Below are 248,097 nucleotides of genomic sequence, written 5' to 3' on the forward strand. Positions count from 1 at the left end.
GAGACGGGTGGAGATCTTAGAAACTAACAATGTCACCGAGGGAGAGAGGGTAATGTATAACGTTTACATTATGTTAGGATATGTTATTGTTAGCCATCAGGGATCCTCTGGGAGGAGAAGAGACAGTCTGGTATCAATAACCATGACAGCCTTGAGTTGGGGAGGAGTGAGCACTTTGGGGTAGAGGTCAGGTTAGATGAAGTGAGGAAGAACAGTGACACATTCGTGATAAAAGAGGGACCAAGGCGCAGCGTGATTAGAGTTCCACATCTTTTATTTAAGTGAAACTTCTACAAAACAATAATCCAACATCGAAATGTGAAAGTAGTGGTGTAACATGCACATACACAAAACAATATCCCAACAAAGCAGGTGGGAACAGGGACACCTTAAGTATGATTCCCATTAGAGACAACGAACATCAGCTGCCTCTAATTGGGAACCATACCAAGAGCACCAACATAGAAATGAAAAGACTAGAACACCCCCTAGTCACGCCCTGACCTACAACACCATAGAGAACCAAGGGCTCTCTATGGTCAGGGCGTGAGACAGATATCACTATGGTCTAGCAACAGAGATAAATTGACTGTTCAGTTGTGGAGGAGGAGACTCAGCCTAGGAGAAAGGGTTAAATATCAGTGCTTGTGTGAAATGTCGGTCGTCTGAATTACAGCTGTATCGACCCTTTGGGAAGAATTAAACTTGGTTAAGCTTCTCTAGTGCCCGTGAGTTATTTACTATGAAAATTAGAACCTAACATAGCCTTATTTTAAAATGGATTAAATAAAGTTTTTTTCCCTCATCAATCTACACACAATACCACATATTGACAAAGAAAAAACAGGTAAAATTTTTTAAAAATAATAATAATAACCGATATAACCTTATTTACATAAGTATTCAGACCATTTGCTATGAGACTCAAAATCGTGTCTTGTTTCCATTGATAATCCTTGAGCTGTTTCTACAACTTGATTGGAGTTCACCTGTGGTCTATTCAATTGATTGGGCATGATTTGGAAAGGTACATAACTGTCTATATACGTTCCCACATTTGACAGTGAAGGAGGTCTAAGGAATTGTCAGTAGAGCTCCGAGACAGGATTGTGTCGAGGCACATATCTGGGGAAGGGTACCAAAAAATGTCTGCAGCATTGAAGGTCCCCAGAACACAGCGGCCTACATCATTCTTAAATGGAAGAAGTTTTAAACCACCAAGACTCTTCCTAGAGCTGGCCACCCGGCCAAACTGAGCAATCGGGGGAGAAGGGTCTTGGTCAGCGTGGTGACCAAGAACCCGATGATCATTCTGACAGAGCTCCAGTGTTCCTCTGTGGAGATCTGAGAACCTTCCAGAAGGACAACCATCTCTGCAGCACTCCACCAATCAGGCCTTTATGGTAGAGTGGCCAGACGGAAGCCACTCCTCAGTAAAAGGCACATGACAGCTAGCTTGGAGTTTTTCCAAAAGGAGTTTTTCCAAAAGATTCTCTGGTCTGATGAAACCAAGATTGAACTCTTTGGCCTGAATGCCAAGTGTCACGTCTGGAGGAAACCAGGCACCGCTCATCACCTGGTCAATACCATCCCTATAGGGAAGCATGGTGGTGGCAGCATCATGCTGTGGGGTTGTTTTTAAGTGACAGGGACTGGAAGAACTTAAGAAGATCTGCCGAGAAGAATGGGAGAAACTCTCCAAATACAGGTGTGCCAAGCTTGTAGCGTCACACCCAAGAAGATTCTAGGCTGTAATCGCTGCCATTTGCTTATTTGCCTCAATCACTGTACACAACCGGCGCTTATTAGCGGCTGGCTTCTATTTGAGCCAGGCATCTATTTCCTTAATGCACACAGATTTTGCTCAATAAAATATTGAAAAGACTACCACACAGTTTATTGTGACCAGTATTGTGACATTATAACACCAAATCCATCGCATATCAGACTTACACACCCGATTTTGCGCTTCTGCACTATTCTCTCACTCTTTGCACCTTGTATCCCTGTTGTTGCTAGGAGATCACAACAGATAGATCTCAGTATTCAACGTTTGTCTAGATGCCTTCAATAACATCCACGAGGGGCAACATGAGCACGTATTAATTTCTGCTTAAGAGTTAAGATTTTTATGTTTTAACAACCTTAACTTATCCTATCCTGCGGCTCAACATACCCCATACCCAGACACCACTTGGCACAACTTGAATGAATTCAGATTATTTCCATGGATACACAGCATCCTAAAATATACTCTATGTAGATATCTTTGTCAGAGAGAATAATATATTTCCCTTGACGGAGTGATGCTGAATGTAGAAGTGTCTAAACTTACCCCACTCTCCCCTACCTACTTTCATGTCACCCATAGACATGTATCCCTCAGAAGGGTCTTTCTATGGAAGCCTTCACCCTGTGCGTGCGGCTGGCCACCGAGCTGGTACAGGCAGCCGTGAGATCATCCTGTTCACCTACCGCACAGAGTACTATGACAGCCTCAACGTGTGGAGAAAGGCTGACGGCACCTACGGTCTGTGCATGAGTGAGGCCGAGCGACCAGTTCTAGGAAGGTGGTTCGTGGTTCCAAACTTCTTCATTTTGAGAATGATGGAGGCCATTGTGTTGTTGGGGACCTTGAATGCTGCAGAAATGTTAAATAAGGTATTTGTGTTTTATTTGCTCAAATGTATGAAAACATTTTTATCTTTGTGTGTAGGTTGCTGATTTAAATAAAAAAAACAAATATATATATATTAAAATAAGGCTGTAACGTCACAAAATGTGGAAAATGTAAAGGGGTCTGAATACTTTCCGAAGGCACTCTGTGTCCTTCAATTGACTACTTTAAAATCACACACAGACGAAGTCGCTAATGGCAGCCTGCAGTACCTCGGCCGGCCTTCAATTTGATATACTCAATAAGACGGGGCAGCACTGAGCTAGCCTGCAACGTCACTTCCTAACGTAGCTCGAACTGTGCATGCGGTGAATCCAAAAACTCCTCCATTTAGCAAGATGGTGACACGCTGAAACGATACTTCATGATCTTCAGATGCGCCACTGAGCCTTCTCATAGTAAACAATGGGGCAGGCATGAACCAGGCAGGCATGAATAGAACATAGACAGCCTTCAGCGGACCATACCACTATTACGATAAAATTAGGGATATCATCTAATTTATTTGATGATTAAATTATATACCTTTCTTGGCAACAAATTATATTATTTTAATTCTTACGTGAACGAAATGGACATGAAATGACACACAGGATTTTTGGATACCCCTACATTGACATAATGGGACATGCCCAGTGGACTGATCATGTGACATTTTCCATGTCGCCATTTTCTACTGCTACACCACTGTTCCTGTGAAGAGGTGGATTCTTCGACTGTCGTCCTTGCGCTGCATTGAAAGGGCCTTGCAATTGACAGTGTTGAGAATCGACAGAAACATTTACGTTTAAAAGAAAGGAAATACACGGTTGCGCGCTTTCTCTGTCAGTAGCTTTTCCTGTAAGAATGTCGTCAGAAAGCCCCGAATACTCCCCGTTCTTCGCAGTGATGGGAGCCTCTGCGGCTATGGTCTTCAGCGGTAACGTTAACTATCACAACACCCTCGTTCAGTCATATGTCTCATATGCCTTGTTCAATCATAAAGTGTCTGTGTCTCTCTCTCTCTGTGTGTGTGTGTGTGTGTGTGTGTGTGTGTGTGTGTGTGTGTGTGTGTGTTTTTTACATTCGCCCGAAATGTCTACTACTAAGGAATTTTGTGTTGAATATAGAGCGGGCATGTCAAAAAAGCCTAGAGGTTGCGGTTGCATGTTAGATAACTGATGTGAGAGACCGTGGCGGTTCTCGACCATTTAATCTCGGGGGGCAGTTACATTAGACGTTATTTTTTGTCATATCGTTTTCTTCACACAATACCATTTTCATAATCATCATCGTTGCCACTGTCTAATAACTGATGTAAAAAAAAGAACAATAGCAAAAATGTATTATGTATAAATGATTTCATACTCCACAATTAGGGGGGCCACAAGGGGTTCCAAAATTGCCTTGAGATTTCCATCGTAACATGTGACGTTGCCATTGACGTAACAAGCTGGCCAATTTCTATGGATACAGTTTGATGTAGGTATTTATGTGTTAGCTAATAGCTCAATGGAGACATTCGATACATTAAATAATGACGTTTGGCGCGTGGGGTTGGTCATCATGTCGACTAGCAGCAAGATGCCTAACTTTAACTAGCTTGCTCACCTAGGCTACTCAACCACAGATGGAACAATGCGCCATATGTTTCACCGGATGTATACATCTGAAGCATACAGTTATAATTTCCTCTCACAACCAAATATGGTGATTAAAAAATATATATATTTTAAATCAATTTTATTTAACCTGCACTTTATCAGGTAGTCAAACTTGGACCAATGTCTATTTTACAGATGAGCCCAGAATTACAGGAAATACATATATCACTATAAATACAAAATGCATGCCGAAAGAACATGGTCATAAAATAACACATTCATCAGTAATAAGGACCTCAATCATTTACATTTAAGTCATTTAGCAGACGCTCTTATCCAGAGCGACTTACAAATTGGTGCGTTCACCTTAAGACATCCAGTGGAACAGCCACTTTACAATAGTGCATCTAAATCTTTTAAGGGGGGGAGTGAGAAGGATTACTTTGTCCTATCCTAGGTATTCCTGAAAGAGGTGGGGTTTCAGGTGTCTCCGGAAGGTGGTGATTGACTCCGCTGTCCTGGCGTCGTGAGGGAGTTTGTTCCACCATTGGGGGGCCAGAGCAGCGAACAGTTTTGACTGGGCTGCGCGGGAACTGTACTTCCTCAGTGGTAGGGAGGCGAGCAGGCCAGAGGTGGATGAACGCAGTGCCCTTGTTTGGGTGTAGGGCCTGATCAGAGCCTGGAGGTACTGAGGTGCCGTTCCCCTCACAGCTCCGTAGGCAAGCACCATGGTCTTGTAGCGGATGCGAGCTTCAACTGGAAGCCAGTGGAGAGAGCGGAGGAGCAGGGTGACGTGAGAGAACTTGGGAAGGTTGAACACCAGACGGGCTGCGGCGTTCTGGATGAGTTGTAGGGGTTTAATGGCACAGGCAGGGAGCCCAGCCAACAGCGAGTTGCAGTAATCCAGACGGGAGATGACAAGTGCCTGGATTAGGACCTGCGCTGCTTCCTGTGTGAGGCAGGGTCGTACTCTGCGGATGTTGTAGAGCATGAACCTACAAGAACGGGCCACCGCCTTGATGTTAGTTGAGAACGACAGGGTGTTGTCCAGGATCACGCCAAGGTTCTTAGCGCTCTGGGAGGAGGACACAATGGAGTTGTCAACCGTGATGGCGAGATCATGGAACGGGCAGTCCTTCCCCGGGAGGAAGAGCAGCTCCGTCTTGCCGAGGTTCAGCTTGAGGTGGTGATCCGTCATCCACACTGACAATCAGCCTTTTGAATTGCACCATAACATCAAATTTTGAGGATTGTTTCACAAATATGATCAAATCGAATTTGACAACACGTTGTCACCTTACAGTGAAATGCTTACTTTTACAAGCCCTTAACCTTTCTAGTGGAACCCCTTGACAACATTCTGCTGAAAAGGCAGTGCGTGAAATTCAAAATTATTTTTTAGAAATATGTAACTTTCACACATTAACAAGTCCAATACAGCAAATGAAAGATGAACACCCATCCTGTCCGATTTCAAAAATGCTTTACAGCTAAAGCACAACATATGATTATGTTAGATCACCTCCAAGTTGAAAAAACACAGCTATTTTTCCAGATAGGAGTCACAAAAAGCAGAAATATAGATAAAATTAATCACTAACCTTTGATCTTCATCAGATGACACTCATAGGACATCGTGTTACACAATACATGTATGGTTTGTTCGATAATGTGCATATTTATATCCAAAAATCTGTTTACATTGGATGTTTGATTCCAAAATATCCTGTGATTTTGCAGAAATACTCATAATAAACATTGATAAAATATACTAGTGTTATTCACAGAATTAAAGAGACTTCTCCTTAACCTGTTGCTTCTACTCGGGACGCTTGCGTCCCAACTAGAGCTCTGGAAATGCAAATGCGCTACGCTAAATGCTAATAGTATTAGTTAAAACTCAAAAGTTCATTAAAATACACATGCAGGGTATCGAATTAAAGCTACACTCGTTGTGAATCCAGGCAACAAGTCAGATTTTTAAAATGCTTTTCGGCGAAAGCATGAGAAGCTATTATCTGATAGCATGCAACACCCCAAAAGACCCACAGGGGACGTAAACAAAATAATTAGCATTTCGGCGTTACACAAACCGCACAATAAAATAGAAAACATTCATTACCTTTCACCATCTTCTTTGTTGGCACTCCTAGATGTCCCATAAACACTATTTGGGTCTTTATTTCGATTAAATCGGTCCATATAAAGCCTAGATATCGTTATATGTAGACTGTGTGATAAACGAAAAAAACATTGTTTCAAAACGTAACGTCATTTTTTAAAATTCAAAAAGTCGACGATAAACTTTCACAAAACACTTCAAATACGTTTGTAATGCAACTTTAGGTATTAGTAAACGTTAATAAGCGATAAAATTCATCAGGAGGCGATGTAAAGATCATTAGCTGTCCGTCTGGAAAAATGTCCGGCTAGAAACTCAACAAAAATATCCGGTCCTAGACCGGAGGAGATACGGTGTCCTGTATGTGTTTGACCAAGAAAAAACTCGAAGGGAAATGACAAGACTCTAGACACCGTGTGGAAGCTGTAGGTACTGCAACCTCAGTCAATTAATTGTGGTTCACGTTTATCAATGGGTTCAAGTAGCGCATGGATATATTTTCCCATTTTCAGTGATCAGTTTTTCCTGTGCTTTTCGATGTAAATGCCGTTCTGGTAAAGCCACAGCAGTGATTTAACCAGTTTTTTAAACGTCTGAGTGTTTTCTATCCACACAGACTAAGCAAATGCATATACTATATTCCTGGCATGAGTAGCAGGGCGCTGAAATGTTGCGCGATTTTTAACAGAATGTTCAAAAAAGTAGAGGGTCGACTTAAGAGGTTAATGCAACTGCTGTGTCAGATTTTTTTTAAACTTTACGGAAGAAGCAATATCTGAGAACGGCGCTCAGAACCCAAAACAGCTAGAGGAATATCCGCCATTTTGGAATCGGCAAAGTTAGAAACAACACCATAAATATTCACTTACCTTTGATCTACATCAGAAGGCACTCCCAGGAATCCCAGTTCGACAAGAAATAACTAATCTGTTCCATAAAGTTCCATCATTTATGTCCAAATAGCCACTTGTTGTTAGCATGTTCAGCCCAGTAATCCATCTTCATGAGGCACAGGCATTTCATCCAGACACACACTTTTATATGCATATTCTAGCATCTTGTCCTGACAAAATAGCCCGTTTACTTTGGGAATGTTAATTTTCCAAAAATGAAAATAGTGCCCCCTAGATTCAACAGGTTAATAGATTTTGCCTTTTAGTTGTCTCGCTGAAATGTTCTTACTCTTTCAAATGACTGCACGACTTGTTGACTCCTCGATCCACACAGCAGACATTGTGGGCTAGGTTAGGAATGCTGTGTTTCACGTGTAGTGCAACATTTTACGTGGCATCATTACGTCAGGTACCTACGTTATATAGGTATCCACGTCAGCCTCGACATCGGCGTTAAACTAGACATCGGGCCGATACCTATGTTGGTATATTTAGCTAATATCGGACAATTCCGGTATGTTAACCAATATATCGTTCCCTAGTGGAAAGTCCCTGGCCGCCGTTAAGCTTGTGAGTCATATGACTGCGGGTGTATGACTGGTTCTGGCGAGTGGGTCAAAGCCAGTGTGAATGGTGCTTTCAAGGCAACTGGGAGCTCAAAGTTCCCAAATCATGACATCAGTAATCTTCACGTCGGAAAGTCGGAGCTCTAGAAAGATGCCAGAGTTTCTGACTTGGATGAACGTTCCAATATATATTTTTTTTATGAGTTCACATTTGTCTTGAGTGCTCGGTAGTCTGAGATATCAGAGTTCAGTTGTTTTGAACGTGGCAGAAGGGCAACGTTATAAACCATCTTTGGTGTTGTTGTATACAGAGGCCTTTTTTGGTAAATGCTACAATGTTCCATCGCTGACCTTGGAAAATAAAGTGTTGTAGATTTACATTTGAGTCATTTAGCAGACACTTTTATCCAGAGCGACTTACAGTAGAGTGCATACATTTTTGTACTTTTCACAAAGCCTGCTGCCTCAGTGTCTAGATATTTTTGTCAGATGTTACTATGGAATACTGAAGTATAATTACAAGCATTTCATACGTGTCAAAGGCTTTTATTGACAATTACATGAAGTTGATGCAAAGAGTCAATATTTGCAGTGTAGACCCCTCTTTTTTAAGACTTCTGCAATCCGCCCTGGCATGCTGTCAATTAACTTCTGGGCCACATCCTGACTGATGGCAGCCCATTCTCGCATAATCAATGCTTGCAGTTTGTCAGAATTTGTGGGTTTTTGTTTGTCCACCTGCCTCTTGAGGATTGACCACAAGCTCTCAATGGGATTAAGGTCTGGGAAGTTTCCTGGCCATGGACCCAAAATATCGAAGTTTTGTTCCCTGAGCCACTTAGTTATAGTTTTTGCCTTATGGCAAGGTGCTCCATCATGCTGGGCTGGAAAATGCATTGTCCGTCACCAAACTGTTCCTGGATGGTTGGGAGAAGTTGCTCTCGGAGGATGTATTGGTACCATTCTTTATTCATGGCTGTGTTCTTAGGACAAAATTGTGAGTGAGCCCACTCCCTTGGCTGAGAAGCAACCCCACACATGAATGGTCTCAGGATGCTTTACTGTTAGCATGACACAGGACAAATGGTAGCGCTCACCTTGTCTTCTCCGGACAAGCTTTTTTCCGGATGCCCCAAACAACCGCAAAGGTGATTCATCAGAGATGGTGACCTTACCCCAGTCCTCAGCAATCCAATCCCTGTACCTTTTGCAGAAATATCAGTCTGTCCCTGATGTTTTTCCTGGAGAGAAGTGGCTTATTTGCTGCCCTTCTTGACACCAGGCCATCCTCCAAAAGTCTTCGCCTCACTATATGCGTGCAGATTAGAGGTTGGCCGATTATGATTTTTCAACGCCGATACAGATTGATCAGCCTATTTTATTTTAATTAAAAAAATGTGTAATAATGACAATTACAACAATACTGAATTAACACTTATTTTAACTTATTATAAAACATCAATAAAATAAATTTAGCCTCAAATAAATAATGAAACATGTACAATTTGGTTTAAATAATGCAAAAACAAAGTGTTGGAGAAGGAAGTAATATGTGCCATGTCAAATATGTGCCATGTAAAAAAGCTAACGTTTAAGTTCCTTGCTCAGAACATGAGAACATATGAAAGTTGGTGGTTCCTTTTAACATGAGACTTCAATATTCCAAGGTAAGAGGTTTTAGGTTGTAGTTAATATGGTATTTATAGGACTATTTCTCTCTCTACCATTTGTATTTCATATACCTTTGACTATTGGATGTTCTTATAGGCACTATAGTATTGCCAGTGTAACAGTATAGCTTCCGTCCCTCTCCTCGCTCCTCCCTGGGCTCGAACCAGCAACACAACGACAACAGCCACCATCGAAGCAGCGTTACCCATGCAGAGCAAGGGGAACAACTACTAGAAGGCTCAGAGCGAGTGACGTTTGAAACGCTATTAGCGCACGCTAACTAGCTAGCCATTTCACTTCGGTTACACCAGCCTCATCTCGGGAGTTGATAGGCTTGAAGTCATAAACAGCGCAATGCTTGACGCACAACGAAGAGCTGCTTGCAAAACGCACGAAAGTGCTGTTTGAATGAATGTTTACACGCCTGCTTCTGCCTACCACCGCTCAGTTCGATACTTAGATACTTGTATGCTTAGTCAGATTATATATGCAACGCAGGACACGCTAGATACTATCTAGTAATATCATCAACCATGTGTAGTTAACTGGTGATTATAATTGTTTTTTATAAGATAAGTTTAATGCTAGCTAGCAACTTACCTTGGCTTACTGCATTCGCGTAACTCCTTGTGGAGTGCAACGAGAGAGAGGCAGGTCGTTATTGCGTTGGACTAGTTAACTGTAAGGTTGCAAGGTTGGATCCCCCGAGCTGACATGGTGAACATCTGTCGTTCTGCCCCTGAACAAGGCAGTTAACCTTCCGTTCCTAGGCCGTCATTGAAAATAAGAATGTGTTCTTAACTGACTTGCCTTGTTAAATAAAAGGTGTAAAAATAATAATACATTTTAAAAAAATTACATCTGCCAACTCTGTGTCCAAAAATACCGATTTCCGATTGTTATGAAAACTTGAAATCGGCCCTAATTTATCGTCCATTCCAATTAATCGGTCGACCTCTAATGTGAAGAGCTGAGTTGAAAGATTCATTTTTTAGAAGCGTTGCACACAGGCATAAAAGTTTATCTAATTTACTTAAAACAAAACTCTTCTGAAGGGAGACTTTGTCCTTTTGTGGCTATTTACACTGAACAAAAATATAAATGCAACATGCAATGTGTTTGTCCCATGTTTCATGAGCTGAAATACAAGATCCCAGAAATGTTCCATATTCACAAAAAGCTTGTTTCTTTCAAATTTTGGGCACAAACGTGTTTGTCATTTATAAGTCTTTGCTAGGTAAAGCCCTGCCTTATCTCAGCTTACTTGTCACCATAGCACGCGCTCCAGCAGGTATATTTCACTGGTCATCCCCAAAGCCAACACTTCCTTTGGCCACCTTTCCTTCCAGTTCTCTGCTGCCAATGACTGGAACAAATTGCAAAAATCACTGAAGCTCGAGAGTCATATGTCCCTCTCTAACTTTAAGCATCAGCTGTCAGAGCAGCTCACTGATCACTGTACCTGTATACAGCCAATCTGTAAATAGCACACCCAACTACCTCATCCCCATATTATTACTTACCCTCTTGCTCTTTTGCACCCCAGTATCTCTACTTGCACATCATCATCTGCACATCTATCACTCCAGTGTTAATGCTAATTTGTAATTATTTTGCCTCTATGGCCTATTTATTGCCTACCTCCCTACTCTTCTACATTTGCATACACTGTACATAGATTTTTCTATTTTTCTCTAATTGACTGTACGTTTGTTTGTAACTCTGTAGTTTTTGTTGCACTGCTTTGCTTTATCTTGGCCAGGTAGCAGTTGTAAATGAGAACTTGTTCTCAACTGGCCTACCTGGTTAAATAAAGGTGAAAAAATAAATGTCCCTGTTAGTGAGAGGCCACTTTTGTCACACAACACAATGCCACAGATGTCTCCGGTTTAATTGAATGTAAATTTCTCTACCACAATACTTTTTTTTTAAATCCCCAATTTCGTGATAACCAATTACAATCTTGTCTCATTTCTGCAACTCCCTGTCGGGCTCGGGAGAGGCAAAGGTCGAGTCATACGTCCTCCGAAATATGACCCGCCAAACTGCGCTCATTAACAGCCGCCAGCTTAACCCGGAAGCCAGCCGCACCAATGTGTCGGAGGAAACACTGTTCAATTGATGACTGAAGTCAGGCTGCATGCGCCTGGCCCGCCACAAGGAGTAGCTAGAGCATGATGAGCCAAGTAAAGTCTCCACTAACCTGAACGATGCTGGGCCAATTGTGCGCCTCACTATGGGACTCCCGGTTGTGACACTCCCTGGGTAAGAACCCGGTCCTATAGTGGCGCTTCAGGCAGTGCCACTCGGAAGGCCACTGAGGAGTATTTCTGTCTGTAATAAAGCACATTTGTGGGGAAAAACTCATTCTGACTGGCTAGGCCTGGCTCTCCAGTGGGTGGTCCTGGTTCCCAAGTGGGTGGGCCTATGCCCTCTGAGGCGCCCCTGCCCAGTCATGTGAAATCTGTATATTAGAGCCTAATGAATTCATATCAATTGACTGATTTCCTTCTATGAACTGTAACTCAGTAAAATCTTTGAAGTTGTTATGTTTATTTTTGTTCAGTTTACCTCTTTCCCATGCCTCTTAAGACGATGCTCCTTTTTTAAGTGTTTTTCCTTAAATCCTCGCTGAAAGAACGGACCAGGTGAAAGCCATCCTAATGATGAGCTGAATTGTTTACCTGTCAAGTATTTGGCAATCAGTACAGTTGAAGGGGAGAAAATGACTGATTTTTAAGCTATTAAGGTAGCCATATAGGCTATATATTGACCAACTAGGATGGTCTTGGAATTCTGTGTTTTTGAAATTCGAAATTCTCCTTCTCTCTTCCAGCATTGGGGGCGGCCTATGGCACGGCTAAGAGCGGAACGGGCATCGCTGCCATGTCGGTGATGCGGCCGGAGCTCATCATGAAGTCCATCATTCCTGTGGTCATGGCGGGTATCATAGCCATCTACGGGCTGGTGGTGGCGGTGCTCATCGCCAACAACATTTCAGAGAAAGTCACCCTCTACAAGTAAGAGCTCAGAGATTGCAGATGCTAGTTACCCATTCTCAAGTCTACCGCTAGGCACTGCGTGTCTGAAACCATCTGATTGGTAGTAATATGGTATTGGCTCCACTTAATAGTGGTGGATTTTTCACTATTGTTTTTTTTTTTTTTTTTAAGAAGTGTTTTAGTGATATACTACATCTGTAAACTGATGGTCTGCCATCTCTTTGGGATGCTATGACTGCAATTGTTTTGAATAAATCTTCCTCTCTTTCCCTCCCCATCTCTTTCTCCATCTCTCCCATCTTTCCATCCCTCCTCACTTTTTCTACCCTCCATCTTTCTCTATCCCCCACCTCTCTCCTGTAGGAGTTTCCTCCACCTGGGTGCTGGGCTGAGCGTGGGGCTGAGTGGGCTGGCGGCTGGTTTCGCCATCGGCATTGTGGGCGATGCAGGTGTTCGGGGCACGGCCCAGCAGCCCAGGCTCTTCGTGGGCATGATCCTCATCCTGATCTTTGCAGAGGTCCTGGGGCTCTACGGTCTTATTGTGGCGCTCATCCTCTCCACAAAATAGAGAGAGCAAAGTCCATCTGTCCTTCCGTGTACGTTGAGTCAACGCTACATCATCCATTCCATATATAAACATCTAAGAAATAAAGAACAAATTGGAGAGCATGCCTTTACGCCTGGTTCCAAATCTACTCTCTTTAGCCACTTCTTTCCTAGTGACACTACTGAGTCCTTTGTAGATCTAATAGGTTTGAATAAGTGTTAGCAATATGGTAATAGAAAAAGCCACAAACCTACCTACATTGCTTATTCATGCCTGTCAGATCTACGAGGGAGGCATCTTGAGGTGTTAAGGGCTGTGTCCCAAATGGCACCATATTCTCTACGTAGTGCACTATTGACCAGAGTTATATGGGCTATAGTGCTCTGGTCAAAAGTAGTCCACTCAATAGGGAATAGGGTGCGATTTGGGACACGGCGTGGGGTTGATTTGAGATTGGGCGTGAAGCGAAAAGCGTCTCCTATTCCAGTCGTATCTCTTTTCCTGTACAGTCGTCCTTGAGTCCAATAGCCAAACCTTTGTGAATGTAGTGACGCTTTCGTCCTGTGCGTGCTTGAGTATTGGTTTACCTCCTTCCTCCCAATTTCCTCTCATTTATGTGTCTGCTAAATGGCTTTTATTAGTGTTCCTTTGTTTGTTTTTTCTTTAAATGTCTGAAGAACGGACTGTTGGACAAATCATTTTATTTTTCTGGGGACCATTTTCACATTAAAGGACCTAACTAATACAAGGACATGGATAACTATTTTTTTGGTTTGGTTTTTTTCACGAATTATTTATGAAGATTTTGAAATGTTAATACAACTGTTTTATCGAGTTCCCAATGAGATGGAGAGGTGTGTATGTGCGTGTATATATATCTCTATCTAATAAATATCTGTATAGCTAGATTAATTGCACTGTGGGTAATTGTTCTAAGGGCTTTGAATTCCTCTGGATGCATGTATCCAGTGGAGACTGTCTCTGATGTGCAGATGTTGGAGTGGGACTTAACTGTTTTATGGTGGCTGGCATGTAAAATTGTGTGTGGCGTGTGTGTCTGTTAACTCTAAGACATCATTCTCATTTGTACTGTTGACCTGTAGTACTGGGGTGTAATCAATATTCCAAATGAAAACTAGACAGATTCTATTGGACAGATTCAGGTAGGTCCCCCGTTTGATTCGTAAATTGTTTCCATTGCAAGATGTGATGAGTAAACCCCAGCCATGTGGTTGCAGTTGCACACTGGCGGGCCTCATCTGTCTAATATCCAATTAAATCTCAACCACATCTTTTGTTGCATTATTTAATGATTTTCTGAAACAATGTCAGAATGGAAGAATAGCTCCCTCCATTTGCACTTTATCCATTCTGTTCTCGTACTCAACCTGGAAGCAGCACAGGGTTAATTGCGTTCACCATCTTCACATCTATACAACTGCTCAATAGTTGGAGGGGAAAAAATCTCACGTCACGGCAGTTGCATGAAAATACAAGTGTCTAATCATTGGTGCGGCTAGGGTTTGACAATGTATTGTTTTATGTCAGTGTCCTGAAAGTAAACCATGATCGTGAAAGACAGAACAATGAGCCAGAAATTACACTGGATGTATAAATATGAAGCATTTCCGCTCACTACTAAACGTGGTAATGAGAAGGTGTAGCGAGATGGATTTCGGCCGAAATTCTTCACATTTTCTCATTGATGAAACATTTGATCTCCATACAGTTTTCTGTTTCCAAAAACTAAAATATGTAAGTGGACTGCGTTTTGCAGGCTTGACCCTTTTCAAGTTTCAAAAAATTGGTTTAGGAGTGCAAAGGCGAATCGAGTTGCTGCACACGCGCACTTCAGAGTGGGCGTCCCCTAACGGAAAAATCGAAATACATGCTAGAATGCGCCAGTAGGATTTCACTAGCTAATGCTTGGCTCTGCCCATCTCTGCTTGTTCCGCTCACTCGGATCCATTTATTCTCATTAGACACGACAGGCTCTGGTCTATCTTGACGTAGCTATAAAAAAAAAATCTTAGGTATGAAGTTGGGCAGAAACTGAAAGGGCTTGTGAAGAAAAATGTTATTGCAAGAACTGGGAGCTCTTTAAATTTGAGGTGTCCAAATACCTTAGAAAATATGGTAGTAAATCTTGCTAAGACCAGAAGAGCTGAGGAGGAAAAGGTGATCATTAAGATAACTTCCCTTTCTCAGAGGTCCCCAGCTGACCTCTTGGGGAGGAGAACCTGGAACTAATTGAGTTACAAAATAAACTGGATAATATATAGAAATTGAAAGCAGACGGAGACTTTATTAGATTGAGGAAAAAATAGATTGAGGAGGGAGAACAGAATTCATCCTATTTATTTAGACTTGAGAAATTTCACTCTAAAAATAACACTATCCATAAATGAAACATTGATGGTGTTATTACAGATGACCAAAAATGAATCTATAAATACTGTAGCAATCTTTACAGAAAATTGTATAGCTCTACTTACTGTCAGGAATCCACAGATGTTTTTTTTTTAACTCACTGAATAATGTTCACTCTATCAGTGATATAGAATCTTAACAGTGTGATGAACTCATCAAAGTTGAAGAGATTATAGAGTCTATTAAACATCTAAAGAAAAATAAATCACCAGGTGTTGATGGAATTACATCAGAATTTTACAAATAATTTTCTGAACAAGTAGCTCCCTTCCTATTTGAAGTCTTTTTTAGAGAGTATTAAAAACAATGCTCTCCCTCCTACAATGAGCCAGGGGTTAATAACACTGATACCTAAGCATAAAAAAGAAGTGCTGCTCATCGATAACTGGCGTCCAATTGTCTTTTAATAATGACTGTTTTTACTCCCAAATTGAAAAATGCAATTTTATGGACAACAGTGGATGGTTCTTAAAATAAGCTTTGTGTTATGGGGCTCTTAATTAAAAGAGCCGTTTCATTCCACGGCATACTGCCATGGGACTTCACCTGCTGGCGATGAGAAGTAGGTGGTCAGCTTCTCCCTCACCTGGAGTGCCTGTCTGGGGGCGTTGTTGGCACCTGCCCTGGTGACATCAGGAAGGTGACCATTTGGCGTGCCCATCTCCATCCGGAGCGGCTCCTGGAATGACCTCCTCCGCAGGTAGTTGTGGAGAACACATGTGAACAGGTCCCAGGTCTTCAGCCCCAGGGAGTGATGCAGGTAGTGGAATATACAGGGTGCCATCCTGAAGTGCCTGGCCAAAGGCAGTCTCAGATGGGTCACGCCATCACTTCCCTTGCCGTAAGCATCAACATCGACAACACGGAAACAGTAGATGGCATCTACTACAGCCAAGAGTACAACTGAATATGTACCCTTGTAGTTGTAGAACTGCGAACCTGAGCACGGTGGAGCCTGGATTACTACATGTTTCCCGTCAATGGAGCCAAGACAGCTGGGGAAATTCCACCTCTCCAGGAACTCGGCAGTGATGGCCCTCCAGTCTTCCTCCTTGGGGACAGGCATGTTTTCACCAACCAGACAGTCCCAAATGGCTTGTGCCACAGGGGACAACGCCTGCCACCATGGACCGTCCAACTCGGAAGCTGAATCCTATGGTCCTGTAGGAGTCCCCTGTCGCCAAGAATCTAAAATATAATTCAAAATAATGATCAATATTGTGTATAACTTGAATTCCACCCACATATTATATCTACTCATATAGCTACCTCATTACTGTTTATTATGCTTTACTAATTATATTGTAATACTCATCAACCATCATTAACAATGCCTTGAAACAGTACAATTCAGTCTATGACTATATCAATAAACTGTAGTCCAGGCCAACTCTACTCTTAGAAAGAATGGTACTATCTATTTAAAAGGGTTCTCTGGCTGTCCCCATAGGAGATCCCTTTTAGGTTCCAGGTAGTACCCCTTTTGGTTCCAAGTAGAACCCTATTGGGTTCCATGTATTAAGTATTATACCTGGAACTAAAAATGGTTATCCTATGGGGAAAGCAGAAGGACACTTTTGGAACCTTTTTCACTAAGAGTGTATGTGAGTCCAATAAGAATGTAATGAATGACTCTAACTGTCTTGAACAACAGTGGGTCCTGGAGAAGACTAGCCTACCTTCATCAGGGCAGAAGGCACCTTTCTTTTCATTTGGTAACATTGTATAATTCAAAAAGGATTATAAACCAACTTTGGGAAAAGTTATAGTCCCAATGAACATTCTGTAAAAGTACATCTAATGTCAAATAGGGACTATTAACTAGAGCCCTTTAGCTAGTTAGGTTGCACATAAAAACAATGTATCAAATATCAATCAATTATGGTATCAAAGGCTTTAAAAATGTACTAGAGTGTAGCTTACCGGAGACAAAAGGCCAGGCGTTCAACTGGGCTGATGGACTCCCGGTAGTTGGTATCCATCCGGGTGATCCTGGCTCCAACCATCTGGAGCAGGTGATCGAACTGGCTTCGGTCCAGACGAAAGTAACTTCGGAATTCCTCTCCAAACAGTCGAAGCTCTTGAATTAGACGGTGGAACTCCCCTGCCTGCTTTCGGGACATTTAACCATCTCTGGACCCACACAGACCTGCGCTTTCTGCGGGGCTGGTCCCGGCCCAACAGCGCGATCAAGACCATCTTCCTCAACGTTGGTCTCATTGTTGAAAGAGCCTACTCTGCTATCTTGACTATTTATTATTGCATTTCGGATGGAAATTATATTATAGGCTCTCACAATTAATTGGTGGATGTCAATCGAATAAATAATATACTTGGCAAATAAATTAATAAAAAATGTAAAGAAATTATGCAATCAAACTGTTTTATGTAATCCCACATTTTTACTGAATATGTGTGCAAAAAAAAAATCTACATTCATATTTTGCTACTTTCTGTCAAATCTACGCAAACAATTTGATGCACCACACAGAACGCACTGCATCTGCCTCTGCAACGCAATGCTGCAAGGGAAATGCAGCGTTCCATTGGAAATGAATGTACATCTGGTGTATCGAAACGCAAAACACAGTCGGTGTGTTCGAAGCGTAAGGGAAAAAAATTTAAGTATCTCATTGTAGTCTCAAACCCAGGCCTGGTCTGTTTTGTAAGCGTTCCCGGAAGTCTCGCGATGTTGCGCCTCTGGGCTGAGAAACTCTCATTAGTCTGTTGGCCGACTAGCATGTACTTAACTGCAAATGTTTGATTCAGATGTTGGCGTATTCAGTCCTGTGATGTTTAACGAAGACCGAGGGATTATTTTTAAGTGTAAAACAGGAAGCGGACGACTGGCAAGCTGGTAACATTACAGTACAGGTACATTAGCAATCGCGCTAACGCTATCCAGCTAGGTACTTGCTAGCTAACGTCAACAAAAACATGTTGGAGAAAGGTTACTAACTGTAGATATGTAACTAGTTATGATGCATATTATTTCCACAATTTTTGCCATGGTGTAAATTTGTAGTTCTTGACCAAGGAGGCACAGATAGCCGGTTAACGTTAGTTAAATTGACAACATGTTGCAGCACGTTATGGCTGTTCCGCTAGGCAGCTAACGTTAGGCCCAAAACGTACCCGACGAAATGCACGAGATGATTGATTGCATGATCTAATCAGTGGCCTCGTCACTTAATTTGATCAGATATTTTATGCACAGCAACTAGGTAAGTAAAATATAGCTAGCGAAAATATGTGCATGACAGGTGTGTGAAGTGTACAGTAGCCAGGGTTGCCAGGTGAAGCTAAAATGTTTAGCCCAATTACCACTCAAATCCCATCCAAAAGTCTTGGAAAACTAACCCACATTTTTTCCACCCAGTAAGAGTGGAGTTGTGACGTGAAACGACGTTAGAAGCATAATTCGGGTTTCCTCAAAATAATTATCAGGATTTATGATATTGCTTAATCATAGCAGTCAAACCGACATCCATTTATGGAAAATGATCTGCCGAGTTTAATAAGGTTTAATTATATTTTCTCTTGCCACATTCAAATTCCTTTATTATGTCTTATTATGTCATAAGGCACCAGTTTATAATAGCAATAAGGCACTCTGGGGGTTTGTGGTATATGGCCAATATACCATGGCCAAGGGCTGTTCTTACGCACTAAACAACGGGGAGTGCCTGCAGACAGCCGTTAGCCATGGTATATTGGCCAAATACCACAAACCCCCAGAGTGCCTCATTGCTATTATAAACTGGTTACCACTAATTAGAACGGTAAAAAGTAATGTTTTGTCATACCTGTGGTATATGGTATGATATTACCACAGCTTTCAGCCAATCAGCATTCAGGCCTTGAACCTGGTTTATTTTATGTAAATAAATCCCCTTTTTGCATGTGCATAACTATAGATAAATCTGACAGAAGAGTTTGAGTGATGAAAGTTAGACAGAGGATCTCAAATCTCTGAGCAAGAAACACTTGGATGAACATAAAACAACTGTTAGGCTATTTTCTGGCAATTGTGCTTTTATGTGCCAAATATTAAGACTGCAAACCATTATAAATGGCCCATTTGCGAGATTGACTTGTCATTTCAATAGGCATTGGCTACAGACACAAATCTGGGTTTATGAATGCAATGACAGTTTGCTTAGCTAAAGGCTGGTATCCTATAGCCCCGTATAGGCCTACATCTAATTTCAGATAGTCTACAGTATCCTAAATAAGATGTAGGCAAGCTGTAAACTGAACGATTTAGCAGCTTGCTAAATTCAAATTAAGACTAATTCATGAATAGAGAGGCGATTTCGTCATAAGTGCTTGTTTCCCAATAGCCTGCTGGAATAGGCTACTGAGGATGGGGGTCATAATTTCAATCACTCAGTTAAATATGAATAATATGCATATGAACTGAATATGCTTGTCAACAACAGCCAGTGTTTAATTTGTATTTGTTTTACCTGTAGCCTAATCTGACAACTGTTACCGTTTAATCGAATGTGTTCATAATAACACAAGGCTACATCAACAAACTGAAGTCATAGGCTATTTATTAAATTGCTTTGCCAGGTCCAGGTAGGCTACACAAGTGGCACAAATGGATTTGCAATGACTCCAGTGAAATCGTCATTTAATTTCAGCATATTTATTGTATCAAATGGTAGCCTACGATGGCATATACATGAATAGGGTACTTGATGGCCAACAGAGGGAAATTTGTAATTCTCCACATTTAGCCAAAGTCAGTTTCAATGAGGACTTTTCCCCATAAAATGAACCACGTGAAGGAGTTTCATAACTTCCACTTCAAATTTCCACTCGGGTGGAACTTTGAACTCACTTGGAACTCCCCCGAGACCCAAGAACTGAGTATGCATAAAGCACTGCGCTTGATACCTTTTTCTTTAAGTAGTCAACGTTGGAATGGAGTTTAAACCACCTCCGAGTGAATTTATGTAATGCGCTCTAGTGCGTTTTCCACTACTTTTGTAACAGGTTCTGTACTGGTACCTTTTTGTGTTGTGTTCTGGTATTTTTCGTAGCTGTCTACTTACCACAACAGACCGATGCTGGCACAAATTCAATGAGCTGTATACCAGCATAAGCAAACAGGAAAACGCTCATCCAGAGGCGGCGATCCTAGTGGCCGGGGTCTTTAATGTAGGGAAACTCAAATTCATTTTACCTCATTTCTATCAGCATGTTAAATGTGCAACCAGATGGGAAAACATTTCTAGACCACATTTACTCCACACACAGACATGTACAAAGCTCTCCCTCGCCCTCCATTTGGCAAATATGACCGTAATTCTATCCTCCTGATTCCTACTTATAAGCAAAAATGAAAGCAGGAAGCACCAGTGACTCGGTCAATAAACAAGTGGTCAGATTAAGCAGATGCTAAACTACAGGACTGTTTTGCTAGCACAGACTGGAATATGTTCCGGGATTCTTCCAATGGCATTGAGGAGTACACCAAATCAGTCACTGGCTTCATCAATAAGTGCATCGATGATGTCGTCCCCACAGTGACTGTACGTACATACCTCAACCAGAAGTCATGGATTCCAGGCAACATTCGCACTGAGCTAAAGGGTAGAGCTGCCACTTTCAAGGAGCGGAACTCCTTGAAGCTTATAAGAAATCACGCTATGCCCTCCGACAAACCATCAAACAGGCAAAGCGTCAATACGCAATTAAGATCGAATCATACTACACCGGCTCCAATGCTCGTCGGATCTGGCATGGCTTGCAAACTATTACAGACTACAAAGGGAAGCACAGTCGAGAGCTGCCCAGTGACACTAGCTTACCAGACGAGCTAAATAACTTCTATGCTCGCTTCGAGGCAAGTAACACTGAAACATGCATAAGAGCATCAGCTATTCCGGATGACTGTGTGATCACGCTCTCCGCAGCGGATGTGAGTAAGATCTTTAAACAGGACAACGTTCACAAGGCAGCAGTGCCAGACGGATTACCAGGACGTGTACTCCGAGCATGTGCTGACCAACTGGCAAGTGTCTTCACTGACATTTTCAACCTCTACCTGTCTGTCCATCATACCAACATGGTTCAAGCAGACTACCATAGTCCCTGTGCCCAAGAGCACTATGGTAACCTGCCTAAATGACTACCGACCCGTAGCACTCACGTCTGTAGCCATGAAATGCTTTGAAAGGCTGGTCATGGCTCACATCAACACCATTTTCCCAGAAACCCTAGACCCACTAAGCTAAGGACCCTAGGACTAAACACCTCCCTCTGCAACTGGATCCTGGACTTCCTGATGGGCAGCCCCCAGGTGGTAAGGGTAGGTAACAACACATCTGCCACACAGATCCTCAACACGGGGGCCCCTCGGGTGCGTGCTCAGTCTCCTCCTGTACTCCCTGTTCACTCATGACTACATAGCCAACCACGACTCCAACACCATCGTGGCCACGCACGCCTCCAACTCAATCATCAAGTTTGCGGACGACACAACTTCTACAGATGCACAATCGAGAGCATCCTGGCGGGCTGTATCACCGCCTGGTACGGCAACTGCTCCGCCCACAACCGTAAGGCTCTCCAGAGGGTAGTGAGGTCTGCACAACGCATCACCGGGGGCAAACTACCTGCCCTCCAGGACACCTACACCACCCGATGTCACAGGAAGGCCATAAAGATCATCAAGGACAACAATCACCCGAGCCACTGCCTGTTCACCCCGCTATCATCCAGAAGGCGAGGTCAGTACAGGTGCATCAAAGCTGGGACCGAGAGACTGAAAAACAGCTTCTATCTCAAGGCCATCAGACTGTTAAACAGCCACCACTAACATTGAGTGGCTGCTGCCAACACACTGACTCAACTCCAGCCACTTTAATAATGGGAATTGATGGGAAATGTAAAATATATCACTAGCCACTCTAAACAATGCTACCTAATATAATGTTTACATACCCTACAATATTCATCTCATATGTATACGTATATACTGTACTCTATATCATCTACTGCATCTTTATGTAATACATGTATCACTAGCCACTTTAACTATGCCACTTTGTTTACATACTCATCTCATATGTATATACTGTACTCAATACCATCTACTGTATCTTGCCTATGCCGCTCTGTACCATCACTCATTCATATATCTTTATGTACATATTCTTTGTCCCCTTACACTTGTGTCTATAAGGTAGTAGTTTTGGAATTGTTAGCTAGATTACTTGTTGGTTATTACTGCATTGTCGGAACTAGAAGCACAAGCATTTCGCTACACTCACATTAACATCTGCTAACCATGTGTATGTGACAAATAAAATTTGATTTGGTAGGCCTAATCACAGACTGATGAGATGGCCTATAGAGAGGTGGTCAGAGACCTGACCGCGTGGTGCAAGGACAACAACCTTTCAACGTGACCAAGGCAAAGATTATTGTGGACTACAGGAAAATGGGGACCGAGCATGACCCCATTCTCATCAACGGAGCTGTAGTGGAGAAGATTGAGAGCTTCAAGTTCCTTGGCGTCCACATCACCAACAAACTAACATGTTCCTAACGCACCAAGACAGTCATGAAGTAGGCACAACAAAACCTATTCCCCCTCAGGAGACTGAAAAGATTTGGCATGGGTCCTCAGATCCTCAAAATGTTTTATAGCTGCACCATCGAGAGCATCCTGACGGTTTGCATCTCTGCCTGGTATGGCAACTGCTCAGCCTCAGTGCAAGGCACTTCAGAGGGTAGTGCGTACAGCCCAGTACATCACCGGGGCCAAGCTTCCTGCCATCCAGGACCTCTATACTTGGCGGTGTCAGAGGATGACCCTAAAAATGGTCAAAGACTCCAGCCAAGTCATAGACTGTTCTCTATGCTACCGCACGGCAAACGGTACCGGAGTGCCAAGTCTAGGTACAAAGAGGCTTCTATAAACAGCTTCTACCCCCAAGCCATAAGACTCCTGAACATCTAATCAAATGTCTACCCAGACTATTTGCATTGCCCCCTCCCTTCTACGCCGCTGCTACACTCTTATCTATGCATAGTCACTTTTAATAATTACCTACATGTACATATTACCTCAATTACCTCGACACCGGTGTTATTCTGTACCGGTACCCCCTGTATATAGCCCCGCTATTGTTATTTACTGCTGCTACTCTTTTTAATTATTTGTTATTCTTATCTCTTACTTTTTTGGGGGGAGGGCTATTTTCTTATCTGCATTGTTGGTTAAGGGCTTGTAAGTAAGCATTTCACTGTAAGGTCTACACCTGTGGCAAATACAATTTGATTTGAAGGTGGGAGGGAAATGAAAGCTCTGGACACAATTCTGCGGGTTGTCTCTCTTTTAATGACTGCATGGAATGCAAACGTTAATGCTGCCATCTGGACTCATGCACAAGTGTAATTGCCTCTCCTCAACACGCTTTGAGAACTCACATCAACAAAAAAAATACATTGTACATTATATTATACATGTTAATATTTTCAAAAGACTAACATTTCATTTCATAAATGTTGTACACTAATAATTTTCTAATATGTGCAAAATATTTATTTTAATGTACTATTATACCCGAGGCATACTAATGAGGCAACAATGCCATTCATGGCATGACCGGACAGGTAACAAAATGAACGACACAACTAACTAACTAGGCACAACATGAAATACAAAAACATCACATTTCACGACATACCTGCGTGGAATGGCTACAAATCCAAGGCAAACGTTAATGCTGCCGTCTGGACTCTCATACACAAGTATATTTGCCTTATAAAAGATAATGCCAGAAAATCGTCAGCAAAAGAGACTCTCTCCCTCTCTCTCTTTAAGCTAACGGTAGCTGGGCTAGCCTTGTAAAGTTTCACTCAAATTATCCCCATTCACGCTAATATATATTCCTACCGACAGTAGTGAAACAACATTTGTGAACATTTGCTAACTTGTACATTCAACACATACCTCTCCTCATCACACGTTGAGCAAACTGAGGAGTAAAAGCATGGCTCCTGTTGATGACATCACAATTTAGAAAATAAATACAATAAAATGGTTCACTCTTGAAAGTAGTGTAATGCATCTCAAAATAAAAATAAATGATGAATTTTCGGTGAAAATATATTTGACACCTGTTACACTTTGTCTCCATTATTTCTTGATGTGCATTCTAGCGTATTATTATGATTATGGATAAAGGGTTAGAAATAACTGTCTCCATAATGACAATCTAAATGGCCTACCTACAACTGGTAAAAAGTTGTCACAACGTGCACACTTGCTGCTCTCTCCTCTCGCACTACATGACTGTTGTGCTCTCTCAACAAACAAACATACAACCTCCTCTGGCCCTCCCCACCAATCACTCACTCAGCATCAGCCTGACTCATTGCCTAACAGTCAGCAACAGGTCACAGTGAATTTTGAAGAGAAATGCCTGAAGATGAATCAACCTCTCTAGTAATACCTGACCGAATAGGGCTATAACATGGCAAAGAACAGGTTTATCAGTGTAGTGCGCCACATAATCCTATGGGATCTGTCAAGGCTGCACACAGATAAATATCACAGAAATATTCTAGTTCTTACACATCACCTTATATATTCAAACAAAATGGGCCTTTTATACGCAAGTGGGCAGCAGCATGCTCATGTCAGTCTAGAACGCAAATGTCATCTTCCTAGTAAGGACTGCAATCATTTTGGGAGTCGAGCAAGAGTCGACTACTTTCAACTCCAAAAATCCTGGAGTCGTGCACCACTAGTTTTGCAATGGATGTAAAATAGTTATAGTGGGCAGAACCAAGCACAAGCATTTTATTTGCACATTTATGTTGGGGAACGGCCTACTCGGAAGTGCGTGTGCAATAAGTAAATTCGCTCTTGTACTTCTAAACAATGCCATTTTTTTTTTACTCTGGCAAGGGGTGAAGTCTACAAACAGTCTATTCTGTTAAAGATTTTAGTTTTGGAAACAAAACTGTATGGTGATCAAATGTTTAATCGATGAGAAAATTAGCAGAATGATGGCCAAAATCCATCTTGCGCCATCTTCTCACACTGCTGGCCACTGGACTTCCTCTCATCACCATATTTGGCAGTGAGTGGAAACAACAACTGGATGCTTCATATTTATACAGCCGGTGAAATATCTGTCTCATTATTCTATCTGTTGCATTGGTGCCCCTTTAGCAAACCGGAACTGTGACAATTTGTTTAAATGGTAAACGGCCTGAATGGGAAATCCTAATTGATGCATAATTTTTGGTGTGGTTAGGCAACAGTTAGCCCTAGATGTACTGTTAACCCCCTAGTCGATTGATGCACCTGTGCATCAGTCTAACATAAAAATATCCCCTTCAAAATCCGTCTAAGATAAACATGTTTTTTTGTTGTTGAAATTTTACATAGGCGGATGTGGTGGATTGAGCCTATGTCGGCCTTCTGCATCTGCTGTGGAATGTGGCAGAGCTACATCACTGTTTGTCAGACCAGGAGAAATCCAGAAAATCGGACTTCTCACAAAGACATGCGTCTGTAGCATCCAAACGGTTTGGCCTACAAACTAATAGACGGGTTGGTTGTTTAGCAACAAAACCAACATGTGCGCAACTATGAGGCAAAACAGAAAGGGTTGGCTTAGATTGTTGACAACATGTAAACTGTATTTCGTCTCCAATGTCTGTTAAAAACATAAATACATTTGCACAATGAGCACCTGTTGTCTCACATGGTTACGATTGTTGGTTAGCTAGCTAGCAAATTTTTGCAGTCTACAAATCCACCCAAGAAAAAAATCGTCCCACGGCTGAATCTATTTGATGATCCCTGGCTTAGACTTTGAGGTTAAGGAGCCTACCGTTACTCCTTAAGGTCCAAGGACCTTCAGAGTATCTTAAGAGGTAGACTGGCTTTGGCAGCCAAAACAGCCAATTACTCTTATCTAAACCTGAATTTATTCTAAATTGCGATATGGTTCTAGAAACATAAAGCCCTTTACTTTCATATCGCGTCAATATCATTTCACAAATTTGAAGTATACACTTTCAACTGGCTTTATCACAGTTGCAGCCTCCAGTGTTTTTCAGTGACAACACGTTTCTGGCGGCCTTCTTCCATTAAACACAGGTGTTAGGAGCATGCTAGAGAGCTAATTAGCACAGGTGGTCCCTCTGTCTTCCGTAAACACAGTTTTTATTTTTTATTTATTTTTTATTTCACCTTTATTTAACCAGGTAGGCTAGTTGAGAACAGGTTCTCATTTGCAACTGCGACCTGGCCAAGATAAAGCATAGCAGAGTGAACAGACAACACAGAGTTACACATGGAGTAAACAATTAACAAGTCAATAACACAGTAGAGAAAAAAAGGGGAGTCTATATACAATGTGTGCAAAAGGCATGAGGAGGTAGGCGAATAATTACAATATTGCAGATTAACACTGGAGTGATAAATGATCAGATGATCATGTACAGGTAGAGATATTTGTGTGCAAAAGAGCAGAAAGGTAAATAAATAAAAACTGTGGGGATGAGGTAGGTGAAAATGGGTGGGCTATTTACCAATAGATTATGTACAGCTGCAGCGATCGGTTAGCTGCTCAGATAGCTAATGTTTGAAGTTGGTGAGGGAGATAAAAGTCTCCAACTTCAGCGATTTTTGCAAATCGTTCCAGTCACAGGCAGCAGAGTACTGGAACGAAAGGCGGCCGAATGAGGTGTTGGCTTTGGGGATGCTCAATGAGATACACCTGCTGGAGCGCGTGCTACGGATGGGTGTTGCAATCGTAACCAGTGAGCTGAGATAAGGCGGAGCTTTGCCTAGCATGGCCTTGTAGATGACCTTGAGCCAGTGGGTCTGGCGACGAATATGTAGCGAGGGCCAGCCGACTAGAGCATACAAGTCGCAGTGGTGGGTAGTATAAGGTGCTTTAGTGACAAAACGGATGGCACTGTGATAAACTGCATCCAGTTTGCTGAGAAGAATGTTGGAAGCCATTTTGTAGATGACATCGCCGAAGTCGAGGATCGGTAGGATAGTCAGTTTTACTAGGGTAAGCTTGGCAGCGTGAGTGAAGGAGGCTTTGTTGCGGAATAGAAAGCCGACTCTTGATTTGATTTTCGATTGGAGATGTTTGATATGGGTCTGGAAGGAGAGTTTGCAGTCTAGCCAGACACCTAGGTACTTATAGGTGTCCACATATTCAAGGTCGGAACCATCCAGTGTGGTGATGCTAGTCGGGCAAGCGGGTGCAGGCAGCGATCGGTTGAAAAGCATGCATTTGGTTTTACTAGCGTTTAAGAGCAGTTGGAGGCCACGGAAGGAGTGTTGTATGGCATTGAAGCTCGATTGGAGGTTAGATAGCACAGTGTCCAATGACGGGCCGAAAGTGTATAGAATGGTGTCGTCTGCGTAGAGGTGGATCAGGGAATCGCCCGCAGCAAGAGCAACATCATTGATATACACAGAGAAAAGAGTCGGCCCGAGAATTGAACCCTGTGGCACCCCCATAGAGACTGCCAGAGGACCGGACAACATGCCCTCCGATTTGACACACTGAACTCTGTCTGCAAAGTAATTGGTGAACCAGGCAAGGCAGTCATCCGAAAAGCCGAGGCTACTGAGTCTGCCGATAAGAATATGGTGATTGACAGAGTCGAAAGCCTTGGCAAGGTCGATGAAGACGGCTGCACAGTACTGTCTTTTATCGATTGCGGTTATGATGTCGTTTAGTACCTTGAGTGTGGCTGAGGTGCACCCGTGACCGGCTCGGAAACCAGATTGCATAGCGGAGAAGGTACGGTGGGATTCGAGATGGTCAGTGACCTGTTTGTTGACTTGGCTTTCGAAGACCTTAGATAGGCAGGGCAGAATGGATATAGGTCTTTAACAGTTTGGGTCCAGGGTGTCTCCCCCTTTGAAGAGGGGGATGACTGCGGCAGCTTTCCAATCCTTGGGGATCTCAGACAATATGAAAGAGAGGTTGATCAGGCTGGTAATAGGGGTTGCAACAATGGCGGCGGATAGTTTCAGAAATAGAGGGTCCAGATTGTCAAGCCCAGCTGATTTATACGGGTCCAGGTTTTGCAGCTCTCTCAGAACATCTGCTATCTGGATTTGGGTAAAGGAGAACCTGGAGAGGCTTGGGCGAGGAGCTGCGGGGGGGCCGGAGCTGTTGGCCGAGGTAGGAGTAGCCAGGCGGAAGGCATGGCCAGCCGTTGAGAAATGCTTGTTGAAGTTTTCGATAATCATGGATTTGTCGGTGGTGACCGTGTTCCCTAGCCTCAGTGCAGTGGGCAGCTGGGAGGAGGTGCTCTTGTTCTCCATGGACTTCACAGTGTCCCAGAACTTTTTGGAGTTGGAGCTACAGGATGCAAACTTCTGCCTGAAGAAGCTGGCCTTAGCTTTCCTGACTGACTGCGTGTATTGGTTCCTGACTTCCCTGAACAGTTGCATATCGCGGGGACTGTTCGATGCTATTGCAGTCCGCCACAGGATGTTTTTGTGCTGGTCGAGGGCAGTCAGGTCTGGAGTGAACCAAGGGCTGTATCTGTTCTTAGTTCTGCATTTTTTGAACGGAGCATGCTTATCTAATATGGTGAGGAAGTTACTCTTAAAGAATGACCAGGCATCCTCAACTGACGGGATGAGGTCAATGTCCTTCCAGGATACCCGGGCCAGGTCGATTAGAAAGGCCTGCTCACAGAAGTGTTTTAGGGAGCGTTTGACAGTGATGAGGGGTGGTCGTTTGACTGCGGCACCGTAGCGGATACAGGCAATGAGGCAGTGGTCGCTGAGATCCTGGTTGAAGACAGCGGAGGTGTATTTGGAGGGCCAGTTGGTCAGGATGACGTCTATGAGGGTGCCCTTGCTTACAGAGTTAGGGTTGTACCTGGTGGGTTCCTTGATGATTTGTGTGAGATTGAGGGCATCTAGCTTAGATTGTAGGACTGCCGGGTTGTTAAGCATATCCCAGTTTAGGTCACCTAACAGAACAAACTCAGAAGCTAGATGGGGGGCAATCAATTCACAAATGGTGTCCAGGGCACAGCTGGGAGCTGAGGGGGGTCGGTAGCAGGCGGCAACAGTGAGAGACTTATTTCTGGAGAGAGTAATTTTCAGAATTAGTAGTTCGAACTGTTTGGGTATGGACTGTAACATGGAGATGGCGGTGTGGAAACACTAATCCTATAAAGACGTGTGTGTATCAATTTATCCTTTTTGTTTTTTGAAAATAATTTCTCGCTGATATGAAATATAAAGTCCTTATGCTTCCAAAACCATACCACAAGCGATGCGTGTTAATGTTCAGACCGAGCGTCGGGGCTCTCAAAGTACTGAATAAAGGGTCTGAATACTTATGTAAATGTGATATTTCAAACTGTTTTTGCTATGTCATTATGGGGTATTGTGTGTAGATTGATGAGGTGGGAAAACGATTTATTCAATTTTAGAATAAGGCTGTAACGTAACAAAATGTGGAAAAAGTGAAGTGGTCTGAATACTTAGCAAATGCACTGCATTTCACATTTTTGCCTACTTTATAAAAATGTCAACTTCTGGAGCTCATAGGGCTGGTCAAAAGTAATGCACTGAATAGGGTGCCATTTTGAATGCAACCTTTGTCCATCCAACTCTCCTGACTCCTCCCTCCCCCAGGTGTCCTGCTGCAATGTCAAGGCGGAGCAGGAACAGCCGGGCATGGCGTTACGTATGGAGTGGAATACGGCGAGACGCTGATTCCCGAGTGCAGGTACTGGCCTCAGAGAGTCAGGAGTGGGGCTACGAACGCTTACAGGTAAGGGTCGGTTTGTGACGGACGTAGACCAGGGGTGTGAAACTCATTGCATGGAGGGCGGATTGTCTTCTGTTTTTGTTATTTCCTTTCAATTTGTGTCCAATTAAGACCTAGATAACCAGGTGAGGGGAGTTCCTAACTAATCAGGGACCTAAGGCTAGTTGATCAATCAAGTAGAAGGGAGGAGCGAAAATCCGCAAACAATTGGCCTTCCATGGAATGAGTTTGACACCTCTGACGTAGATGGTTCCATTGTGCCAGAAATGCGGAGTCAAGCACAGCTGACATATTTGAGCACTGTTAGGTACTGTTTGTAAATTGTGTTTGTACCCTCTGCAGTACAGTGACTCAGACTCTGAGCCAGACTACCGGCTCGTGGTGCCACCGGTCCCCAGTGCCGTGCCCGTTACCGGAGAGTCGTACTGCACCTGCGACTCCCAGGCCGAGCCTAGCTACAACCCACGTCTCCGGGGCTTCCACCGCATCAAAGACTGCCACTGTGGAGAGGAAGACCAGGGTGAGGATGGGAGGGGCAGGGTGGAGAAACTAAGGTGGTGTTCAGAAGGGCACACCGTAGAAAAACTTGTTTTTTATTGGTCACGTTCAGGTAGTCCCTTCAGGTATTTTACACGGTTTCTGAGGGTTTTCATCTGTTTCATGCCCAAGCTGTATAAGGGTGTTCCCAAAGTTAAACTCTCACCATTATTTGCTTATTAAAATATCTAAGTGTCTGAGATGTTGCAGGTCAACTGTCATTGGATCCACTGACCTCTTGACATTGCAGACTTCGACTGGGTGTGGGACGACAGTAACCGCTCCACGGCCACGTTGATGACCTGCGACAACCGCAAAGTCAACTTCCACACAGAGTACAGCTGTGGCACAGCAGCCATCAGAGGTTCCAAGGAGCTGGCAGATGGCCAGCACTTCTGGGAGATCAAGATGACATCACCAGTGTACGGGACAGATATGGTGAGGCTCCATCCATCATTTCTCAGGAGACAGGATTATAATGATCAGTGGAGTCTGGTGTCACTTTAAATAGGAGGACGGGTATATTTAATGGAATGAATGGAGCTGTTTTCATTCCATTCCAGCCATTACTATGAGCCTGTCCTCTAATTTCTCTCTTCACCAGCCTCCACTGCTGGGGGTTGGGGCTTAGGCTTGTAAGACCTTAGGAAGTTTAGTAGTTTCTCTTTCCTAAAGCTTATTTTGTGAACCTTTTGCATTTTGTATGATGGTGAGCATATTGATTACTGTTCTATTTTTATATGTGATTAAGGTGAACATGTTGAATGAAGACTTTTGATGTTGTGTAGATGATAGGCATCGGAACCTGTGACGTGAACCTGGATAAGTACAGACATACCTTCTGCAGCCTGTTGGGGAAAGATGATGACAGCTGGGGTCTCTCCTACACTGGTAAAACCATATAATCCATCAGATAGTACTTATCACAAGCATTCCTGGGTTCATATAGTATTAGTTTCTTTCACATATGTTCAGCGTTTGATTGAGTGGTGCCTGCTTTGCTGGACAGGGTTTTCACTTTATCGTATTTGTGCCAGGCAAGCTCAATCAAGCATAGCTCAAAAAAACAAATACTATTTGAACCCATGCCCTTGATTACAAAACATACACAGTAAAATCATCACCCTGTGTTGCCTGTTTTTTTGTTTTCTTTAAAAAGAAAAGGAAAGCCACACACTATCTAGTAACTCCGATGCAGGGTTGTCAAACACTGCGGTTTGCAAGTGTGTGGAGCGATGGGTAATAATGCTTCGAGGGTGGCTGTTGTCGATGTATTCCTGGTTCGAGCCCAGGTAGGGGTGAGGAGAGGGACGGAAGCTATACTGTTACACTGGCAATACTAAAGTGCCTATAAGAACATCCAATAGTCAAAGGGTATATGAAATACAAAGGGTATAGAGAGAAATAGTCCTACTACAAATAGTCCTACTACAACCTAAAACCTCTTAACCTTGGAATATTGAAGTCTCATGTTAAAAGGAACCACCAACTTTCATATGTTCTCATGTTCTGAGCAAGAAACTTAAACGTTAGCTTTTTTACATGGCACATATTGCACTTTTACTTTCTTCTCCAACACTTTGTTTTTGCATTATTTAAACCAAATTGAGCATGTTTCATTATTTATTTGAGGCTACATTGCTTTTTATTGATGTATTATATTAAGTTAAAATAAGTGTTCATTCAGTATTGTTGTAATTGTCATTATTTCAAATACATTTTTAAAAATCGGCCGATTCAATCGGTATCAGCTTTTTTTTTGGTCCTCCAGTAATCGGTATCAGCTTTCAGAAATCATAGTTGGTCGATCTGTATTATGTACAAAGAATTGTCAGGAGCCTGTAAAAAGGCTGCTGTCCATTGCAGTGCCGCTCTTATTCCGGGAGCAAATTACTTACCGAGACTAATCTCTGAATGTGCCAATGTTTTATGAATGATTCCTTTAATTTCTGAGCATTTTGAGTAGCGCTATCGGGAGAATGCAAAAATTATTATTTTTGCGAGACTGTCCTTGAAAGAGTTTCTCTTTGTTTTTTATTTTATCGATGGCAATATTGATCTGACCATTTTTGTATCCCCTTCATAGAATTTTATGTTTATCTCAGTGTTTCATTTGAAGTTTTTATTCTGGGAAGCGGGTGACGGCTATCAGGCTTCAGCAAACTGTTATGATCAGTGGGGTTCTTGTAAAGGTCTGTGTATAGAACATTAACCTCACAAATATTCAAAATATCAAGTAAACTGATTTGATGTGTGTAAGATTGCATAATGAATCTTTGGTCCCCCGAACAAGAGTTTAAGGGATACTTCGGATGTTGGCAATGAAGACCTTTTATCTACTTCCCCAGAGTCAGATTAACTTGTGGATATAATTTGTATGTCTCTTCGTCCAGTATGGTTTTGACTAGAAGGAATACAGCTTCTGTCCGATTTGACTTTTTGTAGCAGGTTAGGAGATTTGGGTTAAGGTTATGAAAAGGGTTAACTAAAATGCAAAAACATCACTTTTGATGTCAATTTGACAAAAGCTGTTAAGCCATGACCATCCAGTATGAAGGTAGGTCGGAAAGCTGTTCCCATAGACTTCCAGTCATTGCTCTAACGCTAGTTGGCATTTGATGAGCTAACTGGAATGGAAAATTCCAGAATGGAACCAAGATATCAATGTACCATTTCCAAATAATGTTTTTTTTTTGAGGGTTGAGAATGGACTGTAACCTACATACAAATTAGCATAATTAGGAGCCATAGGGGATCCCATAATAGTACCCTTCATCTGGATAAAGACATTTTGAAACATGAAATAATTTTGTGTGAGCCTGTTTTGTTTTCCCCTTATAATGCTAATATGGTCGTCTTCTTCTAGGTCTGTTGCATCATAAAGGAGACAAGGTGAACTTCTCCTCACGTTTCGGCCAGGGCTCAATCATCGGAGTGCACCTGGACACATGGCACGGAACACTCACCTTCTTTAAGAACCGCAAGTGCATAGGTAATTACAGGGGTCAAGGGGACCAGGTGGGATGAGTAGTGATCTACACATAGTCATTTAATTATGTTTTGCAGTAGCTTGGTGCTAGTTGAACTAAATTCAAATCTTGGTAGCGTTTTGAGTAGTTAATAACTTTTTTGCCATGTAGCGTTGAGGCTAACTACTGGAACTACACTACTTTTTTGGGCAAAAAGATTAGAAAATATGGGTGAGGTAGGAAGTATTTTAATTTCTTTTATGGCATCAGACATGCCTAATTCTCACTTGAAACAGTTTTTATTAACATTTGACTGTTGCAATTTATAGTCTGACATTTTAGATTTAGATATCATTTATCACAAAGTAGTTTGGATGTGCTGAACTACTTTGTCAAATTAACTTTAGTTAAGTAAACTAAACTCAGCAAAAAAAGAAATGTCCTCTCACTGTCAACTGCATTTTTCCCCCAGCAAACTTAAGATGTGTAAATCTTTGTCTGAACATAACAAGATTTAACAACTGAGACATACCATGAAAAGTTCCACAGGCATGTGACTAACAGAAATGGAATAATGTGTCCCTGAACAAAGGGAGGGGGTCAAAAGTAACAGTCAGTATCTGGTGTTACCACCAGCTGCATTTAGTGCAGTGGATCTCCTCCTCATGGACTGCATCAGATTTTCCTCTTCTTGCTGTGAGATGTTACCCCACTCTTCCACCAAGGCACCTGCAAGTTCCCAGACATTTTTGGGGGAATGGCCATAGACCTCTCCCTCCAATCCAACAGGTCCCAGACTCGCTCAATGGGATTGAGATCCGGGCTCTTCGCTGGCCATGGCAGAACACTGACATTCCTGTCTTGTAGGAAATCATGCACAGAACAAGCAGTATGGCTGGTGGCATTGCCATGCTGGAGGGTCATGTCAGGATGAGCCTGCTGGAAGGGTACCACATGAGGGAGGAGGATGTTTTCCCTGTAAAGCACAGCGTTGAGATTGCCTGCAATGACAACAAGCTCGTTCGATGATGCTGTGACACACCGCCCCAGACCATGACAGACCCTCCATCTCCAAATCGATTCCCCCTCTGCATGTACCCTGCTATTTACCCCTGTACTGTGCCTAGCCTTTTGCTTGTGTTGGGTAATGTGACAGAAAATGGAAACATTTCCATTCTAAAGTGGACAGTAAAAGTGTGTATTCTATTCTGCAGGCGTGGCGGCTACGGCGCTACAGAACAAGCGTTTCTACCCCATGGCGTGTTCCACAGCAGCCAAGAGCAGCATGAAGGTGATCCGCTCCTGCTTCACACCCACTTCCCTGCAGTACCTGTGCTGTGCTCGCCTCCGCCAGCTCCTCCCTGAGTGCCCAGACACCCTGAGCGTCCTGCCGCTGCCCCCTGGCCTGCGCCACCTGCTGCACAATAAGCTGGGCTGGGTCCTCAGCCTCAACAACGGCCTCCTGGGGGTCCCAGAGGGGGAAGAAGGGAGGGTGGGGGGCTTGGGGTCTGACTCAACCCCTACGCCCCCCTTGGCCGGGGCCTTGTCCTCTGAAAGCGATGACTCTGAGGGGTGTTCGTCGGACCCTGAGGCATGTCAGAGGAAGAGATGCCGTTGGACGTGACTGGAATCCGACGTGACCCCCAATGTAAACACATGGGGTGTGTCCTAAATGACACCCTATAGTGCACTACTGGCCAAAGGCCCATAGGACTCTTGTCAATAGGGTGCCATTTGGATTCAGCCATGAACTGGACTGAATCCCTGCCCCCTCCCTGAGACACACTCTCAAGTTATAATCCCTTACACACATACGCACGCACACACGTTACCGTTAATGGGTGAACCCAGGACCTGGGGACAGTGTTGTGGAAACATTTGAATCAAGATCAAACAAAGACCTATGGCCAAACTTCAGTGTACATTAACAGTATATGCAACAAGAAGAATGACATGGAATCAATGAAAAGAGACCAAGTGCAGAATTATGTGAATTGTCACCATGCTTCTTCCTTGTATATGAACAGCTGGTTGGATTGCTATAGGAGTGGCCCGTAAAGGCCATATTTTAAGTTTCTGTTTTAGCTGACCGAAGAACGAAAGTTGAGTTGTCAAAATGTCATCTCCGGGACATTTACTTGTTACATTTATATGTTCTTGCTCTGCAGGTAATACACAGTTCAAGTAATCAGTTTGACAGTTATGAATACTCAGTGAAACAAAGTTATTTTGTTGTTAATCAACACATTTGTTTCGGAGCAGGAGCAAACTTTTATTCTTTCTTTTATTTAGATCAGCTTGACAATGTATTCCCCTGAATTATTTTTGTCATATCGACACAACTTTTTTCTTTATTTTTGTAACACAAAATGATTCATTTTTCCACTCAATACTGCTGTCGTATTAGATATTGGTTGGGGGAGTGATGACTGTTATACACACCCTCTATGTTGAACTGTGAGTAGTCATGCACCGTTCTTATACCGACCTCCCTGTTATGCTCTACTTCTGCTTGATGGTAGACTCATGTCTGTTAGTCACACAGACATTTGCTTTAGTTGTCACCCCTGTGCATCCAATGGTTGGGCTGCAGACAGTTTACTGAATAAAGAAGGCAAAGGGGGTAGAAAAGGGGTGTCCACATATTATAATAAATATATGTGTATTTTTCAGTGTACAATGTTTATTTTATGCATCAAAATACTTGTATATACCGTGCATTTGGAAACTATTCAGACCCCTTGACTTTTTCCACATTTTATTACATTAGCCTTATTCTAAAATTGATTCAATTGTTATTTTTTCTCATCAATCTATACACAATACCCCATAATGACAAAGCAAAAACAGGTTTATAGAAATGTTAACTTAAAAAATTGTTTTTTATAAATTTGCTATCACATTTACGTAAGTATTCAGAGAAGGTTTTCATCAAGGATCACACTATACTTTGCTTAGTTTCTTTCCCTCAATTCTGACTACTCTCCCAGTCCCTGCCGCTGAAAAACATCCCTCCAGAATGCTGCCACCACCATACATAAAGGCCTGATTGGTGGAGTGCTGCAGAGATGGTTGTCCTTCTGGAAGGTTATCCAATCTCCACAGAGGAATTCTTGAGCTCTATCAGGGTTCTTTGGGTCTTGGTGGTTCCAAACTTCTTCCATTTAAGAATGGAGGCCACTGTGTTCTTGGGAACCTTCAATGCTGCAGAAATGTTTTGGTACCCTTCCCCAGATCTGTGCCTCGACACAATCCTGTCTTGGAAGTCGACGGACAATTCCTTCGACCTCATGGTTTTTGCTCTGATATGCACTGTCAACTGTGGGACCTTTATATATACAGGTGTGGGCCTTTCCAAATCATGTCCAATCCACAGGTGGACTCCAATCAAGTTGTAGAAACATCTCAAAGATAAGATCAATGGAAACGGGATGCACCTGAGCTCAATTTCGAGTCTCCTAGTATAGGGTCTGAATACTTATGTATAAGGTATTTGTTTTTTATTTTGAATACATTTGCTAAAATTTCTAAAACAACTCTGTAATGTTACAAATTGGAAAAAGTGAAGGAGTCTAAATACTTTCCCAATGCACTGTATAAACGGGATATATAAATGGATCTTCTATGCTATGTAATGTTCATACTGTATGTGTAGGCCTTTATTCTTATCTTGATCTCTGTCAATCTTTCTCTCCAATAATGTATATCTAAAGCATGGCCTTTGACTGAAACTAAGATGAATAGGTAAAATATGCACAGAACTAATCGCTGTATTGGCAAGGTTTTTTTTTGTTGGTCAAATTATCTGTGCTTTTTGCCTTTTTTCCCCCTGGTTCCAGCAAATGTTTAATCTTTAATAATCATTTACATTCAGTATTCTCTGTTAGGTTGCAATAACAATATAAATCTTATGTTTGCACACCAATGTTCCTCCCAATAACTAAGGATTAAGTAAGTAATGTTTGCTGGTCTAAAGAACCTACAATGGCACAATGCAAATACCTTGGCATATCAACATCAAATAAAATACAAATCAACCTTTCTTTGCAAAACAAATGCCACTTTCAGAGTACAGACAGCGGTATCAGCTGAGGCAGCTCTGGTCAAAAAATATTTTTTTTTGTGTGTGATCTGAAAATCATATTGACAAAAACATTCTACTGGTATTCATATTCGTAGTCTAAGCAGAGGTCGCTTCCCAACCTAGCAGGTGACATGACAACAGATGGCCATAGATGCGGAAAATGAGTCAATGGAACTCAGACCATTCCATTGCCCAGATTGGTGTACATTCAACAAATCTGATCTATCAAAGTGAAAAATGCAGGCCACCTGCATTGCTTGCTGTTTGGGGTTTTAGGCTGGGTTTCTGTACAGCACTTTGAGATATCAGCTGATGTACGAAGGGCTATATAAATACATTTGATTTGATTTGAAGAAGAAAAAATTCCTTTATTTAACCAGGTAGGTCAGTTGAAAACAAGTTCTCATTTACAACTGCGACCTGGCCAAGATAAAGCAAAGCTGTGCGACAACAACAACAGTTACACATGGGATAAACAAATGTACAGTCAATAACAATAGAAAAATATATGTATAGTGTGTGCAAATGTAGTAAGATTAGGGAGGTAAGACAATAAATAGGCCATAGTGGCAAAATAAATACAATGTAGCATCAACCCTGGAATGATAGATGTGCAGATGATGATGTGCAAGTAGAGATACTGGGGTGCAAAAATGAATAATTTGGGGAATGAGGTAGTTGGGTGGGCTATTTACAGATGGGCTGTCTACAGGTGCAGTGATCAGTAAGCTGCTCTAACTGCTGATGCTTAAGTTAGTGAGGGAGATTTAAGTCTCCAGGTTCAGTGATTTTTGCAATTCGTTCCAGTCATTGGCCGCAGAGAACTAGAAGGAAAGTAAGTGTTGGCTTTGGGGATGACCAGTGAAATATACCTGCTGGAGCGCGTGCTATGGGTTGGTGTTTCTATGGTGTCCAGTGAGCTGAGATAAGGTGGGGCTTTACCTAGCAAAGACTTGTAGATGACCTGGAGCCAGTGGGTTTGGCGACAAATATGAAGTGAGGGCCAGCCAAAGAGAGCATACAGGTCGCGGTGGTAGGTAGTATATGGGGATTTGGTGACAAAATGGATGGCACTGTGATAGACTACATCTAATTTGCTGAGTAGAGTGTTGGAGGCTATTTTGTAAATGAGCCGATTCTAAATGTAATTTTGGATTGGAGATGCTTAATGTGAGTCTGGAAGGAGAGTTTACAGTCCAACCAGACACATAGGTATGTGTAGTTGTCCACATATTTTAAGTCAGAACCGTCCAGAGTAGTGATGCTAGTCGGCGGGCAGGTGCGGGCAGCGATCAGTTGAAAAGCATGCATTTAGTTTTACTAGCATTTAATAGCAGTTGGAGGCCACGGAAGTAGTGTTGTATGGCATTGAAGCTCGCCTGGAGGTTTTTTAACACTGTCCAAAGAAGGGCCACAAGTATACAGAATGATGTCGTCTGCGTAGAGGTGGATCAGAGAATCCCCAGCAGCAAGAGCAACGACATTGATATATACAAAGAAAAGAGTCGGCCCGAGCATTGAACCCTGTGGCACCCCCATAGAGACTGCCAGAGGTCTGGACAACAGGCCCTCCGATATGACACACTGAACTCTGTCTGAGAAGTAGTTGGTGAACCAGGCAAGGCAGTCATTTGAGAAGCCAAGGCTGTTGAGTCTGCCGATAAGAATGCGGTCATTGACAGAGTCGAAAGCCTTGGCCATGTCGATGAAGGTCGTTGCACAATACTGTCTTTTATCGATGGCGGTTATGATATCGTTTAGTACCTTGAGCGTGGCTGAGGTGCACCCATGACAAGCTCGGAAACCAGATTGCATAGCGGAGAAGGTACAGTGGGATTTGTGTGATCTGGTGATCTGTTTATTAACTTGGCTTTCGAAGATTTTAGAAAGGCAGGGCAGGATGCAAATAGGTCTATAACAGGTTGTGTCTTGAGTGTCTCCCCCTTTGAAAAGGGGGATGACCACGGCAGCTTTCCAATCTTTGGGGATCTCAGACGATACGAAAGATAGGTTGAACAGGCTAGTAATAGGGGTTGCAACAATTGCCGCGGATCATTTTAGAAAGAGAGGGTCCAGATTGTCTAGCCCAGCTGATTTATAGGGGTCCAGATTTTGCAGCTCTTTCAGAACATCAACTATCTGGATTTGGATGAATGAGAAGTGTGTGGGGGGGGGGGTAGCCAAGTGGAAAGCATGGCCAGCCGTAGAAAAATGCTTGTTGAAATTCTCGATATCGTGGATTTATCGGTGGTGACAGTGTTTCCTAGCCTCAGTGCAGTGGGCAGCTGGGAGGAGGTGCTCTTATTCTCCATTGACTTTACAGTGTCTTAAAACCTTTTGGAATTTGTGCTACAGGATGCAAATTACTGTTTAATAGCCTTTGCTTTCCTAACTGACTGTGTATATTGGTTCCTAACTGTAAATCGAGGGCCTTAAGTAAAGTGACTGCCATAAATATTTGCACATAGGAGAGATATGGAAAACCTGCAACTCCATATTTGGAAGCGTTTAGGTCACGTGACTTTTGCCAGGGATTTGACGACAAGAAAAAGACTAAGTTCTCACACATAGACAAGATATTCTCATGGTAGAAGGCGATTTGTAGTCGTAGAAAAAAAAGTATTGCCATAGATTTTCAAGCAGATTTAAGTCAACTAACTTTGCCACTGTTGGGGAATAATCAGAATTGGTTGGTAACATAGGTAAGATGTTTTATATTCATCATATGTTTGTAAGTTACTTCTCATCAAGAATGTTATTTTTGTATAATACTGTGGCAGGGTTGCAGTATCTGTTCTATGTCAAGACTAAGTGGTTTGGGCCGCAGAGAGGGGAGAGGTCAAGGTGTCATCATGTGTAAACATATCTTTTGCTCCACTGTGTCTGTGTGCCAGTCACTCTCCTCTCTGTGAGCTTGTCCAGGATTGGTTGTATTTAGAATTGGTAATATCTAAATGACAATTTGATATATATCATAGGGTGGGGGTAATGTTTTGGTACCATTTTGTACCAAGGACGAAATAAGACCTTTGTTTAGGAGACCAAACTGAACGATAATTTATAGCCAACTCTGTCTGGCTAGGGGATACTCCTCTCAGAAGTAAAGTATTTTCTTTGTGTAAGTTCCTAAGACCTGTGGTTTGTCATGTCGTCTAGGGGGGGTGGATCTTTGCTATTAAAGGATCTCAGTTGCAATGTAGAGGGGGCTGTCAGATAATTAATTGATAGACACTGAATTGATCTGAGAGTCACAGGGTTGTGATAGAGCTCATATAATTAAAGATGGACTTTGATAACTAACTCTGATTTGTGTGTGGTTTGCGCTCATGATTTGGTAAATAGAGGAAATTTCCATGACACTGCTCAGGAACATTCACTCTCTTCTTGGTAAACAACTGCAGTGTAGATTTGGCCTTGTGTTGTAGGTCATTGTTCTGCTTAAAGGGGAATTCCTCTCCCTCTCTGGTGTAAAATACACTGAAGCAGGTTTTCCTCTAGGATTTTGCATGTGCTTAGCTCCATCCTGTTTCTTTTTACCCTGAAAAACTCCCCAGTATTGTTGATCCATCCTCAGTTTTCTACCATCACAGATTGAACTCTATAAATGTTTTAAAATCACCAATGGCCACATGGTAACGTCCCTGAGCAATTTCATTCCTGTACTGCAGCTCAGTTCAGAAGGGCGACTATCTTTTATGTGTCCGGGTGGTTTAATATATAATGCACAGCATAAATATTAACCTGCTCAAAAAGATATGTTTGATTTGTTATTTTTAACTATCAACCAATCACTGCCTTTCGTTGAGGCTTTTGAAAAGCTCCCTGGTCTTTGTAGTCGAATCTGTGCTTGAAATTCAAAACTTGACCGAGGGACTCTTTTTTTCCAAATTGTGTTACATTACAACCTTATTCTAAAATGGATTAAATAAAATGTTTTCCTCATCAATCTACACACAATACCCCATAATGACAAAGTGAAAACAGGTTCTTAGAAATGTATGTACATTTATTAAAAATTAAAAACATAACGTAAGTATTCATACCCTTTGCTGTGAGACTTAAAATTAAGCTCAGGTGCATCCTGTTTCTATTGAACATCCTTGAGATGTTTCTACAACTTGGAGTCCACCTGTGGTAAATTCAATTAATTGGACATGATTTGGAAAGGCACGCACCTGTCTATATAAGGTCCCACCAAGAGATATAAGAAATGCATTTGTAATATTAAATATAATTGCATTTATTCCTGTTATCAATCAAGGTGAGACTGAACATGGACAAGGCGCAGGAGAAACAGAAGGAGAGCGAACGGAGGAGAATCAAGAAGGGAACCAAGTGCTTCGACATACGGGCAAATTACTTGGTTTGGAAGAAGGATGAAAGGAAGGCGAGAGCTGGGAAACCTCGCCGCTCTTTAGCTCCTAGCTGGGGTCACCATCTGTTAAGGTGAATTTAAAAAAAATCACAGATAAAAACTATTTGCATTTGCACACAAAATAACCTTAAAGTAGTTTCAGTTTCCCTAACACTGATATTTTTCTCTTCATCTTCCAAGGGTTACCTCGGTGGAAGCCAACAATCTTCTCCAGTTGGAGCAGTTGGACGATCGACCACTGAAAGCCCTGACGCCCTACACTTCGGTGAAGCTCAATAGACAAAGTATGTTATGCTTTGGTTGACATTTGAGAATGCAAAAAATGGTAGTTATGCTGAGCTTATAAGAATGTACATCTTCAATTTACCTCTCCAAATGACTTTAGGACAATCGACTGTCTGAGCTCCCCATGAGGTTTCCGATCCACCAGAGCCAGTGAGTTCAGATCAGTCTGATTCTCTGTGCTCTGAGTTGGAGGGGGACCTTCTTGAGGTAGGCTATACCTTCCAAAACTGTTGCAAAGTACATATCTACCATTTATAACACTGCACTAATCCATCAAATTTTCTCACAGTAAAGTGTAACCTGTATGTTTTGCTTTTTTATGTATATTTCTCCTACCCTGTTCCCTTTTAACTGTGCTCCTGTTCTCCAGGACATAGGGGTTCTGCTCAACACCCAGACGTGGATCCAACCAGCCTCCAATTTTTCATTACATCATCTACAGCTACTGTTGTTGTCATTATCTGCTAATGAACATTTCTTGCTCTCATACTGGGCACATAATATGTGAGATACACAGATTAACTAAAAACACTAGCACTGCAAACACTCAGAACAAAGAGAGCAGTAGGGCTGGGCGATAAATCAATAATTATCGAGGTAATTACTTCCCTCAATAACGATATAAAAACGTTTAGATTCATTTTCGATAATGTCGATATAGAAAAATTAGGTACAGCAGTCTATTTCACCTCTGTGACGCAGCAGGAACGTGGGGAGAAGTGACAATATGCATGTGGGGAGATATACACCCACTACAAACCACCTCAGGTGATGGAGTAGCTATTATTAACCACAGAAATGAGTGATGTAGGCGAAAACAGTGGCAGTGATAACTATGGAGAAGGAACAGCTTCCAACGAAGAAATGATTGATAAAAAGGGTTCAACTGTTTCAGTTATTTGGATGTGGTTTGGCTTTTTGAAGTCCACTCAAGACAGATTTGACGTATTTTGCTACTACTACCGATCTGTGGTCTAGTTGCAGTCAGAGCCTTATATTAGCCTCACTGTCCACTATATTGACAAAGAGTGGAATCTTCAAAAGAAATGCCTTCAAACATCATACTTTCCCGACAACCACACGGGTAAAGCTATAGCAGAGGGGCTCATTGAAGCTCTCGCCTCCTGGGGACTCAGTTAAGACAGACCAGTCTGCATTACAACAGATAGTGGTGTGAACGTGGTGAAGCCCGCTCAAATCAACAAATGGACCCGACTGCAATGTTTTGGACATCGTCTGCGCTTGGCCATTGGTAAGAAACCTAGTCAATTGTATATATTGAAGTACTAAATGTGATTTTTTTTTTTCATCAACTGATTAAGTTAAATATTACATTTGTACATACCGTAACTAAAGCGATTATTCTGATTAACATTTTATTAAAATCTTTTGATTTATCTTAGTGGGTAGAGACACGGGTGGATTGAGCAATTGGAGTGTGTAAGAAAGTGGTAGGTGCCTTTTCCTATTAGTGGAAAAATAAGGGAGACCTGGCAGTTGCTCAAAAAGAACACAACCTACCCCTGCATAAGTTGGTGACAGAGTCGCCTACCAGGTGGGAATCACGTCAAAAGATGGTGCAAAGATTACTGGAGCAGGACAAGGCCATTTCGCATGTCTTGTCCAGTGACATGAAGACCCAGCACTTAGCTCCCACCTACAGTATACAGATATAGTTGTTCTTGAGTCCATCATCCAGGCATTGACCCCACTCCTAGAATTTACAGATGTTCTGTCTGTTTAGTCTTATGTCAGTGTGTCTTACCTGAAGCCAGTACTACACCTGTTCAATACAGAGGTCATGAAACCTGATGATGGTGAAACAGAGCTCACCCAAATCAAAACGATAGTCATGGCCTCTGAATGAGAAATAAGATGACCTCCTGGACATAGCCTCGTTGGCCGACCCTTGGTTTAAAACACATTACATCAAAGAGGAGAAGGATGGCCACATAAAAGCACGAGCTGTCTCTGATGGTCAATGAGGGACATGAAATCCCAAGCCCAGCACAGAAAGATGTTGCTGCTCCTTCACCACAACTGCCAGCTAAAAAAAGAAAGTCACTGGGCAGTTTTTTTCAAAAAGTCATGCTCCACCACCTCAGGTCTTACTGAAATTCAGCTGGTAGAAAAGGAACTCAGTTGCTACCTTCAGACTCCTGATGCTGACCGTGAACCAATCCACTAGACTGGTGGAAGATCCACCCCCAAAAACTTTCCCCAAGTCAGCCACCTGGCAATGCGCTACCTGTGCATTCCTGCGACCTGCTCCCCCTCAGAGCGTGTTTTTAGCACAGGTGGCAACATGGTGACCTGCCATAGGGTAGCTTTAAAGCCAGAGACCGTAGACAGACTTGTCTTTCTTGCTTGTAACTTGTAAGACAACAACTACCCCAACTTCAACTGTGATGTGCCATTAGGCTAAACAGTTATAATGCATATTGACTTGCATAATATGTTTTTTTTTATTTTTCTTGTTCATAACTTGTAAGGATTTACAGCTATAACCTCTTTGGGCTGAGATCCCTCTAACGGGATCGATATGACAATAGCCAGTGAAAGTGCGCCAAATTCAAAACAACAAATCCCATAATTAAAATTCCTCAAACATGCAAGTATTTTACACCATTTTAAAGATACACTTCTTGGTAATCCCACCACAGTGTCTGATTTCAAAAAGGCTTTACGACGAAAGCAAACCAAACGATTATGTTTGGTGAGTGCCTAGTCACAGAAAAACACAGCCATTTTTCCAGCCAAAGAGAGTAGTCACAAAAAGCAGAAATGGAGATAAATGAATCACTAACCTTTGATGATCTTCATCAGATGACACTCATAGGACTTCATGTTACACAATACATGTATGTTTTGTTTGATACAGGTCATATTTATATCCAAAAATCTCAGTATACATTGGCCCGTTATGTTCAGTAGTTCCAAATCATCCGGTGATTTTGCAGAGAACCACGTCAATTTACAGAAATACTCATAATAGACATTGATAAGATGCAAGTGTTATGTATGGAATTAAAGATAGACTCCTCCTTCATGCAACCGCTGTGTCAGATTTCAAAAAAGCTTTACCGAGAAAGCACACCATGCAATAATCTGAGCACAGCGCTCAGAGACCAAAACAACCCAAACAGATATCCGCCATGTTGTGTAGTCAACAGAAGTCATAAGTAGCATTATAAATATTCACTTACCTTTGATCTTCATCAGAATGCACTCCCAGGAATCCCAGTTCCACAATAAATGTTTGATTTGTTCGATAAAGTCCATAATTTATGTCAAAATACCTCCTTTTTGTTTGCACGTTTAGCCCAGTAATCCAAATTCATGACACGCGATCACTAGGTGCAGACAAAGTCAAATAGTTCCGTTACAGTCCGTAGAAACATGTCAAATGATGTATAGAATCAATCTTTAGGATGTTTTTAACATTAATCTTCGATAATGTTCCATCCGGAGAATTCCTTTGTCTGTAGAATTGCAATGGAACTCAAGCTAACTATCACGTGAAAGCGCGTGGTCAGCTCATGCCTCTCTCATTCGCCCCCACTTCACAGTAGGAAGCATCAAACAAAGACTGTTGACATCTAGTGGAAGCCTTAGGAAGTGCAATGTGACCCCATAGACACTGTGTATTCGATAGACAAAGAGTTGAAAAACTACAAACCTCAGATTTCCCACTTCCTGGTTGGATTATTTTCTCAGGTTTTTGCCTGCCATATGAGTTCTGTTATACTCACAGACATCATTGAAACAGTTTTAGATACTTCAGAGTGTTTTCTATCCAAATCTACTAATACTATGCACATATTAGCAACTGGGTCTGAGTAGCAGACAGTTTACTCTGGGCACCTTATTCATCCAAGCTACTCAATACTGCGCCCAGCCATAAGTTAAAAAAGGAGTTAATGTTATTTGCGAGTTTTTCTACTTCTGACAATAAATAAGAAACATTAAAGCCTTCGATTTGTTTCAGGCAGGCTTGAGTCTGAAGCAGAAATTACCCTTTTAAACATTATTTGATTAAAATTGTGACAATTATCAATAAAGCTAGAGACAGTAGACTGACTTGTCTTTCTTACTTGTAAGGTAAGACAACTACGCCAATATAAACTGTGATGTGCCATTAGGCTAACAGTTATAATGAATATTGACTTGCACTATTTTATTTAAAAAATATATATTTATTGCTCATGACTTGTAAGGGTTTACAGCTTTTTTTAAAGGAGTTAAAATGTTATTTGTGAGTTCTACTTCTGACAAATAAGAAACATTAAAGCCTTTCGTTTGTTCAGGTATTCTTGAGTCTGAAGCAGATATGCAACTTTTATACATAATTTGATTAATATCCTGATGATTATCATTATCGAATGAAAATATATATATACAGTTGAAGCTGGAAGTTTACATACACCTTAGCCAAATTCATTTAAACTCAGTTGGTCACAATTCCTGACATTTAATCCAAGTAAGAATTCCCTGTCTTAGGTCAGTTAGGATAACCACATTATTTTAAGAATGGGAAATGTCAGAATAATAGTAGAGAGAGATTTATTTAGCCTCCAACACTCTACTCAACAAATTGGATGCAGTCTATCACAGTGCCATCCGTTTTGTCACCAAAGTCCCATACACTTACACCACCACTGTGACCTGTATGATCTCGTTGGCTGGCCCTCGCTTCATACTCGTCACCAAACCCACTGGCTCCAGGTCATCTACCAGTCTCTGCTAGGTAAAGCCCCGCCTTATCTCAGCTCACAGGTCACCATAGCAGCACCCACTCGTAGCACGTGCTCCAGCAGGTATATCTCACTGGTCACCCCCAAAGCCAATTCCTCCTTTGGTCGTCTTTCCTTCCAGTTCTCTGCTGCCAATGACTGGAACGAACTGCAAAAATCTCTGAAGCTGGAGACTCATATCTCACTCACTAGTTTTAAGCACCAGCTGTCAGAGCAGCTCACAGATCACTGCACCTATACATAGCCCATCTATCTACCTACCTCTTCCCCATACTGTATATATTTATTTATCTTGCTCCTTTGCACCCCAGTATCTCTACTTGCACATTTATCTTCCTGTGGACGGTGCTTAATTTGAGCCAATTTCCTCCTACAACAGGACAATGACCTGAAGCACAGCTCCAAACTATGCAAGAACTCTCTAGGGAAGAAGCCGTCAGCTGGTAGTCTGTCTATAATGGAGTGGTCAGCACAGTCACCGTATCTCAACCCTATTGAGCTGTTGTGGGAGCAGTTTGACTGTAAGAAGTGCCCATCAAGCCAATCCAATTTGTGGGAGGTGCTTCAGGAAGTATGGGGTGGAATCTCTTCAGATTACCTCAACAAATTGACAACTAGAATACCAAAGGTCTGCAAGGCTCTAATTGCTGCAAATGGAGGAATCTTTGACAAAAGCAAAGTTTGAAGGACACAATTATTATTTCAATAAAAAATCATTATTTATAACGTCTTGACTATAATTCCTATTCATTTTGCAACTAATTTCATGTATGTTTTCATGGAAAACAAGGACATTTCTAAGTGACCCCAAACTTTTGAACGGTAGTGTACATATATACATCTTTTTAGAATATATTTTCCTTAATTATTCCCCACAATCCCTACCACCCCTCCCCCAATTGGAGTAAACTAATAAACAATAACACTTGTGCTTCTACTTCCATCTTATACATATTATATACATTTTACGAAATCTATTTTACAATAGTTGTATTTTGCTTGTTATAACTTCAATCTTTGCAAACAACGCAGGGCAAAAACTAAGTCTGGAGTGTCCCCGGAGTGACCACCCCCAAAACGTATCAAAGCGGAACGGTTTCTATCCCGGAACTAAAGTAATGTATCAATAATTCTAGGGAGGAATTTTGTCCGTCGTTTGACAATTTCGGAGGAAGCAGTGTGTTGTGGAGGTCAAGTCAAGGCTCAGGTAGCTATCTAGTTATGCAAAATAAAACATCCCTTGGAAATTTAAGCAACTCTTTTTTATTTATTTATTGTGATTACAAGAATACTGTGTGTTGAATAGTGGAGTACTTAGCTAGCCCGCTACCGTTAGCGTGTCATGCTCTATGGCTAACATATGTCATGTTAGCTAGCTTGCTATAGACAGATTGCCAGTGCCAGCACGTGAAATAGTCAAATCAAATTTTATTTGTCACATACACATGGTTAGCAGATGTTAATGCGAGTGTAGCGAAATGCTTGTGGCTAACCTAAGCGGACCGCATTTAGCTATTTAACGGTAATCATTATTCAATTTAACAGTATTGATTGAGATTCTTAATAATGATGTTTGGCTTTAATTGGATTACCTACAGTATGATGACTAGTTACTTAATGACTAGAATGTTGCTATCTTACATAACAGTCAGACTCTTGAGGAGTACACTGAATGCAGACCCAGGAAAAACTAGGGTTCCATGGTCTGGTGTATTTGGGACTAATGATTCTCTTTCAGCAGATGGCTAGATAGATACTGCCCCAAATTCACTAGACTAAAAACTCTTGTTTTTACCTGGGTTTGCATTCAGTGTATTTGGGTCGTTCTAGTTTATCAAACCTGCGAGTGTCTCCAGGTTATCAGATCTGTGAATGTCTTCATTTGTACCCCTGTTGTAAAATGGTCAGAACTGTCCTTTGTGAGCCTAACCCCTAATGTAACCACCCCCCCGTCCAGGTTCTAAAAGAGACCCGGTGACAACATTATTGACCAATCATGGTGAAGAAGAAGCGCATCCGCCTTATCGCTGAGATGGCCCGTAAGATCCGTGTGTACCGGGAGCTTAAGAATCGGCCGCGGGAGTCTGAGAAGTATGCACTGGACTACGACACCATGACGCGACCGCACACCAGGAAGACCCTGCCCGTGCTTGCCTGGCAGGTATGTGTGTGGGGCACCAGGTAGCCTAGAGGTTAGAAAGCAGGACCAGTAGCCAGAAGGTTGATGGTTCAAGCCCCAGGCCAGATGTAAAAAGTGGGAGCTTAACTAGCAATCAGAAATTAGAGTTATTTCAATGAAATGAAAGCATACATGTTTGTTTTATTAACAATGAATAATGAGTAGAAAGTTGTGGGTCTCTGATGCCAGATCCCATCGACTACTGTTGTTCCCTTGATAGGGTTGCAAAATTCTGGTACATTTCCCAAAAGTTTTCCTGAAATCCTGGTTGGTGTGATTCCTGGATTTCCTGCTTATTTCTGCAAGACCCTGGGAAACTTCCGACTGCGTTTTTGGGAAAACCTGGGAATTTCAGAAACCTGGGAACCCTAGCCCTCGAACAACGGGGAAAAAAACCTAGAACTGCTTTATTTCTATTCAGGACGTGAGGAGAGAGAGCCGTCTCTTCTCCCTGCTGTCTGGCCTCAGGATGTTCGGGGTGGGCCACCTGTTCACACGCAAGTCCTGGCTGACAGAGCACCCTGAAGCACCTAGCTACTGGCAGGTCACCAAGGTCAAGGTGGACTACACTGCAGAAGTGAGTGGGGTGGGGGGTGGAAAGGAGTTGCAGGGGTAGAGGGTGAAGGGGAGTGGAGGCTTATAACACTGTTATTACACTGATAAGTCTGACTATAAAGCCTCATACTTTTGTGTATATATAGTGTATGTATGTGGACACCACTTCAAATGTATGGATTCGGCCATTTCAGCCTCACCCGTTGCTGACTGGTGTATAAAATCGAGCACACTGCCATGCAATCTCCATAGACAAACAATGGCAGTAGAATGGCCTTACTGAAAGAGCTCAGTGACTTTCAACGTAGCACCGACATAGGATGCCACCTTTCCAACCAGTCAGTTTGTCAAATTTCTGCCCTGCTAGAGTTGCCCCGGTCAACTTCGGAAGAAATGTCAGCACAAGAGCTGTTCGTCGGGAGCTTCATGAAATGGGATTCCAGAGCCGAGCAGCCGCAGACAAGCCGAAGATCACCATGTGCAATGCCAAGCGTCGGCTGGAGTGGTGTAAAGCTTGCCGCGATTGAACTTTGGAGCAATGGAAAGGCATTCTATGGAGTGATGAATCACGCTTCATTGTTTGGCAGTCAGACAGATGAATCATGGTTCGGCAGATGCTACCTGCCCCAATACATAGTGCCAACTGTAATGTTTGGTGGAGGAAGAATAATGGTCTGAGGCTGTTTTTCATGGTTTGGTCTAGGCCCATTAGTTCCAGTGAAGGGAAATATTAACGCTACAGCATTCAATGACATTCTAGACGATTTCTTCTTCCAACTTTGTGGCAACTGTTTGGGGAATGTTCTTTCCTGTTTCAGCATTGCAGTGCCCCCGTGCACAAAGCGAGGTCCATATAGAAATGGTTTGTTGAGATCGGTGTGGAAGAACTTGACTGGCCTGCACAGAGCCGTGAACTCCATCCCATCGAACTAATTTGAGATGAATTGGAACGCCGACTATGAGCCAGGCCTAATCGCCCAACATCAATGCTCAACCTCAATGGAAGCAAGGTCTAACATCTAGTGGAAAGCCTTCCCAGACGAGTGGAGGCTGTTATAGCAGGAAAGGGGGGACTAACTCCATATTAATAACCATGATTTTAAAATGAGATGTTTGATGAGCACGTGTCCACATACTTTTGGTAATGTAGTGTACATGTTTATAACTCTGCTGTCTTCTCTGTAGAACATGGACCACGGCAGAGCATGGGGAGTCCTGACCTATAAAGGTGAGAATTTTCCATTCACACATCCTATATCATGCTCTCTTCCTGAAGAAAGAATAGGTTTGGCTTTCCTCGGTAGTACTCTGTAGTACCGACATGTGATTCACGATAGTGGTCGTGAACAGATAAGAGATGACAACCTTTTTATTTGTTTTCACAGAATGACATTTCAGCAGCTTTTCATATGCCTCTCTGTCATTGCATAATCTCTCACAGATGAAATAATGCCTAGGTTTAGGTTTCTTCAGCATTAACTTCATCCCCAGGCTCGAATAGCTGGTTACATAGAGCCTGGTAACAGTTTTAAGTGCCTATTGACGATAGTATCTTCTGACCGGGGGAGTTTTTTTTAAGAGTTAATATATTTTAAAAAGTTGAATTATTACACCTTTATAGAGTTAGGGTTCCATGTTACAGCACTTGTTTATGGAAAACGCTGAAGAATAATTGGCTAATGAGCTATCTGTGTCTCCGAACACCTGTGTGTAAACATAAGACAAAAGCCACAAACGTGTTTTAACTGAAAAATACTATCGGCTCCTGTAGTCCAACTATTGGGCTAGACAACAGTGTGCATTAATGTGGGACTTGAAAGGGGTGTAGTTAAAATTGAGGCGGGAGAGGGAGAGCCTGCTACAGCTGTAGCCTTGGCCTATTACACTGAACAAAAATATAAACGCAACATGTAAAGTGTTGGTCTCATTAGCTGAAATAAAAGATCACAGAAATATTCCATATACACGAAACGTTTATTTCTCAAAAATGTTGTGCACAAATTTGTTTACATAGCTGTTAGTCAGCATTTCTCCTTTGCCAAGATAATCCATCGACCTGGCAGGTGTGGCATATCAAGAAGCTTATTAAACAGCATCACTTTACACAGGTGCACCTTGTGCTTGGGACAAAATGCCACTCTAAAATGTCCAGTTTTGTCACACAACGCCACAGATGTCTTAGGTTGATACAGCGTGCAATTTGCATGCTGACTGCAGGAATGTCCACCAGAGCTGTTGCCAAATAATTGAATGTTAATTTCTCGACCATAAGCCACCTCATATATTTAGAGAACTTGGCAGTTCTTCCAACCGGCCTCACAACCGCAGACCACCTTTAACCACGCCAGCCCAGGACCTCTACATCCGGCTTCATTTGCAGGATCGTCTGAGACCAGCCACCCGGACAGCTGATGAAACAGTGGGTTTGCACAACCGAATAATTTCTGCACAAACTGTCAGAAACCATCTCAGGGAACCTGATCTGCGTGCTCGTCATCCTCACTTGACCTGACTGCAGTTCGGCGTCGTAACTGACTTCAGTGGGCAAATGCCCACCTTCGATGGCCACTAACACACTGGAGAAGTGTGCTCTTCACGGATGAATCTCGATTTCAACTGTACCAGGCAGATGTTAACGTGAACAGAGTGCACCATGGTGGCGGTGGGGTTATGGTATGGGCAGATGCTAACGTTGTGAACAGAGTGCCCCGGAAGGGAATTGTCCGTAGAGCTCCGAGACAGGATTGTGTTTCAGCACAGATCTGGGGAACAGTACCAAAAAATGTCTGCAGCGTTGAAGGACCCCAAGAACACAGCGGCCTCCATCATTTTTAAATGAAAGAAGTTTGGTTGGAACCACCAAGCCTTTTCTTAGAGCTGGCCGTCCGGCCAAACTGAACAATCGTTGGAAAAGGGCCTTGGTCATGGAGGTGACCAAGAACCCGATGGTCACTCTGACAGAGCTCTAGAGTTCCTCTGTGGAGATGGGAGAACCTTCCAGAAGGACAACCATCTCTGCAGCACTCCACCAACCAGCCCAGACAGAAGCCACTCCTCAGTAAAAGGCACATGACAGCCTACTTTGAGTTTGTCAAAAGACACCTAAATGACTCCGATCATGAGACACAAGATTCTCTGGTTTGATGAAACCAAGATTGAACTCTTTGGCCTGAATGCCAATCGTCACGTCTGGAGGAAACCTGGCACAATCCCTACGGTAAAGCATGGTGGTGGCAGCATCATGCTGTGGGTTTTTTCAGAGGCAGGGACTGAACCTGATCTAACATCTCTGGAGAGACCTGAAAATAGCTGTGCAGCTATGCTCCCCATCCAAACTGACAGAGCTTGAGAGGATCTCCAGAGAAGAACGGGATAAACTCCAAATACAGCTGTGCCAAGCTCATACCCAGGAAGACTCAATGTTGTAATAGCTGCCAAAGGTGCTTCTACAAAGTACTGAGTGAAGGGTCTGAATACTTATGTAAATATGATATTTCCATGTGTAATGTTTTATAAATTAGCAAAAAAAATGAAAAACCTGTTTTTGCTTTGTCATTATGGGGTATTGTGTGTAGATATTTTAGAATAATGTTGTAACATAACAACATGTGGAAAAAGTCAAGGGGTCTGAATACTTTCCGAAGGCACTATATCAGTAGCTCCCCAAACAATTCTGAAAGTACATGCAATTTTCACGTATTCTGTCGCAAAACTCATAAACAAATCTCAAGTATCAGACACCACAAGCTCCCAGCGGCTATGTCTAGCCAATGCAACATTGACATTATCCCACCCCTGGTCAGCCACTATTGGCTTAAAAATCCAAACCTAACATATCTTCCAATTAATTGCACATCTGTCTGTGTGATGTGCAAGTTTGTCCATCACTCCATGTGTAGCTAGTCGATGTGATTATCGTCTTGTGGGTTGATAGAAATACTTTCCCCCAAACCTTCTCATTAAATGTTAACTGCAAAGTAGGCTTACTTGGCAGAAGTATATCATGATTAAGTATATAATTTGTATCTATTAATTGTTAGTTGCCAACTTTACATGAAATGAGCTGCAGCAGTACAGAACCATCACTAGACCGGAACATTAGATGGCACATTCACACGGTAGCCTTTGGAACTGCCGATCTGCGGCCAACAAGGCAGAGTTCATCTCAGCCTATGCCTCCCTCCAGTCCCTCGACTTCTTGGCACTGACGGAAACATGGATCACCACAGATAACACTGCTACTCCTACTGCTCTCTCTTCGTCCGCCCACGTGTTCTCGCACACCCCGAGAGCTTCTGGTCAGCGGGGTGGTGGCACCGGGATCCTCATCTCTCCCAAGTGGTCATTCTCTCTTTCTCCCCTTACCCATCTGTCTATCGCCTCCTTTGAATTCCATGCTGTCACAGTTACCAGCCCTTTCAAGCTTAACATCCTTATCATTTATCGCCCTCCAGGTTCCCTCGGAGAGTTCATCAATGAGCTTGATGCCTTGATAAGCTCCTTTCCTGAGGACGGCTCACCTCTCACAGTACTGGGCGACTTTAACCTCCCCACGTCTACCTTTGACTCATTCCTCTCTGCCTCCTTCTTTCCACTCCTCTCCTCTTTGACCTCACCCTCTCACCTTCCCCCTCTACTCACAAGGCAGGCAATACGCTCGACCTCATCTTTACTAGATGCTGTTCTTCCACTAACCTCACTGCAACTCCCCTCCAAGTCTCCGACCACTACCTTGTATCCTTTTCCCTCTCGCTCTCATCCAACACTTCCCACACTGCCCCTACTCGGATGGTATCGCGCCGTCCCAATCTTCGCTCTCTCTCCCCCGCTACTCTCTCCTCTTCCATCCTATCATCTCTTCCCTCTGCTCAAACCTTCTCCAACCTATCTCCTGATTCTGCCTCCTCAACCCTCCTCTCCTCCCTTTCTGCATCCCTTGATTCTCTATGTCCCCTATCCTCCAGGCCGGCTCGGTCCTCCCCTCCTGCTCCGTGGCTCGACGACTCATTGCGAGCTCACAGAACAGGGCTCCGGGCAGCCGAGCGGAAATGGAGGAAAACTCGCCTCCCTGCGGACCTGGCATCCTTTCACTCCCTCCTCTCTACATTTTCCTCTTCTGTCTCTGCTGCTAAAGCCACTTTCTACCACTCTAAATTCCAAGCATCTGCCTCTAACCCTAGGAAGCTCTTTGCCACCTTCTCCTCCCTCCTGAATCCTCATCCCCCCCCCCTCCTCCCTCTCTGCAGATGACTTCGTCAACCATTTTGAAAAGAAGGTCGACGACATCCGATCCTCGTTTGCTAAGTCAAACGACACCGCTGGTTCTGCTCACACTGCCCTACCCTGTGCTCTGACCTCTTTCTCCCTCTCTCTCCAGATGAAATCTCGCGTCTTGTGACGGCCGGCCGCCCAACAACCTGCCCGCTTGACCCTATTCCCTCCTCTCTTCTCCAGACCATTTCCGGAGACCTTCTCCCTTACCTCACCTCGCTCATCAACTCATCCCTGACCGCTGGCTACGTCCCTCCTGTCTTCAAGAGAGCGAGAGTTGCACCCCTTCTGAAAAAACCTACACTCGATCCCTCCGATGTCAACAACTACAGACCAGTATCCCTTCTTTCTTTTCTCTCCAAAACTCTCGAACGTGCCGTCCTTGGCCAGCTCTCCCGCTATCTCTCTCAGAATGACCTTCTTGATCCAAATCAGTCAGGTTTCAAGACTAGTCATTCAACTGAGACTGCTCTTCTCTGTATCACGGAGGCCCTCCGCACTGCTAAAGCTAACTCTCTCTCCTCTGCTCTCATCCTTCTAGACTTATCGGCTGCCTTCGATACTGTGAACCATCAGATCCTCCTCTCCACCCTCTCCGAGTTGGGCATCTCCGGCGCGGCCCACGCTTGGATTGCGTCCTACCTGACAGGTCGCTCCTACCAGGTGGCGTGGCGAGAATCTGTCTCCTCACCACGCGCTCTCACCACTGGCGTCCCCCAGGGCTCTGTTCTAGGCCCTCTCCTATTCTCGCTATACACCAAGTCACTTGGCTCTGTCATAACCTCACATGGTCTCTCCTATCATTGCTATGCAGACGACACACAATTAATCTTCTCCTTTCCCCCTTCTGATGACCAGGTGGCAAATCGCATCTCTGCATGTCTGGCAGACATATCAGTGTGGATGACGGATCACCACCTCAAGCTGAACCTCGGCAAGACGGAGCTGCTCTTCCTCCCGGGAAGGACTGCCCATTCCATGATCTCGCCATCACGGTTGACAACTCCATTGTGTCCTCCTCCCAGAGCGCTAAGAACCTTGGCGTGATCCTGGACAACACCCTGTCGTTCTCAACTAACATCAAGGCGGTGGCCCGTTCTTGTAGGTTCATGCTCTACAACATCCGCAGAGTACGACCCTGCCTCACACAGGAAGCAGCGCAGGTCCTAATCCAGGCACTTGTCATCTCCCGTCTGGATTACTGCAACTCGCTGTTGGCTGGGCTCCTGCCTGTGCCATTAAACCCCTACAACTCATCCAGAACGCCGCAGCCCGTCTGGTGTTCAACCTTCCCAAGTTCTCTCACGTCACCCCGCTCCTCCGCTCTCTCCACTGGCTTCCAGTTGAAGCTCGCATCCGCTACAAGACCATGGTGCTTGCCTACGGAGCTGTGAGGGGAACGGCACCTCAGTACCTCCAGGCTCTGATCAGGCCCTACACCCAAACAAGGGCACTGCGTTCATCCACCTCTGGCCTGCTCGCCTCCCTACCACTGAGGAAGTACAGTTCCCGCGCAGCCCAGTCAAAACTGTTCGCTGCTCTGGCCCCCCAATGGTGGAACAAACTCCCTCACGACGCCAGGACAGCGGAGTCAATCACCACCTTCCGGAGACACCTGAAACCCCACCTCTTTCAGGAATACCTAGGATAGGATAAAGTAATCCTTCTCACCCCCCTTAAAAGATTTAGATGCACTATTGTAAAGTGGCTGTTCCACTGGATGTCTTAAGGTGAACGCACCAATTTGTAAGTCGCTCTGGATAAGAGCGTCTGCTAAATGACTTAAATGTAAAATGTAACATTCCTTAACTTCTTGATGCACCCATCCCTTTAGCGGGATCATTTTCGTCAACATCCGCTGAATTGCAGAGCACCAACTAAAAATTAAATTACTAAAAATATTTCATTTTCATGAAAGCACAAGTGCAATATAGCAAAACACAACTTAGCTTGTTGTTAATCCACCTGGCGTGTCAGATTTCAAAAGAGCTTTTCGGCGAAAGCATACCAAGCGTTTATGTAAGGACATTTCTCTCAGCAGACAAAACATTACGAAAAGCTAACAGCAGATTGGTCACGATAGTCAGAAAAGCAATAAAATGAATCTTACCTTTGATCTTCGGATGTTTGCACTCACGAGACTCCCAGTTACACAATAAATGTTCCTTTTGTTCCATAAAGATTATTTTTACATCCAAAATACCTCCATTTGGTTGGCGCGTTATGTTCAGAAATCCACAGGCTTGAGCAGTCACGACTGGGCAAATGAAAATTCCAAATAGTATCTGTAAAGTTCGTAGAAACATGTCAAACGTTTTTTATAATCAATCCTCAGGTTGTTTTTACAATCTATAATCGATAATATTTCAACCGGACAGTAGTTTCTTCAATAGAAGAGAGAGAAAATGTCTGCTCCACTCTGTTGGCGCATGCAAAATGCTGCTGGCACCCAGCCAGATGTGATCTTTCTTGCTCATTTTTCAAAATAAAAGCCTGAAATTATGTCTAAAGACTGTTCACAAAATGTGGAAGCCATAGGAAAAGGAATCTGGTTGATATCCCTTTAAATGGAGGATGGGCATGCAATGGAACAGGGAAATTCGTTTCCCTTAGGCACTTCCTGGTTGGATTTTCCTCAGGTTTTCGCCTGCAATATCAGTTCTGTTAGATTCACAGACAATATTTTGACAGTTTTGGAAACTTTAGTGTTTTCTTTCCTAATCTGACAATTATATGCAGATTCTGGGCCTGAGAAATAGGCAGTTTCATTTGGGTACGTTTTTCATCCAAACATCAAAATACTGCCCCCTACGCTCAAAAGGTTTTAAAAACGTGCACTTTTTTTTCTCTTTTTTTCACAGACTTAAAAAAAGTGTCTTCAGATTTAAGCGTTGACATGAATTTGAACATCAACGTAGTTTGTCTACTAACAATTGTAATTTTTAGAGTAAAAAACAAACAATATAAAATCTGGAAAAATACAACGGAACATAATTTGGGAAAATATTAAACAGAATTTGGGGGCGGGAAAATATTTTATAGGGCCCCCGTTAGTTGTTTATTATCAATTATTTTACCAGCTATATTGACAGAGAACAGTACACTAAGGACCTGGGGAAGAGTTGCAGGGGAGAGGACAAGAGAAGAATGTGCCTATTTGAAAGCTTGAAAAAATGTGTAGCTCTTGACATGTTTAATTTTCTCATGCTAGAAAAGGTTGGAGACCCCTGTGCTAGATGGTGATGGACTGAGAGAACAGTCAATTAAAACCGGTGGCTGTTTTCGCCGATCCTGCCATAGACTCCCAGTCATGTCCCGTTCTGAGGCGCTGTGAAACCAGACGTCTCGACAGAGAGAGCTGGCTGATGGGCCAGACTACCTCCGCATTACTGCCATTTGACATATTTATCACAGCAGTGGTTGTGAAAAGAGATTAGGAAAAGATGACCAAGTCACCATTGTGTATATTATTATTTTCCACAGGCAAGCAGGAGAGTGAAGCGAAGGAGATGGACAAGGTGATGTACCATGACTGGCGTCTGGTGCCCAAACATGAGGAGGAGCAGTTCAAACTCTACAACCCTGTTCCCGAGCCCCCCATACGCTATGTGTCGTACCCGCCCCTGCTCCGTGCCATGCTCCTCGCCCAGCGGCAGAAGGATGAGCTAGGGTCGGCAGCTGAGGAGCCAACCTTACCCCTAAAGAGGGATGTCCTACTCAGCAAAGAGTACTTCAGAAGTCAGGAGAAAAAGAGGGAGAGGCAGGAGGGGACAGCAGTGTGAGAGAGGGGTCAAGCGGAAAGGGGGTGAAAGGTTACCAACAAGGGACTGATGTCAACTTGGATAGATCATAGGCTGCGTTCTGTTTCTCAAAGTATTGAATTGGTGCAAGCATGGAGTTTTGACCATATCCTTTGCACCAATCCATTCCATTTAAATCCATGAGAAGGTGTAGGAGTGCACATCTCAGGAAAAGGGTAGAGAATTGGACCACAGCTATAGCAGTTTTCCTTTACATTCATATGAGCCTTCTATAACAATTCCACTGAATAGAAAGAATTTGGATTATCAGATGGACTTGAGTGACAGCTTGCTGTAAGGTTTCCACAACTGGCACTTGTCTCTTGTGCATATTGTGATGTGATGCTTGTGTGTTTGTATTGTAAATAGTAAAATATAATACTACATTATGAAAAGAATGGGCACTCTTAGTTTTTCTTAAAACGGATTCATTCTAACTGGATGACTGGGTTAAGATCGATAATAAATAAAAACTATTGTCCCACCCATGTCAAAGCAATTATTATTCCATATCCGTCTCGACAACGCTGATGTGTTTTTTTTATCAAAGTTGCCGGGATGTCACTTGTCCTACTCAAAATCAGTACACTCGTAACAATTAAAGCATTGCGAAACTTCTATTCGATCAAATAAACCTTTTGCTTGATACGGGCTAAATGAAATACATGTTTTTGAACTCCTAAGAATGTTTCAGGTTAAGTACATGTTCGTTCATTAGATGGTTCTCCAGTTGAACGTGTTCCCGCATATAAATACTTAGGCGTATGGATTTGACGTTTAAAAACAGATTGTGCTTTTCTCTAAGCAGTGAGAAGCAGATTATTCAGTCAACCTTTTTATCTGTTCTTGATTATGGTGATATTATTTATCAAAGTGCAGCTTCTACTACTCTTAAACCTTTGGATGCCATCATTTAGTGCCCTTCGTTTTTTGACCGTGACAGTTTTGATACTCATCACTGCATCCTGTGTCAAAAGGTTGGCTGGACTTGGCTGAAGACCTTTATAGATCTCTACATTAGTCCCATTTTTTTGTTTTCAAGGCCCTACTTCATACTTCTGTCATATCTAACTTTTCTGTTGAAGCATAGACACCTGAGTTGCCTAATCCGTTCACAGGATTGGTTAACTCTTGAGGTTCCAAGGATCTCCGCCGAGCTAGATAAATCTGCTTTTAGTTTTAATGCACCGTATCGCTAGAACAGAATTCTAAATACATTTCATCTTGATGTTCTGTTGCCATTCAGGTAATTTAAAGTATTGATTGAGGACGTATTTGTGGAGGAATGTCACTTTGTTTTACAATTTTTGAATTGTTTTTATATTTTTTGTTTTGAATCTTTTATTTTATTGCAGAAAAAACAGTATACAAAACAGACAATGATAACATATGTTAGGGGTACAACAAATTACAGATTACACAAAGACCTTAAAACAATGTATGTGTTTCTTTTAACAGCTTCTTATTAGAAGAATGTAGAGCAGTCTTAATGTCCTGCTCAAATTCCTTATAGAAAACACGTAAGAGTGTTTTTCTATTTGTGAATTTACATTTATGAATATTACATTTTGCCATTAGCACAATTAGATAAAGGTAAAATTGTTTTTCTTTATCCATATTATGGTTAAGGAAACCGAGCAGCACATTATCCAATAAAAAACAGAAGTCATCAAGAATATTAACAATTAAAGCTATGAAAATATTTCCATAATTGTTTTAGATGTAGACAATGCCAAAATAAATGCAGAACTGTTTCTGGATGCTCAACACAAAGGACAGTTAATGTTAATGTCTTTTTTGAGTTTCTTCAGGTAATGATTTGCAGGGTAATACTTATGGATAATTCTGAAAGAGACCTATTTGACCTTATTAACAAGCGTGTATTTGTGTGGTAATTGTTTTTATATATTAACGACCACGCTAATACTTGTCTATGAAAAGCAGATCATTTTGTAGGAATCTTATCAATGTTATAGTTACAAAGTAACAAAATTGAAGCCTCCAAAATGGGAGAAGATGAGGGATGATATTCCAAATTGAAGTTGGATTCTTTAAAAAATGCTTATAGCCCAATTTATCTTAAGTATTATTCAAAGAAGGAAAATCAAAAACATTGAGACCACCATATTCATATGTGTTCATAACGACAGATTTCCTAATATAATGTGTACCATTTTTTCCAGATGAAGTTGAAAAGCATCTGGTCAACCGCTTTACCTATTTTGTTGTCAAGATGTAGAGACTGGGCTGCAATAAGTAGGTCTGGAGATACCTTCAGCTTTAGAAAGCAATTCTCAACCTTTCAAGAATAAATCGCTCTGCAACCAATGGTTCAACTTCTGTTTGGTTTTTTCAATAATAGGTATGAAATTTAATGAGCATCTTTCCTGTTGATTCTTAGACATGGTAAAACAAGGTATGTTAACTTTTTCCTTGACTGGAATATTGCATATAGAGGGTATCACACGGTCTTTAACAGCAAACAATTCACACTTAAGGTTTAGGCAAAGACCAGACCAAAATATTTATCACATCGACTACTCTAGGAATCTGGTAAGCATCTTTCAAAAAGAGGATGGTGTCATCTGCAAGCTGATTTATGAAATGATCTCTGTCAGCAATAGAGATCCCTTTTATATCGCTGGATTTAATACAACTTGTAATATGTTGGGTTGCAAGCAGGAAGAAGTAAGGTGAAATTGGGCAACCTTGCCTAATTCCTCTTTTCAAATCTAGGAGAAGCGCCATGCTTTAATTTAATGGAACTGTTCCCATTCATATAAAGAGCTTTAATAGTACTACAAAATAATTCCCCAAAACCAAATTTTTCAAGGGAGAGAAATAGAAACTCATGCTTCACTGCATCGAAGGCTTTATAAAAGTCTAAGAAGACAAAACTATCTTGGAAGATTAGATCAGAATAGTCAATAAGGTCTAACACCAGTCGGATATTATTAGATATATTTGTATTCCTCATGAAGCCAGATTGAGTCTCTTCTATAATTGAGTCCAATACTGCCTTCATTCTTTTTGCAAATATAGAGGCTAATATTTTGCAGTTGTTATTGAGCAGACAGATTGGACACCAATTATCGAGGAGAATCAAGTCTTGGGCTTAGGTATTAATGTAATCAGACCTTGAGTCAAACTGGGAGGGAGAGCATTATTTGCAATTCTTTCAGAAAAGACCTCCAACATAAATGGGGTTAACTGTTGAGAAAAGTTTTGTAAAACTCAGCAGATATACCATCAGTCCCAGGAGACTTATTATTTTGAAGCTGTTCAATAGAATAAATGATCTCTTCAACTATAATAGGGTCATCACACTGTTCACTCACAGCGTCCCCAATTGATTTCACATCCCCCAGAGAGTCAAAAAAAGTGTTGAGGAAACCTCACCATACTTAGAACTATATAAATTCTGGTAGAAGTTACAACTAAAGTTAGAGATTAATGTGGGATCATCTGTGATGAGACCATTAATATTTATTTGTTGAATTGTATTATTTTTAGAGTGGTATTTTTCTAACCTGGAAAAATACAATTAATTTAGTTCACCCTCCTCTAGCCACTTCTTCCTAGATCTGTATAAACTGACAGCTCCCTCTGCTTTCAGTTTATACATATCATACAACTTGTGTTGTAGCTCAAACAGAACAGATTTGTCCTCCTCTGAGAGACCTTCAACAGGCTTTTGAACAAGAGAGGTGAACTTTGAAATTACACCTTCTTCAGCTCTCCTTATCTTGGCAAGAATACTCCCATATTTTCTTATATTTTCCTACCTCATATTTAAAAAGCTCCCTGTTATTACTGTATGAATTGTCATTTCTAGGTTTGTTCCAGAAGTGTGTAATTAAATTGTTTATCTCCATCTTGACCATCTCATGTTTTAATATAGAGCTATTAAGCTTCCAGTAGGATGCTCTGCTAAGGCCATTATTACTATTCCAGTGTGCCAGTGGCCATCGGTTACGGCATCGAACTAGTTATGTCAAGCCCTGGTGAGGATGACGAGCACACACGAGCACCTAAGCTTACCACTGTGTGGCTGTTGCCTACCATTGAACATTTGACTGACAAGAAGTGATATCAACGCTCTACAAACATCTGTGGGACGCCTGCATGTTAATAAGATTCGTGGGTATTAGGTATTTGTTGTGAAATTGTTAGATATTGCTGCACTGTCGAAATAGAAGCACAAGCATTTCGCTACACCCACAATAACTTCTGCTAAACACGTGTATGTGACAAATAAAATGTGATTTGATAGGTAATCTTGCTTTCCCTCAACACCTCATGGGATGGTACATTATCTTTTCTCACTGTATACAGATCTAAACGTTATTAGCCAATCACAGACAGTGTTGTTACAAGTCCCCAGTATGTCAGAACCAATAGGAGTTGTGTCCTTAACTTTCAATCGAGTAGAGGAGTTCATATGATTTCCCAGAGGTTCCGTGCTATCCGGGATCCTTTGAAATTTTACCTTTATTTAACTAGGCAAGTCAGTTAAGAACAAATTCTTATTTTCAATGATGGCCTAGGAACAGTGGGTTAACTGCCTTGTTCGGAGGCAGAACGACAGATTTTTACCTTGCCAGCTCGGGGATTCGATCTTGCAACCTTTCGGTTACTAGTCCAACGCTCTAACCATAACTGGGGCGGCAGGGTCCCTTATATGTCCCTACCTCAATCAAGTAGAAATGTAAAATGGCTAAGGTAAGGGTTAAGTTTAGTGTTAGGTAAGGGTTATGATTACAGTTAGGGTTTAGGGTTTGGTTCAGGGTAGGGATGTCCCAAGGAATCTGGATATCAGTGACCGTTTATAGAGTGAGAGATGAGCAAGGTGTTTGAGAGCTTGTTTTTTTAACAGGAAAAACTATGGCAAATAAATGGTACACCGCACCTCAACTTTCGAGTGTCTGCCCCAAATAGTTTCTTTAGAGAAGATGAAAAGAATTCACAAGATGTCTTTGATCCAATTGAGGAGTAAGTATATTTAAGTTATAATATTGTTAAGAAATATTTAGGCCTACTGTGTTGATAAGGCAAATTTTGATTATTTGAAAATAATTACTTTTTGCTGAGTTGATAAGCGTAATGTCGAAGGCAATATTAATTACTGTGTCGATAGGGGAGTAGGCTAGTGTACAATAATAATGTAATTTGATGTGCTACTATTATTTATTTCATGGATTAATTAAATGGTAAATGAAAATATACAAACATGTGCTATAGGATATATAAAAATAGTACGTTGTAATACACTACCCCGACATGCCATTGTGTGCTAAAGCTATAGGACATTCACACCTGCACTGAATAGAATGGGGGATGCCTTTCCTTGAAGGGCGGAAACGAGGTACAACATACAACTTCGATTGAAGACCTAAAATCACGCCAGTATCATAACGGTATCCTATCATAAGTGGGCATACGGGAGTAGCATATTCTACGATAATATAACATTATGTGCTAGCATTATTTATCTAATTGATTACATTTTAAATGTGGATGATATGTTACTTCATTCAATGATTACAGTATTGTACAAGGTAGGTACAGGAGTAGCCTACAATAATATTCACGAGTCATTGAATGTGCTGTATAATTGATTTAATTGAATAATTAAATTGTAAATGGGGATGGGTAGGCTACTTCATTCAGTGAATACTGAATGTCTATCTTTGGGAGCATGTTAATGAAGGCTTTTCAGCATTGAACTATGGCAATGTCTAACTCATTTCTGAATCTGTCTTTCTTTTAATCAAGAAGATGTGATAGCCAAAGCAACCAATCAGCTTCCCTGCAGCTGTTGAACCCACCACCCCCACAAGTAATCACATCCTCTTCTCCTGTTCAACCAAATTTGCCCACCACACAGAAAATGACTGTACATACGTCTGTGCCCATGTCAGTGGATGCCTAAATTTGAGAAATGTAAACAATATGCTACAGTAGTGTGTGTGTGCGTGCGTGCGGAGTCCCAAGAAAAGACATGAGTGTGATGTGCCCCTCTGTATCAATGTTGAAATGCCATAAATGAAAGATTGCAACGGAAAAAGTGATGTGAGTGAGAGCTTATGAAAATAAAGACACCTTGGCAGTGCTTAATTTGTAAATTGGGAAGTGCAGGAACAAAAAGTGACCCAGAGTACGCTGAGGTACCCGAATGCATGAAAAAAACTATTGCAGAAATAGCAAACATGGGGAATTTTTTTGTTTAGGGTTCGGGGCTATATTTGGGCAACAGGATTAACAGAGAATTTGGCAAAATACATTGTATGTAGGCTGGTATATACAGTATCATCGGTAACAATTGTGTACAAGCCACCTAGCTAATACAATATTGGAGCTAGCAGTCATTAGTTAAGTTACATGTTAACCATAGCGATAGCCTAATTGGGGCGCAGTAGAGTTCACTGGCCGAATGCCGACACACCGGAAATAATAACTAAAACATTAAACGAGAAATGGTGGAGGCTACCAGAATGATTTTTGGGGGAATAAACGTGGTGAGTGAAACACGTAATTACATAGCACACTCCCTACCCGGTATCCTATTCCGCCGCTATACAACTTTGTATGCGTTATTTGTTGGCAACTTTTTTGGAACAGATTCCTCTTGGAACGTTCCACAAATTATACCAACCAGGGTCAAATTGACATGTTTGGACTGCAGCCCTTGTCTCCATTGACAGTGCATGTTAATGCATGGTGGTATTTTATGGAGCGAGGAAGATGTTAGGTAACTTGGTGAAAGGTATCAGTAGCTTATTTCCTGAATCACTCCCCACACTGCGCGTTCGCGCACTACTTCCTGGCTGCTTTCCGAAGATACGTGAAGGACTTTCTTCCTTATTTTCACTTTTTCCCCGTAGATGATGCAACGATGATTTTCCTCTTGACTATATTGGCAAGTGTTTTCCAAACAGGTTTGTTGCACTTATTATGGTTTTATATGACATTTCCTCAATTTCATATTCCCTACCCGGTATCCCATTCCGCCGCTATACAACTTTGTATGCGTTATTTGTTGGCAACCTTGTTATTTACGAAGATTTTGGAACAGATTCCTCTTGGAACGTTCCACAAATTATACAAACCAGGGTCAAATTGACATGTTTGGACTGCAGCCCTTGTCTCCATTGACAGTGCATGTTAATGCATGGCGGTATTTTATGAAGCTAGGAAGATGTTAGGTAACTTGGTGAAAGGTATCAGTAGTTTATTTCCTGAATCACTCCCCACACTGCGCGTTCGCGCCCTACTTCCTGGCTGCTTTCCGAAGATACGTTAAGGACTTTCTTCCTTATTTTCACTTTTTCCCTGTAGATGATGCAACGATGATTTTCCTATTGACTATATTGGCAAGTGTTTTCCAAACAGGTTGGTTGCACTTATTATGGTTTTATATGACATTTCCTCAATTTCACATTGTTGATTCAAGTTAAATGCATTGCATATGTTCGATACTTGTTTGCTTGCAGCAGACTGGCGGTAGTGGTTAGTACTGTTAGGGTTTCGTAAATTCGAATCTGGTATCAGGATAAATATAACAATGAGTCACCGATTTTATACTATGTATTTTTATTAGCTAAGTAATAAATGGCAAATGCAACTTTAAGAACAGAGAAGTGACTGGATGTATGTGAACAGTATTCTTTATACTGTGATAGACATAGTTCCAACCCGTCTGTTGGCCTATCACAGAGGCTGGGCGTGGTTTAAACTTGCTCAGCCTATTGCAGGCGCTCAGGCGGGTCCCCGCCTCTTGGCGCTTCTTGGAGTCCTCCCTCCGTAGATGTATAGATCCTTACTGTTCTGGTATCGCAGCCTAGTTAGAACAGTTGCTCAGTTCCTGCTATTGTGTTGTTCAGTTTTTTTCCATCTCAGTTACCACCCCTCCCTATCACAACTTTGTAAGATACAGCAAGTCACACCATGTGCTCAATATTATTACATACAAACACAAGGACAAAGCATCTGCTGGGCTGTTCTCTACCGTTTTGCAACATGCCGGTCACACCATGTTACTCAGTTCTTGTCACACACAAACAGGCAAGTAGCAAGCAGTGGTTTAATCTCATAATGATGCCCCAGTGCACAAATGCAGATACCTCACACAACCAACATCAGATAATATTTAATCATATATATCTAATGGCTATAATGTAAAATACAGGATCCAACAGTACTCGCAGCTATAGTGATTCAAGTTTTCACCTGACACTGTAGGCCTGCATATTATGAACGTAGCAGAAGGTTCCGAGTTATTTTGCGAATGGAGTGGGACTCTGACTATTGCCTTGTGTTAGAGTTGCGTCAATTCGAATCTGGTATCAGGATAAATATGACAATGAGTCACCGATTGTATGCTATGTCTTTTTTATTAACTAAGCAATAAGTGGTAAATGCAATTTTCGTATATACGGGCTCTCTGTCCCACCTCGCAGGGCAAAACAGAGAACTGACTTGTTCCTGACAAAGATATTATAAATATACTCTGACAGAGGTAGTTCCTGCTTCCGAGCCGGCCTGTCAGAGTAGAGACTGGGCGTGGTTTAGACTCACCCAGCCTATCGTTGATTGTTGGCGTAGAGCTGGTCCCAGCCCCCAGGCGCTCCAGTTGATAGATGTAACTGTTGCTGTGAAGAATATCTATGCGCTCATGCTCGATACCGTTATCTCGCACCTGGCTCCTGTTATCTAACAAAAGACTGTTTGTTCTCGCAACACTACGTTCTGAATGTGCCCCCCCAACTCATTGCACAGTTCCTGTCTTCATGTTATTCTGTATTTTTCCATCACGAGAAAGGCCCATGGCCCTGAAACTGTTAACAATGTTTCAAGTCAGCTATGTTGCATAACACATACATACATCCACACAAGCCAACAAGCAGATACTATTCAATCACATATACGGTAACGGGCTATAGTGCATAACACAGAATCTTCATACTTGTGACATTTGTGTGATCGTCGATCGATTGCTGTTTCGTAAATTGCCAATATTGGAGGGTCAGGGTAGAAGAAGTTCAAGCCGGTTTTAATCATAGCCGCTGTCAGATTGGCTTTTTCATTGGCAACATTACCATTCAAATGCGGTGATAGCCTATTTATCGTCACTAGAAGTTGTCTTTATAGTGCTTTCCTATGTCTACGCTTCGGAATTCTAATGCTGCATTCAAAACAACAGGGAACTCGGAAAAAAACGAGCTCCGATTGGGTAAAAGCCTCTTTCTGGAGCTCCGAATTTTCGACGTGAAGATCACTGAGGTCATGATTTGACCTCGTTTTTCCCCGAGTTTCCAGTTGTCTTGAAAGCACCACAAGCAACAGAGCAAACAGGTAGTCACTAGTTACCACAGCCGCAAAGTAATAAACCCTGCCAATTTCTTTAATTTATCTTCTTAAATTTTGATTGTCAACATAACCCTTAACCACACTGCTAACCTTATTCCTAACGTTAAATTAAGCACATTTTTTAAAAATCGTACAGCCAATTTAGACTTTGTGGCTGTGTTAATAGTAGATACCAAGAAACGCTTTCACAAAAACCTTCACTGATCACGTGATCGTCCCAGCTGTACCCAGATAGGAAGAGGAAGAGCGTGGCCAAATTCGGCGGAAAATCTGTCTCCCTTCTTTAGCCACCAAGCAATGAGTTTTTGTATGGAGGTGTGTCGAAATTTGGTCAACAAAAAATGGAATGGCTTATTTGGTCGAATAAGTTTTGTAATGCACACATTGTTTTGAGTGTACTGATAAAAGTAGGACACGTGATATCCAGGCAACTATGAGAAAAAACAGCCTCTGTGATAGGTCAACAGACGGGTTGGAACTATGTCTATCACAGTATAAAGAATACTGTTCACATACATCCTGTCACTTCTCTGTTCTTAAAGTTGCATTTGACATTTATTACTTAGCTAATAAAAATACATAGTATAAAATCGGTGACTCATTGTTATATTGTGCTTGCCTACGGAGCTGTGAGGGGAACGGCACCTCAGTACCTCCAGGCTCTGATCAGGCCCTACACCCAAACAAGGGCACTGCGTTCATCCACCTCTGGCCTGCTCGCCTCCCTACCACTGAGGAAGTACAGTTCCCGCTCAGCCCAGTCAAAACTGTTCGCTGCTCTGGCCCACCAATGGTGGAACAAACTCCCTCACGACGCCAGGACAGCGGAGTCAATCACCACCTTCCGGAGACACCTGAAACCCCACCTCTTTAAGGAATACCTAGGATAGGATAAAGTAATCCTTCTCACCCCCCTTAAAAGACTTAGATGCACTATTGTAAAGTGGCTGTTCCACTGGATGTCATAAGGTGAAAGCACCAATTTGTAAGTCGCTCTGGATAAGAGCATCTGCTAAATGACTTAAATGTAAATGTATATCGGAGTTGTCGCGAGATGGCTATGCATATTCATATCATGAGGCTAGTAGCATAGCATCTCTTCATTGGATACGGGTGGTTGACATCGACAATCTCGTCGAATATTACAAAAATGAGATGTGTCCACCAATCCAAAGAAAGGATAGGCGGGAGCTAGTCCCGTTCTTCTTTGTGGACAATGACTCCAATTGTTAGGGCGGAGAGACATGTAATTTTGTCAGTATACCCATAATCTTTGCTGTAACATAGTTAGAACAATTCCATCACGGACACTGTATCCAGTTTCACTATTTGCCACAAAGTCAAAATTGTCTAGGCCTACAGTATATCAAAACAATTCATGAAAACAAAATTGTGCTTTTTGGCCTTCATTTAAGGTTAGGCATAAGGTTAGTAGTGTGGTTAGGGTTGTGTAATCAGATTTTAATAAGATAAATTGTAGTCATATGCGGGGTTTATGACTTTGTGGCTGTGTTAACTTGGGAACCAGGTTCCGGTGACGCCAGCAATCTGATTGGTTGGTCGCACTCACACAAGAGCACCACGGCGCAAGCGAGTCTATGATATGGGACGAAGAAAACGGTCATTGCCCGTTCAGCAGGAAAAAATTGAGGATTTGGAGGCAAAACATGCACGAATTGAGGAATCTGCTATATGTGTGCTAATATATGTGCTAATTTCATATTTCACGCAAGCCAAAATGTATGGTTTTACAAGCAACGCTTTATGGAAGGTGTGGGGGTGTGTGTAAATCCGACACCTCCTCAGCTCATCAGTTATCTAAATCCTCTCTAGAACATTTTAAATTGGCCATGAGATATTGTAGTAATAGTCACATCACAAATGTGATATTTTATTGCTTGTACTTGCTTGGACTGATTAGGTGTATCACATATGATTGTTAAAAAAACATTTTTGTCACACACACGGGATAGGTGCAGTGAAATGTTTTGTTTTACATGGTTAGCGGTATGGCGCCCCTGGAGTAAATTCGGGTTAAGTGCCTTGCTCATTCAAACCAGCAACCTTTCAGTTACTGACCCAACGCTCTAACTGCTAGGCTACCTGCCACCCTAACAGATTTGTAAATTTGCCATAATCTGTGGGCTAGATGGAGTTTCCACCATATTGCTCACACACCCCAGCTGCCGATTTCAAATCTACGAGGTATGGCCAATCAACAAATGTCATAGGCTAGGGTTTGATTTGGGACTGGACATGATGGTCATGCTTTCGTCCTAGGTTGGACGGGTGTCAATGAGCACAGCTTCATAGCTGTGAAACCGGATGGTGTGCACCGGAGGCTAGTGGGAGAGATCATCCGGCGCTTTGAGAAAAAGGGCTTCAGATTGGTGGGAATGAAACTAGTCCAGGTAAGAGCACACACCATGATATACGTCCATCAAACCCACACGCGAGGAGAAGGAGGAAGCACTTCATTAGACAGTTTATTAACATAGTTTACAACACTTGTACGCCATCTTTCAAAACAAACAGACAATAATTAGCCTTTCCAGAGCAGTGTGAAGGGGGTAACTGGAGAAATCTTGTAAAATATATTTAAATAAAATATGTGATTTATGTTTGTGAAAGGGGCTTATGATATACTGTCTGTGTTGGATCTCTCTCTGATGTGATGTGGGTGTGTGTGTTCGCCAGGCGTCCGAGGATCTCCTGAGAGAGCACTACAGGGACCTGAGAGACAAACCCTTCTTCAATGGATTGGTGCGCAACATGAGCTCTGGACCCATCGTTGCCATGGTGAGATAGCTTGCCTACTACTACATACACAGCTGCCCTCTCCCGCTCAAGATATTTTACATATTTTATTATGGTTTACACAATTTAAACGTTACTGGTTATCCACGTTAATGTGCACATCCCTAGTTGTGCAATTGTTCATCCAGGTGTGTATATGTGTGCATGTGTTTAGGTGTGGCAAGGTCTGGATGTGGTGAAGATGTCTCGCAAGATGCTGGGGGAGACCAACCCGGCAGACTCCCTACCAGGAACCATCAGAGGAGACTACTGTTTGGAAGTGGGCAGGTAAAGTGTGTCTGTGTATTGTGTGTGTGTGTGTAACTGGTTGTGAAATGGCTAGCTAGTTTGGTGCGCACTAATAGCGTTTCAATCAGTGACGTCACTTGCTCTGAGACCTTGAAGTAGTTGTTTCCCTTGCTCTGCAAGGGCCTCTGCTTTTGTGGAGCAATAGGTAACGATGATTCGTGGGAGGCAGTTGTTGATGTGTGCAGATGGTCCCTTGTTCGAGCCCAGGTAGGGGCGAAGAGAGGGATGGAAGCAATACTGTTACATGTTATCATCAGTGACCATGAAATTATATCTTGTTGACTTTCTGTGTTGTAGGAATGTGATCCATGGCAGTGACTCTGTGGAGAGCGCTCAGAGAGAGATCTCTCTGTGGTTCGGGCAGAATGAGCTACAGTGCTGGGAGGACAGCAGCGGACACTGGATCTATGAGTGACACACACACACCACTTGTAGACCACCCAAGTGCCTTCAGAAACTATTCATACCCCTTTACTTTTTCCACATTTAGTTTTTCCAAGCGGGATTAATATGAATTTAGTTGTCATTTTTTTGTGTCAACGGACTTTGTCAAAGTGAAAGAAATTCTAACATATGTACAAATATTCATGAAAAATAGAAAACAAATATGTCTTTGATAAGTATTCATACCCTTGAGTCAATACATGTTAGAATAACCTTTGGCAGCAATTACAGCAGTCTTTCTGGGTAAGTCTCTAAGAGCTTTGCACACATGGATTATACAATATCTGCACTTTATTCTTTTGAAAATTCTTCAAGCGCTGTCAGGTTGGATGTTGATCATGCTAGACAGCTATTTTCAAGTCTTGCCATATATTTTCAAGCTGAGATGAATGAGATGAAATAAAAGATCCCTGAAATGTTCCATATGCTCAAAAAGCTTATTTCTCTCAAATGCTGTTCAATTTTGTTTACATCCCTGTTATTGAGCATTCCTCCTTCGCCAAGATAATCCATCCACCTGACAGGTGTGGAATATCAAGAAGCTGATTACAGCATGATTATTACACAGGTGCACCTTGAGCTGGGGGCAGTAAAAGGCCACTCTAAAATGTGCAGTTTTGTCAAACAGAACAACGCCACAGATCTCTCAAGTTTTGAGGGAGTGTGCAAATGGCATGCTGACTGCAGGAATTTCTCTACCATAAGCTGCCTCCAACCTTGTTGTAGAGAATTTGGTAGTACGCCCAACTGGCCTCACAACTACAGACCACGTGTAACTACGCCAGCCCAGGACCACCACATCTGTCTTCTTCCCTTGTGGGCATAGCCGCAGGAAGTAGTTTGAGGGTGGGGCTGCTGCAAAAATGCTTGCCTGCGCTGAAGATGTCTATTTTGGTCCACTAATACAGGACTAGTAAAGGCCCAGAGCACTCATTTTGTGAAAACATTTTCACAAAATGTATTTGAGTGTTTACCAGCATTTGTCTGATTATTATCTGTAAAAAAAGTTAATATGATAATACTTGCTTGATATACAGTGAATTTAGAAAGTATTCAGACCCCAGACTTCCTCTGTGGAGATGGGAGAACCTTCCAGAAGTACAACCATCTCTGCAGCACTCCACCAATGAGGCCTTTACGGTAGAGTGGCCAGACGGAAGCCACTCCTCAGTAGAAGTCACATGACAGCCCGCTTGGAGTTTGCCAAAAGGCACCTAAAGGACTCTTAGACCATGAGAAACAAGATTATCTGGTCTGGTGAAACCAAGATTTAACTCCTTGGTCTCAATGCCAAGTGTCAGGTCTGGAGGATACCTGGTACCATCCCTACGGTGAAGCATGGTGGTGGCAGCATCATGCTGTGGGGAGGTTTTTCAGTGGCAGGGACTGGGAGACTAGTCAGGATCGAGGGAAAGATGAACAGAGCAAAGTACAGAGAGATCCTTGATGAAAACCTGCTCCAGAGCGCTCAGGACCTCAGACTGGGGCGAAGGTTCACCTTCCAACAGGACAAAAACCCTAAGCACACAGCCAAGACAACACAGGAGTGGCTTTGGGACAAGTTTCTGAATGCCCTTGAGTGGCCAAGCCAGAGCCCAAACTTGAACCCGATCAAACTTCTTTGGATAGAGCTGAAAATAGCTGTGCAGCGACGTTCTCCAACCAACCTGACAGACCTTGAGAGGATCCGCAGAGAAGAATGGGAGAAACTCTCCAAATACAGTTATGCCAAGTTTGTAACGTCATACCCAAGATGACTCAAGGCTATAATCGCTGCCAAATGTGATTCAACAAAGTACTGAGTAAAGGGTCTGAATACTTACAGTTGAAGTTGGAAGTTTATATACACCTTAGCCAAATACATTTAAACTCAGTTTTTCACAATTCCTGACATTTAATCAGAGTAAAAATCCCTGTTTTAGGTCAATTATGATTGCCGCTTTATTTTAAGAATGTGAAATGTCAATAATAGTAGAACAAATTATTTATTTAAGCTTTTTTTCTTTCATCACATTCCCAGTGTCAGAAGTTTACATACACTCATTTAGTATTTGGGAGCATTGCCTTTAAAATGTTTAACTTGGGTCAAATGTTTCAGGTAGCCTTCCACAAGCTTCCCACAATAAGTTGGGTGAATTTTGGCTCACTCCTCCTGACAGAGCTGTTGTAACTGAGTCAGGTTTGTAGGCCTCCTTGCTCGCACACGCTTTTTCAGTTCTGCCCACACATTTTCTGTAGGATTGAGGTCAGGGCTTTGTGATGGCCACTCCAATACCGTGACTTTGTTGTCCTTAAGCCATTTTGCCACAACCTTGGAAGTATGCTTGGGGTCATTGTCCATTCAGAAGACCCATTTGCGACCAAGCTTTAGCTTCCTGATTGATGTCTTGAGATGTTGCTTCAATATATCCACATAATTTCCCTTCCTCATGTAGCCATCTATTTTGTGAAGTGCACCAGCCCCTCCTGCAGCAAAGCACCTCCACAACATGATGCTGCCACCCACGTGCTTTACGGTTGGGATGCTGTTCTTCTGCTTGCAAGCCTCCCCCTTTTTCCTCCAAACATAACGATGGTCATTATGGCCAAACAGTTCTATTTTCGTTTCATCAGACCAGAGGACATTTCTCCAAAAAGTAAAATTTTCGTCTCCATGTGCAGTTGCAAAGCGTAGCCTGTTTTTTTTAGTGGCGGTTTTGGAGCAGTTGCTTCTTCCTTGCTGGCGGCCTTTCAGGTTATGTTGATATAGGACTTGTTTTACTGTGGCTATATATACTTTTGTACCTGTTTCCTCCAGCATCTTCACAAGGTCCTTTGTTGTTCTGGGATTGATTTGCACTTTTCGCACCAAAGTACATTCGTCACTTGGAGACAGAACGCGTCTCCCTCCTGAACGGTATGACGGCTGCGTGGTCCCATGGTGTTTATATTTGTGTACTATTGTTTATACAGATGAACGTGGTACCTTGTAAATTGCTCCCAAGGACGAACCAGACTTGTGGAGGTCTAAAATTGTTTTTCTGAGGTCTTGGCTGATTTCTTTTGATTTTCCCATGATGTCAAGCAAAGAGGCACTGAGTTTGAAGGTAGGCCTTGAAATACAGCCACAGGTACACCTCCAATTGATTCAAATTATGTCAATTAGCCTATCACAAGCTTCTAAAGCCATTACATTTTCTGAAATTTTCTTAGCTGTTTAAAGGCACAGTCAACTTAGTGTATGTAAACTTCTAACCCGCTGGAATTGTGATACAGTGAAATAATCTGTCTGTAAACAATTGTAGGAAAAATAACTTGTCATGTCATGCACAAAGTAGATATCCTAACCGACTTGCCAAAACTATAGTTTATTAACAAGAAATTTGTGGACTGGTTGAAAAATGAGTTCTAATGACTCCAACCTAAGTGTATGTAAACTTCCGACTTCAACTGTATGTAAATGTGATACATTTTAAAAAAAAAAAGTATTATACATTTACATTTCTAAAAACCTGTTTTTGCTTTGTCATTTGGGGTATTGTGTGTAGATTGATTAGGGAAAAAAATTATTGAATCAATTTTAGAATAAGGCTGTAATGTAACAAAATGTGGAAAAAGTCAAGGGGTCTGAATACACTATGTTTTCCAGTTTCTTGAAATACTTTGCAAATGCAACTTATTTCTTTGTGAAAACTGAAATGGTCTATTCATTCATTTTCCATATTAGTAAACTCTCTTATCCAGAGCAACTTAGTAGTGAGTGCATACATTTTCCCCAATGGAATCGAAACCACAACCCTAGCATTGCAAGCGCCATGCTCTACCAACTGAGCCACATTATCACATCATCACAAACCACTTGATGGCTCAATGTGCTCAATTACTGTATTCTGCAATGTTTTTCATCATGGTGATGTAAAGTGTACAGGTATAAACCTAGATGACCAGACTATGTACAATACAGTAAAGTACATTTACATTAAGTGGTTTGTAAGGATGTTAAATTAATACTACACCAAAAGTGGTTGTTTTCCATGTTATTTGATCAAGATAAATATTTAATTTGATGTGTATGTTTTGTGTCTTTGCCCATAACTTTGCACCTTTTGATGTAAATGGACAGGGTTTTATTGTTTCTGGATTCCATTAGAATGTCAATCGCAGAGAATGGGACAGCAACTCTTCAAATTCCAACTGTTGAATCCTGCAAGATACTGTTCTTAATTATTCAACAACCTCTTTTGCCAAAGGAGGGATGATGAAACATTTTTTTTGTCTGCAATACCTCTAATATTAGTAAAGGCACAATGCACTACTTTTGTGTAAATGTTTTTATTCTATTTTTATTGTATTCTGATTGTTCAATGGGTGCTGCAGCACCTTCAGTACCCCTACTTCCCGCGGCTATGCCTGTGGGATGAACTGAGACCAGCTGATGAAACTGTGGGTTTGCACAACATAAGAGAGCTCACCTGTGTGCTCGTCCTCCTCACCAGGGTCTTGACTTGACTGCAGTTCGGCATCGTAACCGGTTTCAGTGTGAAAATGCTCACCTTCGATGGCCACTGGCATGCTGGAGAAGTGTGCTTTTCACAGATTAATCCCAGTTTCAACTGTGCTCGGGAGATGCCAGACCCGTATGGTGTCGTGTGGGCGAGCAGTTTGCTGATGTCAGAATGGTGAACAGAGTGCCCCATGGTGGCGATGGTGTACAAGCAGTGTCATGACTCCTGTAAGGATCAGAATGGGTCGGATGAGACTTGTGGGGGGTGACAGTAATCAGGCCTCTTTCTCTTCTTTCTCTTTCTCCCATAGAGGGGAGAGGGGGAGCTGCTGGATGGTCGACCATTCACACCCGGTTGTTAATTACAAGAGAGGGAGACTCTCTTTTGCCCTCCCAAAACTGTAACGTCCAAATGTGGATAATGGAACAATACTTTTAATGTGGGAAATGGTCAGTGGGGAACTATGGAAAACGAATGTAATATTGGTTTTCATTTTCTGATGTGATTAAAAACTGTATGAACCAAATACTGTAACTTGGAAAGGATACCCCTTTATCTGTCAAGTTTTCATCCAATATGTCGTGCATACAATATTTTGTTAAGATAGGAATGTGATTTTAGTTTTCTAATAAGATAATAGTTTTGATATCCTTTGCACATTATGTAGCCATGCCTGAGTGAGGTCGGAGAGCTTGCCATTATTGACTGACCGCCCCATTTGACTAAGAGTGCATAAAGGCTTGGAAGGGAAATCAATATTTAGACCAGGAAAGGTGAGGCAAAAGCTACATGTTTTAAATGGTTGAAACTAAACCTCAACACGTGGTGGAGAAATAAACTTACCTTCCTTTAGACCAGAGAGACGAAGAGCTGCAGCTCATGTCCATCGTGGTCTAAAGCCTGAATACCAACACGAGGAGGAAGAGGCGAGAAGCTCACCTCAGACAATCACTGGTACAGTTGATTAGCTGTCTTAAGTCAGATATCGAGAAAAGCGAATCTAACTGAAGCCATATTACTACGGTCATCACCAATTGGAACCGTCAACATGGTTGGCTATCTTCCAGAGTGAACAACAGTAGAAGACGGGAAAGGGGAGACCCCTTTCGGACAATCAGAGCCATACAGCTGGAAGGCCAACAACTTTCCGAAAAGGCTTGGATCCGACCGAGTTAAACAACGAACGAAGGCATTTCACACGTAAATACATTCATGATTTCTTCATTCAAATGGGTGGCGGTTTGTGTGCAAGGTATATGATTGTGAGGACAGTCCTAGAATGTATACATGATGTATACAAGTGTGTCTTTTTCTTTCTTTCTCTCTCTCTTCCCCCCCTCTCCATCTATGTTGTAACAAGCCGTCATATCAACGTGTACGACAGCGTATTCCAGTTCCCAACAAAATACAGCAGCTTCTCAAATCCATTGAAGAGGAGTGGGACAACAGGTCGCATTCAACAGCCTGATCAACTCTATGCGAAGGAGATGTGTCGCGCTGCATGAGGCAAATGGTGCTCACACCAGATACTGACTGGTTTTCTGATCCACGCCCTACCTTTATATTTAAAAAAAAATCTGTGACGAACAGATGCATATCTGTATTCCCAGTCATGTGAAATCCATAGAGTAGGGCCTAATTTATTTATTTCAATTGACTGATTTCCTTATATGAACTGTAACTCAGTAAAATCTTTGAAACTGTTGCATGTTGCGTTTATAATTTTTAAATCTACCAATTGGTGCTGAAACGGAGACGAATATGCATATATTTAGACGGATTTCTTTCATTGACGCCTAACATTCTAAACCCGATATATATAACTAGATATGTTCTATTGAGTCTGTCGTCAAAATTCAAACTAAAAGGTACACCATATTTAATGGTTTGGCTTAAGATAAATTTACTAAAAACCCTATTGAATTAGTTTTTCCTAGCCACCGTGCTTCTACAACTGTATTGCTTGCTGTTTGGGGTTTTAGGCTGGGTTTCTGTACAGCACTTTGATAAATCATCTGATGTAAGAAGGGCTATATAAATACATTTGATTTGATATTGAATGAAAACTCCATGAGAAAATCCGTTGGCCAGTTAAGTAGGAGGGTTTGCAGCGGTTGAATTACCACACCAGTAAATACTTATGTAAATGAGATATTTCTGTAATTCATTTTAAATAAATTTGCTAACTTTTTTATACATTTGTTTTCACTTTGACATTATTGGGTACTTGTGTGTAGATGGGTGAGATTATTATTATTATTTACTTCAGGCTGTAACAAAACAAAATGTGTAATAAGTGAAGGGGTATGAATAGTTTCTGAAGGCACTGTATATTTGGCCTTGTGTTTTAGGTTATTGTCCTGCTGAAAGGTGTCTCCCAGTGTCTGTTGGAGAGCAGACTGAACCAGGTTGTCCTCTAGGATTTTGCATGTGCTTAGATCTATTCCGTTTATTTGTATCATACAAAAACTCCCTAGTCCTTGCCGATGACAAGCATACCCATAACATGATGCAGCCACCACCAGGCTTGAAAATATTAAGAGTGGCACTCAGTGTTGTGTTGGTTTTGCCCCAAACATAAGACTTTGTATTCAGGACATAAAGTACATGTCTTTGCCACAATGTTTGCAGTTTTACTTTAATGCCTTATTGCAAACCTTGATGCATGTTTTGGAATATTTTTATTTTGCATTTGCTTCCTTCTTTTGACTCTGTCAATTAAGGTTAATATTGTGGGGTAACTACAATGTTGTTGATCCATCCTGTTCTCCTATCACAGACAAACAAACTGTTTTATAGTCACCATTGGCCTCATGGTGTAATCCCTGTGTGATTCCTTCCTCTTTGGCAACAGGGTTAGGAAGGATACCTGTGTCTTTGTAGTGACTCGGTTTAGTAATACGCCATCCAAAATGTAATTAATACATCATTAATCATTATTAATAATTAACATCATGCTCAAAGGGATATTCAATATATGTTTAGGTGCCCTTCTTTGTGAGGCATTGGAACACTTCCCTGGTCTTTGTGGATGAATTTTTATTTTATTTCACCTTTATTTAACCAGGTAGGCAAATTGAGAACAAGTTCTCATTTACAATTGCGACCTGGCCAAGATAAAGCAAAGCAGTTCGACACATACAACAACACAGAGTTACACATGGAGTAAAACAAAACATACAGTCAATAATACAGTAGAAACAAGTCCATATATGATGTGAGCAAATGAGGTGAGATAAGGAAGGTAAAGGCAAAAAAAAGGCCATGGTGGCAAAGTAAATACAATATAGCAAGTAAAACAATGGAATGGTAGATTTGCAGTGGAAGAATGTGCAAAGTAGAAATAAAAATAATGGGGTGCAAAGGAGCAATATAAATAAATAAAATAAATACAGTAGTTCCCTACTGAGGTAGTTGTTTGGGCTAAATTATAGATGGGCTATGTACAGGTGCAGTAATCTGTGGGCTGCTCGGACAGCTGGTGCTTAAAGCTAGTGAGGGAGATACGTGTTTCCAGTTTCAGAGATTTTTGTAGTTTGTTCCAGTCATTGGCAGCAGAGAACTGGAAGGAGAGAAAGAAATAATTGGTTTTGGGGTTTACCAGAGAGATATACCTGCTGGAGCACGTGCTACAGGTGGGTGATGCTATGGTGACCAGCGAGCTGAGATAAGGGGGGACTTTACCTAGCAGGGTCTTGTAGATGACATGGAGCCAGTGGGTTTGGCGGCGAGTATGAAGCGAGGGCCAGCCAAAGAGAGCGTACAGGTCACAATGGTGGGTAGTATATGGGCTTTGGTAACAAAACGGATGGCACTGTGATAGACTGCATCCAATTTGTTGAGTAGGGTATTGGAGGCTATTTTGTAAATTACATCGCCGAAGTCGAGGATTGGTAGGATGGTCAGTTTTACAAGGGTATGTTTGGCAGCATGAGTGAAGGATGCTTTGTATCGAAATAGGAAGCCAATTCTAGATTTAACTTTGGATTGGAGATCTTTGATGTGGGTCTGGAAGGAGAGTTTACAGTCTAACCAGACACCTAGGTATTTGTAGTTGTCCACGTATTCTAAGTCAGAGCCGTCCAGAGTAGTGATGTTGGATAGGTGGGCAAGGTGCAGGCAGCGATCGGTTGAAGAGCATGCATTTAGTTTTACTTGTATTTAAGAGCAATTGGAGGCCACGGAAGGAGAGTTGTATGGCATTGAAGTTTACCTGGAGGGTTGTTAACACAGTGTCAAAAGAAGGGCCAGAAGTATACAGAATGGTGTCGTCTGCGTAGAGGTGGATCAGAGACTCACCAGCAGCAAGAGCGACATCATTGATGTATACAGAGAAGAGTCGGTCCAAGAGTTGAACCCTGTGGCACCCCCATAGAGACTGCCAGAGGTCCGGACAACAGACCCTCCGATTTGACACACTGAACTCTATCAAAGAAGTAGTTGGTGAACCAGGCGAGGCAATCATTTGAGAAACCAAGGCTGTCGAGTCTGCCGATGAGGATGTGGTGATTGACAGAATCGAAAGCCATGGCCAGATCAATGAATACGGCTGCACAGTAATGTTTCTTATCGATGGCGGTTAACCTCTTGCTTCTACTTGGGACGCTTGCGTCCCAACTAGAGCTCTGGAAATGCAAATGCGCTACGCTAAATGCTAATAGTATTAGTTAAAACTCAAAAGTTCATTAAAATACACATGCATGGTATCAAATTAAAGCTACACTCGTTGTGAATCCAGGCAACAAGTCAGATTTTTAAAATGCTTTTCGGCGACAGCATGAGAAGCTATTATCTGATAGCATGCACCAATACACTACAACACAAAAGCACAGCAGGGGACGTAAACAAAATAATTAGCATTTCGGGCGTTACACAAACCGCACAATAAAATAGAAAACAGTCATTACCTTTCACCATCTTCTTTGTTGGCACTCCTAGATGTCCCATAAACACTATTGGGTCTTTATTTCGATTAAATCGGGCCATATAAAGCCAAGATATCGTTATATGTAGACTGTGTGATAAACGAAAAAAACAGCGATTTCACAACGTAACGTCATTTTTTAAATTCAAAAAGTAGACGATAAACTTTCACAAAACACTTCGAAATACGTTTGTAATGCTACTTTAGGTATTAGTAAACGTTAATAAGCGATAAAAATCATCCGTAGGCGATGTAAAAATCATTAGCTGTCGTCTTGGAAAAAATTTCACGAGAGAGCTCTTCCAGAATGATCTGGGCGGAGACTGGAGGTAAGTGGTGCCCCTGTTTCGGTTCAACCAAGAATCAAAGATGATTCAATTCACAAGACTCTAGACAACATGGGGATGCTGTGGGAGTTGAATGCTCGGTCTTATCTAATTCGGCTCACTGTTAACAATTGCTGGAAGTGGCGCAAGGATATTTATTTCCATTTTCTGTGATCAGGTTTTCCTGCGCTTTCCGATGTAACGCACGTTATGTTATAGCCACAGTCGTGATTTAACCAGTTTTAAAAACGTCCGAGGGTTTCCTATCCACACATTCTAACCATATGAACGTACTATATTCCTGGCATGAGTAGCAGGGCGCTGAAATGTTGCGCGATTTTTAACAAAATGTTCAAAAAAGTAGAGGGTAGGAGCAACTTTAAGATATCGTTTAGGACCTTGAGCGTGGCTGAGGTGCACCCATGACCAGCTCTGAAACCAGATTGCCTAGCAGAGAGGGTATGGGGAGATTCGAAATGGTCGGTAATCTGTTGACTTGGCTTTCGAAGACCTTAGAAAGGCAGGGTAGGATAGATATAGGTCTGTAGCAGTTTGAGTCAAGTGTCCCCCCCTTTGAAGAGGGGGATGAACGCAGCTGCTTTCCAATCTTTGGGAATCTCAGACGACACGAAAGAGAGGTTGAACAGACTAGTAATAGGGGTGGCAACAATTTCAGCAGATCATTTTAGAAAGAAAGGGTCCAGATTGTCTACCCCGGCTGATTTGTAGGGGTCCAGATTTTGCAGCTCTTTCAGAACATCAACTGACTGGATTTGGGAGAAGGAGAAATGGGGAAGGCTTGGGCGAGTTGCTGTGGGGGGTGCAGTGCTGTTGACCGGGGTAGGGGTATCCAGGTGGAAAGCATGGCCAGCCGTAGAAAAATGCTTATTGAAATTCTCAATTATAGTGGATTTATCAGTGGTGAAAGTGTTTCCTATATTCAGTGCAGTGGGCAGCTGGGAGGAGGTGTTCTTATTCTCCATGGACTTTACAGTGTCCCAGAACTTTGAGTTAGTGTTGCAGGAAGCAAATTTCTGCTTGAAAAAGCTAGCCTTGGCTTTTCTAACTGCCTGTATATATTGGTTTCTAGCTTCCCTGAAAAGCTGCATATCACCGGGGCTGTTCGATGGTAATGCAGAACGCCATAGGATGTTTTTGTGTTGGTTAAGGGCAGTCAGGTCTGGGGAGAACCAAGGGTTATATCTGTTCCTGGTTCTAAATTTCTTGAATGGGGCACCCTTATTTAAGATGGTTAGGAAGGCATTTAAAAAAAAAAAACAGGCATCCTCTATTGACGGGATGAGATCAATATCCTTCCAGGATACCCCAGCCAGGTCGATTAAAAAGGCCTGCTCGCTGAAGTGTTTCAGGGAGCGTTTGACAGTGATGAGTGGAGGTCGTTTGACCGCTGACCCATTACGGATGCAGGCAATGAGGCAGTGATCGCTGAGATCTTGGTTAAAGACAGCAGAGGTGTATTTAGAGGGCAAGTTGGTTAGGATGATGAAAATATATTTGCGGCTTTCTGTAGTAGGCAGCTAGGAGTGATATTGCTGCTTTGATGAAATATTTATTGAAGGAATGACAACACATCTTCGCCACGGTTACTTACACAAGATAACATTGAGATTAAACTGCAAGGTGTGAGATTCACAGTGAGTTAACTTTAAGATTGAATTTACACTGCAAGGAGAATCCTTGTACTGTAGGTTCTTTAATTGCACATCTGCTGCTGCTTTCTGTATGTACTGGACGGTCATGGATGTGGAATGCAATAGTGCTCTCTCTGAAACTTAGCAATAACCACTGACAGAGAGAGAAGAGAGAAAGGCGAATAAAGGGCACATTTTTCTAATCTCATTCATTCATAGTGATTTATTGTGTTTTAATCTGAAGGCACACATTCACAGTTCGGTCAGTGTATTTATTTTATTCATTTTCAGCAGTTTTAAAGATGTCGTCTGTAACATAAACAACTCTTGGTATGTGAAGAATATGTCATGAAGAAGCTGTGTCCTGCTTTCTTGCCTCATCATAATCCAAAAACACTCTTAAAAACCTCAGGAGAACCAACAGTGAAGAAGGAAGTTTGTAAACACTGAATGTGGTCGAACAGCCAACTGTATCGCTTCAAATAAATTTGGATGAATGAATTGAAATGAATAAAAAAATTCTCAATGAATTTCATTCCTTTATTGTTACAGGTATATCATAGACATTAAGGGTGGTTGTATGTGTGATAGGCTATGTACTATCCTCAAAGGACTTTTAACCAGGATCTAAAATGTAACGTAATGTCCACTGTGCAACATGAACATCTATAGTACTGCTGTTAGAGGTGCCTAAAGTTGACAGGGTATGTTCCAAATGGACTTGAGCTTCACTCTTCCGAATCTGAACCACTGTCCTTGTTACTTCTTTGTACATCTTCAATTAATTCCGTAAACCCGGAAGTTCCGAACTGCAGCATCATGTTCCCATGTTAGCGGAGACTGCATTCACAGTAAACTCTGCATACTGTATGTCGGCTCAATCGGAAATGACCTTTAAATGTGGCATAGGTTGGCCTTGCAATCAGATTGAATTCTGGTCCTAATTCAAAAAGTACATTTTTTAAAAAGATCACAAAAAAAAGGTTGAAAATAAGTCAATCAACAGAGAACGACAGACAACACAGCCTCTGGTTTTCAGCGCACAAATAGGTTTAATATTTAATCCACACAGATAAAGAGATCAACATATGAGTAACATACTGAACAAGAAGGGGAGGGGCCTTGGGCATGTCTGGAGAGTTACAGAATCGTCAATTACAGCTGTCATTCAAAACAGGCGACCATGCACAAACCTCACTGTCCAACTGTCAGTCTGGGAATCAGAGTAGAGTGGGCGGTTGGTGAATTAGTTATGAACCAAACAGTCCACAGTCGAGGATATGCCTGGCTCTCTCTCTCCTTCCACTATTTGGCACGGTTACTTTCCCCTTCGCCCTTACCCCTTTGGTGTTCACAGACCTGAGAAGACTAGATAGGTTTTTACAAAGGCCGAAACAGAACTGAGCCTCTTTACCTGTCCATTTTCTCTACAGGAGAGTTTGGGTTTGATCGACAGTGCAGCCTGACTTATCTACATATCACCTTGCATCATAAATAACTACTCATTATTATTTGTAGATCAATCAGTCAGTCACAATTTACCCACAATGCATCACATATTTGATCCGCTCAAACACGGCCAATCTATGTCCTTAAGGCTGTCTGGAAACTTGCTTCTAATGTGGACCAATTCAAATCCCTGTTCATCCTCTGATGCCAAAACAAGAGTTTCTCTTCACTCCACTACACCTGATTTACTGGCTCAGTTATCCATCCCCCATGAATTTAACTACATCTGTATTCCAAATGGCACCCTATTCCCTATATAGTACACTACTTTTGACAAGGAACAATAGGGCTCTGATCAAAAGTAGTATTATAAAAAGGCATAGGGCGCCATTTCCGAGGCATCCTGAGTCTGCACACCTCCTGATCAAACTTCACTGTATTTACAGGCCAATGCATTCAAGACTGATCTTGTTTTCTTTCCCAGTACATTCAACAACGTCTCCTCACCTTCTAACTAAAAGCTGGCTTAGGTAAAATCACCCTGAACCAACCAATCACCTGTCAGTCTCTCTCTCTACATTCAACTCACCATTGAGCGGCTAGTGACCGTGTCACTCACTCCGACCAATAACTGCCTATCTCTGAATTCCTCTTGACCAATCAGCTGTCTCTGTTTCCAGCGTGGTTCAGTGAGCTGAAAGCTGATTGGAGGTGGGGGGTCTTAGTAAGTCATACCATAAATAGTTGGCAAAACTTGGGTAATTTCTGGAGAGACGTTATATTATGCAGTAGTCTTTAATGTTCCTGTACTTGTGTTGTTGATAAGATGCAGGTGGGCGAGGCGAGAAAGGGTTGGGTTAGGGGTGATTGTAGGTATCAGGGGGTAGCTTGGGGGAAGATGCAGGCCATTACAAGTCAAAGGTCAAATACAGGAGAGATACAGATGTACTTCCAGGGGAAAGTACATCTGAGTGACATCTAAAACGGCACCCTATTCCTTATATGGTGCATTAGTTTTGTCCAGCGCAATATGGGTCTTTATCAAAATTAATGCACCATATAGGGACTAGGGTGCCATTTAAGACACACTCCAGGCTTTAGGGAGTAGATACAGGGTAGCTGGAGGTAGTTAGGGGGCAGGGGTAGTTACAAGGCTCATAGTGGGGGGAGACGATTACATTGGTAGAAGCGGCAAAAAACAGGGCGAGGGAGGGAGGGGAAGGGGGTAGTCATAGTCAATGTATTTTGAAAGTTACTAGACTGGGGGAGTGATACTTACAAGGCAATAGGTAGTTACAAGGTCTTTGGATGGGATATCGAGAGTTAAAAGGGGTGTAATAGTACGTACAGGGGCCGTAGGGATAGTTACATCATGACCAGGGGTAGATACAGGGGCAGGAAAGAGCGGGGTGGGTAGGGTGGGTTAGTTTTAGGATGGGAGAAGGGGGTGATCATCTGGGTGCAAGAAGGGGGACAGGGGGATGCAAGGTGACCCTAGAGGGTGGGAGTGTCACTCGGGGACGTAGGACACCTGCCACACGATGATATGGCTCCGCTCGGCTTTGCACACGGCAGGCTTTATCTGCGGGGCGCCCCCCGACACCTCCCCTTCCTCTGTCTCATCGTCCTCACCATCACCTGACACACAGATGACGTGAGAGAGTCAGTCAGCATGAAAAGACACACCCGCTTTCTGTAACCTTTGCACTGAAGTGTTTCTGCACATCCACACACATAAAAGCATTGGATTGGTATTTTAAATGCATAAAGTGAAATGAACAAGTGCACAACTAGGGCAGAAGGGTAGAGAATCTGGAGACAAGTAGAATTCAATTTGTAATTCAAAAGAGCGCCACATGGACTTGGGTGTATATGGCAGAGTGTGCGTGCATGCGTGAGTGATTTTCCTCACCGATGCGGAAGTCGATGTAGCCCTCCCCTCCACTCAGCACCAGGACGTTATGTACGCTCTGAGCCTCAGCCTCCGGCTGTGCCGAGGACCCCTGACCCTCTGACGGACTGTCCAGCACACTACCATTTAGGGTGGCCAACACGTTGCCTGACAGAAAAACAGAAAAAAAAACATATATATATATATATATACACACACACACACACACACACACACACACACACACACACACACGAAGTTGGAAGTTTACATACACCTTAGCCAAATACTTTTAAACTCAGTTTCACAGTTCCTGACATTTAATCCTAGTAATAATTCCCTGTCTTAGGTCAATTAGGATCACCACTTTATTTTAAGAATGTGAAATGTCAGAATAATAGTAGAGAGAGAATGATTTATTTCAGCTTTAATTTTTTTCATCACATTCCCAGTGGGTCAGAAGTGTACATACACTCAATTAGTATTTGGTAGCATTGCCTTTAAATTGTTTAACTTGGGTCAAACATTTCAGGAAGCCTTCAACAAGCTTCCCACAATAAGTTGGGTGAATTGTGGCCCATTCCTCCTGACAGAGCTGGTGAAACTGAGTCAGGTTTGTAGGCCTTGCTCCCACACGCTTTTCCAGTTCTGCCCACAAATTCTCTATAGGATTGAGGTCAGGGCTTTGTGATGGCCACTCCAATACCTTGACTTTGTTGTCCTTAAGCCATTTTGCCACAACTTTGGAAGTATGCTTGGGGTCATTGTCCATTTGGAAGACCCATTTGCGACCAAGCTTTAACTTGATGTCTGATGTCTTGAGATGTTGCTTCAATATATCCACATTTTTCCTCCCTCATGATGTCATCTATTTTGTGAAGTGCACCAATCCCTCCTGCAGCAAAGCACCCCCACAACATGATGCTACCACACCCGTGCTTCACGGTTGGGATGGTGTTCTTCGACTTGCAAGCCTCCCCCTTTTTCCTCCAAACATAACGTTGGTCATTATGGCCAAGCAGTTCTATTTTTGTTTCATCAGACCAGAGGACATTTCTCCAAAAAGTACGATTTTTGTCCCCATGTGCAGTTGCAAACCGTAGTCTGGCTTTTTTATGGCGGTTTTGGAGCAGTGGCTTCTTCCTGGCTGAGCGGCCTTCAGGTTATGTCGATATAGGACTCGTTTTACTGTGGATATAGATACTTTTGTACCTGTTTCCTCCAGCATCTTTACAAGGTCCTTTGCTGTTGTTCTGGGATTGATTTGCACTTTTCGCACCAAAGTACGTTCATCTCTAGGAGACAGAACACGTCTCCTTCCTGAGCATTATGATAATTATGTCAATTAGCCTATCAGAAGCTTCTAAAGCCATGACATACTTTTCTGGAATTTCCAAGTTGTTTAAAGGCACAGTCAACTTAGTGTATGTAAACTTCTGACCCACTGGAATTGTGATACAGTGAATTATAAGTGAAATAATCAGTCTGTAAACAATTGTTGGAAAAATTACTTGTGTCATGCACAAAGTAGATGTCCTAACTGACTTGCCAAAACTATAGTTTGTTAACAAGAAATTTGTGGAGTGGTTGAAAAACAAGTTTTAATTACTTTTTTAAAAAAGGTAACGAGAAACAGATCAGTCAATCAATTGTATTTATAATGCCCTTTTTACAATAGCAGTTGTCACATAGTAGTAAAGGACGTTACCAATAGGTACCCAGAAATTAAACACTGTAAACCACTTTTGCATTTTAGTGCCCAGTTGACAACCTGGTCCATCCTCACAGTCCTCAAATACATCAAGTTGAGAGTATTGACAGTAGGTATAATACTTTTTAGTTTGTCAATTACTCCACATTTGATGTAATGTGTTTAAGAGTATAATAAACTCTATTTACTTTTATTGACTTTATAAAATCAAATTATGATTACTAACTGACCTGGCACAGAGACAAAGAACTTGACGGCATCTCTGTGTCCATGGAAACAGAGCTGAGCCTGGGCCATGGAACAGTATGGGATGAAGCTGCCGCTGCTTTTCTCTGGGTTGTCGTCCGCATACACATGAATCACACCCCCGGCCACGCCGCCGGACGACGTTGGAGACACCTTATTGGCTATCGGGATGAGAGTGGTGTCAATAGCCAATCAGAACATCTGACAGACCAGCAAATAGGACATTGATGCATGAGACCATCCAATCACATTAGCACACACAGAGCAGGCTTGCCAATAAGACCCATCAATTGGGCAGGCTACATCGTTAGAGCATTTAAAATAGAAATGTGTAATATAGAACAGACATCCCTCTCAGTCATGCAGAATAGGAAACTGTGTCAGCTGACTCTATACATAGCAATTCTCTGTACGTGGCAACTCACTGAATAAGCCTGTGGTCATCCACTTATGAATTTGCAAACGGTGAATAGAAAACAATCTGAATACTGAAATAGTAGCAATACCAAAACATGCCATCAACATGCAATAATGAAGAGATAAGGCATCCCCAAAACCCCATTACCTAATATATTGACTATGTCACTGAAATGATCCATATTCATCACACAAATAGCATACAAACATGACTCATACATATACATACATTAACACCATACTCGACATACACTACCGTTCAAAAGTTTGGGGTCACATAGAAATATCCTTGTTTTTGAAAGAAAAGCACATTTTTTGTCCATTAAAATAACATCATATTGATCAGAAATACAGTGTAGACATTGTTAATGTTGCAGTTTACAGCTGTGCTAACATAATTTTAAAAGGGTTTTCTAATGATCAATTAGCCTTTTAAAATGAGAAACTTGGATTAGCTAACACAATGTGCCATTGGAGCACAGGAGTGACGGTTGCTGATAATGGGCCTCTGTATGCCTATGTAGATATTCCATAAAAAATCTGCTGTTCCCAGCTACAATAGTCATTTACAACATTAACAATGTCTACACTGTATTTCTGATCAATTTGATGTTCTTTTAATGGACAAAAAATGTATGCTTTTCTTTCAAAAACAAGGACATTTCTAGGTGACCCCAAACTTTTGAACGGTAGAGTATATGTGTGCCAATGCATTATATACAGTACTTTACAACACCTGAAGATAGCATGCAGAGTTACACGTGAACAAAAGTAATTTCCCTGAATCAGATCCAGACCACCAGATCACTGTTTCTGTTTCATTTCGGCCCCTAGCCCCTCGTCCCCTTTGTGGTTGACAGATCTGAAATGACTGGATATGTGGCCTTATGAACAAACATGTGCTTGTCCTGTTGGAGGGCTATCTAATCCTCTCAAATCTCCACAAGTGCTATATACTGTAATGTACTCCGGTCCAATCACTATATTACTCACACCTATCCAGTCTATCAGATATGTGAACATTAGGGTAATAAGGGTGCTTAGGACTGAAACTGAACCAGGCCTATGTTGGAGAGCGATTAAGGGGAGATGGAGGTAAGACAGGCAGGCAGATGTATGTGACATCATCCCTGTGGGACAGAGGGAGTCCTAACTTACCCCTCAGACCTAGGAGCTGTCCCCGATGAAGTACTACCGCTAAGGGAGGGAAGGAGGGAGGAGAGGAGAGGAGAGAGTGGACAAGAGTGACAATCAGGACAGGGAGGACAAGTACAGGGATACCAGCCATAAAATAGAGAAAGAAAGAGAGAAAGAGAAAAAACGAAGAGAAGCCATTACGAAATAAGAGAAGACAGAAAAATGGATAGACCGATATACATTGAACAAAAATACAAAAGCAACATGTAAAGTGTTGGTCCCATTTTACATGAGCTGAAATAAAAGATGCCAGAAATATCTATATGCACACATTTGTTGACATCCCTGTTAGTGAGCATATCTCCTTTGCCAAGATAATCCATTCAAGTGTGTCATATCAAGAAACGAATTAAACAACATGATCATTACACAGGTGCACCTTGTGCTGGGGCTAATAAATGCCCACTCTAAAATGAGCTGTTTTGCCACGCAACATAATGCCACAGATGTCTCAATTTTGAGGGAGCATGCAATTGGAATGCTGACTGCAGGAATGTCCACCAGATCTGTTGCCAGACAATTGAATGTACATTTCTCTACCCTAAGCCGCCAACGTCGTTTTAGAGAATTGGGCAGCACGTCCAACCTGCCTCACAACTGCAGACCACGTGCATGGCGTTGTGTGGGTGAGCAGTTTGCTGATGTCAACATTGTTAACAGAGTGCCCCATGGTGGCAGTGGGGTTATGGTATGGGTAGGCATAAGCTACAGACAACAAACACAATTGCATTCTATCAATGGAAATTTGAATGCACAGATATACCATGACGAGATCCTGAGGCCCATTGTCGTGCCATTCATCCGCCGACATCACCTCATGTTTCAGCATGATAACGCACAGCCCCATGTCGCAAGGATCTGCACACAATTCCTGGAAGCTGAAAATGTCCCAGTTCTTCCATGGCCTGCATGCTCACCAGACGTGACCCATTTAGCATGTTTGGGATGCTCTGGATTGATGTGTATAACAGCGTGTTCCAGTTCCTGTCAATATCCAGCAACTTTGCACAGTCATTGAAGAGGAGTGGGACAACATTCCACAGGCCACAAATCAACAGCCTGATCTGGAGATGCGTTGTGTTGCATGAGGCAAATCTTGGTCACACCAGATACTGATTGGTTTTCTGACCCACACCCCTACTTTTTTTATGTATCTGTGACTAACAGATGCATTTCGGTATTCCCAGTCATGTGAAATCCATAGATGACGCCCTAATGAATTTATTTAAATTGAAAGATTTCCTTATATGAATTGTAACAGTAAAATCTTTGAAATTGTTGCATGTTGCATTTATATTTTTGTTCAGTATAAAAAGGGAAAGTAAAAGACAGAAGCAGACATAAACACAGAATAGTGGAATCAAAGAGGTGTGTGTGCGCACCACTCAAACTCACTCTCTGTCAGTGGTATGGAGATGACCACACCATTCCCAGTCCCCACCCACAAGCGGTTTCCACCAATAAGAAGGGCTGTTATTCGCACAAAGGAGAAGCCCAGCTTGCCAGTACCTGTCAATCAGAGTGAGAGAGAGAAGAGAGAAAGAGATAGAACACAGGACAATCCATACATTGGATGCATGTCAATAGACTAAAAGTGGAGTCAAATAACATGGTGTCCTATCAATGACTTGGCCAAAGCTTAGCCTGCTGGTCCCAGATCTGATCTGTCTGAGCTGTCTTGCCAACTCCTATAGTCATTGTCTTGATATGACAACAAACATACAAATTGGCCGTACGACACAAACAGATCTTGGACCACCAGCCAGAGCTGGATAGCATGGTTGCGGTCAATTCCATTTCAATTCAGTCAATTCAGGAAGTAAACTGTAATTCCAAATCTTTTTCTTAGAGGAAAACTGGAATTGGAATTTTAGTTTACTTTCTGAATTGACATGGAAATTGACTCCATTCCTGCTGTTTAGCTTAGGTTATTCCTACCCAGCATCTTGCTGACGTAGGGTTCGATGTCGACATCCTGTAGGTGCTGGTGTGTGAGGGCGTGGTAGAGACGCAGCGTGGAGTCCAGACGGATTGACACCCACACCCCATCCCCGATCCACGCCAGCTGCCTCACCTGGCTCTCCCTGCGAGGGTGGGCGTCAAAGGACTTCTGGCGTGGGAGAGGGGTTAGGGGGGTGAATTGGTGGATTGATTTACTTTTGATTTATTTCAGAATATTATCAATGTGGAGCGACATTACATGAGCTCTCCCCGACCCATCTCTATCTGCAACATAACTGCAGATAGACTCAAGACTGGGTTAGCCCACTGGGCTAATGTCTTGGCATTATTATGTCTGGGAGCTAGCGTGAGTCTTCAGGTCTCAAAAAAGGTTACTTTGCAACTTCCTCTGCTATACAAACAGTCCCTCCCCTCCTGTGACCAACCTCTATCTGCATGCTCTTGGGCTGGATGACATGGATCTTGTTCTTGTAGCCACACCACACTTTGTCATGGACCATGGCCATGCAGCGGATAGAGTGGTGCGGTCTACCCAGGTCCATCAGGTGGTAGTTTGACAGGTCCCACTGCCCGTCTGGAGATAAAGAGATACACAAACACACACAGGCCCACACATAAACAAATTATGTAAAGCTTTAAATCACGATTAGAAAAAGTAATGTTGCTCTCATGGAATGTCATTTTTTGAGCACAGCAGACAGTTAATGGTTAAGGCTCATAGGTGAGAGCTCAGAAGAATTAGGTAGGTTAGGGTTAAGTTTACGTTACCCTCAGATCTGTGGAAGATAGCCAGTGTCCCGTCTGCCAGAGCCACAAGCACACGACCCTTCACATGCCTGAAACAGAGACAGCCACGCTAATGTTACACAAAGCAACATGCACCCATTTACTACAACATTAATGAAGGACTGGTAAAAATGGCCATTCTAAAAGCAGACAGTGGTCAGTAGTGGGGGACTTACACTAGACTGAGCACAGAGTCCTTCAGTTTGATGGAGTGGAGACACTTCTTCCAGTTGGCCACTGCCGAATGGACGTAAAGCCTGGAGAAGGGATGTAAAGCTTAGTTAGGACATAGACAGAGATAGGGTTTTATGGGTTAGGGTTATCGGTTATGGGTTGGGAGACATATGCAGGCAAAACTGGTTGCCGAAAAAATCATGTTGTTGTTTTTTGTGACATTGTGGTCAAGTGTTGTAAAAATACATTTTTGCACTTTTTTAGAAAACCAGAAAACAACATCACTATGATGTCCCATATTACATTTCCACCACTAGCTAGGCATTAAGTGATTAATTACCCACCAGCCATTTTGTGCTCCCAGCCACATGGTGGGGGCTACGCTGGTTCCAGCTTTCGGGTCGTCGCTTCCATCCTCCGTCTCCTGGGGTGGGGAGTTAGACTCCTCTTTTGACTGGCCTGCACACCTGACAGGGGACACAAACAGAGAGTTGTATTGAAGTCCACTATAGACTACCACAGTCCAACTACTGTAGCATGTTAGCAGTATTATCTGCTGCAGAAATGTAAAGAGATGACTAAAGGATTTAAATAGTAGAAGTTAGACTAAAACTAAATCAAATCAAACTAAAGTGTATGTAAATACACTTTCAGTAAAAATGTTGAAAACTCAGAGAACATTTATGTTTAAGTTTCAATGACAACATTTCAATAATGTACTGGCGATATTCTTCTCTTTACAATTACTAGCAATTCAAAACTGGTCAAATCTTGTGTCTTACCGGTCATATTGGCCAGCATCAACCACCGGAGGCTGGGGGTCTGTGAAGACGTGCTCCATGAAGGGCCCTGGAGGTCCCAAGGTGTTGTCTGTCTCACTGGCGGCTGGCTCAGCTACCTCTGTAGCCTCTGTGGCCTCCTCTGCTGACTGGGCCGGGTGCAGCTTCCCACTGAGTGGTGGAGCCATGGGAGCTGAGTCGACAGGGACACAGGGTGATACATTATACACTATATACTACAACAACTATACCTATTAACTATAGATGGGCACTAATACGGAGAGTCCCTATCGATATTAGTTGAAATTTGTTATTTGCAATTGATATCATATCGGATTTTTTTTTTTAAACATGTGGAGGCCTATTAACTATACTTATAACTCTTCAACTGACTGGGCTGGGTGCAGCTTCCAATGAGAGGGGAAACTACTGGGGGGGGGGGGGGGGGGACATATCAGCACTTGCTGGGATATATACACCAACATATATAGCGGAGGTTCCCAACTAGATTCACCCGAAATCAGCCTCCCACTGAGCGGGAGAGCCACGTCAGAGACACAGGGAGGAGGGCCAAGAAGAGGAAGAATTGTGCCGCAATTAAAGCCTATATTTTTTCATTGCAAGCCCGATGATACATATACAGTGTAATATACAGTCCCTTCAGAAAGTATTCACACCCCTTTGTTAAGACAAGCCTAAATAAGTTCATGAGTGATTTGCTTAACAAGTCACAATAAGTTGCATGGACTCACTCTGTGTGCAATAATAGTGTTTAACACGGTCAAATTGAGCCCATGGGCCGCCAGTTGGGGAACCCTGCTGTACAGAATAAAAATGGCAAGACCTTCATCCTGTTTGCAGCAAGGCACTAAAGTAATACTGCAAAAACCGTGACAAAGTAATTCACTTTTTATTCAGAATACAAAGTGTTATATGTTTGGGGCAAATCCAATACAACACATTACTGAATACCACTCTCCATAAACATAGTGGTGGCTGCATCATGTTATGGATATGCTTGTAATCGTTAAGGACTGGGAAGTTTTTCAGGTTGAAAAGAAACGGAATGGAAATCCTAGTTGAAAACCTGGTTCAGTCTGCTTTCCACCAGATACTGGGAGATGAATTCATCTTTCAGCAGGAGAATAACCTAAAACACAAGGCCAATGTACACTGGAGTTGCTTACCAAGAAGACAGTGAATGTTCCCGAGTGGCCTAGTTACAGTTTTGACTTAAAATCTACATGAAAATCCACGGCAAGACCTGAAAATAGTTGTCTAGCAATGATCAACAACCAATTAGACAGAGCTTTAAGAATTTTGAAAATAATAATGGGCAAATGTTGCACAATCCAGGTGTGGAAAGCTCTTAGAGACTCATCCAGAAAGACTCACAGCTGTTATCGCTGCCAAAGCATCTTCTACAAAGTGTTGACCCAGGGGTGTGAAAACTTATGTAAATGAGACATTTCTGTATTTCATTTTCAATAAATTTGCTAACATTAATAAAAACATATTTTCCCTTTCTCATTATAGGTTATTGTGTGTAGATGGGTAAGATTTTTTTTTTAAATCAATTTTGAATTAACACAACAAAATGTGGACTAAGTCAAGGGTATGACTACTTTCTGAAGGCACAATAGATAAATCTCTGGGGTTCTCACCTTGCCCCCGGTCCAGTACGGGTGTGTCTGTGCGCGAGGAGCAGTTGCTGCGGACCACGCTACAGTTGGTGGCACAGCCCACCAGGGTGATGCCTGCTAGCATGCCCTCCACCCCACCTGTCTCCTCACCACCACCCTCCCCAGAGTCCAGCACGATCTCACCCGCCGGGTAGTCACTCTCACTGGCCGCTGCAGACAGACACACAGACACGCACATATGCAAACACAGAAACAAGCACGCACACACAGAAATACACACCCATACACATGCACACAAAGCACAAACATTAGATGTGATTCTAGTTCAGTAGATTTAGATGGAATTACAGTGCATTCAGAAAGTATTCAGACCCTTTCCCTTTTTCTACATTTTGAAACGTTACAGCCTTATTCTAAAATGTATGAAAAAACATTTTCCCTCATCAATCTACACACAATACCCAATAATGACAAAAGCGAAAACAGGTTTTTAGAAATGTTTGCAAATGTATAATCTTTTTTAAATCAGAAATACCTTAAGTTTTCAGACCCTTTGATATGAGACTTAAAATTTAGCTCAGGTGCATACTTTTTCCATTAAGATGTTTTTACAACCTGATTGTCCACCTGTGGTAAATTCAATCGATTGGACATGATTTGGAAAGGCACACACCTGTCTACACCTGTCTATATACAGTTGCCAGTGCATGTCAGAGCAAAAACCAAGCCATGAGGTCAAAGGAATTGTCCGTAGAGCTCCGAGACAGGATTGTGTCGAGGCACAGATCTGTGGAAGGGTACCAACACATTTATGCACCATTGAAGGTCCCCAAGAACACAGTGGCCTCCATCATTCTTAAATTGAAGAAGTTTGGAACCACCAAGACTCCTCCTAGAGCTGGTTCGCCCAGCCAAACTGAGCAATCGGGGAAGAAGGGCTTTGGTCAGGGAGGTGCCCAAGAACCCGATGGTCACTCTGACAGAGCTTCAGAGTTCGTCTGTGGACAACCATCTCTGCAGCACTCTACCAATCAGGCCTTTATGGTAGAGTGGCCAGAAAGATGACACTCCTCATGTAAAAGGCACCTAAAGAACTCTCAGACCATGAGAAACAAGATTCTCTGGTCTGATGAAACCAAGATTTGTCCTGAATGCTGAGCGTCACATCTGGAGGAAACCTGGCACCATCCCTACAGTGAAGCATGGTGGTGGAAGCATCATGCTGTGGGGATGTATTTCAGTGGCAGGGACTGGGAGACTGGTCAGGCTCGAAGGAAAGATGAAAGGAGCAAAGTACAGAGAGATCCTTGATCAAAACCTGCTCTAGAGTGCTCAGGACTTCAGACTTCCCAATCGCTGTAAAAAGTGCTTCAACAAAGTACTGAGTAAAGGGTCTGAATACTTATGTAAATGTGATATTTCAGTTTGTATTTTTTTATACATTTGCTAAAATTTCTCAAAAACCTTTTTTACTTTGTCATTATGGGGTACTGTGTGTAGATTGATGAGGGGAAAAAACAATTTAAGCAATTTTATAATAAGGCTGTAAAATAACAAAATGTGGAAAAAGTCAAGGGGTTTGAATACTTTCTGAATGCACTGTATATATTATGTTGATTTGATCTGAATACTATGGTCTTGTCATGGTAGTACATTTGGTTCAGGTGTAGAGTGCTATATGGTTTGTGTTGTGTTAATAGACAGGGTGTAGGATAGCTGTTCGGTAGTCATGTTATTATGGCAGTAGATTCCTTAGTGGGCAAGTTGCAGTAGATTTGGTCCAGATGGTGAGTGCTAATGTATGTGGTCATGTTGTGGTAGTAGATCTGGTTGTGTTATTATAGTAGTAGGGTGCTAAGTTGTCAAGTAGCGGTAGAGTTGGTCTAATAGGTGAGTACTATGAGTTTGTGTTACGGTTTGACCGCTAACCTGGCACGCTGGAGATGCAGAGCACGTGGGCATTGCAGACGTTGAACTGGTCGACCAACGAGCCGGGCTGGTTGGCATCAATGATGACCACCTTGATGATGATAATGATGATAATAGTTTTTCATTATTTGATCAATTGAAACAAATAGCAGCAACAAGCTGTGTTACAAGTACAACTTATTAGAAACAAAAAAATATGATTTAAAAGTATTATTTAACACCTTGCTGGCCGAGTGGGTACTGGTCAGGATCCAGACTCTGCTACTCATAGTGTCTGTTTCATGGAGCTCCTTAGACTGGGGGAAGGAAAGGGAGAGGGACAGAAAAGGAGGGAGAGGTGGGGGTGAGAAACGGAAGAAGGGGGCAATAAGTATGTTTTCAAACTAAAACATTAGCTAAATTAACTAACAAACCAACTAGATCAAGAGACAGACAGTACCTTTCTCTTCTCTGGTGAGCTGTGGTTGCTCTTGCCGTCTCCTCCCTCTCCCTCCTCTATGGCTAGAGGATTCGTAACGCCGTTGCCGGGGCCAGCCTTTACTGTCATAATTTCCTGAGTGCATGTCTTCCATCCCGTCAGGTCCACCCCCGCCGCACACCACAACTAAACAGAGTTTGTTTACACACATTGTTACCACAGCTCTCGAGCGGCTAGATGTTCTTTACCATTTGGCCATCAGATTTGCTACCAATGCTCCTTATAGGACACTTTCACTGCACTCTATACTACTCTGTAAACTGGTCATCTTTATACACCCGTCGCAAGACCCACTGGTTGATGCTTATTTATAAGCACTTCCCCCCTATCTGAGATATCTACTGCAGCCCTCATCCTCTACATACAACACCTGTTCTGCCAGTCACATTCTGTTAAAGGTCCCCAAAGCACACACATCCCTGGGTCGCTCCTATTTTCAGTTCGCTGTAGCTAGCGTCTGGAGCGAGCTGCAAAAAACTCAGACTGGACCGTTTTATCTCCATCTCTTCATTCAAAGACTCAATCACGGACACTCTTACTGACAGTTGTGGCTGCTTTGTGTGATGCATTGTTGTCTCTACCTTCTTGCCCTTTGTGCTGTTGTCTGTGCCCAATAATGTTTGTACCATGTTTTCTGCTGCTACCATGTTGTGCTGCTGCCATGTTGTGTTGCTACCATGTTGTTGTCATGTGTTGCTACCATGATATGTTGTTGTCTTGGGTCTCTCTTTATGTAGTGTTGTGGTGTCTCTTGTCGTGGTGTGTTTTGTCCTATATTTAAAAAATGAGTCCCAGCCCCCATCTCAGCAGGAGGCCTTTTGGTAGGCCGTGATGGTAAATAAGAATTTGCTCTTAACTGACTTGCCTAGTTAAATAAAGAATCAATGGGTATATATATAATGAATTAACATGACGATTGATTGAACAGCAGTAAATATTGCAGATTGTGGCTTTAACCAAGTACATATTTGTTTGTTTGTTTACCTTCCTGTTGGGGTCCTTCTCCACCAGGGGGCGACAGTAGACAGGAACAGGGACATTCTTCATGCGGTTGTCCTCCTTCTCATTGGCCTGGGAGAAGACAGACAGACAAACCCTCCAATCACAAAACTGCTCCAAGACCTCCAATAGAAGAAGCCATTTACCACTCAATTAAATCAAACCGACATTGCTGTATTCATATAGCCATATAACCACACTTTTGACATATCTGATGTGTCTTGGGGAAGAGCTTTGAGATTGGAGGTAGGTTGATATAGCAGAGAAACAGTGTCAACGGGTTGTGGAGTGTCTGTTAACATGACTGAGGGACAGGGGCATTGTGTCAATAGCTTATGTCAGATTGTGTGTTGTAGGTTGATGTGTGTCTACTTGGGGACATTAATACAGTAATGTACACACACTTAAGGTTAAAAATATATATGTTTTGAGCAGAATAGTGTTTTCTAGATACAAGTGCAAACTTCATGGACTAGGACATTTAAGAAGTTGGTCTGATGGTGCCCTCTGATGAACAATACAATTCCGCAGTACCTAACGTCATTAACAAACTTTTAATGTACAAATGACCAAACCCTGTCTTAGGGATGGCTAACTCTGGAGATCCCTTCGGTCTCCACAGAGTTGGATAAATCTGCTTTTGGTTTCCTTGCACCCCATGTGTGGAACAATCTACAGAGTTCCCTGCAACTAGATGTACTGGTGCCTCTCAGGCAGTTCAAATTGTTGTTTGGGGACATCTATGCTGATGAATGATTCTCCTGAGTATGTTTTGTAATTTTGTATTTGCATTATGTTGTATTTATACATTGTGTATATTGCGAGGCTCCCTTGTAAGAGAGATCTTAATCTCAATGGGACTCCTGCTAAAAAAAAAGAAAGGTGAAATAGAAATAGAGAACAAAAGAGGAAAGCTCCCCCTGTGCCTCGACACAATACTGTCTCGGAGCTCTACGGACAATTCCTTCGAGCTCATGGCTTGGTTTTTGCTCTGACATGCACTGTCAACTGTGGGACCTTGTATAGACAGGTGGGTGCCTTTCCAAAATCATGTCCAATCAATTGAATTTACCACAGGTGGACTCCAATCAAGTTGTAGATCTCAAGGATGATCAATGAAAAAAGGATGCACCTGAGCTCAATTTCGAGTCTCATAGCAAAGGGTCTGAACACTTACATAAATAAAGATATCTGTTTTTATTTGGAATACATTTGCAAAAATGTTTAAAAACCTGTTATTGCTCTGTCAATATGGGGTATTTCTGTGTAGATTGAGGAGAAAAAACATGTATTTAATCAATTTTAGAATAAGGCTTTAAAGTAACAAAATGTGGAAAAAGTGAAGGGGTCTGAATACTTTCTGAATGCAGTGTAGGTGTTGTGTCAGACTGTGGGGTCTGTTGGTGTGTCTTGTGATGGGTCTATGGGGTAACTAAGTGCGGCTCATGCTAGGTTAAGGGAGGGACCCTGTGGGTGTAACTTGCCTGTTGTTTCTTCAGCGGGCCTTCCAGTGCACTGTCCAGCTGAGCACCAGTCTTTGGGAGAAATAGAGTTAAAGAGACACCGCCCTATATGATGTATTTTGACTGCTACATGGATGGCATTTTTTGTTATATATATTTATATTTAGGGGGTACATTTAATATTGCAGATAGATTGTAGCTTCCATCAATGTAATTGTCTGCATCATTTCCAATCCCCCATATATTCTTTTGTAAATATGATATTTAAAAAAAACAAGTTTCCTTTTATTATTTTCCCCTAACCCTACCACCCCACCCCTAATTGGAGTAAACTAATGGACAACACTTAGGCTTCTACTTCCAGCTTACGGTGCATTTGGAAAGTATTCAGACCCCTTCATTTTTCCCACATTTTGTTACACTACAGCCTTATTCTAAAATGGATTCAATTGTTGTTGTTTTCATTAAATCTATACACAATACCCCATAATGACAAAGTAAAAACAGGTTTTTAGAATTTTTGGCAAATGTATAAAAAAACAATAACTAAAATATCACATTTACATAAGTATTCAGACCCTTTACTCAGTACTTTGTTGAAGCACCTTTGGCAGCGATTACAGCCTCGAGTCTTCTTGGGTATGACGCTACAAGCTTTGACACACCTGTATTTGGGGAGTTTCTCCCATTCATCTATGTGGATCCCCTCAAGCTCTGTCAGGTTGAAGAGGGAGCGTGACACAGCTATTTTCAGGTCTCTCCAGAGATGTTCAATCTGGTTCAGGTCCAGGCTCTGGCTGGACCACTCAAGGACATTCAGAGACTTGTCCCGAAGCCACCCCTGTGTTGCCTTGGCTGTGTGCTTAGGGTGGTTGTCCCGTTGGAAGGTGAACCACCCAGTCTGAGGTCCTGAGCACTCTGGAGCAGGTTTTCATCAAGAATCTCTCTGTAGTTTTCTCTGTTCATCTATCCCACAATCCTGACCAGTCTCCCAGTCCCTGGCGTGGAAAAACATCCCCACAGCATGATTCTGCCACCACGCGTCATCGTAGGGATGGTATTGGCCAGGTGATGAGTGGTGCAAGGTTTCCTCCAGACGTGACGCTTGGCATTCAGGCCAAAGCGTTCAATCTTGGTTTCATCAGACCGGAGAATCTTGTTTCTCATGGTCTGAGAGTCCTTCAGGTGCCTTTTGGCAAACTCAAAGCGGGCTGTCACATGCCTTTTACTGAAGAGTGGCTTCCATCTGGCCACTTTATCATTAAGGCCAGATTGGTGGAGTGCTGCAGAGATGGTTGTTCTTCTGGAAGGTTCTCCTATCTCCACAGAGGAACTCTGGAGCTCTGTCAGGGAGGTGACAGAATGCCCCAGAATGCCCCTGCTATTGACACAATGCCCCTGTCACCTCCCTGACCAAGGCCCTTCCTCCCCCGATTGCTCAGTTTGGCCGGGCAGCTAGCTCTAAAAGGGTCTTGGTGGCTCCAAACCTCTTCCATTTAAGTACGTTGGAGGCCACTGTGTTCTTGGAGACCTTCAATGCTGCAGAAATGTTTTGGTACCCTTCCCCAGATCTGTGACTCAACATAATCCTGATCAATGGAAACAGGATGCACCTGAGCTCAATTTTGAGTGTCATAGCAAAGGGTTTGCATTTATTTTGAATACACTTGAAAAAAAAATGTGTTTGTCATTATGGGGTATCGATGAGGGAATAATACATTTTAGAATAAGGCTGTAATGTAACAAAATGTGGGAAAAGTGAAGGGGTATACATTTTATATACATTTTATGGACAAAATGTATTTTAGAATAGTTATTTGTTTGTTTTTAATCCCATCTACCCTCCCATCTATCTCTGAAGACCATCCCGTTTTAATTTCTATTCACCATATATTTTTAACTGTGCTGTTTCACAAAAATGCTGTATCTACAGTATATACATTTCACGGACACAATATATTTTACATTAGTTATCTCGTTGTTTTCAGTCCCACCCTTCAGCTCCACTCAACCCCTCCCATCTATCTCTTAACACCATCCATGTTTTATTTCTATTTGCCATATATTTTCCAACTGTGCTCTGATGTTTCACAAAAGTTCTGAACCTTTCTATTCTCATAGTTTCTACAAATTGTAAATTAAAGACAACATTTTTTCTAAAAGTATTATTATATTATTGATCCGTTGACTATGACTTTTCAAATCACCCAGCAGAGTTAGCTCCAGGTAAATGTTACAATTCATCAGCCATTCCTAGACCAGCAACCAAAAACAAGCTACATATGGACAGTACCAAAACAAATGATCTAATGATTCTGTCTCTTCGCAGCTAAATCTGCAGAGCTGGGATGGAATGGATGGCATTTTACTTGGACGCTGAATGCTTGCTAAATACTCAGATTGGTGGGCAAACGGCCGGACAGCCGGACAGGTGGATGAGAGACAGTACCTGTTTGAAGCGTGGTGGTACGCTCCAGCCGCAGGCCTGCATAATGCCGTCATCGCGGCGCATGTGCTCTCGGACCTGCCGGTATTGTTCCCGGCGCTGCTCGCGACGAGCTGACAGCGCAGAGTCGCTAAGGAGAGACGCAACACCATTACTGGCCAGTCTAGAACAGAGGGTGGAGAGAAAGGCATAGAGAGAGAGAGAGAGAGAGAGAGAGAGAGAGGAGAGAGAGAAGCGAAGCGTTAGCAAGCGCGGCCAAGCTGCTGCAAAGAAAGAGAGAAGCTACAGCAGCATTGTGAGTTTTTAAGCAGTTAAGCTACAGCCAGCTATGAGAAAATAAATGCAAAACAAAAGAACACACCCATAAACAGGAGTAGAGCGCAAAATAAGCAGCAATCACAATATGTGATCTGCACTTAGCAATAATCACTAAGAACAATATGCACAAAGCAGTAATATGCACTAGCAACCATACATCCTTTTGCACTTTAACATGATGCCACATGCAAGAACACTACTAACTGATTCAAAATATGATGGGAGGTAATAAATTATATCACACATATTGTAGGATTACACTTACGACAGTGCAACCCCAAACTCTCCCCTACACATGCATAGACAACTAACTCTACAATGTTAGAGGGTGGACAAGGGAGGGATGGAGATGGAGGTAGGGAGGAAGGAAGGGATAGAGGGACGGAGATGGAGGATGATCAGAGAGAGAGAGAGGGGTGGAGGGATAGAGGGATGAAGGTATGGACAGAGACAGATTGAGGGAAGAATGTAAATAAAAAAGGTTGGTGTGTGTGTGTTTTTCTCTCACTCTTCTGGGAAAAACTCCAGGGTTCGGTTTGAGGTGGAGATCTGACACATGGCGTGGCTGCGTCTCTGGGGGAAGCCTGCAGGGGACGGGGATTTGTAGTGGATGTTGACGCTGTAGTACGGACGCTTGACTGGCGGAGGACTCGCCGAGGAACTGAACAGGCGGGCGAAACTGGAAGGAGAGAAGAGAGAGAGAGATGTACAGTCAGAAAGTTCAGTAAAGATTTAATTAACTGTACACTACCATTCAAAAGTTTGGGGTCACTTAAAAATGTCCTTGTTTTTAAAAGAAAAGCAATTTTTTTGTACATTAAAATAACATCAAATTGATCAGAAATGGAATAGCCTTCATTTCTCAGAACAAGAACAGATTGACGAGTATCAGAAGAAAGGTCTTTGTTTCTGGCCATTTTGAGCCTGTAATCGAACCCACAAATGCTGATGCTCCAGATACTCAACTAGTCTAAAGAAGGCTAGTTTTATTGCTTCTTTAATCAGTATAACAGTTTTCAGCTGTGCTAACATACTTGCAAAAGGGGTTTTCTAATGATCAATTAGCCTTTTAAAATGAGAAACTTGGAATTAAGCTAACACAATGTGCCATTGGAACACAGTGATGGTTGATGACAATGGGCATCTGTACGCCTATGTAGATATTCCATAAAAAAAGTCATCCGTTTCCAGCTACAATAGTAATTTACAACATTAATGTCTACACTGTATTTCTGATCAATTTGATGTTATTTTAATGGACAAAAAATGTGCTTTTCTTTAAAAAACAAGGACATTTCTAAGTGACCCCAAACTTTTGAACAGTAGTGTACAGTACACAGCCTTAAGGCGTCCGCATGCTACCCAGCTGAAACAGTTCGGCAGAGTTTGCGCATACAGTTGAAGTCGGAAGTTTACATACACTTAGGTTGGAGTCAATTAAAACTAGTTTTTCAACTGCTCCACAAAATTCTTGTTAAACTATAGTTTTGGCAAGTCGGTAAGGACATCAAGTAATTTTTCCAACAATTGTTTACAGACAGATTATTGTACTTATAATTCACTGTATCACAATTCCAGTGGGTCAGAAGTTAACATACACAAAGTTGACTATGCCTTTAAACAACTTGTTTAAAATGATGTCATGGCGTTAGAAGCATCTGATAGGATAATTGACATCATTTGAGTCAATTGGAGGTGTACCTGTGGATGTTTTTCAAGGCCTACCTTCAAACTCTTTGCTTGACATAATGGGAAAATCAAAAGAAATCAGCCAAGACCTTAGACAAAAAATTGTAGACTTCCACAAGTCATCCTTGAGAACAATTTCCAAACGCCTGAAAGCACCACGTTCATCTGTACAAACAATAGTACGCAAGTATAAACACCATGGGACCACACAGCCGTCATACCTCTCTGTCTCCTAGAGATGAACGTACTTTGGTGCAAAAAGTGCAAATCCCAGAACAACAGCAAAGGACCTTGTGAAGATGCTGGAGGAAACAGGTACAAAAGTATCTATATCCACAGTAAAACAAGTCATATATTGACATAACCTGAAAGGCTGCTCAGCAAGGAAGAAGCCAATGCTCCAAAACCGCCATAAAAAAGTCAGACTACGGTTTGCAACTGCACATGGGGACAAAGATCATACTTTTTGGAGAAATGCCCTCTGGTCTCATGACACAAAAAGAGAGCTGTTTGGCCATAATGACCAACGTTATGTTTGGAGGAAAAAGGGGGAGCCGAAGAACACCATCCCAGCCGTGAAGCAAGGGGGTGGCAGCATCATGTTGTGGGGGTGCTTTGCTGCAGGAGGGACTGGTGCACTTCACAAAATAGATGGCATCATGAGGGAGGAAAAATATGTGGATATATTGAAGCAACATCTCAAGACATCAGTCAGGAAGTTAAATCTTGGTCGCAAATGGGTCTTCCAAATGGACAATGACCCCAAGCATACTTCCAAAGTTGTGGCAAAATGGCTTAAGGACAACAAAGTCAAGGTTTTGGAGTGGCCATAACAACGCCCTGACCTCAATCCTATAGAACATTTGTGGAAAGAACTGAAAAAGCGTGTGGGAGCAAGGAGCCCTACAAACCAAACTCAGTTACACCAGCTCTGTCAGGAGGAATGGGCCAAATTTCACCCAACTTATTGTGGGAAACTTGTGGAAGGCTACCTGAAACGTTTGACCCAAGTTAAACAATTTAAAGGCAATGCTGATTGAGTGTATGTAAACTTCTGACCCACTGGGAATGTGATAAAATAAATAAAATAATTTATTTATTTAAATAATTCTCTCTACTATTATTCTGACATTTCACATTCTTAAAATTAAGTGGTGATTCTAACTGACCTAAGGAAATTTTACGAGGATTAAATGTCAGGAATTGTAAATTGGCTAAGGTGCATGTAAACCTCCGACTTCAACTGTATATTCTGACGGCATTTTGTGACGTTTCTGTTCGTTTTGGATTTTGGGTAAGGTTTTTTTGGCTGTTCGGGCACACAACATTTTTTCGAGGCAAGCCGAAGTCTACGTCCCTTCATCGTGATTGGTCAACAGTAGGGATTCTTCTATAAAGTCTGTAGTCATTTAACAAGAGAAGACTCGTTTTCAACACACAAAAAAATACTGCACCAAACATCTTAGTTTAGATATAATATTGTAACTAAGAACTCCTCGGCAAAAACGTCAAAATAAATGACAGATTTATTGAGTTATCTTAGATTAATTAGGACTATTTTGAGTCGTCTCAAAATTGACAAACAGAACTAGTGCCGCTTTTTTCTCATTTTTCAAGCGAACATCTTTTAAGGGAGTATGCGAGCACACTCGTTCGGTTCCAGCCAAACTAGGTGCTAGCCGAACTGAAGTATGCTGGCACCTTTATGCTGCATGCCACTGATAATAACTCACAACTGCCAGATGGTGGATTTCTTCTTCTCCTGCATCTGAGGACTCTCCCTGGATGCCCTGAGGAGACAGAGAGAGACATGTTATTGCAGGAATAAATCATGGGAGCAGCATATATCTAGCCTGGTCACAGATCTGTTGGTCTTGCCAACGTCTTTGGTCATTGTCATGCTAAATATAGGAGATACGGCCTGCCTTTCCCGATCCTCTCTGTCCACCAGACGGCCGACAGCATCTCCATTAGCCTATCCCTGTACTGGTTCCTCTCCCTTTCACCCCTCACCCCCCTCCTCCCACTCCTCCTTCTCCTGTCATCACCTGATCATCTCTGTCCACCGGACGGCCTCCTGTAGTTCCATTAGTCTCTCCTTGTACTGGTTCCTCTCCATCAGGACCCTGGCCATCTCTACCCGCGTGAAACGCCGACGCTGCGTCATAGTCACATCCCCATCCACCATCGGAGACGAGTACTGAGGGAGAAAAGGAGGGGGAGAAAATGGGGAAGAGAGAAGAGAGGAAGAGAAAGGGGAGGATGAGAAGGGATACCCTTTTACACTGTTGTGCCTGCTGACCCCAAACTGTTCTGTGCTGGCTATCAGAAATGTTATTTTTCACAACATTTTCAGAAAGAAAACTATTCAATGCCAACCCAAGAGGCATAGTTAGCTTAACATGCCCCTAGATCAGCATTTCTGTCACACCCTGATCTGTTTCACCAGTTTTAGTGATTGTCTCCACCCACCTCCAGGTGTCTCCAGTTTTCCCCATTAGTCCCCGGTGTATTTATCCCTGTGTTTCCTGTCTCTCTGTGCCAGTTCGGCTTGTTTTGCCAAGTCAACCAGCGTTTCTCCTAGCTCCTATTTCCCAGTCTGTTTTTTCCTAGCCATCATGGTTTTGACCCTTGCCTGTCCTGACGCTGTTTCCGCCTGCCTGACCACTCTGTTCTGACCTCGAGCCTGCCTATCCCCTTGTACTGTTTTGACTCTGACCTGGTTTATGAACTCTCGCCTGTCCCCGACCTGCCTTTTGCCTACCCCTTTTGGTGTAATAAATATCAGAGCTCAACCATCTGCCTCCTGTGTCTGCATTTTGGTCTCGCCTTGTGCCCTTATAGTTTCCCAAAATAGGGGTCACCTGATTTGAAAATGGGGTCGCAAGAGAATCTCCAGTAGCCGCTAGATGTGGTTGTAATAAACAGAGAGGTTTCTGTTATCTTCCAACAAATGCCTCTATCTTTTCAATGGTTTAAACTGCAAAATATTTTGACCCCATCACTTAAAGATAAGAGTCTAAGGAACACATTCGGAAATAATTTAGACCCCTTCACTTTTTCCAAATGTTGTTGCGTTATAGCCTTATTTTAAAATGTCTTAAATTATTTTTTTCCCTCAATCTACACACAATACCCTTTAACAACAAAGCGAAAACAGGATTTTAGATTTTTTTCAAATGTATTACCAATAACTAACAGAAATAACTTATTTACATAAATATTCAGACCCTTTGCTATGAGCCTCAAAATTGAGCTCAGATGCATCCTGTTTCAATTGATCATTCTTGACATGTTTCTACAACTTGATTGGAGTCCACCTGTGGTACATTCAATTGATTGGACATGATTTGGAAAGGCACACACCTGTCTGTATAAGGTCCACATTTGACAGTGCAGATCAGAGCAAAAACCAAGCCATACTGTCGATAGAATTGTACGTAGAGCTCCGAGACAGGATTGTGTCGAGGCACAGATCTGGGGAAGGGTACCAAAACATTTCTGCAGCATTGAAGGTTCCCAAGAAGACAGTGGCCTCCATCATTCTTAAATGGAAGAAGTTTGGAACCACCAAGACTCTTCCTAGAGCTGGCCAAACTGAGCAATCGGGGGAGAAGGGCCTTGGTCAGGGAGGTGACCAAGAACCCGGTGGTCACTGACAGAGCTCCAGAGTTCCTCTGTGGAGATGGAAGAACCTTCCAAAAGTACAACTATCTCTGCAGCACTCCACCAATCAGGCCTTTATAGTAGAGTGGCCAGACGGAATGCCAAGAGCCACATCTGGAGGAAACCATGCACCGCTCATCACCTGGCCAATACCATCCCTACGGTGAAGCATGGTGGTGGCAGCATCTTGCTGTGGGGATGTTTTTCAATGGTAGGGACTGGGAGACAAGTCAAGATCGAGGGAAAGATGAACAAAGCAAAGTACAGAGAGATCCTTAATGAAAACTTGCTCCAGAGCGCTCAGGACCTCAGACTGGGGAAAAGGTTTACCTTCCAACAGGACAACGACCCTAAGCACACAGCCAAGACAGCGCAGGATTGGCTTCGGGGAAAGTCTCTGAATGTCCTTGAGTGGCCCAGCTAGAGCCCGGACTTGAACCCGATCGAACATCTCTGGAGAGACCTGAAAATAGCTGTGCAGCGATGCTCCCCATCCAACCTGACAGAGCTTGAGGGGATCTACAGAGAAGAATGGGAGAAACTCCCCAAATACAGATCTGCCAAGCTTGTAGCGTCATACCCAAGAAGACTCCAGGCTTAATCGCTGCCAAAGGTGCTTCAACAAAGTACTGAGTAAAGGGTCTGAATACTTATGTAAATGTGATATTTTAGTTATTGTTTTTTTATACATTTGCCAAAAATTCTAAAAACCTGTTTTTACTTTGTCATTATGGGCTATTGTGTGTAGATTGATGAGGGAAAATAGCAATTGAATCCATTTTCAAATAAGGCTGTAACGTAACCAGGGCTGTTACGGTGACCGTAATCATTGTCCCTCTAATCATCCTGACGGCAATGCAAATGTATTCGAAAATCGAATCAAACACTTCATGAGAGCCCATGAGTTCATGTTCCGCAACATTTCTATAGGCTATGAAATTGCGTGAGAAAAGAGAGTGATGGTCTCTATTAAAAAGTGATGGCCTCAATCACATTGACCGTTACTCTCTTTGCTGACCATCATTTTCACTTGTCTGACCACTTGCATGATGACGAGTTTCTCACACGACTGTCCTTTCTGGGTGATGTTTTTTCTTGCCTGAATGATCTGAATCTAGGATTACAGGGACTCTCCGCAACTATATTCAATGTGCGGGACAAAATTGAGGCTGTGATTAAGAAGTTGGAGCTCTTCTCTGTCTGCATTAAAAGGACAACACACAGGTCTTTCCATCATTGTATGCTTTTCTGAGTGCAAATGAACTCAAGCTTACGGACAATGTCAAATGTGATATAGCAAAGCACCTGAGTGAGCTGGGCGCGCAATTACGCAGGTAAACGGATGACACAAACAACTGGATTCGTTATCCCTTTCATGCCCTGCCTCTAGTCCACTTACCGATATCTGAACAAGAGAGCCTCATCGAAATTTAAACAAGCGGCCCTGTGAAAATTTAATTTAATCAGAAGCCACTGCTGGATTATCAGAGTATCCTGCCTTGTTGCAAATCGCGCTGTTAAGACACTGATGACTTTTGCAACCACGTACCTATATGAGAGTGGATTCTCGGCCCTCACTAGCATGAAAACTAAATACAGGCACAGACTGTGTGTGGAAAATGATTGAAGACTGAGACTCTCTCCAATTCAACCCAACATTGCAGAGTTATGTGCGTCCTTTCAAGCACACCCTTCTCATTAACCTGTGGTGAGTTATTCACAATTTCCAATGAACAAATACGGTTTTACATGTAAGATGGTTAAATAACGAGCCAAATTATTGATTATTATTATTTGTGCCCTGTGCCCATATACAATAAGAGCTTTTTGTCACTTCCCACGAGCCGGGTTGTGACAAAAACTCACACTCATTATGTTTAATAAATGTATTGTATAGTGTGTGTGGCAGGCTTACAATGATGGCAAAAAAACAACATTTGAGAGTGCGCTGACCCTGATGCTAGAGAGGGTACGTAGCTTGAGGTTGAATGTTTGAAGGAGTATGGGACTATAAAGAGTTTGGGAACCATTGGTGTAGGCTATATTACATGGATATATTAGACTTTTTAAAATGTAGGCTATGTGTGGAAGGAAGGAGATGCTAAATGTGTTTATGATCATTAACAGTCAATTACCGTGAGACTGGCAGTTATTTGCCTGACAATCACCATTTGACAAAGTTTCATGACTGCCATAGCCCTAAACGTAACAAAATGTGGAAAAAGTGAAGGGGTCTGAATACTTTCCGAATGCACTATATGTGTGCCACTCTACAATGCCAACAAGCCACGCAGGAATCATCAGAACAGTGGACGAGACCAGGTACTAAATCAGACTGGGAGAAAATATATAAACAAGATCATACAAAAATTATGGCCTGGTGACCTTCTGAACTTCCCAATACCTTTCTGATGCATTTCAGTCACTTCAAACCATACTTCCTGTAGATTGAAATACTGTCAAAAGTAGAAGTAAAAACATTGACTGTTGAATACATCACTTTGTTACATGGTGGGGTCGCAAAACATTTTTTATATAAAAATGGGGTCGTGGGCTAAAACAAATTGGGAACCCCTGCCCTAGCTAATCTTAGTTGAACAGGTAGGTATGTGAAATGCGGTTGTGAATTTCATATGAGCTCAATTAGGATTGAGGGCTCCTGCAAAGGCATTTCTGTCAAACAACCAAGGTCAGTTCTACAGAGAAAACTGGCACAAGAATCTCAATAGTAATTTGGCAGGTGGCATTCTCCCAGGATTAACCCATATACAACAAATCTACCACCAACTACAGTAATTCGACATTTGAAAAAAGAAAAAAAAATCACTGTTGTACTTGCCTTTCTTGCACTACCAGCTGCATTAGTGTGAAAGCAAAAGTGCAAGACCATGTTATAAAACTGTAATTGCATCAAATGGTTGTTTTATGCAACAGAATAGAGAGTTATTATAACTCTATTGTGTCTGTGTGACCTGAAAGTGGGCCTCTGGGGGATTTAACACTGACATGAGTTAATGTTTCTGTACTGGGGTACCAGGGGGAGATGGCTTCAGTGTGGAGTTGGGGGGCCAGACCCTCGTTTCCACACAATGCGGACAGTTTTTACAGAAGATACTGTCTGCTGTGAATTATAAGTATCTTTCATACAAATATTAACCTCGTGACCCATTCCATACATATGTTGTTTGTCATGTAAACTGAAGGAGGATGGACTTTGCTATAAAACGCTGTGGCTCAAACCAGCTCGTTGAGTTCTCAGTGATCACCTCCAGGGGTGATTACCAACCAGCTCCATTACTGCAGTAATTAAATAATAAAGTTTGATTGTTTTGAAGAAATCTAAAAGTCTCATTTTTGATTACAATAATTCCACCACACTAGTCTTTTCTTACTAGATTTTTCTGCTTTATTAAAGAAAATGTTACCTACAGAAACCAGGTTTCCATCCAACCTTTTAATGCGCGTAAAGTACATGTCGGATAAAACAATTGCACCACAGGCCTGATGGAAATAGCAAATGTAGTTAAATGTAGACAAAACAAAACGCTAGACAAAGTGAGATATTTTTCTGTCTGTAAAATTAATTATGCAAGAAAAGGCGGTGGAAACGCCTTTATGAGTAAATAATGATATACACTGAACAGAAATATAAACGCAAAATGTAAAGTGTTGGTCCCATGTTTTATGAGTTGAAATAAAAGATCACAGAAATGTTCCATATGCACAAAAAGCTAATTTCTCTCAAGTTTTGTGCAAAAATGTGGTTACACACAACACAATTGCACAGATGTCTCAACTTTTTTAAAGGTATCTGTGACCAACAGATGCATATCTGTATTCCCAGTATTGTGAAATCCATAGATTCGGGCCTAATGAATTTATTTCAATTGACTGATTTCCTTAAATGAACTGTAACTCAGTAAAATCTATGAAATTGTTGCTTCATATCGAAGTAAACTTGGAGTCACGCGATGATGTGTTGTGTGGTCCTCCCACTACGACTCGGGAAAGAATGCAGTTTATTAGGATACAAATGAAATAAGTTATGACCTTCACAGAGTGGTGAAAGTCCACATTGATCAGCTTAATGATCCTCTCCAATAAATGTCTAGGGTCTTATTCTGGTAACATGATGATCGATCTCGCTATTTTGTCCATAATAATCTCATCATGTTGTAGGCTATTCCCAGACTGTGTCTGTGAGGTATTGGTTAGAGCGCATGTGCCAATACCAGATTGGGCACATTCGCAATATAACAAAAATAATTTGTCACAAAACCATCAGTAGAATTGAAAATGTGATGGAAACCTATTTAAATTGTTTAACTGCAAAAGTGCAAAAGTGTGTTTTATGTGCACTAAGTCACCACGCATAGCCTTTAATCCGCAACAAGTCAATTTGATGGAAACATCTCCGATGGAAGCATGTTTTAGAATATTCGCATGAAAATCTGTTGCCAATTGGATGGAAACCTATCTTATGACTCTATAACTGTGATATGTGGCTCTGGATAAGAGTGTCTTCTATATGACTAAATGTAAATTTGTTTATTTGTTTGTTTGTTTTACTCACATCTTCTCCTCCTTCATCCTTGGAGTCCTGAGATGCTCCCAGAGTCAGAGCCTCTGCTCTCAACCTGAAGAGGCAAAGAGTCATAAGAGTCAAAAGTCACACACACTATGCCCGCATGCACACACTCCCAACACCCCTCACCTCTTCAGCTCTTCTTCCAGTTCTTTAACCTTTGTGTCTACTTTGTTCTTGGCGGTCCTAAGAGCCTCCAGTTCCTCTCTCAGCACCTCATGCTCCCCAGAGAGCTCATCCACTTTGGCTATTAGGTCGTTCTTCACGATGTTCAGAGCATTTCTGAATGGGGAGAAATGGGAATCAATACTGCTTAACTCAATAATGGTTTCCAGGTGGGGAGGGAGGACGGGCAGATGGATGGGGACATCTTGCATTCATTTATTTGATTGTTTTTTTTTGTACCTGTAACCCCACCTCAAAATAAAATGGACAAAACTAAATAAAAACATAAAAAAGACTTTCTCTGCGTGTCTTACTATCACTCTCACACACACACACACACACACACACCCACCCACCCACCCACCCACCCACCCACCCTTGCATGTCTTGTCTGTGTGTGCTCTCTCTATTCATCAAAATAATTTACTTTTTACTCAACCCTTGCAAAAGAACAGCCCCCCCTAGTAAATCTATCTTGCACCAAACCATCTTTAATATGCAGCAGCACAACAAACAAGAGTCAGTTTAAAACACACACACTTACTTGGTCTCCAGAAGATGTTTGTTCTCCGTCAGCAGGTTCTCCACCTCCTTGCCCATCCCTGTGACGTATCAGCTAGCGTTAGTGTTAGCATTGATTAGCACTAACAACACTCTTTCTAGCCTGGTCCCAGATCTGTTTGTGCTGTCTGTCTTGCCAAACAGTTGGAGAGAGCACAAGCAGACTCCTTCTATAGCTCTATAAACACTTCACAAACTTTCCAAGTGTTCATTAACTATAAACTTAGCTAACTTTTTTTCACGAACACATGAATCGTCTTTGAATATGAATTCTGGGGCTATTTATGGATTAATTCTACTTCAGTAATGTATGAACATTTGGAGGTTTTGGGGAGCATCATCGTGTTTAAGCCAACTTCCGCAAGCTGAAATGAAACCAAGAAAAGCCCAAAAGAAATACAGATATGATAGTGTGTTTGCTGTGACATGCTAAAATGAAAGGAGAATAGATCTCTGAAATTAAGTCAAAGATGGAAAAACAAATACAAAAGAAGAAAAAAAAGCTTGCCAGACTCAAATAACAGCCAACAGGAAATGGGAGGAAGTGACATCACAGCAGAGGAACAGATAGGAAATGGCATCACAACATGGAACACAGCAAAGACGAGACATCGCAGACAGACACAACAACATGGGAAGATGAGCAACCTTCTAGAGATGCTGAATAAGGCTAGAGGGAGCCTTACCGAAAAAATCATCACGGACTGGGAGAGAGGAAGAGAAACAGGGAGAGAGAGGAGAAAGAAAGAGAGAGAGAGAGAGATGGGGTGAGATAAAGAGAGAGAGAAGAGAATGCTGATAAGCACTTGTTATATACTAAAGCTTCAGAGAGTAAAAAGAGAGCTTGGACCTGTCCAAGACCAGAGAACACTAGAAGTCAGTTTAAACTCAGAGAGATGTACCTTTATTGACCACAGGGTTCAGTTGAGCTTAGTAACATTACGACCAACCAATCAAAAAGAGCATTATCTGGACTAGATCAACATTTAAAACAACTGGTGTCGCCTGGAATGCCAGCACTGTGTTATTGGGTAAAGCCTACAGGCATACAGTGGAACTTCATGTATTGGAAGATGGGAGGCAGGGGTGTGTGTGTATGTGTGTGTCTGAGAAAGAGAGGGTTCAGATACACACCTGAGAACTCCCCTATGGGCGTGTCCAGCATACACAGGAAGGGAGAGAGGAAGCATAGAAAAGGGTCACGGGTCAATAAACTAATATGATCGCAATGAAATAAACCAATCATAAAGCTATGTCAACTAAACCCGGTAACAGAAAGTAAACCAGACTAAATCAAGAATAATTTAGCTTGCCCTGTAAAATCAACCATTCAAATATATCAAATCAATGGGGCTGCAGCCATGGTACAAGTGATATCCTAGAGTGCTTTGCAGTGCAGTGGAGGATGGGGGAGCTGCCGGGCATGTGGGGTGGTGGTGAACATTCCGCCGTGTGTAGGGTTAAAGTTCAGAGCCAGCCAGTGTTATGGCAACGGTGACACAGCTGGTGACACAGCCTCAAAACATAGTGCTTAATTGTGACATTTATACAAAACAAAATAAGCTAAACAAATTTCACAGGAATAACTCTTTCCTCTTTTTGAGGCGTTTTGGGGCACCCACCAGCTTAGCACTAAGCACCGCAGCTTACATTCCCAATGACTCTTTGCTTAGTGCAGACAGAGGTCGGGTTCCAGATGCATGCCAGAACTCACAATGCTGGATAGGTGTTTAACATATCAGCTCACCACATAATTTGAAATAGCAATCTGACACACGACTGTGCAGTCGATGACATGGCACACAACAATTGGTTAATGCAACGCAACGTTTACAATGTAGACAGCCTGGAACATCACCAGAGACTGGCCTACGCTGTCTTCCAATAGCTAATTTGCATATACCACACCCAAAGCTCCTCTGATTGGCTTACCTAGTAGCTCCGCCCCAGCGTCAACATCCCCGATGATGTCAGACTTGGCATCCTTGATCTCATGGTAGAGGGAGTCTGTGTTGATACCGAATGCCTCGTTCACGATGCCCTGGGAAGGACTGACACACGCACTGATATTTAATCATTGCTGTGTGTGTGTGTGTGTGTGTGTGTGTGTGTGTGTGTGTGTGTGTGTTACCTGTTTCCTCCACCATAAAGACGGGGGTCCACACACATATCCAGCTCTGGGGTGGAATCGATGATCTCTTGGAATTCTGACCACTCATCACTGCTACCCATACCTGAGTTCAGATAGAATATCATACACACTCAATACCGTATTCACAAAGTATCTCAGAATAGGAGTGATCTAGGATCAGTTCTGCCTTTTAGATAATAATGAATAAGATTACATGGACAGGGTGGGACCTGATCCTAGATCAGCACTCCTTCTCTGAGGGACTTTATGAATACAGGCCCTGATCACACAATGAACCACTCATGCTAACGTGTGTGTGCGTGGGTGCGTGTATGTGTGTGTGTGTGTGTGTGTGTAACTATACTTTACACTCACCAATGCTGACGTTCCTGGTTTCCTGGGAGACCTGCACCTCCATGTTTCTGCTGAGGCGTTTAGCACTCTTCCTGCCGCGGCTTACAGCATGCATTGGGTCGAACTCGCCGGGCGGGAGGAAGCCCTCGTTGAGGGGCGTGACGGTGGCGGAAGGGACGGAGGACGTGGGCGTGTTGGACTTACTTCCTGTGCTACTGGGCGTGGCTGCCACCGAGTCCGACTCGGAACCATCCTCCTGTGGCATCAGAGGTCAGGGGTTAAAGAGGTCAAGGGGTTATATTGTAAAAGAGGGGCTGCATCCCGATTCTTCCCCCTTCTTCCAAAGTGTACACTTCCCTTCATGGATTTAACAATGGTGGAAACTCCCTCCAGACAATGTTTGCACCAAGCCAATGTTTTAAAATCAATGACGGAGAGTATGCAAGTGCACATTTAGGCTGAAGGGTGGGGAATAGAGAAGCCAGGGATCTTCTCTTGCAAGGATCGTTCACGATCTTGCTTATACTTACAATCTTGCGCATAGACTTAGTAACAAAGCATCACACTTAGCCTTACACGTGAAACGGGATGTAAAGACAGGTGCAAATGGGACGATAGAAGCTAAGTTATGTTCTATTATTGTAGAAAAAAAGCACTTAAGGGAAAAGAAATTACACAAATGTAATGTAATATTTGCCCTAATATTAATGTATTCCTCATATCTGTTTATACAATGTCATGTCTTAATTACACTCACTGCCATAAAAAACAATCGACAAACACCACAAAGAAAGGCCCTTGGAAGACAAGGGACACAAGCAGGTGTGAGGGATGTGTCTGGATGATTCTGAATGAAGGTGGGTGTGGCATGACGTGAGGCATGACGTGTTCTGCAGATGTGAGGTCCAGGGGGAGTTTCTATGTGCGTCCCAAATGGCATCCTATTCCCCTTTATAGTGTACTACTTTTAACCAGGGCCCATAGTGCTCTGGTCAAAAGTAGTGCACTATAAAGGGAATAGGGTGCCATTTGGGACAGAGCCTCTATCACACCTGGTAGCCAGAGGTGTGGTGGGATTGGCTGAGCTCGCTGACCTGTCAGACGTTGGTCCCCGACCCAGGCATCCTAGCCCCCCCCCCGAGACCCCCACGTACCATTCCCATGCCCTCTCCACTGGGGTACAAGCTCAATGACGGGGGACGCTCCACCTTGCTGCTGGGGGAAAAGACGGGGAGAGTTGGGAGGAGAGAGGAGGAGGTGAGGGGAAGGGTAAAGGTTTGAGGGAGAGAAGAAAAAGACAATGAGAATGAAAGACAGAGAGAAAGGTGAGGGGAAGGAGAGGAGAGGGGCAGAGAGAGGATGAGATAGAGAGGGAGGGGCAGAGAGAGAGAGGTGTGAGGGGGAAGAGAGAGGAGAGGGCAGAAAGAGGGGGAGATAGAGAGAGGGAGGGGCAGAGAGAGGGGGAGATAGAGAGGGAGGGTGGGAGATAATATACTGTACATTAGGTATCTGGGGAGACATGAAAGCTAACTTTGGGGTTGCATAACATAAAACTGAAAATCCCCTGAATTAAGCACAACACACAAAGCCAGCTACTGGACAGACTGACACTAAACCAGACCAACATAATATGACACAATATATCCACATTATGGAGAAACGGGAGAGACTATATGGACTCGCCTGTTGCCCAAATTGATGACGTACTGTATGTTGCGCAACTGAGAGTAAAGTGGAGACGAGTGGATTGGGTTCAAGCCGAATGACCAGTGCAACGATGTGGTATCAAGGCTTGCCGACGTGAGTTGCTTACCACAGGGTAGCTGTATCACATGGGCAATTTGTTCCATCCCAATTGATTTTATCTTGAGTAAGGATAACAGCCTACATGAAAAAGAATGTGTAAAATTGGTAGTAACCATATGGATGTCACCGTGATACAGTCTACTGCTCAATGGGGAGAGTTTGTCGGCAACAACATTTTTTTCTTATTTTTTTCACCAAAGCAAACAAGTGAAAACAACAATACAGATAAAAACTAATTAAAACAAAAAAACAGTGCGCAGGTTGGAAGCCCAAGGGCTTATATGAAAACCACACCACAAAAAAACAGTGCGCAGGTTGGAAGCCCAAGGGCTTATATGAAAACCACACCACAAAAAAACAGTGCGCAGGTTGGAAGCCCAAGGGCTTATATGAAAACCACACCACAAAAAAACAGTGCGCAGGTTGGAAGCCCAAGGGCTTATATGAAAACCACACCACAAAAAAACAGTGCGCAGGTTGGAAGCCCAAGGGCTTATATGAAAACCACACCACAAAAAAACAGTGTGCAGGTTGGAAGCCCAAGGGCTTATATGAAAACCACACCACAAAAAAACAGTGCGCAGGTTGGAAGCCCAAGGGCTTATATGAAAACCACACCACAAAAAACAGTGCGCAGGTTGGAAGCCCAAGGGCTTATATGAAAACCACACCACAAAAAAAAAAAAAAAAAAAAAAAAACAGTGCAGGTTGGAAGCCCAAGGGCTTATATGTTTGGAAGCCCAAGGGCTTATATGAAAACCACACCACAAAAAAACAGTGCGCAGGTTGGAAGCCCAAGGGCTTATATGAAAACCACACCACAAAAAAACAGTGCGCAGGTTGGAAGCCCAAGGGCTTATATGAACACCACACCACAAAAAAACAGTGTGCAGGTTGGAAGCCCAAGGGCTTATATGAAAACCACACCACAAAAAAACAGTGCGCAGGTTGGAAGCCCAAGGGCTTATATGAAAACCACACCACAAAAAAACAATATGCAATAGATAAGTACAACTAAGCTATTAATGTCTACTTAAAAAATATATATTACTCCGATAAAAACGTAATGATTCTGAATACATTCCAAGTCCCGACTTCGGCAGACAAGTTTCAAATTCTCGCTGAAGTTTCTAGCCACAAGCATAAACTAGCGAGCTGGGAAGGGCTCATCAGGAGGATTGCATGAACTAACTAAACCGAATCCATTTGTCTCCACTCGATTCAGCTGCGCGACAGACAGACAGACAGACAGACAGACAGACAGACAGACAGACAGACAGACAGACAGACAGACAGACAGACAGACAGACAGACCATAAACAGTTGGTGATAGAGGAGAAGGTAAAGGACAAAGGCACGAACTCTGGGTCATTCCATATTGGGACATAGTGGGGGCAGGGGAACTTCTAGTCCAAGAAGGAGAGGCTGGTTGGTCAATGGAGCCAGGGCAGTGATCATCAAGTCCTAGTCCTGGGAACCACAGTGTCTGCAGACCTGATTCAACTAATCAACAAGCCCCCTAGTAGTTGAATCAAGTGTGTTAGTGCTGGGCTTGAGCAAACGCCTGTATACCCAGCAGAGCTGGGTTTTTAAATACCTGAAAAGGTGCTGAGCGATTAACCACATTTTAGTTTTTTTGTTGTTATTACAAACAACTAATTGACCACCGTCATTTCAATTACTTGAAATCGAGTTATATATTTTTTTCTTAGTGCCATTTCTCTAGATAGAAATCAAATCATTGACCAGATAAATTAAGTCCAGAACTATATGGGATGCTGGGCTGAAGGGAGTTGTAGTTTTCATTAAGCAAATATTCAACCTAGCTCAGCTCAGAAATGTGGTAATTAACTACAATGGCCATAATCCATTGTGCCAGTTCTTTTCTGGTTCGGATAAATTTTTACGCCTGCTACATTAGGTTAGATACACACAGACCGCATTCGCCACCGCATGAGAGAGAGGATAGTAGACAACACAATGACGAGAGTGAGGGATAGAGAGTTCGTGAAAGTATGCCTTATCTACTTTAAAGAACTAGTCAAATGATTTCATCTGACAGTTCTGCAGCATACTTAGGCAGGCTAGCCTAGCTAAATAGGATGGCTAAAGACTACACAGTATGGTGAGAACAGAGATAACGTTAGATGGTTGTCTTGCTGGCTGCTACTGCCTGAGCAGTTGAGACGAGATGCTGACTTTAAGGAATGAAAAATTATAAAGTCGTCAAATAAAACTAAGTAATATACACAACTGAAATATTTCATTATTTAATGGAATATTTCCAATGTTTTGGCAATTGAATGTTCACTATTTTTGGCATCTCCATTAAAAACCTTTAATCATTTTAATGTAAAAAATAAAGAACCGAACAGACTTCAAAAATCACTAATCGCTCAGCACTACTGAAATAAATATCTGAGCCTGATTCAGCTTGCCTGGCTTTATAAACCAATAGAAAAGTTCCAAATAGACTCAAACAAAATCTGAGTGTTTAAAATTATTTTTCAAGTATTTGAACCTGGGTCCTATCTATACTCAGGACCAAGACTGACAAACACTGAATGAGATTGGGATTGAGGGGACAGGGATGGGGGGGGTAAGAGGCAAAGAGGTTTTTGGGGGTAGTGATTTACCTTTTCCTCCACACGTGGCGTTGACTGTGCAACACAGCAGCACGAGCACAGAGTGAGACAACGAGACAGACATATGGTGATTAGAGTGAAGCCAAACAGGTCACAAGTGGTGTAGTGGGGGGTAAACACACATACATTTTGTTTAGTGAAATATTTTATTTTGCACAAGCATTTACCCACCTTCTGCAGAAAAAGGGCATTGAAAGTATAGGGAGCGTTATTTTACTCACCACAAACAGCGATCATCTTTTACCAACCTGTTTGGTAAACCACTACATCACTGGTCACAAAACAAGCTAACACAGGCTAACACACACAGCACAACACAACTACAGCACACTAAACCCAACCACAACAAACCACATACCAATACCTCAGCATAGTTATTACTACTAGCTATGCCAGGATCAATTACTATACCCTTCCCCCTGCACACACACTCCCACCAACACACCCACCCATCCATGCACACTTTCCAGAAAGGTCACAACTAATTATATTTTATTAATGTTGTTGTATGAACTGTATTGCTTTGTCTGTACGCTGCTCAATGGAATTCCTCACTGGGGGATAATAACGTTTTTTGATGAACATGTTTTTTTTTAAAGTCAACCACTCACGTCCGTCCACTGCCTGGTCCTTCTGGCTGGCTGTTGTTCCCTGCCTGTTGCATCTTGGACCTCTCAATATGCTCCACGTATGTTTGAATCATCTGACAGGAAGATAAGAAAGATAAGAGGATGAGTGAGGAAGCTGGCCGTAATTCCATTGACTTGGTTCTATTGTACCAGGCAAACTACATCAAGATACAAACCTAGCAGCTAGTATGGAGTCAGATACTAAACTCTCCCATGCACACACACACACCCACACGGCTGTTACTACCTCTGTGTGTCGCTGGTGCAAAGCGTTGTACTCCTTCTTCATGTCTGACTCACGCTCCTCCAGACGCGTGACTGAAACCCAGAAAAACAGAATCAGAGTCAACCAGCCTCCCATTGCAACAGCACTCTGGGTTATATACTTCGGGCTGATTTCCCGGGCACAGATCTTGGACAAAAACCTGTTCAAATGAGATTCTCCATTGAAAGTGTCTATTAGTCCAGGACTTGCTGGACATGGCTCCATATTGGACAGTGTGATGGTGCTCTCCATTTGTTAATTGTTTACTTCATGTGTAACTCTGTGTTGTCTGTTCACACTGCTATGCTTTATCTTGGCCAGATCGCAGTTGTAAATGAGAACTTGTTCTCAACTAGCCTACCTGGTTAAATAAAGGTGAAATAAAAAAATAAAAATTAAATCTGGTCTGCTTTGAAACACTAAATGGTGGCAGGCCTATTTCCTCATTGATTGAATATGTGAGTCTGTTTGCTGTCAGAGGCACTAAAACCCTATTAAGCCATATTGACCACAGAAGACAGAACATACACTGGCTCATCCGTTCATGGTGGGTTAAGTGTAAAACAGGCTATACCGTGTCCTTGAATACTACATGCAAAGCTCTTCACGGTGCAAAACCAATGTGTGCTAGTATGCTATGTGTAGTCCTCCACAGTGTAGGTAGACAATAGTGCACAGTCACGATGTGCTGGGCTATGCACTTTGTGCTTGGCTGTCAATAGTGCACTGTCACATTGTGCTAGTTATGAGTAATGCAGACTCACAGTGTGTGTGGTAGTTCTGAGAAGGGAAGACTCACAGTGTGCTAGTTCTGAGTTGTGCTAGTTCTGATTAATGCACACTTACAGTATGCTAGTTTTGAGAAGTACACACTCACTCTGGTCAAAGTAGTTCTTGCTCTGAGTAATAGTACACAGTATTTGACTACTGAGGTACTATTCACTCTGGTCAGAATAGTTCTAGTTATTAAAGACTGACGAGCAACGGAAAAACACACGCCGAATCGATGTGTTGTCTTATGTAAACAAAGTCTGATCCATCGCACTGCTGGGCATAACTGTCTCGCTGCATATGCCATTAGATACAGCGCAATCACCTGCAGCTGTTTATCCCATGTAGTGGGCAAATGGCATTGTCGAAATCAAATTGTCAGAGTACTTCTAGTTAATAAGTCTAGTTAACACTTGTTGAAGTCATGTTTTTTAAATATTTTTTTTTATTAGGGGGTGGATCAGCTTTAATATTGCGGATAGATTGTTGCTTCCATCAATGTAATTGTCTGCATCATTTACAATCCCCAATATATTTTTGGGGTAACTATATACAGTTTAAGTCAGAAGTTTACACACACCTTAGCCAAATACATTTCAACTCAGTTTTTCACAATTCCTGACATTTAATCCTAGTAAAAATCCCCTGTCTTAGGTCAGTTAGGATCATCACTTTATTTTAAGAATGTGAAATGTCAGAATAATGGTAGAGAGAACGATTTATTTCATTTATTAATTTCATGACATTCCCAGTGGGTCAGAAGTTTATATACACTCAATTAGTATTTGGTAGCATTGCCTTTAAATGGTTTAACTGGGGCAAACATTTCAGGTAGCCTTTCACACACTTCCCACAATAAGTTGGGTGAATGTTGGCCCATTCCTCCTGACAGAGCTTGGTGTACATACACACAAATACATACATATACATTACCTTTCAAAAGTTTGGGGTCATTTACAAATGTCCTTGTTTTTGAAAGAAAAGCAATTTTTTTGTCCATTAAAGTAACATCAAATTGATCAGAAATACAGTGTAGACATTGTTAATGTTGTAAATGACTATTGTAGCTGGAAACGGCAGAATTAAAAAAATGTCATGGTATCCAATTAGTAGTAGTTACTGTCTTGTCTCATCGCTGCAACTCCCGTACGGACTCAGGAGAGGCGAAGGCCGTGAGCCATGCGTCCTCCGAAACACAACCCAACCAAGCCGCACTGCTTCTTGACACAGCGCACATCCGACCCGGAAGCCAGCCGCACCAATGTGTCGGAGGAAACACCGTACACCTAGCGACCTGGTCAGCATGCACTGGGCCCAGCCCGCCACCAGAGTCGCTAGTGCGCGATGAGACAAGGATATCCCTGCCGGTCAAACCCTCCCTAAACCGGACAACGCTGGGACAATTGTGCGCCGCCCCATGAGCCTCCTGGTCGCGGCCGGCTGCGGCAGAGTCTGGGCTCGAACCCAGAATCTCTGGTGGCACAGCTAGCACTGCAATGCAGTGCCTTAGACCACTGCACCACCCGGGAGGCCCGGAAACGGCAGATTTTTTTATGAAATATCTACATAGGCGTACAGAGGCCCATTATCAGCAACCATCACTCCTCTGTTCCAATGGCACATTTAAAAGGCTAACTGATCATTAGAAAACCCTAACGCAATTATGTTAACACAGCTGAAAACTGTTGTCCTGACTAAAGAATAAATACAATTGGCCTTGTTTAGACTAGTTGAGTTTCTGTAGGATCAGCATTTGTGGATTTGATTACACGCTTAAAATGGCCAGAAACAAAGAACCTTCTTCTGAAACTCGTCTGTCTATTCTTGTTCTGAGAAATGAAGGCTATTCCATGCGAGATCTCGTACAAGCTGTGTACTACTCCCTTCACAGAGCAGCGCAAACTGGCTCTAACCAGAATAGAAAGAGGAGTGAGAGGCTCCGGTGCACAACTGAGCAAGAGGACAAGTACATTAGAGCGTCTAGTTTGAGAACCAGACACCTCACAAAACTGGCAGCTTCATTAAATAGCACTTCGCAAAACACCAGTTTCAAAGTCAACAGTGAAGAGATGACTCTGGAATGCTGGCATTCTAGGCGGAGTTGCAAAGAAAAAGACATATCTCAGACTGGCCAATAAAAAGCTAAGATTAAGATGGGCAAAATAACACAGACACTGGGCAGAGGAAGATTGGAAAAAAGTGTTATGGACAGACTAATCTAAGTTTGAGGTGTTCGGATCACAAAGGAGAACATCCGTGAGACACAAAATAAAATGAAAAGATGATGTTTGTGTGCAGGTTAATTTGTACAGGTTAAAAGGGATCTTGAAGAAGGAAGGCTATCACTCCATTTTGCAACGCCATGCCCTGTGGACGGCGGATTAATTGGATCCAATTTCCTCCTACAACAGGACAATGACCTAAAGCACAGCTCCAAATTAGCAAGAACTATTTAGGGAAGAAGCAGTTAGCTGGTATTCTGTCTATAATGGAGTGGCCAGGCCAGTCACCGGATCTCAACCCTATTGAGCTGTTGTGGGAGCAGCTTGACCGTATGGTACCTAAGAAGTGCCCATCAAGCCAATCCAACTTGTGGGAGGTGCTTCAGGAAGCATAAAATGAAATATCTTCAGATTACCTCAACAAATTGACAACTAGAATACCAAAGGTCTGCAAGGCTGTATTTGCTGCAAATGGAGGATTGTTTGACGAAAGCAAAGTTTGAAGGACACAATTATTATTTCAATAAAAAATAATTATTTATAATCTTGTCAACATCTTCACTATATTTCCTATTCATTTTGCAACTAATTTCGTGCATGTTTTCATGGAAAACAAGGACATTTCTAAGTGACCCCAAACTTTTGAACGGTAATATATATATATATATATATATATATATATATAGTATAAACATTCATACATACATATATATATATACACATATATACACACACACACTTTTTTTTTTTTTTAAATATACCTGTCACATCTGCTCCTGCAACGTCCTCTACTGCTCATCCTGTGTCTCCTTGACCTGCCGCCACTCCCCCAGTACTCTCTCCCTCTCCCTCTCTCTGTGTGTGTGTGATTGTGTGGGCGGAGACAGGTATGCTAGAGTCAGAGCAGATCCTCACCAGCTGCAACCTGTTCCATAATCAAGACCTCTACAAATACTCAGGACTGCCACTTCCACGCTGCCAGATCGTTATCTCTGCTCAGTCAGTCTACAGTTCTAGCCTTTTGTTACTATTCAGGACCTGTTATGCCAGTTTTCCTTGCCTGACGCTGTTTCCTCTCCGCTACAGTTCTGCCCGCTCTGAATCTGGTCCCTGTCTCCAGTCCCACGTCTCGTCATGCTCATGGATTCCACAATCCACTACTTCTTTGGATTCCCCTCGAACTGCTTACCCTGTCCCAACCCCTCTCACCTCAGCCTCCGTACCTGGTTTCCTGCAAACCACCAGAGCTTCCCCTGGCCTGCACTCCATCTCCCCCCTGTGTTGTAATAAATACCTTGGTTGCTTCATCCCAGTTTCCTCGGCTGAGTCTGCTCTTGGATTTCCCTGTTCCACTCCACGTACCAATACCTTCTTTTATTATTCCCTGCAAACCCTACCACCCCTCCCCCAATTGGAGTAAACTAATAAACAATAACACTTAGGCTTCTACTTCCAGCTTATACATACTATGCACATTTTACAGACAATCTATTTTACAATAGATATATTTTCTTTTGTTTTTAGTCCTGGCCTACCTCTATTACTGATGTTCTATTTGCCATATATTTGTAACTGTGCTATTTCAAAGGTTCTGAACCTATATACATTTTACAGACCCCATATGTTTTACATTTGTTATTAGCCCCACCCTTCAACTCCATTCAACACCTCCCATCTCGGATTTCTATTTGCCATTTTTTTAACTGTGCTGTGAGGCGTCACAAAAGTACTGAACCTTTCTATTCGCATAGTTTCTACAGATTGTAAATTAAACATTTTTGCTGAAATCATTATTGATCGATTGACTGACTTTTCAAATCACCCTGTATTGCTATCTGCAGCATTAGCTCTAGGTAAATGTTGCAATTCTTCAGCCATCTCTGGACCTGTGACAAAACGAGCTACATCTGGACAGTTCCAAAATAAATGACTCCGCCTTCTCGCTGGCAAAATCTGCAGAGCTGAGAAGATTGTATCCCCCATATATAACATTATATTGATTGCAAGTTTTGAATGTCAATTCATAAACCATGTGCCATGGAATCGGTACATCAAAATCCCTTCCCAAATATTTCGCAATTTATATGGTGTAACAGTTTAACTTTAGTCCGTCCCCTAACCGGGCTCGAACCAGTGTCCCTCTGCCCACATCAACAACTGACACCCACGAAGCATTGTTACCCATCGCTCCAGAAAAGCCGCGGCCCTTGCAGAGCAAGGGGAACGACTACTTCAAGGTCTCAGAGCGAGTGACGTCACCGATTGTAACGCTAGTAGCGCGCACCACCGCTAACTGGCTAGACATTTTACATCGGGTACACTGGCACAGCTGTACATTTGTTTTGGTCCTTAAATGAAAGTGGTATATTTTATATCACAATTTTCTTTGACCAATTTTGGTCTTTAATGCAGGGCCAACAGACAAGTTCCTTACTTTGTCCCGCTTCCATTTTTGGGTTGAGCAGACATTTCCGTATGTCTGTGTTAGCTGCATGTGTGACATAACTCCACCAGTCTTTATATCATTTACAAAGATTATACCTTTACCTTTTTGTCAATTTGTATATTTGAGTTTAACCACAACACTTGAATTATTTGTTCTGTCTTTTCAGGTGGATTAAATTGAAATTGCAACCAACTTTCTATGGCTTGTTTAAAAGATAACATTTTCGAGATTATTTAGTTTTCAAATAACCAAAAGTGAGCGGTTGTAATCTGAATAAAGGGAAAAAGGCCATTCTGGAACATGGGGTGAGACATTCTTACTAATATACTAGATAACCATTTTGGATTTAAGTATAACTTTATGACTGATTCCTTTAGTGAGAGGTCTAATGCTTTGATATTTAATTTCTGCCCTCCGAATTCATGTTCATCATATAAATAGGCCCTTTTAATTTTGCCTGGCTTGCCATTCCAAATCAAATTCAATATTTTTTGCTCATATAATTTAAAAAGCAGGTCACTAGGTGTAGGCAAAACCATAAGCAAATAGGTAAACTGTGATATGACTAAAGAGATCAATCAGGGTGATTTTTCCACAAATAGACCGGTATTTGCCTGTTCATGGTAGCAAGATCTTATCTATTTTTGCTAACTTTCTATTAAAATGTATTGGAGTGAGATTGTTTTCTTTCGGGATATGTATACCGAGAATGTCCACATCCCCGTCAGATATTTTTTTGGTGAACTACACGGTAATATAAAAGTTCAATTTTTTAGTGATCCAATATGTAATATAGTATCATAATTTGGTTTTAATCCAGAGGTTAGAAAAAGTATCTAGATCCTCTATGTGGCCGTGGAGGGATTCTTATTGTGGATTTAAAAGAAAACATGTACAATGTACAATAACATCTTCGTTCTTAAGCCATGGATTTCTAATTCCTTAATATTATTGTTGGATCTAATTTTAACAGCTAACATTTCGATGGCAATAATAAATAGATATGCCGATAGTGGATAACCTTGTTTTACTCCAACAGTTTAAAACTTTCTGAGATGTAGCCATTATTTACCATTTTACACCTACTATACATAACTTTAACCCAAATTGAAATATTCCAGGCATTTATATACCCAGTCGTACTTTATCAAAAGTTTTTCCGTACACGGTCGCCAGGTGTACGGTGTTTCCTCTGACACATTGGTGTGGCTGGCTTCTGGGTTAAACAGGCATTGCATCAAGAAGCAGTGTTGCTTGGTTGGGTCGTGTTTCGGAGGATGCATGGCTCTCTACCTTCGCCTCTCCCGAGTCCATACGGGAGTTGCAGTGATGAGACAAGACTGTAACTACCAATTGGATACCATGAAATTGGGGAGAAAAAGGGGTAAAAGTAAAAATAATAATTATATCTGTACTGTTAGTCCTTCAATTTCCTTTGTTAGTATGGACTCTTTTAGGCACATACAATAAGGAGATCTGCTGTACCTATGTTATGTCGGAAAAAAGTCAGTTATAAATGATTCTGTCCTACTTAAAAACAAGGTACATATCGGTATTTAAAACAGTATTATAATCTCCCACCATAATAATAGAGTCTAGTGTTGCTTGTAGAGTTGATAAATTCTTATATATATTTTCTAAGAAGCTTGGATCATCATTATTTGGACCATATAGGTTAATAAGTCATATCTGTTTATGGCACAATAACATATTTGAAATCATCCATCTACCTTGAGGATCTGTTTGGACAATTTGCACATTTGGATCAACATTACTGTTAATTAATATCATCACCCCTTTTGAATTTCTTTGCTCATGGGAGAAATATATTTCACTTCCCCAGTCCTTTTTCCATAAAACTTCATCTAAAATTGTTGAATGAGTTTCCTTTAAACAATAGATATTATATTCCTTCTCTTTTAGGCAGGTAAATACTGATCGTCTTTTCTTATTATCTGCTAAGCCATTACAATTATAACTGGCTATACTTACTTCACCAATTACAATAACGAGACAAGTTTCAATTCTATTTATCATAATATATGTTTGTAAACGTACCATTAAAAAGTAACATGATGATTGAGTGTCTATATAGCTGTACCATGATATTTGTATTGCTACTAAATAAACTCCAATTGGTCCCCACTATTCCACCCGCTAAAACCCCTCCTCATCCCGAGTTGGGTTGTCATCCCAATGACCGGCACACCATCCCCAACCACCCGGATCCCATGGCCCTGGAGAGACCGTGACCATCCTTCGAAAGACCACACAGTGCCACCCACAGAACAGAAGCAGATCAACCGCCAAAAGCATTTCCATTGCCCTCACCTCGATTTGTATTATATATAGCTATTAAAAAAAATATATATTTAAATCCTGTTTATCTTAATTTCCATAATTAGCTATTCATATTTGTAGTAATTCTAGTTATTATGTCTATACTCACTCTGGTCAGCGTCGTTCTAGTTATTATTGTTCTATACCCACTCTGATCGAAGTAGTTCTGGTTATTATAATTTTATACTCACTCTAGTCAGAGTAGTCCTACTTATTAAGTCTAAGGGTCTATTCACAAATAGTCCTCTTTAAAATAACCGATCTCGGTGAACTCCGGGGTAAAAGAAAGCAAAATAACTCAGTTCTCTTTGTATTCACACTGCCCTTGACTTGGAATGAGGACTCAACTCTTTTTTTTCTTCCAGTTCACTTCACCTATTTTGTGGTCCGTGTCTTCTTTGCATTCACATCGCTACGCTTTGAAAGGAACCAAGATCTTTATCCAACATTTACTGAATGCACTCTGGGTTTTTGCAAAGTGCAGGATAAGCCATTCCATCAGAACGTGTTATCATACAGATATTTATATCTACTTATATTTTGGAAGCTAATAGATTCCATTTAGTTAAAAGATGAGACATAATAATTATAATTACTATTAACAAATATTATTAGTAACAGAATAAATAGCAGAAGAATAACTGCAGATTAAATAAGGCTGTAATTTAAAATTGTACACCCAATATAGTCTACTCCCCTTTAAGAGCTAGAATTGATTTTGTACCCTATGTTGTGATTCTCACCAAATATATTGTTGTCATCTCACACTATTCAAACCCCACAGGCGAATAAACAGGTTAGAATCTCTCTTTACAGATCACATATTGCAAACAAATGTGGCACGAATGTGAGGGGTTATGGGAGGGGAAACGGTGTTGCAGAACTCTAGTATGTGGTGCAGGAATAATAACAAGCGAAACTGGGTAGCTTTGTGTTGTACATTGCCCTTGTTCCCTTCTGGGTCCCTTTTGAGGGTTCTGAGTTCCTTTGGAGTGTTCACACTGGACAAAAAATGAAGCGAGCCACACTGAGGTCATGAAAATTGTCAGAAAGGGACCAAGTGTGAAAACATCCTAATGCTCACTCTGGTCAGAGTAGTTCTAGTTCTGAGCAGTAACAGTACACTGCCCTACCCTGTGCTCTGACCTCTTTCTCCCCTCTCTCTCCAGATGAAATCTCGCGTCTTGTGACGGCCGGCCGCCCAACAACCTGCCCGCTTGACCCTATCCCCTCCTCTCTTCTCCAGACCATTTCCGGAGACCTTCTCCCTTACCTCACCTCGCTCATCAACTCATCCCTGACCGCTGGCTACGTCCCTTCCGTCTTCAAGAGAGCGAGAGTTGCACCCCTTCTGAAAAAACCTACACTCGATCCCTCCGATGTCAACAACTACAGACCAGTATCCCTTCTTTCTTTTCTCTCCAAAACTCTTGAACGTGCCGTCCTTGGCCAGCTCTCCCGCTATCTCTCTCAGAATGACCTTCTTGATCCAAATCAGTCAGGTTTCAAGACTAGTCATTCAACTGAGACTGCTCTTCTCTGTATCACGGAGGCGCTCCGCACTGCTAAAGCTAACTCTCTCTCCTCTGCTCTCATCCTTCTAGACCTATCGGCTGCCTTCGATACTGTGAACCATCAGATCCTCCTCTCCACCCTCTCCGAGTTGGGCATCTCCGGCGCGGCCCACGCTTGGATTGCGTCCTACCTGACAGGTCGCTCCTACCAGGTGGCGTGGCGAGAATCTGTCTCCTCACCACGCGCTCTCACCACTGGCGTCCCCCAGGGCTCTGTTCTAGGCCCTCTCCTATTCTCGCTATACACCAAGTCACTTGGCTCTGTCATAACCTCACATGGTCTCTCCTATCATTGCTATGCTGACGACACACAATTAATCTTCTCCTTTCCCCTTCTGATGACCAGGTGGCGAATCGCATCTCTGCATGTCTGGCAGACATATCAGTGTGGATGACGGATCACCACCTCAAGCTGAACCTCGGCAAGACGGAGCTGCTCTTCCTCCCGGGGAAGGACTGCCCGTTCCATGATCTCGCCATCACGGTTGACAACTCCATTGTGTCCTCCTCCCAGAGCGCTAAGAACCTTGGCGTGATCCTGGACAACACCCTGTCGTTCTCAACTAACATCAAGGCGGTGGCCCGTTCCTGTAGGTTCATGCTCTACAACATCCGCAGAGTACGACCCTGCCTCACACAGGAAGCGGCGCAGGTCCTAATCCAGGCACTTGTCATCTCCCGTCTGGATTACTGCAACTCGCTGTTGGCTGGGCTCCCTGCCTGTGCCATTAAACCCCTACAACTCATCCAGAACGCCGCAGCCCGTCTGGTGTTCAACCTTCCCAAGTTCTCTCACGTCACCCCGCTCCTCCGCTCCCTCCACTGGCTTCCAGTTGAAGCTCGCATCCGCTACAAGACCATGGTGCTTGCCTACGGAGCTGTGAGGGGAACGGCACCTCAGTACCTCCAGGCTCTGATCAGGCCCTACACCCAAACAAGGGCACTGCGTTCATCCACCTCTGGCCTGCTCGCCTCCCTACCACTGAGGAAGTACAGTTCCCGCTCAGCCCAGTCAAAACTGTTCGCTGCTCTGGCCCCCCAATGGTGGAACAAACTCCCTCACGACGCCAGGACAGCTGAGTCAATCACCACCTTCCGGAGACACCTGAAACCCCACCTCTTTAAGGAATACCTAGGATAGGATAAAGTAATCCTTCTCACCCATTTACATTTACATTTAAGTCATTTAGCAGACGCTCTTATCCAGAGCGACTTACAAATTGGTGCTTTCACCTTATGACATCCAGTGGAACAGCCACTTTACAATAGTGCATCTAGGTATTTTAAGGGGGGGGAGGGGGAGAAGGATTACTTTATCCTATCCTAGGTATTCCTTAAAGAGGTGGGGTTTCAGGTGTCTCCGGAAGGTGGTGATTGACTCCGCTGTCCTGGCGTCGTGAGGGAGTTTGTTCCACCCCCCCCCCTTATAAGATTTAGATGCACTATTGTAAAGTGGCTGTTCCACTGGATGTCATAAGGTGAACGCACCAATTTGTAAGTCGCTCTGGATAAGAGCGTCTGCTAAATGACTTAAATGTAAATGTAAATGTTATACTCACTCTGGTCAGAATAGTTCTTGGTCTTGAGCTCCAGCTGTTTCCCCTGCAGTTCCAGGCTCTCCACATGAGTCTGCAGGTCCTTCTTCTCCCCCTCCAACGCATCCTCAAACTCTATGAATTTCTGTGGGATAAAACAACCAATAATTAATTCAGGAAGTGAATTGAAATTGCAAATCAAGAATGGAAAAATCTTCATCAAAAATAAAATAGATAGGAAATACAGCACACTCGGAAAGTATTCAGACTTATTCTAAAATCCCTCAATCTACACACAATAATAACAAAGCAAAAGCAGTTTTTTTTAGAAAGGTTAGCAAATGTATTAAAAATAAAAAACAGAAATACCTTACTTACATAAATATTCAGACCCTTTGCTATGAGACTCGAAATTGAGCTCAGGTACATCCTATTTCCATTGATAATCCTTGAGATGTTTACACCTGTGGTAAATTAAATTGATTGGACATGATTTGGAAAGGCACACAACTGTCTATATAAGGTCCCACTGTTGACAGTGAATGTCAGAGCAAAAACCAAGCCATGAGGTCGAAGGAATTGTCCTTAGAGCTCCGAGACAGGATTGTGTCGAGGCACAGATCTGGGGAAGGGTACCAAAACATTTCTGCAGCATTCAAGGTCCCCAAGAACACATTATTAAATGGAAGAAGTTTGGAACCACCAAAACTCTTCATAAAGCTGGCTGCCCGGCCAAACTGAGCAATCGGGGGAAAAGGGTCTTGGTCAGGGAGGTGCCCAAGAACCCGATGGTCACTTTGACAGAGCTCCAGAGTTCCTCTGTGGAGATCTGAGAAACTTCCAGAAGGACAACCATCTCTGCAGCACTCTGCATCAATCAGGCCTTTATGGTAGACTGGCCAGAAAGAAGCCACTCCTCAATAAAAGGCACATGACAGCCCACTTGGAGTTTGCCAAAAGGCACCTAAAGGACTCTTAGACCATGACAAACCAGATTCTCTGGTCTGATGAAACCAAGATTGAACACCGGCCTGAATGCCAAGCATCACGTCTGGAGTAAACCTGGCATCATGCCTATGGTGAAGAATGGTGGTGGCAGCATCATGCTGTGGAGATGTTTTTCAGTGGCAGAGACTGGGAGACTAGTCAGGATCGAGGGAAAGATGAACAAAGCAAAGTACAGAGAGATCATTGATGAAAACTTGCTCCAGAGCGCTCAGGACCTCAGACTGGGGCAAAGGTTCACCTTCCAACAGGACAACGACCATAAGCACACAGCCAAGACAACGCAGGATTGGCTTCGGGGAAAGTCTCTGAATGTCCTTGAGTGGCCCAGCTAGAGCCCGGACTTGAACTCGATCGAACATCTCTGGAGAGACCTGAAAATAGCTGTGCAGCAACTATCCCGTTCCAACCTGACAGAGTTTGAGAGGATCTGCAGAGAAGAATAGGAGAAACTCTATAAATACAGGTGTACAAAGCTTGTAGCGTCATACCCAAGACTCGAGGCTGTAATCGCTGCCAAAGGTGCTTCAACAAAGTATTGAGCAAAGGGTCTGAATACTTATGTAAATGAAATATTTTTGTTTTTTATTTGTAATAAATGTGCAAACATTTCTAAAACCTGTTTTTGCTTTGTCATTATGGGGTAATATGTGTATATTGATGAAAAAAAGCTATTTAATCAATTTTAGAATAAGGCCGTAACGTAACAGTGTCCAACAAGCCTTCTCTACCCTTAACCTTGCTCTGAACACCTCCAAAACAAAGGTCATGTGGTTTGGTAAGAAGAATGCCCCTCTCCCCACAGGTGTGATTACTACCTCTGAGCATTTAGAGCTTGAGGTAGTCACCTCATACAAGTACTTGGGAGTAGGATTGCATATTTTTATGAATATTCAGATATAGAAACTTTCTGTGGGAATTAATGGGAATATATGTGAATTAACGGGAATATATGTGAATTAACGGAAATATATGCAAATAAATATTACCACCATTTAAATGTAAATGTTTTTTGCATTGGATATATTTACCATATCATAAAGAGACAGAAACAAACCTTTTACCTTGTCATAAAGTAGACATAATTGCAAATGATTAAATCATTCCAATAGAGAAATAAATAAAAAATGAGTTACGAACTGAACTTTAATTAAATGAGTTGACTCTTCACATGGAATGATTTCACTGAACAACAAAAGAAAGGGAATATTGAATGATCCATCTCATCTCCCAAAATTGTTTTCAAAATACATATGTAAAAGGATAGCCTAGAAACTAAAGATTTGGTGGTCTTCCTCTCAGGCTTACATGTCTTCTCCTTGGACCAATGTCCACCTCTTGAACATCAGAATCTTCACTGTCACTTTCCAACCTAGTTGAGGATGGCTCGTTGTCAGGCTCAAAAGGCCTCAAATTTGCCCGGATGGCCACCAATTTTTCAACCCTTATATTGGTCAGCCTTTTGCGTGCTTCGGTGTGTGTGATCCCAAACAAGGACCAGTTGCGCTCTGAGGCGGCTGATGTTGGTGAGATTTGGAGGATGATGGAGGAAACAGGGGAAAGAGCCGCAGAGCCACAAAGTCCCTTCCACCAGGTGGCTGATGAGATATGTTGGCACGACTGCCATATTGCATCTCCATCCCAAAGCCCTTGCTTGGAAGTGTACTTCGCTAGACTGCAAAGAACCTTGCCCTCATCCAGGCCAAGGTGGCGAGACACGGTAGTGATGACACCATAGGCCTTGTTGATCTCTGCACCAGACAGAATGCTCTTGCCAGCATACTTGTGGTCCAACAGGTACGCTGCGGCAGGTATGGGCTTCAGGCAGAAGTCTTCACACTTTTTGATGTATTTCAGAACTGCAGTTTCCTCTGCTTGGAGCAACAGTGAAGTGGGCATGGCAGTACGGATTTCTTCTCTTACATCTGCAAGCAGAGTCTGAACATCAGACAGGATGGCATTGTCTCCCTCAATCCGTGCCATGGCTACTGCTATAGGTTTCAGGAGTTTCAGACTTCTTACCACTCTCTCCCAAAATACATCCTCCAGGAGGATCTTCTTGATGGGGCTGTCCATATCGGCAGACTGTGATATGGACATTTTTGGAGAGACTCCTTCCCCTCCACGAGACTGTCAAACATGATGACAACACCACCCCAACGGGTGTCGCTGGGCAGCATCAATGTGGTGCTCTTATTCTTCTCACTTTGCTTGGTGAGGTAAATTGCTGTTATAACTTGATGACCCTTCACATACCTAACAATTTCCTTGGCTCTCATGTAGAATGTATCCATTGTTTTCATGATGTCCCTGAGGAGCATATTCAATGCATGAGCAGCACGGGTGTGATGTGAGGGTAGGACTCCTCCACTTTAGACCAAGCAGCCTTCATGTTCGCAGCATTGTCTGTCACAAGTTCAAATACCTTCAAATACCTTCTGTGGTCCAAGGTCATTGATGACTGCCTTCAGCTCATCTGCAATGTAGAGACCGGTGTGTCTGTTGTCCCTTGTGTCTGTGCTTTTGTAGAATACTGGTTGAGGGGTGGCGATGATGTAGTTAATTATTCCTTGCACACGAACATTCGACAACCCATCTGAGATGATTGCAATAGTCTGCTTTCTCTATGATTTGCTTGACCTTCACTTGAACTCTGTTGAACTCTGCATCCAGCAAATGAGTAGATAAAGCATGTCTGGTTGGATGGGTGTATGCTGGGCAAAGAACATTCAGAAAACTCTTCCAATACACATTACTTGTGAGCATCAGAGGTGAACCAGTTGCATACACAGCTCGAGCAAGACATTCATCAGCATTTTTCTGACTACGTTCCTCCATTGAGTCAAAAAAACTTCTGAATTCCAGGAGGACCATGAACTGTTGCTATCGATAAGGTGTCTGATTCATCATTTTCACCTCGAAACGAAGTAGAGGGACTTTTGTCAGAGGTTGCTTGTTGTGAGCACTGAAGGAACTTTATGCATGTGGCCAGATGATTCTGCATCTTTGTTACATTCTTCACATATGATTTGGCACAGTATTTGCAAATGTACACAGCTTTTCCTTCTACATTAGCTGCAGTGAAATGTCTCCACACATCAGATAGTGCCCGTGGCATTTTCCTGTAAAGAATAGACAAAAAGGAGAAAAAAAAGAAAAATACAATTCCATGTACAGATAAATATTTAAGGAGTCAGATTAAACAACTCCTTTGTAAGATAAATGTTTTAAAATGAAACATGTATGGAAACAGGTGAATTAACACTCCTCAGTTAGCAGGCTCAAGCAAGCTAAAACCCACATGGTAGCAAAAACTAACTAGCAGAAATTGTTAACAAGTTAGAAATTATTTACACACACGTTGCTGTAGGCTACTACTTACTAGTTAACAAAAAACATGTATGTCATACAAAATATATTCACACCACCCAGTATTGTAATCAAAACCTACCGGAAAGCATGTAGTCCTTGACTCAGACAGTGTAGTAGTGTGGGCTCAATAGCATCTCATTAGTGTGCAAGAACTTGAGAATCAGCTGTACAGGTGATGGAAGAGTGCACTGCACATGTGATGGAAAAATGACTGTGCATGCAGAGGGTTGCAATTCCATTGAATTGGGGATAGTTTAACCAAAATATGTGTGTATCCCACAAAAAAGGTTCACAGTTATAAGCTAACTTTGATGAATTTAAGCTAAATTCACGGACTTAACTTCCCATTAAAATGTCCAACCTTTTGCAACCCTACTTGGGAGTATGGCTAGACGTTACACTGTCCTTCTCTCAGCACATATCAAAGCTGCAGGCTAAAGTTAAATCTAGACTTGGTTTCCTCTATCGTAAATCACCCCCCTTTCACCTCAGCTGCCAAACTAACCTTGATTCAGATGACCATCCTACCCATGCTAGATGACGGAGACATCATTTATAGAACGGCAGGAAAGGGGGCTCTCGAGAGGCTAGATGTTCTTTACCATTCGGCCATCGGATTTGCCACCAATGCTCCTTATAGGACACATCACTGCACTCTATACTCTTCTGTAAACTGGTCATCTCTGTATACCCGTCGCAAGACCCACTGGTTGATGCTTATTTATAAAATCCTCTTAGGCCCCACTCCCCCCTATCTGAGACATCTACTGCAGCCCTCATCCTCCACATACAACACCCGTTCTGCCAGTCACATTCTGTTAAAGGTCCCCAAAGCACACACATCCCTGGGGTCACTTGTCTTTTCAGTTCGCTGCAGCTAGCGACTGGAACGAGCTGCAACAATCACTCAAACTGGACAGTTTCATATCCAGCTCTTCATTCAAAGACTCAATCATGGACACTCTTACTGACAGTTTTGGCTGCTTTGTGTGATGTATTGTTGTCTCTACCTTGCCCTTTGTGTGTGTCTTGCCCTTTGTGTGTGTTAAGGTTTAAGGCTTCCGCTGAAGGAGAGGCGGACCAAAATGCAGCATGGTTATTTCGATACATGTTTAATAAAAGATAAACATTAACAATACAAAACAATAAACGTGAAAACCTAAACAGCCTTATCTTGTGCAAACAAACACCGAGACAGGAACAATCACCCACGAAACACTCAAAGAATATGGCTGCCTAAATATGGTTCCCAATCAGAGACAACGATAAACACCTGCCTCTGATTGAGAACCACTCCAGGCAGCCATAGACTATTCTAGACAACCCCACTAACCACAATCCCATGACCTACAAAAAAAAACAAGACAAAACACACCACATAAATAACCCATGTCACACCCTGGCCTGACCAAAATAATAAAGAAAACACAAAATACTAAGACCAGGGCGTGACAGAACCCCCCCCCCCCAAGGTGCGGACTTCCGGCCGCACACCTAAACCCATAGGGGAGGGTCCGGGTGGGCGTCTGTCCACGGTGGCGGCTCCGGCGCGGGACGTGGACCCCACTTCAACAAAGTCTTAGTCCGCTTTATACGCGTCCTTAGATATGCAACCCTCGCCGCCGACCTTGGCCTAGTAACCCTCACCAAGGACCCCACTGGACTGAGGGGCAGCTCCGGACTGAGGGGAAGCTCGGGACTGAGGGGAAGCTCGGGACTGAGGGGAAGCTGTGCCCAATAATGTTTGTACCATGTTTTGTTCTGCTACCTTGCTGTGCTGTCATGTGTTGCTGCCTTGCTATGTTGTTGTCTTAGGTCTCTCTTTATGTAGTGTTGTGTTGTCTCTGTTGTCATGATGTAAATAAGTATTTGTTCTTAACTGACTTGCCTAGTTAAATAAAGGTTAAATAAATTAAATAAATATTGCACAGTATGAAATGTCTCTCATAAAATAGCAATGTTATCAATAAGGACTTTTTATTTTTCAATGCCGCTTTCTGCGTCTGTCATGGTCAGGGAAAAAAACTCCAGCTATTTCTGAAGCTAGATGATAGATGGGTCAAATGAACTGCTAGTATTGTTTTGGACGGGGTGAGTCACAGAGAGATGTGTCAAGAACATCTACCCTGTCATCTCCAATCACTAAAACCAGTGTCATGTTCAGTAAGGGCGCAAAACATAAAAACATTCATGCTGCTGTTTTGCCTGTGGCTATGGAGCCCTGACCTGTTCACTGGATGTGCCTCTCTCTCTCTAAAAGCCAACTGACATTTATTCCTGAGGTGCTGACCCGTTGCACCCACTGTGATTATTATTTGACCCTGCTGGTCATCTATGAACGTTTGAACATCTTGAAGAACGATTGGGCCTTATTTGTCATGTATTCTTATAATCTCCACCCGGCACAGCCAGAAGAGGACTGGCCACCCCTCAGTGCCTCAGTCCTCTCTAGGTTTCTTCCTAGGTTCCTGCATGTCTAGAGAGTTTTTCCGAGCCACCGTGCTTCTACATCGGCATTACTTGCTCTTTGGGGTTTTAGGCTGGGTTTCTGTAAAAGCACTTTGTGACATCTGCTGATGTAAAAAAGGCTTTATAAATAAATGTGAATGACTGTGATTTAGACACATGAAAATTAGCATTATTTTTGTGACACGTTCATGTATTAGCATATCTCCTCCATTTCAAAGCGTTTTGTCCCATGTCGTGCCAACTGAACCAGACCCTGCTCTCCTCTCTCTCTATACAGAAAGCAGAAAACGAACAGAAACTAACACAGCTGCCTGGCCTGCCAGCCTTCCTTCCAAAGGCTCTCTCTGCAGCCTGCAGGGATTTATAAAGCCTTGCACAATGGGCCGGCCGGGCTGCAGTCTTACGACTGTAATCCCCCGACTGCAGCGAGGCCCTGCTTGCTGCTAGAGATATGCTCTACCATCGCCTGGCTGACCTCAAATAACAGGATCCGGGAACATGGGGAGGCAAACCTGACAAAGTTAGGGACAGGGACATATGTCCATTTGCTCACCCAGTACGTCCCTAAAAATGCTCCTGTTATAAGTCTATGGCAGCCCTATTCATGGAGCCTGTCCATTGCCATTTTCCTACAAATGCCCAGCGTTGCCCCCTGACTAGAGGTCGACAGATTAATTGGAATGGCCGATTAATTAGGGCCGATTTCAAGTTTTCATAACAATCGGAAATCGGTATTTTTGTGCGCCGATTTAGGATTATTACTATTTTTTATTTAAAAAATAAATAAAATGAAATACCTTTTATTTAACTAGGCAAGTCAGTTAAGAACACATTATTATTTTAAATGACTAGGAACTGTGGGTTAACTGCCCTTTTTAGGGGCAGAACGACAGATTTTCACCTTGTCAGCTCAGGGGTTTCAATCTTGCAACCGCACAGTTAACTAGTCCAACGCTCTAACCATTGCACTCCACGAGTAGCCTGCCTGTTACGCGAATGCAGTAGAAGCCAAGGTAAATTGCTAGCTAGCATTGAACTTATCTAATAAAAACAATCAATCATAATCACAAGTTATAACTACTAATCCAGTTTAGCAGGCAATATTAACCAGGTGAAATTGTGTCATTTCTCTTAGTCAGGGTATATGCAACAGTTTGGGCTGCCTGGCTCATTGCGAACTAATTTGCCAGAATTTTACACAATTATGACATACATTGAAGGTTGTGCAATGTAACAAGAATATTTATACTTAGATAAAATACCGAACTGTTCCGTATTTCACTGAAATAATAAACGTTTTGTTTTTCGAAATGATTGTTTCCGGATTCGATCATATTAATGACCAAAGGCTCGTATTTCTGTGTGTTATTATATTATAATTAAGTCTGATTTGATAGAGCAGTCTGACTGAGCAGCAGCAGGCCCGTAATCATTCATTCAAACAGCACTTTTGTGCGTTTTGCCAGCAGCTCTTCGCAAGCACAGCGCTGTTTATGACTTCAAGCCTATCAGCCTAATGGCTGGTGTAACCAATGTGAAATGGCTAGCTAGTTAGCTGGGTGTGCGCTAATACTGTTTCAAACGTCACTCACTTTGGAGTAGTTATTCCCCTCGCGCTGCAAGGGCCGCAGCTTTTGTGGAGCGATGGGTAACGATGCTTCGAGTGTGGCGGTTGTCGATGTGTTCCTGGTTCGAGCCCAGGTAGGGGCGAGGAGGGGGAGGGAAGCTATACTGTTACACTGGAAATACTATAGTGCCTGTAAGAACATCCAATAGTCAAAGGTATATGAAATACAAATGGTATAAAGAGAAATAGTCCTATAAATACTATATTAACTACAACCTAAAACCTCTTACCTTGGAATATTGAAGTCTCGTGTTAAAAGGAACCACCAACATTCATATGTTCTCATGTTCTGAGCAAGGAACTTAAACGTTAGCTTTTTTACATGGCACATATTTGACATGGCACACATTTTTACATGGCACATATTACTTTCTTCTCCAACACTTTGTTTTTGCATTATTTAAACCAAATTGAACATGTTTCATTATTTATTTGAGGCTAAATTGATTTTATTGATGTTTCATATTCAGCTAAAATAAGTGTTAATTCAGTATTGCTGTAATTGTCATTATTACAAAAACATTTTTTAAATCGGCCGACTAATCGGTATCGGCCTTTTTGGTCCTCCAATAATCGGTATTGGCGTTGAAAAATCATAATCGCTCGACCTCTACCCCTGACCTCAACGAATAGACAACCCCACCCCATCTCACCTCATCTCCTTATTCCCTACATAGTGCTCAACTTTTGACCGGGGCCCATGGTGCACTATAGGGAACCGGGAACATGGGTCCCATTTGGGACACAACTCCATTCTCACCAGTTGACCAAAGCAAGGCAACATCATGAGAAAACAATAGCATCATGCTGTAGTCTGGCTTCACACACACACACACACACACCCCCGCCTTGCCACACTATACTATTACACCCCGGGCAACTGTCCTGCTGACCCTCCTGCCCTTCAAACGCCCTCCCCAGGACACTGCTTGCCCCTGTGCACCCCTCCTCCCCAGCCAGACCCAGCAACCCAGCCAGCTCTCAGCAGCATCCACAGCTAGATGCAGCCAAAATAATAACAGGCCCTCTTATTAAAAGGCCCTCTTATCAAAATAAATGAATTGAAGCGCCGCGCAGTGGGATGGTGCATTTATATTCTGATAGAACATACTGTATTTCAATCAATAAATCAAATTGTATATTGTTCTTTCAAAACAACATTTGTCACAAAGTGCTTTATAGCATATAGCATATTGGGATCAACATGTTGAGGTCTCAAACTATCAGGAATCAAACAATAAACATTCATGGTCCTTTGAACATATTTATCTACATTTCAGCCTTAGAGTGACGGTGGTTGTCAATTACACTCCTTCGTGAATACAATGGAGACTCAGGGAGGAATCATAGAACATGTTGTTGCCTTTATTTATCAGTGGGTCTATCTAAATCTGGGTCCAAAATGGTACCCTATCCTCTATATAGTGCACTATATTTGACTACCTATGGGCCCTGGTCAAAACTAGTGCACTATAAAGTAGAGGTCGACCGATTAATCGGAATGGCCGATTAATTAGGGCCAATTTCAAGTTTTCATAACAATCGGAAATCTGTATATTTTTTTACACCTTTATTTCATCTTTATTTAACTAGGCAAGTCAGTTAAGAACACATTCTTATTTTCAATGACGGCCTAGGAACGGTGGGTTAACTGCCTCGTTCAGGGGCAGAACGACAGACTTTTACCTTGTCAGCTCGGGGGAATCAATCTTGCAACCTTACAGTTAACTAGTCCAACGCTCTAACCACCTGCCTCTCATTGCACTCCACGGGGAGACTGCCTGTTACGCGAATGCAGTAAAGCCAAGGAAAGATGCTAGCTAGCATTAAACTTATCTTATAAAAAACAATCAATAAATCAATCATAATCACTAGTTAACTACACATGGTTGTGTCCTGCGCTGCATATAACCGATGCGGTGCGTATCGTTGCTCCAATGTGTACCTAACCATAAACATCAATGCCTTTCTTAAAATCAATACACAGAAGTATATATTTTTAAACCTGCATATTTAGCTAAAAGAAATCCAGGTTAACAGGCAATATTAACCAGGTGAAGTTGTGTCACTGCTCTTGCGTTCATTGCACGCAGAGTCAGTGTATATGCAACAGTTTGGGCCTCCTAATTTGCCAGAATTTTACGTAATTATGACATAACATTGAAGGTTGTGCAATGTAACAGGAATATTTAGATTTATGGATGCCACCCGTTAGATAAAATACGGAACGGTTCCGTATTTCACTGAAAGAATAAACGTCTTGTTTTCGAGATGATAATTTCCGGATTCGACCATATTAATGACCTAAAGGCTCGTATTTCTGTGTGTTATCATGTTATAACTAAGTCTATGATTTGAGAGCAGTCTGACTGAGTGGTGGTAGGCAGCAGCAGGCTCGTAAGCATTCATTCAAATAGCACTGTCGTGCGTTTGCCAGCAGCTGTTTATGACTTCAAGCCGATCAACTCCCGAGGTTAGGCTCGTGTAACCGATGTGAAATTGCTAGCTAGTTAGTGGGGTGCACGCTAATAGCGTTTCAAACGTCACAAGATCTGAGACTTGGAGTGGTTGTTCCCCTTGCTCTGCAAGGGTAACGCTGCTTCGAGGGTCACTGTTGTCGTTGTGTTCCTGGTTCGAGCCCAGGTAGGAGCGAGGAGAGGGACGGAAGCTATACTGTTACACTGGCAATACTAAAGTGCCTATAAGAACATCCAATAGTCAAAGGTTAATGAAACACAAATGGTATAGAGAGAAATTGTCCTATAATAACTACAACCTAAAACTTCTTACCTGGGAATATTGAAGACTCATGTTAAAAGGAACCACCAGCTTTCATATGTTCTCATGTTCTGAGCAAGGAACTTAAACATTAGCATTTTAACATGGCACATATTGCACTTTTACTTTCTTCTCCAACACTTTGTTTTGCATTATTTAAACCAAATTGAACATGTTTCATGATTTATTTGAGGCTAAATTGATTTTATTGATGCATTATATTAAGTTCAAATATGTGTTAATTCAGTATTGTTTTAATTGTCATTATTACAAATGTAAAAATTTAAAAACAGCAGATTAATCGGTATCGGCTTTTTTGGTCCTCCAATAATCGGTATCGCCATTGAAAAATCATAATCGGTTGACCTCTACTAGGGAATAGGGCGCCATTTGGGTCTGTCTAAAGGCCTTGTAATCTGAGCCTTGACAATCACTCCCAAAGGAAACACATGGCACAGGGAGGAGATTCCAGCCAGGGTGTGGGCTGTTGTTGTTTTTTCTTTAGACTTGGGAAGATGTTCCCTCTATCTCTGTATCTCTCACCATCTCTGTCTCTCATTCTTTCACTCTGTCTGCCTCTTTCTCTCTCTCTCTGGGAAGATGTTCTCTCTCTCCCTCCCTTTGTATTTCTCCATCTCGGTCTTGTTCTTTCGCTCTGTCTACCTTTCTCTAACTCCCTCTGTTTCTCCTCTCTATCCCTGTTTTATGGCATGTATTCCTGCTCATATTCCATCTGTCGCTCTCATCCTCTCTTCTCCTCTGTATCACTCTCTCTCATCCCCTCTCTCTCTCCTCTGTATTGCTCCTTCTCTCTCCATCTCTCGCTCTCTGTCATAAGCACAAAATCAGGTTACAGTGCCAATCTCCCTCGGTGTACAATTGATTTCCCATAATGCACCACGCCACTGTCTCAGGCAGTGCCTTAAAACCAATCCCTGGGTCGCATCTAAAACATTTATGTTCGAAATAGCATCTGCGCACTCATATGTTCGGTGCTGTATTCAAAGTTCTAATCCACCACAGCAAATATAGTGTGTTATGGTGTCATTGAAAATGGAGCTTTTGGACTGTTCTGAAGGTTATAACTGTGACCTCAACTCTTACCCTTATAACATTGTACAGGTAATGTAATGTGATTATTACTGTTACTTTAGTGTATAGCACACTATTCTGCAGTTCATCATGAAGTCTCTAATTCATATAATACAGTACGAGTTACTCCAAAGGGCTTTCACTATATCTTTACAGGTTGTCAATATCATTATTCATTTTGGTTGTATCAAGCACTATTTCATCCAAATACTTATCATATTTTCTGACCGACACACTTACTAATTCTTACACATGCTATTTTTGTGTCACTTGCTTCAAAAAACATATAAACAAATCCTCTTTACACTTTCATGATAATCTATTTCAAATGTACGCATTTAATCATGTTCTCTTCTCCTAAATGTAGCAAAAAATGAGACAGAGAAAACCCCAGTGTCCCAAATGGCACCATATTCCCTATATAGCCCCATGGGCCCGAGTAAAAAGTAGGGCACTAGGCTGGGAATAGGGTGCTATTTGGGACCTTACAATGACTGTACACACATCTATGACTAAGCATCATGTGGCATTGGACCTTTATTTTGGGTAAAACCCTGCACAGCTCTCTGCTTATACTGTACTAGAATGTGTCTAGGATAACACCAGCAACAGTCATCAAAATTGTTAAAAGGTTTTAAAAACAATTCTTATAAAACAGTTGGACAATGGATGAAGATCCTCCAAACATTTTGAATTTATAGCACATAAAACATTTGACATGAATGGACAAATAATACATGGAGTTCAAGGATTTTGGTGGGAATTCAGGTATTTAAATGTATTGTCAAATGTCACTTTTTCTTAGAATGCACTCATATATAAATGGTCTAATGGTATCAGGTATTTATTTCATTTTGTGTTTAAAATAAAGATAATTATATGCACCTCATTTCCATAAATGTACATACAGTACCTTCGGAAAGTATTCAGACCCCTTGACTTTTCCACATTTGTTACGTTACAGCCTTATTCTAAAATGTGTTAAATAATAAAAATCCTCAGCAGTGAAATTGAGCTCATGTGCATCCTGTTTCAATTGATAATCCTTGAGATGTTATTACAACTTGGAGTTTACTTATGGTAAATGAAATTGATTAGACATGATTTGGAAAGGCACATGCCTGTCAATATAAGGGCCCACAGTTGAGAGTGCATGTCAGAGCAAAAACCAAGCCATGAGGTCGAAGGAATTGTCCGTAGAGTTCCGAGACAGGGTTGTGTCGAGGCACAGATCTGGGGAAGAGTACCAAAAAATGTCTGCAGCATTGATGGTCCCCAAGAACAGAGTGGCCTCCATAATTCTTAAAAGGAAGAAGTTTGGAACCACCAATTCTCTTCTTGGTTGCTCGGGCCAAACAGCAATCGGGGTAGAAAGGTCTTGGTCAGGGAGGTGACCAAGAAACCAATGGGAACTCTGAGAGCTCTAGAGTTTCTCCGTGGAGATGAGAGAACCTTCCAGAAGAACAACTATCTCTGCAGCACTCCACCAATCAGGCCTTTATGGTCGAATGACCAGACGTAAGCCACTTGTCAGTAAAAGGCACATGACATCCCACTTTGAGTTTTCGAAAGGCACCTAAAGACTCTCAGACCATGAGAAACAAGATTCTCTAGTCTGATGAAACCAAGATGGAACTCTGCCTGAATGCCAAGCATCACATCTGGAGGAAACCAGGCACCATTCCTACGGTGAAGCATGGTGGTGGCAGCATCATGCTGTGGGAGGTTTTTCAGCGGCAGAGACTAGGAGACTAGTCAGGATCGAGGCAAAGATGAATGGAGCAAAGTACAGAGAGATCCTTGATGAAGACCTGCTCCAGAGTGCTCAGGACAGACTGTTTAACACTATTTGACGTGTCAAATAAGCTTGTTGACCAATCAGGACCTGAATATGACTGCACGTCACATAATAATGTAACCCGTTGATACATTTTTTACGTAATTATTACACATGGATTTCACTATCAATCGTATTTCATATGTCACAAACGATTCATCGATACGTATGCTATGATGCTGGTAAAGTTGTCTCGCGCACCTACAGTGCTGGTCATAAAAAAAGCTAGTTAATGGATGCAAACAATGTTCTTCCCCAAAAGCAAAACAACATAATCTGTTTCAGTAGCTATAGTTAGCTAACTATATAGCTAGGTGTCATCATCTAAAATAACCCTAATTTATAAGACAGTTCTATTTTGATTAATGGTGGTCGGACTCATCTATGTGAAGCTAGCCATAGGTTGTTATTCTGGCACCACATGGCCAGGTCTCTGACCTCCTCCATATAGGCTGTCTCGTCTGTGATCAGGCCTACCACTGTTGTGTCGTCTGCAAACTTAATGATGGTGTTGGAGTCGTGCCTGGCCGTGCAGTCGTGGGTGAACAGGGAGTACAGAGCAAGCACCCCTGTGGGGCTCCAGTGTTGAGGATCAGCGTGGCAGATGTGTTGCTACCTACCCTCACCACCTGGGGGTGGCCCCGTCAGTAAGTCCAGGATCCAGTTGCAGAGGGAGGTGTTTAGTCCCAGGATCCTTAGCTTAGTGATGAGTTTTGAGGGTACATGGTGTTGAACGCTGAGCTGTAGTCAATGAATAGCATTCTCACATAAGTGTTCCTTTTGTCCAGGTGGGAAAGGGCAGTGAGGAGTGCAATAGAGATTGCATCATCTGTGGATCTGTTTGGGCGGTATGCAAATTGGAGTGGGTCTAGGGTTTCTGGGATAATGATGTTGATGTGAGCCATTACCAACCTTTCAAAGCACTTCATGGCTACGGACGTGAGTGCTACGGGTCTGTAGTCATTTAGGCAGGTTGTCTTAGTGTTCTTGGTCACAGGGACTATGGTGGACTGCTTGAAACATGTTGGTATTACAGACTCAAATCAGGGACATGTTGAAAATGTCAGTGAAGACACCTGCCAGTTGGTCAGCACATGCCCGGAGCACATGTCCTGGTAATCCCTCTGGCCCCGCGGCCTTGTGAACGTTGACCTGTTTAAAGGTCTTGCTCGCATCGGCTATGGAGAGCATTATCACAGTTGTCCGGAACCGCTGGTGCAATCATGCATGCTTCAGTGTTGCTTGCCTCGAAGCCTGTATAAAAGGCATTGAGCCCATCTGGTAGGCTCGCGTCACTGGTAGGCTCGCGTCACTGGGCAGCTAGTGGCTGGGTTTCCCTTTGTAGTCCGTAATAGTTTACAAGACAACTTGTAATTGTGAAAAGTCCAGTTTCATTTCAGGCATATTGTTGTCAATTAAAAGTCTGTGTCAAATACAATTATTTTATTGAATAAAATGGAATGAAATATAGTACATTCACGTCAGCATCATAACACCCCAGCTTTGCAGGAATCCTTCAGCAAACACACAAATACACTGAACTGATCACCAACTTGGCCCAGGCACAATGCAGGCACTAGGCTATTCAAAGGCCCCTATCCTCATTGAACCACCACTGATGATGCTACATAGATAAGCCTTTCCACTGTCTCTGATCTGCTGTGTTTATATGGATGGGCCATTAGTCCAGATATGAGTACTCACTGCATGCAATCAGTGACATAGACTGACCAGGTGAATACAGGTGAAAGCTATAATCCTTTACTGATGTGACTTGCTAAATCCACTTCAATCAATATCGATGAAGAGGAGGAGACAGGTTAAAGAAGGATTTTTAACCCTTAAGACAATTGAGACATGGATTGTGTATATGTACAGTCGTGGCCAAAAGTTTTGAGAATGACACAAATATTAATTTCCACAAATTTTGCTGCTTCAGTGTCTTTAGATATTTTTGTCAGATGTTACTATGGAATACTGAAGTATAATTATAAGCATTTCATAAGTGTCAAAGGCTTTTGTTGACAATTACATTAACTTGATGCAAAGAGTCAATATTTACAGTGTTGACCCTTCTTTTTCAAGACCTCTGCAATCCGCCCTGGCATGCTGTCAATTAACTTCTGGGTCACATCCTGACTGATGGTCCAATCAATGCTTGGAGTTTGTCAGAATTTGTGGGTTTTTGTTTGTCCACCCGCCTCTTGAGGATTGACCACAAGTTCTCAATGGGATTAAGGTCTGGGGAGTTTCCTGGCCACGGACCCAAAATATTGATTTTTTTGTTCCCCGAGCCAATTAGTTATCATTTTTGCCTTATGGCAAGTTGCTCCATCATGTTGAAAAAGGCATTGTTGGTCACCAAACTGTTCCTGGATGGTTGGGAGAAGTTGCACTCGGAAGATGTGTTGGTACCATTCTTTATTCATGGCTGTGTTCTCGAGCAAAATTGTTAGTGAGCCCACTCCCTTGGCTGAGAAGCCATGAATGGTCTCAGGATGCTTTACTGTTGACATGACACAGGATTGATGGTAGTGCTCACCTTGTCTTCTCCAGACAAGTTTTTCCCGGATGCCCCAAACAATCGGAAAGGGGACCCATCAGAAAAAATGACGTTACCCCAGTCCTCAGCAGTCCAATCTCTGATCCTTTTGCAGAATATCAGTCTGTCCCTGATGTTTTTCCTGGAGATAATTGGCTTCTTTGCTGCCCTTCTTGACACCAGGCCATCCTCCAAAAGTCTTCACCTCACTGTGCGTGCAGATGCACTCACACCTGCCTGCTGCCATTCCTGAGCAAGCTCTGTACTGCTGGTGCCCCGATCCCGCAGATGAATCAACTTTAGGAGACGGTCCTGGAGCTTGCTGGACTTTCTTGGGTGCCCTGAAGTCTTCTTCACAATAATTGAACCACTCTCCTTGAAGTTCTTGATGATAAATTGATTATTTAGGTGCAATCTTACTGGCAGCAATATCCTTGCCTGTGAAGCCCTTTTTGTGCAAAGCAATAATGACGGCACGTGTTTCCTTGCAGGTAACCATGGATGACAGAGGAAGAACAATGATTCCAAGCACCACCCTCCTTTTGATGGGTCCAGTCTGTTATTCGAACTCAATCAGCATGACAGAGTGATCTCCAGCCTTGTCCTCGTCAACACTCACACTTGTGTTAACGAGAGAATCACTGACATTATTTCAGCTGATCCTTTTGTGGCAGGGCTGAAATGCAGTGGAAATGTTTTTTGGAGATTCAGTTCATTTGCATGGCAAAGAGGGACTTTGCAATTAATTGCAATTCATCTGATCACTCTTCATAACATTCTGGAGTATGTGCAAATTGCCATCATACAAACTGAGGCAGCAGACTTTGTGAACATTTATATTTGTGTCATTCTCAAAACTTTTGGCCACGACTCTATATGTGCCATTCAGAGCATGGGCAAGACAAAATAGTTAAGTTCCTTTGAATGGGGTATGGTAGTAGGTGCCAGACGCACCGGTTTGTGTCAAGAACTGCAATGCTACTGTGTTTTTCACGCTCAACAGTTTCCCGTGTGTATCAAGAATAAAAAGAAACACAAAGCGCATCCAGTCAACTTGACACAACTGTGGAAAGCAATAGTCAACATGGGCCAGCATCCCTATGGAATGCTTTCAACAACTTGTATAGTCAATGCCTGACAAATTGAGGCTGTTCTGGAGGTAAAAGGGGAGGGGGGCTGTGCAACTCAATATTAGGAAGTCATTCCTAATGTTTGGTATACTCAGTGTATATTACATTTGGCCCTATCAGCTCTGGTCAAAAGTAGTGCACAATATAGGGAATAGGGTGCCATTTGAGACGTATCCCTTGTTATATGGGCCTGGCCAATTAGGCCTAGAAATAAATGGCCTACAGAAGGAATGTGATGGGATGTGGGTGTAGCTTATAATGGTTAGGTTTAGGGTTTCATTTTGGTAAAATGGGCATACAGTGGCAATGAAAACTGAACTGCTATTGAAAGTGAATGTATGTGCAGTGATTATTAGTCATAGATATGGCTAGTGATGAAGACACTGGTAGAGTATTTATAAACAAAACAGCCATGGATGGAGTAACCCTCACCTCCTCTGCCTGCTTGCGCAGCGCCTTCTCGCGCTCGTACTGGGTGATGAGCTGCTCGTTGTCCTCCTTCAGCAGCTCGAGCTCCACCTCGTGCTCCTGGTTCTCCGTTAAAACCGAATCCAGATTCTCCAGAACGTTCACCACAAGCGGCATTAGCTCCTTGACCACTTCCTCATCGTAGCTGCTGATGAGACGCTCGAACTCCCGATAGATGCTGTTGGCCAGGCCCGAGACCCGCTCCGACATAACCGAAACTGAGCCATAGTCGTCCTGATAGACAACCTCGTCGATTTCCATCATCTTGGCAAAATGAGGTCTGGGTCCGATTCCAGATGTGAGATGATGTTGATTAGATAGGCCTACACTTATAAAACACGCTTACCAAGATGAAAGGGAAAATACTACTCATTGAAATTATAATCCGTTCTGATTAATCATCAATAAATATTTCCTGTGTCATTCCATATTCCGAACGATTTCAAAGATTGTTATCATTTGGGTGGTATTTTTGGCAGTTAGGATTTATAACCTTGAACTACTAAACTGTATTGAGACATTTTTATTCACAATAAACAATATATAGGCTATTTACAAGGGGATAGAGAGACCGCCCTCCCGAGCCGACCACCACTGCTGCTGCTGCACCGCAGCCTCGAGGACGGAACGACGCACCCTGCTACTGCCTTCCTCGCGACAGCAACATCCAATTCCGGTAGCAGTCGGTTCAGTCCTCACCGACCTGTGTATCCGCCGTAGTTGAATACATAATGAATTATAAATAAATCCTCAACAATACACTTGCCGCTCAGCAGCCGGAGGCATGGACCCCAGCCATTACTGGGAGGATTCGAAATCCGTTGGGAAATAAAAAACAACAATATATAAATAGGTAAAATGAAGAGGATAACGGCGTTCCCTTATGCTGCCAACACCCAAGCCGCCCCTTAAATCATATTTGATCCGTTTTTTTCTACCGATGTTGTTCTCGGTGAAGGACGATGCTGTTTCGGAGTCGGTGGCGCTGTGGACTAGTATTCTGACAGCAGCACAAACTATAACGTCACTTTCGTATGATACCAGTGAGACCTTCTAAATAAAAGCCCGCATTTCAATACATTTCAATGTGGATAACTCATTCAAATTATATTCAACTTGAATCAATGGACACTTTTATTCTGCCAACAAGAAAATGCAATAAGTAATTTATAAAAACAAAAAAAATATGGTGAAAAAAATAACAATTAAGACAAAAAAATGAGAAAAAAATACAATGTTGACACTGGTATGTTGAGAATATTGGACTGTAGAGATACCTGTCTTAGGTAGAAAAGTTCTCATGTACCATGTATTACATTGCAGTGAATGGAGTGGGTGGAGTAAGGAGTCACCAGTACTCTGCATTAAACCAATTATCCAGCACAAGAGACCCATTTCGTTTTGGCAGACTCGATTGAGTAATTCGAATAACATGTATCTGTGTTTTATGAAAGGTGTATTTCTTTAAAGATAGACTACACAATAGCTTTCAACATAACATTATGTGTAAACTTTAAAAAATAAAGGCTGGTTAAATATGTAAAATGGTCCATGTATTTTTTCAAAGGTGGTTGCAAAGCTGTGAAAAACAGTTGCACTGCACAGCGTTTTAAAAAAAAATCGATATTCCCAAAGTTTAGTATTTCTTTGCAGGGAGACTCTTATAAAACTTTGAAAAAAATCCGGATCATCTGCCAGCATAATATCCTGCTGCTAGGAGAACGGTAATCGGCTCGGAACTCCCTGGCTGTAGATGGATGGAGGTGCCAGCTGACCAATTCTGGCTGACGTCATGCTGTTTACTCTGCAGTTATATTTTTTTGACAATTTTTACTTTTGCTCCCATACATTTTCCCAAACACCAATGAGTACTCGTTACATTTTGAATGCTGAGGCAGGACATAAATTGTCCAATTCATGCACCTATCAATATAACGAATTGTCATCCCTACTGCCTTTGATCCTGTGGACTCACTAAACATACTGCGTTTGTAAATGATGTCTGAGTGTTTGAGTTTACCCTTGTCTGTCTGTAAATAAAATAACAAAAAATAAAATAGTGACATCTAGTTTGCTTAATATAAGGAATTTGATATAGAGCATTTACTTTTACTTTGTACTTTTACTCAAGTATATCTACAGCAGCTTTGATTGGACTGATCATGTCAACATCATATTTTCAAAATAGTAACCATCATGAATCAAGTCGACAATCTCCTTGTCATATGAAGATATATAATGAAGAGAAATTATAGATAAAATGTATCGGTGTTCATCGGCCATTGGACATAAACATTATATAACAAGTTGGAAATCGCAAATTCAACAATTAATGGTTTGGAAGGAATAAGTGGCTGACTGCAAGCATTGCAAAGCCATCACTAGCCTGCTATTCAGTGGAGTAGGTGTGTGGTCCCAAGTCTGGGTTTAAGAGTCTCCTTTCCAAGCTTAAAAGGATAAACATTTAACATTGGCCATGGTGTCAATCCAGCATGACTTCTGACAAACTCAAACAACTGGAAACTGAAAAAAACAAGCTCCGACTGGGAAAATACGTTTTCAACTGCCATCCAACACCGAATTGCAAGTCGGGAGCTCCGACCTGAAGGTCACTGATGTCATCATGATTCAACATTGTATTTTTATGAGTTTCCAGTTGACCTCAAAGCACCATAAATCCAGAGAATGCCAGACTTTGATGACAATGTTTGATGACAAAATTTGCCCACGAAGGAAAGTCATTCCACCTTCCTGTTCAAGTGAGCACAGCACAACAAGGTGAGTCCAAAAATGTATTGTATGCTGTTGCATAAATTATGTAATATACCAGGGAGATACATATACTGTAGCTAAGAAAGTAATACTAAGTGTATGTTGTGTAAGCTAAGTAAGCTGTTAGTAGCCCATGGTCCTCACCCCACTAATTTGGTCCCGTTTCCCCTCCTAATTTCACCTACTGTTCTGACTTGGTGGTGCACATGTAGCCTGTTTTAGAGAAATGTAATTATTGAATATTGTAAGAGCTTTCATTGTCTGCTTCTATGCCCCCTTTATTTATCCTATAGTTTTGACTTTGTGTACAGGGAGAATACTGTAAGAATGGATCATGTTTTGAGTTCTGTCGCTGTACATTTCAAAATTGCTGAACAAATAGTTACATTGACTACGTCCATCCGAGCTTGCTCATTAATATCTTAATTAAATTTACGGATTGCCTCTTATCTGCTCGTCATCCCCTTATGCCATAATTTATACGTCTCAATTGTCAGTAGAATCCACATTTGTTTAAGCAAGTCACCCATATCAGCTATGATTTTTTTAAAGGCAGTAAATGAGTCTGAAAGAACTGTTTCACTGCCGGACAAAGCTCCGATGATAGCCAAGTGTAGCATGGGTAAGGGGTTGCCGCTGCTGTTGGGACTCTGCTGTTGGGACAGCTTTACAGTGTGTGAGCACCGTTTGTCACTGTTATAGTGCAATTAATGTATTGTTTAGTGTTGTGTTGTGGGTTTGCTGACATGCATCTAAAACATGTTTTATATGATTTACATGCTAAAATCGGCTATGTCCTACTAGTACATTTTTAATTTAGGACAGGCGGGAGGCGGGGGCGCTCCAGTACAGTAGGTGGTGTTAATGCTCAATAACGTTGGATGCTAGCCACCGATAAACCCCACAGAAGAAGGGCCGGTGGCGACAATGGTAGCAAGCTAGCCGTACACTGGTAGGCAGTGTCATTAGTTCCAGCCTGTCAGGAACTGTTTTCCCAGAGTTCTGTTAATGACGGCGAGGGCAGGTGTTCTGCAGGCGGGAGTGTGTGATAGCTTAGCCGGCTAGTCCTAAGGAGGACTCTGGTACACAGCAGGCGGGAGACGACATCGTGTGTTAGCGAACTGGCACTGCTGTGCTAGCGGGAGGCAAGGACAACCGGTAGACAGTGTCCTTTGCCCACGCCTGTCAGACACGCTTTACTCCAGTACACAACAGGTGCGAGGCAGGGGACACTGTGTGCTAACTAGCAAGCTAGCACGTGGTGTCGCTAACTAGCAAGCTAGCACACGGTGTCACAGCCTCTGCCTGCTGTGCTACTGGGAGGCGGGGGTGACCGGTCCTTTGCCCACCGCCCGTCGGGAATTGTTTTCCTGCAGTTATGTCAATGACGGGGTGAGACCAGGTGTTTGGCTGGCAGGAGCGAAAGACACTGTCTACTGGTGTCGCTTCCGCTAGCCAACAAGGAGGACCAGGAGTTGGAACAGATTCAGGGAACAGAACCGAAAACCAGAAAATAAATGACATTTTTCAAGAAACATAAGCGGAACCTGGAACAAAAGTGATCAATACTGTTCTGGAATTGAACCGATATTTTAATAACTCCAGGCATTTTTTTCTAGACACACAAAGAAACGAAACAAAGTGCCTATGCAAAGCCCTCACTCTGTCACTCAGAAACATATTCCAGCATCTGCCTGCAAGCTGAAAATCTTTGCCAATGTGTGTGCATGTTTAGGCTACCTGCCCCTCCGAAGCATAGGCTACTGTACTGACATTAGAAGTGTGAGAAGCTGAATAGAGATGTTTTATTACCTAGAGAAGAATGGATGAACTTTTTCAGGCCTAGGTATCACATTTCGTGTTGGATTTATTAACTACAAAAAGGTAAGATGTGTTTTTAATTCTACTGCCGCTCTGCACACACAAGCTTGTTAGCTTGCTAGCTCAAAGGACATTCAAAGTTCCTTCATAGAACCACTCCTCCTAGGCATAATTCTGTGGACCTATTTCAGATAATGCATGACATAAGATGAGTAGCTTTTCAAGCCTGCTCCTCAACCCAATCTAGCTCTCTCCCCACCCATAGAATTTTTCACCATACGCTACACTTGTCTGTCCATCACGCATGTAAACAACTAGCTTACCTGCTCTAACCGAAATGATTTGTGAAGTAATTTAATGAGCTAAATGTTTAAAAGAAACTGATTTCAGAGGTTGAAAAAGGAACAGAAAAGAACTATATAAAAATAAATGTTTTAGCAAATTAATTGAAAATGAAAAACAGGAATATTTAATTTACATACAGTACCAGTCAAAAGTTTGGACACACCTACTCATTCAATTGTACATTGTAGAATAATAGTGATGACTTCAAAGCTATGAAATAACAAATATGGAATCATGTAGTAACCAAAAACGTGTTAAACAAATCAAAGGTAGCCACCCTTTGCTTTGATGACTGCTTTGCAAACTCTTGGCGTTCTCTCAACCAGCTTCAATTAATTTGTAATGGTTTTCTTCCTGGGAAGGAGAGGACCAAAATGCAGCATGGTTATTTATAAACATCCAGCTCCCATATTGCAATTCCTATGGCTTCCACTAGATGTCAACAGTCTTTGTTCAAGGTTTCAGGCTTGTAACTTGAATAACGAAGAAGAAATATGAGTTTTAGTACGACGACACCAGTTTGGAAATCCGTGTTTGTTTGCACGAAGAGGACGCACACCTGCTAATTTTGCTTTCCAATTGAACATACTTCTTTCCGTATGAAATATTATAGTTTAATTACATTTTAGGGTATCTGAGGAATAAATAGAAATGTATTTTGACTTGTTGAAACCAAGTTTAGGTGCAGTTTTTCAGATTCCTTTCTCTGCAACGAGTGGATTACGCAAATCGATGGCGCCAACTAAATTGACTTTTTGGGATATAAAGAAGAATTTTATCTAACAAAACAACACTACATGTTATAGCTGGGACCCTTTGGATGACAAATCAGAGGACTATTTTCAAAAAGTAAGTTAATATTTAATCGCTAGTTGTGATTTTATGAAGCCTGTGCCGGTGGATAAATATGTTGATGTGGGGCGCCGTCCTCAAACAATCGCTTGGCATGCTTTCGCTGTAAAGCCTATTGGATATCGGACAGTGCAGTTAGATTAACAATAATTTAAGCTTTTAACCAATATAAGACACTTGTATGTACCTAAATGTTTCATATCCATAATTTTTATGCTTATTTATTTGATTTGCGTGCCCTCCAATTTCACCGGAAGTTGTCGACACCTAGCACTAAGAAGTCCTATAAGGAGCATTGGTGGCAAATCTGATGGCCGAATGGTAAATGGTAAAGAACATCTAGAACTCGAGAGCACCATAACCTGCCGATCTATAAATTATCTCTCCGTAATCTAGCATGGGTAGGATTGTCATCTGAATCAGGGTTAGTTTGGCAGCTGGGGGTGAAAGAGGAGCCATAGAGGAAACCAAGTTTAGATTTAACTTTAGCCTGCAGCTTTGATATGTGCTGAGAGAAGGACAGTGTACTGTCTAGCCATACTCCCAAGTACTTGTATGAGGTGACTACCTCAAGCTTTAAACCCCCAGAGGTAGTAATCACACCTGTGGGGAGAGGGGCATTCTTCTTACCAAACCACATGACCTTTGTTTTGGAGTCGTTCAGAACAAGGTTAAGGGTAGAGAAAGTTTGTTGTACACCAAGAAAGCTTTGTTGTAGAGCATTTAACACAAAATCCGGGGAGAGGCCAGCTGAGTATAAGACTATCATCTGCATCTAAATGGATGAGAGAGCTTCCTACTGCCTGAGCTATGTTGTTGATGTAAATTGAGAAGAGCGCGGGGCCTAGGATTGAGCCTTGGTGTACTCCCTTGGTGACAGGCAGTGGCTGAGACAGCAGATTTTCTGACTTTATACACTGCACTCTTTGAGAGAGGTTTTTAGCAAACCAGACCAAAGACCCCTCAGAGACACCAATACTCCTTAGCCAGCCCACAAGAATAGAATGGTCTACCATATCAAAAGCTTTGGCCAAGTCAAAAGAAATAGCAGCACAACATGCTTAGAATCAAGGGCAATGGTGACATCATTGAGGACCTTTAAGGTTGCAGTGACACATCCATAACCTGAGCGGAAACCAGATTGCATACCAGAGAGAATACTATAGACATCAAGAAAGGCAGTCAGTTGATTATAGACAAGTTTTCCCAACACTTTTGATAAATAGGGCAAAATAGAAATAGGCCTATAACAGTTAGGATCAGCTTGATCTCCCCCTTTAATTACAGGACGAACCGTGGCTGCTCTCCAAGCAATGGGAACCTCCCCAGAAAGAAGAGACAGGTTAAAAAGGCTGGAGATAAGCTTGGCAATGATAGTGGCAGCAACCTTAAAGAATAAAGGGTCTAAACCATCTGACCCAGATGTTTTTTGGGGTCAAGTTTCAGGAGCTCCTCTAGCACCTCGGACTCAGTGACTGCCTGCAGGGAAAAACTTTGTAGCGTGGCAGGGGAAAAAGAGGAAGAAGCATCAGGGATAGTTGCATTAGAAGGGGTGGGAGATGAGGAAATGTTGGACGGGCAAAGAGGCATGGCCACTTAATGAAGTGGTGATTAAGGAGCTCAGCCATGCCCTTCTTGTCAGTAACAACCACGTCATCAACTTTAAGGGACATGGGCAGCTGTGAGGGGGAGGGTTTATTCTCCAGGTCTTTGACCGTTTTTCAGAGCTTTTTGGGGTTAGACCCACAGAGAGAGAACTGCTCCTTAAAGTACCTTTGGCCTTCTGGATAGCCTGAGTGCACTTATTTCTCATTTGCCTGAGCGAGAGCCCGTTAGCCTGAGAATTTGTGTGCCGAGCATTTGGCCAAATGCTATTTTTGAGGTGGAGTAACTCTGCGAGATCGTGGTCGAACCAGGGACTGAACCTTTTTTAAATTCTAATTTTCTTTATGGGGGCATGTTTGTTAACAATACCACTGAAAATATTTAAAAAAGAAGGTTCAAGCATATTCGACAGAGGGGATCAAGCTGATTCTATACCATTTTACAGAAATCCACCAAGAATGATGGAGGCCATGGTGTTCTTTGGGAGCTTCAATGGGGCAGACATTTTGGTACCCTTCCCCAGATCTGTGCCTCGACACAATCCTGTCTCGGAGCTCTACGGACAGTTCCTTCAACCTCATGGCTTAGTTTTTGCTCTGACATGCACTGTTAACTGTGGGACCTTATATAGACAGGTGTGTGTCTTTTCAAATCATGTCCAATCAATTGAATTTCCCACAGGTGGACTCCAGTCAAGTTGTAGAAACATCTCAAAGATGATCAATGGAAACAGGACTCAGCTGAGCTCAATTTCGAGTCTCATAGCAAAGGGTCTGTTTAAAAATATATATATATTAGCAAAAACTTTGCTTTGACATGTGGTATTGTTTGTAGATTGAGGAAAAAAAGTGAACTTAATCCATTTTAGAAAAAGGCTGTAATGTAACACAACTTTGGAAAAAGTCAAGGGGTCTGAATACTTTCTGAATGCACTGTATTTACATGTCTACCATTCACACCCTTGCTTCATTCCAGCTAGTTAGGATGTGTAACTGTTGACTAATTGTAGCTAGTGGAATATCTCTAGTCTAGCAATAGATAGTTGTTTTGGCTGTATGGCATCAATGAATAAGATTACCAATGGCTAGTTAAGTAGCTAGGATACAGTGCCTTGTGAAAGTATTCGGCCCCCTTGAACTTTGCGACCTTTTGCCACATTTCAGGCTTCAAACATAAAGATATAAAACTGTATTTTTTTGTGAAGAATCAACAACAAGTGGGACACAATCATGAAGTGGAACGACATTTATTGGATATTTCAAACTTTTTTAACAAATCAAAAACTGAAAAATTGGGCGTGCAAAATTATTCAGGCCAGGAGCTTCTAAAGCCATGACATCATTTTCGGGAATTTTCCAAGCTGTTTAAAGGAACAGTCAACTTAATGTATGTAAACTTCTGACCCACTGGAATTGTGATAGTGAAATAATCTGTCTGTAAACAGTTGAAAAAATTACTTCTGTCACAAAGTAGAAACTATAGCTTGTGAACAAGAAATTTGTGGTGGTTGGAAAACAAGTTTTAATGACTCCAACCTAAGTGTATGTAAACTTCCGACTTCAACTGTACCTGCTGGAGTGCGTGCTACGGGTGTGTGTTGCGATGGTGACTGAGTGAGCTGAGATAAGGCGGGGCCTTACCTAGCAATAACTTATAGATGCCCTGGAGCCAGTGGGTTTGGTGACGAATATGAAGTGAGGGCCAGCCAACGAGAGCATACAGGTCCCAGTTGTGTTTAGTATATGAGGCTTTGGTGACAAAATGGATGGCACTGTGATAGAAAATTGGATGCAGTCTGAGTAGAGTGTTGGGGGCTATTTTGTAAATTACATTGCCGAAGTCAAGGATCAGTAGGATAGTCAGTTTTACAAGGGTATGTTTAGCAGCATGAGTGAAGAAGGCTGTGTTGCGAAATAGGAAGCTGATTCTAGATTAATTTTGGATTGGAGATGCTTAATGTGAGTCTGGAAGGAGAGTTTACAGTCTAACCAGACACCTAGGTATTTGTAGTTGTCCACATATTCTAATTCCAAACCACCCAGAGTAGTGATGCTGGGCGGGCGGGCGTGGGCAGCGACCGGTTGAAGAGCAAGCATTTAGTTTTAATGCATTTAAGAGCAGTTGGAGGCCACGGAAGGAGTTTTGTATGGCTTAGAAGCTCATCTGGAGGTTAGTTAACAGTGTCCAAAGAAGGGCCAGAAGTATACAGAATGGTGTCGTCTGCATAGAGGTGGATCAGAGAATCACCAGCAGCAAGAGCGACATGATTGATATATACAAAGAGTCGGCCCAAGAATTGAACCCTGTGGCACCCCCATAGACTGCCAGAGGTCCAGATAACAGGCCCTCCGATTACACTCACTGAACTCTATCGGAGAAGTAGTTGGTAAACCAGGCAAGGCAGTCATTAGAGAAACCAAGGCTGTTGAGTCTGCCAATAAGAATGTGGTGATTGACATAGTCAAAAGCCTTGGCCAGGTCGATGAAGACGGCTGCACAGTACTGTCTTTTATCGATGGCAGTTATATCGTTTAATACCTTGAACGTGGCTGAGGTGCACCCATAACCAGCTCGGAAACCAGATTACATAGCGGAGAAGGTACAGTGGGATTCGAAATGGTTGGTGATCTGTTTGTTAACTTGGCTTTCGAAAACTTTAGAAAGGCAGGGCAGGATGGATATCGGTCTAACAGTTTGGGTCTAGAGTGAAAAAACAGAGTAAAAACTCACATACGACTAGTAAAATTCAAACCAAGTTTATTCACCCACTGGGTCACAGAGCTGCATAAGACAAAGACATGTCCCCACCAGCACAAGTATTTATAACCCCCTTTAGGTGGTCTCCTCCTTTTTTCTAAACATGACATATTTGTTGCTATGCAGGAAGTTAAGTGATGTGGTTAATAAACTATTCCTTTTCCATTCATGCGACCTGACCTCAGCACCCATTGCTCACTAATCCACAGCTTTCTACCCTTATCAGTGACCTCAACCATGCGACTGTCTGTGACCAGGCGAAAAAAAACTTTCCAAGCTAAACCTTAATATCATGACTGCTACACATAACCAACATCGTTGTCCCCTCAGTCAACATAGCTACTAGAACTAACGTGTTAGTAAAGCCACTACAATCAGCAAGTAGTTTAGCAATTACACCTGCGGACCCCGGTGGTAATAAACTAATAGAACCAAAAGCTTACCTTGGGAGTTCCAGTATTGGATTGCCATAGCCAGGTGTTTGAGTATGCTAAACTAGCTAGCTAGCTAAGTGAAAGTATTTTTTTCTATAGCTAGCTCTCCCTCTTCTTAATTTGGAAGAAATTACACCGTTCAACTCCTGTCTTTCTCGGAGTCAACTACTCACATGTTATGCACTGCAGTGCTAACTAGCTGTAGATTATGCTTTCAGTACTAGATTCATTCTATCATATTTTGATTGGGTCCACAACATGTCAGTTCATACTGCAAGAGCTCTGATCGGTTGGAGGATGTCCTCCAACCTTCTTTGGAAGAGGGTGAGAACCAAGAGCTTCCTAGGTTTTGTATTGAAGTCAATGTACCCAGCGGACAGAAGCTAGCTGTCATCCAGCTACACCATGGAACTACCCTGCAGTGCTATTGTAAACCATAGCAAAAGTGTGTTTTAATAATTTGGTGCCATGTGAATATATTTAGTATAATTTTATTTAAAGTATAACTTAAAGTTTCACTATTTGTATTAAATTCACTGAGGACGGTCCTCACCTTCCTCCTCCACTTGTGCAGCCACATTTGTTAAGTCCAAGTTTGATAAAAGCAGTGTAGTTAAGGAAAGCAGCACCCTCTGTTGGCCCGTTGGAACTATCCTCCTTGTGGCTAGCCTGGATACCTGTCTGTTTGTGCCATCATACAACACCTTGTCATGCCATAATGCCAAACATGTACAATGGTAGTGACAGTAAAGGGAAATAAGATGTAAACTCTCTCAATTGATCTAGAAAACAGCCCAAATTCCTAAGGCCAGGCAGATGTATTAGACTACCTCTATTCACGAGGGTGGCCGGCATAGCGCCATGTGAGAGGAACCATCTTACTCCAACAGAAGTCAATGGCCATGAGCAGAGCCACACAAAATGGATCTCTAAGTGTGGTGCAAAAATGCATGTGATTATAGAAGTGATAAATGCCTAGTTTGTGTTTAGAATATTAAAGCATGCCCTGACACTACACACAAGGGTAAATTAGACTTCAGCAACCACCAAAGGGGGAAATTAGCATAGCAGCCATAAACACAGCAATAAAAATGATCACATGTAAATTGATAAAGCACTTTAATTTTATAGTTGTTAAAGGTCGATTGAACATATCAACTGTGAAGAATAAGTGAATGGAATTTCAAATCATGACATTTCTTGCATTCAGAGTGTTGACAAAGCCTACAATAAAAGGGGTGCAGTCAATATCCTATTTCAAACAGCTAACAGAGGATGAACCCTCCCAACGTATTTGTCTGGGTTGTATTCACTAAACACCAGAAAGAAAAATGGGCCAAAACAGGAAGGGACCACCTGAACTTATCCAATAACTCGTTTTTCACTGCAAAACCTTTGCTATTGTGCACCAACACTATGCTGAAAATGCGATGATTCACGATTCCATGATTTAATCAATATATTGACACAGCCAATATCTAAGCCCTGGAAACAGCAAAATAGACAAAAAGACATCAGTCAGAAAATAAGTTTTATTGCAATACACAGGTTCTTTTTCCTCTGCTGTGAACTTTGCCTGCCAACACTCCAACACTCAGGGGTTAAGATGGCACCAGGAGACCTTTTGCGTTCCAGACTGCCTGCAAACCGGCCACACAACAAATCAATTTAATACCGCGCCATCTAGTCGGTTGATGCCGTTACTAACCAGGTTTCCATCCAACCTTTTTATGAAAGTAAAGTAGGTCCCATTTAACTTATTTTTTATTCAGTACAATGGGAATTTAATAGCAAAATAAATATTTATGTGCAGTACAACATCATGCACAGTCTTTATTAATCCACAACAAGTCAATTTGATAGAAACATCATGGGAACATGCAAATATTGTTTTTATGTAGATTTTGAATTAGTCACATGAAAATCGGTTGAATCTGTTATCCGGGCTAGGCCAAAAGCTAACACCCTCCAAATATATGCTGAACCAAAGTGTTAATTAAGAGGTGTATAAGTTGACGAGAAACTAGTCATACTGGTTACTGACATTAAAAGGCTTATCCAGGCGTGGTAAGATTTGGTGTGCAACTGCTACGTAGACAGCCTGGAACGTGGTGTGTGGTTGGCTAGGGGTGACTTAACGTCTCCAAGTCCCCACCCGTATTTTGCCAGGTCATGTACTATTCCAGAGTTCACTTGTGCACAGCAGCCGTTTTAATTTAAAACATAGAGGCCTCCGAGTGGACACCATCCTCTGATAACAGCAAGCAATTGTAACAGAGCAGGAAACAACCACAACATACAATACATTCGGCCATTTGCATGGGTGATATATAAAATCATAATGGAATTTATTCCGAACAAGAACTTTGGGGGTGGGCAATACATAATGGGTACTGCCTGTGGCTCTTTGCTTTGCACTCACTAGTTAGTCGATTTTTTGCTTTTTTCTCCCTGAACAAGAGTTTGTTTCTGGCTCCAGACAGACTCAAGATAAGTTTGATTATTAGAGGAGAGAAAAGGAGTGGGATGAAATGGAGGACAGAATTAACATAATATAGGGATATGTGTTATTGTCAAAGTGACAGTAAAGAGTGATTGTGATCACTTAAGGGATTACTATGACAACCGTGTTCATTATAAATGTTTTTGGTATAAGTGACTAAATGAACTCACCCTGCCTTTGTAATCAACACAACATTCAAAACCATGTAATAAAAAAACTTTTACAGCAAGAAATAGAACCCTTGCAATGAAACAGAAATGTAACCATTTTGAATGATTGGACAGGAATTTAGCCTGTAAAAATTATTGTTGAGAATATTCTTCCAGCTTGATAGCCACGGAAAATAAAATGAACAGGGAGGGAAGGACCGAGTGAATAGGGAAATTAAGAGAACAGAGAATAATAGTGGGAATAGGTTGTGCCCCAAATGGCACCCTGTTCCTATACAGTCCACAAATTTTGACCAGGGCCCATAAACTAGCGTCCTGTCCAGGGGGTGTACTTGTACATCAAGCAGCCTCACGCAACAGAAACAAGAGATCCGTTCTGGCTCGGACAAGGGTTACTTATATAGGGAATAGAGTGCCTTTTGGGATGCATACATGAATAGATGGGATGGAGGAGCTGGTTCAGTAAAAGACCACGCTGGACTTCCCTCCTGGGGGGTTAAGGACCTTGTTGTGGGAGCGGGGGCGAGGGCCGAGGTGGGGCTCGTGGTCCTTCAGTGAGAGCTCACTAAGGGAGGCCTCTGGCTCTGGCTTCTTGGCCAAGGGAGCAGGTGCAGGTTCCACTGCTACTTTGGTGGGTGTGGGGGGAGGGGAGGCAACGTTCTCTTCCTTCACCTCCTTGGCCAGGCTCGCCTTTGGCAGAGGAGCTGAGAGCAAAACGGAAAGAGATAAGAGAAAAAGATGAAACCAAGAGAGATTTACCTGGTACATTAGACTTGGTGTCAATGCATCTTAAAGAAACCAATGTGTAATTAATTACTATGCAATTATTAGGTCATTATTATTAGCTCGGTCAACAAGTCATTTCTAGTAACTGCCCGGTTGACAGCGGGCTGTAAAGCGTTAGCCATAACACATTATCAGTGTCGAACTCACCTGGGGGCTCGGGTATGGGCATGGGACTTTCACCAACAGAAATATTGTCCTGGGAATAATAGGGATAACATGTCAATATAGCCTACACATCGTGTAAATTAGCAATCCATAACCATTAGTAATTTGGAATGGGAGAGACAAGGGGGATAAGGGTGGTCTGGATTACCTTTGGCTTGTTGGAATGGGCTTTGACCGAGGGAGGGGCGCTCTCTAACCCCCCGAATATGTTGCTGGTGTTGCCGCCTGAGGGTACGGGTCTCCGTTGCTCGGCTGGGGCATCTGGAGAACCAAATATCCCACTGCTTTTACCTCCTGCATTAAGGACAGCGAGTCAAATATGATTATTTTTTTTACATTCACCAGGAATTTTACCTGGTGAAATGGCTCTGTCTACATCTTACATTAAAAAGTGAAGATTATTGAAGGCATTGAGGAAAAGGACAAACAAGTCAAATCTCTACACTCCAACCACTTTTTTTGCAATTAACATTTCAATTGAATTGTCAATACTCAAACCTCTTATCTGACCCATTACTTGCAACATGACGACTATACCCCCTCCAAACAAATTGAACCAGGCCACAAACCTCAAGTGTGAGTGACCCATGCCTCTCTGTTCCTACTTTCACTATGCTACAGCTATGGTTATTGTGAAGAGCTTGTTGCACAGCCTGGACTGACATGAGGCAATACATTTCACAGTAACATTTGAATATCTGGGTGTGGGCAGTCATAATTATTTCTAGAACATTCCACCACAGAGGCAGAAAGGCTGAAAGCTGGAAGCCAACCAGCTCGATGTGCAGAGAAACAATAGAAACTCATGATAACATTTTAAATTTAACCATCTGAACCTTGGCCTCAATTTAGACATATTGATCCAGTCATGTGATGTCATTAGATTACATGTGGTCCAAACCTCTTTTAACTAATGAAAATCTTGGTCGCGGGTTCCATCAGGAACATTTTTGCAGCAAAGATTTTAATTTACCGGATATCCAATATGCATCCAGTGTGTACCACATTAGGGCGTCCACCCACTATACTCAAAATCACATTTAGATTGTAATTAATCTTAACAGAATAGAAGATTTTAGAGAAATAATTCCGTCTCGGTGTGAACACTATAAACGGGGATAATCAATATTGTTTTGCAATGGATTCTTTTTGAAAATTCAGACAATTTGGCTGGCAACCATTTCATTTATTGGCTTTTCACTTGTTTATTTTTTTGCCAAAAGACAGCATTTACCGGCTAACGGAAACCCTGGCCAGGGTGTAATCCTACACTGGACTCAACAACGAATAGGCTGGGCTGTGGCTCTTAAGCATTCAGTTATTTCACTGCATGGAATGACAATGGCCTAACACTGATCGATACTAGGCTAGAATAGATCCTCGGCGTACACATCACTGACAATTTGAAATGGTCCACCCACACAGACAGTGTGGTGAAAAAGGCGCAACAGTGCCTCTTCAACCTCAGGAGGCTGAAGAACCAGCTTGGCACCTAAAACCCTCACAATTTTCCAGATGCACAATTGAGAGCCTTCTGTGGGGCTGTATCACAGCCTGGTTTGGCAACTGCACCGTCCAAAACCGCAGGGCTCTCCAGAGGGTGGCGCAGTCTGCCCAACACATCACCGGGGGCGAACTACCTGCCCTCCAGGACACCTATACCACCCGATGTCACAGGAAGGCCAAAAAGAACATCAAGGACAACCACCACCCGAGCCACTGCCTGTTCACACCACTATCATCCAGGAGGCGAGGTCAGGATACCTATACCACCCGATGTCACAGGAAGGCCAAAAAGAACATCAAGGACAACCACCACCCGAGCCACTGCCTGTTCACACCACTATCATCCAGGAGGAGAGGTCAGTAGGGGGCAGCATGCATCAAAGCTGGGATCGAGAGACTGAAAAACAACTTCCATCTCAAGGCCATCAGACTTAAATAACCATCACTAGGCGGCTTCCACCCGGTTACGTAACCCTGAAAATTAGAGGCTGCTGCCCCATAGACATAGACTTAAAATCACTGACTACTTTAACCTCTCGGGTAGGGGGCAGCATTCGGAATTTTGGATGAGAAGCATGCCCAAATTAACCCGCCTGCTACTCGGGCCCAGAAGATATGATATGCATATAACTGGTAGATTTGGATAGAAAACAATAAAGTTTCCAAAACTGTTAAAATAGTGTCTGAGTATATCAGAACTGATTTGGCAGGCGAAAACCTGAGAAAAATCCATTCAGGAAGTATTCTTTTGTTGTTGGTTTTGTAGTTTTCCATTCAATGCCATTACAGTATCCATTGACTTAGGACTCAATTTCCACTAGATGTCAACAGTCTTTAGAAATTGTTTCAGGCTTGTATTCTTATAAATGAGAGAGTAAGACCAGTCTGAATGAGTGGACCCTACCGTGTCGCAGAGCTTTTTCATGCGCAATCCCGAGAGAGTGCATTTCTTGTTTACCTTTTATATTGAAGGTGTTATTGTCCGGTTGAAATATTATAGATAATTTAGGCTAAAAACAACCTGAGGATTGAATATAAACATTGTTTGACATGTTTCTATGAACTTTACAGATGCAATTCGGATCTTTTGTCAGCGTTTGAGCCCGTGGATTTACTGAAGAAAACGCGACCAAAACGGAGGTTTTGGGATATAAAGAGACTTCATTGAACAAAAGGAACATTTATTGAGTAAATGAATGTCTTCTGAGTGCCACCATATGAAGATCATAGGTAAGGAATTCAATTTCTCTCTATTTCTGAGTTTTGTAATGCTTCTGCTTGGCTGGTTACGGTTGTAATAATTTCTCAACTGGGCTGTGTTCTGGGCTAGGTATGCTTTTGCCGAAAAGCTTTATAAATCTGACACCGTGGTTGGATTAACAAGAAGTTAATCTTTAAACCTACGTAAAATATGTTTTGTTTTCTGAAGTTTTATAATGATCATTTCTGTATTTGAATTTGCCGCTCTGTAATATCACTGGATGTTGGCCAGATACCCTAGAGAGGATAATGATGGTAAACTAGTCACTTTAATAATATTTACATATTTTTGCTTTAGTCATCTCATATGTATATACTGTATTATATTCTTCTGTATTTTGGTCTATGCCACTGACATTGCTCATCCTAATATTTATATATTCCTTTATTCCATTCTTTTAGGTTGTGTGCATTGTTGTGAATGGTTAGATATTACTGCTGGAACTAGAAACACAAGCATTTCGCTACACCCGCAATAACATCTGGCAAACATGTGTATGTGACATATTTCAATTTTATTCGGCTGGTTGAGTCTTGTGACACTGAAGTGACCACATAATAAATGACCTGTTGCCCTTTTCAACACACACACACAGGTTTTGGGGAAGAGATTGTGAATAAGTTCACACTCAATGTCTCCTTTTCTGAACCTAAAAAAGGTTAACGTAGCACCTTAGTGGCAGTTTTCACACCACATAGACCTGAAAAGGCTCTGACAGCTCCAGGACCAGGGAGCCCTCTCGACTTGTAGGAAGAATCTTCCCTTTCCACTATTGTGCTGACATGAACTGTACTTTCCTGGCTCAGATATTTTCCTTTCACAGTCCTTTCTATCATGGTTCCAGCATCTATGGTGGATGCGTAAACGTTCTTTTGTATTAATGACTAAAAGAACAGACTGCCACCCATGGTCTGGAACCATAACCAGGCCAGTGCAAAGCAGCTTGGATCAATTCAGCCCAGTAGTGTGAAAAGGGAATTTGTATGCACAGTAAGGGGCCTTTGATTTCTCACCTGGGGGGTTGGTTCGTCTGATGACACCCTGGGGCTCTGGCGGGGCAAAAAGGTTGGAGGCCATCTTGTGGGGCCGTCTCGACGCAGCTGCTTCTTCCTCGTAGCCACCGAACAGGTCGCTGGAGCCACCTCCGGGGGGACGCAAGACTCTGATAAGAAAACATCAGAATCATGTTGGTTCACGTAGAGTAGTGGTTTCCAACCTTTTTTGGTTACTGCACCACCAAATGGATTTTGCTCTGCCCGGAGTACCCCCTCATGTGCTTTATCAGTAGGCCTATGGTCTCATGAGTCTTCGCAAGAAACCCCTGTGGATAGGCCAAATGCATTAAAACATTTTCATTAAAATAGATTTTATTCCGAACTAAAGTTTTGTTGCTAAGGATTCCACGACACGGTTAGTCTTTACGGCTGGGACTGCAAGTTTGTGTTCATTTTTGTGTGTGGATTCCGCGAGTGCAAACTGGCTGAACTACAGACACCTGTCATAATCGTGGGAAAGACTCATGATCTTTTCATAAAACAACTGGTTGCAGTAAAGAGCCAATCTGGATACGAAGGAGATCCTGAGGGAAATTGACAAGTACCAACAGCTTTACGCTATGGAGGAACAACACAGTCCATCATGGAAAGATCCGACCGCTTCAAAATAACTTGAAACACAACAATTAAAAAAATAAAATAAATGAATCTACAGACACGGATGATTTACTTACCATTGAGGTAGAGGCTAGTGCTCTGGCTGGAATCCATGCAACACTGAAAAAGTTGTATTAGGAGGTAGCAGGGCTGAGGGGGAGTTTGGACTTCAGCCAGAGTGAAATTCTCATGCTCCAAAGAGAAAAGACACTCCCATCAAAGGTAAAAATTCACGATTCCAACATGGACGATCAGAGAATTCATGCAATCCGCCTGGAAACTTCCTAGAGAGACTGTAAACAAGGTGGTTTTCCACCGAGCACACAGACTTGGAGCGACAAGACCAAGTGTCCCCGACCGATCACAAAATTTGAACACTACCAACAAAAGGAGCTGATCAAAAGCAGAGGAATGGAGCGGAGCGCAAAGGGACTAAATTAGTTCTCAATGCCCAATTTCCAAGGGAGATGAACGTTGTAAGAGACTATCTGGTGCAAAGACAACAAAAGGAAGGATGGTAGGCGTGCCTTTGTCATTGTGGACAAACTCTTTATAGATGGACAGCTATTCCGAGACGGCTCCATAACACTGCACCACCACCGCTGTACTAAATTCTACAGGGACTTCAGGTTACGAAAAAAAAGAAGGTATGGGAACTGCAAAAATATCTGAACATTATGAAGTGGATATGAACACACACGTACTCAATTACATGCTTGCTTACACATACGGACTTAGGCATACACACCTGATCTCACTCTTCTTTCTCTCCCTATTGTCAAGAACTGTTTTATAATTTAATGTGTTTGTTTGTCTATCTTTCTTATGTATTTGTATACAAGTTTGTGTTTTCAACAAGCAAGGGGAAGATATCAGAATAGGGGCATTGGGGAAAAATAACATATTGTACGTAATACATTTGTACTGTCGTGAAGCCATCTCTAGAGTAATGCAAGGTCTCTTTCATGATCATGTGAAATGTCAATTGCTATGGGAATGCTGGGATGTTTTACCAATTATGTTATAAGTAATTAATAGGCAACTATGACGGTGATACGATATGGATTACAATTATCATCATGAATATTAAGGCTATACGCACTACATGTTACACACAGACGCGTAACCATACAAATTGGCAAGGTAATTATGTATTTGGATTATTATTTATCAGTTATTATTTATCACACATTACAGACATCGTACACACTCACTATTTCACATCCAATATCATACACAACCTACTTAGATTTGCTACAGACAATATCTGGTCTCAATTATCTAACATCTGTGGCATTGGCTCACAGGTAAACAGGCAAGGGAATAAAACAAATATTACTAGAACTTATTTCTTGAATTCTAAATATCAGACATTTGAAAGCTCTAGATTTGACATTCATAATACCTCTGATGGCAGTAACTTTACAAGCACTAATTATGGTCAATTTAGACTGAGAATAGTATCTAGTTGCGGGTGCAACACAACGACCGGGTGCAACACAACGACCACCATCGAAGCAGCGTTACCCATGCAGAGCAATGGGAACAACCATTCCAAGGCTCAGAGCGAGTGACGTTTGAAACGCTATTAGCGCACGCTAACTAGCCAGCCATTTCACTTCGGTTACACCAGCCTCATCTCGGGAGTTTGATAAGGTTGAAGTCATAAACAGCGCAATGCTTGACGCACAACGAAGAGCTGCTGGCAAAACGCCCAAAAGTGCTATTTGAACGAATGTTTACGCGCCTGCTTCTGCCTACCACCGCTCAGTCAGATACTTGTATGCTTAGTCAGAATATATGCGATTATGATATGTTTAACTAGCTAGCAACTTACCTTGGCTTACTTCATTCGCGTAACAGGCAGTCTCCTTGTGGAGTGCAACGAGAGAGAGGCAGGTCGTTATTGCGTTGGACTAGTTAACTGTAAGGTTGCAAGATTGGATCCCCCGAGCTGACAAGGTGAAAATCTGTCCTTCTGCCCCTGAACGAGGCAGTTAACCCACCGTTCCTAGGCCGTCATTGAAAATAAGAATGTGTTCTTAACTATATATATTTTTAAAAATCAGCCAAATCGGTGTCCAAAAATACAGATTTCCAATTGTTATGAAAACTTGAAAAATCGGCCCTAATTAAATCGGCCATTCCGATTAATCGGCCGACCTCTAATATACACACACTCATTCAAATAAACACATGCAACACACACATACAAGTAATAGCGCCAGACATGCACACAAATGTATACAGTTGGCATTGCGGTTATGATTTCAGTTGTCCTTAGTTTTAAATAAAAATAAATATTTTTTCATTGTTTTCTTTTGTCTTTTCCTTTTTAGTTCATTCCCTTAGTTGTTGGTGCATGGGGGGGGGGGGGTTCTTGGGGGGTGGGAAATGGAATTAACTGTATTTTATTGATATTTTCTTCCTGGGGGGGTGGATGTTGGAGGGTTCGGGTTCACGTTTTTTTTAGCCTGGTGAGAGATTGGTCAACATGCCCTTGAGCAGGGCATTGACCCTGGATGTGTCTGTGTGTCGCTCTGAATGGGAATCTGTTGGATGACTGGTATGATGTAGTTATTGAGCGGCTTCACTGCAAGTACATTGTATGTTTCAAATGTTCAATAAAAACAGTGTTTTTTATTTATTTTTTAAATGGAGAATGTACCATAACGAAAAGGTGCATATAGCAAAATCTAGGAATAGAATATGCTGCATGCACAACTTCTTATTTAACCCTCCTGTTGTGTTAGTTTCATGTTAAATAATTATGTGTCCCCGGTCCAAAATGACCACCTCATTATAGCTGATCATAAATCCATAAAAATCCATACATTATCACCTAATGTTGTGTTAAATCTTTATCAACAGGTTTTGAAGGTCTATTTGCCATGTATGGCCTTTAGGCCTCATTGACCTGAGCTCATATGACTCGTTTGAGTTTAAAAATAGCATAATGTATGGATAGTTTTGACTATAACAAATACTCAGATGAAACAGTGCTATTTATCACAGACTACTTTGTGTCAAAGTTTAACAACCACTCTCGCCTCCTCGCCAGTGTCATGATCAAAGATATGATCAAGCGCCTCAAATACAGCATATTGTTTGGTCATTGCGCTGCCAGAATGAATTGTGAGCAAGGTCTCAATAAAGCTTTATATATCAGAGCTGCGAGAAAAGTTATAATATTGAAACAATGTTCCGATTGTTTGTGAGAAAACCAACAGGTGTGGTTCCTGTGGGGGAAAGATTATATTGGGGAAAGGTTCATGTGGGGGTTGCCATGAAAGCCAAGAAAGAGAGTGAGGTGTGTGTGTGTGCTCAAACACGCATGCATATGTGGGAGTCTGGGAGAGGAAGTGTGTCCATCTGATGGGCATGTGCCTGAACGCAATTTTATACACTAATTGTAGTCTCACCCATTCATTTTTGACCAGGAACACCACAGGTGTACAAAAGTTAAATTAAACAGCTAAAATGTAATGATAAGCATCAAAGTGTATTTTGTGTGTTCAGATGCCCTGTGTGGACAAAGTCATGGAACCTCATGTCAATCAGGTTTAATTAACTACATTTTTCTGAGAGAAAACGTGTAAATCGGTCCAATTCGACCGGAACACAACAGGCCACATTAGCTGTGGCTAAAGACCAAATAATCGAGTTATCTACTAATTGTACCACAGTATGACTACAGGCTACATAGGCCACTGACTTAAGTACTGTTTAAAAGTCATTTAGCTGTGTAGCTGATCACACAACTCAGTGACAGAAGCCATATTTAGCCAGTTAGCTGGCTGTTCTTGAAAAGTTCGTAGTGGGGCTAAACAACCATAGTTGAAAGATTAAAAAAAGGTGAAATATATCCAATTACCCAAACCTTTTAGAAATAGGTTGTTGTAAACTAGGTGTGGGTGATCGTGCCCATTTTGAAAATACAAGCAACAGAACAATGAGCGTCAAATAAATTAGCTGGCTACGCTGCACAAAAAATAAAAAAAAATAAAAAAAAGATTCCACGAGCTTCCATTTCCGCAGCCCCAAAAAAACCTCGCCCTGCTACGTCGGGACCAAAGCCCATAGAAGCTAACTACCTGTAACAGACTAAAAGTTAAGTACTGACAAAACTTAATATTGTATCACTAACTTGTCTTATAACTAGTTAACGTTACTCTCATCAGTGTCATCTAGCAAGCTACATTTGCTTGCGGGCTCGCGGCCAATGAACATACGGTAGTTTTCAAAAACATCATAGCTAACATTAGCTAGTTGCTTGAATTTTGCCTGCTGCAAATAAAACCTGTGGGTGCAATTCCATGTTACCTTGAACTTGGCTTTGCGCCATTATCGAGTCCTGAAAACATGTTCGTCGAAGTCATTGTGATGGCTGTCTTCGTGTGGGGGAGATAGATGTCGTAGCTAGCTCAATTTAAAAAAGTTTTGTTGCCTTTCAGAAAACGGGCAAAGCCCCCTTCCCACTCGATAGGATGAGCCAGCAATGGGAAGAGCCTCAATGGTCAAAAACATTATCAGTCTAAAGGTATGGCTAATTTCATTGGTTACATTACTAAGGCTATAACGCCCTCTTTCAATTGCGATTTGGCTTTCCGCATGTCTGTCAAATTGGGTGCACGAGGTTTTACTCGCCTGGAATGGCCCGGTCTTTGAGCGGCATTTCCATAACTGGAAAACGAACCAACATTAAAAGTTGAAACGGTTCCAGGTATGCAGTTTTCATTTAACTTTTGTTGTCTTTCACTTGCTTTGACAAGGTAAACATAGGTTTCCCATGCCAATAAAGCCCCTTTGACTTGATAGTAAATTGGTGGCGCATGTCAAATCATCTATCTATCTATAGACATCCATCTATCTATCTATCTATAGACATCCATCTATCTATCTAGACTAGATTATATTTATATGGCCCATTTCTATACCCAACCTTGCAGATGAAGGGGTTCGATTAATCTCACCCGGGTGCCCGTGTAGGCGTGTTATGCACTGACAAAAAGTTGATTGCAATTCGATTTGGCCTCCCGGGCTTGAACTAGTAGGTTCCGGGCTCTGTCCGGCGACAGCGAAGTCGGCTCAATTTAGCGTGTGGTCATTTGTATAGCGCTTTGAATTACAGCGAAAATCTCAAAGTAGCTCGTAAAACAACAAAATATTTCAGTGAGCCCATTTGACATTTTTGTCTGGAAGATCTTCCACGGCCATCCACAGAGCAGAGGCAGGTGATAGTCCCCACTGGGTCCACGTCTCTTCTGACTGAGGCCCAGATGAACGGTTGGGGAAACAAGTCAGAAGTCAGGACAGTTGGTAAAATAACTGACTTTACAGTATTGCACTGTTGTGGATCAATCAATCAAAACAAAGCTGGCAAAATAAGAGTTTATTTAAAAAGATTCCGTCAAAAAACACCTAAAACGATTAAAATATGTACAATATTTAGAGCTTTCTGCCTTGGCGACCTCACGGCTCCAATGGCAACCATGGATTCTGGGTGTTCCAATGCGAAAGTGATTGCGTTTAATCTGTCTTCCCAATGAAAACTAGCGAGAAAATGCAAACGTTTATTTTTGGATTTTTTGACGATGCACCTTGTTGTCAAAATGACCGAATGGCGCAGATTACTGTTCGATTTGAGAAGGGCACTCCTCCCTGCTTTCGCCCGATTACGTCACATGTTTTGGTCCGGTTTAACCCGGGCGAATGTAAAATAACTCCCTGCTCACTCAACAACGTATGTAGATTGTGATATCCAATTGGTTCATTTGCATCATGCTTCTCATCAACAATTTGAGCTCTTGGATGTCAATCATATGTCTTTCTCCCTCAACTGACCAATCAGGAGGTTTGTTTTCGAGTTGAAGTGGGCGTGCTTGTGCAAGAGAGGGACTGTCAGTCGGAGTTAGTTTAGCTTGCAACGTTTTCTTATGAAGACGTGAACACTAAAGTCAAGAAAAGGTAATTTATGAATTGCTTAAATTCTATATCTCACAAAAACTGAATTCAATACTGTGCATAATGTCGTGTGAATTTGTGCTTGAGACTATTTGTTTGCTAGTAAGTAACGTTAGTTGGCTAGGTTTTGGCCGCACATCGCTAGCAAACGTGGCCAAAAAAAACTTAGCTATCTAATGTTAGCTAGTAGCTAGCACCCGTGCAGCTGCTTTTTGGAGTGTGTAACCCACTCCTCCTAAAATGTACCTATTGAAATGACACGGGTTACAAGAGGAAAGATAACAGCTGATTATGTCTACTGATTTATCATCTGAGGAGGTGAGGATGGCAACCACAAAATAAAGCAATCAATCAATTAGCTACTGCTATTCTTCTGCAGGAAAATTTTAGTTTGATAAGTTTGCTCACTATTAGGTTGGACAATCATGATTAGAGAACACATCTGACAGTAATACGACATTATTGTTTGTGTCTTGTTTCCCTTAATGTGAATGTATTTCAAATAATTAAGGGTGCTTATTATTGTATATGTTGTTTTAAAGGTGTAGGCACAGTAGTAATGTTCCTGCCCTCAAAATATTTAGAGATGGGTGAATCATAAAAAGGATGAAACACCTGTGTCCGTGCGTGTCATTATGTTAGAAGTAATATGTTACTTGCAAATTATAGAGACGTTAAATGCAGTGTTCGATCTATATGTGTATGGTATGACATTATTGTAGTTGAACACTCATAATATTCTATTGATTCGAATGCTTGTGGTTAGTTTCTCCAAGTGTACTTTATTTAATATGATGTACAAGGTATCCGTTGTTGCTTTCTGAAGCTGAGTTAATATCAGAAACAACTTTTTGATACAGTTAACATAATGTCGTCGAACATCTTAATGATGAAAACAATTCTGGTGATGATGACGTAGTGATAAGCAAAGTTGAGACTGCGAGCGTTCTCTGCTCTTTTGTGGCTGTAATAAAAACTAAAACCAGCTATCTTATTATTCAGATTACATTTAGCGTTTAAAGTGTGTTATATAGTTACATTTTTGGTCAAATAGTTCAGCCTATACCGATAATATTCACTTTGTTTAAGGCAATAAATTGAGTAATATTGTGGTACTCCGATAGTGAACAGTTGAGCTGCGCAGAGAGTTCAATTCAGTCGAAGCTTGAGCGAGGAGAAGACAGTCGCGGCTAGACCCTGTTCGTGCTTTGAATATGCCCAATTTTATATACTGTTGCATACCAAAACCGTCGGTTCGATGGTGAAAAGAAAGAAGACATCATCTGCTGTCGAAGAGCATGAAAATGGGTAACCTTGTCTGATAAAGAAGCACTTTAAATAGAGGTCGAATGTATCGAAAGGTTTTACGTTGTCGTTTCAGCGGGCGCTAAACTCAGGGGCGCTCGTATTTGAATTTCGGATAAAAATAAAACCATGTAAACTGTTAGAAGTTTAAGATAACTAACAAAAACACACGAGCAATGTATATTTATATTTTGGCTTTCAAAATGTAAATGAAAACACAGACCCAATTTTCGTGTTTCGATGGGACGGTGAGAGGGGATTTGAAACAAACAGCGGCGGCCATGTTGAGAGAAAGAGAACGTCGTCTTTTTTAAGTTGATTTACGTTGTGATGTCTTTTAAATTTCAATCATGTGTGTTGATTGTGTTTTGCCAGGATGACAGTTGGGCTGAGAGATGGCATCGGTGTCGATGGCCCGAATAATTCGGGCAGAAAGCTTGAAGGTTGTGACGAGGAGGAGAGCGGAGATCAGGGGAGCGAGGAGCGTAGTACAAAGAGAGACGAAGTGGAAATTCTTAATCCTTCAACTACGGGTTGCTCCAGTTCAGCACCGGTTATTACCACCTCCCTATCGAACCCATCTGGACCTTGCTCGAGCCGACAGCCCCCGTCTTCGACAACACCCACCCCACCGAATCACGACCAGCATCATTTTTTGAGATCCAGCGTTCGACCGCCGAGCAAACGAATCCGGAAGGATTCAATCGCCCCAACTATCAATGGTCACAGCGGGGCAAAATCGAAAGGTATGCCGTGAAAGTGTTTGTGCTTGTGGGTCACATGTTTGTCTGCGTTACAGGAGTACCCCATCCCTCTTCTCCCCGTTGGTAGTGCTACTTTTGCTAATCCATTGATGATGGTTGAATATGGTCAGTGTTTAGAATGCAGGATATTGCGTTTATGCTGGCACTATCTAAACAAAACGGAGACATTAATTGTTTCTAGGCAGGAGCCTGGAAACCATCATTAACTGCATTCAAGTTGGGAGGCCATCCCATATTATTGCTTATGAGAGGGAGCTCATATAGGATAACTCTTTATGAGTTGTCAGCATTAATTCAATATTTTATTAAATGCTAATTTTGTGTTATTGGAATAGTACTCAACTCAGTACTGATTATGACTCAACATATTATTTTTAGAAGCAGTGTTCACTCTGTTGAGGATTGGGTTGTCTGTCCCCCCTGACCTGCACATTGTGAGGTGAAGGCCAGTGTTGCTCCAAGCCAGCCTTGAGTGTTGTTTTTGGAACTTCGCTCCACTCCTCGTTGCAGGCCTGGCAAATGGAACAGACTTGTTTTCCTGCTGCCTCACTTTGCCAGTACTTCAGCCACAAGAGGGGAGGGTCTCTGTGGTGTGTTTTGTAGGACAATGATGTATGTGACACACTGGCCTCAGTTTGACTGTTTGTGCTAAAACTGATATTCTAAGTTTTTTAAAAATTTTTTTAAAGCTATTGGTCTCTCATTTTATTTGTCACATGCGCCGAATACAACAGGTCTTTGAGTGAAATGCTTACTAGCCCTTAACCAACAATGCTTTAAGAATTTTTAAGATGTATTATTTTTTATTAAGGGTTAAGTAAAAAAATAAAAAAAACATTTTAAAGTCACAAATAATTAAACAGCAGCAATAAAATAACAAGCGAGGCTATATACATGAGTCAATGTGCTGGGGCACCGGGTAATTGAGGTAACATGTACATGTTGGTAGTGTTAGTAACTATGCATAGATAATAAACAGAGGAGCAGCAGTGTAAAAGAGGGGTCTGGGTAGCCCTTTGATTAGCTGTTCAGTAGTCTTATGGTTTGGGGGTAGAAGCTGTTAAGAAGCCTTTAGAACTTATAATTGGCACTTGGGTACCCCTTGCCGTGCGGTAGTAGAGCGAACAATCTATGACTAGGGTGGCTGGAGTCTTTGGCAATTTTTAGGGCCTTCCTCTGACATGGCACACTGCCTGGTATAGAGGTCCTAGATTGCAGGATGCTTGGCCCCAGTGATGTACTGGGCCGTACGCACTACCCTCTGTAGTGCCTTGCGGTCGGAGGCCGAGCAGTTGCCATACCAGGCGGTGATGCTCTCGATGGTGCAGCTGTATAACCTTTTGAGGATCTGAGGACCCATGCCAAATCTTTTCAGTCTCCTGAGGGTAGTAGGCTTTGTCGTGTCCTCTTCATGACTCTTGGTGTGTTTTGGACCATGATAGTTTGTTGATGTGGACACAAAGGAACTTGAAGCGCTCAACATGTTCCACAACAGCCCTGTCGATTAGAATGGGGGCGTGCTCAGTCCTCCTTTTCCTGCAGTCCACAATCATCTCCTTTCTCTTGATCATGTTGAGGGAGAGGTTGTTGTCCTTGCACCACACGGCCAGGTCTCTGACCTCCTCCCTCCCTATAGGCTGTCTCATCGTTGTCAGTGATCAGGCCTACCACTGTTGTGTCATTGGCAAACTTAATGATGGTGTTGGAATCATACCTGGCCATGCAGTCATGAGTGAACAGAGAGTACAGGAGGGGACTGAGCACACACAAACTGTCACAAACCATCTCAGGGAAGCTTGTCTTGCATACCCGTCGTTCTCACCAGGGTCTAGACATGACCGAAGTTCGGCGTCGTAACTGACTTCAGTGGGCAAATGCTCCCATTCGATTGCCACTGGCACGCTGGAGAAGTGTGCTCTAAATGGATAAATTCCTGTTTCAACTACCTGGCAGATGGCAGACAGTGTGGATGGTGTCATGTGGGTGAGTGGTTTGCTGAGTGCTCCATGGTGGGGTTATGATATGGGCAGGAATAAGCTACAGACAACGAACACAATTGTATTTTGTTGAAGGCATTGTTGGTTAAGGGCTTGTAAGTCAGTATTTCACGGTAAGGTCAACATCTGTTGTATTCGGCGCATGTGATTGGTTGCATTTGTATTTATGTTAATTGTACTTTTCCTCACCTTCTTTCCCTTTTTCACACAGGGTCAGAGAATGGTCCCTCTCACCAAGTGTCAGCTGGTCACTCCGGCTCCACGTCAGGCTCTATGGGGCCCTCGGGTAAGGCGGCCCCTAGAGGCCAAGGACCCGGGGTCAAGGAGGAGCCGGTGGGCAGCCAAAAGAGACCCCGGAGACAGTGGGAGTCCTGGAGTGCAGAGGACAAGAACAGCTTCTTCGAAGGGCTCTATGAGGTAAGTCAAATTTGAGTAGTACGAAATATAAATAAATGTCACTTTTCAGGACCCTGTCTTAAATGGATCATTTGAAAAATCCAAGTAACTTTGCAGATCTTCATTGTAAAGGGTTTAAACACCCTTTCCCTTGCTTGTTAATTGAACCATAAACAATTAATGAACATGTGTCTTTGGAACGGTCGTTAAGACACTAACAGCTTAGACGGTAGGCTTTTAAGGTCACAGTTATGAAATGTTAGGACATTAAAGAGGCCTTTCTACTGACTCTGAAAAACACCAAAAGAAAGATGCCCAGGGTCCCTGCTCATCTGCATGAACGTGCCTTGGGCATGCTGCAAGGAGGCATGAGGACTGCAGATGTGGCCAGGGCAATAAATTGCAATGTCCGTACTGTGAGACACCTAAGAGAGCGCTACAGGGAGACGGGATGGACAGCTGATCGTCCTCGCAGTAGCAGACCACATGTAACAACACCTGCACAGGATCGGTACATCCGAACATCACACCTGCGGGACAGGTACAGGATGGCAACAACAACTGCCCGAGTTACACAAGGAATGCACAATCCCTCCATCAGTGCTCAGACTGTCCGCAATAGGCTGAGAGAGGCTGGACAGAGAGCTTGTAGGCCTGTTGTAAGGCAGGTCCTCACCAAACATCACCGGCAACAACGTCGCCTATGGGCACAAACCCGTTGTCGCTGGACCAGACAGGACTGGCAAGAAGTGCTCTTCACTGACGAGTTGTGGTTTTGTCTCACCAGGGGTGATAGTCGGATTCGCGTTTATCGTCGAAGGAATTGGCGTTACACCGAGGCCTATACTCTGGAGCTGGATCGAGGTGGAGGGTCTGTCATGGCCTGGGGCAGTGTGTCACAGCATCATGGGACTGAGCTTGTTGTCATTGCAGTCAATCTCAACGCTGTGCGTTACAGGGAAGACATCCTCCTCTCATGTGGAACCCTTCCTGCAGGCTCATCCTGACATGACCCTCCAGCATGACATTGCCACCAGTCATACTGCTTGTTCTGTGCATGTGGTAGCCACACCAGATACTGACTGTTACTTTTGAATTTGACCCCCCCCCTTTGTTCAGGGACACAATCAATTTGTCTTAGTCACATGTCTGTGGAACTTGTTCAGTTTGTCTCAGTTGTTGAATCTTATGGTCATACAAATATGAGATGACTGGGTGATTAACAAAAGGATAAGCTGTGTTCCAATATTTCACTTGTGATTTTCATGAATAGGAATATTTTCTAGGAAGATTAATGTCCGTTGCGTTATGCTAATTCGTGTCAGGCGATGATTACGCTCTCGGATCCGGATTTGAGAGTCACAAGAAGTTTTAATCTAACTGCACTGTCCGATTTACAGTAGCCTTTACAGCGAAAGCATGCCATGCAATTGTTTGAGGACGGTGCCCCACATCAAAATATTTTTCCACCGGCACAGGCTTCATAAAATCACAAATAGCGATTTAAATATTCACTTACTTTTTGAAAATCTTCCGCTGATTTGTCATCCAACGGGTCCCAGCTATAACATGTAGTGTTGTTTTTGTTAGATAAAATCCTTCTGTATATCCCAAGAAGTCCATTTAGTTGGCACCATCGATTTGAGTAATCCACTTGTTCAACATGCCAAGATAGGAATCTGAAATTCTACCCCTAAACTTTCTTTCAAGAAGTCAAAATACATTTCTATTTAATCCTCCGATACCCTGAAATGTAATCAAACTATAATATTTCATACGGAAAATTGTGTTCAATAGGAAAACGATATTAGCAAGTGCGTGTCCTCTGCGTCGCTCGCGCATACATACATTTCCAAGTCTGTTTCCCTGTAGTAAAATTCATATTTCTTACTCGTTTTGGAAGAAATGAGCCTGAAACCTTTAACAAAGACTATTGACACTCAGTGGAAGCCATAGTAATTGCGTACTAGGAGCTAGATACATTTTTCTCCCTATAAGTTCCATTGGAAAGAGGATGTGCTCTCTCAAAAATAAAAATCTGGTTGGTTTTTCTTTAGATTTTCTCCTACCATATCTATTGTGTGTTAGTCTCCTAAATTAGTTTAACATTTCTACAAACTTCAGAGTTTTCTTTCCAATGGTACCAATTATATGCATATGCTGGCTTCAGGGCCTGAGCAACAGGAAGTTTACTTTGGGCACATCAGTCAGGTGGAAATTGGACCCTAGCCCTAAGACCTCTTAAGTCACCATATATACAGTACCAGTCAAAAGTTTGGACACACCTACTCATTCAAGTTTTTTCCTTTATTTAGATTTTTTAAATGTTTATATTGTAGAATAATAGTGAAGACAAATTATGAAATAACACATATGGAATGATGTGTTAAACAAATATATTTTACATTTTGTGATTCTTCAAAGTAGCCACCCTTTCCCAACTGTCTTGAGGGAGTTCCCACATAAGCTGAACACTTGTTGGCTGCTTTTCCTGCAACCTATGGTCCAACTCATCCCAAATCATCTCAATTGGGTTGAGGTCGGGTGATTGTGGAGTAGGGGTGGGTGATATATCAATAATTATCGAGGTAATTACTTCCCTCAATTTGATAATGTTTAGATGCATTTTCGATAATGTCAATATATAATAATTAGGTACAGCAGTCCATTTCACCTTTGTGACGCAGCAGGAGCATGGGGAGAAGTGACAATGTGCACGCGTAGAGGTATACGCCACTAAAAACCACTTTGCACCTCGTGATGGAGTAGCTATTATTAACCACGAAAAATGAGTGATGTAGGCGGAAACAGTGGCAGTGATAACCATGGAGAAGGAGCAGCTTCCAACGAAGAAATTATTGATTAAAAAGGGTTAAACTGTTTCAGTTATTTGGATGTGGTTTGGCTTTTTGAAGTCCGACAAAGAGCAGAGCAATGTTCGGTGCAAATTGTGCCATAGACGGGTGGCTACCAAGTCTGGTAATATGACAAACCTTCTTCACCATCTGAAGCAAAATCACTCTTTAGAACATGCAAAAAAGTTTGGGTTTATCACGGTATTGATAAATGCCCCTCAAGCACCAGCCAATCTAGGGGTGTTTGCCCGAAGCAGCCAACACTGACTGACAGCGTTTATGCCCTACGAGCAAACATCGAAATGACACAAAGACATCACAAAGGCTATTATGCATTGTATGGCTAAGGACATGCTACCATTTAGCACAATCGAAAAGGAAGGTTTCAAGAGGCTTATCAATTTAAGTAACCCCAGGTACATGCTCCCTGACAGCAAACATTTCTCTGCCTAAACTCCACACCGAGTGCAGGGAAACAATTGAGGAACCGCTCAAGACAAGATTTTTACGTATTTTGCTACTACTGTGGTCTAGTTGCAGAGCCTTATTAGTCTCACTGTCCACTATATTGACAAAGAGTGGAGTCTTCAAAAGAAATGCCTTCAAACATCATACTTTCCCGATGACCACACGGGTAAAGCTATAGCAGAGGGGTTCATTGAAGCTCTCGCCTCCTGGGGACTCAGTTAAGACAGACCAGTCTGTATTACAACAGATAGAGGTGCGAACGTGGTGAAGGACGCTCAAATCCACAAATGGACCCGACTGCAATGTTTTGGACATCGTCTGCACTTGGCCATTGATAAGTAACCTTGTTAATTGGGGATTATTTATGTAATTGGGTAGATGAAACTAAAATTTTTTATTTATTTTGATTAAAAAAATGTAGGTGCCTTTTCCTATTCATGGAAAAAGAAGAGAGACCTGGCAGTTGCTCAAAAAGAACACAACCTACCCCTGCATAAGTTGGTGACAGTCGCCTACCAGGTGGGGATCACGTCAAAAGATGGTGCAAAGAGTACTGGAGCAGCAGAAAGACATTTCACAGGTCTTGTCCAGCGCTTAGCTCCCAGATATACAGTTGAAGTCGGAAGTTTACATACACTTAGGTTGGAGTCATTAAAACTTGTCGCTGTATCATAATTCCAATGGGTCAGAAGTTTACGTACACTGAGTTGACTGTGCCTTTTAAACTCCTTGGAAAATTCCAGAATATGATGTCATGGCTTTAGAAGCTTCTGATATGCTAATTGACATCATTTGATTCAATCGGAGGTGGACCTGTGGATGTATTTCAAGGCCTACCTTCAAACTCAGTGCCTCTTTGCTTGACATCATGGGAAAATCAAAAGAAATCAGCCAAGACCTCAGAAAAACAATTGTAGACCTCCACAAGTCTGGTTCATCCTTGGGAGCAATTTACAAGGTACCACGTTCATCTGTACAAAAAACAGCACGCAAGTGTAAACACCATGGGACCACACAGCCGTCATACCGCCCAGGAAAGAGACGTGTTCTGTTTCCTAGAGATGAACGTACTTGGGTGCGAAAAGTGCAAATCAATCCCAGAACAGCAAAGGACCTTGTGAAGATGCTTGAGGAAACGGGTACAGAAGTATCTATATCCACAGTAAAACAGGTCCTTTATCGATGTAACCTGAAAGGTCGCTCTTCAAGGAAGAAGCCACTGCTCCAAAACCACCATTAAAAAGCCAGACTACGGTTTGCAACTGCACATGGGGACAAAGATCTAACTCTTTGGAGAAATGTCCTCTGGTCTGATGAAACAAAACTAGAAATGTTTGGCCATAATGACCATTGTTATGTTTAGAGGAAAAAGGGGGAGGCTTGCAAGCAGAAGAACACCATCCCAATTGTGAAGCACGGGGGTGGCAGCATCAGACTTCAGCGCTTCACAAAATAGGTGGCATCATGAGGGAGGAAAATTGTGTGGATATATTGAAGCAACATCTCAAGACATCAGTCAGGAAGTTAAAGCTTGGTTGCAAATGGGTCTTCCAAAAGGAGAAGGACCCCAAACATACTTCCAAAGTTGTGGCAAAATGGCTTAAGGACAACAAAGTCCAGGTATTGGAGTGGCCATCACAAAGCCCTGCCCCATAGAAAATCTGTGGGCAAAACTGAAAAAGCGTGTGGGAGCAAGGAGGCCTACAAACCTGACTCAGTTACACCAGCTCTGTCAGGAGGAATGTGCCTAAATTCATCCAGCTTATTGTGGGAAGCTTGTGGAAGGCTACCTGAAACATTTGACCCAAGTTAAACAATTTAAAGGCAATACTACCAAATTCTAATTGAATGTATGTAAACTTCTGACCCACTTTTAATGTGATGAATGAAATAAAAGCTGAAATAAATAATTATATTATTCTGACATTTCACATTCTAAAAATAAAGTGGTGATGCTCTCTGACCTAAGACGGAATTTTTACGAGGATTAAATGTCAGGAATTGTGCAACTGAGTCTAAATGTACTTGGTTTCGGTGTATGTAAACTTCCAACTTTAACTGTAGATGTTCTTGAGTCCATCATCCAGGCATTGACCCAACTCCTAGAATTCGCAAATGCTCTGTCCGGTGAGTCATGTCAGTGGTTCTTACCTGAAGCCAATACTACACCTGTTCAATACAGAGGTCATGAAACCTGATGATGGTGAAACAGAGCTCACCCAAATCAAAACGATAGTTATGGCCTCTGAATGAGAAATATGATGACCTCCTGGACATGGCCTCGTTGGTCGACCCTCTGTTTTAAACACATTACCTCTAAGAGGAGAAGGTGGGCCACATAAAACCAAGAGCTGTCTCTGATGGTCAATGAGGGACATGAAATCCCAAGCCCAGCACAGGGAGATGTTGCTGCTCCTTCACCACAACTGCCAGCTAAAAAGAGAAAGTCACTGGGCAGTTTTTTTCAAAAAGTCATGCTCCACCACCACCACAGGTCTTACTGAAATCCAGCTGGTAGAAAAGGAACTCAGCTGCTACTTTCTCTTGATGCTGACCTTGAAACCAATCCACTGGACTGGTGGAAGATCCACCCCAAAAACTTTCCCCAAGTCAGCCACCTGGCAATGCACTACCTGTGCATTCCTGCTACCAGCTCCCCCTCAGAGTGTGTTTTTAGCACAGGTGGCAACATGGTGACCTGCCATAGGGTAGCTTTAAAGCCAGAGACCGTAGACCGACTTGTCTTTCTTGCTTGTAACTTGTAAGACAACTACCCCAACTTCAACTGTGATGCGCCATTAGTCTAACAGTTATAATACACAGACTTGCACTATTTGTTTTTACATTTCCTGTTCTACTTCTGTCATGGCCTACCTCTTCCAAGATGGCGTAGCAGTGGGATGTTTTGATTGTCTTGTCCTTGTATCTATTGTATATATTTTTAAAGAAAGAAAGAAACCATCTCATTTTTACATCTACGGACTGAACATACACTCCTGCAACCCGCCTCACCCAATGTGGTATGGATCTGCAATTTTTTTTATACTTAAGAACCATAACCCCCGTCAGAAGCTAGCCAGCTAACTAGCTAGTAGTCAGTTAGCCACTCCTAACGGTCATCACCGTTAACTCTGACATTTTCCAGCCTCAGCCCGATCAACTCCTGCACAGCGCGATATCAACCCAGAGAATTTCGGACTGCTTTTCTCCACAGTATCTCCGGATTCCTACCGCAAGCTCTGAACCTTTACTCTGGATCGTCTGTTAGCTAGCTGCTAGCCGAGTGGCTACTCCTTACGCGTCTGTCCCAACACAAGCACCAGTTAGCCTTGAGTTTGCCTCGAGCTAGGCCCATCTCCCGGCTAGCTGAAGAAATCCATCAGATAATCCCTGGGCTTCAATTACCGACAAAGAGCCCCGCCGATCCATCACGACTGGTCTGCCGACGTTAACGTCCAAGGGGGTTTCAACAGGCTCCCCCGTTGCGACTTCCCGAGGCCAATCTGCTAGCCCCGGCCTGCTAGTGGTCTGAATCACCCTATGATTACTTGGCAACACATGCCTCTCCCTAATGTCAATATGCCTCGTCTATTGCGGTTTTGGTTAGTTGTCTTTGTCTTATTTCACTGTAGAGCCTACAGCCCTGCTCAATATGCCTTAGCTAGCCCTGTTCTACCTCCCACACATGCGGTGACCACACCTGGCTTAAATGGTGCTTCTAGAGACACAACCTCTCATCGTCTCTCAATGCCTAGGCTTACCTCCACTGTACTCACACCCTACCATACCCTTGTCTGTACATTACGCCTTGAATCTATCCTTCCGTGCCCAGATACCTGCCCCCTTTTACTCTCTGTTCTGAACACACTAGACGACCAGTTCTTTGAACCTTTAGCGGTACTCTTATCCTACTCCTCCTCTGTTCCTCCTCTGATGTAGAGGTTAACTCAGGCCCTGTGTGTCCCCAGGCTCTCTAATTTGTTGACTTCTGTAACTGTAAAAGCATTGGTTTCATGCATGTTAACATCAGAAGCCTCCTCCCTAAGTTCGTTTTATTCACTGTTTTAGCACACTCCGCCAACCCGGATGTCCTAGCCGTGTCTGAATCCTGGCTTTGGAAGGCCACCAAAAATCCTGAAATTTCTAACTATAACATTTTCCGACAAGATAGAACTGCCAAAGGGGGCGGAGTTGCAATCACTTGTAGAGAGAGCCTGATGTCATACTATCCAGGTCTGTGCCCAAACAATCCAAACAACAAAAATCCACCTTAACAGAAACGAGTCTATCACCGTTGCTGCTTGCTATAGACCCCCTTCAGCCCCCAGCTGTGCCCTGGACACCATATGTGAATTGATCACCCCCAATCGATCTTCAGAGTAAGTACTGTTAGGTGACCTAAACTGGGACATGCTTAACACCTCAGCCATACTATAATCTAAGATAGATGCCCTCAGTCTCACACAAATTATCAAGGAACCTACCAGGTGCAACCCTATATCCGTAACCATGGGCAACCTCATAGATATCATCCTGACCTCCTTGCCCTCTAAATACACCTCTACTGTCTTGAACCAGGATCTCAGCGATCACTGCCTCATTGCCTGGGTGCGTAATGGGTCCGCGGTCAAACGACCACCCCTCATCACTGTCAAACGCTCCCTAAAACACTTCAGCGAGCAGGCCTTTCTAACCGATCTGGCCCGGGTATCCTGGAAGGATATTGACCTCATCTCGTCAGTAGAGGATGCCTGGTTCCTCTTCAAAAGAGCTTTCCTCTCCATCTTAAATGAGCATGACCCATTAAAACATGTAGAATTAAGAACAGATATAGCCCTTGGTTCACCCCAGACATGACTACCCTTGACCAGCACAAAAACATCCTGTGGCCTTCTGCATTAGCATCAAATAGCCCCCGCGATATGCAACTCTTCAGGGAAGTCAGGAACCAATATACTCAGTCAGTTAAGAAAGCAAAGGCTAGCTTTTTCAAACTGAATTTTGCTTCCTGTAGCACCAATTCCAAGAGGTTTTGGGACACTGAAAAGGCCATGGAGAATAAGAGCACCTCCTCCCAGCTGCCCACTGCACTGAGGATAGGAAACTCTGTAATTGACCTTTTTTAAATCTACAAATATCCCCCTGCTTCTCCTTCACCCAAATCCAAACAGCTGATGTTCTGAAAGAGCTGTAAAATCTGGATCCCTACAAATCAGCTGGGCTAGACAATCTGGACCCTCTAAGATTATCAGCCGCAACCCCTATTACTACCCTGTTCAACCACTTTAGTATCGTCTGAGATCCCTAAAGATTAGAACACTGCCGCTGTCATCCCCCACTTCAAAGGGGGGACACCTTGGACCCGAACTGTTATAGACCTACAGTTGAAGTTGCAAGTTTATATACACCTGAGCCAAATACATTTACATTTAAACTCAGTTTTTCACAATTCCTGACATTTAATCCTAGTAAAAATCCCTGTTTTTAGGTCAGTTAGGATCACCACTTTATTTTAATAATGTGAAATGTCAGAATAATACTAGAGAATGCTTTAATTTCTTTCATCACATTCCCAGTGGGTCAGAAGTTTACATACACTCAATTAGTATTTGGTAGCATTGCCTTTTAAATTGTTTAAATTGGGTCAAACGCTTCAAGCTTCCCACAATAAGTTGGGTGAATTTTGGCCCATTCCTCCTGACAGAGCTGTTGTAACTGTGTCAGGTTTGTTGGCCTTGCTCGCACATGCTTTTCAGTTCTGCCCACAGATCTTCTATAGGATTGAGGTCAGGGCTTTGTGATGGGCGCTCCAATACCTTGACTTTGTTGTCCTTAAGCCATTTTGCCACAACTTTGGAAGTATGCTTGAGGTCGTTGTCCATTTGGAAGACCCACCTGCGACCAAGCTTTAACTTCCTGACTGATGTCTTGACATGTTGCTTCAATATATCCACATATTTTTCCTCACACATGATGCCATCTATTTTGTGAAGTGCACCAGCCCTTCCTGCAGCAGTACCCCCACAACATGATGCTGTTTCCTCATGGCACTTGATGGTTTTTGCGACTGCACTTGAAGAAACTTTCAAAGCAATGATGCACTGTCATTTCTCTTTGCTTATTTGAGCTGTTCTTGCCATAATATGGACTTGGTCTTTTACGAAATAGGGCTGTCTTCTGAAAACCACCCCTACCTTGTCACAACACAACTGATCAAACACATTAAGAATCGACTTTTAACAAGGCACACCTGTTGTTTGAAATGCATTTCAGGTGACTACCTCCATGAAGCTGGTTGAGAGAATGCAAAGCTGTAATCATGGGAGAGGGTGGCTACTTTGAAGAATCTTTTAAAATTATATTTTGATTTGTCCAATTTTTTGGGATAATACATGATTCAATGTGTTATTTCATAGTTTCGATTTTTTTTCACTATTCTACATTGTAGAAAATGGTACGAATAAAAACCCTTGAATGAGTAGGTGTGAACTTTTGACTGGTACTGTACTGCCATTAATTTTTTAAATATTCAACTCGTACCGGTGGACCTTCATTCTTTTCTTGTGAGGCCTGTGGGCTTCCTAGAGCAAAATAACCGTCATTTACGTGTTCGAGAGTCGTCTTTCCATAGCGGGGTCATAACCGTTAGGACGCTGCGGACTATTTTGTGAGAAGACCGGTATTTGGGATGTCTCATCGTCTGACGAACACTGCTCTTACCCTTCACCGCAGATGCGTAAGTGCGACATCAACGGATGTGGAGGATTTGAGACATCCAATGCAAAAAAAACGGTCTCTTCCTACCTACTGATTTTAATGGGGATTTTTCTATACTAATCTGAAGGTGCTGGTCCCTGAAGGCATTCAAAATGCAGTTTGTGCATTCACTTTGATGTGGCAACAGTGACGGGTAGAGGAGAGCCAAGAGTGTTGTACCAATGCGTGTGGACAGAGTTGTAACTCGTTTGAAGGCCAGTTGTGAGGGATTGCATCCGGAGTGGACGCAGGGCAAAGAGTGGGAGATGTATAGAAACCTCCTTTCAGTGTTCGTTGCGCCTTTTGCAGGATGGGTCTGTACTTTCAGAAGCTCCATGACATGCAGGCAAAATGCAATCCCTAAAGTCAAACTGCACGCAGAGACATACATATGGTATCCACAAGTTCATCTGACTCTGGAGAAGAATATAAAGTGCCTCATTGCCAAAATCCAGAAGTTTCCCTTTAAACAGCTAAATTTGATCGGTAGCAGATAATTCTATTTTGATTTTAAGATTAGAATAGCAGAGGAGAGGATGCCTTTTGTCTTAGTTGTTGGGAAAGTGGTCAAAGTAGCTGATTTTTGTGTCGAGTTACATTGTTTACAGTGAATAGAATGCGATGTTTGGAGTGACTATCACAATGGAACCTTCAGAATGCTGAGAAATTCCTGTACCTGGATGGAGGACAAAAAAATGGCAGTTTAGTATTTTAAAAATGGCTCAAACTATTCCAGACTAGTCTACATGTTTTAAAGTTTGAACAGCGTTTCTAGCGTAAACAGTGTAAGAGGATTAGCTTTGTATAAAAAAATTAAACCTATAAGTCCAAAATAATTGTAACAATATCTAGTGTTGCTGCTGTCGCAAGCCTTATAAGTTGAAGTTTGTTGGAGATTTAAAGTGGGGACTCTTTCTTTGCAAGCCCCACTAATAATAATTGATTGCATTTTGATTGCAACTTTCCACCTACAGTAGGTGCTCAGTGCTTATCATTATAAGGGGGGAAACACCTGTTCCACCACACATGTAGCACTGCAACCATTTTATGCCAGAACACTCACCATAAATCAGTTATTATGGTGGAAAGGTTAGGAGTGTTGTATGCCATTTGGAAATGTAGGTGGCCATGATTTGAAAGGGGCCAGGTTGGGAATTTAGCCAGGACACCAGAGTTAACACCCCTGCTCTTACAGAAATGGGTTTTTTAATGACCACCGAGACTGCACTCTATGTCCTGTGTTCTCCCATAGACCAGAGGGAAGAGTGCCCCCTACTCCAACACAACTTCCATATCTCTAATAGTGTCAGTCTTTCTCTCTCGCTCTCTGTAGCATGGGAAGGACTTTGAGGCGATCCAGACGAACATAGCTTTGAAGCATAAGAAGAAGGGGAAGCCAGCCAGCATGGTGAAGAACAAAGAGCAAGTCCGACACTTCTACTACCGCACCTGGCACAAGATCTCCAAGCACATCGACTTCGCCAACGGTAAGCTAGCTTGTCTCTCTGTTTCGCTCTCTTCTCTCGTTATTTTTCAAATAGAACTCTCCACTCACCTCTTGCTTGTTTAGTCTTCTTTTTTTATGCCCGTGTTTCGGTTTGTTGACTAAAACATTGACCTTCAAAATCAGTGTGAAACTTTGCCTGCGACCTGTATGCAAAGTTTAATTTGCGAATGCCAACTGGTCTTCATAAAAAGCAGGTTGGTTGCTATCTGCGTTCATTTCTTCTTTTGAATCCTATCATGTTTGATACAGACACACACCTGCAAGCAACTCATTAAATGTGCAAGAGCGAAACTGTCTTTTGATCTCACCATCAGTGTGAGTGTGTCTTTAAATTGGTTGTGGAGCACCCAAGATCACTGGTGTGCTGCAGTTGTTTTCTTTTCACTTTTATCCCATAACATGCCCAGTTCCTCCTGTCCCACAGTGTACTCTCGTGTGCTGAAGAAGTCTTCTCAGGAGCTGTATGGTCTCATCTGCTATGCTGAACTCAGGAAGAAGGTTGGAGGATGTAAGTCAAGCAGGGTGTGTGTGTGGGGGTGGGCTGTATCCGTCTTGTCTTGGATGGTGTGTTTGACATTGGCCTCAGTCTGGCTCTGTTTCTGGGGCTGGTTGGCCACAATGGAGCTGATTTTAATTGTTGCGCTGGACAGGGCCGGGGTCATGAGGGACAGTTAAGTGTGGCGAAGGTCATGAAGGATGTGATGTTACTATGTCTGTGTTAATCTTGTGTCCAAAAGATTGCTAGCTTTTCAAACTCCTGTTGGAGGAAATTTTTAGATATGTTAATGTTTGTGTTGTCTTCACAAATCAAGATCAAGGAGGTACGCACTAGCTTTTCTAACTCTGTTGTTGTTCATAGTGATGGACGATAAGAACGTGGCCAAGCTTAACGAGCTCATCCAACAGGGGTAAGACTGAGACCAAAAATGATAACAATGTAACCACAGCTTTTAGAAATATACCACCTCATTTCTCCAAGACTTTAGGGTTAAAAGTAGTTGATTTGTTTATAAATAGTTTACACATTTGAAATTAACCATTATATACACCTGTTTTTTATGTACACCCATCTAGTACCTCGTCGGTACCCCCTTTGCCTTTAGAACAGCTTGAATTCTTCAGGGCATTAGTTTTACAAGTCGGAAACGTTCCACAGGGATGTTGGTCCATTTTGATGCGATGGCATCGCACAGTTGCTGCAAATTGGACGGCGGTACATTGCCGCCACCAATTTGTATTGTTGACACCAGGAAGAATGGGTCCATGGACTCATGCTGCTTACGCCCAATTCTTCCTGTGCCATCAGCATGACGCAACAATAATCGTGAATCGGGACTGGCACTGTCAATGTTTTTTGTCCCACTATTCTCGGGAAACCCTGGAAACAGTCTTGTATGAAAAGCCCATGAGGGCTGCCGTTTCTGAGATACTGGATCCGGCATGCCTGGCACAGACGATTATACCACGCTCAGTCGCTTATGTCACTCGCTTTGCCCATTCTAATGTTCAAACAGTAACTTGATACCTGTCTGCCGGGTTTATACAGCAAACCACGGCCACGTGACTCACTGTCTGTAGCATCGAGCCATTTTCGTGAACAGGGTGGTGTAGCTAATAAACTGTCCGGTGTGGCGATATACTGAACAAAAATATAAACACAAAATGTAATGCGTTGATTTCATGGGCTGAAATAAAAGATCCCAGAAATGTTCCATATACCAAAAAATACGTATTTCTCTCAAATTTTGTGCGTAAAGTTGTTTCCCTCCCTGTTAGTGAGCATTTCTCCTTTGCCAAGATAATCCATCCACCTGATAGGTGTGGCATATCAAGTAGCTGATTAAACATGATCATTACACAGGTGCAACTTGTGCTGGGGTCAAGAAAAGGCCACTAAAGATGTGCAGATTTGTCACACAACACAATGTCACAGATGTCTGAAGTTGAGTGAGCTTGCAGGAATGTCCACCAGAGCTGTTGGCAGAGAATTTAATGTTCATTTCTCTACCATAAGCTGCCTCTGACTTTGGCAGTATGTCCAACTGGCCTCACAACTGCAGACGACATGTAATCAGGACAGCCCAGATCCTCCACATCCTGCTTCTTCACTTGCGTGATCGTCTGAGACCTACCAACAGGACAGCTGATGAAATTGAGGAGTATTTCTGTCTGTAATAAAGGCCTCTTGTGAATAGAAAAAATACAAATTCTGATTGGCTGGGCCTGGCTCCAAATTGGGTGGGCCTATGCCACCACAGGCCCACCAATGGCTGCGCCCATGCCCAGTCATGTAAAAACTATAGATTAGGGCCTAATTTATTTATTTAAATTAACTGATTTCCTTACTGTTAAATTTGCTAATGACGGAGGTAGCTTATGGTAAAGAAATGAACATGAACATTTCTGGCAACCGCTCTCGTGGACATTCCTGCAGTCAGCATGCCAATTGCACACTCCCTCAACTTGAGACACCTGTGGCATTTTGTTGTGACTAAACTGGACATTTTAGAGAGGCCTTTTATTGTCCCCAGCATAAGGTGCACAAGTATAATGATCATGCTGTTTAATCAGCTTCTTGATATTTCACACCTGTCAGGTGGATGGATTATCAACACTTTACATGTTGAGTTTTTGTTCAGTGTAGATGGTTGATATTTTGTAATTGTCATTTTTGTTGTTTGTGTTTCTCATGTTTCTGCTCTATTCTCCCAGGGCCACCACAGTGCGTTCTAAAGGCAGGAACCTACGCATCAAAGCTCCCATGTGCCGTGCGCTCAAGAGGCTATGTGACCCAGATGGTGAGTATACACACGCACAAACACACATTGACAGACACTCACACAGCAGGGAGAGGGCGGAAGTGTATGAATGGGGACGTTGAATCATGCATGTGGGCAGGAGGGGATGGATTTCCATGGCAATACTCGGGAAGGGGGCGGATGATTAGGGGAGAGTAAGTGGTGGTGGTAATGATGCTGATCATCTTACAAATGTTATCCCTCTTTCCTTTACACCTCCCTCTCACTCACTCTCTCTAGGAGTGAGTGATGAAGAAGACCAGAAGCCTGTGCGTCTACCTCTGAAGGTTGCTGTGGAGCTGCAGCCGCGTAGCAACCACTCCTGGGCCCGTGTTCAGAGTCTTGCCCATAATCCCCGCCTCAGGTCAGTGTCAACTAACTATATAATATATACTTTTTGTGATAACTTCCTGTATACGAAAGGTGTACTGCAGGGGCAGGATTGGGACCAGTTCTCTTTTAATATTTATATAAATAAAACTGTGTTGAAACGTGTATTAATCTGTATGTAGACGATACTATTATGCATGCTATTGCCCCAACTGTAGATGTTGAGCTGCAATCTGACTTTGTTGCCTTACAACAAGCACTGGTTGGTTTAAAACTTGTACATAATGCGGGCTAGACTAAATGCATGTTCTCTAATTCTTTCAGATGGACTACATATTTATTCATTGAGTGTTTTGCCCATAGATCGGGTTCCCGCCTATAAATGTCTGGGCATTTAGATTGATCAACACTTAACGTTGAAGAAACATACTGATGAAATCCATGGCGTTGTTTTGTTTTATAGTAATGAAGAGTACAGCTTAACGTAGCTAAATAAAATCAAAAGGATATTTTCTCCAAACGATTTGAGGGTGTGTACATGCAGCTATTGTGTTGCACTGTTAAGAAAGAAACAAGTCTTGCTATATGTTTTGATTTTTAATACATTCTAAGGCTGCATGACGCGTCTAATTTGGGAGAAATTAGCATGAAAGGCATGAACTCTGCTTAGTTTTTTTGCGCCGGCTAAATACGCTTGATCCGTCTCATTCACATTTTGACTTGATAATGCCTCGAATTTCCCGCCGGCGTCCCCTTTTTGTGGCCATAATGCCCCCTAAAAAAAATACATTTTTTGGCCAGTTGTGCCCCTGGCCTGAAAAATAATAATAATAATAATTCCCTTCTTCGTGCGCCAACGCAACTCTCGGATATCTAAATTCTTATTAGCCAATGCCAGTCACGTGATCGGGTCGTTCTCACAGGCTACAAGTGAAGAACGACACGTCGGGGACGCAACTGTGCGTGTCCTTATCGAATTCCGAGGCGCATGTTGAAGATGTTGGAAGAACTGTCCACATTTCCTTTTCGTCAGCCAACAAGATGAGTAGGCCCAACGAACAGCAAAAGCACTAGCCTATGTCAATCTACTATGCCCCATAGTACAAAAGTTTACCTATTCTGTGCGATAAATAAATATTTCAAACAATCTGGGACAGTTGTGGGATGCGATAGATCCCAAATTAATACAACTACTAGCTTCAAAAAAGCAATGAGGCTGACACAACAGATCAGAACATTTAGCTTAAAATGTTGATAAACTATTAGGCTATTTCTTCACATTAAAAGTGCAGCAATGTGCACATGGCAGTAGGCTATAAGCGTGAATGTTCCAAAATGCAATCAATTAGCGGGAAAACGACATTCTGAAAAATGACTATAAATGCGATTTATAATAAAAGCATTACATGCATAAAGGTGCATTTTTATCTTCCCCAAACTTCAAACTCACGTGCTGTGTGTATGTATGCCAGTTAGGCTAAATACCCGTTGTAAAGCAGATTAATATTCTTAATTTTAAATTACTTGTCCACTTAAATTGTGACACAAACCTTTTCAAAAAATATATGCCTAATGGGCTAGGCTACATGATATGTGCGACTGAGTTGAAAAAGTTTTTTTTAAGGAGTGCTGTTTCTTGCTTTACTGCACACAAACTGGGCGTCATTCACAAGTGATAATATTGCCACCCATCAGACTATTCTTAATTTAATCTTGTCTTTACATATAATTTAGTACATGTGTGAAATTTGTTTTGATTTAGAATCGGCTATTATCATGCATCTGTCTTGGAACAGGGGCAGGGGGAAAAATACATGTCATCTATGCACTTAAATAGTGAATGGAGGATGCTTTTCCCGTGGTTCATTTTCATGCCATGAGGTAGGCTATACTGTTGTAAAGAGAAGTAATGTGCTTACTATTAGAACAATTAAATAAATATAGTAGGCCTAGCCTATAGAAAGTTGATGGTATCCTCTTTTTAATAGAGGCTATCAAAACTGTTTTCTCACTTAATTGCATAGCCTATAGAAACATGAGCATAGACTCAACATTAAGTGATTGACTAAAATTTTCGTTTTGATTTTGCATTGATGTCAGAGTGATTAGAGGGACAACTGTGCTGAATACCAGGCAGTTAGCAAGTTTGGTAGGCTACTAATGCAGCATCAGCGCTTGGAGAAGCCTAATTACCGTGACTAAACAGTCATTTTTTATTTTATTTTATTTCACCTTTATTTAACCAGGCTAGTTGAGAACAAGTTCTCATTTGCAACTGCGACCTGGCCAAGACAAAGCATAGCAGTGTGAACAGACAACACAGAGTTACACATGGAGTAAACAATTAACAAGTCAATAACACAGTAGAAAAAAAGAGGAGTCTATATAGATTGTGTGCAAAAGGCATGAGGAGGTAGGCGAATAATTACAATTTTGCAGATTAACACTGGAGTGATAAATGATCAGATGGTCATGTACAGGTAGAGATATTGGTGTGCAAAAGAGCAGAAAAGTAAATAAATAAAAACAGTATGGGGATGAGGTAGGTAAAAATGGGTGGGCTATTTACCGATAGACTATGTACAGCTGCAGCGATCGGTGAGCTGCTCAGATAGCAGATGTTTGAAGTTGGTGAGGGAGATAAAAGTCTCCAACTTCAGCGATTTTTGCAATTCGTTCCAGTCACAGGCAGCAGAGAACTGGAACGAAAGGCGGCCAAATGAGGTGTTGGCTTTAGGGATGATCAGTGAGATACACCTGCTGGAGGGCGTGCTACGGATGGGTGTTGCCATCGTGACCAGTGAACTGAGATAAGGCGGAGCTTTACCTAGCATGGACTTGTAGATGACCTGGAGCCAGTGGGTCTGGCGACGAATATGTAGCGAGGGCCAGCCGACTAGAGCATACAGGTCGCAGTGGTGGGTGGTATAAGGTGCTTTAGTGACAAAACGGATGGCACTGTTATAAACTGCATCCAGTTTGCTGAGTAGAGTGTTGGAAGCAATTTTGTAGATGACATCGCCGAAGTCGAGGATCGGTAGGATAGTCAGTTTTATTAGGGTAAGTTTGGCGGCGTGAGTGAAGGAGGCTTTGTTGTGGAATAGAAAGCCGACTCTAGATTTGATTTTCGATTGGAGATATGTTTGATATGAGTCTGGAAGGAGAGTTTACAGTCTAGCCAGACACCTAGGTACTTATAGATGTCCACATATTCAAGGTCGGAACCATCCAGGGTGGTGATGCTGGTCAGGCGTGCGGGTGCAGGCAGCGAACGGTTGAAAAGCATGCATTTGGTTTTACTAGCGTTTAAGAGCAGTTGGAGGCCACGGAAGGAGTGTTGTATGGCATTGAAGCTCGTTTGGAGGTTAGATAGCACAGTGTCCAAGGACAGGCCGGAAGTATATAGAATGGTGTCGTCTGCGTAGAGGTGGATCAGGGAATCGCCCGCAGCAAGAGCAACATCATTGATATATACAGAGAAAAGAGTCGGCCCGAGGATTGAACCGTGTGGCACCCCCATAGAGACTGCCAGAGGACCGGACAGCATGCCCTCCGATTTGACACACTGAACTCTGTCTGCAAAGTAGTTGGTGAACCAGGCAAGGCAGTCTTCTGAAAAACCGAGGCTACTGAGTCTGCCGTTAAGAATATGGTGATTGACAGAGTCGAAAGCCTTGGCAAGGTCGATGAAGACGGCTGCACAGTACTGTCTTTTATCGATGGGGGTTATGATATCGTTTAGTACCTTGAGCGTGGCTGAGGTGCACCCGTGACCGGCTCGGAAACCAGATTGCACAGCGGAGAAGGTACGGTGGGATTTGAGATGGTCAGTGACCTGTTTGTTGACTTGGCTTTCGAAGACCTTAGATAGGCAGGGCAGGATGGATATAGGTCTGTAACAGTTTGGGTCCAGGGTGTCTCCCGTGACCGTTGGTGTGGCTGTAATACGGTTACCGTGACTAAATCTATTTTTTTCCCACAAATTTTGTGTTGTGCTATATTTTTATTTTACATTTGTATTGATTGCTTTTTCCTTTCACATTGCATTTGATTGTTGTATTACTGTGATCAGGGCACCCTTGAGAATGAGTGCCTGGTCTCAATGGGTTTTCCTTGAATAAATAATAGATTTTTTATAAATTGTTTGGATCCCTAAACATAGCGGCCATTGCATGAAGCATATTGTCATTATCATATTGGGTTTTTCTAGGTTGTGTCGTGCTGAACATGCCCCTGTCAGTGTTTGAGGTGTGTGTGGTCTACAGGGGTTGTCTTTGCTGAGAAATGTAGTATTTTCTAACATTGTTTGTTCTTCTGTGTGGTGATGTAGGATGGTGGTGGAGCTACATAGGAAGGTGTCCAGCCTGATTGAGTTCCTGAAACAGAAGTGGGCCGTCCAGGACCAGCGGATCGTATCCTTCCACATCACAACAGTTATGTCATGTCCGTCTTATAGCACTTAGACCACTTAGACCACGTATAGAATCACATGAAATTAGCACCAGACACAACCTGCTGGTTAAAAAAAAACCTGTCTCAAATGAGCTGATCCATAGAACTTCAAGAGATAAACAGATAATATTTAGCCAAGTTGATGCTCAATTCTTGTTTTTGTTTGACATCTCTGCTGACCCTCCTTGACCGTAATGTGTTCAGCTGAAGAGCCTGCAGGAGCGCGAGACGTTAGGGGGAACCCAGCAGCACAGTGGTAGCGGCAGCCCTGCTCTCCCCTGTAGAGAAGACAAAGAGGACCTGTTCCTATACCCAGCTGAGACCAGCACCTTGACCCCCCTGCCCAGCGTAGCCCGTGTGGTTCACTCCAAGGCCTCCTGCACTGTCCACTGGCAGGAGAGTGGCAAACCCCGGCCCGGCCCCAAGGAGTTGATCCCCACCGCCCAGATTCTGGGCATCCAGGGGGCCCCGCTCCTCCTCCCCCGGGGGGGCGTGGCCAAACCTGGACGCGGCGGTGGTGGTGGGGATGCTCGGCGTGTTGGGGGTGAGACCCCCATATCCACACCTGAAGGAGGAACGTTGGGAGGGGGAGCAGGGCCAGAGCCCAAGAATCTGAACCAGATAACATCACCTATACCGCCACTTCCTCCTCCTTCGTCTTCGCTGCTGTTGTCTATGACTCAGAAACAGGAGGGTGGTGTAGCCGCGGGGCAGGTGGAACAGGAGAAGGGGCTGGGGGAAGGACCAGGGGTAGGGGAGGCCTTGGGGGCCAAGGGAGGAGATGGGGACTCCATTTCTCAGGACCAGGGGGGTAGTTCTTGCTCTGCAACTGTTCCATACAGGCTTGAAGAGCGGACCACAGGGGTTAATGGCAGTGATGGAGCCTCTCCAGAGAGGAACTCCCTCCCCCTGTTGGACACCCTGGTTCCCACCACACCTCCACCGGCACTGCGACAGGTGGAGGACGTCCCTCCAGACCAGGGGCAGGGGAGCGCAGCAGCCCCAGGAAAGGAAGAGTCTGGTGGGGTTGGTGGTGGTGGAGGAGGAAGCAGCACACCAACCCTGGTGTCCTGTGGTCGGTCGGCCCAGCGGATCTGTGATGAGGGCTGGAGCTCGCGGGGGTCAGACAGCAACGTGACTCTGGCAGAGCTGTACCTGATGCTGGGGAAACCTGGGAAACTGCAGCTGGAGTACGAGTGGCAGCCGGCTGCTGTTGCAGTCCCGGAGATGGGGGACGAGGGGCTACAGGGACCAGGGCAGACATGCCCACAGCTACAGTCACCACGCCCCCTGCCCCCGCCCTCCACCCACCGTGTCCTGCGCTGTCTACTCCGGCTGGTGTCATCAGAGGTCAATCCCAAACCTGTGAGTTAACACCGCCTAGTGATGCAAATTCTTCATAGCCACTGGCCACATTTGAATTCTCTACACTTTGTCCGAAGTGTGCACTCCTGCACTCTCCCTCATGGATTTAAAAGTAATCGACTGGAAAGGGAAAGGGGGATACCTAGTCAGTTGTACAACTGAATGCATTCAACTGAAATGTGTCTTTTGCATTTAAACCAACCCCTCTGAATCAGAGAGGTGTGGGGGCTGCCATAATCGACATCTAAGTCTTTGCTGTGAGGATTATGGTGCAAATGCCCTCTAGCCATGCTTACACCAAACATTTAAATGCATGAGGTGGAGGGATCGAGTGCACACTTCTGGAGAAGGGTAGAGAATCGGAATGCAGACACTTTGTAGGAGACTTTGTAAACAGATTATGGGATTTAATAGCCTTAAGTCATTTTGTTTTCTTCTAATGCCCTCTCCTTTCCTCTCCTTCAGGCCCCAGAGCTGTGCTCCACAGCCACGTCTCCGGTAAAGCCATCCCAGGAGGAACAGTCCCTCACCCCCAGGCAAGGCCCCGGCTGTGGGGGTACGGAGCCCCAACTGTGGACGACCACAGCCCCTGGGGGTCCGAGCGACAAAGCTGATGTTACCAAACGCTGGGTCCTCCGGTAGCTTACCAAACTCTTGTCACATGCAAATGCATACACACACACACTAGAGGTTGACCGATTATGATTTTTCAATGCCGGTACCGATTATTGGAGGACCAAATAAGCCGAAACCGATTTAATCGGCCGATTTAAAAAATTTAAAAAAATAATTTTTTTTTTTTTTTTTTTAATTTTTTTAATTGTGTATTTTTTATATATATATATACATACATACATACATACATACATACATACATACATACATACAGGGGGGCAAAAAGTATTTAGTCAGCCACCAATTGTGCAAGTTCTACCACCTAAAAAGATGAGAGGCCTGTAATTTTCATCATAGGTACACTTCAACTATGACAGACAAAATGTGAAAAAAAATCCAGAAAATCACATTGTAGGATTTTTTTATGAATTTATTTTGCAAATTATGGTGGAAAATAAGTATTTGGTCACCTACAAACAAGCAAGATTTCTGGCTCTCACAGACCTGTAACTTCTTTAAGAGGCTCCTCTGTCCTCCACTCGTTACCTGTATTAATGGCACCTGTTTGAACTTGTTATCAGTATAAAAGACACCTGTCCACCACCTCAAACAGTCATACTCCACTATGGCCAAGACCAAAGAGCTGTCAAAGGACACCAGAAACAAAATTGTAGACCTGCACCAGGCTGGGAAGACTGAATCTGCATTAGGTAAGCGGCTTGGTTTGAAGAAATCAACTGTATGAGCAATTATTAGGAAATGGAAGACATACAAGACCACTGATAATCTCCCTCGATCTGGGGCTCCACGCAAGATCTCACCCCGTGGGGTCAAAATGATCACAAGAACGGTGAGCAAAAATCCCAGAACCACACGGGGGGACCTAGGGAATGCCCTGCAGAGAGCTGGGACCAAAGGAACAAAGCCTACCATCAGTAACACACTACGCCGCCAGGGACTCAAATCCTGCAGTGCCAGACGTGTCCCCCTGCTTAAGCCAGTACATGTCCAGGCCCGTCTGAAGTTTGCTAAGAGAGCATTTGGATGATCCAGAAGAAGATTGGGAGAATGTCATATGGTTAGATGAAACCAAAATATTACTTTTTGGTAAAAACTCAACTCGTCGTGTTTGGAGGACAAAGAATGCAGAGTTGCATCCAAAGAACACCATACCTGCTGTGAAGCATGGGGGTGGAAACCTCATGCTTTGGGGCTGTTTTTCTGCAAAGGGACCAGGACGACTGATCTGTGTAAAGGAAAGAATGTATCGTGAGATTTTGAGTGAAAACCTCCTTCCATCAGCAAGGGCATTGAAGATGAAACGTGGCTGGGTCTTTCAGCCATGACAATGATCCCAAACACACCGCCCGGCAACGAAGCAGTGGCTTTGTAAGAAGCATTTCAAGGTCCTGGAGTGGCCTAGCCAGTCTCCAGATCTCAACCCCATAGAAAATCTTTGGAGGGAGTTGAAAGTCCGTGTTGCCCAGCAACAGCCCCAAAACATCCCTGCTCTAGAGGAGATCTGCATGGAGGAATGGGCCAAAATACCAGCAACAGTGTGTGAAAACCTTGTGAAGACTTACAGAAAACGTTTGACCTCTGTCATTGCCAACAAAGGGAATATAACAAAGTATTGAGAAACCTTTGTTATTGACTAAATACTTATTTTCCACCTTAATTTGCAAATAAATTCATTAAAATTCATACAATGTGATTGTCTGGAATATTTTCTCTCATTTTGTCTGTCATAGTTGAAGTGTACCTATGAACCAATTACAGGCCTCATCTTTTTAAGTGGGAGAACTTGCACAATTGGTGGCTGACTAAATACTTTTTTGCCCCACTGTATATAATTATATATTTTTATTTTTAGATTTGATTATTTATATGTAATAATGACAATTACAACCATACAGAATGAACACTTTTAACTTAATCAATTTAGCCTCAAATAAATAATAATATGTTCAATTTGGTTTAAATAATGCAAAAACAAAGTGTTGGAAAAGAAAGTATAAGTGCAATATGTGCTATGTAAGACAGGTAACGTTTAAGTTCCTTGCTCAGAACATAAGAACATATGAAAGCTGGTGGTTTCTTTTAACATGAGTCTTCAATATTCCCAGGTAAGAAGTTTTCTGTTGTAGTTATTATAGGCATATTTCCCTCTATACCATTTGTATTTCATATACCTTTGATTATTTGATGTTCTTATAGGCACTTTAGTATTGCCAGTGTAACAGTATAGCTTCCGTCCCTCTCCTCGCTCCTCCCTGGGCTCGAAACAGGAACACAACGACAACTGCCACCCTCGAAGCAGCGTTACACATGCAGAGCAAGGGGAACAACCACTCCAAGGCTTAGAGCGAGTGACGTTTGAAACGCTATTAGCGCGTGCTAACTAACTAGCCATTTCACTTCGGTTACACCAGCCTCATCTCGGGAGTTGATAGGCTTGAAGTCATAAACAGCGCAATGCTTGATGCACAACAAAGAGCTGCTGACAAAACGCACGAAAGTGCTGTTTGAATGAATGTTTACGCGCCTGCTTCTACCTACCACCGCTCAGTCAGATACTTAGATACTTGTATGCTTGTATGCTCAGTCAGAATATATGCAACGCAGGATACGCTATGTAATATCTAGTAATGGGTCCCCTGAGCTGACAAGGTGAAAATCTCGTTCTGCCCCTGAACGAGGCAGTTAACCTGACCGTTCCTAGGTCGTCATTGAAAATAAGAATGTGTTCTTAACTGACTTGCCTAGTTAAATAAAGGTGTAAAAAAAAAAAAAAATCCGGCCAAATCGGTGTCCAAAAGTACCGATTTCCGATTGTTATGAAAACTTGAAATCGGCCATAATTAATCGGCCATTCCGATTTAATCGGTCGACCGCTAACACACACAACCTACACTTATCGATTCTTCTCCAGTAACTCCAAAGTTTTAGGTCAGAGGACCAATTCTTGAAGTAGTGTTTGTCTTTTACCTGAATCTTTGTATGACATCTCATGTACACCAATACTAATTAACTGTAACCTTGGCTTTGAACCTCTCAGGTCGTAACCTCCCGCGGTCTCTGCTGGTGTCTGGGGGGGACTCAGATGGTGGGGTGTTTGCCGTTCCTACCACCCTGCCCCCCAACAGCTCCCGACACTCCCGCATGTTCTCTCCCAACAAGGAGGCCGAGCTCGCCTTCCGACAACAGCTCGACTCAATCAACGTAAGGACGTTTTGCATACTCTCTCCATATTTTGTCTGTCTCAGAAAAATAAACTAGCTGGACTCTATCCATATCTCTTCATTCCTTCCAATCTTTTTATTTTCCCTCTTCAGGGATGCAAACTCGTCACTTTTGTAGATTTTTCGATATACAGTGCATTCGGAAAGTATTCAGACCCCTTGACTTTTACCAAATTATGTTACAGCCTTATTCTAAAATGGAATACATTTACTTTTTAAAATCCTCAATCTACACACAATACCCCATAATGACAAAGCAAAAACAGGCTTTTGGAAATTCTTGCAAATGTATTAAAAAAATAAAAAACAGAAATGCCTTATTCAGACCGTTCGCTATTTGAGCTCAGGTGCGTCCTGTTTCCATTGATCGTCCTTGATGTTTCGACAACTTGATTGGAGTCAACCTGTGGTAAATTCAATTGATTGGACATGATTTGGAAAGGCACACACCTGTCTATATAAGCTCCCATAGTTGACAGTGCATGTCAGAGCAAAAACCTAGTCATGAGGTTGAAGGAGTTGTCTGTAGAGCGCCGAGACAGTATTGTGGGGAAGGGTACTAAAAAATGTCTGCTGCATTGAATGTCCCCAAGACTGGGGCGAAAGTTCACTTTCCAACAGGACAATGACCCTAAGCACACAGCCAAGACAACATAGGAGTGGCTTCGGGACAAGTTTCTGAATGTCCTTCAGTGGCCCAGCCAGTGCCTGGTCTGATCAAACATCTCTGGAGAGACCTAAAAATACCTATGCAGCGATGCTCCCCATCCAACCTGACAGAGCCTCATGGTCATGCAACAATAAATGCGCTCCTTAAGTTACGGGACAGGGCTAGGTCTGTGTGGAACGCGGCATGTGGAGAGGGATGACGCAAGAAGCGGTGTAAACTATGAAATTGATGTTACACACAGCATATCACATTTAACACACTAAACATACAAATACCGTTATAGAAGGTAAAGTTAAAAACCCAAACCGATCCGTGCATCAATACCGGAATATAGTAAAATATCGTATACTGCCCAGCCCTAGGAGAGACATCTGGCTATCTCATCCAATTGGTTTTGAGGAGAGGATGCGAGGAGTGTGCAACAGATTCTCCCACTGTTATTCCAATATCACGTGTGACAGCTGTGAGCAGCCAACTGCATCCCCTAACCAGCCATTTGCTTACTCAGCTGCTTCTCTCTATCCGTTCTTTCGGCACACCTACATCAGTTTTCAAATGTTATTTACTGTGATGACGAGCTGGGGCTAGCAAACCGTGATGGGATTTATGTTACATTTGTTCAATCATTGGAGCAGCTCGCTGCATAAGTGAAGTGCATACGTACAGTCAGGTCCATAAGTATTTGGACAGTGACACAATTTCCATCATTTTGGCTCTGTGCACCCCCAAAATGGATTTGAAAGGAAACAATCAAGATGTGCTTTAAGTGTAGACTTTCATCTTTAATTTAAGGGTTTTGTAAAAAGAAAAAAGTATCGGAATTACAACCTTTTTTTAACGTAGCCCACCAATTATATGGGCTCAGAAGTAATTGGACAAATAACATGATCATGCATTTAAATTGTGTGTATTAATACTTGGTTGTAACTCCTTTGCAGTCAATGACTGCCTGAGGTCTGGAACCCATAGACATCACCAGATGCTGGGGTTCTACCCTGGTGATGCTTTGCCAGGCATTTACTGCAGCTGTCTTCAGTTCCTGCTTGTTCTTGAGGTGTTTTACCTTCAAGTGAAATGCATGCTCAATTGGATTCAGGTCAGGTGATTGACTTAGCCATTGCAGAACATTCCACTTCCTTGCCTTAAAATGGTATTGGGTTGCTTTCGTAGTATGCTTCAAGTCATTTTCCATCTGCACTGAAGTGCGTCCAATGAGTTTTGATGCATTTGGCTGAATCTGAGCAGATAATATAGCCCTAAACATTTCAGAATTCATCCTGCTGCTTTTGCCAGCAGTCACGCCTACCTTCTCTAGAGAGTTCTTGATCTGGCCACCTGCGAAGTGTTTTTTTTCTTCACCACAGTTGTTTTCCGTGGCCTTCCTGGCATTTTAGTGTTCCTGAGCTCACCAGTGTTTTCTTTTAAAGAATGTACCAAATAGTTTTCGCCACACCTAATGAGTTTTGTGGTCTTTTTTTTTTTTTTTTTGCCTAATGATGGCTTATTTCATTGGCAGTGCATGCTCTTTGGACTTCTCAATGCATGCTCATCTCAATATTAACAGCAACAGATTCTAAATGCAAATGCCACACTTGAAATCAACTCTAGACCTGTTATCTGCTTCCTTGTAAATTAACTGAGGGAATAACACACACCTGGCCATGGAACAGCTGAGCAGCCAATTGTCCAATTACTTTTGGTCCCTTAAAAAGGGGATGACCACATATAAAAAGTGCTGTAATTCCTACACCATTCACCCGATTTAGATGTAAATACCGTCAAAGTAAAGCTGTAAGTCTGCACTTTCAGCTCAAAATTGAATTTCAACTCATATGCTGTGGTAGACAGCTAAAATAATAACTTGGTCAATGTCCAAATATTTATGGACCTGATTCTTTATTTTGCCTGTAGAGGAAAATCTGAGTACACTGACCCTCACGCTTATGTCTTCATCAGTTAATGCCTCAAATTTCTAGCCCAAACCCTTTTCTACAGCGAATTGGTGCACGTTACATCATTTTATAAACCATGTTGCAGGCCCTTTTTAAACTACTTGTGGGCCGCAAGTGTTTGGTTTGATAACAAATAACCTTGTTTAGTAATGTTACCTGGCTAGTTAGATATCAACATGGTACCTTGGCTATGCGCATGTTTGGATGGTACAGGAAAAATGTGAAAGGGATTGATAGCCTACTCAAAGAGATGCTTCAAAGGTAGGATGCATATGCCTAATCAATATGATTCAGATTTAGCTTAGAATTACATCTGTTTTTCTTCTGGTGTTCCTTAAATTATTTTTGGTGCCTAACTGTTGGGAGGTGTGTGTGGTGTGATTGTGAGAGTGTAGGCTATGTGTGTAAAGTTGTAAGCTAAAGATGGTTTCATTTAGGCCAAACCTGAGTGTAACCCTTACTGCCACAATGAAACTGCAGATCATTATACATTTTATATTCCTTCCTACATTCCTCCTGCCTGATCACAGGTAGGCCTTTTGGATATGTGCAAATCAGCTATTTTCGACAGTCACGATTCTACTCGGTATCGTGATACTTGGTTTGGTATCCTATTGTTAGTAAATGTTGGTGTTGCGACAACCTCATTCTGAAAAAGGCCCATTTTTCTTGCAGTTTAGTTGTTGTTTTTTAATCTTTTTGGAGCCTCACATATTTGCATCACTGCCTCTTACAGTTGCAGTCAGACATTTTCCTGCCGAAACAAAGGAAAAACCGAAGCCGGCCACTTCGAAAGCCCCTCGTGGTCCAGGTAAGTCTTTCATCTTAGTCCATTGTTTGGTGCACCTATTGAATTGACAGTTATTCTTAGGACAGCTTGAAATCTGAACAGAATGTTTTAATGTGAAATTGTTGTTTTTGTTCCTCAGAGAACTCTGCTCCCCCGCACCACTGGAGACACTCCTCAACATGTCTGCTCCTTCTCCATCCTCTCCAACTCATCTGCCACAGGTATGCCACCTGTCAACATAACCCATACACCTAGTTTAAAAATTATAAATTAATTAGAAAACATGCTTTTACTTACCTAATCACAGGAAGGAATGTTTGAAGTATCGGAGAAACATATTTTTTTTGGTAATTATGCTGCAGGAATAAAAAGCACTGGGGAGCAGTAATATTTTGTGTTCAGGCCCAAAAATGTTTTATCCAACTATCTAAACAGGGCTAGAAGTACTCAACCACACTCACCTCCATAGTTTGGACTTGACTGACTTTTTTTTCTTCTTACTGTTCCCCCCCCCCCCCAGGAACAGGCTCCTTCCGGCCAATCCAGCCCCGTCTCTCTCCCTCCACCCGTCCCCTCCTCCCCAGAACTCCGCCTATTACCTCTGGCCCTGGGATGTCCAGTCAGCTCTCCAGTACGTACCGCTTCTCTCTACCTATTCAGGGCCTGAAACTAACTTTTTGGTCCATCAGCCACTGTGGCAGGTTTTTTTTTTTTTTTTTTAAATCTGCCAGCTACTCAGATTCTTTCAAAAATTACACAGAAATTATCAAATAAAACCGATAATGTATTACTATTAAATAGCCAAGACACACGAGGACAAAGTCTCACTTGAGTAGACTTTAGACCTACCTTGATGCCTGTGCGCAGCTGTGCTATACAGGATTCGTAGTTCTTTAACGTTGTGCGATTAATTTACCAGCTAAGTAACAAAACGGCAGAAATACCTTGAAACCAGCTACTGCAGCATTTACACTATATTATATATATATATATATATATATATATATATATATATACTAGAGGTCGAACCGATACCGATTATTGGAGGCCCAAAAAAGCCGATACCGATTAATCGGCCAATTAAAATTATATATATTATTTATTTGTAATAATGACAATTAAAACAATACGGAATTAAAACTTATTTGAACTTAATATAATACATCAATAAAATCAATTTAGTAAACAAAGTGGAGAATAACGTAAAAGTGCAATATGTGCTATGTAAGAAAGCTAACGTTTCAGTTCCTTGCTCAGAACATATGAAAGCTGGTGGTTCCTTTTTAAGATGAGTCTTCAATATTCCCAGGTAAGAAGTTTTCTGTTGTAGTTATTATAGGACTATTTCCTTCTATACCATTTGTATTTTATCAACCTTTGACTATTGGATGTTCTTATAGGCACTTTAGTATTGCCAGTGTAACAGTATAGCCTCTGTCCCGCACCTCCCTGGGCTCGAACCAGCAACACATCGACAACAACCACCACACCGAAGCAGCGTTACCCATGCAAAGCAAGGGAAACAACCACCCCAAGGCTCAGAGCGAGTGAAGTTTGAAACGCTATTAGCGCACGCTAACTAGCCAGCCATTTCACTTCGGTCACACCAGCCTCATCTCGGGAGTTGATAGGTTTGAAGTCATAAACAGCGCAATGCTTGACGCACAACGAAGAGCTGCTGACAAAACGCACGAAAGTGCTGTTTGAATGACTGTTTACGCGCCTGCTTCTACCTACCACTGCTCAGTCAGATACTTAGATACTTGTATGCTCAGTCAGAATATATGCAACGCAGGATACGCTAGATAATATCTAGTAATATCATCAACCATGTGTAGTTAACTAGTGATTATGATTGGGGTGGCAGGGTAGCCTAGTGGTTAGAGCGTTGGACTAGTAACCAAGCTGACAAGGTGTTTACTTGAGGCTAAATAGATTTTATTGATGTATTATAAACCCCGAGCTGACACGGTACAAATCTGTCGTTCTGCCCCTGAACAGGCAGTTAACCCACTGTTCCTAGGCCGTCATTGAAAATAAGAATTTGTTCTTAACTGACTTGCCTGGTTAAATAAAGATGAAATAAAGGTGTAAAAAAAAAACGGCAAATCAGTGCCCAAAAATACAGATTTACGATTGTTATGATTCAGATTAATCGGTCGACCTCTAATATATAATTATAATCTTTAGAAATGCAATGGAACGCAGCTACCTCTGATGGGAGCACGCCTGACTGAGCTGATGGCCTTCTGGCAGACCCCTTACTCAATCAGCTCTTATTCTCTCCTCCTGCACAGTAGAAGTGTGGGGCGATTATGATTTTTCAACGCCGATACCGATTATTGGAGGACCAAAAAAGCCGATACCGATTAATCGGCCAATTAAAATTATATATATTATTTATTTGTAATAATGACAATTACAACAATACTGAATTAACACTTATTTGAACTTAATATAATACATCAATAAAATCATTTTAATGTGGTTAGAGCGTTGGACTCGTAACCGGAAGGTTGCAAGTTCAAACCCCCGAGCTGAGAAGGTACAAATCTGTCGTTCTGCCCCTGAACAGGCAGTTAACCCACTGATCCTAGGCCGTCATTGAAAATAAGAATTTGTTCTTAACTGACTTGCCTAGTTAAATAAAGGTAAAAAAAATAAATAAAAAAAGTCTGAAACAAGGTTCTAAATACCGTTGACATCTAGTGGAAGCCTTAGGAAGTGCAATCGGACAAAATGTACACTATCTTGGATAGGCAAAGAGTTGAAAAACTACAAATATCAGATTTCCCAATTCCTGGTTGAGTTTTTTTCTCAGGTTTTTGCCTGCCACATGAGTTCTGTTTTACTCACAGACATCATTCAAACTGTTTTAGAAACTTCAGAGTGTTTTCTATCCAAATCTACTAATAATATGCATATCTTAGCTTCTGGGCCTGAGTAGCAGGCAGTTTACTCTGGGCACCCTATTCATCCAAGCTACTCAATACTGCCCCCCAGCCATAAGAAGTTAACTCAATCATCGGTGTGACCGCTCTAGGTCATGGTTGTTATTGTTTGGGACCGCACTGGTTATGGATCGCATAGATTAGTAGTAACATTGTTGCTAAGCTTTGACATACAAACCATCAGAAGGTTCAACTGCAAGCCTGAAGTCAACAGCTAAGATCTCTCCTGCTCTCTCTCTTTCTCTTACCTCTATTGTTCCATTGCTTTACACTGCAGCAGACTTTCTATTTTTCCCATGCGCTTCCCGTTGATGTTCATTGTCGGACTATTATTGCCATGCCAGAAGTATTTGGGTTGACATTTTAGTTAAAGGGGAGGTAGCTTGCAAGTCTGTGTATTGTTATTTGAACTGTATTGAAGTGGTGTGGTACTGATATGTGGCCGAGAAGATTTTGGACATTTTAAGGCCTTTGTTTTGTAAATGAACACACCCACATTCATAGCCTCTGCACTCATCCACTGGGAAGTAATAGAGATTATTGCAAATCCTCAAATGTTGATGACTGGGTTCTTTCTTGTAAATTGTTTCTATGAAGTTGCCATTCAATTGCTCTGCCATTATTATTATTATTATTATTGTTGTTGTATGAGGTATTATTGGTGGGGTTACCCCTGTGCTGTGACATGGGTTTCTATTGTGTGTCTTAGCCAGTGAAGAGTGAAGATATCTGCAAACAGGCTACACTCTAGGCAGTCTCTTCTGCTGATGTGTATGGGTCTGGTAGTGGTACTTTCTCGATCCTACTCTTTTCCTTTCAGGAGGATTAATACCCGCCTGGTGCCCGAACAAAATCATTATCTTTACACGTCTCTACCGCTACAACCTCACAAATGCTCTTGTGGAAGAAAGTCCCCTCGGCAATGTTCCAATATCTAGTGGAAAACCTTCCCAGAAGAATGGAGGTTGTTATAGTCGCAAAGGGGGTACCAACTCCATATTAATGCCCATGAATTAGGAATGATATGTTTGACGAGCAGGTGTTCACATGCTTTGGTCATGTAGAGTATATTGCAATAAATGTGAGACGTATTGTATTTCATTAACAAATGTGAGAGAAATTCTCGCACTGTGGAGCCCTGTCCACCCACCAACATGGCTGGTGAAATAGACCTCTTACCCGCCAATGCCAAAATCTACTCTAATTTGGCAGGTGGTGGGTGTTCGTTTAGGCCCTGGTCATGTTTTATTTTTCTCTTGTTTTTCACCTTTTTAGGCCATCTTCTATTTTAAGGCCCATCTAGGCCAGGCCCCACTGATGCTGGAAATTAGCGTACTAGAGTCTTGACAATTTAATGTTTTTCCATCCAGGTGCCATTGACCTGGCAGCCAAGTCAGCAGGCATCATCCCAGGCAGCCCCTGTCGAGAGCTGGAGGCCCCCAGTCCAGACGGAAGGCCCATCTCAACCTCTCACCCTGGAGTGGTGTATGCTGGTCCTCCCCAGCCACAGCTCCTCCAGCAGGCCTCTGAGGTGAGTGGAACGCTGAAAGAAGGGAAAGAAAAACAGTCATATGGAGAGATCTAAAAGACAATGTACCCTATCTCTACCTGGGTTGTGTTCAAAAGGCTGGACACTGTTTTGGACAAGGGAGGTGCTACAGGAACTTGTCCAATAAGAGCACAGATTTTTCATATATTTTTACACATGAATTCTAACCCTGTATCATTCTTTCCCTAACCCTCCACCAGGTTTCGCTGCAGAACGGCCTCCCCCCTCCGTCTCCAGGAGTAGCAGGTGACTCGCTCCTCTCCCCGCCCAGCGTGGCTTCTCTACTGGACATCTCTCTCCCGGGACCCCCAGAGGAAGCGATGGCTCCTGGAGGGCCACAAACACACATCAGTGACTCAATCATTGAGCTGGCCATCAACTCTGCACACTACGGTAAGTGAAGGGGGCGTTGTTAGGTGGTCCTCCAGGAGGAGGTGCGTGTGCTTCTAAAATAAGATTTTGTACTGTTTTTGTAGTGTAGCCTGATCTGTTTACATCTCTCTCTCGTGCTGTCGCTCTCTCTCAGGTGATGAGGCATCCCTCTCTCCTGCCAAGCTGAATGGTAGTGAGTGCTCTAAACTCCTACCCTGTACCTCAGTCAGCCCCTCCAGAGGCTGGATCCCTTCCCCCAGCCACGACCCTCAGTGGTACCCCAACGACTCCACTGACTCTTCATTTGGCTGCCTGCTTTGTAAGACGGACACACATACTTTTATATGTACAGTGGGGCAAAAAAGTATTTAGTCAGCCACCAATTGTGCAAGTTCTCCCACTTAAAAAGATGAGAGAGGCCTGTAATTTTCATCATAGGTACACTTCAACTATGACAGGCAAAATGAGAAAAAAAATCCAGAAAATCACATTGTAGGATTTTTTTATGAATTTATTTGCAAATTATGGTGGAAAATAAGTATTTGGTCACCTACAAACAAGCAAGATTTCTGGCTCTCACAGACCTGTAACTTCTTCTTTAAGAGGCTCCTCTGTCCTCCACTCGTTACCTGTATTAATCGCACCTGTTTGAACTTGTTATCAGTATAAAAGACACCTGTCCACAACTTCAAAAAGTCACACTCCAAACTCCACTATGGCCAAGACCAAAGAGCTGTCAAAGGACACCAGAAACAAAATTGTAGACCTGCACCAGGCTGGGAAGACTGAATCTGCAATAGATAGGTAAGCAGCTTGGTTTGAAGAAATCAACTGTGAGAGCAATTATTAGGAAATGGAAGACCTACAAGACCACTGATAATCTCCCTCGATCTGGGGCTCCACGCAAGATCTCACCCCGTGGGGTCAAAATGATCACAAGAACGGTGAGCAAAAATCCCAGAACCACACGGGGGGACCTAATGAATGACCTGCAGAGAGCTGGGACCAAAGTAACAAAGCCTACCATCAGTAACACACTACGCCGCCAGGGACTGCAGTGCCAGACGTGTTCCCCTGCTTAAGACATGTCCAGGCCCGTCTGAAGTTTGCTAGAGAGCATTTGGATGATCCAGAAGAAGATTGGGAGAATGTCATATGGTTAGATGAAACCAAAATATTACTTTTTGGTAAAAACTCAACTTGTCGTGTTTGGAGGACAAAGAATGCTGAGTTGCATCCAAAGAACACCATACCTACTGTGAAGCATGGGGGGTGGAAACATCATGCTTTGGGGCTGTTTTTCTGCAAAGGGACCAGGACGACTGATCCGTGTAAAGGAAAGAATGAATGGGGCCATGTATCGTGAGATTTTGAGTGAAAACCTCCTTCCATCAGCAAGGGCATTGAAGATGAAACTGGCTGGGTCTTTCAGCATGATAATGATCCCAAACACACCGCCCGGGCAACAAAGGAGTGGCTTTGTAAGAAGCATTTCAAGGTCCTGGAGTGGCCTAGCCAGTCTCCAGATCTCAACCCCATAGAGAATCTTTGGAGGGAGTTGAAAGTCCGTGTTGCCCAGCAACAGCCCCAAAACATCACTGCTCTAGAGGAGATCTGCATGGAGGAATGGGCCAAAATACTAGCAACAGTGTGTGAAAACCTTGTGAAGACTTACAGAAAACGTTTGACCTCTGTCATTGCCAACAAAGGGTATATAACAAAGTATTGAGAAACTTTAGTTTTTGACCAAATACTTATTTTCCACCATAATTTGCAAATAAATTCATTAAAAATCCTACGATATGATTTTCTGGATTTTGTTTTTCCTCATTTTGTCTGTCATAGTTGAAATGTACCTATGATGAAAATTACAGCCCTCTCTCATATTTTTCAGTGGGAGAACTTAAACAATTGGTGGCTGATTTAATGTTTTTTTGCCCCACTGTGTGTATGTATGTATATGTACAGTTGTGTGTATTTATTTATGAATGTACAGTTGAAGTCGGAAGTTTACATACTGTTGGAGGCATTAAAACTAGTTTTTCAACTACTCCACAAATTTCTTGATAACAAACTATAGTTTTGGCAAGTCGGTTAGGACATCTGCTCGGTGCATGACACAAGTAATTTTCCCAACAATTGTTTACAGACAGATAATTTCACTTATAATTCACTGTATCACAATTCCAGTGGGTTAGAAGTTTACATATACTAAAAAACAGCTTGAACATTACAGAAAATTATGTCATGGCTTTAGAAGCTTCTGATAGGCTAATTGACATTTGAGTCAATTGGAGGTGTACCTGTGGATGTATTTCAAGGCCTACCTTCATGCCTCTGCTTGACATCATGGGAAAATCAAAATAAATCAGTCAAGACTTCAGAAAAACAATTGTAGACCTCCACAAGTCTGGTTCATCTTTGGGAGCAATTTCCAGACTCCTGAAGGTACCTTGTTCATCTGTATAAACAACAATACGCAAGTATAAACACCATGGGATCACGCAGCCATCATACCGCTCAGGAAGGAGACACGTTCCGTCTCCTAGAGATGAATGTACTTTGGTGCGAAAAGTGCAAATCAATCGCAGAACAGCAAAGGACCTAGTGTGGTTGGACCATTTCAGTTTGTCCATGATGTGTACGCCGAGGAACTTAACTTTCCACCTTCTCCACTACTGTCCCGTCAATGTGGATAGGGGGGTGCTCCCTCTGCTGTTTCCTGAAGTCCTCGATCATCTCCTTTGTTTTGTTGATGTTGAGTGTGAGGTTGTTTTCCTGACGCCACACTCCGAGGGCCCTCACCTCCTCCCTGTAGGCCGTCTCGTTGTTGTTGGTAATCAAGCCTACCACTGTAGTGTCGTCTGCACACTTGATGATTGAGTTGGAGGTGTGCATGGCCACGCAGTCATGGGTGAATAGGGAGTACAGGAGTGGGCTGAGAACGCACCCTTTTGGGGGTCCCCAGTGTTGAGGATCAGGGGGGTGTAGATGTTGTTTCCTACCCTCACCACCTGGGTGTGGCCCGTCAAAGTCCAGGACCCAGTTGCACAGGGTGGGTTGAGACCCAGGGTGTCAAGTATAATGACAAGTTTGGAGGGCACTAAATGCTGAGCTGTAGTCGAGGAACAGCATTCTTACATAGGTATTCCTCTTGTCCAGATGGGTTCGGGCAGTGTGATTACGTCGTCTGGACCTATTGGGGCGTTAAGTAAATTGGAGTGGGTCTAGGGTGTCAGGTAGGGTGGAGGTGATATGTTCCTTGACTAGTTTCTCAAAGTACTTCATGATGACGGAAGTGAGTGCTACGGGGGGCAGTAGTCGTTTAGCTCAGTTAGCTTAGCTTTCTTGGGAACAGGAACAATGGTGGCCCTCTTGAATCATGTGGGACCAGCAGACTGGGATATGGATTGATTGAATATGTCCGTAAACACACCAGCCAGCTGGTCTGTGCATGCTCTGTGGACATGGCTAGGGATGCTGTCTGGGCTGGTTGCCCTGCGAGTGTTAACACGTTTAAATGTTTTACTCATGTTGGCTCTGGTGAAGGAGAGTACGCAGGTTTTGGTTATGGGCCGTGTCGGTGGCACGGCCCATAACCACACCTCTTTAAGGAATGCCTAGGATAGGATAAAGTAATCCTTCTCACCCCCTTAAAATATTTAGATGCACTATTGTAAAGTGGCTGTTCCACTGGATGTCATAAGGTGAACGCACCAATTTGTAAGTCGCTCTGGATAAGAGCGTCTGCTAAATGACTTAAATGTAAATGTAAATGTATTGTCCTCAAAGTGAGCGAAGAAGTTGTTTAGTTTGTCTGGGAGCAAGACATCGGGGTCCGCGACAGTGCTGGTTTTAGTTTTGTAGTCCGTGATTGACTGTAGACCTTGCCACATTCCTCTCGTGTCTGAGCCGTTGAATTGCGGCTACTTTGTCTCTACTGACGCTTAGCTTGTTTGATTGCCTTTCAGAGGGAATAGCTACACTGTTTGTATTCGGTCATGTTTCCGGTCATCTTGCCCTGATTTAAAAGCAGTGGATCACTCTTTCAATTTTGTGCGAATGCTGCCATCAATCCACGGTTTCCGGTTGGGGAAGGTTTTAATAGTTGCTGTTGGTACAACCTCACCGATGCACTTGCTAGTAAACTCAATCACCGAATCAGTGTATACATCGTTGTTCGACGCTATCCGGAACATACCCCAGTCCACGTGATCGAAACGTGGAATCAGATTGGTCGGACCAGCGTTGAACAGACCTAACCATGGGCGTTTCCTGTTTTAGTTTCTTTTTATAGGCTGGGAGCAACAAAATGGAGTCGTGGTCAGATTTGCCGATAGGAGGGCGGCGGATGGCTTTGTATGTGTCGCAGAAGTTGGTAACAATCAATGATCCAGAATTTTCCCAGTCCGGGTCGCGCATTCAGTATGCTGATTAAAATTTAGGGAGTCTTGTTTTCAGATTAAACTTGTTAAAATCTCCAGCTACAATAAATGCAGCCTCAGGATAGGTGGTTTCCAGTTTACATAGAGTCCAATGTTCTTTCTGGGCCGTCGAGGTGTCTGCTTGGGGGGGAGATGTACAGGACTGTGATAATAATCGGAGAGAATAATCTTGGTAGATAATGCGGTCGGCATTTGATTGTAAGGAAATACTAATTGAGTTTATGTAAACTTCTGACCCACTGGGAATGTCATGAAATAAATAAGTTGAAATAAATCATTCTCTCTACTATTATGCTGACATTTTACATTCTTAAAATGAAGTGGTGATCCCAACTGACCTAAAACCGACAATTTTTACTAGGATTAAATTTCAGGAATTGTGAAAAACTGAGTTTAAATGTATTTGGCTGGTGTATGTATAAACTTCCGACTTAAACTGCATGAATCCAAACACACGTACAGTATATACGCACACGCAGCCATTATCACCAGTCTCTGGCAATGATGATTTTCTATTGAACTGAACCTGATGATGAAGCCAATTGAAGCAGGATTACTCTGAGCCCAGAAGCATTAGCTCAAATGATATTGTCTTGAATTGTGTTGTCTCAATTTCAAACAATTTTAACTCATTACCCCCCCCAACAGCGAGCCTGGTGTCCCCTGATAAGGGCAGACGAAGCTCCCTGACTCCTTCTGGCCCCTCCAGTGGTACAGCCCTCCTCGGACCCAGATTTATGGACTGCAACTCCCATGATTCCTTTCAGTCCCGCGGCCTGCCAGACGTAGCGGAGGTAAGACCACCCCAGTAGGAAGCATATTACTACATCCCTCCCTTGCACGGTTTTAACCTTTTTTGTTTCTTTACAGTTTAAATCAAATGTATTTGTCACATGCGCCAAATACAACAGGAGTCCTTATCGTGAAATGCTTACTTACAAGCCCTTAACCAACACTAGTTTTAAGAAAAATATTTACTAAAGTAAAAAAATAAAAGAACAACAATAAAATAACAAGAATGAGGCTTTATACAAGGGGTACCAAGTCAACGTGAGGGGGTACAGGTTAGTCAAAGACGCACCTACTCATTCCAGGGTTTTTCTTTATTTTTACCATTTTCTACATTGTAGAATAATAGTGAAGACATCAACTTGATATAACACATATTGAATCATGTAGAAACCAAAAAAGTATTAAACAAATCAAAATATATTTCAGGTTCTTCAAATAGCCACCCTTTGCCTTGATGACAGCTTTGAACTCTCTTGGCATTCTTTCAACCAGCTTCACCTGGAATGCTTTTCCAACCATCTTGAAGGAGTTCCCACATGCTGAACACTTGTTGGCTGCTTTTTCTTCACTCTGCGGTCCAACTCATCCCAAATCATCTCTGTTGCGTTGAGGTCCGGTGATTGTGGTGGCCAGGTCATCTGATGCAGGACTCCATCACTCTCCTTGGTCAAATAGCCCTTACACAGCCTGGAGGTGTGTTGCGTCAGTGTCCTGTTGAAAAACAAATGATAGTCCCACTAAGCACAAACCAGTTGGGATGGCGTATCGCTGCAGAATGCTGTGGTAGCCTTGCTGGTTAAGTGTACCTTGAATTCTAAATAAATGAGTGTCACCAGCAAAGCACAACCTCCTCCATGCTTCAGTGGGAACCGCACATCCGGAGATCATCTGTTCACCTACTCTGCGTCTAACAAAGACACGGTGGTTTGAACGAAAAATCTCAAATTTAGACTCCTCAGACCAAAGGACAGATTTCCACTGGTCTAATGTCCATTGTGTTTCTTGGCCCAAGCAAGTCTCTAATTCTTATTGGTGTTGTTCAGTAGTGGTTTCTTTGTGGGAATTTGACAATGAAGGCCTGATTCATGCATTCTCCTGAACAGTTCATGTCTGTTACTTGAACTCGGAAGCATTTATTTGGACTGCAATTTCTGAGGCTGGGTTATCTCTAATGAACTTATCCTCTGCAGCAGAAGCAGAAGTAACTCTGGCTGCTCCTTTCATGTGGTGGTCCTCATGAGAGCCAGTTTCCTCAGCGCATGATGGTTTTTGCTTCTGCACTTGAAGAAACTTTCAAAGTTCCTGAATTTTTCCACATTGACTGACCTTTGTCTTAAAGTAATGATGGACTGTCAATTCGCTTTGCATATTTGAGCTGTTCTTGCCATAATATGGACTTGGTCTTTTACCAAATAGGCTATCTTCTATACACCACCCCTACCTTGTCACAACACAACTGATTGGCTCAAACACATTAAGAAGTAAAGAAATTCCACAAAATAACTTTTAACAAGGCACACCTGTTAATTGAAATGCATTCCAGGTAACTACCTCATAAAGCTGGTTGAGAGAATGCCAAGAGTGTGCAAAGCTGTCATCACACAAAGGGTGGCTGTTTTTGAAGAATCTCAAATATACAATGTGTTTTGATTTGTTAACACTTTGGGTTATTACATGATTCCATATGTGTCATAGTTTTGATGTATTCACTATTATTCTACAATGTAGAAAAGAGTAAAAAATAAAGAAGAACCTAGGAATGAGTAGGCGTGTCCAAACCTTTGACTGGTGCTGTACATGCAGGTAGGGGTAAAGTGACTAGTTAATAGATCATAAATATAGAGTAGTGGCAACATAAAACTAATATTGGAATTATAGAACACTTGTGGATTTATATTAAGATTAAATTGAAAACAACATTGTTGCATGTGTTGAATTGACCATGCAGACTGAACGAATGTGTCTTGTGGTCAAGCGACAACAAATGAGCTCTTTGAGTGACGGGTTGGGACTAGGTCTGTGTGGAAAGTGGCATGGAAAGAGAGAGGAGAGGGATGACTCAAGTTGCGGCATAAACCTATACGAATGGACGTTACACACGCCGTATCACATTTAACAAACCAAACATTCAAATACCGTTATAGACGGTAAAGTAAAAACCCAAACCGGTCTGTGCATCAATAACGGTATATGGGAAAAAAACAGTATACTGTTTTTATATATATATATATGTATGTATGTATGTATGTATGTATGTATGTATGTATGTATGTATGTATGTATGTATGTATGTATGTATGTATGTATGTATGTATGTATGTATGTATGTATGTATGTATGTATGTATGTATGTATGTATGTATGTATGTATGTATGTATGTATGTATGTATGTATGTATGTATGTGTGTGTGTGTGTGTGTGTGTGTGTGTGTGTGTGTGTGTGTGTGTGTGTGTGTGTGTGTGTGTGTGTGTGTGTGTGTGTGTGTGTGTATGTATGGATGACCGGAAACATGACCGAATACAAACAGTGTAGCTATTCCCTCTGCAAGGCAATCAAACAAGCTAAGCGTCAGTAGAGACAAAGTAGTCGCAATTCAACGGCTCAGACACGAGAGGAATGTGGCAAGGTCTACAGTCAATCACGGACTACAAAACTAAAACCAGCCCCGTCGCGGACCCCGATGTCTTGCTCCCAGACAAACTAAACAACTTCTTCGCTCACTTTGAGGACAATACAGTGCCACCGACACGGCCCATATATATATATATATATATATATATATATATTATTGGTGATGTGGACAGAAGCTCTCAACCTGCTCCACTACAGCCCCATTGATGAGAATGGGGGCATGCTCGGCCTCCTTTTCCTGTAGTCCATGATCATCTCCTTTTTGTCTTGATCACGTTGAGGGAGAGGTTTTTGCCACACTACCAGGTCTCTGACCACCTCCCTATAGGCTGTTTCATTATTGTCGGTGATCAGGCAAGCTTAATGATGGTGTTGGAGTTGTGCTTGGCCACGCAGTCATGGGTGAACAGGGAGTGCAGGAGGGGACTAAGCACCACCCCTGAGGGTCCCACATGTTAAGGATCGGCATGGCAGATATTGTTGCCTACCCTTACCACGGCCCTTCAGGAAGTCCAGGATCCAGTTCCAGAGGGAGGTGTTTAGTGGAGAGGTCGACCGATTATGATTTGTCAGTGCCGATGCCGATTATTGGAGGACCCAAAAAAAAACGATACCGATTTAATCGGCTGTTTTTAAAATTATTTTTTATTTGTAATAATGACAATTACAACAATACTGAATGAACACTTATTTTAACTTAATATAATACATCAATAAAATCAATTTCGCCTCAAATAAATAATGCAAAAACAAAGTGTTGGAGAAGAAAGTAAAAGTGCAATATGTGCTATGTAAGAAAGCTAACGTTTAAGTTCCTTGCTCAGAACATGAAAGCTGGTGGTTTCTTTTAACATGAGTCTTCAATATTCCCAGGTAAGAAGTTTTAGGTTGTAGGAATTATAGGACTAGTTCTCTCTACCATTTGTATTTCATATACCTTTGACTATTGGATGTTCTTATAGGCACTTTAGTATTGCCAGTGTAACAGTATAGCTTCCGTCCCTTTCCTCGCTCCTACCTGGGCTTGAACCAGGAACACATCGACAACAGCCACCCTCGAAGCAACGTTACCCATGCAGAACAAAGGGAATAACCACTCCAATTCTCAGAGCGAGTAACGTTTGAAAAGCTATTAGCGCGCACCCTGCTAACTAGCTAGCCATTTCACATGGGTTACACCAGCCTAATCTCAGGAGTTGATGGGCTTGAAGTCATGAACAGCGCAATGCTTGAAGCACAGCAAAGAGATGCTGGCAAAACGCACAAAAGTGCTGTTTGAATGAATGCTTACGAACCTGCTGGTGCCTACCATCGCTCAGTCAGACTGCTCTATCAAATTATAGACTTAGTTATAACATAATAACACACAGAAATACGAGCCTTAGGTCATTAATATGGTAGAATCCGGAAACTATCATCTCGAAAACAAGACGTTTATTTTTTCAATTAAATACGGAATCGTTCCGTATTTTATCTAATATTTCTGTTACCTTGAACAACATTCAATGTTATGTCATAATTACGTACAATTCTGGTAAATTAGGCGGCCCAAACTGTTGCATATACCCTGACTCTGCGTGCAATGAACGCAAGAGAAGTGACACAATTTCACCTGGTTAATATTGCCTCCTAACCTGGATTTCTTTTAACTTAATATGCAGGTTAAAAAATATATACTTCTGTGTATTGATTTTAAGGCATTGATGTTTATGGTTAGGTACACATTGGAGCAAGGACAGTCCTTTTTTGTGAATACGCACCGCATCGATTATATGCAACGCAGGACACGCTAGATAAACTAGTAATATCATCAACCATGTGTAGTTAACTAGTGATTATGATTGTTTTTTATAACATAAGTTTAATGCTAGCTAGAAACTTACCTTGGCTTACTACATTCGCATAACAGGCAGGCTCCTCGTGGAGTGCAATGAGGCAGGTGGTTAGCGCGTTGGACTAGTTAACTGTAAGGTTGCAAGACTGAATCCCCGAGCTGACAAGGTAAAAATCTGTCGTTCTGACCCCGAAAGAGGCAGTTAACCCACCGTTCCTAGGCCGTCATTGAAAATAAGAATGTGTTATTAACTGACTTGCCTAGTTAAATAAAGGTGTAAAAAAAAAAGTGTTCAAAAATACCGATTTCCAATTGTTTTGAAAACTTGAAATCGGCCCTAATTAATCGGCCATTCCGATTAATCGGCCGACCTCTAGTTTAGTCCCAGGGTCCTTAGCTTATTGATGAGCTTTGAGGGCACTATGATGTTGAACGCTGAGCTGCAGTCAATGAACAGCGTTCTCTGTTGTGAGCCATGACCAGCCTTTCATAGCATTTCATGGCTACTGACATGAGTGCTACGGGTCAGTAGTCATTTAGGCAGGTTACCTTGGTGTTCCTGAGCACAGGGACTGCTTGAAACACAGGTTGAAAATGTCAGTGAAGACACTTGCCAGTTGGTCAGCGCATGCTCGGAGTACACATCCTGGCAAGCCGTCTGGCCTTGCGAATGTTGACCTGTTTAAAGGTCTTACTCACATCGGCTACGGCGAGTGTGATCAGTCGTCCGGAACAGCGGGTGCTCTCATGCATGCTTCAGTGTTTGTTGCTTGCCTCAAAGAATGCAAGTCACTTATCTCGTCTGGTAGGCTTGTGTCATTGGGCATCTTGTTTAGAGTTTGAATCCATTATATTGTAGTATTTTTTTTTTTATAACAAATTCATTGATGTTGGTCACTCCCTTGTCAATTCTCTGGAAGCATGTTCTTCAGCCATTCAGTGACTATCTAATATGTGGTTATCTTCATCCCTGCAGGTCGACACCCAGCTGGCCTGCATGATGAGTGAGAGCAGCGTGGATTACATCGCCCGCTTCAACGATTTGGCACAGGAGCTGGCTGTCACAGAGCCGCACCTCACACCCTCATAAATTTGAAATAATCTGGGGCAGGGTTTAGGATCTGTCTGTCACAGTTGCCCCTCCCACTCCTTCAGAAGTGCAAGGATTTTGGGGGTGGAGAGACACTCCTTCACCTATATAGTTTGTGAAAGAAAGTGCAATAACCAAGGCCATTGGCCTGAACAGAAGAAGCAGTCAGAGCTACCTTGGCACAGTCCATCTTGAACAGGTTTAAACTCTTTGATGGTTTCTAATGGGTTCTGAAATGGTTTCTTCTGGTTCTGAAGGCCTGTGGACCGGTTTTAACTGGTTCTGATTGGTTTGGAATCGATTTCAACTGATTCTGATGGGTTCCATCTGGCTTGTTTGTTTGGACCATTCTGTCTGTTCTGCCCAGCGAGCCACCCTTTAAAAAAAATAAAAAATAAAAAAAAACTTCAAATATGAATCCTGTTTACAAAACACAACCTCATGTAAAGAAAAAAACAATGCCATATATGAACAAAAGACGGGGTCTGTCCTTGTCCTCTTATCTCCCTCTTCCCTCTGAGAAATATCAAACTGAAGACATTTGAATGCAAAATGTAAATGTCAGACAAACTTGAAAATAACTACTGATGAACTTCTGAACTGCTGGTAGCGTGTCCTTCTCCGTCTTGTCAGTTTAATACGTCCACGTGAACTAACACCACTTAATAATTTAATCTGTTGAAACTGAACAAGCCATATGAGTGGAACTGATATGAATTTGTATCCCAGGCCAAGCATTCGTGTCCCTCCCTCCATATCAATGCAAAAAAGTTTGACACTCCACTTGAACATCTAACTCACCCTGTGTTTTCTTCTCAACCAATGCTTTGAAACTTACTAAAAGCTCATTTCAGTTTTCTGTAGGAAAGTATTTTGTAACTTTGCGCCCTATTGAATGCAACCCTTGTGTGCTTTTCTTTAACACCACACGGCACTCTATCCTATGATGCCTGGTTGGTTGTCAGTCGAGGGGTGTGTTTGAGGTCCCCAGCTGACTAAAGGATCAATCATATTATGAGGGTTTTTAGACACAGAAATATAGTCACGTTCCAGGATGACTAAATTGGAGATGTTGCATTGCATCATCCAATGTTTGTATCATCAACTATGCAGTCCGGCATCAGATTACTACGCTCGAGTTCCTGCCTGACTACATTGCAGCAAATGCCAGAAATTATGAAGCTTGTTTCCAGGACTATCTGTGTCCAAAATGGCACCCTATTTCCTATATAGTGCGCTGCTTTTGACCAGAGCCTATAGGGCCCAGGTCAAAAGGAGTATGCTATGTAGGGAATAGGTTGCCAATTCGGACACACCCAATGCCTAGATGTCAGCTAAGCATTTTGATATGAGTAATCACATTGACACAATGTTCAAATACTAAATGTCATATTTTTATTTTTTAACACACTAAAATAAATGTTCAAGCTACAAATGTGGATTATGTCTAAAGACTTCTGTAGCAGATGTCTTTTAAATTGGGGCATGGAGTCCTTTCTCTTTGTGTAACTTTAATCTATAACAATTCCAGTATTCACTGCGCTTTTGTAACATAATACTGTAAATTATTCTTATTTGGACTATTTATTGTAAACCGGTTGAGAAACAATTGTTTTAAAATGAGCTATGTAATATTTTTGCATTGTAATTTCAGAAAAATGCCATAATATATCAGCAGTAATATTGGAGTGTTTAACAATGTTTAATAAAAAATGTAAAATATTGGGCCCATACAAAATTGGTCGTCATTAGTTACTTTAGCCACAAAGTCAGAGTTAGTGTGATATTGTGCGTTTTATGGTTCGCGGGCAATGACCAATAAGATGAGGTGGTGTGCGTATGCCAACCGGCTTTTATCTAGTGTTCCATCAATGATTCGTTTTTTTAATTAGCTATAATAAAACCAAAATGAAAAGGGTAATCAGATGTCTTATTCAAAGTCCGCTTGCAAGCTTATGTTTTCTCGTATTCCTGGTTACTTTTCTTAACCCAAAATAGGTTTACTTCAATATCTGTATTTTTAAAATGGCATGTAGACAAACAAATTGACATCTTGATTTTAGATTTATTTTAGTCACTTAACGTTGCCTTGCAGTCCACTTTTTTGGTATGTTGTACCAGTTTCCATTTGTATAAAGGCATGGAATATGTCAAAACACTTTCATAATTAGACTTACATGGCACTTTTCTAGACACCAAAGCTCTTTACAGTGTAAGGGGTACGGCGGAGCTCAGGTCCTCACTAGTATATACAACCTTGTGTTATACGAGGGATATTGTATTTACGTAGCTAGGGCTGATGGTGAGGACTTTTGAAGAGCAGAATCAACAACCTCTGCATAATCGAGAAGGTGTTTAGTTCACAGTTAACAATGGCTATCTGAAAAGAACAAGTGGTCTGGCTTTGGCCCTAAGTGAGAGCAGGTCCGCCGGAGCCAGTGAGACAGATGCCGGTCTGCATAGCTGAAAAGACAAATCTGAGCCTTTTGGGTGAAACACTGGGGTAAATGCTGTATGGAAATTACAAAAATAATAGTAATTATTAGCCCATCCATGCTCTTCAGAGGACAAACTTTTTTTTTTTTTACTCAACTGAGTTCTTTTCATTCCAAAGGCTGTGTCTGAAGGTCAACAGATGAGCCTCCTGCTCTTTTCTATTCCATCAGTGTCACAGAGGTGTGGTTATTTCACAAGCAGAATCAATGGCAGAAATTGCCCTGACATTACCTAGTTGCTAAAACGCGGTATGTTGTTTATATTCACTTAGCTTCCACATGGGTGAGACATTCTACACATACAGTGCATTTGGAAAGTATTCAGACCCTTTCCCTTTTTCCATATTTTGTTACACTACAGCCTTATTCTAACGTGTATTAAATAGTTTTTTTGCTCAACCTACACAATACCCCATAGTGACAAAGCAAAAACAGGTTTAGACATTTTTGCAGTATTCTCACACCCTTTGCTATGAGACTCAATTGAGCTCAGGTGCATCCTGTTTCAATTGATCATCCTTAAGATGTTTCTACAACTTGATTGGAGTCCAGCTGTGGTAAATTCAATTGATTGGAAATTATTTGGAAAGGCACACACCTGTCTATACAAGGTCCCACAGTTGACAATGCATGTCAGAGCAAAAACCAAGCCATGAGGTCAAAGGAATTGTCCGTAGAGCTCCGAGACAGGATTGTGTCGAGGCACAGAGAGGTGACCAAGAACCCAAGGGTCACTGACAGAGCTCCAGAGTTCCTCCTCTCCTTTTGGAAGGTTATCCCTTCTCTGCTGCACTCCACCAATAATGCCCTTATGGTAGAGTGGCCAGAAAAAAGCCACTACTCAGTAAAAGGCACATGATAGCCCGCTTGGAGTTTGCCAAAGGGCACCTAAAGGACTCTGTCTATGAGAAACAAAATTCTCTGCTCTGCGAAACCAAGATTGAACTCTGGCCTGAATGCCAAGTGTCACTTTCTGGAGGAAACCTTGCATCATCCCCACGGTGAATCGTGGTGGCAGCATCCTGCTGTGGGGATGTTTTTCAGCAGCTGAAAAACTTGGAGGCTGCCACGCCTTCAGAGGAGGAGGAGAAAGTCAGAGACCCCAGAGGATGTGGAACCCAGAGCAAGGAATGTCAAGTGGCCACAGATTAACAACAAAGCAGTCTGGCAACAGCTAGATGATACCATGGACAACATCTTCGAAATAACACTTTTGGGAAATGTGGAGAAGACACTCACTTCCCTGTCCAAGCTTGTGCAGTGAAAGATTTGACAATGAAGAGGCCAAGAGAGCAACGGGCAACCCAACAGACAGAAAGTGGAGGTTTTAAGGCTTTGCAAAGAGCTGCAGTCACTCGTAAAGCGCTTCAGGGAGGCAGATGCCACACAACGCAAAGCGCGAAAGGAACTGCAGGACACAGAGTAACCGTGAAGTCACTCCTGAATGCGGAAAGGGCAAGAACAAGGAGACGGGAGACAGCAAAGGAGAGGGCCAAGTTTATCTCCAACCCCTTCCATTTAATTTCATTTACACTGGAAGGGGAGAGATCTGGCAGTCTTCAGGCAATTAAGGTGGAGATAGAAGGGTACCTACCTCAAAGAAACATACTCCTACCAGGGAAGGAACAAACCTTTTGGACTGTGCCTGAGAATCGACCAACCCGAGTTCCAACATGGAGGGAAGTCGTGGTGAAAAAGGCCAGAGCAAGATCGGAACCTGGTCCAAATGGATTTCCATACAAGGTCTACAAAATGCAGGCTATGGAAGAAATGAAACTCACTTGCCTAGTTAAAGGTTAAAAAACAGATGGAGGCATGACCAAGTTGAGGTAACTGGCCGATATCCTCGAAGGAGAGGAGGAAAAGATGGAGATGACTCCCACCAACAAAGGCCACCACATCAACTTCGTCAGGCTTGGAGAACTGGGAGCAGGCAGAGCCAAGAAAGATGGTATCCTAGAACAAGCCAGGACGTGGGAAATGCGTGCTGACCTGGACAGACTGCTAAGCTTCCCCCTGACATTGTCACTACTCTCCGTCCACACCATGATATTGGCAGAGAAGGCGAAAAAGCTGCGAGTACAGGTGCGGAGAGGTATACCAGCACAAGATGGCTAAGTATGCAATCCTGGCAAATGAGGTGCAAGGAAAGGGATGGAGTGTCTGCGTTTACCCAGTTAAAGTCGGCTGCCACTGTGTCCGAATACCCGTGCTTGCGTTCTAAATAGTAGGCATTTTAGGTATGTTAAAAAAAGTTGTATATTAGCAATCAACAAATCAAAAGTATTTATAAAGCCCTTTTTACATCAGTAGTTGTCAAAGTGCTTATACAGAAAACCAGCCTAAAACCCTAAGAGCAAGCAATGCAGTAGTAGAAGCACAGTGCCTAGGAAAACCTCCCTAGAAAGGATGAAACCTAGAGAGAAACCTGGTTCTGAAGAGTGGCCAGTCCTCTTCTGGCTGTGCTGGTTGGTGATAAGAGTACATGAACGTTAAGCCAAGATTTTTCTTCAAGATGTTCATAAATGACCACCAGTGTCAGTGGTTATAGAGTGCAACAGGTCTACTAGAGACTGGGAGGAGGGGGGGCACTGTGGCCCAGTCTGAAGTTACCTCCGGACAGGGCAAACCAGGTAGGATATAACCCCACCCACTTTGCCAAAGCACAGCCACCACACCAAAGGGATATCAACAGACCACTAACTTACTACTGAGACATGGCCAAGTATAGCCCACGAAGATCTCCCCCCACCGCACGAGCCACAAAACCGGACAAGAAGTTCCCGCCAGTGACTCAACCCATTCAAGTCGAGTATTGTGAAAAAAGCCTGGCACGATCTGATGCACCCCTTCTAGAGACGGCATGGGAGAGCACGAGCGAGCCTGTGACTCAGCCTTCGTAATAGGATCAGAGGCAGAGAATCCCAATGGAGAGAGGGGAGCGGGCCTGGCAGAGAGAGCAAGGGTGGTTCGTCACTGCAGTGCCTTGCTGTTCACCTTCGTACCCCTGGGCCAGACTACACTCAACCATAGGACCTACTGAAGAGATGAGTCTTCAGTAAAGACTTAAAAGGTTGAGACAGTCTACGTCTCTGACATGGATCAGCAGCCCAGTCCATAAAAATTGAGCTCCAAAGTAAAAAGCCCTGCCTCCAGCTGTTTGCTTAGAAATTCTAAGAACAATAAAGAGGACTGCGTCATGAGCGTCGGTGTAGGTATGTACGACAGAACCAAATCGGAGATATACTGTAGGTAGGAGCCATGTAATGCTTTGTCCATGTAATGCTTTGTCGGTTAGCAGTAAACCCTTGAAATCAGCCCTACCCTTAACAGGAAGCCAGTTTAGAGAGGCCAGCACTGGAGTAATATGTTCAAATTTGTAGGTTTCAGTCAAGATTCTAGCAGCCCTATTTAGCACTAGTTGAAGTTTTATTTAGTGTCTTATCTGGGTAACCCGAAGAGTAGAGCATTGCAGTAGTCTAATTTTTGAAGTGACAAAAGCTTTCTGTATCATTTTTTGACAAACAGTTTCTGATTTTTGCAATGTTACGAAGATGGGGTAAAAATGCTCTTTAATTTTTGATGTGTTCGTCAAAAGAGAGTTCAGGGTCCAGAGTAACGCCGAGGTCCTACAGTTTTATTTGAGACCAGTGTATTACCATCGAGATTAATTGTCAGATCTGACAACTGATCTTTATTTTTTTGGGACCAAGAGCTAGCATCTCTGTTTTGTCTGAGTTTAAAAGAAAAACCTTTGCCGCCTTCCACTTCCTTGTCTGAAACATAGGCTTCCAGGATAGGCAATTTTGGGGCTTCACCATGTTCCATAGAAATGTACAGCTGTATGTCGTCTAGATAGCAGTAAAAGTTTACATTGTGTTTCCGAATGACATAACCAAGAGGTAGCATATAGTGTTATATTGAAAACAATAGTGGTCCTAAAACGAAACTGTGAGGAACACAGAAACTTACCAATGATTTGTCAGAGGATAAACCATCCACAGAGATGAACTGATATCTTTCCGACAGATCTAAACCATGCAAGAAAACTAGACCAGTTTAGAGTTTGCCATCTCCAAAAGAATGTGGCAATCGATGGCGTCAAGTGGCACTAAGGTCTAGGAGCAGGAGGACAGAGTGCAGAGCCTTGGTCTGACGTCATTAAAAGGTCATTTACCACCTTCACGAGTGCGGTCTCAGTACTATGATGGCGTACATAACCAGACCAGACCACCATAACCAGGAGCGTTCCGTATACATTATTTGTCTTCAGGAAGGTAGTGAGTTGCTGAGCAACAGCTTTTTCTATTTTTACACATCCGGAGGATAGGGAAACGTTTAATATTGGCCAAGCGCAGGAAGTAGCTCTTTCAGTATAGTTAGTTATATAGTTTATAGTATATATAGTATAGTTTAGTTGGAATAGTGTCCAGTAGACAGCTGGAAGGTTTAGAGGCCAGGACTATTTTTGTGAATGTATCGAGAGGATTAAAAAAAACTTGAGTGTCTTCATTGGTCTGAGTTCTGTGCAAACTCAGGACAACTAAAGTATGTGTGAAATTTCTAAAACGTATGTTTTAAATGCTAGGGTGTCATACTAATTTTGTCTTTTCATCTAGTAGAATTACTGCACACTATTGAGGAAGAGAATTGTCTTGAGGCCCATGTGTGTTTGACAACAGCTGATAATCAGCTGAGGGGACGCGCTGTACCAAAAAGATGAGCCTAGTATGCTAATTTTTGTTGCTTGCTGCATTAGTTTTTACTAAACATAATGTTCTAAATAGTATATAGTACGACTAGTATGCAGTTTGAGTAGTAGGCAAAGATTTCGGACACAGCCATTGACTTGACACACTGACTTAGGTCTTATTTATACTGAGCAAAAATATAAATGCAACATGTAAAGTGTTGGTCACATGTTTCATGAGCTGAAATAAAAGATCACAGATGTTCACTATGCACAAAAAGCATATTTCTCTCAAATGTTGTGAGCATTGTCCCCTGTTAATGAGCATTTCTAATTTGCCAAGATAATCCATCCATCTGACAAGTGTGGCATATCAATAAACTGATTAAACAGCATGATCATTACACAGGTGCAGCTTGTGCTGGGGACAATAAAAGGCCACTCTAAAATGTGCAGTTTTGTCACACAACACAATGCCACAGATGTCAAGTTTTGAGGGAACTGGCCAACATCCTAGAAGGATTGGAGCAAAAAAAAGAACTTCCACCAACAAAGGCCAACACATCAACTTCGTCAGATCTGGAGAAGCGGGAGCACCCAAAACGTGCAATTGTCATGCTGACTGCAGGAATGCCCACCAGAGCTGTTGCCAGAGAATTTAATGTAAATGTTTATCATAAGCCGCCTCCAACCTCATTTAAGAGAATTTGGCAGTACGTCCAACCGTCCTCACAACCACAGACCATGTGTAACCACGCCAGCCCAGGACCTCCACATCCAGGTTCTTCACCTGTGGGATAGTCTGTGACCAGGCACTCGGACAGCTGATGAAACTAGGTTTGCACAACCCAAGATTTTCTGCATAAACTGTCAGAAACCACCTCAGGGAAGCTAATCTGTGTGCTTGTCATCCTCACCAGGGTCTTGACCTGACTGCAGTTCGGCGTCGTAACCGACTTCGGTGGGTAAATGTCCACCTTTGATGGCCATTGGCACGCTGGATAAGTATGCTGTTCATGGATAAATCCTGGTTTCAACTGTACCGGGCAGATAGTATGGCATCGTGTGGGCGAGTGGTGTGCTGAAGCAAACGTAAACAGAGTGCCGCATGGTGGGGTTATGGTATGGGCAGGCATAAGCTACGGACAACGAACACAATTGCATTTTATCAATGGCAATTTGAATGCACAGAGATACCGTGACTGGATCCTGAGGCCCATTGTCGTGCCATTCATCCACTGCCATCACCTCATGTTTCAGCATGATAATGCACGTCCCCATGTCGCAAGGATCTGTACACAATTCTCGGAAGCTGAAAATGTCCCAGTTCTTCCATGGCCTGTATACTCGACAGACATGTCACCCGTTGAGCAATTTTGGGATGCTCTGAATCAACGTGTACGACAGCGTGTTCCAGTTCCCGCCAATATCCAGCAGTGGGACAACATTCCACAGGCCACAATCAACAAGCTGGTCAATTCTATGCGAAGGAGATGTGTCGCGCTGCATGAGGCAAATGGTGGCCACACCAGATACTAACAGTTTAAGATATCTGTATTCCCAGTCATGCGAAATCCATAGATTAGGGCCTAATGAATTTATTTAAATTGACTGATTTCTTTATATTATCAGTAACTCAGTATTATCTTTATAATTGTTACATTTATATATTTGTTCAGTGTAGAATGACAGGTTGAGCTGGTTGGACCAAACAGCACTATTGACAAACAAAATAATGAAAATGTATACAAAATAATGATGAACATTTAACACAATGTTGACAGGAAAGTAAAGAAATACCGACACAACATTATACAAATGTAAGTATAGATTATTAATTGCTACACAGCTGTAGTTTCAAAATATAAAAACAAGGACATGCTAACATTAACATAGTAACACCAGCGGTGCATCTTTGCAGAACGCTTGGAATATGAACATAGTGGTCAGAAAACGTCTTCAACATCTTCATTCAAGAAGTCGGAGTTTCCTGAAACATACGAAAAGTAGTCTATACTAGCATCGGCGTGTCATTCCAGCGGTGATCATCTAGGGATGCAAATAAACAAAAATTTGTTTATATAAGAGTAGGTTGTGGGACTACAGAAATTAACGTACCTTTATAGTTAATCTCCATACAGATCTAGGTTGTTCTGTGAAGCACCATTAGTGCTTATGAACACCTTTTGTATGCTATATAATATAAATATAAAGCCTGCAGTTGCTGTAGTCGTAAGTAGACATGTCAGTCCAGCACCAAGTATCTTCCTGTGCAGGACAGATCACCAAGACTCAAATGTTCACCTAAACAAGTTTATTTAACTCATTCACATGGCAGAATACCATTGAACTGAATGCCGTGATGAATTTTTAAAAAAAAATACATTTACATTTTAGTCATTTAGAACCTCCTATCCAGAGCAACTTAGTTAGTGCGTTCATCTTAAGATAGCTAGGTGGGACAGCCACATATCACAGTCATGGTAAGTACATCTTTCCATAAAGTAGCTATCAGCAAAGTCAGAGCTAGTAAGAAAGTAAAGTGTGAGAGTTCATGAAGGGCACTGCTTGTGAAGTGTAGAATGGGGAAAATACACAGAATACACAGAATAAAAAACATCAAGAACACCTGCTCTTTGCATGACAGACTGACTAGGTTAATCCAGGTGAACACTATGATCCTTTATTGATGTCAGTTAAATCCACTTCGATCAGTAGATAAAGGGTAGGAGACAGGTTTTTTAAGCCTTGAGACAATTGAGTCATGGATTGTGTATGTGTGCCATTCAGAGGGTGAATGGGCAAGACAAAAGATTTAAATGCCTTGGAACATGGTATGGTAGTAGGTGCCAGGCGCACCGGTTTGTGTCAGGAACTGCAACACTGCTGGAATTTTCATGCTCAACAGTTCCATCTATCGCCACCCAAAGGACATTCAGCCAATTTGACACAACTGTGGGAAGCATTAGAGTGAACATAGGCCAGCATTCCCATGGAACACTTTCCACACCTTGTAGAATCCATGCCCCGAGGAATATTGGGAATACTCCGTATATGTTGAAAATATATGAAATTGTTGGAGTAATCATTTTTAAATTTCATTATCTCCATTGTGAATTCATGCAATTGACCACATTGGTGCATTTCTTACGATAACAATCCATATAAAGTATAGGTAATTTGTTAAATTTGAGGTAGGCCTAAGTGTGAAGGTGAAACCATTGTTGAAATACTATAAAAGCCTGAGATAATGGGAATTTTAATGAGTGATGGCTGATCTTGCTCTGTTGGAAGATTTGGCATGCGCTGCATTATACAGAGAGTGAGATTTTAGAGAAAGGTGGGACTTTGTCTGCAGAAAGTACAGATTGGCTCATCAGATAACGTTTCCCAAAACCAATCGTATAGTATTTTTGTGAGGATTTAAGACCTAGTTTAAAAAGGCAAATGCATGCCATTACAGTGCACGTCTTAGTGCTATCCACTCTCAGATTTTGTCAATGGACACTTTTCAGCAGGAGCTTGCCGATCTGCATCTCACAGCACTTGATAAGACAATATTTTGGATGCAGTCATCAGCAAAATGAACAGTAACACAATTTCCATACACCATCACGCAACAGGTTGAACTTGAGGGGTTTTTCCTTTGCTATGATGCCATCAATTGGTTCCCAAATACGAACAGATCAAAAGAGAGCACCAACCACATTGCCATAAAATAACCATCCCAAAACGATTTCAACTATGTGAACAGAAAAGGCTTCACTCCTTATGTGCAGGTGATACTGTAGTTTGTGATGTGTAAAATATGCTGCTGAATGTGGTTTCAAGGTGGCCTGGTGGAATGCAGAACAGCAATGTTGACCTATACAGGCCGGAGCTGTTGAGGATGAATGGCTTATTGGTCAGTGTTGCCTACTCATCTGTAGTATATTTTCCATTGCTAAAGCAATTTGAATTGTCCTAATGGTCCTCTCTTTGTAGCTATGTTTATTTTTTGGGGGGCAAGCCAAAACAGAGCGAGCCAAAAAAAAATGTTTTGGTTGTACTCAATCTCTGACACTAGCACCTATTTCAGTTTCGGAAAAGTACTTTTTTTCATAGCTTTTTTTGGTTGATCCGTTGTATTTTATGGTACGGCGTTATATATTCCCCACAGGTTAAAGGGATAATATATACCATATATGGTTATTTAGGGGTGTTTCGAAATGCAAACAGCTAAGGTTGTGCACAAGCTCTGAGGCTGAGCACAATTGGTTGGATATTTATCAGTGGTTGTCTCCCAACGGGCACACAACGTCCTTTTGACGTCTTATTAAGCAATAAGGCCAGGGGAGGTGCGCAGAGTGCCTGGACACAGCCCTAAGCTGTGGTATATTGGCCATATATCACAAACCCCTGAGGAGCCTTATTGCTATTATAAACTGGTTACCAACAGGCCGGAGCCAACAGGCCGGAGACTGTATGTATTGTAGCTGGGGATTTTAACAAAGCTAACCTGAGAACAAGACTTCCTAAATCTATCAGCATATCGAATGCGTGACACGAGCTGGTAGCATTCTGAATCATTGCTACTCTAACTTCCGTGATGCATACAAAGCCCTCCCCCGCCCTGCCTTTGGCAAATATGACCATGACTTAATTTTGTTGCTCCCAGCCTATAGACAGAAACTAAAACAGGAAACGCTCGTGCTCAGGTCTATCCAATGCTGATCTGACCAATCGGATTCCACGCTTCAAGATTGATTTGATCACGTAGACTGGGATATGTTCCGGATAGCCTCAGACAATAACATTGATGTATATGCTGACTCGGTGAGCGAGTTCATTAGCAAGTGCATCAGAGATGTTGTACCTGTGACTATTAAAACCTTTCCTAACCAGAAACTGTGGATTGATGGCAGCATTCGCACAAAACTGAAAGTGCGAACCACCGCTTTTAATCATGGCAAGGCGACTGGAAACATTACAGATGACAAACCGTGCAGCTATTCCCTCCACAAGGCAATCAAACAAGCAAAGCGTAAAAAGTCAAAGCCGGTTTTCGCTTTGTCATTATGGGGTATTGTGTGTAGATTGCTGAGGATTCTTTTTTATGTAATCCATTTTAAAATAAGGCTGTGAAGTAACAAAATGTGACCCGATTCAGAAAAAATCTAGGCATATGTTGCAAGTCATGACTTACCAGCTAGTACAGGAGAGCCATTTGAACGTTAACTACTAACTACGTTTTTTTTTATCGAAATGCGTTTTCTTTTTGGCAGAAATGCCTTCTCAAACATGTGAACTTTCATGTGCCCTTAATATCAAATTTGTATGTCATCCGTAAATATGTCAAGTTAAAGTGTACTGTTAGCCAGCTAACATTATGTGTATGCTCTCCACTTTCTGGAGAACCGAGTTTTTAAATCAGTGGAATTTGAGTATGATAGCTAAGGAGATGGAGAAAACACCTGTCTGGAATACATCTTCAAACTAAGGGCAACCATGCATGGCATCCGACAGGAGACGTGTTCAATGATGTATATGGGTAAGAGTCTAGCTAGCTACATTTTCAGATATTACACGTTTCTGATTTTGACAAAGTGGTTTCATTTCAAGTGTACTGTTAGCTGGCTGGATTGAAAGCTAATGTAATGTGTATCATCTTAATCTTCATATCTCAGACACATTTATTTGACTAGTTATAGCCATTGAATCTGGTTGGCTAGCTACCTGCAGGGTAGTAACATCATGAGTTGGGATTATGGTCCATTGTTTAGCTAGCTAGCTATATGTCTTAACAAAAGTGCAAGTGTAACCGATATGAAATGGCTAGCTAGTTAGCGGGGTGTGCTCTAATAGCGTTTCAATCGGTGACGTCACTCGCTCTGAGACCTTGAAGTAGTTGTTCACCTTGCAGAGGGCTGTGGCTTTTGTGGCGCAATGGGTAACGATGCTTCGTGGGTGTTGATGTGTGCAGAGGGTCCCTGGCTCAAGCCCAGGTAGGGGCGAGGAGAGGGACAGAAGCTACACAAGTATCCATTTCAATGGAATGTCACTGCAATTGTTGAGAAGTAGTAGCTGGTAAATTCGCTCTGGCTATCTACTCCGATTTCAGACCACGGGTAAGATAGTGTAGCTAGCTACATATTCAAATATTACGCGTTTCTAATTTCAAGTTAGTGTACTGTGAGCGAGCCAACTATCCGTTGGAATTCATTGTTTACTTAGCTAGCTATTTAGCTACATTTCTTAACAAGACTCATCTTAGTGTGCCAGAGTGCAGAATAACTGTTGAATTTTTAAACGTTCAACATCTGTTGAATATGTCCGGTGTCAGCAAATGTCAGCTACAAAGCGTAATTAAATTGTTGCCAGCAGCACAGTTGGTCACCAACGCTCTGGATAACATGAACACAGCCTGAACCAGCTCTGCTAGGGTGAGTAAAATGGTCAGAGTGGGGTGTTCCCTAATTTGTCTGGAAGTAGTGTAGTGGCAAATCGGTTCAAATATAACGCATACCAGAACTTTGTGAAATCAATCAGGCTTTAATACAACAGTATAACAAGCCGGAGTGCCCCGCGGGACCCACACCTTTCCAGAGCTCTCACTCTTCATTTTATACCCACACATACATCATCAGTTCATCCCCCAATGCAAATACAGTTACATCCCAATCTGTGCGTCCTGCTTGTTCAGCCCAGTAACGCCCACATCTGCTTTCCGTCAGATTATAATGATGACAGGACCCTTGCTTTGACCTAAAGATAATATACATCCCCCTTTCCTGTGGCCTGTGTTTAGACCCTGTAATTAACTCCATGTGTCCTTTTGTATGTGTCTTTCATCTCTAATTTTTAGTGTGTCCAGCTGCCCTGGTCGCCTTCTCCTCATATGGTTGTCTAAGATCAAACAGACTTATGTGTCTCCCCTGTGATGCGATTGATGTCTGTAATCCATCAGTTGGTCATTTGGCTGACCCCCTCCTTTTTCTATCCCTCTGATCTTTTGTATGTCCAGCTGGTCTAGGCTGCATTTTTAGTGTTATCAGCTGTCCCATACTCCCATGGCCTTTCTCTGCTCCCTGTCATATACAATAAACAATGCATTTTACCAGAACAGGAAATGAACCCATAAGTGTATCTTTCTCTTGTGTTACCAAAATCATGTATATAATTTTTCCCACAGTAGCTAGCCAATGTTAGCCAGTTAGCTTGGGTGCTTGACTGTCGTTGTGAGGTCAGAGCTTTCGGATCAACCCTTCTTATTGGCCAGAGCGTCCAGTGTGCGGACAATCAGACAGCACAGATGCAGTCAGCAACGCTCTGGATAACATAACAGCCTAACCAGCTCTGCTAGGGCGAGTAATGTTCAGTGAGCTGTTCTGTCTCTCAGATGTCTGGACGTAGCTGGCAAATTAGTACAGAACGCTCTGATCAACCATTAAAGAGATGGGTGAGGCTAAGGCTTAAGAGGGTGTGAACAATGTTGAATGGGTGTGGACTGAGAGCAAAATTGCAAGTTTGTTATAATACTTTTATTATCGAATAGAGGGTTCTTATATTGTGTCTGTGTGAACTGAAAGTGGGCCTCTGTGAGAACACTGACAGGAGATTTACAATGTCTTTGGGGATACCGCATTCCAGAGCATGAGTTAATGTTTCTGTTCTATATGGTACCAGGGAGAGATGACTCCAGGGCCAGACTCTGGTCTTTACACAATGAGATACTGTCTGCTGTGAATTATAAGTATCTTTCATACAAATCTTAACCTTGTGACCCATTCCATGCATCTGTTGGTTGTCATGAACATCCAGAAGGATGGACCTTGCTATAAAGTGCTGTGGCTCCAATCTGCTCGAGTTCTCAGTGATCACCTCCAGGGGTGATTACCGACCAGCTCCATTACTGCAGTAATTAAATAATAAAGTTTGATTGTTTTGAAGAAATCTAAAAGTCTCTCCTTTTTGATTACAATAATTACACCAGAAGACAAAGGGCTCTCCAAAAGTTGTACCAAAAAATTGAAAGATGGTTTTCTCAGAAGTTTACAAGTTGATCAACTTTCAAAGCATAATTACTTTCCTATTGTTCTCTCAAACGCAGTGTATGATATACAATTTAGAAAATTGTAGGGTAAAAACAAACTTAATTTGGGAGCTCCCTTAACAGCTGGATCTGGGTACCTTTAGCTGCTCTCCCAAGGCACTTGGCTTAAAAAGCCTTTCAAAGGGAGAGATACATAATCATTGATAAACATGAAAAAAAACTTGGTAGCAGACATTCCATCAGTCGTATATAGAATTATACTTCAGACACATCAGATGATAGTGTCCCGTCAAGCTGAATAGGCACCTTCTAAAGTAAACAATCCCAGAGACCCTCTTGTAAATCATTGTCATTTTGACCTGTTGCATTGACATACAATTCTGAACAAACTGTCCGAGGGACATAAACTTCAAAATATAAAACCTGTTCTTGAGCAAATCTACTAGGACCTTCAAAGTCGGTGCTGACTTATCAGCTCAATAATCGGTATTAAAAACATTTACTTGGATCTACTTAAATTCTGGACACAGTTCCATATAATGGAAACAGACTATTTTCGATGACATTACCTTCTTAATTAAATCCCTGGTGTTATCCAAAGTATGGAATTGAGTAATTGATAGAGGAATTCTAAATTCCTTTATGTTTTATTGCCAAAACCAATTCGCACTCATTTCTAATTCATTAATGAATTGTAAGTTCATTAATTATGCATGAAGTAGATTGAGACCAGTCTTAAAAGCCAAAAGTAACAGCGTTTATTACAAGAGAGTACTAACTCAAAATACAAAGAACATTACATTTTAAAGAAAGAGAACATAAATTGACGTCATCAGTTTCACACCCTCTCCCAGCCTTACAATGGCGTAGTATTCAGTCCTAGAGATTTTTTTTTACTCCCCTCATAAAACTACATTCCAACCTGTCTAAAAGATATACTTCTCTCCACTAATGGAATCCAACCAAAACATTCTTATCTGTCTGAAAAACTATCTTATCCCTCCTCCTTAAACCACCCAGGAGGCACAGACAATTAATTCGTTCTGCTTACATTTTCAGTAACAGCTTAACCAATAACTTTTACTTTTCATACCATAACATAATAGTATTAGAATAAATGGTTCTAATCAATAATGTATACATAATTAATCATCTCAACTATAATTTCCTCTAACAGTAATACATTAAGTCTTATTGAATTATTCATACCTCTGTCCCAAATTTCCCCACTGATTGAGTTCAGTGTGTACTGGCGTTTATCTATTGTTCCACAGGAAGCTTATCTAACCCAAACAACAGATGACAAACACGAGAGCAGTGGACCATGCTTTGAAGAGCCTCTAATTTAATATGAATCTTCTTCCAATTACTAAGATATTGCATTATTTGAATGCTATGTGAAAGCCAATTACTATTCACTTGGTTAATTTCACTAGTCTCCATATCTGTTTCCTTCAACCAGGACTCCCTTCTTTCCAATAGCAAGACCTTCTCAATCTACTACTACTAATACACACGGATCACTCTCAAACCACATTCTGCTTTTCCCCCATTGCAAGGTTTAAAACAAAACAAACATGATAACTTTCTCCATATTGGAAGGCATTGTTTTCATTTTAGTATACCTTCAAAGGGTTAATCTATATTCTTATTACCAATCTCTGTTGGGTTCTCACTTTCTACTTCAATACTCATTAAATGTCTATTATCCTGCTTTGGAGGGATATATATGTATTCACTGGGCTGGCACTGTCTATCAGTCCCCTGTAGATGTCATGGTCCATAATAAGTCTATCTAGCAAGGCAATCTCTCTGTGCACGGAACCCGCTAGCGGGCTGAAATTCCACAACATACGGTGATCGCTACATAAATAGTCATATTAAACATTCATGAAAATACAAGTGTCTCACATGTATTGAAAGCCTAGAATATTGCTAATCCAACTGCGTTGTCAGATTTAAAAAAGGATTTACTGTGAAAGAATACGATGCGATTATCTGAGCGTAGAGCCCCATAAAAATACATTTTTTATTTAACCAGCACAGGCGTAACATAATCACAAACTGCATTAAAATAAATCATTTACCTTTGACGATCTTCGTCTGTTTGCAATTCCAATGCTCATTGTTACACAATGAATTATCTTTTGTTTGATAAAATCTGTTTTTATAGCCTAACTCGAAACATTTTGTGAACCGCTTGTCGTGAATTCCGTCTCATTCCATTTTCGACGACACATTCCAGGTAAATAACCCACACAGAACGTAACTTTTCCAGTCATGTTTGGTTTCACTGCAATCAACTGTTTTTTTTGTAACACAATCAAACCTGATGGGCCATTTCACGGGATGTATTGACTGAAAGAAACCGATTTGAAGACAACAAGTCATGACATCATTGTGCACCAATGATTTTCCCGCTGTTTTGTTGATTGACTGTCTTTTAACCCAATGACCACTGATCGTCTTGAAATCTAGCTGGGTAGATAGCCAATGAGCTGAGGTAAACGGCAATACGCCATGTTTATGTGTTGCAAGACCAACCCATGTAGTAAGCTCCAGCGTAAAGTGAGTAATTCATTATTGAAGTTTCATACCGGAAGGAGAAACACATATTACGCACTGCATTGTTTGGTAAACGCGCAGAATCAGCTGTTTATATATCAATCATTATGGCGACTAAGTCAGGGAAAGCTAAATCTAAGTCTAGATATACAGATGTACACACAATTTTAGAATAAATTGATTGGGAAGGTGAGACAGAGATTGTTGTAGGATGATTCATTTAGCGATTGTGGAGGAATATTTTTTTGAACGGGAGAGGACATCGTTTTGGACTGGTAAGTTCTTATCATGCTAATGCCCTTGTTTGAAATTAATAATATAAAATATTATTAGTGATTTTTTATTTTAAATTTTAGAAGCAATATATAAACATGTAATGTCATGAAATGTGAGATGCGTGTGTCTGCCACCCCACCCCAACCCACATGAAATAGCCTATTTGAGGCTGTTGAGGAGAGGTCAGGACCACATCAATGGCCAAAGTGAAATGGAGACAGTAGATACAGCTGGTCTGTTGTAATATAATAAAGACAGTAGATCTAGCTGAAATGTCATAATATAAGAGACAGTAGATCTAGCAGGAAATAATAATATAATAATATATTCAACCTAATATATTCAACCTTCAACTCTCTCTCTCTCTATATATATATATATATATATCTGTTTATTATACCTGTTGATACAGGGCTCATATGTGAATCTATTCTAACTGAACATTTTCTTTCACAGTGACACTGACTCCGAATGGGAGTCTTATCCGGTGTCCTGTGTGAATTTAAGTATGCTCTCTCTAATTCTCTCTTTCTTTCTCTCTCACGGAGGACCTGAGCCCTAGGACCATGCGTCAGGACTACCTGGCATGATGACTCCTTGCTGTCCCCAGTCCACCTGACATTGCCACTGTTCCAGTTTCAACTGTTCTGCCTGCGGCTATGAAACCCTAAACGGTTAATTTTTACTCTTGAGGTGCTGTCCTGTTAAACCCTCTACAACCACTGATCTCCACGCGGCACAGCCAGAAGAGGACTGGCCACCCCTCATAGCCTGATTCCTCTCTAGGTTTCTTGCTAGGTTTTTGCCTTTCTAGGGAGTTTTTCCTAGCCACCGTGCTTCTACACCTGCATTGCTTGCTGTTTGTGGTTTTAGGCTGGGGCTATATAAATTGATTTTATTTGAGAGAGGACTGAGGGTCTTCCAAATATTGAAAGTGTGTAAATAGTTACCCATGTTATTTTGTAAATGTATATACATATATTTTTTCATATTTTTTAATCAATAAATTATATTTTTTTTGGCGGGGGGTGTGTTAGAATACCATTTTGGTATTTTGTATATAGTTATTTGTTTCAAAATGTATACCTTCACCAATTTGGCCACTTGGGTACATTTGGGCTACTTGTGTGGGACACCTGGGTCACTTCATGATAAATGTCATGTAAGCACACTCATTTTGGAAGTTATCATTCTGAAACTTTGCACAAGTACTGTTGCCCTCTTATAGTTTTCACTGAAATTGTCCCCATCATCCTATCTGAATGTTTGTTTTATCTTGTTCATTTTAAGGATGATGATACAAAAATAAAAAACCTGTTTTTTTTCTTCATTTTATCTAAACCAGATCTATTGTGTTATATTCTCCTACATTCAATTCACATGTACACTAACTTCAGAGTGTTTTCTTTCAAATGGTACCAAGAATATGCATATCCTTGGTTCTTTGCCTGAGCTACAGGCTGTTATATTTGGGTATGTATTCAGGCGGACATTGCACAAAGTAGGGGGGAGCTGTAAAGAGGTTTTAAACAGTTGAGTAGATGAATAAATAGAACCAATGATTTTCTTTATTCAACAGGGTATGGGGGTTATTTAATGTATTAACAGGGTGGAAGAAATCTCATAAGTGTTTTATTGTTTAGGGGTAAGTCAAGTCCCATACAATGCTTTAACCTTATCTTTTTCAAATGATCCATAAAGGGGACAACTCTGACCATTCCTCAGAATACTTTTTACACCATTTACATACATCTACGTGTGGGTGTGCAAGTTGTATATTATTATTTTTTAATTGTTACTTCATCAGATCATCATAATAACCCATTATAGTCAATAGTATCTTTATCTTACTTTATCCCATTCTACATTTGTGTTCAGCCCTTTCCCATCTCAGCTGTTATCCTCAATGGTTTCTCCTCACTACCTGTAGATCGATGGGCGGCGGTGGACAGAAACCCTAGATAACATTATAGATCTAAAAACTAAGCTCATAGAACTGGCTGGGGTATCAATTCTTTCACCCACTCAGTAATCCTCTTTCACACTGGAGCTAGTCTCCTGACAGCTCTCATTAACTCAGTAATTTATAGCTAAATTTCAATCTTATAACATTTTCAATCAACCATATTTCAATGTTATTCAAATTTCAATCAGTTTAATATCCAAATTTCAATCTTAATAGTACTAATTTCAATCCATTTATTGTCCAAATTTCAATCAGATTCCATATTTCCATCTTGTTATCCAAATTTCAATCAGCTTAATATGTCATCTGACAATCACAACTTTCACATCCACATTCACTTAGATTACCAAGTGTGTTTGGGAATAGTACTAACATATTACCCATATGCATCTTCAACGATTATCTTGTTACTTGCTATGCACCATATGTATCTCCTATACATATTTAATAACACCACATATTCAAAAACACTTATTTGTAGTGGCTGCAGACCACATAGACATTTCTTATGAATGCCTACAGACAGTGGTCAGCGGGGCTTTCCATGGTACCGTTACGCCCTCGCTCTAGTCTTCTCATAAAATTAGTGAATAGCCTTTTCTCTATAAGATTATGGGTACATATTTAGGCGTTACCCACAGATTCAAACAAAATTGACTTACTGAAATCAGTTGCCGTCCCTCAATTGTTCGCGGATGATGTCTCCTTCTGGGCAGCTCACAGTAAGGGTCTGGTCTGGGTGGGTCTTGTCGTCTTTTGGTCAGACAGGAATTTCCCTCACGCTTCATAAAATGCGCCACCAGTTTTTCTCGCAGACCCCCCATCAGGCCGAATCAATCATCCTGTTCGTTGACACCAAATTGTTGTGGAAATTCTTCCACAGGGACACTCAGTCAATCTTGTATGAATCATTGTTTATTGTCAGTGCACTGGAGAGGTTCCAACCAACTCAATGCACCATATATACACATGTCGATCAGGAGCTCTAACAGGGCAGTCCAGTTAGTCCCCTTATATACTAACAAGTTATATTTGCATGATTCATGTTATTCTTCATTCATAATTAATGTTTGCCTCACGCATGTGACAGACCAATACCTCACAAGGCTTCTCTCTAAGCTGAGACCTTGAAACTGAGATATCCCTTTCTCTAAATAAGGTTTTGGGCGTACTGCCAAATTGCAGATACTGATAGTGAGGATTCGTTCAGTCACTTGCAGGAACAGAGAAATGGGTTTTTAGAAAAGCACGAAGATAACATTTTCCATCACACTACTCAAACTGTCTCCTGCAGAGAGGAACTATGATATCGGCAACCGGGAGCTGTTGGCTGTGAAGTTGGCATTAGAGGAGTGGAGACACTGGCTGGAGGGCGCCAAGGACATTTCTCATCCTCACTAACCATCGGAACCTGGAGTACATACTGACAGTGAGGCGGCTAAACCCGCTCCAAGCATGGTGGGCCCTATTCTTCACTAGATTTGAGTTCACCTTGTAATATCACCCAGGTTCAAAGAACATCAAAGCCATGTCACATCTCTATGATTCGGGAAAGGTTCCTGTCCTGAGTGCACCCATCATTCCGCCCTCCCGAGTTGTTGCCACCATGCTTTGGGACAAAGATGTGGACATAAGCCAGGCTCTGGAGAGAGAACCCATACCTGCTACCTGTCCCCCAGAGCACACCTACGTTCCCATGGGGATAAGGGATCGGCTGTTGACCTGGGCGCACACATCTCTCATTGCTGGACACCCAGGTATCACCTGCACTATTCAATCTGGTACTGGTGGCCCGACTTGGCACAGGATATCACTCGCTATGTCAACTCCTGCTCAGAATGGGCCCAAACTAAATCTCCCTGGCACGCTCCAGCAGGGAAACTCCTTCCCCTCCCCATGCCTCAGCGTCCTTGGTCTGTCCATTCATTTCGTCACTGATCTCCCCTCTTCTGATACTTTCACTACTATTATGGTTGTTGTGGACAGATTCTCTAAATCCTGCCATTTTATCCTTCTCTCTGGTCATCCTATCGCTCTCCGGGTCACTGAGGCACTGTTCCAGGTCTTCCGGAGGAAGGTCATAGTGTCCCCCAATTCATGTCACGGGTATGAAAAGCCTTCATAGAGAAGCTCTGGGTCACGGTCAAGCCTCACTTCCGTGTACCGGCATCAGTCCAACGGGCAGGTGGCTAGGATGAACCAGGAGCCTGGGAGGTTCCTTAGGTCCTGGCAGTGACTCGTGCAGAGGGAGTGGGCCCGGTTCCTTCTTTGGGCGGAGTACAACCAGAAATCACTGCGTCACTCCTCCACCGGGCTGACCCCCTTCCAGCCTGCCCTGGCTCTGTGGACCCCGAGCCAGACCAACGCTCCTGCGGTGGACGAGTGGTTCTGGCATGCAGAGGAGGTTTGGAACTATGCCCATGTAAGGCTCCAGCTCGCCGTCCGCAGGAAACTGAGTCCCCGGTTTGTGGCGCCCTTCAAGGTCCTCCGGAGAGTCAACAAGGTAACCTATAGATTACAACTCCCCACTAAGTACCGACTCTCACCCTCTTTATGTTTCCAGTCTCAGGCCGTTGGTTCCTGGTCCCCTGGCTGGGGCCGTCCCCTGAACACCCCTCCACCTGCCCTAGACATTGATGGGAGCCCTGCCTATGCTGTCAGGTCCTGTCTGGACTCCCAACGTCGTGGGGGTCGGCTCCAGTACCTGGTGGACTGGGAGGGGTATGTCCAGAGGAGCACTGTTGGGTCCCGGTGGATGAGATCCTGGATCCCATCATCCAGGATACCTTCCGGACCAAGCCGCACGTCAGGAGGGGGGGGGGTACCGTCATGCCTGCTCTGGCGCTCAGCGGTCTACTAACCACCAGTCCTGGCAACCCACATTGCGCACACACCTGCTCCACATGATGTAAACCTGGACTTCATCATCACCCTGATTACTCTCCCCTATTGGTAGTTACAGTCAGGACTCGTGAGAGGTGAAGGTCGAGAGCCATGCTTCATCCGAAACACGACCCTGCCAAGCCGCACTGCTTCTTGACACACTGCTCACTTAACCCGGAAGCCAGCCGCACCAATGTGTCAGAGGAAACACTGTACAACTAGCGACCGTGTCAGCATGCATGCGCCCAGGTCTATAGTGGCGCCACTAGCACTGTGATGCAGTGCCTTAGACCGCTGTGCCACTCGGGAGGCCCCAGTCTTCAGGCAGTATTGGTTTTGTTTACGTTCAGTACGCTACTCCTGTTTTGATTATCTTCATGTTTCTTATTATTAAACACCTCCTGCACCTGCTTCCTGACTCCTTGCGTATACGTTATAAATATCCTCTTTGATATCTCTTGTAGTGGAGATGAATGACGATGACAACTTTGATGAGCAAGCCCTCCCTCTTGGTGAGTATTTAATTCATAACCCTTAAAGCAGGGGTTCCCAAATGTTTTTACTCATGGCCCCCCTTCCAGCATTGGGGAACAAACAAGATTAGCTTAGAATTCAGTAGCATTATTTTATTGTATGAAGAATACAAAAGTATATTTTCTCCAAATTAATTCCAAAGGATTGCGCACATGCGGCTATATGAAAGGAATGAGTTCTGCATTGTTTCTTGTGCAGGCTGCACACACTTCATCAGTCTCTCATTCACAATTTGACAAGCACTTGATAATATTCTCAACAGGCCTTGAATTCCCTGGCGGCTTGCCCCTTGTGTGGCCATAATGCCCCCTAAAAAACCCATGGCTTTTGCAGCCAAAGTGGCTGTGTGCCCATGGGCTGAAATATAATAATTAGAATTCCCTTCTCCCAGCAGCCTTGCTCCGAAGCACCTCTCACTCACATTGGCTCTCTCAGATATCTCGTCCTTCATCGAATTCCGAGGAGTGTTTTGAAGATGTTACAACGGTCCACATAAGATGAGTAGGCCTAACAAACAGCAAAAGCACTAGCCTATGTCAATCTACTATCGCCCATAGTACAAAGGTTGACCTATTCTGTGCAAGAACATACTCTGGGACAGTTGCGGGATGTGATAGATCCCAAATTAATACCACTCGCATCAAACCTAAAAGCAATTAGGCTGATGCAACCTATCAGAACGTTTGGCTTAAAATGTTGATAAACTATTAGGCTATTTCTTCACATAAGCGCAGCAATGCGCTATAAGAGTGAATGTTCCAAAATGCAATCAATTAGCTGTTCTCAAAAGTGACCGCAAATGTGACTATAATAAAGCATTACATGCATAAAGGTGCATATTTTTTCTTTCTTCCCCAAACTTGAAACTCACGTGCCGCCTATGTATGCCAGTTAAGCTCTACATCGATTGTAAAGCGGCTTAATTTAAGTTATTTGGACACTTTTTGTTGTGATCCAAACCTTATCAGAACATATAGGCCTATGGGGCCTACATTTCAAAAAGTCGCAAAAAGGCATGTGCTGTTTCTTGCGTGAGGTGTGCAACTATGATTTCAAAAAGCTGCAAAAAAGGCATGTGCTGTTTCTTGCGTGAGGTGTGCAACTATGATTTCAAAAAGCCGCAAAAAGGCATGTG

General features: G+C 42.3%; 7 protein-coding genes and 1 long non-coding RNA gene across 10 annotated transcripts; 5 read left to right on the forward strand and 3 right to left on the reverse strand.

The window, feature by feature from the left end:
- The first annotated feature begins 3,309 nt into the window (after positions 1 to 3,309).
- atp6v0ca (ATPase H+ transporting V0 subunit ca) lies at positions 3,310 to 14,351 on the forward strand. Its single transcript, XM_029635231.2, has 3 exons — positions 3,310 to 3,596; positions 12,349 to 12,532; positions 12,878 to 14,351. Exons 1-3 carry the CDS (start codon positions 3,524 to 3,526, stop codon positions 13,080 to 13,082), a joined length of 462 nt encoding a protein of 153 aa, XP_029491091.1. The 5' UTR covers positions 3,310 to 3,523; the 3' UTR covers positions 13,083 to 14,351.
- Positions 14,352 to 15,340: 989 nt separating this feature from the next.
- LOC135564985 (uncharacterized) lies at positions 15,341 to 17,800 on the reverse strand. The gene is made up of 2 exons (XR_010461308.1): positions 17,415 to 17,800; positions 15,341 to 16,679 (listed from the first exon to the last, which is right to left on the reverse strand). It is a non-coding gene; the product is annotated as an uncharacterized LOC135564985 (long non-coding RNA).
- Positions 17,801 to 18,163: 363 nt separating this feature from the next.
- Positions 18,164 to 37,843, forward strand: LOC115109960 (SPRY domain-containing SOCS box protein 3-like). The gene is made up of 7 exons (XM_029635219.2): positions 18,164 to 18,365; positions 30,160 to 30,298; positions 30,638 to 30,815; positions 31,083 to 31,270; positions 31,621 to 31,723; positions 33,699 to 33,824; positions 35,016 to 37,843. Exons 2-7 carry the CDS (start codon positions 30,173 to 30,175, stop codon positions 35,423 to 35,425), a joined length of 1,131 nt encoding a protein of 376 aa, XP_029491079.1. The 5' UTR covers positions 18,164 to 18,365; positions 30,160 to 30,172; the 3' UTR covers positions 35,426 to 37,843.
- A 10,514-nt stretch (positions 37,844 to 48,357) lies between these two features.
- Positions 48,358 to 59,592, forward strand: mrps34 (mitochondrial ribosomal protein S34). Its single transcript, XM_029635222.2, has 5 exons — positions 48,358 to 48,506; positions 49,257 to 49,460; positions 49,900 to 50,055; positions 51,219 to 51,261; positions 58,788 to 59,592. The coding sequence occupies exons 2-5, from the start codon at positions 49,296 to 49,298 to the stop codon at positions 59,084 to 59,086; spliced, it is 663 nt and encodes a 220-aa protein (XP_029491082.1). The 5' UTR covers positions 48,358 to 48,506; positions 49,257 to 49,295; the 3' UTR covers positions 59,087 to 59,592.
- A 5,990-nt stretch (positions 59,593 to 65,582) lies between these two features.
- Positions 65,583 to 76,316, forward strand: nme3 (NME/NM23 nucleoside diphosphate kinase 3). Of its 3 annotated transcripts, XM_029635228.2 has the most exons (7): positions 65,583 to 65,622; positions 65,989 to 66,042; positions 66,443 to 66,496; positions 70,754 to 70,884; positions 71,171 to 71,272; positions 71,445 to 71,557; positions 71,876 to 76,316. In XM_029635228.2, exons 2-7 carry the CDS (start codon positions 66,000 to 66,002, stop codon positions 71,991 to 71,993), a joined length of 561 nt encoding a protein of 186 aa, XP_029491088.2. In that variant the 5' UTR covers positions 65,583 to 65,622; positions 65,989 to 65,999; the 3' UTR covers positions 71,994 to 76,316. The 3 variants fall into 3 exon arrangements, with proteins under 3 accessions (XP_029491088.2, XP_029491089.1, XP_029491087.2); XM_029635227.2 differs by lacking the exons at positions 65,583 to 65,622; positions 65,989 to 66,042 and adding an exon at positions 66,186 to 66,324; XM_029635229.2 differs by lacking the exons at positions 65,583 to 65,622; positions 66,443 to 66,496 and having other exon boundaries at positions 65,698 to 66,042.
- Positions 76,317 to 84,437: 8,121 nt separating this feature from the next.
- Positions 84,438 to 151,987, reverse strand: mapk8ip3 (mitogen-activated protein kinase 8 interacting protein 3). The gene is made up of 35 exons (XM_029635233.2): positions 150,965 to 151,987; positions 132,705 to 132,825; positions 121,775 to 121,845; positions 121,510 to 121,601; positions 120,890 to 120,913; positions 117,602 to 117,659; positions 116,469 to 116,703; positions 116,094 to 116,196; positions 115,895 to 116,013; positions 115,097 to 115,108; positions 114,649 to 114,666; positions 113,946 to 114,003; positions 113,366 to 113,518; positions 113,225 to 113,288; positions 107,034 to 107,185; positions 106,719 to 106,775; positions 103,805 to 103,975; positions 102,982 to 103,141; positions 100,554 to 100,604; positions 99,055 to 99,141; positions 98,032 to 98,196; positions 97,814 to 97,888; positions 97,593 to 97,683; positions 95,685 to 95,873; positions 94,024 to 94,213; positions 93,586 to 93,708; positions 93,244 to 93,324; positions 93,050 to 93,117; positions 92,707 to 92,855; positions 92,258 to 92,429; positions 91,715 to 91,828; positions 90,281 to 90,319; positions 88,690 to 88,866; positions 86,770 to 86,916; positions 84,438 to 86,495 (listed from the first exon to the last, which is right to left on the reverse strand). The coding sequence occupies exons 1-35, from the start codon at positions 151,262 to 151,264 to the stop codon at positions 86,368 to 86,370; spliced, it is 4,014 nt and encodes a 1,337-aa protein (XP_029491093.2). The 5' UTR covers positions 151,265 to 151,987; the 3' UTR covers positions 84,438 to 86,367.
- An 11,117-nt stretch (positions 151,988 to 163,104) lies between these two features.
- Positions 163,105 to 174,106, reverse strand: jpt2 (Jupiter microtubule associated homolog 2). Its single transcript, XM_029635246.2, has 5 exons — positions 173,953 to 174,106; positions 168,991 to 169,139; positions 165,359 to 165,504; positions 165,193 to 165,241; positions 163,105 to 164,963 (listed from the first exon to the last, which is right to left on the reverse strand). Exons 1-5 carry the CDS (start codon positions 174,006 to 174,008, stop codon positions 164,719 to 164,721), a joined length of 645 nt encoding a protein of 214 aa, XP_029491106.1. The 5' UTR covers positions 174,009 to 174,106; the 3' UTR covers positions 163,105 to 164,718.
- Positions 174,107 to 176,725: 2,619 nt separating this feature from the next.
- cramp1 (cramped chromatin regulator homolog 1) lies at positions 176,726 to 225,243 on the forward strand. Its single transcript, XM_029635242.2, is given in 21 exon segments — positions 176,726 to 176,901; positions 177,274 to 177,644; positions 179,871 to 180,076; positions 191,468 to 191,621; positions 192,066 to 192,149; positions 192,501 to 192,549; positions 194,354 to 194,439; positions 194,680 to 194,803; positions 199,100 to 199,181; positions 199,426 to 200,586; positions 201,052 to 201,110; positions 201,112 to 201,224; positions 204,260 to 204,423; positions 207,802 to 207,876; positions 207,995 to 208,076; positions 208,376 to 208,486; positions 212,177 to 212,337; positions 212,556 to 212,748; positions 212,882 to 213,046; positions 217,821 to 217,966; positions 223,408 to 225,243. Coding segments are annotated over 21 exon segments (3,750 nt in total). The 5' UTR covers positions 176,726 to 176,851; the 3' UTR covers positions 223,522 to 225,243.
- Positions 225,244 to 248,097: the final 22,854 nt, after the last annotated feature.

The sequence above is a fragment of the Oncorhynchus nerka genome, linkage group LG26 (assembly GCF_034236695.1).
Source record: "Oncorhynchus nerka isolate Pitt River linkage group LG26, Oner_Uvic_2.0, whole genome shotgun sequence".
NCBI classification, from domain to species: domain Eukaryota; kingdom Metazoa; phylum Chordata; class Actinopteri; order Salmoniformes; family Salmonidae; genus Oncorhynchus; species Oncorhynchus nerka.

Bases quoted from the DNA above. Each gene is read 5' to 3' on its own strand.
- mapk8ip3 (XM_029635233.2), bottom strand. From the start codon at position 151,264: ATGATGGAAATCGACGAGGTTGTCTATCAGGACGACTATGGCTCAGTT. The intron at 121,846-132,704 runs GTGAGTATAACA...TCTGGGTTTCAG, and splicing joins CAAGAACTATTCTGACCAGA to TCACGCGTCTGGAGGAGCGT. The intron at 93,325-93,585 runs GTGGGTAATTAA...TCCCTTCTCCAG, and splicing joins CTGGGAGCACAAAATGGCTG to GCTTTACGTCCATTCGGCAG.
- mrps34 (XM_029635222.2), top strand. From the start codon at position 49,296: ATGGTGAAGAAGAAGCGCATCCGCCTTATCGCTGAGATGGCCCGTAAG. The intron at 50,056-51,218 runs GTGAGTGGGGTG...TCTTCTCTGTAG, and splicing joins AGGTGGACTACACTGCAGAA to AACATGGACCACGGCAGAGC. The intron at 51,262-58,787 runs GTGAGAATTTTC...TATTTTCCACAG, and splicing joins GGGAGTCCTGACCTATAAAG to GCAAGCAGGAGAGTGAAGCG.
- atp6v0ca (XM_029635231.2), top strand. From the start codon at position 3,524: ATGTCGTCAGAAAGCCCCGAATACTCCCCGTTCTTCGCAGTGATGGGA. The intron at 3,597-12,348 runs GTAACGTTAACT...TCTCTCTTCCAG, and splicing joins TGCGGCTATGGTCTTCAGCG to CATTGGGGGCGGCCTATGGC. The intron at 12,533-12,877 runs GTAAGAGCTCAG...TCTCTCCTGTAG, and splicing joins GAGAAAGTCACCCTCTACAA to GAGTTTCCTCCACCTGGGTG.
- jpt2 (XM_029635246.2), bottom strand. From the start codon at position 174,008: ATGACTTCGACGAACATGTTTTCAGGACTCGATAATGGCGCAAAGCCA. The intron at 165,242-165,358 runs GTAATCCAGACC...TATTATTCCCAG, and splicing joins CCCATTCCAACAAGCCAAAG to GACAATATTTCTGTTGGTGA. The intron at 164,964-165,192 runs GTGAGTTCGACA...TTTTGCTCTCAG, and splicing joins GCCCATACCCGAGCCCCCAG to CTCCTCTGCCAAAGGCGAGC.
- LOC115109960 (XM_029635219.2), top strand. From the start codon at position 30,173: ATGTCAAGGCGGAGCAGGAACAGCCGGGCATGGCGTTACGTATGGAGT. The intron at 30,299-30,637 runs GTAAGGGTCGGT...TACCCTCTGCAG, and splicing joins GGGGCTACGAACGCTTACAG to TACAGTGACTCAGACTCTGA. The intron at 31,271-31,620 runs GTGAGGCTCCAT...GATGTTGTGTAG, and splicing joins CAGTGTACGGGACAGATATG to ATGATAGGCATCGGAACCTG.
- nme3 (XM_029635227.2), top strand. From the start codon at position 66,276: ATGGCGGTATTTTATGAAGCTAGGAAGATGTTAGGTAACTTGGTGAAA. The intron at 66,325-66,442 runs GTATCAGTAGTT...TTTTCCCTGTAG, and splicing joins GTTAGGTAACTTGGTGAAAG to ATGATGCAACGATGATTTTC. The intron at 66,497-70,753 runs GTTGGTTGCACT...CTTTCGTCCTAG, and splicing joins GGCAAGTGTTTTCCAAACAG to GTTGGACGGGTGTCAATGAG.